General features: G+C 34.9%; 14 protein-coding genes across 19 annotated transcripts; 8 read left to right on the top strand and 6 right to left on the bottom strand.

Moving 5' to 3' along the window:
• Positions 1-12,351: 12,351 nt before the first annotated feature.
• On the top strand, positions 12,352-76,197 carry LOC144435086 (ras-related protein Rab-37-like). The gene is made up of 7 exons (XM_078123639.1): positions 12,352-12,570; positions 12,780-12,890; positions 51,515-51,556; positions 52,902-53,021; positions 71,595-71,717; positions 72,988-73,064; positions 74,569-76,197. The coding sequence occupies exons 1-7, from the start codon at positions 12,499-12,501 to the stop codon at positions 74,666-74,668; spliced, it is 645 nt and encodes a 214-aa protein (XP_077979765.1). The 5' UTR covers positions 12,352-12,498; the 3' UTR covers positions 74,669-76,197.
• An 8,862-nt stretch (positions 76,198-85,059) lies between these two features.
• On the bottom strand, positions 85,060-92,772 carry LOC144435950 (MIF4G domain-containing protein-like). Its single transcript, XM_078124591.1, has 6 exons — positions 92,642-92,772; positions 88,754-88,939; positions 87,788-87,906; positions 86,777-86,935; positions 86,132-86,212; positions 85,060-85,695 (listed from the first exon to the last, which is right to left on the bottom strand). Exons 2-6 carry the CDS (start codon positions 88,872-88,874, stop codon positions 85,474-85,476), a joined length of 702 nt encoding a protein of 233 aa, XP_077980717.1. The 5' UTR covers positions 88,875-88,939; positions 92,642-92,772; the 3' UTR covers positions 85,060-85,473.
• A 1,346-nt stretch (positions 92,773-94,118) lies between these two features.
• Positions 94,119-104,543, top strand: LOC144435717 (vacuolar fusion protein CCZ1 homolog). The gene is made up of 15 exons (XM_078124325.1): positions 94,119-94,276; positions 95,315-95,412; positions 96,022-96,112; positions 97,177-97,299; positions 97,535-97,618; positions 98,325-98,455; positions 98,878-98,922; positions 99,900-99,981; positions 100,608-100,675; positions 101,000-101,111; positions 101,616-101,649; positions 102,272-102,383; positions 103,165-103,311; positions 104,046-104,173; positions 104,422-104,543. The coding sequence occupies exons 1-15, from the start codon at positions 94,202-94,204 to the stop codon at positions 104,475-104,477; spliced, it is 1,386 nt and encodes a 461-aa protein (XP_077980451.1). The 5' UTR covers positions 94,119-94,201; the 3' UTR covers positions 104,478-104,543.
• Positions 104,544-106,886: 2,343 nt separating this feature from the next.
• LOC144435958 (arf-GAP with dual PH domain-containing protein 1-like) lies at positions 106,887-127,974 on the top strand. 5 transcript variants are annotated; one of them, XM_078124598.1, is made up of 10 exons: positions 106,887-107,023; positions 111,354-111,487; positions 113,967-114,058; positions 115,470-115,490; positions 118,138-118,158; positions 119,130-119,322; positions 119,465-119,611; positions 119,961-120,044; positions 121,502-121,636; positions 122,103-122,437. In XM_078124598.1, exons 1-10 carry the CDS (start codon positions 106,942-106,944, stop codon positions 122,352-122,354), a joined length of 1,161 nt encoding a protein of 386 aa, XP_077980724.1. In that variant the 5' UTR covers positions 106,887-106,941; the 3' UTR covers positions 122,355-122,437. The 5 variants fall into 5 exon arrangements, with proteins under 5 accessions (XP_077980724.1, XP_077980728.1, XP_077980729.1 ...); XM_078124599.1 differs by lacking the exon at positions 111,354-111,487 and adding an exon at positions 111,146-111,279 and having other exon boundaries at positions 106,901-107,023; XM_078124602.1 differs by lacking the exon at positions 118,138-118,158.
• Positions 127,975-130,344: 2,370 nt separating this feature from the next.
• Positions 130,345-133,353, bottom strand: LOC144435787 (N-acetyltransferase 9-like protein). The gene is made up of 6 exons (XM_078124406.1): positions 133,178-133,353; positions 132,482-132,651; positions 131,977-132,057; positions 131,627-131,686; positions 131,025-131,119; positions 130,345-130,595 (listed from the first exon to the last, which is right to left on the bottom strand). The coding sequence occupies exons 1-6, from the start codon at positions 133,252-133,254 to the stop codon at positions 130,458-130,460; spliced, it is 621 nt and encodes a 206-aa protein (XP_077980532.1). The 5' UTR covers positions 133,255-133,353; the 3' UTR covers positions 130,345-130,457.
• Positions 133,354-133,639: 286 nt separating this feature from the next.
• Positions 133,640-149,824, top strand: LOC144434833 (transmembrane protein 104-like). Of its 2 annotated transcripts, XM_078123343.1 has the most exons (10): positions 133,640-133,809; positions 134,660-134,781; positions 136,269-136,353; positions 137,917-138,016; positions 140,092-140,133; positions 141,786-141,872; positions 142,456-142,555; positions 143,055-143,139; positions 143,823-143,916; positions 144,357-149,824. In XM_078123343.1, exons 1-10 carry the CDS (start codon positions 133,765-133,767, stop codon positions 145,097-145,099), a joined length of 1,503 nt encoding a protein of 500 aa, XP_077979469.1. In that variant the 5' UTR covers positions 133,640-133,764; the 3' UTR covers positions 145,100-149,824. The 2 variants fall into 2 exon arrangements, with proteins under 2 accessions (XP_077979469.1, XP_077979470.1); XM_078123344.1 differs by lacking the exon at positions 140,092-140,133.
• LOC144434834 (IQ domain-containing protein K-like) lies at positions 149,800-154,044 on the bottom strand. The gene is made up of 6 exons (XM_078123345.1): positions 153,962-154,044; positions 153,155-153,412; positions 152,179-152,276; positions 151,727-151,779; positions 151,164-151,326; positions 149,800-150,578 (listed from the first exon to the last, which is right to left on the bottom strand). The coding sequence occupies exons 1-6, from the start codon at positions 154,026-154,028 to the stop codon at positions 150,309-150,311; spliced, it is 909 nt and encodes a 302-aa protein (XP_077979471.1). The 5' UTR covers positions 154,029-154,044; the 3' UTR covers positions 149,800-150,308.
• Positions 154,045-159,439: 5,395 nt separating this feature from the next.
• On the bottom strand, positions 159,440-164,803 carry LOC144435248 (coiled-coil domain-containing protein 137-like). The gene is made up of 6 exons (XM_078123836.1): positions 164,601-164,803; positions 163,522-163,679; positions 162,582-162,813; positions 161,965-162,047; positions 161,522-161,601; positions 159,440-160,729 (listed from the first exon to the last, which is right to left on the bottom strand). Exons 1-6 carry the CDS (start codon positions 164,687-164,689, stop codon positions 160,487-160,489), a joined length of 885 nt encoding a protein of 294 aa, XP_077979962.1. The 5' UTR covers positions 164,690-164,803; the 3' UTR covers positions 159,440-160,486.
• A 37-nt stretch (positions 164,804-164,840) lies between these two features.
• On the top strand, positions 164,841-168,213 carry LOC144435249 (uncharacterized). Its single transcript, XM_078123837.1, has 2 exons — positions 164,841-165,054; positions 165,742-168,213. Exons 1-2 carry the CDS (start codon positions 165,001-165,003, stop codon positions 166,195-166,197), a joined length of 510 nt encoding a protein of 169 aa, XP_077979963.1. The 5' UTR covers positions 164,841-165,000; the 3' UTR covers positions 166,198-168,213.
• A 1,216-nt stretch (positions 168,214-169,429) lies between these two features.
• On the top strand, positions 169,430-172,061 carry LOC144434934 (RING finger protein 151-like). Its single transcript, XM_078123462.1, has 5 exons — positions 169,430-169,485; positions 169,843-169,951; positions 170,328-170,374; positions 171,326-171,546; positions 171,901-172,061. Exons 1-5 carry the CDS (start codon positions 169,430-169,432, stop codon positions 172,059-172,061), a joined length of 594 nt encoding a protein of 197 aa, XP_077979588.1.
• Positions 172,062-174,093: 2,032 nt separating this feature from the next.
• On the top strand, positions 174,094-180,897 carry LOC144434935 (chitobiosyldiphosphodolichol beta-mannosyltransferase-like). Its single transcript, XM_078123463.1, has 10 exons — positions 174,094-174,385; positions 175,102-175,182; positions 175,637-175,743; positions 176,342-176,490; positions 177,085-177,241; positions 177,399-177,579; positions 178,193-178,366; positions 178,693-178,807; positions 179,638-179,713; positions 180,760-180,897. The coding sequence occupies exons 1-10, from the start codon at positions 174,094-174,096 to the stop codon at positions 180,895-180,897; spliced, it is 1,470 nt and encodes a 489-aa protein (XP_077979589.1).
• A 2,745-nt stretch (positions 180,898-183,642) lies between these two features.
• On the top strand, positions 183,643-216,806 carry LOC144435066 (aconitate hydratase, mitochondrial-like). The gene is made up of 22 exons (XM_078123612.1): positions 183,643-183,701; positions 184,269-184,337; positions 188,929-189,075; positions 196,355-196,465; positions 197,948-198,028; positions 198,741-198,833; positions 201,641-201,799; positions 203,410-203,461; positions 205,841-205,939; positions 206,715-206,819; positions 208,044-208,135; positions 208,572-208,677; positions 209,254-209,347; positions 209,828-209,965; positions 210,525-210,636; positions 211,722-211,844; positions 212,574-212,729; positions 213,074-213,171; positions 213,696-213,789; positions 214,268-214,400; positions 214,900-215,021; positions 215,750-216,806. Exons 1-22 carry the CDS (start codon positions 183,669-183,671, stop codon positions 215,888-215,890), a joined length of 2,358 nt encoding a protein of 785 aa, XP_077979738.1. The 5' UTR covers positions 183,643-183,668; the 3' UTR covers positions 215,891-216,806.
• A 48-nt stretch (positions 216,807-216,854) lies between these two features.
• On the bottom strand, positions 216,855-233,128 carry LOC144435775 (integrator complex assembly factor BRAT1-like). Its single transcript, XM_078124394.1, has 10 exons — positions 232,851-233,128; positions 230,544-230,870; positions 228,558-229,080; positions 226,849-226,980; positions 224,376-224,541; positions 223,243-223,417; positions 222,277-222,347; positions 219,133-219,370; positions 218,696-218,868; positions 216,855-217,798 (listed from the first exon to the last, which is right to left on the bottom strand). Exons 1-10 carry the CDS (start codon positions 232,990-232,992, stop codon positions 216,902-216,904), a joined length of 2,844 nt encoding a protein of 947 aa, XP_077980520.1. The 5' UTR covers positions 232,993-233,128; the 3' UTR covers positions 216,855-216,901.
• A 36,009-nt stretch (positions 233,129-269,137) lies between these two features.
• LOC144436005 (GTP-binding protein Di-Ras2-like) lies at positions 269,138-269,974 on the bottom strand. Its single transcript, XM_078124674.1, has one exon. The coding sequence runs from the start codon at positions 269,855-269,857 to the stop codon at positions 269,138-269,140; it is 720 nt and encodes a 239-aa protein (XP_077980800.1). The 5' UTR covers positions 269,858-269,974.
• Positions 269,975-288,358: the final 18,384 nt, after the last annotated feature.

The raw sequence follows: 288,358 nt of genomic DNA on the forward strand, positions 1-288,358 counted from the left end.
AAAATATTTTTCCCAGAGGCATAGTTGACATCGTTTGGTAACGTTAGAGTATGAGGAAGCCTGCTTGAGAACTGACCAGTGTACGTCGTAATTAATGTTGCTGTCTTTTAGGTGCCAAATGTATTTACTGAGTGCAGTGTCTTTCTTCTTGTGATCAAGTTTAAATGAAGACTTGTGGTTGTTAAACCTGCTTTTGAATTCTGTGTCACTAACGCCTATGTATGATTTGTGATCTTGATTAGTGGTGACTGTTGCTTTGTAAACAACGCTTTTTATGAGGCATTTTCCTGCGAGAGGGCACTCCTTTGGTTTTCTGCAGTTACAGGTATTTTGTTGTGTTTGCTTAGCTTTTGAAAGTATGGCTTTATTATGACCGCTGATTAATTTACCCATGTTGTCCATGCAACTATAGCTCACTTTGGTATTATTACGGTTGAAGATTTTATGCAGTACACTGGATATAGGGAAATGCTTGTCGATGAGGTTGAGAAACTTTCTACCGATGTTTGTTGAAACGTGTTTACTGTAAGGTGGGTTGAACCAAGTTATATTACGGCTGCGATTCCGCTTGCGTTGAGTGTGTCTTGTTTGGTCAAATTTGAGGGTGTGATTATATCCTGCTTCATTGAGTGCATCTTGGTAGGATGATGTAGTGGCGTCGAATAGTTGTTCATCACTGGAAATGTTGGATAGTCGTTGGTTTACCGAGCTGGGTATGGTCTTAATTATGGCTTTAGGATGGTTTGATTTCTTGTTGACGTAGTGGGTGGTGTTATTTGGTTTTGTGTACGGTCGGTATGACTCGTCACGCAATACTATACTATACTATACTATGCAATACTATGTCATACGAATACTATTAAACCACACTATTACACCTGACGATCCTTCGGGTGAAACGGTCCGTAGTGTAATTCCACTATGTAATATCAGACTCGTCTTCTTTCATTTTTATGTATGATAGCTCTCCAAGGTGATCGAGCACTCTACTTGGCGAAAGAAGAATGAAATTATATGTATATATATATATATATATATATATATATATATATATATATATATATATATATATATATATATATATATATATATATATATAACTCGGTGAGTATCAATCTGCTAAGACAGTGCTCTATACCGCAGTGGCAGAGCGTAATATATATATATATATATATATATATATATATATATATATATATATATATATATATATATATATATGTATAAATGTGCCTATGTATGTCTAATGTCTAATGTAATATAAATAAGCATTGTTTAGCTCCTATCTTAAAAACTAAGAAAAAGATGAAGAAAAGTAATATATACCGAAAGAAATATATATTGTAATGAAAGTCTTCCCTCAAGATATTTGCCGACTGTCTTGGTATTATCTCAACTGTCTTCAGTATGTTAACTTTGAGTATACCATAGCTGAGATATCACACAGGATTTCTTAAAGTAGTTTTATACATAAATAATGGTATGTGTCAAGACTGTATGCTTTGAATTGATATATACAGACCATTGTAGTGATGTGAGATGTATCGTATGATATGGTGAATCTGCTGTAATACCCGTATCAATGGACAAATGACAGCAAAACCGATCACTTTAGACAGAATCAACCAAGCAAGACAATGTAAAAGCCCTGTTACTTAATGCAACAGTTACGCCAAGAAAACGGAAACCAACTTGCTAGCTTTGATTTGCTGTCTTGAATGAACAGATTGCCATAAATAAAGTATTTCTTAAAAATTCAGGGGAATAGAAGGTATTTATCGTCTTCGGAAATCCATCATATAGGGAAAAATTTGTTTATACCTTTCTTTACTCGAGCTTAAATGGAAGAGATAAAATTGACAATCTGTGACATTTTAACATTACTCCAGTGTACTTGTTTCTTTTAGAAAACTCAGTCATTGGAGACCATTTCTATATACCATACGTTGGTTAATAGTATCTAGAGGTCACTGTTTGACCTCTTTTCATTGTAATTTCATGTCAGCATACTTCTATTAATTGCATGATTTCAAATAGTACTATCTATAATAAATTCTAGTCTCTTCAAAGAGAATTACATTTTTTTAATCTAATAAATTCGTTCCACTGACCTCATTCTGACCCCTCAGATGATATGTGATGTGTACTTCTCTTCCTAGATTCAACGTCGGCCAAACATATGTTCGAGGAGTTTTTGTATAAATTATGGATCTCTGAAATGATTTCGTGGTTAAATAAACATCTTTTGGGATATTTTTTCTGTCACCTTTTAATTTCATAGTTATTGAATGGATTGTAAGGCTTTTGATTTTATATTAATCATGGCGGCGATGTTCGCTGTGGGCAAACCAAGAATTTTTAGAAAGTGAGATATTGAACAAATGCGTACATGTCTGTCTGTCTGTCTGTCTGTCTGTCTGTCTGTCTGTCTGTCTGTCTGTCTGTCTGTCTGTCTGTCTGTCTGTCTACCAGCCTTCCCTGCTGTTTCTGTCTGTCTGTCTGTCTGTCTGTCTGTCTGTCTGTCTGTCTGTCTGCCTGTCTGTCTGTCTGTTTTGCACAATTGCTGGTATTTGCCTTATATATTATGTATCTTCTAGGGGATGCATCACCCAATTTGTTGCTAAGAACTCAATCTGACAAATCCATTGCACGTATTTTTCATCCATTAAATTGAATACATGGATGCATTTACTTTCCAAACTTTCTTTTAATAATAAGAGAGAGAGATGTTATGTCGAGAGAGGGCGATGTCTGCTTTCCTTCACGCTTGTCCCAACGCTTGATAGCACAACTTCAAAAGTCGAGCTTTTTGTCCTCTGAGCATACGTTTGTATGCCTTTGATTTCTCAAAGAATAAACCAACTGTACCAAATAGTTATATTCTATCTCCATACTTTTATAGATGCACCTCGCACAAATAATTGTCGTTTAAGGAACTTATGTAATGCTACAAAGAATGACTAATCAGCCAAAAAAAAAGGTACTATATAGTCATTCCATTACTGTCATGCTGATACTTCACATAGTAGTCTCCATACATGCCTAGGGTAGAAATGGTGACGTCATGGTCCATAGACGCTCCTTTTTATCTGCCTAAATGTGAATATCCAATCTCATCACATCATATACTCTCATACCATATGATATCAAACAAATTTGGCACATTTTTTTTTTATAGTTGATATACAGTAATTTATCGAACGCCGTAGAGACACGTTAGCCATATTTGATGTAATTCAATAATAGTGAATTGACGCCGTTGTATTCATGCATGATGCATACTTTGGTCTGACATTCGACCCTGTAACCTTTGAGAAGTGTCATTTTATTTCCAGTACCCCGTTTGGTAATTAATCGTTGACACGAAGAAAAATACTTAATAATGTAAAAACGATTTCTAAAGCGGTATGAAACTCAAGAATGTTAATGACATGTGTTCGCTCAAATAAATGCCTATGGCTGTGAAGGTACACATAACCAATGGCTACGTGTACTAAGTAATAGCTGTCGATTTGATATTTGCATTTTAATTTTTTTCTGATCAACATTCCATATTTAAAAACATGACATCTAAAATTCTTTAAAAGATTAAATTCTACAATGATGAAATAGGCAACCCTTGATGTAATTCCCACCACGTGACCTGCATGATAAGTCTTGGACTCTCCGAAACTAATGATGATGAAGAAAAATGAACCGAGCGATATTATTGTGTCACATACATGCAGTTTTCAGCACTAAACTGAATTTTAATTTAAAGACCGATTGAGTTTTTAATTACCACCCGAATATCATTTTAATTGGCAACAAATAGGAAAAAAGTTGGAAATTTGCCAACCACGCGGTGAAGAAAATACACAAGGTTAGAATCTTCATCAGTGCATGATCTGCATCGTTTATCAAAGTATCGACTCCCGGTATTGATTTCGAAATCAAATATCCAATGTTTCGAGAAAGTGCGATGCAAATATTGTAAATTCAAGCTGGAGGCGATAAAGTGTGTCTTTTTCAATGAATTATGAAGGTTGTCGTGTCTGGTGATAGTCGAGTATGGATGGTGTCACGTGGAGGGACCTTATGGCAATTCATCATTTCACGCATTGCCCGATCGTATATTGAGAAGTAGCCGGCTTAACCTCCCGACTAGTTGATAATATTGCCGATAACATTCAATTCAATTTAGTAAAAGCATTCTATATTTTTGCTTCACCATTGACGCTATCATGGAATACTCCAGGCTTGTGAAGTTACATATCTTACTACATTTTGTTATCAGTAAATGCCCCGAGTTTCTGTTGCGACTTAGATAACGATTTTCACCGACAATATCGAACTTTGTTAATGATATATAAAAGTGTGTCATGTTATACAACATAAGAGTTCCCAAGGGATTCCATGTGTCCTTTCAGCCACCCTGCTCTATGAATGTAATGACTGAACAAATGTAACTTCGCTTGCTAATGAAAGGTTTTGAACGGAATAAGCCCATTTTTTTCACTTCAGTCTAGACTAAGTGTGCATGGTGGCGCGATTCTGATACATCAAGTGTATTGAAGTTCTCCTTATTCATCTTTAGTATTCTTGTTGAACCGTCCCAGGGTAACACTTTTTTTAAAAACTCTTTTTCTACACGCACGATTTATAAAGTACATGATTAACTCATAATGGTACTCTATCGAAAAAGGGGCCCCCATGTTAGAAACGCATACTTATCACTTGCTTATTTTTTATCATAAATATTTTTTTCAACATTTATTTGCTCGTTTCACACAAATTATTTAATTTGATTTATGATTTTGTAGAGGCTTCCTAATCAAGTCACATCAAACCATCTTAGGTTCACAATTCTGTTATATTTATATGCATGGCTTTAGATAATTTCCATGGGTTCTAGGCAAATATCGATATTCTGTGCAGATGCTGACATTTCCCTGGTAAATGATGAATTATGATGATACAGGCTGATATATGGGTAGTGAAACATGGTGATATGTATTGGGTCGTTAGTTTTTAGATTGTGAGATTTGAATGTATACAAGGCTTCTAGTAGTGAACAATTCCCATGTGTATAGAGTAGATTAGTCAATAATATTCTAAACACATAGATATATTACCTTGAACATCAATGTGATTCTACCAGTTAGCACAACATGGGCATTTGTGATCAAGAACACGTGATGTACATGTAAACTGATGACATGTACACCGCGTACACTAACTCCTCTCAACTCATATAGGTTATGCACGATCACTGTATAACCTAAAGCTGTTTGGTAAGCCATCCTTAATTTACTTTAAACACACAAAACTTTTACTAACACTTGAGGGTAAATAGTGCGCTCTTTCTAGAGTGTAAATGAAACACAAACCATTGGGGAGCGTCCTCTGAACGAACTCATGTTGTACAAGTTTCTTAATGTTGTTCAATTATAGAACAGTGTATAGTCTAAAGAACCGTCCGTAGGCTATAGTATTGATAACATTCTTACAGCAGTGTGGTTTAAAATTCATTTCCACACAGCCTAGTACGACTACACACAGAGACACAACCACACACACACACACACACACACACACACACACACACACACACACACACACACACATACATACATACATACATACATACATACATACATACATACATACATACATACATACATACATACATACATACATAATGTCTGTCTGTCTGTCTGTCTGTCTGTCTATGTATGTATGTGTCTATGTATGTATGTATGTATGTATGTATGTATGTATGTATGTATGTATGTATGTATGTATGTATGTATGTATGTATGTATGTATGTATGTATGTATGTATGCTGTATATGTTAACTTTTCATTGCATGATTGTAATACTATACTCTTTGCCGTGTTGATTAACACATGTAGTATCTACTATGCTCAGTAGTACAGCATAATACAGCAGTGTTGTAATGCTATAACACGAATTTCTTTACACGCAGTGAAATGCTATGGAGTGAACTTTACATGTACAGGTTTCTTGTTTACTGTTTTAGAAATACAAACATGTAAACATTCGTGACAAATGCCCACAGTTGTGTAGTAAAAACTGTTTTGGTTGTTCTTTTCGACTGATTTGCGGAATATTGAAATATGTGAAAGGGCAACTTCTATATGGAAACGTGACAGATCAGCACAATAATTCTTCGCTATCGGTGCTCTGGTTGTCACGAAGTCACGAAACACGATAGATCCTGCAGATTTGTGTGTGTGTGTGTGTGTGTGTGTGTGTGTGTGTGTGTGTGTGTGTGTGTGTGTGTGTGTGTGTGTGTGTGTGTGCTGTCTTCTTTTACTTTCAATTTATTCTATTCTTTGTTGTACCCAAAGTATATAGTGAGGACATTCTTAAAATCAGTTCAAGCCATGTTTCCATTTTCAGGTAAATCACATTTTAGTCTTGTATAGACTGAATACGTTTTTTTTAGAAACGGTAAAAAGAAGATCATGTTCCAACGGGAATACAAGGCAATTTGTATGAGTGTTATCATTTACCAGGGTCTCTAGACAGATACAAATAAATGTGAAGCGTTTCATTCCATTGAACTTCTAACTATTTTATTTTAAACACATCTAACACCACATTCACAATTCTATCTGACAATGGGGGTCCAAGGTTTCCATGGAAACATAGTGGTTGCTTTGGGCAACCATACTTTGATGTTCATTGAGAAAGCTCACCTCAATTCAAGGGTAGTGAACGTGAAAATAAGGTAGATGGCCCCTGTGACTAGCTGTATGGTAACTAATTGATTCACGTCACGAAAGGGTTTCTTGTAAATTGAGATATTTATTAGAGAAAGGTGGCAAATATGTCAGTTGTGTAAAGAGAATTTAAGCGAGTTTAAGAAATTGTGTTTACTGCTACACAGATTACCGTGCTAATTTCCTTCACAAACAGTGTCGGAGAGATGTTGATTGAATACTTTGTTGTTATGGTATTCCAATCTGTATTTATTAACCCGAAGCTTTTCAGAATGCGAACTATGATAATCGAGTCAATAGATGGAAGGAGGGAGCAACAAATCGTTCAAGAGTAGGCAATTGCAAGGAGGAATAGAATGTTCAAACTATAGCATTTGGAATCGCCATACAATGTTGGCTGGCTGGCTGGTTGGTTAGGTAGGTAGGTAGTTAGTTAGTTAGTTAGTTAGTTAGTTAGTTAGTTAGTTAGTTAGTTAGTTAGTTAGTTAGTTAGTTAGTTAGTAAGTAAGTAAGTTGATTAGTTAGTTATTTAGTTAGTTAGTTACTTAGTTACTTAGTTACTTACTTAGTTAGTTAGTTAGTTAGTTAGTAAGTAAGTAAGTAAGTAAGTAAGTTGATTAGTTAGTTAGTTAGTTAGTTAGTTATTTAGTTAGTTAGTTAGTTAGTTAGTTATTTAGTTACTTAGTTACTTAGTTACTTACTTAGTTAGTTACTTAGTTAGTTAGTTAGTTAGTTAGTTAATAGTCAGTTAGCTAGCTAGTTAGTTAGTTAGTTAGTTAGTTAGTCAGTCAGTCAGTCAGTCAGTCAGTCAGTCAGTCAGTTAGTTAGTTAGTTAGTTAGTTAGTTAGTTAGTTAGTTAGTTAGTTAGTTAGTTAGTTAGTTAGTTAGTTAGTTAGTTAAAAGGTTAGTAAACTTAGTTACTTACTTATTAGTTAGTTAGCTAACTATTGACTAATCCTTGTCAATATATAGCATGTGATATGCTGATGGTAACGTTATAACATAGACAAGGTATGATGACATAATTTCAACAGATCAATCTATTTGACTTTGACTGAAGGCTGTCATTTTAATGTAACATCTATAGCAATAAATCGTTATCATTGACTCACATCACTTTTAGTGGTCTGAGTCAATGAGTGTCGATACTGACATGACGCACGATTCAACGTCCCGTAGAGAGGGTACTAAAGGTAACGACTGGTCTTTGCCAGCCATTGTGAAGTTATCGATGGAGAGAGTAGTGATGGAAATTACTTACGACACATGTTGAAATCGACACAAGCCATTAGCATATAAAAGTAAGGTCAATATCTTCATGTAAACTCTTCTAACATTGTCATGGTTACACTGTGTTTAATTTCAGACGATACTCGTGGGTGATAGTGGAGTTGGAAAGACGTCATTATTGGTGCAATTTGAACAGCAACGATTTCCTGGCTCGTTTTCAGCCACAGTGGGAATAGGATTCTCAGTAAGAGGAACATTTTACACTTGATCGATTCACTTTACACTCGACTTTCAACCGGAAATGGGCTTTCATGTGCCACGAAACTTGTATGTTGTGAAAGTGTGTTCGTTGGCAGGTTATCAGTCTATCTGTCTGTTTGCCTACATCTGTCTGTCCGTTTGAATGTTTTGTTGTAAAATAAGATATTAATTATTATGCTAGTTGCTATATCTTTTGGTTGTAAGTTACATGGAAATAGTACGTCACACAACAGTGAATTGGTTATATGGAAATAGTACGTCACACAACAGTGAATCGGAAAGTGTTTTTTCGGGGATTTAATAATAGATGTGGTGAGCTGCAATTCACTCACGTTATAATACTTGAGTATGGTCACTGTTAACAATGAGAATGGCGCCACCACTTGATGAGAGAGAGAGAGAGAGAGAGAGAGAGAGAGAGAGAGAGAGAGAGAGAGAGAGAGAGAGAGAGAGAGAGAGAGAGAGAGAGAGAGAGAGAGAGAGAGAGAGAGAGAGACTTAGTATTGTTATAAATTTATTTATGTAATATTTATTTATTCACTATCCGACATGCATTGCCCAAATACAGGATGATTAAAACATCTATCAGTAAAACAATCGAATTGTTAGTCTGCATTATCTTTAGAAATTATAACAAAAGGCATTTCCCATTTGACATAGCTACTGTATTTACAAATCCTGGGGAATGGCAGGTACTCTGTAAATATATATTTCCTGCATTCTTTAAATAAATAAATGACGCAGATGACAGGGAAACTGTACGGTGAAGTTCAGTTTATTTCCAAATGGTGATGCGACGCCAAATATATTAATATCATCTTAATCGGATATGAGGTTTTCTTCCGATAAAATGCAGTTGTTCTGATCATGTTCAGTACAGAACACTGCCCATGAGAAGAACAGCGCCCTCAATAAAATAAGGACAATTATTATTCAACTTTTGTTTTTCGTTCAGTCCGCCAGGAGTGGCGCTCATCTACATGTCTATACTTTGACTGATGATCACTGTACAAGTTAAATTACTTTACAACTTATAATACAATGATTATTTGCTTTGTTAAACATAATTTAAGCAAAAGTAAGATTACTTTGACAAGTTGAGGTTAATCTTTCCTGTTACCAGGCATTTATGTGATGTGAGTTTAAAGCAATCAATCATGACACTGTGAATCAGATAAACACCGTTATTAAATCCTACATACAGCATTCCAGGGGTTCGGAGACATTTGTGAAAAGCACTCCTTATCGATATCGGTATTAAAGATGTCCCTGATATCAAGTTTAAGTTATCCAAAGACCGTATATTTTTAGCACCTGGATTAGCCATTAATTACATTTTTTTTAAAAACATTAACATTCCATAGCAATTCATGTTCATCTACACAATTTAAAACCATATATCAACTAACTGTACGTACGTACATGACAACATTAATCACGTCACAATCTCAACGTCGTAAACCCTCAGGCCTCTTTACGGCACCCGCCAAGAGTTGCAATGCTTCAGCAGAAACATGCCCTATGGCTTGTGAGAATGCATACTATATGTTAAATTCTTTGCATTCCGTATTTAAGTAAATTTTAGACGGTTAATTTTCGATATGCACTTATTTTAGAGGAAAACAGAATAGATGTTATCAGGGTAAACATACGAGTGTCCAACTCCATAGCAACGTTGTTAAAGGCATAATATTGAGACTTATATCGCGATTCTGCTCTTTCTGTCGTTGGTAAGGTTATACCATAGACCCTCCGTTGGTGGATGGAGGGCTATGGTTTAATACACAAATTAAGTGTTAAGTGTTCTTTAAAACTCAATTATTATTTATCTTTTGTCGATCTAAAAAAAAATAATCCCACATCTAACCACTTACAGTATTTAAACGATTTAGGAATGCCATATTATACGACGTATCTATGCAACGACAATTTATGAAACGATTAAATATCTAGGCAAGTGATCTAGAGCACAAGAGAGTGGGAAAGAAATACATACAGTACTAGTATTCTTGTTCCACTTAGCAGCATTTGCATTAATTGTATGTACATGTATATCACCTGAAACTGAAAAAAAAAACACACTCCTGCCCCTACACCAAATGGGAAAACATATTCTGAATGTTTTTTAAAATTATTTTCCCAATGTTGTTGCATGGGTTTGTGTTGATTCACAGATATTCCATGTAATTTAAACCGGGGTGTTGTTTTTTTTTTTTTTTGTCTAAGGTTTTGCTTATAATACATTATTACGTTATTAATACATTATTGTAAGACATCATAAAGCCAATCTCATTAAAATCCGTTGTAGATGTCGGCTAATCAATGGTATAGGCCATCAAGACAAAAACGTAAACATGTGTCACGAAGGTCAATTCGAGCAAAAATACCAAGGTAAAATAACAATGAACGATTAGCCGACATCTACAACGGATTTTAATTAGATTGTCATAAAGCAAACTCTCAGTAAGTCTGACTATCGTGTGCTTGATACGAGGTGGCAAATATGGAACGATGATAATAACACTGTTATCCATCGGAAATATTGTCATGGACAGTCGGAAAAACGATTACTCTTACCAGTTTTGTTGGTCCGAAAGTTTCTGACGGTTGAAAAGATAATTACATAAAGAAGCATCTGTTTTCAAAGCTTTCGGCGAAGTGGCATCACATCTCAAACATGCTTTTTCACCGGAGGACGTACGTTGTCGCCTTTATTTATGGCTTCTTGATATTGTCGTCGGACAAGTCTTGAAGACACACAGATGAGTTTGAGTAACTACACTGGTCACAGTATATCTGATTATTAATTGATGAGAAAGTCGGCAACTAAAAACTTTCTCGACTAAAACATAAAACTGACACGGGTTGTAAAAGGCATATGCACATTCAATGTACTAGTACCAATCTTTCTCAAGATCCGCTCGAGTGCTTTGAACATTTCAATTTTGGATTGTGATATGAACTTGAAGGAAACTGTAATTTACAAACCAACTAACCATGATTACTGTTTGTAACCAACGCGACTATTAAACTGACTTTATAAGATTAACTTACCACCTCAAATCCGTTAATTGTCATATGACGAACATTACTGACTGAGTGACTAAGTGACTGGTTGGCTCAGGTTGGCTGATTGATTGATTGATTGATTGATTGATTGATTGATTGATTGATTGATTGATTGATTGATTGATTGATTGATTGATTGATTGATTGATTGATTGATTGATTGATTGATTGATTGATTGATTGGTTGGTTGATCGATCGATCGATCGATTGATCGATTGATTGATCATGAGTGAGTGAGTGAGTGAGTGAGTGAGTGAGTGAGTGAGTGAGTGAGTGAGTGAGTGAGTGAGTGAGTGAGTGAGTGAGTGAGTGAGTGAGTGAGTGAGTGAGTGAGTGAGTGAGTGAGTGAGTGAGTGAGTGAGTGAGTGAGTGAGTGAGTGAGTGAGTGAGTGAGTGAGTGAGTGATGAATGGACGTATACATAACCTAATCATAAAACTGACTTGCTAAATACTAACTAGTTACTTTATGTAAGTACGAAATCAAAACTAAACAAAGTAAAATACTTGCAAAGCAAAAATACACGGGGTGTACAGACTAGGTGCCTAAATGTTGTAGCTTATCGACTCGTTGCTACTGTAACACTAAATATCATTTCAGGTGATATTGCGCCCCCACGAAGCATCATTAGTCCGATAAAATATTGCCTTTCATTGTACTATTACAATGCGCAAATCTCATTTCAGCCAATTTCAAGATCCAAGGATGTTAAATTATGATCTATGTAACAAATTATATTAATTGCTTTGTGTCTTATTTATACTTAGCAAGCTTACTGCTACTAGTTTGTCACAAAATTGTGTGCCGATCGTGTTGTTAAATTGCACCCAGCTCACCGATGGTCAGGTAACAGAATGCAACTAAACGTAAACAAAACAAATTAGAATAACAAAAACCTAATTAGCCCCGGTGCAACAGTATTGATTGATTGGGTTGAAATATTAATTCATACATAAACTTTATTACTTTGCGTGCACAATAGTTGTCTTCCCTGGAGAAATAATGAATTGTCCCAGGTTTCCCTATGACGTCATGGCAAGCGCCATATTGGCTTCCCAGAGTGTATTCGCTGCTACTGCTAGGTCGGAGCGATGAAGTGGGGAAATGTTTTACTGGTTTTCTGCTCAAACTGAGAAGGATTTAACCCGGCATTAAAAAGATTTCAAGGGACTTTGTACTCGGTTGTCGTGCCGAGTTATTGCAATCGTCATGTCGACAGCAAACGGAGTTATTCGCACAGGCGGCAGCTTGAACAGCGAATTTTATGATTTCGCTTGCAAGGTAGGCCAGGCATGCAATATCAATAATGTTAATTCAAAAACCAGCTGAATGAGAGTCGTTTTACTATTTACAAATACTTAACAAGTTGACGTTTCTTATTCTCATTGCGAATGCGTTTCCAAATTTTGTTGTTGTTGCCCTTTCAAAATATATTTAAAAAAGCACACAATTTCTATTTGGCTTAGGCTAATGTAGTTATTTTCTTTTAGGTTATGTTAATCGGCGATTCCGGAGTCGGAAAAACGTGTCTTCTGGTACGATTTAAAGACGGGGCATTTCTGTCTGGGAGCTTCATCTCAACCGTGGGAATCGATTTTAGGGTGAGACATCAATTTTTCCCTCAGCCAGTCCCAAAATAATGACAATACCAATTCACATAATTCATACAAGCCCGGATATTGTTGTGATCCTGTTGAGAATTCACACGCGTCGAACATGGTGATTTACTAGTAGTGAAAGTTATGTCATTTTTTTTATTGAACTAGCTTTTCTCGTAAATTTAAGATAAATTTAGTTCGCCATATCTCATATATCAACACCGTGAAAGTGTTTCAGTGCACCTTTTATTCTTCCAGTCGAGGCTCCATACAGTACTAGAAAAAAAATCCAAAGACAACAATATGAGCGTGAGATCAGGTCTTAATAATTATGTAACTAGTATTAGATGTGCCGGACACTTTTATAAAAAGCCCACTGTAGTAACAGAACAATGTAGACACACTGGGTATATATAGTAAGCACATACATCCAACAGACATACACACACAACAGAACAACAAACCAATATTCATTATAGTATTATGTACCTGTCAGTAATTTAATAAAGATATTAAATACATATGCATACTGAAGCATAATTATGTTTTTCAAACGTAACTATGTTTATGTCTCCAATATATATATGTACATCAAACCCCAGGGGAATAGTATCATCTGTAGTATACTGTATATATTTGTAAATACTACAGAATTATCATTTGCTGGTACTAAGGATAGGATTATATATGTGTATGCAGGTAGTGTCATCCATTGTGATCAGCAAACTCGGAATAGCTCACATAGTTTCCCTGACAATTACAAGCAAGCAGTACATCGATTGTGATCTTATGAGAGATAAAATTATGAAATGTCAAATTTTCCCTGGATGAAACATCTAGGGAATTCAAGATATGTATATGAAATATGAAAATTACTTTGGTATAAGATGCTTATCTCATCTAAATAATCATAATTTATGCATGTAGTGAAATATTATTTAATGTTCAGAAAGGTAAGCAACATACCTCAGAGAAAAATATATACGGTAATTTGCAACCACAACTTTACATACATACAGACATACACACATGCTTGCATGCACACACACACACACACACACACACACACACACACACACACACACACACATACATACATACATACATACATACATACATACATACATACATACATACATACATACATACATACACACATGCTTGCACACACACACACACATACATACATACATACATACATACATACATACATACATACATACATACATACATACATACATACATACATACAGACATACATACATACAGACATACACACATGCTTGCACACACACACACACACACACACACACACACACACACACACACATATATAAAAAAGGACAACCCCAGCCAAATTAATTTCAACTTGTTAAATATAACTCAGAATGACAACTGACAAGAGAAAAGGCCTCTGGTAAAATATATCTAGTGAAATAATCTCGTTAGAGGAGAGGATATGAAAAAAAAAACTTGTTTGTGGACATGTTCAGCAAGTTATTTGTAAGATTGAAATTTTTTGTTCTTCAAAATTTAATAAAGTACATAAATACTTAGAGGTTTGTCAGCCACATGATGGTTTATTGACAGGCAAGTGATTAATGTGGGTATTAAAAATCTAAACGGTTTTGTTGTATTTATGATGAAACCTACATTGATGTATCCTATGTATTAACAGGCATGTAGAGGCAATAAAACGTACATTTTGTTATTTCCTGTGACAATACCAATACTATCCAGGTTTTCTATGCTGCAATTTTTTTCTCGTATTTTTAAGAATGTTTTTAGCACTTTTAAAAGGATTAATAGCAAATCGTTTTGTGACATTATTCCAATAGAAGTGTTGATATGATATGTAAATGAAGTATTCAGAGTCTATCATTATTCCATTTCACACATCATTCAAACTAGGATATAGACTTTTGTACAGAGCAATGTAATTTTCTGTTGAATCATGAACATTGACAAAATTACATAATTTACATAATTATAGTGTTGACTGCTTTGGGAAATTTGACAGCCATTGACAAAGTGGCACATTCACAAAATGTCTTTAATTGAAATTCTATCAACTACGTTTGCACAAATGGCTTGCTGGCTAGTAGATAGGTAGGTAGGTAGGTAGGTGGGTGGGTGGGTGGGTGGGTGGGTAGGTGGGTAGGTAGGTAGGTAGGTAGATTAGATAGGTAGATAGATAGATAGATAGATAGATAGATAGATAGATAGATAGATAGATAGATAGATAGATAGATAGATAGATAGATAGATAGATAGATAGATAGATAGATAGATAGACAGACATCAACAGACTGATCACTGACTGACTGACATGCATAGATAGATTGACTTGCTGACTGGCTGGATAGATTAACTGACTGACTGACTGACTGGCTGGCTGGATAGATTGATTGACTGACTGACTGACTTACAGATACATAGCTTGACTGACTGACTAAACAGATATATTGACAGACATAACTTAACATAATGAATTGACTGACTGTCTATCAGACACATTGGCAGACATACATGTACAGACAGGCATAACATGACAAAAGTGTTGACTGATTGACAAGATGAAAGTAAACTGACATATGGATTGATTAATGAACTTATTGATTGAAATAGTTGATAGAAGTCTGAATAAATTCTACGCCAGCATAAAATATTGACACTACTTTCTAATCATACCTCATACAAATGATTTGCTACATTGTTTTATCATAGATAAAAAATATAAGCAAAAGAGTTGAATGAGCAATTACATAATTTTGTACAGCCATATTGTTGATTCCAAGGGTACACACATTATGTCAAGCTATGTAAACTTTGTAGCATCATCTCATTGCCAAAAATACTAACATTCCACACTGGTCAAAGAATTGACAGTTACAGAATGGCAAATAATTGCATTGTTGTTAAAGGCATGTACACTGCATGCCACTCTAACTAAGTCAATTGTATAAATTTGGGTATTACCCCAGGTTAAACCTGGAGATTTGGCTCTCAGGGTTGACATATGGGCGAATGGTACTGATACTGATAGCCTGGGCTAAATAATAGCTAAGTCTCTAGGCTAAATTATATGGTATATTATTAGGGTAACTAACCCCACACATCATTTTTGAAGTTTTGTAATATTAATAAATGAATTATCAATTGCATAGACTTACCATAGTCACAAGGTGATGGTTGTTTTGTTCTAACTGTAACTGTTGGAAAATCAGCCTCAAAGGTCAATTTCCTAGTCAAGGCCCCCCCCCCCCCCCCCATTATATATACAAACAAAATACAAGGTTAGCCTGGACGACACCAAATTTTAGCTGCAGAAACCCTGTTATTAGATTTCATAAGGTAGTTAGGACATTGGATACCAAGTTTATAAATGTATTTGTTAGATGTAGCTAAGTTTTGTTGACTTTGTTGTTACAACAGTCAATGAATACACACTGTGATGATGACAAGACTAATCATGCATGGAAACCAAATATCTCATTTGTTTTGTTTTAAATTCTTTTGACTTAGTGGTTTCATTGTTTTTGGTGGTAGAGATCTTTACTCAATGAATCAGCTGTAGAGTGTTGAAAGAGGGAGGTATTATAATGGAGGTAATAATAAGACAAAGGCAATGTTGGTGATTTCCTCAAGTGTCATTATACTGTTTGGTTATATGTTTGTAAATGATGGGAAGACATCAGACTTGCTTGCTGTGTGATACTGATAATGACCTCAACATGTCTCTAGGCTATGTATAGTCTGGAGTGGAACTCATGGTTTATGATATGGTCTGCCAGTTTACAATTGTAAAACAGGCTGGGAATTGGTAAAAATTCATACCTTGACTCTGGTATTTAAATGTAGAGGAGGTTGTCAGAACCTGGAATCCTGGCCATAAAATTGATCCCAGTTTTGTCTAAAATGTAAAATATTACAGACTGCACGGAATCTGGCCATAAAATTGATCCCAGTTTTGTAAAATAGGACAGACTGCACGGAATTGGGGGAATCTGGCCATAAAATTGATCCCAGTTTTGTGAAATGTAAAATAGAACAGACTGCACGGAATCTGGCCAAAAAATTCATCCAAGTTTTGTCTAAAATGTAAAATAGGACAGACTGCATGGAATCTGGCCATAAAATTCATCCAAGTTTTGTAAAATGTAAAATAGGACAGACTGCATGGAATCTGGCCATAAAATTGATCCCAGTTTTGTGAAATGTAAAATAGAACAGACTGCATGGAATCTGGCCAAAAAATTCATCCAAGTTTTGTCTAAAATGTAAAATAGGACAGACTGCATGGATGGAATCTGGCCATAAAATTCATCCAAGTTTTGTAAAATGTAAAATAGGACAGACTGCATGGAATCTGGCCATAAAATTGATCCCAGTTTTGTGAAATGTAAAATAGAACAGACTGCATGGAATCTGGCCAAAAAATTCATCCAAGTTTTGTCTAAAATGTAAAATAGGACAGACTGCATGGAATCTGGCCATAAAATTCATCCCAGTTTTGTGAAATGTAAAATAGGACAGACTGCACGGAATCTGGCCAAAAAATTCATCCAAGTTTTGTCTAAAATGTAAAATAGGACAGACTGCATGGAATCTGGCCATAAAATTGATCCCAGTTTTGTTAAATGTAAAATAGAACGGACTGCATGGAATCTGGCCAAAAAATTCATCCAAGTTTTGTCTAAAATGTAAAATAGGACAGACTGCACGGAATCTGGCTAAAATTGATCCCAGTTTTGTAAAATGTAAAATAGGACAGACTGCACGGAATCTGGCTAAAATTGATGTTGTAACCTTGTGTAGGAATAATTACATATGTATGGGTTCCAGACAAGAAGAAAAAGAATAAAAATAATCAGACAGTCAGCTCAATGGCTAAAGCTAGTACCGGTATATGTAATGCAATGGCTTCACTAAAATCTTCACTACATTTTAATTGATCTAAATCAAGAATCCGATCCCCACCACTGTATAATCAATTGATCTGTGTCTCCTTGGTAATTCTCTCCACAAAGATTTATCTATATTCAGAGAGACAGGTGAAAACATAATCTCTGACAAACTACATTGATGGAGGTAAATATGTTAGCCTACTTCAGTAAAGATTGTAGCCTTTATACCTCAGTAGTCTTGTAGGACTAACACTACTACACTATTTCAGCTATCCTAAACTACTATTTGAAGTTTTTGATTTTTTTTTTAATTTTCACTTGTGCGGGACAAACACTTTATACGGCAGTTGGAATAGCTAAAATAGTTTTAGTAGCATTATGATAATAGACTGAGTGCTCCAAATCTAAAGGTAGGCGCTAGGAATAAGTAGTCTTTCACGACAAAACATTGTTGGTATGAAATATTTATTTCACCACATCACCACGCATCACATTGGATTTGGTAAATTCACATATATTTGTTATTTGTCTTCAAATACATAAACAAACATGGTATCTGTCATGACTTGCCATAGTAGATATTCATTTTGGGTGTTATGTCTCTTGTTTGATATGTAAAATGTACAGACATCATAATTGTTTACTCTTCTTTGATCTAACAATTTGATATATTTAGGACCTAATGTTAAACAGTGATAGCACCCACGCAGACTATTAAAATAGCCATCTTGTTTTTTTGTCATTGAAGTGAAAGCCTTTCTGTGCATATGTTTAAAAAAACATGATTAAACGGATAATTTCATACTACCGGTAACTATACATTAATGTGATTATAATGTAGAAACATATTCATGTTTATCAATTTATAAAAAGTATGAACATGGTAGAAATCAAATATTTTTTGATGTTGAGCTTAACTACAAGTCCCATTCCAAATAGATGTGTCAATGCTTGGTGTTATACCTGTCTTTCTTGTAGATGTAACTGCATCAGAAAATGTGGCTGCGGTTTTGAAATAAGTGTAGTCACTTTCACAAAAAAGCAACACAACCTGCATCAGAAGTATGGATCCGAAGTAGTTTTTTGCAAAGGTTTTAAGAATAAAATTCTTTTGATATTCAGAATAAAGTCACTCCAAGTGCTTATTGACTGTCCACAACTAACATTTCACAGTTTTGTGTTTATTAAATTGTTGATCTTGGCCAAATAGTGAAATGTCACATGCTGGGCAAACTGTTGTTATATGGGAGTATCATCTTGTTACAATCACCAGTTCATGACAGTACTTAGGGACATCGGTAGTCAAGTTTAATCATAGCCTTTAGTAGTGTAGAAGCTATCCATGGTTTCGATTCTCTTTGATCTCTCTCCAAATCTAGTCAAATGGATGAAAATCTAGCTAGACACATGCTGAGAAAAGTGGGAACAGGTATGTCAGCAGTAATCTATCATACATTGACAGTCGCTGGTACTTGAGTAATTCACTCAAGATCCTGATATGCAAATTATGTTTACATTGTAATGACACCTTCAATTTTGGATGCAAGTCATGTGTAGATGTGATAATGTCATTGGGTTCCAATTTCATTTAAATACAGCCTTTCTTGGTGGTTATTAAAAGTTTAGCACAGAATGTTGTTCTACATATATCCATTTGACTAGACAAAGAGAGAGATTGACGAAGATATTTATTGAAACCATGGATAGCTTCTCAGAGAGTGAGACTAGCCTGTAGAGACTTGATGTACTGACTTGACTATATTCTGGCAAAGACATTTTCAAGCCACATAGCCAAGTCTTTAGGCTGTAATATACTGGACAAATCAAGGATGGTGATACAAAATTGGTGGATTTTATGAGGTCAAACTTTATAAATTTCTAATTGTTAACCCATGGTGGCTAGACATAACATCAACTCCACTCTTCCTAGGTAGGTACATAGCTACAGAGACTAATTGTTATGGTGTTAACTGTGGGTGGAGAGTCTATGCTGCAAACTATCCAAACCATAGCTGGAAATAGTGAGACCAAAATAAGTCTCAGAGCTAGTAATAGCTATACATGTATGGTGCACATATACATGTATCTATATCACGTGATTGTGGAACTGTCGAGGCTTTCCCAGTCATTCCTATCCTGGAGTCACCCAGGCCCAGCAAACATAGCACTTGTGGGCTCTGTGTGAGTAATCGTCCCTGACTTTTTTAAGTTATTACTCCAGGAGTCCCCCAAATTTGCACTCGTCTTGTGAGTGAGACAGCCTACCCATCAAGTCTGTAGAACACACACCCTGGGTTTGGGTCGGTCACAGAAAAATCTCGTTGCCGGTGGGATTCGAATCTATGACCTCCCGCCGACTGCTAATCCTAAACTCTAACCACGATGCTACAGGAAGCTGGTTCAATCATATACTTGATTCACCTGTAAAAACAACAATATAATATTACACACGTATTTGTAACGTTTTGAACCTATATACATCTTGCCTTATCCTTTGTAAACGATTATTAATTTGAAACATCAGGATTATACTTATTGATCAGGACTGTTTTACTCGTTACTTTTGCACTCCAATAATATAAATTATTCACCTGTATAAAACAGAATGATACAAAATAAGGGTGATTGCAACCACATCTTTTAAAAGGCTATAAATTATAATGACTTTCTTTAGTTGAGATGCAGCAGTAAACCACCTGTTAGTCATCCATGGGTAAACCTGAGTAATATATGACAAGGAAAACAGTACAGGAAGTCAGAAAACCATACATCATTGATTATAGATGAATTTATATCAAGCATAATGCTCCCATACTTAATTCTGTGTTTCTCATCCTAACAACTTAAAAATGATAATGAAAAAAAAAGAATAAGTGTATGAGTACATGTTGGTGATACTTTCAATTCAAGGCCATACTTTATTAAATTTCCCGAATTTCAGCAATAAATGATAAAACTTCACTCAGATACTCACTCATTGGGTTGTCATCTGACAATCACATCGTGATATTTACTAAACCTGCAGTAGACAATTTTGGATTTTTTTTGCCAGAATAAAGAAATATTGGGTCAGTCAAGTCGTGAGAAACATCAAAATAGCAAAGCGGCCCTTAGCTATATAATAGAACATAAGAAATACAGAGGAAATGGTTATTTTGACATTGTGTAGATCGGATACCGGATATGATGCTCCTATGTCATCATTACTTGCAGATGTTTCTTTTGTGAATTAACAGATGTCCCTACGAATTCCGATAATAAGTTAAAGTAATAAAACTCATTCTTCATTCTATATTTAGAATGATGAATGCTCAATTTCAAATGTTATTTCACTTGATGTGTAATAATATGAATATTTTGTAAAGTGTTTTTTTTTGTATAAACAATGAACTAAAATGGTCATTATCAATGGTTCATACAAAAGGACCAATATAGTCTTAGTTGTGCTTTTGTACAGTACTCATTATGTACATTGTGAGAAATGACATTAGATTCTAGATATTGTATCAAAAGTCATAAAGTGAACACATATTTTGTATCATAAAATACAAAATTAATTAAAGGCCCACTTTAGATTAAGTCTAATAATCACACTCAATTTTAGAATAGGTGGGGTAAATGGTCTCTGTGTTGTTTATTTCTTCCTATCAGGTGTACAGCCAGTACAGATTGGAAGAACAGTTTTAGAGTGTCTTTTTAAGTTGATGTCAGTTTCCACATCCACTAATTGTCATGAGACTTCACATTTTTTGCGATTTTATTATTTTTTTCAAGAATACATAAGAAAAAGTTTAGGGTCGGCAGTGAAAAGCTAGGGTAATCGGAACCAAACAATTATTATTTTAGGCCTAAGGATTAAAAAAGAATGGTAATTTAGCAGAATCATAGAAAAAGTTGGTTGATAAGAAAACAATGATCCCATGTAATCCTTATTAAGATAATACTAATGTGATGACCCAGGATTTAAACATAGCCCTTTAAAGCAAATTTTGTGACAGGATTATTAAATGCAAAGTATTTGCAATCATGAAAGGAACAGGTATACCCTGGTATTATTAGTCTTCTTTTTACTAGGGGTATTTGTTTGTACACAACTACTAAGTACAGGATGAAGAATTATTCATGTAAAAGATAGCACCCCCAGAAGCCTTCAATTTGCTGGGTTTATAAACTTCTTTTGTGTTGTCAAAAGTAATCACATACAGCTATAGATAGCAATGAACCATTTTACTACCTGAGTGATGTCCTTGAAGCTTTGTGATTATCAATAATTGATGGAATTTTGAGTAGGAATAATTGGTATAGACAACAAGACAAGGATCACAAATAAAACTAGACAAACATTGCCACAGATGTATACTGTGAAAGGAAACTAGTGTAAATAGCATTTTCAGCTATTTATATTTATTTTTCTGTAAGATTTAATTTCTCACAGGCCATGATATGTAGGTAAGGAGCAGCTGATTTTATTAATTCTGAAAAAGAAACCGTCAATATATTAAAGAATAATTCAAAGTAACATTGATTTGTTTTTAAGGGTGAAAATATTAAATCCAAGATTTACATTGAAATATATGCAAAGTCACCCACATGGGGTTCAACATTGTGAAGTTATTTGCTATTTGACTGAATGACATAGAATGAAGTGAATTATGTTACTGCCTCAATGTGAGCATTTATACTTGGAGGATCAGCTGCAATCTGCATAATGTGAGGAGGGCAGATAGAATCCTGATCTCAAGGCAAAAAAAACACCATATCAGGGCTGTGATATATTTATAATATGCCGAGTGATCATGTTGGTGGGGAAAGGTATGCTGAGTTTCATAATTAGGATCTTCATCCGGTTATTAAAATTTCCAAAATGTGATCGCAATTTGTAAAATTACAATATAGGAAAGATACTACACATTCTTGTATATTGCTGTGGGCATTTTTATGTCCATATCTGAAATTGCATTATGTATATATATATAATTATATATTGAAGCATGTAATTGTAATGAAGGATAATGCTGTCACTGTCATCTTTGGCATTCTTAGGAGCTAAGAATTTAATGTATCCATGTTGAGAATTACAGATAGGATGAAGCATAAATCTTTCATTCCTCAGATTCTGATGCCTGCATTTTGTATGTAAATGAAGATAACATTAATATGATTATGTCCTTCTTTGGCATTCTCAGGGGTGAAGAATTTTGTTTAAATCTATGCACTATATGTTGAGAACCTTGATTTAGGGATAAATCTGTCATTTCTCAATTTCTGATGCCTAAGTTCAAATTATTACAGCTGAATTAATTATGCATAAAATTGAGAAAATTAATATGATTATTCAAATTATTCTCCTTGTGGTGCCAACTTGTGTTCTATACTCATTTTGAACTATGTTTTTCTGTATTCATGGAATAAATTAATGGGCAAAGCTTCTTGCATACAGGAAATTGCACATGTATGAACACAGAGGCATACAAGGCATGCACTTTACACATACAGATGGATGTGTCTGACTTTAATGCATTGACCTATCTTGGTATATATATGCTTTCTTGTAAAGTACACTTGGCTAGGGAAAGTGTAGATATATTTAATCCTTACATTTTACATGTAAGAACACCTTCCTACTACATGTACACAGTAATAAATACAGAGATGACATACTTTTATGACTTTGAAGCTGATCAGCTATTTATGTTTAGTGTTGTCCGGCCATTAACCATATGGCATGTATAATTATGTTTTATATAGCCATGAACAAGCTTTCATTTTACAGCCAATTAAACCCTGTACCTGCTATTAAGACTACTGCTACAGTGTGTAATAACTTGCAATCAGTATCAAGACTTAAACTGTATTGCAATGGATGTATGGACCACGGCTTATATGGAACTTGGTAGTCTAGTGCTAACTGTGGCATTGAATCTCAAGATCTCTCTTTTGATTCGATACCGCAGGTAGCATCAAGACTAAGAACTTGGAGACATACATGATATAAGTATATTTATCTAGGACTATAGTCTGTATGTGATTTGACTTGAAGGCATGTACACACATATAGAACTAGATCATAGATGACTTGAAGTCATACTCAGACTCAGGGAGACTTGAAGGCATTCACTTAGACTTGGCTGACTTGAAGGCATACTCAGACTCAGGGAGACTTGAAGGCATTCACATAGACTTGGCTGACTTGAAGTCATACTCAGACTCAGGGAGACTTGAAGGCATTCACATAGACTTGGCTGACTTGAAGGCATACTCAGACTCAGGGAGACTTGAAGGCATTCACATAGACTTGGCTGACTTGAAGGCATACTCAGACTCAGGGAGACTTGAAGGCATTCACTTAGACTTGGCTGACTTGAAGGCATACTCAGACTCAGGGAGACTTGAAGGCATTCACATAGACTTGGCTGACTTGAAGGCATACTCAGACTCAGGGAGACTTGAAGGCATTCAGTTAGACTTGGCTGACTTGAAGGCATACTCAGACTCAGGGAGACTTGAAGGCATTCAGTTAGACTTGGCTGACTTGAAGGCATACTCAGACTCAGGGAGACTTGAAGGCATTCACTTAGACTTGGCTGACTTGAAGTCATACTCAGACTCAGGGAGACTTGAAGGCATTCACATAGACTTGGCTGACTTGAAGGCATACTCAGACTCAGGGAGACTTGAAGGCATTCACATAGACTTGGTAGAATTTAAGTCATACCATAGACCTGGATGACTTGAAGGCATTCACATAGACCAGGGTGACATGGGGCATGTACATAGATCAGGTTGGCTTGAAGGCATACTCACAGACCTGGTGACTTGAAGATACATCATCTAAGACTTGGGTAACATGATAGACCAAGACAACTTAGGCATTCACATACATGTAGGATATGTAACTTAAAGCAATTCACAAAGACCTGGTTCAGTAGAAGGCATTCACAATGATGTGACTGATTTGAAGGCATTCACAGGCATTCACAGACCAGGAAGATTTGAAGGCATTATTCACAAAGGCCTGGCTGAGTGGAAGGCATTATTCACAAAGGCCTGGCTTAGTGGAAGGCATTATTCACAAAGGCCTGGTTGAGTGGAAGGCATTATTCACAAAGGCCAGTAAGATTTGAAGGCAGTCATATAGTCTTTTAAGTGTGGGGTATGAAAGGGTGAAATGCGTCTTTATTAACTATTGTTATTTTATGTATGCCGTTTTTGTTCTTTGTATTTGTCAGGATATCCCTTCTCGTAAAAGAGAGACAAAAGACTAGAAACTTAAAAATTGAGCAAATTAGGTCCACTTAGCCATTGGATTTCAATCAATTCATATACCTTAGTGACACAGGCATTTATGACTTGAAGGCATTCACATTAAAAACATGTCTCTCTTCATTTTCTTCTCATTCTGTTCCATTGAATTGCCAATGAATGATTCGAATATTAAAGTCAAAAAGTCATTCCGTATCTACATTCCTTTAGGAATTACGGCTGGCAGTAATATATCCGGCTTTTGTGTGGCAGCTCATATAAAATAATTTTTATGTTCTCTAGACATCTATAAAATTATGTCATAAAATAAAATGGTAGCATTGGCAGGATCATACTGTCAGCTGTACATTTACTATTCCAGTACAATGTATTAAAATTCCATTCTCTGAATTTGAAATTAGTATATGTGTTTTTCCAAACTTATATTTTTCGTGTATAAACAAACAAACACCCCCACCCCCACCCATCACACCACACAGAAAGAGAATTAAGGATTGAATTAAATGTTTCTCATCCCATATTTATTATATCAAAAGAAAATTATATTCTTGACAGACTGATGAAGCAAATGCCTACTGGTAGTTTACATATGACCTTGCACAATATGAAAATTTGATGGAAAGTCAACTTTAAAATTATTTTTGTTAATAAACAATGAATAAATTTTCTTGGAAATGAAGTTTATTTTGTTGAGAAAAACAATGAACAATTAGCCTTATATGAATATTAAATAGTATCTTTAATTGATAAATTGTGAGGATACTTTTGTCGAGACATTATTCAAACATTTTATAGTGGAAACAATCTTGAACATTTCCAGACCTTACCTTAAAGTTGGTAAAATCTATCCAGACACCCAAGACAATTCACTTTCTTCTAGAAATCAATGTATTATGAAAACATGTTCATTGTTACCAGACATATATACCTTAAAGTTGGTAAAATCTATCCAGACACCCAAGACAATTCACTTTCTTCTAGAAATCAATGTATTATGAAAACATGTTCATTGTTACCAGACCTATATACCTTAAAGTTGGTAAAATCTATCCAGACACCCAAGACAATTCACTTTCTTCTAGAAATCAATGTATTATGAAAACATGTTCATTGTTACCAGACATATATACCTTAAAGTTGATAAAATCTACCCAGATACCCAAGACAATTCACTTTCTTCTAGAAATCAATGTATTATGAAAACATGTTCATTGTTACCAGACATATATACCTTAAAGTTGATAAAATCTACCCAGATACCCAAGACAATTCACTTTCTTCTAGAAACTAATGTATTATTCAAACATGTCATTTTATAGTGGAAACAATCTTGAACATTTCCAGACCTTACCTTAGCTTAAGTTGGTAAAATATACCCAGACACCCAAGACAATTCACTTTCTTCTAGAAATTAATGTATTATAGAAACATGTTCATTGTTACCAGACCTATATACCTTAAAGTTGGTAAAATCCACCTAGGCTATTCAGATATTTTAATTGTGTTTTAATGTGTAAGAAACCTTGCTGGGTATTACTAGGCCTTATATTCAGTGTTGCCTAGGATCTTGAACCAAGCTATGAAGCTGTACTGTATTTAACACGTAATACAATAATGAGCTTAAGACACTTGGATTATGATAATTATTACCGGTAAACTTTATCATTCCTTAGTGATGATAATAATAGCTTTGACAAAAATGTCAAATGGTACTGAGTTGTGTATAGAAAATACAGCTGTTAGATCTAGAAAATTTGATGTTTTTCTGTAATGTTGTGAAAAAGGAACTAGTCCTGTCTGGACTGTTTGATCAGATCAAAGCAAATATATTAAAATGCAATTACCTCAGATTAAAGAAGGTGGACAAGGGGGCTGGCAATACAGTACAGTTTATGAGGAAAATAAAATTGTAAATTTTGAATTGCATAGAGAAACTTTACCAGTAACTGAATAGAATCTACCCAAATACATCAGTCTTGTGTGTGGGTTTTCCTGTGACAAATTGCTTGACTGTACAGGAAGTAATTTTGAATTTTCCCCAGAACTACTTCATCATTTAGAGGCCCGAATGACATTACACAATGTATACTTATCAGATGTTGTTGTTTTTTGAGTGATAGATATATTTCCTGTGGTTTGTAGAGATGTTTTCTGCAATAACACCCCTCCCCCATACCTAATTGAATATTTTCTATCAAAATAACCCTATATAACTCTCTATGATAATCTTCTAAATGACACCCCTTTCTCCTTCCCTCCCTCCCTCCCTCCCTCCTTCCCTCCTTCCCTCCTTCCAAGCTGCTTAAAAGTGAACGTCACATGTAGGGTTTCTGTTCTGAAGCTAAAAGCACCATTGTGGTTAACTGGGAGGATAACATTCCAGGTAGTAACAAGCATGACATTTGTACTGAAATAAGTATACAAAGTAGTGTCAGTTTTCCTTAATTCTGTTACCATGGATACGTTACTAGTCGCTTTGAAATCTAAAGAATGAAAGAGGAAATGGTATATCCGGTGTTGCGTTTACTATTAGGACTTTCTTCTAATGAGTCGATGAGATATGCTACATAACAACAATGATATGCCTGTTGTCCTTTCAATGAGGCTCCATGTACAGAAAGCCTGCAAACCCTTAATTTGGGTTATTAACAAAATGAGAAACAAATATCTACAGAATTGGTGCTTTGAAGAATGATGAGGCTTTATTGGTAGTAAGTGGAATTTTATAAATGTCAAAATGTCGTTTTAAAATTTGGTTTCCAGACATAACTAAATACATATACTTGGTATAGGTAATATGTCTATGTAGTATGTCTACTGGCATGATAGAAGTTACTGAAATGTGAAATTTGGTAAATGTAAAATATCATTTCAGAAATTTGATTTCCAGACATACTTAAAACATATACACTCTACCTTGTATAGGTAATATGACTACATTAGTCTGTAGATCTACCAGTCCATTGGTTGTTAAGTTAATGAAAGTGAAATTTGGTAAATGTCAAATATCATATAAATATTTAGACAGACTTGTATACAGGTATAACATGAGTGCAATTATGTGCATTTCTACCATGAGTACCACTACCAGTCGAAGGTCATGTCAGTACATGTACCTTCCCAGCCTGGTTTTGTGTGATTTTATAATGCACAGCATTCTCATAAATAGGTTTTGGTGCCATACCCATTAGTCAGGTAAACAGAGGTAACAACATCTCCCATGTGTTCTGGTTCACCTAGTACAACTGGAAATGTTGATATACCATTGTAAAAAATATTGTAAAGTTAGATATTTTTTCACCACTACTAGAAAAGTTTGTGATTTTACAGCAGTCTTCAGCTAGTTCTCAAACAGTGTAAACACTTTTGGAAAATAATAAGTGACAATTTCCTTGAAAACAAGATGGTGACCAACCAAATTTCTTTGATGATATGAAAAGCACTAGGAAAAGGTTTTCATTTGGCAAAAAGTTTGGATGATTCATGCAACATGAACTTTGATTTTCAAACAAATCGGTCCCTAGGACATTTCTTCTTTAAATAGATGGATGTTGATATTTTTTTTGGACATCCCACTCATATAACCTAGAGGCTTGAATTTTGTGCTTAATGATTCACAAGTAATCTTCATGCAGATGTGTACTTACATGTACCTTTACATCCTGTAGTAGCCTAAAATCTTTTGTGTGGGAGTTGAAAGTGGTTGATATTTAAAATCATCCCAAGGCAAATACCTGTTTTTGTAAATTTAACATGTATAATATTTTCACATCACATGATATATTCTAAGTGTTTGATGATCACATGACTAAATGTTTAGCTTGCAATTTCAAAAATAAAGTGTCTTTTTTAGTACTTTTTGATCACATAGTTATGATAGCTGTATAGCTTTTAATGTTGTTTTGGCTAAAAAAGTGATATTTTATGTATTTGTTGATCACATTGTTAACTGTATAGCTTTTAATTTTGTACGCTCTCCTTACAAAATTGATATATTTTATGTATTTTTTGATCATATGAATTCATTATAACTGAATAATTTTAAATTTTGAGTGTTTTTCTCAAAAGAAAAAATATAGAATTATATGGTTATGAAAAGGAAACATATTTTGAAGTATAAACATTCAAATACAGGACAAACTAGAATGCTTTTGACATGTGTGAACAATTTATTGAAAATTGAAAAATCTGGCTATATTTCTATTTTTGAATATTTTTGTGTGTGTGTAAAGACATGGTTTATTCAGTATAGTAGAACACATGACCATACAAAGAGCTTCAGTCTCCATTTCTGCCAACAAGCAAGCACTATTTGTTTATTGTAAAAAGGGTGGGTCAATACTGTCAGCTGGTTGAATTATTACGAATACAAAGAGCATGAAATTAGTAAATAAGAGATTGAATGACTGTAAAATGCCAAAGGGTCATACTTGTTGGATTAAAGGGAGGTAGTGGTTGAAGTGTTAATGATCAGAGACAGTTCAAAACTTCACTTATGACCACTTCAAAATAACTTATTTTTGAACATCGAGTTGCATCCCTTGTTTTCAAATAACAAAATCCCAAAGCCAATTTGAACCCAGTTTATAAGTAGTGACTGTCATTCAGTTTGTACATGCATAATCAGTAACTTTGATGATTCATTAGTTGTTAGTACATGACTGATTATTCATACATTTAATAAACTACAGATCTTATCTTGATTTCTTTACTCATTTGAACATTTTGATTCATATTTCGAACACAGCAGAACCAGTCACATAGACCACATTGTCATGGCCTAGAATGATCAGAGTATATATTCCATATTTTTTGTTCAACTCGGCTCATGCATGGTATAATAGTATGTATATTTGTTTGACATAGCGGTAGGTTATAGAACTTTACATGTAAGACTTCATGTAAATCCAGTTTCATGAAAATATACATTGTCATCAACTTTACTTTCCTGATTTATGGAGTACTCTAGTTCTGACAAATGGCTGCTTAAGTGTGCCTTGCATACTGTCATCCACATCAGCAGTTGCTAGGATACATAAATATAATGTTAACCACAGACTAGGAACAAACTCTTGAACAGTTTTAGCTAGAAGACTTGAGTTATGATAATAATCATGAATGGGAAATCATGAATGGGAAATCAAGGAAATAGCAAAATCGTGTGAATGACAGGAAAAGAGCAATTTCATTATGAATGGCTTAAATTTGTATTTGATTGATCAAAACATACTCAGAATCAGATCAGTGACGTGGACAGACATTTTGAAATCTCAATAAATAGTGGAAAGAATGTGTATTAAGTACTAGTTAATTGTCTCAGCAAAAGGTCTTGTTGGTTACATTGACAAATAACAAATATAGGAATCCAATAACTGTATACCAAAGTAATTACCATCATGGGTGGGATAAATATCGTACTTCATTTGTGATGTAATAAACTATACGAAGACATACAGTAAATTTTAAGAAGGTTAAAGGCTCTCGTAATCTGTTTTGACCAAATTTATCATAATATATATACAAACTGGATTGTAGGTGTACTTGTTTGATACACTTGATAAATAAGAGATTCTAGTATTAAGAGAATTGGAGTATGAATACAAATATGATTTGTCTTTTATATAGGCTTGAAATTACTGTAGATGAACCTAAGTAATTGAATTGTGAGAAAAAAATTATTATTTGTAGCTTTGGGTGAATGAAGTTCAAAGCAGTTGTAGACATTGAATAATATGATTTCCTGTTTGGAAACTAGGTTTGTCACTATATGCAATTTGTATAACTGTAGTCTAAATATCATGTGTATACATTTATTTGTTTTGTCCCATCTGGTACTACCCACATACAATGTACATGTATGACCCATAGTTGATAGTTTACTCAAGGACATTTATCTAGTAATTTCACCCACCCACCTACCCACCAAATTTTGACACTTATTGCCACACCTATTAAACCAGAATCAGTAGGTTGATTCCCCTATTAAAGTAATAGGTACAGTAGAATGCAGTGTGGAGACCAGTTTCCTGGAAATGAAAGTGCCCGGAATCTCTTCAAACTTTGTAAGGAGGCTTGTTCCATGTCCGTTGGCAATAATAAAAAGAAATTTGGGTGCTAACCATCTTGTTTTCAAGGAAATCTATAAATCTTTTATTTTCCCATAAACTGACCAAATACAGTATTTAGTGGCCATATTGGATGTAGTGGCCATATTGGATCTCAAAATGACTTAATTTTGATATCAGTATGACCTGGATTTCAAAAATTTGTATGGTGACACCTGAATTTTTTCTGAAATTTCTGGAGCTTGAAACTTGCAAATTTTTGAAGCTCATGATTTTATTTCTGAGGCACATAATGGTTCTTTGTATCCAAAATTTATCATTGATATATGTCTTGGAAAACTATATCATGTGATTTAAATTACATAGAATGTGTAACATCATTTCAGCTTAATAAATGAAATTTTCATTAATGTTTAATCCTATTTTGTATGTTTCTTGATTATTAACACTGAACAATTACGTAGTGGAAAGGAAAAGAAGAGAGTAGGAGAAAGAAAATGAGAGAAAAGGTTAATTCCTTGAGGACATTACTTATAGCATATACATGTAGAATAAACATTGGCACCATAATCAGATTTAGGAGAGATTGACATTAACTTACTGCAGTCTTTCATTGATGGTATTACATGTATTAAAGTCTGATGATTATCATGCAGTGGAAGGAAAAAGCAGCTTATTTGTGATGTCATACACATGAGTTTAGATCTGTGGCATGTATTAAATGAGCTAAGTCTAGCTAGGCATGGCTCTACAGTAAATGTATATTGACATTCAGTGTAGGATGGATAAAGATTTAAGAGGATTTTTCCATGGAGTGCTTAACAGATGAATTGATCAAGATAAGGATTTCTTTCCATCTTGGCAAAGTTGATGGAATGGTTTGATAGGTAAATAAATATATTGTACCTGTACTAATGTAGTATGTGCCTCAGAAATAAACAAAACTTTTACTGTTTATACTTTGTTAAAGAAACTCAAACCTATCTTAGTTCAAATCAAGGATTAAAATGAGGGGTCACCAGGTAAATTCAAATTTTTATAATAGAAGTCAAAATGATATAAAAATTAAGCAATCTCAGAATCCAATATGGCTGCCAACTAATGTGTATGGGAAAATAAACTAAAGGATTGTCAGTTTACTTGTAAATGAGAGATGGTGAACTCCCAAATTTCTTGCATTATTTCAAATAGGCTTGAAGCAAGCTTCCCCATAGCAAAGTTTGAAGATATTTGATTTCAGTATTTAAAGTAGAGTCAACTGTACTTTTTTACTTTGTAAACATGTCATGTCTCTTTAGTGTTCTCAGTGTTCAGGATGAAAATGAAATCTCTAGATGGTTATGTTCTGATAACATCTTTGAAATTTCATATTAATTCTATATTTTAAGTCAAAACAACTCAAACTCAGAGACAGGGGCTTAGAAGGTTATCCAGACTTGACATTTCAAGTATTATGTATGTGCAAAAGATAGTAACAGTTTTTCACTATGATTGAGGGGAAATGACAATCTTAAGTGTAATAATAAATGAAACGTTAGGAATATGTTTTGTAATTTTACTATGTACTATCCATCACTAAATATTGATGTAAGCTGTCAACCACTTAAAGTTAGATATGTCATATATATACTGCTTTTAGCAACAACTGTTAGTAACAAATAAACATTAAATAGCGAAGTATAAATTTATTATTTGCATCATATGTGAATGACACATGATGATCTCTCATTCCTCTCTTTTACAAACACATGGATCCAGCACCCTGTGTAACCCCCTAGTATTTATTATATGAATATATTTTATGCACATGCACTGTCTGACCTTTTAATATTAGGATTGAAATAGTTTCAGGCAATATCAAAAGTCTAAAGGACAATAACGTGAGAAAACCTACAGACCTACAAATTAAAAATCTGATGTCTGACTTTTTCAAAAAATGTTTTTTACATGTACTGTTATCAACTTTTGGGTCTTCCTGTTTCTGAGAAAGGTTATATTTGAAGAAATTACCAAACATCAGTGACACAAACAGAAGACTTATAAGACCATGACATCCTCCTTCAGGTTGACTTTAATATACATAATGTATATTGTTGCAGTCAAATAGAGCCCCCCACGTAGCAACAGACTAACTCTGGGATTAGTTCGAATACAGAGATTTATCAGAAATATCACCCAGCTTGTGTCAGATCTGGTTCAACGCCTGGTCAATACTCTGCAACAAACTGCTGGGCTCTCGATCAAATATAAGTATATACCTCTGGATTTCTTGCGTCCTATCAGAGACATGCAATCACTGTCTCTATAACTCTAGGATGTCTCCTCTGAAAAAGATAATCACATGCAATGCAAATTCATCTGACCCTTCGTATATATCACCAATAACAATGATATGGAGGGGAAGGGGTATCTTTAATTCTTGTTATCTGAAATAGAATTTTACCATCCTATGTGTTTCATGAAAATAACAATCATTAGATTTCTTGGTTTACACCATGACTTCCACTCCATACACTACATATGTATAACTATTGGCACACTTGAGAGAGTGAAGTACTTTTGGGTTGTATTTTTATCATTTAGCATACGATAAATGCTATTGCAGGTACCGAGAATTATGTATGGCTTCCTTGAAAACAGAACCATTCACATACCTATAACACAAAAATTGCATGATTGTTACAGTGGACATTGTAGAAGCACAAATTTGGGGAGGTAAAAAGTACATTGCATGTTGCATGACAAAAGAAATATCGATAACTGCAAGTACAGATGTACAGGTGCAAATTTGGTATCAAAGAAACGACTCATAGAATCCAATATCATGCACATGTACTTTGTATAAGTATATTTACAATATATCATGCATGTACCCTGGTTGAAGTATCTTTACTGATTACACATGTTACTTTCAAATGGATGATTCAAAATCCAATTTCTTTCCTTAAGAAATCTCTAAGGTTCAGAAGCCTTGCATGAATATGTTAGTAGAATTAACCAAAAAAGACCCAAATGGCAAAGAAAGTGAAATTATCTCCTGACTGTAGTTATCAGCTGTCTGTTCATAATAGAAAGGAAAGTATGATAAGATTTAAAGGCGAACTGTTGGGTGTCAAAAAAAGGCTGTTTGTCGTCAAACCAATTCTTGTTTGGTGTAAGAAGCAACTTCATTTATATCGTACATTTAAACATTAATGCACATGCTATTAAAGTTGAAGTGATCTGTTTGAAACCCTCAACATTTCACTGGAAAGATAAAATTTGCTTTTAGTCTGGATAGTACATCATTCTGAAAATGGTGCTCAGAATGATGTTTAGGTGTCAAGCAATTTTAGCATACTAATTTCATAGTTTTGTATCAAATTTTATGGAAAACTTCAAAAGTATGGTCAAAGTGCATAATTTTGTTTAATCTGAAAGTAATTTCTTGATTGTAAAATTACGAGTAAACATGTATTCTATATGACAGCAGGTTCTTTCTAAGATGACAGTTGAAAGGTAATTAGAAACATGAATATACATATTTTGAGAACTACCCTTTGAATTTGAAAATAGGCCTTCAAAGTAACAAATCTTGAATCAACTATAGATCTTTCAGGTGAAATATAGAGCACTACAACAGCTTAACTATGAACTCAAAGTAGCACTTAACACCCTTCAAAATAATGAATGCTCCAGGTTTTTCGGGAATGTTGCCGCATACTGAATTCTCCTTACCTGACGTACTGTGTTACCACCTAAGTGTGTCATAAAAATGATAATCATTTGATTTCTTGGCCTCCACCCACATGCTATACATATATTACTGTTTGTACATGTAAGGATAAGTTGACCTCCCTGTTCTATTTTGACCCTCTAGCATGAAGCAAAATGGTATTACAGGTATTGAGAATTGACAGCGTTTGCGACTTGTAAATGTCTCTATTATACATAATAAAGAAATTGAAAGTATAATTGTGAATTTACTGAACTGCATATTATAATATTGCAATGTAATTCTAACATCAATTTGTTAATATCACAGTCAAAAATAGTTTTAGCCAATTACTAATTCCTTACATGACTGAATAAAGAGTGATTTGTACATTAATTGTCAGTCTATATTCTTATTTTATATCGGAATTTTTTTTTTTTAAAAGAAGAATTTTGTTAATATCACAGTTGAAAATTGTGTTTCCAATGACTTATTTCTTAATCATGTGACTGAATAAAAATGGACTTGTGCATGAATCAGTAATTCTAGACTTCTCCTAATGTTAAATTATGAAGAGATCTGACTGAATTTCTGAAGAGATACATAAATGAAAGATGATGAGAGAATTAATTAGAAAAAATATATTCACTTAATTTTGTATTGCGTATTTATTGTTCTTGTTGGAATTTTTGCTCTGAATACATTATTAAGGTGTTCATGTTTAATTATTGAGAATATATCAGTATCAGTTACCAGATAATGTTTCATGGAACAAACGCAACTGAATTTTTTGTTCAGTATCATGCATACATTTGTATTTCCTAAAGTCATATCTAACCTGAAGAGGAAGAAAATGATATAATCTATAGAAAAACCTGAAATAGAAAAGTGAAGAAAATGTCGACAAAAATTGGATATTAGTTAAGATTTGACTGGAAACCAATTTTGCCATTGACTTAACATGGGCAATTATGGTTCTGAACAGGGATTAATTTTGCTGTACAAAACCCACGTAATATGGATCAAGTAATGTAAGGATCATTGATATGTTTGTAACGACTGCAAAATGGTGTGTATTCAACAGATACAACAGTATCTGTTAACTCGGCAGTCTGGAAGATTAAAGGAGATGGGTATAGATCTACTACTGATGATGTAGATAATTGGAAGTGGGTAGATGGATGGTTTCAATGATTGTCTGTGGGTGTAGATGAGGCTTGCGAACCCATTGTGACTGCAAGACTCGCATGCATCATACATGCAAAAAGCCCAGTCTCTAGGATTAGTTTTAATACACATATAGTTCATCTAAGAATTTGTCTGTTTTTCTTCCTGTTGCATTTTCGTAACACTGCAGTAGGTCCGGATGTTTGTTCCTAATAACAACTTTGACTTCACCCCTGGCCTTTAAGTAAGGCTTTTATTCCAGATTGTATAATTATTATGAATTCTATTTTAAGGTCGATATTAAAGAAACCCCTATGGGGTAGTGATAATTGAAGAAATAGGTATGAATTGAAAATAGTCAAGCAGGTTATTGATGAAGCAGCCACATTTTTCCTCTGGTAGTCTAAGACTTTGTGCTGTTATCGTATCATTTGATCTTGAATTTTTTAATAATTCATGTTTTTAACATTTCATTGTTGATAATCAATTCTTGCTTTGCACAGTGTACTAATGTTAATATTGCAAATGTATACCAAGTGTTTGTAATGATGCTTTGGTGTACCCTAAATGAATGTGCATACAAGAAACTTTATTTGCATAAATTATGTACAACTTTGTTGTTCTGTGGAAAAGGCTCTCACAGACATTTAGTACACACTTTCCAGTTGCCTGTAGCTGAAATGAATTTCCAGACGAGTAATTGAAAAGGTTGTTTAAATATTCATGTTGCAGTAAGTTTTACTTTGGTCATATGCTTTGACAATGCTGGTTAACCAAGCTTGGTAGCCAATTTAGTTGATGGGCTAGATGAAGCTGCATTTAGCAAGTAAAAATCAAAGATTACAGCTATATATACTCTCGTATGAAGCAAGTCAGGACTTTTATTCAATATCAACTGTTTTATCTGTCCGCAAGATTACAGCAATTTCACCATGGTAAAAGACATACGAAACAATATACTATTATATGCCGCCACTCGCAACACTTAATATTGTTTTGAGCATCTTGTACATCATGAACGGATAATGCTACACTCAGTTTCTTAACAAAAAAGTAAGTAATGCTACCAAAGTACCATTCCTTGATACTCAGACAACTTGTAATCTCCTCTAGAGTGAGAACCCAACATATGTTAGGTGTCTAGTTGTTTCAGATTGACTGGAAATTCAGAAAGTTACAGACGTTATCTCTTGAAAGTAGTGTTTGGTATTGATCCACAGATCAACATTTAACCTACTTCTGAAGTAGAGAAATTGAAGGGACTTGTAAATTTGTGTACACACTAGGCTGATATTCTGTCTGTATTTTGTGAAATTACATTTAAATGAAAAGAGGAAACAATGATTGGACAGTGACAGTATAAAACCACACACTTCACTTTGTTGATTAAGGTAACCTTTTAGACTTCCAAAGCTTGTCATTAGGGAACCAATTACTTTATGTTCTGTGTCACTTAATCTATTACTTTTCTCCTCGTTTGAGTTTACATTCAGGTCAGTGTGTAATCATAGTTAATTCTTATATAGTGTTTGTTGGTATTTGCTCCCAACAGTCAAGACAACCTGATCAAGTTCCATACATGTACATGTTTGTACCTATGTTTGTGTATTCTAGACAGCTTCCTCTCCCTAGTCCATTGCGCATTTCATTCAAACTATGCACAAAGATGATATGGTAGTATACATGTATGTTGGGCATTTAGTATAGAGTCATGATAGTCGAGTGGTTAGATTTGCTGGCTTGGCATCTGTAGCTTGCTACATGTAGGTCTGTGCCAGCTGTAATAAATGTAGGCGTCATAGTGTAGGAAAGCACTATTGAAAACTTTACATTATTATTGTTCACCCATTTTTATAACTGTTAAAACGTATGCATGACTCCTGTAAATGTCTGAGCAGATATAGCCAAGTGGCAATTATGTCTGTCATGAAATCCATCCTTTGTGCAATGTTTCATGACCCATATCGCACATACAATTGTCTGTGTTTGTCATAATTAGGTTGACTGTGCATGCAAAATATTGATTTTGCCCTTCAGCTCATTTTCAAGGCTAATTACAAAGTCAAGCCTTTAATTGCATATAGTATTGTTACAGTTACAGTACCATCGAATCTTTACTACGTTACACCTAATCGACCTAACCTTCTCTGTAAATGGTAGCTGATGTCACACAGTACATCAAGCTATTATGCTTGCACATTGAAAAACTTGCTTGCCTTCAGAACAATTTAAGTATAACCACAGCTACTCAAACCCGTATATCTTTGCATCAGAGATACTGCCCTAATCTATCAAAATTACTGTTACATTTAGACATTGTGACATGTATCTCTGTCAGGAAATACAACCAAGACCTATAAGAAAAAATGAATCTTACAAGATATTGGTACTTGTATCCATACCAGGAGATACAGACCTGACCTATCAAAATGACTGTTACATATTGGTACCTGTATCCATACCAGGAGATACAGCCCTGCCCTGTCAAAATGATTGTTGCACATTGGTACTTGTATTCCTGTTGGGATACTCAACAGTCCTTGAACCTTAGTCTTAATGATAGGCAGTTGCTATTAATGGTGCTTCTGATGCTAGAATACATTTTTTTGAGGTGAATAACAGCAATTGTAATTCCAGTGGGAGCAAGCAGGTGTAGTGAAGTAGAGAATTCTACTACTAAATTTATATAACTATGGCAAAGCAAAATAATAATTTAAGTGTTCATTATATAACTGTAAGTGTCTGATGTATCAACGATGGCAAGAAGCTAGTTTCAAATATTTATGGTGAATGACTTTTTCATCAGTCAATTCTACGAACATTAACATTATTAAACATATGTATATACATAATCTAGTATGTAATCTACAAATCATTGAAAACATAATACCTGCATTTAATTTGCTTTTGGAGTATTCCGCTATTTTACAGTGACAGTGTGTTTTATAGAACACTGCATAATTTGTATTCTTTTCTGATGTTTCTGTTGGACCCTTTCTAGTTTGAAAAGTGAAGATAAACTGTTTTCTCCCATTTGTTGTTTATAATCCATCTTTTTGGAATGAAATTCTGTATAGAAATCCCCAAATCACAATTTATGCAATCTAAACTGACCAAAAGGGATTATTAATGTATTTTATCTTTATACTCATCAGACCGTATTCCTTCCCTTTCGATCAAATGAAAGTAGAAAGGGTAATATTTATACAATGATCTTACACAAACATATCACATGTATCAATATGTGCTTGTTTCTTTTGCAGGACTCAACATTTACCATAGATACCATAGATATATACTTGAAAGAATACTCCAATTTCTCTTTTGATTTTACTGATGACAGCAACATCATGTCTGTTTATTGACACTATGTTCAGCTCTTATCATCAAGGATGACATATAAATGTAGTCCATGATATAGACTCTGAACAAGTATTGCTTATTGCAAATTCATCATTTGAAATAGCAGAAGTACAGATGTCTAGTTCCACAAATGGTCTTAATTTGTGTATATACAGATACAAAATTAATACAAAATGACTCAATATCTAGCATCATGTCACTCATCTCAGTACACGACCCATGTCCTATGGTTGCTGTTTTTGGAACCAATACCTTTTATTGCCTCATATTGTAAACTAGATGTTCTGCATATAAAAATTACAAGATGTACATGTATATATAGTGAATTTTATTTTTAGAATGTAAGGTTCTAATTAAGGTTCAGTAGGGCTTTTTTCATGATGGTAGTGTGTCTGCAATGTGCACATGTGTTTGTCTGTGTCTGTCTCTGTCAGTGTCAGTAACTTGTAAAAAAACCAATGGGCTTATTATAGTAAAACTTTTTGAGGATATATATTAATATTGGCGTCAAATTAATGGAATGTTCAAATCAAGATGATCATTAATATGCAAATTAGGTGCACAATAATTTATGCTGTTTTGGGTAAGAGACATTTAACTGAAATACCATGTGAATAGGTTTGAATAATAGTTGGTACTGATTTTCCCAAGGGTTTCCATGTGATACATTATTCAAGGTAAACTGATCTGATCAGTGTTATCATGAGCACTTCAACAAGTCTGCAAACTGAGATAATCATTTTAGGTATTAAAGTGAATATAAATATATTCAGGTGTGCTACAATAGAAGTGGCACAATAAGACTCTGTTTATGTTTTCTGCAAGTGTCCACCTTACATTTGCATGCTCATATTTGCATGCACATTAACCATTTAATGATACAAATAAAGTTGTGATGTTTGAATGTTTTGTGCATTTTAAGACCACTATAAAAAGGCTGTTTTGAAATGTACAATGTATATAGTTTTTCAATTAACCTCTTGTGTGATGTAGCAAATTTTAGTTTTATGTTCATGTTGTATTCCTAAGCATGAATTACAGAAAATGGTGAAAATTTGTGAAAGCCAAAGAAAGGAACTGTGACTCATGAGATTCGGGAGCTCTAACCATATGGTCTCGACTGAAACAAATTCACATTGCTGTAGGCAAATGAAAGATGATATGCACAGGCTTTCAAATAGCAGACATGTGGTCTGCATAAATTCTAATATCAGAATATTAAAAACGAAGTCAAAGAAGGAAGCATTAGGTTACACACACACCTTTATACAGCTGAATTTTAATAGTGAGTACACATTTCAACAGATAAAACAAATTATGGAGATACGTGTGATCTTTCTTTCTTGTTTGTGCTGTACATTTTAATGAGGTTGTGTCCAGATGAATAGCTCTACGAAGTACTTTCTAGTAGTTGATGAATGATCCACATGTACAAAGGTTATATCATGTTCAAATTGAAGATATATCATGGACGAATTGAAGCTTCTGTCAAGGTTGAAATACGTGTAGGGTAAAGATACAGCAATTTATGCAGGTGTGTTAGTGCATATATCCCTAATGTAGTTCAGTGCATTTGTTACATGCTGTAGACAATGAAGACCTGTACACTTTAATAAAAGCTCTACAAATCAGGTGGTGAATGAGAGGGTGTTTTAGAGTTATCATGTTCAAATTCAAGATGCTGTCAATTCTGAAATGCATGTAGGACAGAGCAAATTATGGAGCTGTGTCTGATGTCACCTAGTGTATTTTTGCAAAGTGTTGCAGTTGATTATACTGAGTCCCTGTTCTCATGCTGATATTTAGCCATGGTGAATGATTCATATGTGAACAGGTTATATGTAAGTACATTTATTGAAGATACATAGTGTTATAAGGTTGAAATGTGGGGATATACTTTAAAATTATCACAGTGTCTCATTGAACTAGTGCTTGTACACCAAACACAAGACAGATGCATATAAATGTTAATGTACATACTGAAACACAAGATGGCCAAATATCTAGCAAATGATGGAGATGTGACTGATCTTACTCAGTGCATGAACATCAGATTCAAAACATTGTAAAGTAATACTTTCTGTACTACCAACAATGCAAGCTCATTCAGGTGCTATGAAGAATGAAATGCTTGATGGCCAAATATTCATCAAATTATGGACATATATCTAAGCTTACCTAGTGCATGAACACCAGGTACAATGTACAAGACATTCTGATGAAATCCTGTCCAGATGGGTCTTTAGTACAATGTAGTTGCACATGTATAGTACTGACATCTCAAAGTCATTTAGTTGCTGTCAACAATGAAATAAATGGTGGCAAATATTGAACAAGTTGTGGAGATGTGCCTGCTCTTCTACTTTATGTATACAACAAAGTTGCTATCAAATAAATCAAATCAAACAAAGTGCAGTGTTGATATGTTTTTCTTCAAATTTCTGAAACATTTGAAGTTACATGTACCAGGTATTTGAGCAGCAGATTTGACATATTTGGTAATTTCTTATAATTTAAGTTAATATTAGGCAAATTAAATAACATCCAGTCAAGGCTGATGCATATTTCTTTCTTTTAACCTTTTTTTGCATTTTGTGACCAATTCATTATAATGCTATATAACCCCCTCAAATATTTGAGATCACGAAACAAAAGGAATGATATGATCAAGGTTTTGTTGAAAGAAAAACACCTGCCCATTCATTTGACCTAAATGTCTGACCTGGCAATAAATTTGTCCATGGACAAGTTGATTTTCATCATCAATTACTAAGTCAAAGACAGAACTGTTTACAAATTTGGATGAGGAAATTTACAATCAAATATCAAGACTCTTAAGAATCATGTAGCCTTGCAAAATTCCACACAAGTGAAATGAAAATGCATTCAATATAGCATAGATATGAGCCTAAATGACATGTAGGGCAATCAATCATGTGGAAATGTTACATGACATGGAGATACAATCTTGTCGGTATTACAAAAGAATCATTTGTGATGTTTGAAATATGACGTCAACTTACAACTGAGTACTAGCAATGTTTTCCATCTAATGTGTTTTATTCACTGATAACCATCATTCTCTGTTTTCAAAAAGAAAGATTTTCATATGGACCTTGAGTCTGAGTAGGAGAAAACACAATGTTCTCCTTATGCCCTAAGAAAGTAATGATTTTATTTCACTCAACTTTTATGGTTAGACAACACAGCTTCCAGCCAACTGTCCAACTTGATTAAAGTTTCAATGAAATCATTCTGTATTATTGAAGTCAGATACAACTTGGGAGTTAACTTTGTCAAGAGCTATTTCCATCTATCAAGCAGTGCTGTTAAGAATGTTACCAGAAAGAATCACTATGGGTTCTCTTTTATCAAAAGCATAGTTTATTGAATTGTTCTCACCTATGGATATGTTCCATAAAGCAGAATATAGGAGTAGATGTGAGAGCGTTTCATCAATACGCTGTATATGTTTCAAGTTCCAGTGTGATTTTCTACAAACTTTTCATTCAGCACAATGAATAAATAAAATCTTTGAATACTTTTGCACCTTCACAGCTTTAATATTCATTATAATTATAAATAGTAATTCATTACTTTGTATAATACCATGAATAAACTTTCAAATTTCTGAGTTTTTTGCATTTGAAAGAGTAGAATATTTTATACTTGACTAGCAGACAATAAAAGTAGCTTGATCCTAAGCAAATGCCATGACTGCTATTGGAAATAAATAAATCAGTACCATGATACATCAGCTTAGAAGGATGGATTAGGACAGGAACCCCTTGGCAGTGTACTATTTGTATCTTGTAATTTCAGGCTTTTATTGACATTTAGGTGGTGGGGGAAATCTGTGTTTGTATATATGGGGAATGCTTTCCCTCCAGTGGTAGCATAAGATTATAGTAAAAAGATTATGTACTCAAGATTTTGATGAATTTAATCCGTGTAATGTGCATGAGGGAGAAGCTGGATTTCAACTTTTTAGAATATAAGATCAACTAAGGAAGATTATGCTTCATGGTTTTGGAGGAAAATGGCAGTCTTATGATTTCTGTCCTCAGTTGGGCCCAAACTTGATTAGCGGATAGCTAGTTTTTGGATTCCAAATTGCCATTTTCCTTCTCCTTTTTGTCTCATGTGGTCATTATTGACATGTACATATTGACTTTCAAATTACAATAAAAAAAAATGAAAAGTTGTAGTAATTTGGCAAGGGTTGGGTGTTGGGTGGTTGGGTTGTGTGTTTATGTTCATGTTTGTTTGTTTCTGTGACTATTGCCATGTTCATTAAATATGATAAAGATGTCTAATATACATTGACCAATTCATTCCCAATGTTGTTCATCCTGTCTGTCAAGGGGTTATTAGTGTTATCAATTACAGCAATAATCAGCTAATTCCCAAGAGTACCCTACATGTATACATTAGGTGTTAATTGCCCTGTCAACCTACCTATTGCTTCTGTAAACAGTACTCTAATCACATGTAATTGTCTAGCTTATGGTGAGGAAGTGGTTTGTATTTCCTAGAATACTACATAGCCCATATTCATGAGCCTGTCTCTGTTCTTCCTACAAATGTATATAATACTATTTGCCACATTGAAATATTGTTCAAAATGATAACATACCCATGGGTCCTGTCTCAGAAAGATATTTATGGATGATGTGTCAGTGCTTTGTAGAGTCTGAATATAATGTCAAAGCTGTAACCATAGAGATAGTTCAGTGTGAATTTCATTTGAATGCTGCCTCATTTATCATAGAATATCTGAATATGAGAGATGAATTATGTTTGTGTTGTTGATAGCACTATGTCTTAAAAGTCAGTGTTTGTTTCCCATGAGAAATCATTACAATGAAGAGGTTATTTCTAAGTTATATAATGTACTTGGTTAAACTATGCCATGATGTCTGAATTAAAGGTTTCCTGTTTTAAAAAATATTTTTTTCTCTATCAAGCTCCCTGGCAATGAGATTATAGGAAGTCTCGTTTGTCATACAATCTTCTCTGTGTTTTTCAGTGATCAGATCTCATTCACTGTACATCTATCATTAAATCGATTATTTTATGGTAAAGACAAAAGTTGTAGCCTTTTAAATACAATTACCACAGTTATCAGATAGATATAACATAGATACAGTCATTGCCTTGGATGGAAGTGGTCTTTCATAGCTCACATCCCTAGACAGGACTTCTGCCATAGATCTTATGGCTGACAGTTCACTCCAGGGTCCACATGCATGTGTTTGCATAGCATGTTCCAGTTTTATATAAAAATGTACATGTACAGTGTGTATTGTATGTACATGTATATAGTTGTAGTACTTGAGAACATGTTTTCACTTTTAATTTTCCAGAGCAATTAGTATACTTAGTTAGTGCAATGTACATCAATATATACATGTATACCAATTACATTGCATAGCATAGATATAATTCTTAACGATAATCCATTTCAGAAATTGTTAAATATTCTATAAATATTATATGTAGTACACCCCTGACAATGCTGACGAGACGTCGGCGAAAAATTGGCTTTTGCTTCCAAGAAATATTTTGACTCTGTGGTGGGTACAGATATCATTAAGTATGAACCCAGAGTCGATGAACATTCATTCTCACTCTATAAATATTGTTGTATGATTTTCATCAATATTTTGTTAGCCTTTGCACATCCTCACATTTGCAGGTCTTCAGCTGATGTACATGTGTAGGTGGTTGCAGAGCATCGCCTGTAACTACTGTTTATACAAACATGTACAGGCTAGACTTGCTGGTACATACTGTTGATCATTTAAAATATATGCTAACCATTCAATGCATGCAAACAAATATTTCAACCATGATGTGTCTATAATGTTTTTTTTGTCATTAGTTATGATACCTTACTAATGAAGAGTCAATCTTTATTTAGTGTAATTTATTTCAGTAAATAATCGTAGATATACAAATTAAAACTGATGCAAATTGATGAATTTATCTTTAAACTTTTGTATGTGAAAGATTGCTTTAAAAGTTCTCACAAAACAAGTGTAAATGAATGAAAACCATCTTGATAGGCCAGTCATCATAAAGTTGCCTATAGGCTATATTGCTTTATTACAGTACTAGTTCTGAAAAAGTGGCTGGGCAATTAATTGATTAAACACAAGAGAACAGATCAAATTGATTGGAAATAATTACAAGGTGATGTTAGGAAATGAGGTGCAATATATCACACCACAAATAAAACTATTCCTAATACCTAAATGTTGATTGCAGATTGTATCACAGATTGTACATGTTTATAGGTTTACAGACCTTTAGAAGGTTAGATTGGAGTGAAAATAACATCAAAGAACAAATCTAATTGTCTAATAGATGTAAGAGATCAATCTTCATGCCGAAGATCAAGGATATGTTTCTACACAGCTTAGACAGGGTAAGAGTCACACGTCTATCCTACAGCATTACCTGGTTAGAAGCACATGGAGCCAATTTAGTCAAGATGGTAGCCACAAAATTAGCTAGATTGACCGCAGTATGCTCTGGAAGGAATCAATAACTTCATACAACAAGAGGAGCTATTATAAAATATTACCCACAACTACAAGACGAGGAGAAGATGAAGGTTATGTTTCTATACAGCTTACAGTGAAGACAAGGAAGTAGCCACACAACTATGCACAAGGAAAGCTGCCACACTATCTTGACTGGAGCACATGGAACCAATCATCAAGAGGGTAGCCACTAACACTAGCTAGATTCACTCCAATACACTCAGAAGGGAATAACTTCATAAAACAAGAGGGAGCTATATTATCTACTAGACAGAATAGGAAGGCAAAGGTTATGTTTCTTCACAACTTAGATAGGAAAGCAACCACACAACTATGCAGCACTATCTGGACAGGAGCACATCTAGAAAAGTGGCCACAAGACTAGATAGTTTGACCCCAATATACTCAGAAGGAAACAGCTTCATAAAAACAATAGGATTACCTACAGGGCAAGAAGTGAAGGTAAATAATATGTAATTAGGAGGGAAGGAGCTAGTACCTCTCTAGGTAGGAGAAAGAACTGTTGAGATGGAAGCCACCACCACAGTACAGCCAACAATAGGTCATAGATAATCAATACTTCATTTAAATCTTCCATAATAACTTTCTCCTGACTGTACATGTAGCTAATGTAATACTAGGTACCAGAGTCTTAGATACAACTTGGAAATGATTAGTTACAGTCAAATTGAAAATCTCTGTTATTGTGATGCTAATTGTTGTGTGAAGAAGGATGAAATGGAAGCTCCCAGGAGACATGTATGATTTGCTTTTGAAAGTCTTGTAGCAACCAGCGTTATATCCACCCACGTAGATACGATTCTGGCTTGACGTATCTTTTTTTGTGAATGCATCATTGTTTATTCCATAGCATGATTAAAATGAACTTTTCATTCAAAGTAATATCTTTAGTCAGAGAGTATTGTATTATTTCTCTAAGATCCAGGAAAGTATGAAATTTATACTTTTATGATTATTCTTTATCTTTTCAATTTCCATAAAATATGTAATATATGTAGTTAGGGTTGATTGATTTTGATATTGTATGATTTCTTGAGAGCTACAAGGAATTACTTTTCTTCTCTTGCAATCACATATATCTACCCACGATGATCCTATGGGGTATTGCATGACTTTGTGATAATTTGAAGCTCTTGCTCAGATATACACAAGACATATCTACTGACAGCAGGAGTCGGGTTTTATCTATACGACATTAATAGTATAACTTCATAACATACTTTACCAACTGAAACTTTTAGAGCGTCTGTAACAGAGGGTGGAAATCTGGTACAATTCTGAAGAAATGATGCATAATTTTGAAGAATCCTTAACAGTATACAATGAGGTACTACTACTTTTAGTGAAACACTTGTGAGTAGATTTTACCAATTTACAATCCTTGACAAAAACATTACTGCAGTGATGAAAATAGTAATCAGTTCAGCAAATAAGTTTGATCCATGTTTTAATGTATCAAGTGAATAATACACACATACATTTGTGCTCGTATCCATTCAACTTATTAATTAAAGTCATGTTTTCAAACTACAAAATGAAAAACTGACATTGTTCATGCAACAGAAGTCAAGGAAACATGCCTGTACACAATAGAAAACATGATAAGGTCCACATAAAACTATTCATGATCAAGAATCCCAACCTTAGAATATTTTGAACAGAATGATCAGCATTAGAGTGAGCTACACATATAATCTTTATTTGAGACATTTTATACAATAGAATCCATCTTTGTTTGTTCTATACTCATTATCAGTATGTGGTATGTTAGAAAAGAAGTACAACATTCAAAATGTGAATGTAAACAAAAGAGAATAACAAAATAATGAGGGAATATTGTGTCTTCGTTTACTGTTTGTATTGCCAAACCAAGATGCATATGTAAAACTTAGGGTTAGAGGATTCAAAATTACATGAACTAAGCATGGATAGACAGATGTACTAGTTACCATGGAAACAGATATTGGCCTAATTGAAAGCTAGATATTTGACATTTACAGGTGCACTGATTGTCAGAACTTATCAATAAGAGTAATATACTGCTGAATGTTGCCACTAATCCATGTGTACAGGTTTTATTGTTAGCCTATCCAGAAATTCTGTACTTTAAGTAATTGCCTTTACTTTGTAACTTAGTGCACGGCTGCATCTGAGCAAGACAGATTATCTTAATTCAAGGTGCCCTATTATGAAGATGCAGTTGCTGGAGAATATCCCCATTTTGAATTTGTGTGAAATCAATCAAAATTAAATATATCTAGACATGCATTTCCAAAATTAGATAACTTTGTACATTAGTTGCTGATATGAGGAAAGATAATGGACTAGAATCTATGAATATATTTATTGTATTATTAAGAAGTAGCACACTTTTTTGCTTTAACAAATGGATGTTTTTAAAGGATCAATAGAATAGCATATTAAAGCTGTACTCCATGCAAAGTAACCAGTTACATGACAAATATTAAACCCTCTCAAACAGGATTGAATTGCAGAGTAAAAATGAACAGTTTGTCATGGCCTCAATAGCAATTTATGGACTGTTGAATTTTTGGAATCATCTATAGTGTCATACTGTGTGCGTGTAATAATATCAGGACTACTTGACATTTCCTTCCTAATCACCCGTACTACATTCTTGACATTTAACTTCTAATCATATCCTCCACTTTATCCCCTGACTTCTACACAGTGACTGTTACTGATCATTTAATGCCAGTAAATTGTCTTTGAAAGAATAGATGAAAGGTATAACAGTGCATCAATAGGTACTATTTTATTTATTCTGTGTTATGTATTGAAAACAAAGGCATCGTACATGATATACGTGTATGTACTCAACAGAATTTAAAATTCCATGATTTTAATGTCCCTTTATGTAAATGTAATAATCATTGAATACAGGATGAAACTCTCCTGCCCAACAATGAGGTACCACAGGATGAGACTATCCTGTCCAATAGTGAGGTACCACAGGATGAAACTAGCCTGTCCAGCAGTGAGGTTCCACATGATGAAATTATCTGGTCCAGTAGTGAGGTACTAAAGGTTGAAACTATCCTAGCTGTCCAACAGTGGAGGTACTAAAGGATGAAACTATCCTGTACTAAAGGATGAAATCTATCCTGTCCAACAGTTGGGTATTAAAGGATAAAACTATCCTATCCAACAGTGAGGTACCACAGGATGAAAATATCCCATCTAACAATGAGGTACCACAGGATGAAACTATCGTAACAGTGTGGTACTCATACAAACAGATTTTCTCAATAGAGCTCTAGGTATATGTATTCATATTTGTAGAAGTCCATTAGTGTTTATAAAACTTGAAATGTAGGTAAAGAAGTTTTTGACTATCTAATATACAAATTCTAGGTCATATGATTTGGATCCAGTATTCTTCAGATGCATCGTCATTCTGAATATAGCATATCTGAAAGGATATGTTTGCATAAAATGACAGATATGGTTTAAAGACTGTACAACATACAATGTACATGTATGTGTACAACTATTTCACTATGGTGTCAGTTTAATGCCATTTATCAACTAAATAAAAACATCATCTGATTTAGACTGTTCTAAAAATGTGCATTGTCATCAATGACAAGTATAGGATGCATTCCAGCATTTGTACCTGTACAAAAGCTGTGACAATGTTATTCATAGTGGATGGATTAGATGAGTATGGGAATTAAGTGCAAGTGTTGCATATGTATCATTGCCTTAATACAGATTGCCTTGAACTCCCCAGTTATGTGAAATGCACACCAAGGGGGATTTCTACTAAATGTATTTGGGAACAGATGATGTTTGATATACCATTATGTACATGTTATGTGTTCTTTCTCTCTCTGATTTTTTGACAAAAGAACATTAAATGTATGTGTGATGATGTCTTGTGTGTTAGAGTTTTAACTTTTTAAGCACAAATGGTCCTACTCAGGTTCATCTAGGAAATTCCTGTCAGGAAATATACAGACAGGTGGAAAATTGGAGCTTTGGGATTAAGAGGGATTGAGTGAATAAGATGAATTTTTTTTTGTATAGAAATGTAGTACGTGAATATAGAGTCATTCTTAAAGAAGTAAGAACATGCAAATTTGTATTCTATGAGTGAGACATTCATGAAAAATAGGAAAACAGAAAGTAGAAAAAGTATAGTGTAGTATTATCAATATAAAATGAGTAGTATACATGCATATACTTTGTATAATTATATGTAATTGGTTGACATGTATTCTATAGCAAAGATAGAGGAAAAACTTGAGTACTTACTACTTAGAGATATAATAATCACAATTCACTAGATACATTACATAGAGTTCTTTCAAGGCAGTGTCACATTTATGTTGAATGTTTTAGCATTCTACCAATAATTCTAGGATTTTGATGTGATAATATTAGAGAAAGAATAGAGAAACAGGTGGTGTAGAATAACTATGTTAACCACAAAAAGAAACTGCATGATCATGATGTATCATTTTTTAGTTTTCACCCACAGCTCAAAACTGTCTATACGAAAGGTTGTTCTGGAAGTCCCATGTTAAGTACCCAATTGATAATGGCACAATTAGCTCCAATGTTTGTGTCTCATTTGCGGGGTCAGCGTTTACACTGCAAATTTGAAAGTAGCACTGCAGGTATAAGATGAATGGATTAAGTATTATTTGAATGGATAAAGCATTTTGTCATTTGTGTTGATCACTGCAATGTTGAACACTATCAAGATGAAATTCTCACACCCGCTGTACTGTTGTCCAGGCATAATTTACCAGCAAGACAGTGCTTGTCAGATATAGCTCACACCATTCAGCAATTTTTCAATGATAATGACATTGACATCCTTTCGTGGCCAGCAAATTCCTCTGATTTGTCACCGATAGAGCATGTATGGAATGAAATGCAATTCTGTATCCAATGTTTGCCATACCCACACCAGACATTCAAGAATTGGCCTGTGTTCTCATGACATAAGGGTATGGAATGACATTCCACAATTTTTGCATGCCCGTGTGATTTCATCAATAAGGTGCTGATGCACTGCAGTGGTCAATGCAAATGGTTGACAAACCTGCTATTAATCTTGTGTCTTTCAAATTTGCAGTGTAAACTTTGATGCTACAGATGAGACACAATCATTGGAGCTAATCTTTTTAGTAGTCTGAGAGCTAATGCATTATTGTCAATTGGGTACTAGGCAGTAACATGGGACATTCCAGAAAAAAACTTACATACAGACAGTTTTGAGTTCGTGGGTGAAAAAAATAATTACATATCATGCACAGTTTCCTGTATACTTATGGGAAGATGAAGGGATACATGTCATGGAGGAGCAAATGATAGGGAAAATGGATGAGATTCAAGATTATGTAAGAGGATAAGAATTTATGAGAGACAAAGATATATGAAGGAGAGAAAACCAGAGATGATGAAATGATGTGTACACCAGGGAAATCTTTTATCTTTCCGCTATCATGTATGTTTCTTTAATGCCTGTTTGAGTCTCGAAATGATCCCTGAACTGAAGGTGGATTTCATGTTTAAATATTACAATATATATAGTATATTTAATTAGTTTATTTCTTTCTCTTTACAGAATAAAGTTGTGAATGTGGATGGCTCAAAAGTAAAACTTCAGGTAGGAAGTCATGATTTTGTTAATAAGTACTAAGCATCACAACTTAAACATCACCATGATCTCTTCTTTATGTTCTTAAGATGTTTAAAAGATGAATGTATGCGTCGTTGACTTCCTGTTTTGCAATAGCGGCAATTATTCCCAATTTCCCCAGAGTATAATGTTTATTTTATTAATGCTAATACCTGATTAAGAAAGTCAGGATTTATACAAATGGAAGTCAAGCAGGACTACTATCAGAACATGTTAATTTAAGGTTTGTGTGTGGGGGTTTATCTCATCCTGCGATAGAGCTGTCCTGTGAGGGCAACCAATCACATGACTTGTTCTCTCGTGATAAATCAAATGCAGCATTTCAAAAGTGGAGGTCAATATGTTAGTAGTAAAGATGCATTGCACAATAGACGTGAAGTCCGCCAAAGGCTATTAGTTAAGAGTTAGTTCCATGGTGGGATTTCTTGTAAACAACAAGGAAACATTAATTCGTTTAAAAATGAAACCGTTTTATATGTAAATTTTCAGCAACTCTGCCATTAATTTTGAACAAAACTGCGAGCTGAAAATCATTGTCTGCTTTACTCTTTGAGGGATGTTGTTGGTTATGCCCTTGAATGTATAATATACATGTACGATGAAGCTTTTTTTGTCATTGTCATCATTTAGTGATAAAGACAACCAAACGTATGTATTCATTGATGCCTTTTTTAAAGAAACAGAACATACATATAATGCAAGAACAACATGTGTTGTTTACTTCTTCATCATAAGAATTAAATGGCTTCTCACTTTACCTAGGAGGCATTCTATTTAAAAATAGTACACAGGAAGATGTATCTTTAAATTTTCTGAAGATGCCTATTAATGATGTCAAGCAGATCATGGAGTTCAAACAGAAGTCGCATGTAAACTCATTGCAAACTTGATATGCATAAAATTATACTATAGTCATTCAATTCTTGCACAATTCTCATTGTCAATATCTGTTGATCCTGCCTCAAATATGTGTGTATAATCTCTGTTTGAAATTACCTTTCAGCAGCAGATTTTCCTTTGAAATGGAGTATACATTGTAAAAATAAAATCATGTTGAATGCAGTTCTCATATTCATCAGTATTTCTGCTTTTCATGGTGCCGTGATCATAGACCGATCACTTGTCACAGCATCAGATGATACATCATGTACCGATAATAACAAGATCATCTCATTTAATAATACATGACATGGAGCTTTTATTATCCAAATTTTGGAATGACTGGAGAGGAATTTGATAACACTAAAATGTAGACATCCTTTACAAACAAAGTAATTAACATAGTTAAACCTTGTATGATTCATTATCACAGATCTGGGACACAGCTGGACAGGAAAGATTCCGCAGCGTAACACATGCTTATTACAGAGATGCCCACGCTCTTTTACTACTATATGATGTTACCAACAGACAGTCCTTTGACAATATTAGGGTAAGTATCAAACCTTTAGGTTCATGTGACCATGCACAGATCATAAAGATATGTGCCCCCAGATTCTAAAGAGGTCTCTTCTCATGCATGCTGTTAGCAGACAATAAATATTTACCTGTAGCTAATGGCAACACACTTTTACCTATGTTTATGACAGCATTAAGTAGGTAAAATTATAGAGTGTTCCCCAGGTATTTTACCAGAGTTCCCCACCAGAATGAATATGCACATGGTATGGAAATCTATGCATACCGTACTTTACCAGATTTTCTCTCTTTTACTGAGGCTCCCTTTGCAAAAGTACTGTGTACTAGAGACAAACTATGACAATCACTTTTCGCCTCCAGCTACATCATTTACCAACATTAGTCAGTAAACTGTTCATAAGATATGAAAGTGAATGTTTGATATTTTTCAGTAACCTGTTGTTCACTCCTCCATATGTACCTTTTTCGCCATTGTTTATTTCATGAAGTCCACACTGTATACGTATTATGGTAATGGTGCCATATTAGAAGGAATTTGGCGATTTTTGTAAATGGGAAAAATTATTTCAAATGAAGTGTCTGTCAATATTTCGTGGTGTTTTTAAAAAAATGAGTTTTAGATGTTACTTGGTACATGTACACGTAGTGTGTGTGTCTGCAGTGTCTCTGTCATAGTTGTGTATATATATATATACATATATAATATTACAGTATATATAATATATATATGGTACATCTCTACATGTAATATATATACATGTAGGGTACATCGGTTGTAGAAAACATGATACTTTACTTCTGTACAGGTACGTGACAAAGTGTATCTGACATTTCATAGGCCAGGTAACATGACGTACATGCTGTATGCAATATGTACATAATGTACCACTGCTAGTAAATATAATTTCTCTGTACTTTCATGAGCTCACAAATCATACAAAAAAATCATAAATTAGGATCCAGTTTGACACATAACAAGGTACATTTATGAAAGAAAGATGATTGATTCTAGCTGTGTATTCCCCATCCCTATTGTGATGGCATACTATGAATGGCTTATAGCAGAATAATCCTGAAGTTCTAATACAAGTACTAGTACATTCACTCACTAATCCCTGGTGCACACATACAACAGTGACTATACAGGTTCAAGTGAGCTGTTCCATGTTACTGAGCTCAATTTAAAAGCCAATCAAATTAATGTATTATATTAAGGTCACCAATGATACATGCAGCTATGCATAAATACACTTAACAAATGACATTTCTTGAACTCTTTCTATGCTATGTGTTTGATCCCGGATTGACCTATGTGAGCATATGGACATTTAATATGATTTACAGTTAAACGATGACTGCTACCATGGTAACATCAGCATTAAGACCATCTGTTGCTTTGTATGTTAGCTGGTGAAAAGCAGTAACATGAGATGATTGCATTGAAATGAGAAAAATGGAATGCCAAAACTATGAAAATTATCAATTGATTGTCGTCAACATTGCTATTATCTGTCATTGCCATGTATGATTATATTTGCTAAATGGTCATGTCAATCATAACATATATCTAGATAAAATTATAATTCTTTGCTGCCTCAAATTACTATGCAACACAAGTCAGTATGTAATTAATTTTTCATGTTATTCTGCAGATATCTGTTCTACAGCAAAGATAAATTTCAGTGGAAATACCTTTTATACTATTTTCTGTAAATCTTTAATCTGACATCAATATAAATTCAAGTGAAATCCTTACATTTTTTCACTGGCTGCATCAATGTGAAACTTGTCCTCTTTGCACAGTATACTGTCAAGAAAACATGATATATATATATAATATATTTAACTATATTTAATATATATTTAACCACAATTTGAATTATGGAGATGCCTGAAATATGATACTACCGGCCGTGACCTGAACAATACTTAGTACATGTATTTGCCTCAGAGTCGGAAATGAAAATACAAATTACATGTACTGATATAATTTAGCTTGAGGTGTATATTATGAACATATTCATTCAACATATACAAAAGCATGGAATGAAAAAAAATTAATTATGGAATGAGAAGCTATTTTAGGCTGCTTTCATGGCTTTTATCCTCTGCATGATGTATGTATATCATAGTTACGTTCTTTGAAGATAATCACCTGTCGTGTATCCTCCTTTGATGAGATGCAATCAGTTGTACTGATGACCCAACCTAACGTAATCACCACTTGCATATAGTAAAGATGACAATCATATCAGAGGTAACCAGAACAGGACTTTAAAAAATAACATATGAAAACACTTGGAAGATCCAATCAGTTGATTTACTAATGACCCAGACAAACACAATAACCACTCGGTTTTACATGTAGAGATTATAATCATAGCTAGGGTTACCTGAACAGGACTTCAAATATAACATATGAAAACACTTGGAAGATCCAATCAGTTGATTTACTAATGACCCAGACAAACACAAATTCAATAACCACTCAAACAGTACAGATGACAATCATATCAAGGAAATAGGGAAACCTGAACAAGACCTCAAAAAATGCTAAATGAAAATAGCAGAATACATTTTAGTTAAATTCTTCTCTGGCTGTGATGTCAGTATAAATTACCCAATTTAATAACATTAATTTGAACCAAAGCAGTAATTTTGAAAATTTGATTATGTGGAACTTTTATAGTAAATAAGAATGTTATAACTAACATTTTTTGTACTGTTCCATGTAGAACAGATACAAATTCAAGCCACAAAATCTAATTTCAGTGAAATATGTAAGCCTTAAGTTTGTCTTTTGAAATAATCACTGCTGGGTAGGAAATAAATGCACTTCTCATAAAACGCCAATAACATGGTATTTTCATATATAAGAGAATTGCTCAGTTGAAAAATTGATGACTTCTTTTCATGTCGTATTTTGATGATATAAACAGGAGGCAAAAAATGGGAGTTTTGTAAGTATCATAGGATATGCATTAAACATTAATATGTAATTTGAGTGGTTCTCTTTGTCGTGTTACTATAACTGACATTTACATATCTCAGTCAAATTTAACCATAGACCTTCCGAGGGTCTATGATTTAACTAAACTATTTTATTTCCTCTTGACAAAGTCAAAGGCAGAATTTAAAGTATAGGGAGAAGAATAACTTGATATTACACAAATTTTAGGGATAATTACAGTGAATTCTGGCCAGTAATTCACCAATCCAAGTGCATCCTTATCTTTGATATGCACTGGTTGATTTCTATCAAACCTGACACAAAGGTGAAACATGTATTTAAGGGGCTATACTTGTCTATGACCATTACCTTCTGTGTTAAATATCTCGCACAATTACAATTACTTGTAGCCAAAGACGTGGTAGTTTAAATCCATTGATAACAATTGAAGTAAAAATTATTGTTTCAAAATGAACTGAATATCCAGTGATTGTTAACTTCCTATTTATTCATCAAAATAAACAAGACAATATGGGTCATGTGGCAGTCATATGACAGTATTCTGATGGAAGCTCCCTTTACATCTCTAGCACCTGTAACTTTGTTCAACAGCTGATTGCTGCAATGGTTGATTGTTTTACCATGCTTTTAAATCTATTGTATGTACAGTGCTTTTAAATATTAATGAATAGAAAAGGCGCTTTAGAAAATAAATAAATAAATAATGGTATATTTCAATCCTGGTGAGGAAACAACAGTAAATTTCATAAAGTCTGGAAGTAGCAAGGAGACTCAGAGTCGAAGTACATCAAATATTGATTCTCAGTTCAGATCACGTTTTCAATTCACCCAGAGCAATTCCAGGTATTGAGACTGTTGGAGTCATGAAATGACACAACCAATAATCAGTGTGTCCTGTCCAGGTGCCTTGTACTGGATCCTAGATAAGATTAGTTAGATATATGCATTCAAAACTACATACATAGAGATTGCACTAATCACATACACATATACAAATGTAGTGTCATGGTTGACAAGTTACTGGTAATTAAAAGGGAAAAAGTTCTCCCTGGATTTTTAAAGCTTACAGGTAAAAATCATGTCTTGCAATTGCAATATCGGTATGATCTTATACCTTAGAGGAAACCAACATACATGTTCTTTTACCCATGCAGGTGTAAAATGAATGAGATTCTATGATATTGAAATGTTTTCTGGAAGACTATACCCATAATTATGTAAGAATATATAAAAATTTGAATGAATATCGACAATTAAACCCCAAATATAAATAATGCAATCTGAACTTGAAGTGGTGGTCAAAATTCTTCAATTTCAATAGAAAAGTACAAAGTTGATAATAAAAATCCAACCAAGGTAAACTTTGTATTTAATAGTTGTGTTTCATTTTTGTCTCTATGATGTTCATCAGTCATGCTATAACTGCAGCTAGTTGCTTCAGTAGTTGTTTCCCCTGATAGTAAATGTCATGCATGCCCTTGATAGGAAAGGCTGTCAATATCCTTGTTGGGGTGGCAGTCAAGCAAATGTTGTGATAACTTGCCTTCCCACCACTGCCAGCAGAAAAATTGTGTATCAAGGGAGCTGACTACAAGCAAGTACAAGGTACATGTATGTTACATGTACATGAAAGCTTTCCACAAGTCTTTCATTTTCAGCCCTTGTATGATTTGAAGTATGTCCTAATTGGACAAATTCATACATCATTCACCCTGAAGTCTTTGTTAGAAAAAATGTACCTGCAGGGGATTCTCTAGCCTGTCTACCCGATACAATATGTAATCCCACTTTAATATATAATTATGTCAATTTTATGAGATTTTCCACCTCTCCTTCACCAAGATTTTAACACCATATCAAAGACTTGGTTAAAGCTGACTGAGGTACATGCACGTATACATGTATTGTGCACCATGAGAGGCAGAAACAGATTCAGAGTAGTGTAACCAGAAACTATAGGCAGTGTACATCTTTCATCACTATGGACTGATTGGAATATTACCCAACCCAAAAAGAGAATTAGGAAGAACAGCAATTTCACTGATATTTAGAAGCATATAACCATATACACATAGATAGATAGATATATAGATAGATAGATAGATAGATAGATAGATAGATAGATAGATAGATAGATAGATAGATAGATAGATAACGTCCAATAGCAGCTAATCTTACTATTCTATAATCATAGTGTATGATTGGTTTATGAGCTGGTAATGTCCAATATAGCAGATAATCTTTCATTCTATAATCATAGTGTATGATTGGTTGGTAAGGCTGATGATGTCCAATGAGGAGCTAATCTTTCATTCCATAGTCTTCATGTCTGATTGGCTGATGAGGCTGGTAGCAGCTAATCTTTCATTCTGTAAACAACACACTGGGAAATATTACTTCTGTTGACAAGAAGTAATAAAAAATACCAACTAAACATAAATCAATATGTCATTCCAATTAATAGTGTCTTATGATAAAAGATGACATTTTTAGTGGAACTCTAATCAATAACAAAGACAATAAGTAATCAATAATAAAGACAATATTATGGATACAAAAAGTAGGTATTAGTGGGTGAGAATATTGATGGACTAGACAATATAAGGAATCTATCTGTTTGCTATCGAGAAAATGTTTCAAATACGATTATATAAGTACAGCTTATTGTGACATTTAGTTCATATTTTCTAGCCTGTATATTAATTAATTGTGAATGCAAGATGTTGAATTGCATATCAGTCATTGAAAGGCATAATTATAGCTGGTGCAAGAAACAAGACCTGTGAATATTTTGCCTTGATAGCAAATCATATTTAATAAAAATTATTGCCAGATGTATAATACACAATATTATAGCTGTCTGAAGTTATCAGTGTTAGTATATTGTGCATTAGGTGTGTGTTTGTATATTTTTTATTATGTATGTATATGTTACGTATGTATATATGTATGTATGCATGCATATGTGTGTGTGTGTGTGTGTGTGTGTGTGTGTGTATGTGTGTGTGTCTGTCTGTCTGTCTGTCTGTCTGTCTGGCAGTATTATCTGTTAGCCTAGAAAATACCACAGTAGGCATGTCTGGAAAAAGACATTAAATATTAACAAAGGATCCTGAAATAATGTGAGCATAAAAAATGAAAATAAATGCATTATTGAAGGTAGCCATTGTGTATTTAAATAAAAGTCTATAATGCTTGTATGGTTTTGCTGAAAATTGGTCTGTTTTATTTCATTTATGATACTTGCATGTGTTAGAGAGCACCATTCCAACAATTACCAATTCAAGTGAGTACACACAGTTGTAAATTATGTATGTAAGATACACATGTATGACTGCTTGCTCTCTATATTTGGAAATTGACTTCAAGGTATTACACCATTATGGCTTGTTGAGTAGTGCAACCAGAATACCTAATTTGCCCATTTTTACACAACCCTGGATAGATAGTGTGCAAAAATAGCATGGTATAATGAACAGGTCATTTGCATATGTAAATGTATGGTAATTAGCACAGAGCATGTACCGGCAAACACAACTTTCCTCTAGTTATATCCACAAGTTATTCTGTTGATAGTAAGAGCATGTACTTGAATAGTGAAACTCTGATGAATAATATCACAAAACAACTGATAAGCTGTATGACTTACATTCAAACACAGATAATGTCTTGTCAGTTTACTCTCGACTCAGTTATTTCACAACTCACAATTTCTTTATCAGGCTTGCAGAGTGTAGATTTTCCTTTTGTATTATTTTATGAACATACTGTGAAATACCTCCTGTCAATCCAATACCTGATCACTTGAATTGGCTTACAACAACATGACAAGTATAACACACGCACGCATGCACGCACGCACATGCACACGCACAAGCACACACGCACACGCACACACACACACACACACACACACACACACACACACACACACACACACACACACACACACACACACAATTGAATTCTTGCAATGTATCTCAAATGTCTATAGTCATAGTATTCAAAGTGGTTTTCAAGGTAAAAATTGTAGATGACAATTGGGTGACTTCATTTTGTAAATATTGCCCATAATATGGTGATATTGAAGTACATGTTTTTACACCTGGTCCAGTACATAAAAAATGTTGAAACGTTCAAAAAATTGCAAAATATTATTCTTATAATTTTATTCGGAAAGTGATAGGCTTTGAAAAGACTTCTTCATGTAATACTAGTAAATACAATTTATAAAATAGACACGTATTTCAAAATACACAATAAATCCACATAAGCAGGAAAGTTTATGATAATTGAAACAAACCTAGAATTTAGAGGCACTTAATTGAAGTAACTTCTGCTAGATACTGTCACGTATGTTGTGCAAATTCAATTCAATTCAATCTTTATTACGCTACACACACTACCAGAGAGTGTAGTATTTTACAAATTTTGAAAAAAACAAAATGAAATATAAAATGCTCCCAATTGATAAAAGATATATAGTCAACTTGCTGTTTGGAGCTACTGAAGGGTCAGCATATATCAGTGTTCTTTAAAAAAATAAAGCAAGATTATGTCTGTGTTGTGTTTGTTTTATACTGGAGGTCATTTTAGGTAGTGTCCATAATGCATACCTAGCATAGATACCTGACTTATGACACCATTAAATAGCTGTATGTTACTGTCAACAACAACTAGGCCTCATCAGGTACCAAACGCTGATCTCAGCAAATACATTGTGACTTGTAGATAAGGCTTGTTTATGAATCTGTTCTTTTCCAAAGCCACGCTAATGTACAAGATCAGGAATAATCTCATTGATATCATAGCAAGAACGAGAGTCATCCAGAAAAACAAACATGACTGACTAAAGCATTCTGATAAAGTACTTCTGCCATGTGCAAGACTAGATCTATATCTATAACTCATTCTTTCCATCAACAATACGTATCTGGAACACTGAAATAATTCATTCTACATCAATAAACACACTTAAATCAGCTGTTGAGGACTAGGCTCAGTCTTCATAATTTGTTTAACCTTTAGTACATGTATGGACATCATTGTGGGATAATACTGAGACTCGCGGTACGCAAAGTAGTTGAAAGTCATTTATATGTACCTCTAATCCCCTTTGCCTAGTACATTTTATATCCTGTATTTATTTATCATTTATTGCACTGTATCTTTCTTTATAAAGAATATAATTTCTGGGAATAAATGAATGTAATTATAAGATAATGTACCCATACCACTTGTCAATGAGCCTCTGATTTGACACCCTCTCCCTACCCCCACAACAACACAAATATATTATTGTCATAACCTTTTATAACCCTTAACCTTTAACCTTAGAGTGGATGCAGCCTAGCTAGCTGTTGAATACACACATTGTATGTTTTTCTTATTACATCTCAAGAGTATAATCTAGTTATCTAAAGACAACTCCTTTGAGATCTCAGTACAATATGATGAGTGTGCTTAAGTTTTCAATATCCAAATATATTTATACATCGGTAGGTTTAATCATAGACCCTCTGTTTGTGGAGGGTCTATGGTTTAATGCAGAAAGCTATCTGAGATGATTGCATGTTGTGTACCCGGTATGTATAGTCACCCAATTCTATGAAGTAATAAGTTAAAGGAACATGTTATACCTTGGAGAAATACTGTGGAATAGATTCATCTTTTTTATTCATTGACTGAGATGGCAGAATCTTGAGTTTTGTGCATATTTATGAAGCAGTAAAGTCGTTGGATTGACGGAAAACCATAAAATAACTTAAGAGTGTAAATTGACTATTCTGTTTATGACTGCATGGCTTGTCAAACACTTTCATACTTGTAAGCTCTCAGTCTGTTAAAGTTGAACATTTCATTTATAAGAAATGAAAATCAAGTGAAATCATTAAATTTTGAAAATCTTGTAATAATGTTTTTCTTATTACATCTTGTAGTAGGAGAGTTTTGTACACTTACACTAACTATTCTTTTACTTCTTTAGAACCTTCAACTTTTAGAGAACTGTTATATTGTCAGTTGGGATAAGCTGAATGTCACATTTGTGTAATGTGTGGTGAAATGAGATTAATATACAATCACTGTTATAAAGGGTAACAACAATTACCAGTAATATTAAAACAGATGGAATACTTCTCAGCAGCTGCTACTCTTGTCTCTGTATGAAGTCAGTGAAATCCAGGTTATAACAACTACGGTACCAGCCTGGGATTATATACTACACTTTTATGACTGAATATCCCAGGGAAAGACCTACATCAAAGTGCCAGCCTGGGTTATACTTAAAACACGGTACACTTTTCTGACTGAATATCCCAGGTTACAGACCTACATCAAAGTGCCAGCCTGGGTTATACATAAAACACGGTACACTTTTCTGACTGAATATCCCAGGTTACAGACCTACATCAAAGTGCCAGCCTGGGTTATACTTAAAACACAGTACACTTTTACACAATATCCCAGGTTACAGACCTACATCAAAGTGCCAGCCTGGGTTATACTTAAAACACAGTACACTTTTCTGACTGAATTTCCCAGGTTACAGATCTACATCAAAGTGCCAGCCCGGGTTATACTTAAAACACGGTACACTTTTCTGAATGAATATCCCAGGTTACAGACCTACATCAAAGTGCCAGCCTGGGTTATACTTTAAACACGGTACACTTTTCTGACTGAATATCCCAGGTTACAGACCTACATCAAAGTGCCAGCCTGGGTTATACTTAAAACACAGTACACTTTTCTGACTGAATACCCCAGGTTATAGAACTACATCAAAGTGCCAGCCTGGGTTATACTTAAAACACAGTACACTTTTCTGACTGAATTTCCCAGGTTAAAGACCTACATCAAAGTGCCAGCCTGGGTTATACTTAAAACACAATACACTTTTCTGACTGAATTTTCCAGGTTAAAGACCTACATCAAAGTGCCAGCCTGGGTTATACTTAAAACACAGTACACTTTTCTGACTGAATTTCCCAGGTTAAAGACCTACATCAAAGTGCCAGCCTGGGTTATACTTAAAACACAGTACACTGTTCTGACTGAATATCCCAGGTTACAGACCTGCATCAAAGTGCCAGCCTGGGTTATACTTAAAGCACAGTACACTTTTCTGACTGAATTTCCCAGGTTAAAGACCTACATCAAAGTGCCAGCCTGGGTTATACTTAAAACACAGTACACTGTTCTGACTGAATATCCCAGGTTACAGACCTGCATCAAAGTGCCAGCCTGGGTTATACTTAAAGCACAGTACACTTTTCTGACTGAATTTCCCAGGTTACAGACCTACATCAAAGTGCCAGCCTGGGTTATACTTAAAACACAGTACACTTTTCTGACTGAATATCCCAGGTTACAGACCTACATCAAAGTGCCAGCCTGGGTTATACTTAAAATACAGTACACTTTTCTGACTGAATTTCCCAAGTTACAGACCTACATCAAAGTGCCAGCCTGGGTTATACTTAAAACACAGTACACTTTTCTGACTGAACACCTCTGGTTATAGACCTACATCCACCAGCAACTAAGCCAGGCAAATGTCCTTATAATAGTTGTACCCTGGATCTAGAAACCATTTTTCTGATGTGATGCAAATTCTGTAAAGTACAGGGGTTATTTATATACACCATTTAGTTTGCTTTAGAAGCAGAGTTTATATGTTTTTTTGCTGCATATTAAAAAGATACTTACAGAATTCTAGTTACTGGTCCAGGAGCATACTAAACATCACATGTAATTTACAATTCCAAAAGACCATTGTTTGGTCCTAGAAGGCATGCATTGAAGTTAATATTATACTAGAACAGTTTAATGAAAGTTTTATGCGAGCATTTTCACTTGAGTAAAAAGTTTATAAACTCAGTTTATGCCACTTTGAAGTGACACAGTCTTTAACTAAGACCCCATTTTTGCCTGAAGTCAGTGTATACAGTTGTCATGGGCAATACATATGATAATACTATTATAGTATATTGTGGTTTAGTGATACACAAAATATTTCATGTTGACATTGCTTTTAAATGCATACTATTATGTCTAGAAATTACACTTCTAAAACTTGAAGAATTGGTGTAGAATTTGCAATGTAGCTGACCTCAAAATACAGAGGGTTATGATGTGCTGGAACCCTCAAATGTGACATCTGCTTTTGTTAGGTGTGATGATGTGACAGCTATTGTGTCATATATAACAACCTCTAACAAAAGGGCAAGGACAGTTTGTGTTCACCAGCTGGTTACGTGTTTAATCATCACCAGTCTCTCTGGTTGACAGGATTCACATTTTAATTATCACAGTTGTCATCTAGTAATTATCTGGTAAAAGTGTAGTGTTAATCTTGTGGGACAGGATATCCAGGGTGATCTGTTCTTCTTTAAACGTACTATCTGGTGTTAATATTGTATTAGGGGATATCCAGGAGAATCCATTCCTTTACAAACATAGATATGTGATGTGATATCAAATTTCATAGGAGGGACATCAAGGGTGATCAATTTGTACATTATTATAAATATATCTATCTATCTATCTATCTGCTCAAGCCATTTCTTGCATCTCTCATGTGTTAGTCACATTTCATAAAGGTTACACATGACATAAAAGAATATTATGTACCTGTCTTTCTGCCTGTATTTTGTTTTGAAACTCTTTGCTTAAAAATATATCTAGATTTCAAGGATATCTACATGTAAACCCATGTTATTGAAACATTCAGTTCTAAAGGCCAGGGTGATAATCCCATGTTCTTACATTATTTTATCTTATCAGTGGCACCATAAGGACTATACCAGATTATTATTTTGTTCTGGGCCAACTTTTTCCTTTTTTACACCTGATGTTGAATCATAAACTGAACCGGGCCTAAGTATAATGCAAATTCACCTTGACCTTAAATTTCAAGGTCAAACGTCAAAAGCATGTCTTTTCTTGCATATTGCACATAAACAACTACAAATATCTTTTTATAGATTCTACTGAATGTTCATAGAATAGTGGTGAGAAAATCGACAAAAACAAGAATATACTGGAAGGTAATTGAACCAGTTCAATTGAGTTTGTTGGCCAGCTCCGTTTTTTTGAACTGTTTCCTAAACTGGGTGTATTTATTCTGTTAATGGAGAGCATTGAATGTATATAGTACAGGTGTACATACACAGCAATCGTGTACCCAAACTAATACAGGATATGAAGAACTAAAAGGTAAACATAGTGTAAGAAATACATGTCTCAGTTGACAATGGATAACTACATATCCTGATGTCTAATGGTTCTAATGTTGTAGGTCGATATGGTAAGGTTAGCTAGATAAATAACCATGAAATAGATGTATATGTAAACAGTATAATCTGATATGTCAGTTTGTTGATTATATCCACAGAACAGTGTTGAGTATGGGTTAAAGCATATGTTGTCTTGTCCACTCTACATAACTGTACTCATTTATATGTACATTTGGGACCTGACTCTACGTGTTTATCACACAAAAGTCCTGGGCATTCAAATTCAAAATGAGTATAAAGGCCCATTATTCACTCCAAGGTTCTTGCAATATTGATTGTATATGATTATCACAAAAGAATTTAAAGCCAAGATTCCTATGAAACTTGTTACAAGCATTTGAATCAAGAAAGTATTATTTTTGCTTAAAATCTATTTTAATATTCGATTTAAACAATCATCAGCATTTTCCTCTTTTTGTGATTTTTTTTTCGTATGAAATAACTGCATGGCTTCCATTTCAATAGCAGCACATAAACAATGATTATGTCATGTAGTTATTGAGTATTGCTAGACATGGGCATTTGATGCAGTTGCATGTGAATGAGGCCATTAGGCAGAACAAATGAGCCACAAGTTCGTTCTTCATAGCTCCCATGTTTAGCCTAACGGCCTCATTTGCATAGTTCTCTATGATGATATAGCAACTTTATGAGCACCTGCACCTGTGATATAAACTACCACAAAGTCATCACATTGCAGTAATGATAGGGAGTTCAACGGGTCAGTATAGTCTACCAGTAGTCTAGTTCCTAAATGGTAGTTTGATGATTTACACTTCCACTCACAGTTAGAGACCATGTTGGCATCCAGTATATTCATATACAGTGACTGTATTCCAAGCATTTGTTGTGTTTACAACCTACAGAATACATTCAAATAAAACTGAAATTTACTGGACAATGTACTAGACAAATACATATTGGGGTGAACAGTTCAGACATGTTTTCATCAAGTAGTTGTGTACTGTGTGACAGTTAAGGTTACTGGCTGCACCTTAATAGGAAACTCAATTATCTAGAGACAAAAGTAGTTGATTGAATCTCAAAGTACCAAATTTCTATTATCAGCAGTTTTATATATATCATTCTACGGAAATTAAAACGTTGATGGTTAATATCAGAAAGTTGATGAGACTGTAGAAAAATTACAATTCCTGATATATTCACAGATAAAATACAATTATCCACATGTAGGGGTTAGTGAGATCCTTGATATGTTCACAGATTAGATATATTTGCCTATGTGTAAAGGTCATTCTAAAGGCAAAGGTCATGTAAGGTCACATGTAGTGTGTGTAGTGTATGTGTGTGTGTTGTACAGGTAATAATTACTCCACTGCACAATAACAAGTCACATTATTGAGTGAATATTTAAATGTTATATTCAGTAGGTAAACAATAAGATTGAGTGATAACCTCTTCTTAAATAGTCACCTCCAGAATCAATGGTGGAAATTATATTTCAGTGAAAAATATTGATATAATATATGTTCAATGCACTAAATTTTTACTCTAATTCAGAAAATCACAATAACTTGTATGGTTCTAATCTAATAAATGGAAATATACCAAGAATTGCAGTGAAATTAAATTTGTGATCGTTTTATTTTTGGCAGAAAATATTGACAAACTATAAAAGGAATTGATGTTGATCTCAGCGTGTCGTATCAGTTATGGGAAATAATTCTAAAAATGCCTTTCCTTTGTTAGTAAGTTTATCTTAGAATGCAGACATAGATGAGGTAGACTGTAAGATACATCTAGTTGCTCCACCCTCATCGGCCTTCTCTATCCATGAAAGGGGTTGACTGATGTGTGAGGGTGTCCTGTCAACGGTACCTTACAGATGAGAGAAAATGGTGTGCAAAATTGCCATCAACGTTACCATCCTTTGAGAAGATTGATTTAACATAATGATGCAAAAGCACTGAAGTGAATTATATCACCCAGTCGGGAAAGATACTAGTACAGGTTTTACTGGCTTATGCACGTGTCCAACTTATTGGAATTCATAAATTGATCAAGCTGAAAGCAATAAGATTACATGTGAAAACAATAAATCATGGGTTTTTTGCTTTCAATTCTAAGGTGTTTTACTCGTAATACTGCTGGGAAGTTGCAAAGGAAAATGTGATTTTTAAGATTATATGTATTACCTTGAATTATTTAATGTACAAGATATCGTCAGTAAAATACATGATTTATACTGGTGAAATCATTACAATGCCCAGAAGCATTTTCTGGCTCAGGGCAAAATCATATTTCATAGGAAAGTACAATATGTAATAATAATGGCTGTATAGGGGGTTATAGAAATTGACTGTCAATATGTATGTGTTTGTGTGTGTGTGTGTGTGTGTGTGTGTGTGTGTGTGTGTGTGTGTGTGTGTGTGTGTGTGTGTGTATGTGTGTGTGTGTGTGTGTGTGTGTGTTTGTGTGTGTGGGTGGGTGTGGGTGTGGGTGGGTGGGTGTGGGTGTGTGTATGTGGGTGTGCATGTGTGTAAGTTTGTGGGTGTGTGTGTGTGTAAGTGTTAGTCTTTGTGTCTTATTTGTATTGTCTGCCTGAGTTGCTTATGTGTGCAGTTCAATCTCCAAGGTTTGAGTGCTAATTGGAGATCTCATTAGTTCAGCTACAGGATAAATAGGTTATTACAGGGATTCATAGGTTCAGTCACCAGGATTTGATACTACAGGGGATTCTGATGGTTTAATCTCATGAAGACAGTACAAGTGGAGAATACAAGGGCTAGGAGGTACAACCAGCTAATGATGTATCTTGACAGTGCAGTAAACAGACTCAAGATGTCACCTCCAGGATTAGGCTACTAGTAGTACTAAGGTGATCTTATAAGTTCAGCTAAAGGATTGGGATACTGCAAGGGATCTCATTGGTTCAATCTCCAGGATTTGGATATTACAGGGATCTCATTGGTCCAATCTTCTAGATTGGGATACTACAGGTGATCTCATTGGTTCAGTCCTGTTGTTAGTCAAGCTACAGGATAGGACAAGGATTCCCATTACTCTATTCTAGTAGGGTGACCTTTAGTTTTGACCAATATGATGCAGACTTTAGAGTGTATATTGAAAATTTTGTATTCTCCTAGTGACTTATCTGATCGACATATTGAATTGTGAATACTGGATATCAGGAATGGATGGATAACAGTGTTTTTGCTAAGGTTTGGGAACCCTGGTAACAGAAAGGGGGAAAGAGGTAAAACTGGTAGTGCTTCCCATGCAATGTATCATAGTTTAGGTGGGGAACCCCGGTAAAATGATGTGGGAACCCCGGTAGATTTTACCTACTTACCGCCCTTAAATAAAACACTGGATAAATTTACAAATCTTTCCTGTAATCTGTTTACCATTAGGATCCACATGGTAAATACAGTCAATGTACAATGTAAGTGGTGTTGAATTGGCAATATGATATACATTTGTAATATGGCCTAGAAAGACCTGGTCAGGGATAGACAATGTGCTAATCTCATGTGCTTGTAGAATTTTATAATATTACCTGAGGAAGAGCTGGTATGGGATAGAGAAATGATGTGTTATAATGTTGTACCCAGTTGTTATGTGTTACTGGCTTTCACCATAGTAGTTGACTGACCACATGGTGTGTGTACGTGTGGGAGGGGAGGGGTTGAATGGTGTATGTACATATATTATGTAGTAGTACATTATTGCAATACATTCAGTATAAGAGTTGTAAGGAAGTGCTTGCTACTAGTTTGTAAGGTACACTGTGACAGGGCGCCCTCACACATCGGCCAGCCCCTAGTGTGAGAGGAGGCTGGTGAGGGCGAAACGTCACGGCGTATCTTACAGTCTAGCTTGCTTGAGGCAAATATATGTACTGATATGTACTTGAGGCAGATATATGTACCGATATGTACTTGAGGCAAATATATGTACTGGTATGTACTTGAGGCAAATATATGTGATATGTACTTGAGGCAAATATATGTACTGGTATGTACTTGAGGCACATATATGTACCGATATGTACTTGAGGCAAATATATGTACCGATATGTACTTGAGGCAAATATATGTACCGATATGTACTTGAGGCAAATATATGTACCGATATGTACTTGAGGCAAATATATGTACCGATATGTACTTGAGGCAAATATATGTACTGATATGTACTTGAGGCAAATATATGTGATATGTACTTGAGGCAAATATATGAACCGATATGTACTTGAGGCAAATATATGTACCGATATGTACTTGAGGGAAAGTCATATGATTGCAAAGCAATGTTTAAAATAAAGTTATATGATTATCTTCTAACGTCTCAAACTTGTTTGAGATTTCTATACCTGTATTTCCTTGTCATCTAGTTGTTCATGAGTTTTTAGTTCTGTAGATTAATAAAGAAGCAGTCAGTCAAAGTACAAGTACAATATAAATGACAGAATGTGAAAGACATGATTTTGATGTATAGGATAATGTTTTCTGAGTAAAGAAAATCAGATCCTGAGGCAGATTTGACTCATATAATAGACATATAAAACTTGCAATGAGCAATATAAGAGATATTTATTGTTCATAGCCACCATTGAATCAGAATTGATGATTTTGAATATCATAAATTATATTGTAGCCAATATTGACTGTTTGAATCTAGGACAGTTTGGATATTATGTAGATTCTAAGTCCAATCCATATAATAGTCATTATTTTAATTCTGTTTGAAATTTGCATTGATATTGATGTTGATACAAGTAATATTGATCAGTATACTCGGAGAAAATACTTCGGATAGTTGTTCTTAAAAATGAAAGAATGTGTACTGTCACTGTAACATTATCAATATGCACTGGTTTGCTATATCAGATTCAGAGGCAGCATTACACTGTATTGTATGGTTACTCTACTAGTAAAACTAAGTAAGGCAGAGCTGCCTACTGCAAGCATGTGGTTGATTGAGGTATAGCTACATCAGTTATTGATGACAGACATGTTATGTTGTCTTTACATAATAGACTTAATAGAAAATATAGAGTTTTTTTTCACAACTCTGGAACAACATGGTACATCATTGCAATGAATTAAAACTGATATGAGGACTGATAGCTCAATTTTAAATTTTGAAAAAATATGAAATGTATAGAACTGTTCTAGAAACGTACAAGGAACTCAGTTGTGTGTCAATGTATGATAATGATGTTGACTATAATATAAGAAGCATAGCTAAGTCTGGAATCCATGTTTATATTCTACATAGTAGGAATCGATGTGTGTGAAGTAGGTATGGCTTCCAGGCTTAAAAAATGATTTGAATTTCATGCATATACAGGGAATTGAACACACATTATAGTCATTTCCTCTTTGTGATTTGCAAAGTAATTTCTGTTATAAATAGATATGATTGTATTACTAGGAGGTAGCTGAATGACAGGTACAAGTCACTGTTGGGTCAGGTCACTCAACTCAAGTCATTTAATGACCAAGGTCAGGGTGACATTGTCAATTTTATCATTGGCATACAGAATTTCAGATATGAACAATTTCTTGCAATTTTAAACAAACTGTGAATTTATGGTTGTCATGTATAATTGTGTACACATGATGTATATTTATAAGATGTGTGTGTGTGTGTGTGTGTGTGTGTGTGTGTGTGTGTGTGTGTGTGTGTTTGTACATGTATATGTGTTTGTGTGTGTATGTATGGGTACATATATGTGTGTGTGTGTGTGTGTGTGTGTGTGTGTGTGTGTGTGTGTGTGTGTGTGTGCGTGCGTGCATACATGCATGCATGTGTGAGACCAGTCATGTATATATAATTATGTGCGTTGGTGAAAATAAAACCTTATTTGTTGTTTTGCAATTTTTATAAGTATATATGAATATAAAATTATATGAATGAGTACATCTCAAAATATACCAGATGTTCAAATCATGTGTGACGCTTGGCTTGGGGAATATGTCATATAATTGCCATAATTGAAAATAAAAATGGAAAAATTACACCATTTTCCTCCAGACCCTCTGTATATTGTAAAACAAAAAATTCAATTTACTTGAAATAAGTCAGTCGATGATTTAATAACTCTGAAAGTTGTGAGAAGCATGAAAGAACTTCTCACGACATGAGTTTAAAAAAATGCTCTCTACCACATTGATGCTGATTACTTACCTTGAAAAAATTGTCTGAAAGGAAAATTGACGCAGCTGGCTTCCATTCTAATCAAATTTGCACCTTGACACCACTCAGTGATGTAAGCATACATCTCTTGTGATCTACATGTCACTATATGTAATGGGAATTGTCTTACGTGTATCTCTATCTCTTGCAGGCTTGGTTGTCAGAAATCAATGAATATGCCAATCAAGACGTGGTCATTATGTTGCTAGGCAACAAGTCTGATATGTCATCAGAAAGAGTTGTGAAAAGAGAAGAAGGGGAGAAACTTGCCAAGGTAACTGTGTGATGTCCCATGATCCGATCCGATCATGTCATTGAATTGTATTTGCTGCATTCCTGTAAATGTGGAACTACTTTATAATATAATTCTTGCCATGACAATCCCCTTCATAAAGTGTGAAATTGTAATACTCTGCACGAGTAGTTTTCTGGGCAGCCTTGTAACTGTAACTGTGAAAGTGTTATGTCCTATAAAGATACCTTTGTGGGCAGCTCTGTAACTGTATATGTAAATGTGTAATGTCCTGTAATCATAGTGTAACTGTATTTAAAGTTAATGTGAAAGGGGATGAAAGTGTAATGTTCTCTATTAAAGGGTAGTTTCTTGGCAACTCTGTAAATGTAAGGGTAGTTTTCTGAGCACTCTTTTGTAAATGTAAAAGTGTAATGTCCTGTAAGGATGGTTTTCTGAGCAGTCCTGTAAATGTAAAAGTGTAATGTCCTGTAAGGGTAGTTTTCTGAGCAGTCCTGTAAATGTAAAAGTGTAATGTCCTGTAAGGGTAGTTTTTTGAGCGGTCCTGTAAATGTAAAAGTGTAATGTCCTGTAATAGTGTAACTGTAAGTTAATGTCAAAGGGGCCAGATGAAAGTGTAATGTCCTCTCAGGGTAGTTTTTGGGCAGTCCTGTAAGTGTAAAAGGATACTGTCCTACAATGGTAGATTTCTGAACAGCCCCCCCCCCCCCCCCCCCCCCCCATAAATGTGTCCAACCATAATATCCGACAAGTCACTGGTAGATTTTTGAACAGCCTGTAACTGTAAGAGGGAAGGGGAATGAAAGTGTAACGTCATGGAAGGATAGTTTTCTGGGAAGCCCTCTAACAGTAAGTGGGAAGGGGAATGAAAGTGTAATGTCATGCAAGGATAGTTTTCTTGGAAGTCCTCTAACTGTAAGTGTGAAAGTGTTTTGAAATCGGAAAGTACAAAGTAACAAGAGTAATCATAGTAATTGTATCAGCATCCCCTGTAACTGTAAATGATAAGTGTGGTTTGTGATGTAGAAGTACCACTCCCTTGACACATACATCAGTATCAGACAGAGTGATTAATGTTGATAGCTATTAACACCTGACAACTCATCAGCCAAGTTGTTTCCTTCTGTCAGCAATTAATCACTTATATACACAACTAAATGTCACACTTTCCTTAACAAATACATGATATGTAGCTGTAAATGTATTCCAATCCTAACTTGAACTTTCATTGATATTGACATAAATCATGCCAAACTTGTTAGCAGACTCATCACTACTTTATCTTGTGTAGGATCATGGCGTAGCATTCATGGAAACCAGTGCAAAGACAGGAATGAATGTTGAATTAGCATTCATGGCTGTAGCCAAGTAAGTATCAACATACTGTTAAGATTGGCCTGTGAGGGCGCTAACACATAGCACCCTACAGCTCATATTGACCTGTGAGGGTGCTAACACTCAGACACCTTTTATTGTATTTAAATTACATATTCATTGTATTTGCATAACTACATGGATATCTTATCTGCATCAAATACCCCACTCTATCATAACTTTACAACATTCTTATCTTCAAGCCTCATTAACTTGTAAACAAGACTAAATTTTTGCTTGTTATAATAGTTTAGAACAGCATGTTGCATCCTTAGTGTAATTGTCTGTGTGGTTGTCTGTTAATTGCATCAAATTAAAGGTAGATGCTTCTAATGATATACTTGTATGCAAAGTGTTGTCAAATCTAAGTCTGGAGGGTGTATTTTCGCATCTTTATTTCTGTCAACTCTCCTTTCCTATCTATCCATTTTCTGTCTTTTTGTGTGAGGTAGCTGTATAATCTGATCTTCCCTTCACTTCACCTCCCATTGCTGCCTAAACTCGGTTAGATACCAAGTCATAATAGAAAGGTAGAAACCTTCTACAACCTGTTTTGCTATTTCTTACTTCACATACAAATCATTTTCATTAGCATGTTTCTGTTTTTATTTTTTTTATTTTTTTGGTTTTTATTTGCATAAAAATACAACATCCCACTTAATTTATGTTGAGCTTGTCAGACTGACTGTTCCAATTCCCTTCATATTTTTTTTTTTTTGGAAAGACACCAATTTTCAATAATAAGCAGCAAACATAGCATGATTCAAACATTTAATTTTGAAAAGAAAGTTATGTTATTCACCAATAAATGCCTGTAGAAGTTAAAATACCATCATCAAATGCAGCAGTTGGAATGTATTGCATGGTTGTCTTCAACTGTGCACTTTTTTTTTTCATTTTATCACACTCACTCCAGATATAGTAATGAAGTGGTTCTTGTTGCATAATTATTGACCGAAATTGTTAAGATCATCTTGCACTTCTCAAGAGTATGATAAGAATTTAAATTTATTTTTTGAGACGTTGTCGTAAATGTCAAGCTTTGTGTGTTTGTCTATATGTATAAATCATATCACCACAATGATTGTGTTTCAACATCACACCTTGCCATTTTCAATTTCAAATATTCCTATCCCAATAGAGTTGACTAGTTAGGAAAACAGTATAAAGTAAATGGTTTGAATTTGTAAATGGAATCTATTCCTAAAAAAGAAAAATGAACAATCTTGTCATACTTCAGTTCATGTTTTGTAAAAGACTGCCAGAAAAAGCTTTCAATGGTGTCAGAGAAATAAGAACACAAAAAAGTACATAACTGTAAGAAATTTGTGTTTATAGTTCTCTTTTTTTGTAGAACTCAATGAATTCACTTTTGAAATAATTACAGGACAATTTAAAAAAGAAATTAAATTTGTTAACTTCTGTACAAATTTCATTTTCCTTGTCTGACTTTTGTTGTTCTTTTCTGACAATGTTGTACTTTTGATGCATTTTGCAGGGACCTAAGGATGAGGAAGACAAGGAGACAAGGTGATCCTAAGTTCAATGTATCAGACTATGTGGACAGTCAAAAACAGAAATCCAGCTGTTGTTCGTAGTTGTCTGGTCTTGACCAGATTTCACTGGTTTAAACTGGTTTCAACTTGTCCAAAGTACATCGGTAGCACTGTTCTTTGAGCTGATATTTATATTAGACTTTGACTGGACTAAACTGGTTTCAACTGGTTTCAATTTGTCTATTAAAAGTTCATCAGTAGCACTTTTCAGCTGTTGTTAATAGTAGACTAGATTGAACTTGGTTTCAAGTGGTTTCAACTTGTCCAAAGTACATTTATTATACTGTTCCCAGCTGTACTGTAGCTGATAGTAGACTTGACTCTGGAACTGGTTTAAAATACTTTGAACTTGTCCAAAAGAACATAAACAAACAAAAAACACAGACAAACAACTAGTTCTTAGTTTTCACTCGTAGTATACAGGAAAATCTAACTTGTTTCAACTTGTCCAAAATGTACTTTGAACAAGTTTGAACTGGCTTGAAATAATCTAAAGTACATCACTCAGTATTAAACACTGATCTTGTCTGTTGTTTAGAGTAGACAGGACTGCATTGAACTTGTTCAAACTGGTTTTAACTGATTCAAAGTACATAAATCGGTAACACTTATAAGCTGTTTTTCTGAGCAGAGTGGACTGGAAGTGGATTGAACTGGTTTAAGCTGATTTCATGTTCATCAAAGTATACCAGATACTCTTTTACCTGAGAGATGGAAGATGACAAGTACAGTGGTATAAATATTCTCTGTTACTCATATATTATTATGGAGTATGTAGTCTAAACACTTTCTGCTGTGTATACTGCCATAATTAATCACTAGATGTATTCAACAACTCAAACATATATTTATTTTATTAATATTATTGATAACAGAAATAGCATTGTTAGCTTTTCAAAGAAGTCCAGAATCCTAAAAAAATGAACAGATGCACTCTAAGGTTGTCTCTCACAACCTTCAAGGGTCAAAGTTGAAAGGTCAAGAATGATTCTAAGTATAGGCATTTACAGTTTTTGAAGGGGGTCAAGTTTACAGTTTGAATGGCAAGAGTTGAGTAGAAAAGGAGAAGTGTTACCTGGTAGCTAGATCACATCAATTTATGGAAAACAGTTATGATAAATGGGAAGGCTGTATTCGGAATAAACTGAAAGTTGTTTGCTGAAGAGGTACAATACAAGACATCAGTTGTAAAAACTCTTCATATATGGGGAAATTTGTCATGTTTTATGAATCACCAGGATCCTGACAAGATTTGATAATGGCAGACGTGACAAAGAAAAAAAATAGCTTCATCCAAATCCTTGTTTTGTTAGTGGTACACTTCAGACATAAATATATATTTATCAACTATATTTCATCGTTTGACAGCAATAAAACTAGTTTTATCACACTAAGCTGAAATATAGATAAGGAATCTAAGTATATTGAGAACACCTTCAGGAACAGAAATTGGACCCAAGTGTGATTTCAGTACAATTACACTGTCAGGAGAATAGCGCCATCTAGTGGTGTATCCAAACATGAGGTATCTAAGGGACGATCGCACAATATCACACAAGCTCAACAAATGAACATCATTCATTTAGGTCAACACCCCCCCCCCCCCCCCCCACCCCTTAAATGAACATTCACATTTGCGACATCAAACGTATATATATGATGTAAAGTATAATGAAAACTGTAGCAGTCACACCACTATGATCGATGTAAAATTGTAATGTAAAAACATGATTGTAAAGACATTCAAATACTACTAGAAATGCAGCACCACATCTCACATTAGAAGTAATTTTTTTATCACCTTATCAACCTCTTGGTAGTAAATACAAAAGCTTATCATTGAAGGGGGAAAGTTTTTCATCAAAATTTCGGTTAGAAGTGCTCCAGTGAAATTTCAGTTAGAAGTGTGAAAATGAAGTTCAGCAATCGCATTGATGCCATACCCCTCCCCTCCTAAATGAACGAAGTTCGCTTATTGAGCTTGTGTGACATTGTGCAATTGTCCCTAACCTAGTGGGGTAAATGTGATATCTAAGATCAGTTCTCTTTTATCAAAAAATGTACATTTTCTCTTGGTTAATTCTGAAAATTTTGAAGACACAATTTCACTGTTTTCTGCAGATCTCACATAGCTAATTTCCTAAAGTGCTTTCAGTCAGAAAGACCTTGGTGCAATGTTAGGTGAAAAGGGGTAAAATCTTGTCCAGAATATAGGACATTTGAAATGGCGTCTATGTATATCTGGGTAGTAAACCTGTATGCATGTCTATAGTACCCCGTGTAACACTTATAGAACACTAGCAAGGTATATCAACAAGCTGCAGAATGAAGCTGAACTTATGTGTTGAGGTCAAATGTCAAAGTTCACTTCAACAATAAGATGACGCTTTCTTTCATTCACTAACTGCCAGCTGTACTATTTTAGAGCAAAATTAATTAAGCCTACTGAACAATATTTATTCTGCTTTATGTGAAGACATCAGAAAATAAAAAAAGTAACTAAAGACTTTGGAAAAAATTGGCCTATAAGAATTCAAGTTTAGGAATGAGCATACAGTAATGACTGGGTTTTAATATACTATTAGCTTGGCAGTGAGGAAGGGTGTCACTTTTGGCTATAACTAATTCTTACAACATACATAGACAATTGTTCAAAATCACTTTGTCAGTTTGTATTCTAAAATAAATATGGGGTCTATAAATGTGATATATGATACAATATATATATATATATGATTATGATCCTGTACAATCTGCTATACATGATTCAGAGAGTTTAACCACTATCAGACAGTAATTGATTCACAGGTTATTTCCGTCAATACATTAGTAGAAACAATTTCCATATAAGTCAGCTGTTTGGGGTAACAATGTGAACTCTTACAACAAAATAATTGAAAAAAAAAAAAAAAAAAACCACACCAGCAGAAACCGTAAGAGAAATTTTATGTGATATTTACCAATTGTACATAGTCTTAAAAAAAAAGAAGCAAAAATTGGAACTATTCTTATAAAATGTGACAACAAAATTATAGGCAAGTTCTTGGAAATTTTTTAAATACTGTTCTAAACTTAGATAATTTTGATGGAGATATACATAGAGTATTTAAACACTGTTGTGTACTGTGCATGTATTTATATAGTGTTGCATTTTGGTCTGTCAAAGAAAGTGTACCTAAATATAGCAGTACCATTACAATGACTCGTAGTCATCGCTATGTTTACCTATACCAGTGCAAACTTTGTTTATATTTAATCAGCCATGTAACTATACTAGTATAAATGTACTTCAGATTGTCCCACCCAATAGCATTATTAAAATTGCAGTTGCTAAAATGACGAAATATAATATTTGAAATGAGATTTATTTATTGTTGCCATTAAACAATCAAAAATCACAACTTCTTTACAAAGTTAAGTTATTTATGGTTGCTTTAAGTTTCATCGTAAGAAGAAAAGTGGATTTTTTTTCTTTTTTGATAAGTTTTGGAAAGTTTGGGGATTTTTAATAATTTCTTGATATTTTTGTTCTGGTTTTATAAAATTTTAAATACTGATGGCGCTTTGTATATCATAAGATATGTTTGTGTGCCCTCTGTGATGTTACCACTGCACAGAAGTAATATTACAATGTATTGATATCCCTGCAACACTTGGCGTACATATTTTTACATTTTTAGTGGAAATTTGAAGTTTTAGTCCCTGTATTTATTCTAAAATTTTAGGATGTTCACTTATAAAGTTTGCAGTTGTAGTATTTATTTAGAAAAAAAGGGCATTTTCTCACCACTTTCTGTCACAAACTGGCATGGCATACTTGTCTGTGTATTACAGTGCATCTAATATAGCCAGCAGTGATACACAAGTGTAAACAGAGATAGCCCCCTCTTGTAGTATAATGTCACTATAGACTTTTGTTCAAGTAGTATTTCATATATATATATATAAGCAAGTTGAGATTTTAATTACTTGTTTTATTCATTCACAAAGACTTGTTCATGTTGTACAGTTTGGGGTTTTAGTACTAAGGTGGAATTTCACAGATTTAAAGAAAAAAAAAATACACAATATATTTAGTTGTAGATCTTTGATTATAGTTTTGTAATTTTTATTAGCAATATGTTAGTTTTAAACGACCTATTTACAAGAATATAAATTGTGTACTTACTTACCTACCTACCAGTTAATGCCTTTATAACTTGATGAGTCAGCAATATTTGGTTCTCCTCAACTGCCAGTGTTTTTATATTAACCATGACAGGATGTCTCGCATATTCAGTATACAATTAATATTTTAGTCCTATGAGTGTGATGGTAATATTTTTAGCACTTTTTTGTGAATATTTCTGGTCTGTATATTTTAGGGGTAAATCTTACATTTGAATTGTGGTCTGTACATATGACAACCATTAATTCAAACCAAATATTGAGGTCAGTAAGGTGAGAACTAACTTTTTATGAATGTCTTTCTCTGTCTGTCTGTCTGTCTGTCTGTCTGTCTGTCTGTCTGTCTGTCTGTCTGTCTGTCTGTCTGTTTGTTTGTCTGTCTCTCTGTCTGTGTTAATGTTTTGATTCTATATGGCCTTGGACTATTGTGTTTCAGTGCATGTGATACTTCATATGTAGCTTATTTATCACTCTGTGACACTTACTATCCAAATAATGCAAGTTACATATGCCTAGAAGAAACATTGTTGCAAGATGATTGTATAAAGATACATTTGTCTTCATGGCAAGGTATGGCTAATTTCATACCACCACCTTACCCCACCCCCACCCCCATATTTACACTGTAGGTGTATTTTTGTGTAGCCCTCAGTGGGCACAGCCTAGTGAGGGCTATAGGAATGACCCATGTTGTCCATTTATACATGGTTAGCCATATCTCTGACACTTGTGACTTGATTTCAATCAAACCTGGCACAAATATAAAACATTAGGTGCATATGCGCATCACTTATTTCGCAACTACCTAAACGGCAGCCATATTTGTCCTAAAAATACATTTTGCCTTTATGTGACAAAACAGACCAGAGTAATTACCTCAAAAAGTTTAATTCATATACACAATATTCAAGTGCCTACCCCACATAATCAATAATAAGCTTTCTGATCAGACATTTGACCTTGACCAACATTTTCAAGGTCATTTTGCCAAAATTTCTTTCTTCCCTAACTCAAGATGGTGAATACACAGAGGCTCCATCCAAGTGTCTACCCTGATGTTATCAAAGGTCAGCTTTCTTTTTATACCTTGATCTTTGACATTGACCTCTGTCTTCAAGACCAAATAGCATATTGCTAAGTTTTGTATCAAGAGACACCATTCACATGTCAGCACCTATGTTTATTAACATAAGCTGTCAAGCTGGACACTAAGCTTTGGCCTTGACCTTCAAGGTCAAATTGTCTACACTAATTTATAATGGCATTGGGCAACCTTTCTGATAACATTGAAGGACCATATTTCACACATCAATTCACAGTACAATACATGTTGTGTTAGGCTATGTCAAATGCAGAAGACTTGCTGTTTTTATAATTGACTACAAAGAGGTATTCCAATCTGTGTACCATACATTTTATGGTCATTTTAATGGTGTTACAGTGAGCCCTTTAAATTAATTGTAGAAAAGGGTTGCTTTGGTTGTCGTCTAATGATGTGGTGTAAGAGTTATCAGTGGTTCCTTTGATGGTAGTCCAATGGGTTATCTTAATGGTCGTCGAATGGCTAATCTTAATGGTAATCCAATGGGTTATCTTAAGGGTAGCCAAGTTGTTCCATTTCATATTCTATCAGAGTCCATTCTTAGCTATTCCAGTTGACCCCTTTGACTACTCCATACGTTCCATTTAGGGTAATCCAGTGATTGTTTTGAATGGTAGTCCTGAGGGCCCTTCTATTAGTAGTCCAGTTGGTACCTCTGTTTGTAGTCTAGGATGTCCTTTGATAGTAGTCAATGAGTCTCTCCATTAATGGTAGTCCAGTTCTTTTAATGGTAGTCCGAGTTCCAAAAGTGTTCCAGGAGTCTTAGTGGTAGTCCCAATGAATCAATTTAATGGGTGTCCGGCTCCTTTAATGAAAGTGTAGAACTTCCTTTAATGATAGTCCAAGAGTTTCTTGAATGGTAGTCCAAGAGTTTCTTGAATGGCAGTGCAGGAATTTCTTGGGTGGTAGTCCAAGAGTTTCTTGAATGGTAGTCCAGAAGTTTTTTGAATGGTAGTCCAGGAGTTTCTTGAGTGGTAGTCCAGGAGTTTCTTGAATGGTAGTCCAGGAGTGTTTTGAATGGTGCTCCAGGAGTTCCTGTAATAGTGGTCCAGGAGTGACTTTAATGGTGGTCCAGGAGTTCCTGTAATATTGGTCCAGGAGTGACTTTAATGGTGGTCCAGGAGTTCCATTAGGGGTAGTCTAGGAGTTCATTTAATGGTAGTGCAATGAATCACCTTAATGTAGCCCTGGACTTCCTGTAATCATAGTCCAGGAATCCCTTTAGTGGTAGTCCAGGAGTCCCTTTAGTGGTAGTCCAGGAGATCATTTAAAGGTATTAGTATTCAAGGAGATCATTTAATGGTAGTGCAATTGATTTGTTAATGGTGGTTGATTGGGTAGTCCTCTGGTTTTGATGGTAGTCCAATGGGTTCCTTTAATGACAGTCTCATATCTTTAAGCAATGTGTTCATATTCACAGCATTTGCTTAACTTTAGCTCTAAACTTCAACTTCATCCCCACATGTACAATGTACAGGATGAATGTAAAAAAAACTTATTTTGTTTACTTTGGAAAGGAGTACAGGTGTGCTGCAATAAAATAATTTTTTTTTGTCCAAGACAAGGGTTAATAATACACTATGGTTGGAAAACCTCATGATGCTAGTGTCACCATGGTAACAAACTATTTACTTTTAACTGGAGGTTGTTTCGAGTTTATTTCTTGTTTTGTCACTTTTTGTATAATTTAATAATTATGCTAATGTGCTATATATAAAGTCTTTCATACATTTGTGTTATTAAAATCAACTTAGATGGTACATGCACACAAATTATTGCAAAATTGCAGTCCAGTATCCTGTTATGACCCACTCGCCCAAGTGTGTACAAAATCCTGGTCTCGTGACACAAGACTGGGGGAAAGGCATCATTATCTGCAAGAGCCGGACTACCAGAATGTAATTTATCTTGGATAACTGGGTGTAAAGGGATGAAAGCTAAATCATAGATCTTGGAATGTCTGCTCCAAGATCTATTGCTAAGTATTAGACTGTATGTTTCAGCTAACTGTATGTAAATTATTATGTAATAGTGGTGTAGGGAAATCTCTTGTTGCTGTACATTTCAGTGTCATGTCAAGTTGTTACATATTTACCTTATCTATAAGACATTTTAATTGAAATGGAATAAAGAATTTCAGTGGAAATAAAAATAAATGCCTTGTGTGTGTATATATGTGTGTGTGTACATCTAAATAAAAGCTGTTAAAAATCTAAAAATGTTAATACAGAAAATTTTGGAAAGCGACAGAAAAGTGTCTCAAAGTACAAACAAGCGAGTCAAAAAAATAGTTTACGAATGGCAACACATGTAAAATGCAAAATTAGTATAGTATCGAGAAATAGACTTTTATTGTTGGATAATTCATAAAATATAGTATGTAAGCTTTAAAATATGACTTTTGAATGACTTAAATATTGTTTTAAAACCCATGTGAACCAATAACAATTGTTGGCATTTCGGTTTTCTCTCAATATAACAATGCCCAAGGATGCGTGAGTGGAATGGAATCTGCAAAAATTATGCATCTTGCATTGCAAAGTTCACCCCCTAAAAGCCCCTTTGGCAACTGCACGCATGCATACATACATACATACATACATACATACATACATACATACATACATACATACATACATACATACATACATACATACATACATACATACATAGGCAGGAAGGTAGACATACAGACAGACTGACTGACTGACAGACACAAGCACACACACACACACACACAGACATGGCCCACTGCTACAAAACTTGTAGCATACAAGCCAGCTGGATTTACAAATAAAAACTACACTATGAAAGATTCAAGAAGACATGTTTATTACAGACAGGTATATCAATGTGATAGAACTGAAATGACAGTGTAAGAGTCAATATGTAACAAACAGTTGTAAGTGCAAAAAGTGACCAAAAATATGTCATAAAAATTGAACATGTGTATAAATACAAGTAAGAAATGTCTGAATGCTTTTAATAAGTTTCAGTTTTATATAATGGCAAGAAAGAGTACAATAGAAAAGAAATCATACAAGTCATCTATGTTCAAAGAAATTATAGTTCCCAACACGAATGTGCCATTAATTGATGTCTGAATATTAAGACATAAATTAATATAGTGTAATACAGTCTGACACAAATTATTATAATTACAATTTCACAATTAAATCAACAAAAGTAAGAAACAGCTGGTACAACATAGTTTATTGCGTAATTCAAATTACTTAACATCATCACCAGAGACGTTTTATATACTGCTTGTAAACATTGTAAATTATTACCCAACTACACCAAATTTGAAATTGAATATGCTATTATTAAATGTTCAGAAATTATAAACTGGACATCTTTTAACAAAAGTATCCAATACACTGGCACTGATCTATGACTGATGGCTCTTGTAACTCTCAGCTTGTTATAGTATCCTATATTGAAATATGCCCATAATGTGATTGGTCACAGTGGGGAGTGACTATACATACATCAGAATGTTTGATTATTTAAATGAATTCATTATGTACATGTACACAACTAGTCAATCATTATTTAAATGAAGTCATTATGTAAATGTACACAACTAGTCTATCATTATTTAAATGAAGGCATGTAAATGTACACAACTAGTCTATCATTATTTAAATGAAGTCATTATGTAAATGTACACAACCAGTCAATCATTATTTAAATGAAGTCATTGTGTAAATGTACACAACCAGTCAATCATTATTTAAATGAAGTCATTATGTACATGTGTAACTTTGATGAACACTGGGGTTAACATTAACAAACTCATAATGAAGGTCACAATCAAGATAGAAGTCATTGGTGTCTACATCTGCCATATAGTGAGTGGCCTTTGAGTCTTAATCACCAACAAGTATGCAACGTATGCAAGTATATTTTACATACACTTACATATGTAAGTTTTAACATTTAGGTATTCTGCTAACAGCTTTTTTGGGGTGTGGCTAACTTAATCAGTTTGAATGCCTGGACTATAACAAACAAGTTGAGAGTACGAGAGTCATCATAGTCACAGATCTGTGCTACAGGCTGACAGGCTACCAATGTACAAAAAAATTGAAAATTATTAACTAATTATAAATTTACATAAAAAAAAACATTACTTGTGAAATTATTGTCAAATACATTGAAATGTGAATTATGGTCCTGTTAAACAGTACAAGTACAATTTCATAAACATATTACATGTACAAAGTTAATAATCGGTGTAGTAAATTGATGTTAAAAAACAGATCATGGAAAATTAAACAATTCACTATTTTATAATTGCTCATAAAAAGCACAATTAAATTGAAAAATATTCACTCATGTTTAAATAGGTGACAACTGACATAAATTAATATCACATTACAACATTGTATCTGAGAATACAGGCAAGCATTTAGAAACATCCATACAATACAAACTGAGTTTTATGTAAGTCTTTAACATTTACATAACTATGGTGTCTCAAAGTTGGCCCATATCCCTTCGGGACGATCGCACAATGTTGCACAAGCTCTATAAGCAAGCTTCGTTTGTTTAGGACAAAACCCCCTCCCCCTCCCCCTAAACAAATGTTCACAATTGCGACATCGACATGTTCATATATGATGTAAACCACGATGAAAAGAGTAGCGATCACACCACTACGATAAATGCAATGTAAAAAAATCATGGTCCTGTACTGTATATCACATTAGAAGTAAATTTTAATAAACTTATCAACACCTCAGTAGTAAGTACAGAACTTGTTATCATTGAAGGTGTGAAAGTTTTCAAAATTTGGCTTGAAGTGCGAAAATGAAGTTCAGCAATCGCAATGATGCCAGACCCCGCCCCAACGAACGAACTTCATTTACTGCGCTTATGTGACATTGTGCGATCAATATTTTACACTTGCCCATAGACTCACACAAGCTAGATCTGAATGGGATCAATTTCTCACTCACACTTTCCATATTTCAATAACTCATTTATAATAATTGCATTGTCTCTAACTCAATACCAGTTATCATATCAGTTTACATGAAATCAGTACGTAAAATCTAGATTAGTTACCCAAGTGTTTAAACTGACATACAAAATATTAATTATAATACAAAATATGGATATCTACACAACTTTTAATAATTACCTTCTGTAGTCTCTTACAGCGGTTCCAAAACAATACCACACACACTAGTTTAATAAATTCACTAACAAGTATACTTTCAAATTTTTCTGAAAGTTCGTCCGTAACATTAGAACCAACATAAATCCTGGTTTCAAAACAGGTTTTGTTGAATTACAACTTTTGCCAAACACACTGTACAAAGTTCATAGTAACTTGGCTAGTGTACCTCAAAAGATAATCTTCAACATGTTGAGATATAACAGCTCACTTGCATGGTTCATGACTGTTGTTATCAAATTGAATCACCAAAAATCTTTAGTCTTGTTCCCATGTTTAGAAATAAATCCTTGGATTAAAAAAGCAAATTTCTGTAACTTCCCGATTACTGTATCAGATCATCCCACCATAGTAGAAATCACGAGCAGATTCCTGTAACTTTTCGTTACTGTATCAGATCATCCCACCATAGTAGAAATCACGAGCAGATTCCTGTAACTTCCATCCACCTGCTCGTAGTTCTATAGCTTGAAGTAGCAATGGTCTAGCTAATGCTGGTGTACTCCATGCTAGAATTGCACCACGTATGTCTACAAATAACTCTTCCATTTTGTCTTCATTCACAGCCTCTAATGATTTACCAATAGTGTGGAGTTGTGTCACCAGACAATCTACCTGTATGGAACAAGAATAGAGGAACAAATATCAGTTCTAGGTGTCACTGATCAGTCTATCTACTGACAGGTACAGCTACAAGGTATTCATGATGAGAAATTGACATAATGACATAATTTTTTGGGTGCCAAAGAATTCAAACAATGTCAGTCTGAGATCACAAGCATCTAATAGTGGCAATTTTAGTCTGAAATGGTAGTCTGTAACTGGACATTGAACTTTTATGTGTATACTCAACTACCTCTAAGCATGGAAATATAACATACTTCCATGCTCTAAGATACATCATGGAGTGTCAACACAGATTTGCTCTTTTACAAAGTCTTAGATGCAATGTGTTTATGTCTTGAGTACACTGACTTCAGTCAAAGGTTTGGCCTCTGTCACACGGTCAATGTCACTTTTAGTATAAAACAGAGAGAGGAACCAACTTTACCTCATCATCATTCTGTAGACATTCTGGTCCAACTAATGTGAACAAACAATCAAAAACAATACATTCCACTTTAGTATGGTCCTACAAGAATAACATAAATACATTAGTTTAAGTTAGTCACATGTATGGTAGAGTTTTAAAACTATAATACATACACAGGAGCTTATCCACAAGTATGGTACAATTTTGTTATTGATAATGTTTAGGTTTTGATCTTTTTATAATGTTTTTTCCAAGCCAGTTACAATCAAATTTGACCAAGTGTCCAAGTTCGCCAGTCTCCACTAACACTTGCTATACTAGTGTATCTTTTCCCTAACTTACATTATTTGAAGTTCAGTGGTTATTTGAGCCTAAGAGCCCCCTTACATGTCTGAATGAAGTGCTTTCTGTTTGTTGACAGACATGATACATTGCGTCACAGTCACTACGTAAGTAGTTACTCATCAAAAGATCTGACCACTGCATTTAATTCTGCATGATGCCAGAGTTCATGGGGTGACAGTGAAAGTTTTTTCTGCTCAGAAAGAAACTTTTACTTGAATATTCCTAGGTGGGAGCTACCTCTTGTAGAGTGAGACCCCAAACTATGTGTGTAAATGAGGTGACTGCTACACTTTAAAGTAACACATAAAATTCTCTTACCTGTAAAGTCTGAAATAAATGACAAACAAAGTTGACAAATCCTATCCATCTAGAAACAGATTCTGATCTCAAGTCACATTTATTTTCATAATTTTTCTGACAAAGTTTCATCAAGTGTTTGTACACGAAGTTAGCTGAGTTGCTTGTTTCTTGTTCTTTCTGTAAAAAAAAATACAGAAAACATCACAGAATTTTTACTTAGTAAATTGAGTATCAAGAACCAGCATTTCATTTCTTGGAGACTGTGTCATAGCAAGAACATACCCACTTACTACCACGCTAAGCAGCCATGCAGTTTTGCAGTTAGTCTTTTAAATAAGACCTGGGATCTGCACTCTGGAGGTTGCTGAACAAAAGCTGAGGGTGACAGTATACCTCTGGTGCACAGCTGTAAGCACTCGACAGCACCTTTAGGCAGCAGCAGCGACCTGTGATAACTTTTCAACTCAGCAGAATTGCCCGAGGGTTTAGCAGCTAGACTATTTTGGAGTAGGACTTTTGACCTAACTGTAACTTCACTTCAGATCTGCACTCGACAGGTTGCTGAACAAAAGCCGAGGGCGACAATATACCTCTGGTGCACAGCTGCTAACACAAGCCCTTGACAGCACATTTAATGCTATGAGATCTATGATAACTTTTCATCTCAGCAGAATTGCCCGAGGGTTTAGCAGCTAGACTATTTTGGAATAGGACTTTTGACCTAACTGTATCTTCCAAATTTAACATCCAAAGTAACAAGTTTTTAAGACATGTGGCATGCTGTAATCAGTCTTAGCCTATATATACCCAACCAAAAGTATATTCAATCTATCATCCATATAAATTTGTGGAAAATTTTGCCTTTTGACAACATGGGCTAAGGCTTTAATTCACAAGATATCTCAAGAGAGGGAGTGATCAATGTTTGACTTCCATATATGCCCTACTAATTTCCCTGTCACAATAAAATACACCAGGTCCTGCTACTTGTTTTGAGCAAAATCATTAGTCACAGTGATGAGTGCTTACCTGTATGATAACATTACACAGTTCTGCTCCAATGGAAGAATACTGACAATCTTCAAGACAAAGTTGTACAATTTCTTCTAACACCAACGACAAACCTGACTCACTCAATATGCTAGGATCTGTTAGGGTTTCAAAAGACAACAAAGATCTTGTTAAACAAATAGATCTTATGTGGAGAAGTGATATAATTATACAACATGACATACTACATTGAGGGCATGTACAACGACAAATGATCATAGCTTGTAAGATATGCTGTGTAAGGGAGGGCGCCCTCACACAGCTACCATAACCAAGGGGACATGCAGATGCGATGTATCTAGATCTACACAGCAGTGCAAATACCCCTGCACACTACTTGGATAACAGAATATATAAATCAATGTACCTATACCAACAAGACATTAAGTTTACTCGCTACTAGAGCATCGGAGTCAGCAATATTTGCAGAATGAATTTCTTCATATTACACTACACTTACATTATGTAAGCTATATAATAAAGGCCTGAAGGTAAATTTGGATTTTGTGCAGGACCTTGACCAATAGCTTACGTACCATTCCAAGTTTAAGCATGGCTGTATTCTTCATTTCTATTAACTTATTTAAGTATTATTCAGCTAAAACCTTTTCAACAGATGATCATACTAGTATTAGCAAATTTCATAATACTTTTTGGGTAATGTAGGGATTCAAAGTTGATTACAAGTGTGTGCTCAAAGCAGGCAAGACTCAACAAATGCCATGTGCCAGTTTAAATACTGTAGAACAAGCTAGCACACTGGTACCCAAGATTTACCTACTTTTACATAGCTATGCTATCCAACACAGCTCTGTAGGCATCCAGTCCCACAACTTTTTGGACTAACTAACCAATAAATATCTGTGATAAAACCATCAAAATTGCATAAAATAAAATGACCCAGAATTAGTAGAATGGTAATTGTGAGTCTTCATGTGTACTCACCTAATACAGCTTGTAGTACATACTGCTGTACATGAGTAGAAAACTTTTCCACTTTATATTTCCGAGATTCTTCCTTCAAAAGCATAGAGTTGACACAGGAACCATATTGCATCCACTCCATTGATGAACTGGACAACTTATCTTCATCAGGTAAATTTCCTTTCTTAGGAGATGAATTTATTCTTGCTGGTTTGGATGGAAACAGAGAAATGAGTTTAAAATAACATGTCAAAACACAGTGACATGACATGTTGATTGCTGCACATTCCTTCTTTTTATACATACTATTGGTAAAACAAGTGATAGTATATACTTGTGTGACATGGGATGAGTACCAACCACAGATCAACTGTACTAGTAACAATTACAGTTACAAGTAACAATTGTATTTAACTTAAATTGTTAGTAGAACACAGAAAAACTTTACAATATCTTTACAAATGTACTTACTTCAAAACTTTAAATTACATAAAGTAAATAACATAAAACTATCACAGGATGGTACTACTTTACTTAACTTTTAACCATACACAATCAGATATTAGTTGTCGATGCTAGTAGTACACGACCCAGGTTTTGCTAAACATGAAGTACAATAAAATATTCAGCTACATTCATTTGTTTACTTTGGAATAACATTGACAAAAGGAATCTCAATGTTCGCAAACATCACTAATCCCATGTTATCTTGAAATAGGTAGAATCAGCTTATGATATGTCATCTGAATGGTGCCAGGTGGTTGGAGTTGGAGGTGTGGTCAAATTTGATATGATTTCTTGAAGTAAACACTATTTACAGCAATTTCACAGGATTACATGTGTGTAAAAAAGTAAAAAATTGTTGCATTGTAAAATACATTTCACAAGTTGATATTATGTAATCTAATAATCTTGTGCACCAATATACAAACATTGCCTGTCTCTGACGTCTGAGTGATTCGGAGGAAAGATCGAAAGCTTCGTACTCACTTCCAAATAGGTATCTTTATTTCATTATAGAAACATTTGGTTTATATAAAAAGTACATTATCATATGATATTTCATTTGACCTTGTTTACATTTAATCTACAGTAAAATACAACCATTCCTAGCTACATTTACATACAAAAGAGATAAAATTAATAAAAACATAATTTATGTAAATTAGTTTCCAGCAATGAATGCCAGAGGACATACAATATGCATGACAAACAAGTTTGGCCTCTTTGTTATGTTATGTAATATTTTGTTGTATGAGAAAACCCAAGGTAATACAAATTGTGCAGGTAGTGCATATTTTTACAATGGTTTATATATTGTGAACAATTCGTTCAAGGTGTATGTCAGTGTTTATAGCACTTCACTTTTTAAAAAATATGGCACACTTTTGTAATACACTAAAGTAATTTCTGTAATTCAACGTAACTCCTTAATATACGCATAGACAGTAACTGTTCAATTTTTCATGTTATTAAAATCATCCTTGTTAAATTTAAAACATCAAACATGCTAGATTTTTTTAGACATAACCTGCCCCCTCCCCTCCCCTCCCCCAAAACATGCTAGGTTGAGTTAGTTTTAAAATATCAATAAAATGAATGAACAATTAAAACAAACACCATACACTGAAATGTTAATCTAAACTTTCCACAACAACAGTAAACTAAACATGCAATTATAACAGCTAAAAAATAAGTTTTTTTATTTTTTTTTAATTTTTACTACATTAATACCTGGTGGAGGAACATAATGTTGGATAGATGGTTTGTGTTTATTGGGTGTTAGTTTGGGTTGCTTGTTGGAGATCTTTTTAAATTCTAAATCCTCCAATTCTCGGCGAGTTTGTTCTTGGTGCCTGGTGATTTGGCTCACAAATCCATGCTGCATGTTCAGACCAGGAGATGGCTTGTACCTAGACATTTTGGTTTTTCCAAGTTTCTTATGCTATATCTCTCTAGCTCTTCAACCTGGTGGAAAAAAAGCTAAATATACAATGCACGGTGGTTTGCATGTACCGATACGACTTGGATTCTGTTTTTACCATTTTTTTTTGTGGTTCATACTACCTCATAATGACACCCCTTGGAAATCACCCAAACCTCTCCTCCTACAATGTTGGAGAATCAGTCTTTTGACCAAACCATGTTTATTTGACACACTTTGTATACATGACATAGACCAGACAATCTTGCCTTGGACAATTTGTCATAGCTTCAACCCTACAAATATACTATACCATTTACATCAAATCATCCAATACATTTTGGTATTCAGTCTATTTGCCAAAAATCACATATCTTTTATCTGATCTGTATACCTAGGAGCTTTATTTTCATTTGAGTAGAAATTACCTGTAGAAATATAATGTATGGTCCTAACCAATACCAGGGAATGTCACTATGGCAGTTATTGACTCACTAATGTTCACATGCAAATTCCTATTCATGGTAATATTTTACCCATGCCCATTGGCTGTGCTCTCATTCAGCTCAGATTCTGCCACAGTCCCCATAGACAGACTGTAGAGGTTGTACAAATCAAAGTAAAAAGACTATGTCCCTGTCTATTAATAGCATGACGCCTCAATATCATTCAAACACTATTAAAGTATGTTCTGACAGTTCAAATATGTTGTTACTGGTACACTGTCTTCAAATGCCAATGCAATCTGTTGAGTCTTAGCATATGTTACTAACAATATGATGATACAGGAGTGGAATGCATGGTTATTGGTGCATATCCTGTGACCAACATTTCTTGTTAATTTTACTTCCTCTGTTCTTTGGTGTTAGATTCACATATTTAACTTTATTTGAATCACAATACATCATACACTGCATTTAAGGTGAACATTCAACATTCCCATAAATTGCACAAATCACAACATTTCATACACTATGTGTATGTTCATTTATGAAAAGAGCCATGCTATTTACATTTAAAGGGTCACTCAATCATACCAGTAGACAGGTTTATATAGTACATAGTTTGAATTCCTTCATTGTCAATGTAAATTCTAATTCCAAACTACTAGTAAGTACTATTATACCAAGTTACTGATGACTCTTACACATCTTGGCAGCACATAAAAGAGAATGATCATGTGCTTTGTATTTTGTCTTTTGTGAAGCCCGTCGGACAAAAGTTTTGACATACTAAGATTATATGCTCCTAATAGTGTACCTGAATTGTTTCAAAATTTATCTTTCTTTCTTTTTTTAAATTCACAGAAAAATGATGATAATGAAATACAACTTAGTACAGCTATGACATGTTACAGTGTATACAAGTTTATAAACATAATGTCCAAATGACTGGAATCCATAGTCCATGTAGGCAATGTCCTGAAAGTATTAATACACAGTTTTGAGTTGGGACCTCAGTATACTTTTAGTATCACTATTTACATGTAAATGTATGGCGTTCCAAAACTTGGCTACATCATGGATCTCACTAATACTTCCATGGCTACATGGACTCCGAAACCTTCAACTTGAGTATGTACCATATGTGTGTATTACGCCCGAAAATTACGTAATACTATTTCTTCCTTTTCTGACGTGGGAAAGAAACACACTAGACGAAATGGGCTGGGTAGCTATGGTTTCCCAAACGATTCCTTTCACCCTTGGCCCACATAATAACATGGACACAGCATGGATGATGGATTCCACACTACTGCTGCTGCAGTCATGCTTGCAGACGGTGCACGGGTCTATTACTGACAATCGACACAACCTTAACAATTATCAGAATCGAGTCCCGGATTACTCCGTATGCAAGCAGGACTACTGCTGCTGTGTGACTGTGACGTACGTACAGTCCGTGTGATCGCGAGATAGACCATGAGGGAATATATCCCAAATCAAACCATGGAGGTATACCTCCATGATCAAACTAATACTTACCAGCAACGGAATGGTCGAAGGGCAAGGTCTTTGTCTGCAGGGAACCTGTTCAGTCTTGGTAGCCCCTGAATGTAACAAACACCTGTCCAGAACTGGTTGTCGGCTGCTGTTTACTTTCCCGCCCACTAATATGTTTCAAATTTTCTTGCTCTCAACTTCTTTGTGCTTGTGATATGCAAAATAGATGAACGCACCAACAGCTAAAAGGAGGAGAATAATAAGTGGACCTGCTTGCCACAAATGATGAAAGTGATAATGTATTGGCATGTTGGTGAAATTCAAAATGTCAAAAAGTTGAAAAAAACACGACGAACGCGAACGATTACCATGTACGTGCGTGTAACTTAATATCCGAACCACTTTCTTGGTCCTTGACAAAACACATGCAACTTCTTCTCGTCTACAATCCCTCGCTTCTCGTATCTTGCATTATTCTTAGAAGAAATAATCCAATAACGCTGTGTACACACCTACAAAACAAATCCACGTACCTAGCCTGTTTACATGTTCAAACCAGGAAGAGTGTATAGCGCCCTCATACAATTCAATTTATTTCTGTGTCTTTCGAATTCGTTTCTATTCGTTGCATGGCCCTACCAATATATCACTAATGACTTTAAAAGGAGAAAAGATACATTCAAAAATATTTCTTAATTTCTAGAAATCGTCTCGTTTATGCCTCCTTTATGTTCTACTATTTTTATGTACTTTGCATGTTTGTGAAACATGAAACAATTGCAAACAAGAGTTGATCAGCCCTCCTTTTGAAGATTAATCTGGGTGAAAGTGAGAAGTAGCCATCTCGTATATTTTAACTTTCTCTAGCTCTAGGCCCCTGATTTCTCTCAAACACTATTCTCAATATTGCATAAACACATTTCTGGCGCCTTCAACTAACAATGAGAACAAGACAATGATTGTAAACAATTGTAAACAAAATAAAGTTGTACAGACGGGATAAATCTACAGTGCATATGCCTATGGGGCTTTCACCACCAGTGGCCAGCTCTGGTAGGAGTGTGTGGCCAGTGCTGGAAGCCCCATGCCCCATTTTAGACCCACTTTGACCAAAAATGAATACCCCATTTTAGACCATTACAGGTTTTTAAACGATAAAAGTTAGACCTAAATACATTTTCCTATTAGAGGGCAACATTTTTGGACAATTGATAAGTTATTATTTGTTAAGGACAATGGCCCACATTTTAGACCAAGCAAAATCGAAAATGATGCAAAGTGGACCCTGTTTTAGACTCTTCAGCTCGAAAAAATAGACCCCCATTTTAGACCAATCGGCTAGAAAATGCACCCCAAAGGGCGGCACATATACGTACACTCCAATAAGGGGAGTAGCCCCACCCCACCCCCTTCCCGGCTCTCACCGTACCTCACCGTCGCAGCTCTGTCGAGAATATAGTAACTTTGAAGGGGCGCCACCAACGTTCAATCGTCAATATTCCAATATGGCTGCCTCCGCGAAATAATATTACATTTCACCTGTTTAAATGCTTGTCTACGTTGGTTCCAGCAACCACACAGACATCGAATTCCGTTGCAAATATGACGAACAGAAGCTGCATCACCTTGTACAACTTCTTTGTGTATAATGCAACATTAGGACCTAGAGAGGGTGAGGTGGGTATCTTGTCATATTTATGTACTTGCACATTAGTATTCCTTATTATAAACTCATCATCATCCATGGATTGTTTGTACTCGTTATGGTTTTGAATATTTACTCTGCTTTTTCCATCGCCCCAAGTTTTCGGTTGGTCATTTTTTCCTACATGCAAATACACCGCAACAGCAATACTATGATGAATTATTCTACACAAATGTACATGTACTTCAAAATTTAGCACGCTCCAGCTCTTCATGCAATGACCAATGTGACATCATAATATTCTCTCGATTTCCATCAAATAACAGACACGTCAATTCAGTATTAATATTTTCACAACATATTGTAATTGACAAGAAAGACATTAGTATGCATAGTACATGTATTTGTCCTGTTTCATCACATCCTTAAGTTATCCTAGTAAAGAAATGTGGGAATACACCATGGATGTATTAGTGAGATTCACGACATCCCTATCCTAGTAAAGAAATATGGGAATACACCATGGATGCATTAGTGAGATTCACGACATCCCTATCCAAGTAAAGAAATATGGGAATACACCATGGATGCATTAGTGAGATTCACGACATCCCTATCCTAGTAAAGAAACGTGGGAATACACCATGGATGTATTAGTGAGATTCACGACATCCCTATCCTAGTAAAGAAACGTGGGAATACACCACGGATGTATTAGTGAGATTAACGACATCCCTATCCTAGTAAAGAAATATGGGAATACACCATGGATGTACTGGTGAGATTCATGACATCCCTATCCTAGTAAAGAAATATGGGAATACACCATGGATGCATTAGTGAGATTCACGACATCCCTATCCTAGTAAAGAAATATGGGAATACACCATGGATGTATTAGTGAGATTCACAACATCCCTATCCTAGTAAAGAAATATGGGAATACACCATGGATGCATTAGTGAGATTCACAACATCGCTATCCTAGTAAAGAAATATGGGAATACACCATGGATGTACTGGTGAGATTCAGAAGTATATTAATGTATATTTTTTGGATTATTGAATAGGAACACAAGAAGATACTATTTTATCATCCAGCAGACACAAATATTGATACTAAAATCAAAGCTGTTGGACTTTCTGAAGCCATTGTCAAGTTTACAGAGTAAGTCTTTTGTCAAACCTATTGTAGTACTAGTAGTATCTCGATCTACAGCACTGTCAGCTGATAACTATGTTGTTGACCACTGAGTGGGAATTATATCTACTGGTAAGTTCTTTTGTAAGCACTGTGAACTGTGAACTTCTATTTACTGTTGCATCTATAGAAAAAGTGAATGACAGGTGAAAATCTGCATCATTTAGAAATAGGACCACCTTTTTCAATAGCTCTACAATGGCGACTTTTTCACACTTATATCATGTATATTTTAATCCTAATCCATAGCCGGATTGGTGTGAACTTTGACCCCTAGCTTACCCACTGGTCATTGCCAAGGATATTGACATGTGACACTGGCCAGCTTTTGACATTGTGTTTTGAAATTCTACCATAGATTTTTTCTTTCATTTTTGAAAAACATTTGATAAGTAGTACTTTCTAGTAAGTTGTAAAAATGTCCTCACTCCAGTAACTATAGGCCTTGTACAGGGAAAATAGTTTGATGCTATGGTAACAGGTCATACAAGAATTACAAGTAAAATCAGACAGCTCTTCATTATATTGCTGTGCATTATACAATGATCTTATTATTGTCTAAATTTGTACATACAGGACATTTTCTGAGAAACCATGTGAAGCATTACACACTCAGAAAACACGACAGGTGTTCCTGCAACCAGAAGAAGATTTTTGGATGGTGATGGTAAGTTAGAATTGAGTCTAGAGTTACGTATATGTTTCCATCTTTACATGTAATGTATATGTATATGTTGAAAGCCATTTATTTTTTGTTTATATGTTGTGAAACCTTTGATAATGTAAATGGTAATACATAGTTTATTGTATGTACAGTGCACAGTGTTTATGTCACAATTTTTAAAAACGTTGATAACAGAAAATTGGTAAAATGTAAGGTAAATTTTGAACCAGTATACCATGTCAGGAAATTAGGTTGACTATAAGGTTGACTTGTATCATAATATCAGTGACTTCAAACCTGCACTGTAACGGAAGTATTACGTTTCCATCAGACAACCATCAGTATAATCACTAGAAATTGTTGAAATACCAATAATTAGACACTGTATATGTTAATTAGAGGTCAGTTGTAGCTAGAAGCAGTACAGTAACATGTTGAAATCATGATTGTGTCAGAATGCTGATTTTAGGGTGTAGCTCCAAAAATCAATTTGATTTGATTTATTTTACCATATTATGTGTACAGCTACACATGTTTATTCACATGTGATTCAATATTGGTCAGGATAGACTATATTATGAGAATTAAAATCAATTATGTCTGACAAAGCAGTCACAAAAAGGTTAAAGTTGTGGCAAGTGCAGCTTTAAAGACATTTTTATTTTGTCTTTACTCTCTCTAGGCTACATCATAGACCCTCTGGAGGGTCTATGGCTACATGTCATATTCTTGAGTATATGTTACACCCCATACCTAGTAAATACATGTAATTTACATGTATAGCAAGCTTCTCTCAGTGAGGCTCACAATAAATAGTTGGTCTCACCATGTGCTTTCTTCTTTGAAACATTTTTTTAGCTGAAACATGAAAAGAGATACACGAAAAGTACTTCAATGGCAAATGTCAAAAAGTCAGAAATGTTTTGATTGTTGAATTTTATCTATTGGAATTAATAATCTTGTATATGATATTAGGATAACTGTTTTTTTGTGAAATGAACATTTACATAGTACTCCTAATGTGACATGTACAACAAACACTACAGTTTATTTGTATTGGTTTTCAGACAGTAACTATCCCTAAAAGTGAGACTGAGAAAGATGGACAAACAATTATTGAATATCATGAAGACGATGTCCAGGACTCTGTGTACGGTGCAGTTCTAGAACAAGCTTATAAAATGTTTAAGGTACTAGTAATGTAACACTCAATTTATTCACTGTTATGCTGTTATATGGAGGGATATATGTGAAGTCAGAATGGGTGAATGGTTAGAGTGGCTGGCTTGGAATTTGCAGGTTGCAAGTTTGATGAGCCTCACCTCTGTAATATGTTTCTGATTTTTACAAAAAATTTATAGTAAAGTCTATGTATAATTGATAACTAATGTCTCAGTTAACTTGTGTATGTCTTTTGTGTTTCAGCTATTTATGGGTACATTTACAAGTATTTTAAAGCAAACCAACGTTCAACATTTAATGACAAGATTGGATCATTTCTTTACAAGAGTAAGTCGTGCAAAACAATATATTTGTTTTGGGATTATTTTGAAACTCATTAAAGGGGCATGTCAGAGACCCTGGGATGAAATTAATTCTAAGGAAACATGGAATATAGAGGATTATCGTGTTGTTATTTGAACAGCTGTACCAGCCAGATGTTTATCAAGCTTCAAAAACTACCCAAATTTCCCTGAAAATAAAATTTCTTAAAATCTATCCAAACTTTGCCACATGAAAGCTTTTTCCTGTTCCTTTTGAAATAATAAAAGAAAGTTTTGGGTTTCATAGTCTTGTTTTCAAGGAAGTTGACAATGTTTAATTTTCCATAGCATTAACATGGCATTTGGTGGCCATATTGGATGGTGACCCTTTTGGATTCTAAACTGCCTTAATTTTGATATCATTTTGACATCTATTTAAAACAATTATATAGTGACCCTGATGGTTTCCCTAGTTTTATCAGAGAATGGGGTTTATATTAGATTTCTTGTACAAAGTAACAGCAAAAAGTTGAAAATATTATTCCGAGCTACATATATTATGCTAATAGTAGTTCCCTGTGTAAGGACTAGTTTAGTCAATCAGTAATTTTTCTTTGTTAATCTTGAAGTATAATAATTTTGTTTACCGGTTACTCTAATTAGTTCTGAAAAATATAAAACAATACAGTTGTTAAATTTAGAGTGTAATTCTCCCTTTTATTTCCATATAGTATCTTGGAACCTTAAGATTGAATCAAGCAGATATCATGGAAGTTCACAATGGAATACAATTTTTACCCTTAGATAAAAACACATACCTACGAATACAATGTTTTATCAATCTTATTGAAGCTACTTTCAGGTGAGTCTGACTTCATTTCTCTGTTATACATCTCTGGATATTGGTGCAATCAGTGTTTTTGCTAAGGGCAGTAAATGGTAGATTGGTATGAGAAACTATGCTTAATATATTTCTCCATCTGTGTAATCAGCGGTCCCAAACATTTACTTTTAACTATGTAGCTGACCTCCACACACTCTGACAGCAAAATTTGATCATTTACAATTGATAACTGATTGCCAAATACAATGATTTGTTGCATGGTATAAATCTGATTGATTTGTGACGTCACTGTACATCTCATGCTATATCTAACAAGTCTCTTCCTTAATATTTCTGTTTTGACACATACCAGTACACTATGACTATGTATGATTGTCATATAACTGTTCAGCATACAGTCTTTCAATTTTGTTGACAGTATTTCTATTTTTGGTTTTCAGTCAAGTTAAATATACAGCATTCCTGTACAATGATCAGCTTGTGTGGTAAGTCTAAAAGTTTAGAAGTTTATTGTGATTCTTGTTATATTTATCTGGTATACAATCATCACCCTGTGCAGATAATCAAATCAAATTAAGTCAGTAAACCTGCTCTAAAATCTACCATGAAGAATTACTTGAAAGCATTCCAAGAGTGACTGGGCTATCTGCTTTCGAAAGGTTGCTAGAGTGATTGGGCTATCTGCTTTTGAAAGGTTGCTAGAGAGACTGAGCTATCTGCATTTGAAAGGTTGCTAGAGTGGCTGAGCTATCTGAGTTTGAAAGGTTGCTAGAGTGACTGGTCTATCTGCTTTTGAAAGGTTGCTAGAGAGACTGAGCTATCTGCATTTGAAAGGTTGCTAGAGTGGCTGAGCTATCTCCATTTGAAAGGTTGCTAGAGTGATTGGGCTATCTGCTTTTGAAAGGTTGCTAGAGTGACTGGTCTATCTGCTTTTGAAAGGTTGCTAGAGTGACTGAGCTATCTGCATTTGAAAGGTTGCTAGAGTGACTGGGCAATCTGCCTTTGAAAGGTTGCTAGAGTGACTGGGCTATCTGCTCCAGAATTCAAATGGATGACCCATGATGGATGCTTGCTTTAGTAGATTTTATTTTGGACTTTTACATGCATTCCCCTTTTCATTAGTTTTCCTTGACATTTTGATATACCCGATACCAAATATTTAGGCCTGATTTTAATATACCCTGTACCAAAACTAAAGATTACCAGGCCTGAATACCAGCATTGAGTTCTGCCATTAGCAAGCACTGGCCAAGTATGTTTCTGAGATACTAAAGGTACCTTTCAAATATGCAGCAAATATTAACCCCAAAAAAGTATTAACTCGGCTTGTTACCCTTTAACTTAATCTCTACAAAAATGTTGTATTTGTTGGAAAATTCCCTTCTACATGTGTACTGTTAGATAGATAGAGTAGATACTAAACTTGTCTGTTTTCTGTTCTTGTATATTTTCATGACTATAGGAGTGGATTAGAACAGGATGACATGAGAATTCTGTATAAATATCTCACAACAAGTTTGTTTCCATCATCACTTGAATCTGAGGTAAGTTTGAAATGTAGTTGATACGTCTGTGCAAGTATATTGAGTTTTATAGTACATACCAGTAGTTACTTGCAGTGTTGTGAGCTCATACTTTTGACATTTTCACTGGCAGTGTAACACTGAAAACATTATTGCATACCAGTAGTTACGTGCAATGTTGTGAGCTCATACTATTGATATTTTCATTGGCAGTGTTAAACACTGAAAACATTATTGCATAGTTACATGCAGTGTTGTGAGCACATACTGTTGACATTTTCACTGGCAGTGTAACACTGAAAACATTATTGCATACCTGTATGGAAATTACAATCAAAACTGTTGTTTCTTTTCTCTGGAGTCATATTTTGTATTAGTTCCAAACTCAGAGCGTAAATATGTTTATCTTTGTTGATTGGTCTTTATTTACTGTGATTTGATTGGTCTGTATTTACTGTGATTTGATTGGTCTTTATTTACTGTGATTTGATTGGTCTTTATTTACTGTGATTTGATTGGTCTTTATTTACTGTGATTTGATTGGACTTTATTTACTGTGATTTGATTGGTCTTTATTTACTGTGATTTGATTGGTCTTTATTTACTGTGATTTGATTGGTCTTTATTTACTGTGATGTCAATTTCAGATGTGTAGGGAGTCTCCAAAGAGTGGTGGCCCTCTACCACCAATCACTGCTTCTTCACACTTTGGAAAGTAAGTTATAATTACACTACCTCAAATTGATATCAAAGTACAGAGTCTTAGCCATACCTCTATCCCATGATGGTTTCTATACAATGTCATTGCTTGCCCTCATATTTAGTGTTAATGAATTCAACTATGTACACTCTAGCTGCACAAAAAATTTGAGGTGCGTGCACAATCAAAATAAATTCTTGCATACCAAAATATACTTTGGCTCTGATAAAAATAGAAAGCGTGCAATAGTATGGTGTCTGTATTTTCTTAACTATGTACTTTCAGTAAAAATGTTTTGATGCCTTATGATTTTGAAATGTTGTTTATTTTTTCCAACAGGTATGTGACTGGTCCACCAAATATAAACGATAGTAGTAATTTTGGTAAAATTCCACATATTTATGTAAATACAGATACGAAATATGAAGAATTAAATCTTATTGTGTACAGAGTGAGTAAAATATTTTTTTCAAAATTTATAGTTTTTGTTCCCAAGACTTGACAACAAATGAAAGAGTTGTATCCATAGTGACTTTTAACCTTGAACCTACCTGTGTATTGTACCTTATCTATTACATAAGTATATTTCTCAATACATATATTTCAAAATTTGCTGCAAAATCATGAGAGTCTTGAAAATCTCAAAATAAAACTTCATTTAAGTTCAATGTAACTTCTTAAAACTGGTTGATTCAACATTCAAGTAATTTCTTGATTCTTGAATCAACTAGTTTCATATCTCATTGAGTTTTTCAACTGTTACAGTTTAACAGACAAGAACATGACTGTATATTGTGGAAGAAAATAGAAATGAGATATTAGTGTATTTTGTAAAAAAAATTATGAAAAGAAGCGAAAAATTTCCATTTGCATAAGATATTTCTATTTTTCCATTACATTTTTTCCTACAATATGGAACATGATAATAGTTGTGGTATTTGTACATTTTTCACAGGCACTAAGTGGAACAGTTTGTTTGATGGTTGAACGTAAGTATTACATTATGTAGATTGACTTATACAATACTGTACAAAAAAAATCTATCAAATTTGTTCATGAGATATGAATCAGTGAATATTTCAAATACTGGTCATTATTATTTTGCCAGGAAAAGTTTCCACTTTTTAAGAATTAGTTAAGATAAATAAAGTTTCTAAGTATGAAAGCCTGTAATTAAAAAAACAAATGAGTTTGTGTATATTTATGAGTGACAACCCTGTTGTTGCTAATGTAGATTTTATTTGTGCTGAGATGGGACTAAGTAGGAGTTTTACAAGCAAATAGACTGTGACATGTTGTGTCACCCTCACTGGCCAGCTAAGTGAAAGGCGATGACTGATGTGTGAGGGTCATCATGGAGTACCGTACAGGCTAAAACTTAAAAGCTAAAACACTTGTTTAGATTTGAAAGTTTTTCATGTACAAAGATTGTCAAATAAGTTTGTTAAAATTTTAGATTTACCACCATGTTGTTACTAGTGCAGATTTGGTTTATGTGAATGGAAAAAATGATAGTTCTACAAATGGTGTAACTGTGTTGTTTTTACTTTTTAATATGTTTGCTCATGGTCAGATGAAAAACTGAAAGATAATATCATTTTATTTGTGCAGCTACTAGTATACCAGGTTTTGAATGGTATAAGAAGATAGATGCCTTCCTAGGTCCACAACTGAGTACACTAGCATCTGATATCAGTGAACAGTACAGCAAGAGAGCTTCATTGTAAGTCAAATATGAACAATACTAAAACTATAGTAGAAAACCTAAGTCAAATTTATTCCTCATCTTGAATGTTAGCTTGCTGACTCCAGTTGACTATTGTCCAATTGTTACAGGGATTTAGGTCAACCTCAGAAGATATTTTGATAAAAAATATTGAATTCTTATCATACTTTCATTTTGTTTTGCCTGAAAGGGAATTTGCAAACCCGCCATCTTGAATATCCTAAATGTTGCATCATGGGAAATGTGATGATAAATACGAATTAATCAGTATTGTAAACCATATTGTTACATTGTTTGTAAACATAAATAATCTAGTCATGGTTACCCTGACTGTTGTAGGAGGTTTATTGTAACGCCACATTATGTATACTGATAACTACAGATAATCCCATAGTCCTTTGCACCTGAGCATGCTCAGTCTGGATTATAAGTTCCCTATTGCAATGTCACAGATCTCACAGTAACTGGTAATGGTTAAACATGTTTCAAGAAGTAGAATAATATAATATCTACTTTTTTGTATGAAAAAAAATAACATTGAAAAATGTAGCATGCGGAATTTAATGAATGTGGATTGCCACATAGAATGCATATAATATATATATGTAAGTTAATATCCAAAGTTGGAACAGCTGTGATTTTGATTGACAAGAAAAAGGTTCTGAAAGATTTGATTGTTTTAGCAAATAGGAATCATGTGGATGGCGTTCTTGCAGAATAAACAATACATGATAAAGATGTAACCAAAAATGATGTATATAAATATTTTGTTTTACAGACCCAGTGATCAGCAATTTAAATATATATATTTTAATCATATGAACTTAGCTCAGAAGACAACCATACATAATAGAAAGACACTAAGTGCAATAATTAGTCCTGAAATTGTCCGACTTCTCGCTGATATAAATGCCAGCTTTGCCAAGTAAGTGTCTCTCTCTATTTTCACCCTCTTGAACTTCTGTGAAATGTCATGGATTTAGAAAACTTGTGATACACTTGTCAAAGTCAAGTTATTTTTAGCACACTAGAACTAAGTTGTTATTTTTAGCACACTGAAACTAAGTTGTTATTTTTAGCACACGTGAACTAAGTTGTTACGTTTTGGTACACGTGAACGAAGTTGTTATTTTTAGCACATGTGAACTAAGTTGTTATTTTTAGCACACTAGAACTAAGTTGTTATTTTTAGCACATTTGAACGAAGTTGTTATTTTTAGCACACTGGAACTAAGTTGTTATTTTTAGCACACGTGAACTAAGTTGTTATTTTTAGCACACTGGAACTAAGTTGTTATTTTTAGCACATGTGAACTAAGTTGTTATTTTTAGCACATTTGAACGAAGTTGTTCTTTTTAGAACACGAGCTAAGTTGTTATTTTTAGCACACATGAACTAAGTTGTTATTTTTAGCACACAGTGAACTAAGTGTTCTTTTTAGAACACATGAACTAAGTTGTTATTTTTAGAACACTGAAACTAAGTTACAGACGTCCCACTGACATCCTGGACATGGACTCTGAGGTAGAAAAGCACACTTGAACTAAGTTGTTATTTTTGGCACACTTGAAGTAAGTTACAGTAGTCCCACTGACATCCTGTAGAACAGACGGTAACTTCACACACCAGTAACCACTGAAATTACTTTAATCTTGTAGGACTGAAGATGATGCAGAGACAGTGATGAAAACAGTGACAGACTGTTGGGTTGTTGGCAAGAAATCAGACCAGAGAGAATTCTATGTTGTCATAAATCAGAAGAATGCTAACTTGATTGAAATCAATGGTTAGTAGAATTAAATGATAATCACATGATGATCACATGACAGTCACATCATATTAGTAGTAAGCCATTTAAAAAACACCATGTTTCAAGCAAAAATTTGAATCATACAATTTTGTGTCAAAATTTGTCAAATACTACTAGATATCACTAATTATCAAATACTAAATATTATATTTTCAATCTATACCATTTCAAAGATAAATTTCGACAATAGTTCAGTAAAATTTATTTGTTTCTTTTCATTTCAGAGGAGGTCAAGAGATTGTGTTCAACACACTTCAACAACATTTTCTTCCTGGATTAAATAATGGTCATTGTAAAGGGTTATAAACTCTCACTATCACAATTTGATAGTGTCCTAAATTTCTGCTGTCATGGTGGATTAAAGTCCAAGAGTAGCTGGATTCATGCTCAAAACATATGACCAATTACTCATTTCTGGTACTACCCAGTAGAATTAATTTTACTACTTTTGAAATCAAGCTATATCTAGCAAACTAAGAAAGACACAAAGCTAAACTATTGTTGCAACATGTTGACATAAGCTATCAATGGATGCTGATGTAATGTGCCATTTTCCGATTATCAAAGTTCCGACCGTTACCCATGTAAGGATCATGAGAGGGCCGGTGCCCCAAATTTGGCAAAGTTAGGGATTACATATGGTAATGACTGCTTATCTCATGGCCGTGCATGAAGCCATCAACAAGATGTGTACAAGAATTTTGTGTGTTCTCTAATACAGTAGTGGTTAGACATGTTTTGATTCCTGGTAGTCACTAATAAAACAGTACAGTGGGAAAAACATGTGTATGGAAAATGAGTGCCTGGTGGTAACTTGTGTCTTGTGCTACAATACATGACTAGTCTGACCTCATTTCTTCCCTGAAATGGCTCATTAACAGCATCCCTAGTGGCCTAACCATGAAATCTCTCAGATAATCAAAATATGGTGTATTACACTCACAGTAGGGTGGTGTCTCTGATAGGGAGCTTCCTCAAGCGGCCACGAAATATTACAACCTAGCACATCTAACTATTTGATCATCATGATAATATCACACAAATGGAATCACAGTGAATGGTGACAGGAGAAATATCAGTACAGTAATTCAAAATTTATTTCAATAAAAAAATTGAATATTCTATTCAATGTGAGCATGAATTTCAGTGATATTGGATATATCCACAACTTTGTGAATAGTATTCTGAAATGGACAAATCCACAAAAATATGAGATGGAACTGAATTTTTTCGAATCTTGTGAAAATAAGTATTACAAAGGAAAGGAAAACTGGATCACAACCAAACCTTCAATTTGAAGTGGTTATCATATTTAATCATTTATAAATTCTTCTACTCTGACAAATAATAATATCTTCCTAATTTCAGGGGAATATAGATTATGAAATGTATAGCAACTGAATTCAGTTGTATTAAATTTGATGTTTAATGAATAAACTTTTATGAATCATACTTGTGTTAATGCATATGCTTATCATTAAAGGCCAAAGATTCAATCCTAGGTTCTTGCATTACTGTTATCTTATCAGTGGAATGATTGGAGATTACACAGGATCATCCTTTTGTTGTAGACCAACTTGGTGTATATCTCTTCCAGTCAACTGTTTTTCTCACCCAACTGTAATCCCAAGTTGACATAGAGTAAATTATGAATCCTAACAAAAACGAGAGAAGTTTGTCTTTGACATTCACACTAGTGGTGGAAGTTTTGCATATCGAATAGCATCAGCACCAAAAACTAACCAGTTTGTCCTTGTTTTATTAGGTAATGAACAGGATTTACAGGGGGTTGAGGAGAAAATGGAGGGTGGGGGTGGTAGAACAATTTCAGGATGAAAGTGGGGCCACAGGGCTTGGAAAGTCGGATGGTTTGAAATAGGGGTGGAGCTTGAAATATTTTGCGTCTTTGATTTTGTTCTTGATTTGTTGACTCTGATCCAAATTAAACCTTGGAGCCAATTTATGTGAACATTTTTTGAGGTAATTTTACAATGTAAAAAATGTACTACTATCATTTAAAGAATGAATAGTTGATATATTTATTTAATTATAAGGATGAAGAAGAAAAAACAAACCATTAGGCCAAAAAAAAATTGTCACAAATGGTCAGTGGGGAAACACAATAATAACCCTCCCAACTTCAGTGAAGAAAACTGCAGAGCCAATCATGAACAAGCAAATGACATCTGCCCCACATACACACATCCATACACATAAAAAGAACAGTAACTGCCATAAGTAGACTGAGTGACAGATGAGAATTGCAAAAATCAAAATCAAACAATTTTTTGGGCCTTATTGTAGTGATATCAAAGACTTGAATATCATATGATGGAATTTATCTTCCTCCAAATATCAGATCAGTCAACCATGGATAAAACCATAGACACTACACGTGTAAGGTCTACGATTGATAAAACAAACAGCTTGGCGCTAGAGAGACATAACATTGTTTATGGCGTATCCTTTACCGCAATTGACAAATGTAAAAGTGAGAACGTGCACTTCATGTACTTTCTCTGGCGTTGTTCCGGCTTTCTATTGAATAAACAGACTAAAAATAGTATAGTTTTATTTGAAGTGAAAGTTTTGTTCTTGGAACTTTGGCGCAGCCACGAGAACCATATTTGGACAGATGACATCATCATAACTACCTAAAATGGGCATAGCATATTTGCATATATGACGAACTTTACCCAGACCTCGACACACGAAGCTTGGATTGATTGAGTTGGGTTGGAAACATGGCGGAGTTAAACAAGAAAGCACTCTTGGACCTGATGAAACGTCCTGGAAATCATGTGTGTGCAGACTGTGGGGCTCCAGGTTAGTCAAATATTCAATCTTATTTGTTTAAACTTACTGATGGAGTGATCATTTGAAGCCATACAAATGCAGCTAGAAAACCGCACCCTGGCGTGAGACAACTGTCGCGTTCCCATAAATTCGAACTTAGAAAGTTTTGATCACAGATTTTAAAAGTATGATGACCACTCGTATTAAAGACGTGTGTACGTTGGGTTGATGTTGTTAAATTTATGTATGATCGTGGCAATTTAGTATATGCCCAATGTATGAAAGGGCCACGGGGGAACCCCTTGACCGCGCCAACGGAAGTCAGGAAGAAGCAATCGATTCAAGTTTGTAACACGTCTTTCAAAACTGTACTTCCGGGTTTCGCATTGATTACAATTTGCATTGGTGCAACATTGAATAGTTTGTCGTTTGGTGAGGCAACTAGAAGACCATGACTTATGATCACATTTGGTCGTTATTAATATTATTCCAGATAAATCCAATGGGGAACAACACGAATGTTAAGCATGCATCCGGTTTACATGTAAGGAGTCAGTCAGATGTCACAAGTGGGTGGGTTTGGTTAGAAAGAAAAAGAAGTCGTGCTAGTAATTGTGTCAAAAATTGTATTAGCTAGACAGAAATACAAATTTAGCAAAGGGAAAAAACTGAGTGGTCTTGTCAAAAATATTCTTACAAGTATTCACTGCTAACAGTAACAGCATCACACCAGGTCAGCAAGAAAATGTATATATTATGTATGTACATGTATGTGTGTGTGTGTGTATATATATATATATATATATATATATATATATATATATATATATATATATATATATATATATATATATATACACACACACACACACACACACACACACACACACACACACACACACACACACACACACACACAGACAAATGTGTATGTGTGTGTAACACTTATACATACAGAAATGCAATACATGCTTGAATTGGTTGAAATATTAAATATTGTATCTATATGTCAACATGGAATTGTTTGTGCATTTCATATTCACATAATGTACTTATGACTTACTTTCCAGATATGAACATTGATAATCAATGTATCAACATGTCAAAACATTTGTTATTTGTAACATAGGTCAGAACTCTCTGAGTAAACCCCCAATATGTGTGAGTGAGTAATTAGAAGGTTATTATGTTAGGTCTTTTGTGTGGAATGTCAACATGTTGAGACAACATCATGGCATTATAGTTTAGTTGACCCCTCATACTATGCAAGAGGTTAGAGTGACACTAAACACATGATGATGTGTGGCCGAGGCCTGTTCGATAATTCTTAAGATTTTGTCAGTAATTTTCAGTCATTAAATGTAATTATGGCTGGTACTATAAGTATGTGTTATCACATGGCCTTGGCTAGTGGCCAGTGTGAGTGTCCTGAATTAATAGGAAGCCTTGAAATGTAGAGGAGTGAACAAGTCAATACATTGTTCTAATATTGAAGTACTGTAAACAAACGAGAATGTATTTAGTACACAGAAGAGTGTGGACAAGGGAATGAGATATTTACATGTTTTACGGTTTACTAAGAAAAAAAGTAACAATTATGAAAAAAAAATATAATCCTTTCATATTTATGTCCAAAAGTACAATTTGTGAATTATGGAGAAAATGGCATTTTACCTCCAAAATGGTTGTTTGCATGTTGTTTAATATTTTGATACATAGAAAATAGATCCCTTCCACATCTTCTATGATTTGGTGGTAAAACATTTAAATTATGTTGGAAACTTTGGTAGAGTTTACCCAGAGTGTCACTATTATACAAAAGCATTGATTGACATTAACATGAATTACATAATATAGTCTATGGCTGCCCAAACTCTGGAAAGTGTACCTTGAATTGTGTTTATAATGTTGTGAACATCAATGCCGCTTGTCAGGTGGTCTGGATATTTTTCTATATTTAGATGTATATAACAGTGGAAATCAGTTGAGTAGATAAAAATCATCTTCTGGCTGACGAAATCTTAACATTGCTTCATCGTATCATCTGGCTTAACAAAACTTTGAAGTACTAGTTATATTTTAATTGACTAACATGCCTGCTTATTGCAATGTATATGTTTTCATGGTGATCTGCTAAGACAATGGTAGTCAATGCAAAAGAAACTGTTAAAGTAGCAATGTTGGTAAGATTTTTGTTACCCTAGATCATAGATGAAAAGGAGCTGTAGAGCCAGACAACAAATACTAGAAGTATACATGCTACGATCATCACGAAATTCCTTCCCTACCACCAACATCGTTAGTTTATGCTATTGGAGCTTTGATATAAATGTGATGACGTTATTGGGTCCTTGCGTTACTTACTTTCAGAGTGGATCCCAGGTTTGGTGTGTAGTTAACTTAACAAAGTACTGTAAACGCACTAATTAAGGGCGGGTATTTAATTTAGCGGAGAGTGAAACCGCGAAAAATAATACGCGCCCTAATAAATGCGTTTACAGTAACCCATTTCAACTGCCTGTGCATGTTTGATGGATTACTACTGGCATGCACTGTTCATAATTTCCCCAGCAGGAGATTTAGCTAGAATTTCGGTAGAATTTGTTCATTTGACTATACATGGAGAGAGAGAGAGAGAGAGAAAGAACGTAGAAAACGAAAACAACTACACAAATAATAACTAGACTAGACAACACAATATTACTATGAATAGTAAGATATGTGTAGAGCTGAATGGTTACTTGTTTGTACTCCACTGATTTCATTTATATTGCATCTAAGTTGTCTTAATACTGCATTAATTGTGTTAATTAAATATTGAACTACTTGAGATACTTAGTGTTGACTCAAGGGGAATTCCTTGATTAATTGATAGATAATCTAGCTTGAAGTATGTAATACCAATATATGTTACCTGATATAAATTACCCATTAGATGTATAGTCTTTATACAGTGTAGTAAAGCCATATCGTTATTTCGCTGTGTTGTGGACGAAATAACAGCTCTGGTTTGTGAAAAAGTGTCTTTACTACATACTCTCAAAATGCATTTTAAATTTCAAGACATAATAATTCATGTTTACAAGGAGAGGTTGGCCACTAAGCTTGCTCTCAATTTAATTTATGGCATTATTTTGACTACAATGGAAGTTGTTATTTGACTGTTTCCTTATATTAAAGTCAAATATTTACTGTGACAAGATTACTCCCCCCCCCCCCCCCCCCCGATAACCTCAGAAAAAATTAACCTATTATTGTGACATTATGCTTTCCATGTATGCTGATATGATTACACTCACAGTAGAATGGTTCAATCCATGGTCTACAATCCAGTGTTTTACTTGTGTAAACTTTTAGTGTATAATTAGTCGGGACTCATTTTAAGCCATGTCAACTTAGTTTTGTAAGAAATATATCAAGTTAATTTCTGCATGTCCTCAACTCTGTGTCGATGGAATTTTAGGTTATCGTATGACGTTGTTATGGAAGGTGTTTACGTTATGTACTTTCGATTAGTGTAATTAGTGTCTGCAGGTAAAAACTTGCTGAAAAAAATGCACTGTGTGTGTGTGTGTGTGTGTGTGTGTGTGTGTGTGTATGTGTGCATGCATGCATGCATGCATGCATGTATGTATGTATGTATGTAAATGTGTGTGTGTAGAGAGAGCTACAGGGAATTTCAAACTTGGCAGTGGTGTTTGATCTTACTTGATGTCTGTTTTCACAGATGGAAACAAAGCTACAGTAAGTTAGTTATGTGAACAACCTTGAATGATTTCTGACACATCTCTCAAACTTTATTTCCAAACAGATAACAAGTCTTTAGAGTTGCAAAATGTTGTCTTTATGTTCCAAATTCATTGATTTTGTTATGTGAATCTATCCTTCATTTCATAATCATGTACTAATCCAAGAATGTACCACATTTTCATCCATTACTTCAGACCCCCCTCCCCCTCCCATGCTATCCACTGTGTCATATGTATACGTTTCCCTCCACCTCTCATAGATTGTTATATTTGCCTCCATCATAGCACAACAATTCACATTTCAACCTAACACTTGATACATGGTGTATTATTTTCCAAGCTATCATCAACATTCACTCTGCTATTTATACCATGTGTCCTGAGCTTGTGTATTTCCTTTCAGACCCTGAGTGGGCTTCGTATAATATTGGTGTCTTCCTCTGTGTAGAATGTGTAGGCATTCATAGAAAGTTAGGTACACATATCACTAAAGTCAAATCTATCCTTCTGGATAATTGGAACGATGACCAAGTCGAAGTAAGTTGATCGTTCACTCGTATGAAACTTTTATATGACGTGTGTTTTATTTTGGCATCATGTTTGGTTTGCAGACCCTGACTGGGCATCCTATAATATAGGCATATTTATTTGTCAAGAATGTTCAGACATGCATAAAATGTTGGGCAGGCATATAAGTAAGGTGATGTCTGTCAAATTGGATGAATGGACTACAGATCGGGTTGAGGTTAGTATGTATTATGGGACATCCAGTACTGACGTACTGTCCACTTTAGTTCTGTGTAGTTTGCATAATTTTCCAGTTTAAACAACTTCAGAAATTAAGCTTCCCTCCCTAATAGTTACAGCTATGTCTTCCTTATAGTTAGTCTTTTCTTTTTGGTTGCAAATCTGTTGAGAAAACAGTAAGTTGCACATGTTTTTCTTTAACCCTAATCCTGCCATAGCCGCTGTCTTTTTATTTATATGGACTTGACTTGTGGAGGGTTAATTGTCTCTGTACCCTCAAGTGCTTTGCATCTGCAGATACTTTGAATTGACTTGTAAATTAAAAAAAAAAAAATATTGAAATCATTGCTAACTTGTTTCACAAAGAACTGTTAAAAGGGGTTCATACCTAAAGGTGAATTAAAATATAGCTGACACTGTCATTAAAGGGGAACATCACTTCAGGAAATAGACACATTTTCATAAAGTATTGGTTCTAATCTAACATAGACAGTAGAGGGTACTGTCTATGTTCTGGAGAGTCATTTCATGATTTTACATCACCTACAATTACTTGCGATTTCAGAGAAACATCAAGTTGATCGTGCATCTTTGTAGGGCTTCTTTGCTATGGGCAATTGCATCATGGGAGTCAGGAGAACTAATATAGTCATTGTTCCACAATGAATATACATTATTCCTGAGTGTTTATTCCCTTCAGTGTAAAACATCTCTTATACATACCCAATGAAGGCACAAGATCAAGTAAATGTTTCTCTGAAATTACAAGTAATTGTACGTGATGTAAGATCATGAAAATGACTCTCCCTATCCCACACTTTATGAAAATCTCTATTACCTGGAATGGAATTCCCTTTTAATGCATTAAGGATATTTCAAAACCCTGGAAAATATTGTTACATGATTTGTGCAACTCATTATCTTTTCTTTGATAACAAATAAAAATTAGCTGTTTTGACAGACATTCAGCATATCTGTCAGTTGGTACTTCATTTGCATATCTCAGGTCAGTTGCTGCTTCATTTGCATATCTCAGGTCATTTGGTGCTTCATTTGCATATCTGGTATCATTTTGGTTTGTTCTTTTATAATTTTGAGCATATTAGCATGTTTATTTGCCTATTTCTTATAAGTAATGATATATTTAATGCACCAAGGATATGGTAATGAAATGCAAAAGAAGGTACAAGTGTAAAGTAATGACAAGTAATTTATGCAAATGAAGCAATCAATCAAAAAAATCAATCAAAAACAATCAAGCAACAACTGACAGTGAATGAATTATCACCAAAATATGCTTAATTCACTTCTCTGTTTTTGAAGAGATGTATGTTATGCAAATGCAAAACAATATTGGGGTTTTACAATCCTCAATGCATTTAAGACAGGTCTTGGTACACTTTACTTCCTTTATATAATGATAAAGACATGAAGGCGATGTCATAAAAGTCCTGATTTTAAGACTCCAAGCCAAATGGGTATTGTAGTATAAGTGTGCATTACTGTTGTAACCCTCTCAGCTTTAATATCATATGATTTCTTTATACTTGACCAAATGAGATCAAATACAACTACAAATTCTTGCAAAAGTTTGTATCTTTCAAAATATCGTATTGCACAAAATTCCTTGAAGAGGTACTCATGCTCTGAACTTGCTAAATTCTCCACAAGACCATAGCTGATCAATGTCAGTTTTACCCTGTGGATATCCATTTAACTGAATTGTCTTTGGTGACATTTTCTTACTATTGTTTCACAGTATACTGAGACTATGAAAACACTCTTTGCACTGTTTCTCAGTCCATCTTTAAATTCAAATTTGCATTTGATCAGCTTTCTGTAGGAGAACATTATACCACGGGTGAGGGGGTATTCCCACAATAAAGAACTCAAGAAATATGCTCATGTCTTTGGTTGATAGGTTACAGCAAAAATAGTACACACAACACCTTTACCCCTGTGTCACATCTTGTCAAATGTTGCTTCTCGATGACAAATCCAAGACATACATGTAGAGCATTAAGTCTTGTAGAGTGTCTTTGACTTGCAGACTATGAGTTGTTTAGCCTGGTTGTATTGCGATCTGTGATTTTATTTTGCTGTCCTACTAACTCCATGTATTGCTAGCAATGGCAAATGATTAATATTGTTAGAAAATTATGTACTCAAACTGATTGGTCACAATGGGGGGTGGTAGTGTACATCAGCCTATATGGCAATATGCAAATGAACATATATATGCACAAGAATGACAATTTTTAAAGTGATTCTGATGTAAATATCTACAAACAGGGATACTGACAACTGCCATTGGGGTGTGGCTAAATCAATCATTTGCTGTTACTAGTATTACAAGCTGTGTAAAGAGGCTAAGAGTTGTATGACCTTTGACCTTTACAATGAACTTTTAGTTTCTAAGTGGTAGACTACTACATGTACAATTACACGTTAACATTGGGTATACCATTGTTTCTCAGTTCATGGCAGCAACTGGAAACCTTTCAGCTAAGGAGAAATATGAACAATATGTACCACCATGTTATCGAAGACCACGGTTCAATGATGCTCCGTAAGTATGATGATCATGTGAAGATAACAAAAATCAAACCTCAAAAATATATATACAGTATTTTAATTTCTTTTAAAGGCCAGGGATTCAGTCCCATGTTCTTATATTAGTGTTATCTTGTCAGTGGAGCCATGAGGATTAGATAGGATAATTTTGTTCTGGGTCAAAATTTATGTAAGCTTTCCCAGACAACTGTTTTTCACACCCACATTGGAATCCTAATTCTGACTGGACCTTTAAATATTCACAATGTTTTTATCTCTTTGTCCATTTTACTTGTCAAACTATTGCCGTTCAAAGTATAGAATAACAATACATGGAAATACTTATTTTACAAAAAAAGTATAAATGCAACTAGATTTTGTTCCTTCATTGTGTAAAAGTAGGACCCTATGATTATTGTACTTGTGATTGTGAAAAAACACAAATTTTGTATTTGGCCAGAATATCTATAAATTATGCCATTCATAAGTCTAGTTATTGTCTTTGAACAGCAAATATGGATTATATACCCTGGTTGTCGTACGTCATGGCAACCCGTGTCTATGTCACTGGTTCTGCATTGTTCAAAGTATGAGTCAAAACGTTCCAGATTGCCATTATTTTTCCAGATTTGTCATAGATTATGCTTGAGGAAGTATAATTATGTTACCGTATTCTCAATATTTTTCTTTATTCAGCAATAAAATACTTGTAACCTAAGGGTTTATCACCACTCATCTTGCAACTCATTGTAATAAGGCCCCTTAGGTCACTTGTAATTTCCTTGGCTGAATAAAGAAAACATCTAATTATCTTGTATATTGATGCTTTATGTGCTAGCAATTCAGAAAGGCTTCAATGGAGTAAATGAAGGGAAAGAGCGTATTGATGATATTATTGTATGGTGTGAAATGAAATGAGATTATAATATTAAAAGTCGTAACAGCGTCTCTGTTTTCTGCCATTTGTATAAAATAGTTATCACAGCTAGACTTCAGCTTTTCAAACCAGCAACTCTGTTTTATGATGATGTGATGCAAATATAAATAGTGCCAAAAATAGGGTTTGCTTTATACTGTCTCATAGCTTTAAAATATAGAAAATTGCCAATTACAGTCATTCAAATGTTCATACAATTCATTTTCAACCCCCACCCCCCTTTAGAAAAGAGAAGCAAAATTAAAAACAAAATACTTCTCAGCAAATTTTCATCATTCATATCAACTGCATAATATGGGTTAATGGTGCAATTTTGTTTATTTTTATTATTGTTTTGTTTATTCCATAGCACGATTGAGGGGCAATATTTTGGTGTTGTTGTTTTTGTTTATTTTATATCACCATGGTTGCAATATAAACATTGACCTGTCTACTTAGAGGCTGTCTTTTTATATAAATATATCTATTTTTGTTTCTTTTGCTGTCACAGTGGTGTTAAGAAAAAAATTGAGTAAGTAACGAGAGCAGGCTTCAATGGCTGTAACATCATTTTAATTTTGTGTGTTGTTGTCAGTTGATTGTGTTACTAACCATTTACTAATAATGTAGAAGAGTGCAATGTACTGCATACTAATATTATAGTTAGTTTAAACAGACATTGTCAAAACTGTGTGTGTGTCATATGCATGTTTTATCTGTGGTACTACAGTGTGGGTAGATTATGACGACACTTCAGACATGCCCACTTTATAAGAACACTCCAGACATTCCCACTTTATAAGGACAACACTCCAGACATTCCCACAGTATTAGGACAACACTCCAGACATTCCCACTTTATAAGGACAACACTCCAGACATTCCCACTTCATAAGGACAACACTCCAGACATTCCCACTTTATCAGGACAACACTCCAGACATTCCCACAGTATTAGGACAACACTCCAGACATTCCCACTTTATCAGGACAACACTTCAGACATTCCCACTTTCTCAGGACAACACTTCAGACATTCCCACTTTATCAGGACAACACTCCAGACATTCCCACTTTATAAGGACAACACTCCAGACATTCCCACTTTATAAGGACAACACTCCAGACATGCCCACTTTATAAGGACAACACTCCAGACATTCCCACTTTATCAGGACAACACTCCAGACATTCCCACTTTATAAGGACAACACTCCAGACATTCCCACTTTATCAGGACAACACTCCAGACATTCCCACTTTATAAGGACAACACTCCAGACATTTCCACTTTATAAGGACAACACTCCAGACATTCCCACTTTATAAGGACAACACTCCAGACATTCCCACTTTATAAGGACAACACTCCAGACATTCCCACTTTATAAGGACAACACTCCAGACATTCCCACTTTATAAGGACAACACTCCAGACATTCCCACTTTATAAGGACACCACTCCAGACATTCCCACTTTATAAGGACAACACTCCAGACATTCCCACTTTATAAGGACAACACTCCAGACATTCCCACTTTATAAGGACAACACTCCAGACATTCCCACTTTATTAAGGACAACACTCCAGACATTCCCACTTTATCAGGACAACACTCCAGACATTCCCACTTTATAAGGACAACACTCCAGACATTCCCACTTTATCAGGACAACACTCCAGACATTCCCACTTTCTCAGGACAACACTCCAGACATTCCCACTTTATAAGGACAACACTCCAGACATTCCCACTTTATAAGGACAACACTCCAGACATGCCCACTTTATAAGGACAACACTCCAGACATGCCCACTATTTTACAAATTGATGAAAACAGAATATGAATAACTCTAACATTGTAACCACTGAAGTCATTGATGTCTGCTATATATAAATACATAAATACATTTATACCTGACTTCATGATTCCAATGTTAACAGTGTTTTACAATTACTTTGTTTTCATTTGGAATGATTGGCCATGTCTGAAGTGTTGTCATTATGTCTACCCCCATGTCATAGTATCAAGGATAAAATTATCTATGTTAAAGGGGGAATTAAAGTGTGGCTAGGAGAACTATCATAAATTGATTGAGAATGTTGTACAGCCCAGGTAAAAAAAAAATTCACATCTTTACACCATTCACCATTCCCAAAAAGAGAGATGAAATCCAGTTTTTAAGCAATCAACATTGCCTTAATATCCTGGGACTCTCCATGGATATGAATTGAACCCTGGGAAATAGATAACTGATGCTACACCACCAACATAGCTTTAAGTGACAAATTGCTCAAAGTTGTGACCAGTTTGTCATTCATGTCAAGCAACCAAATTGTTTCTTGGGTCGTGAATGACTCAATTTTGTCTCTCTTTTTAGGAAAGGCGTACAGCGTAAAGGTGCAAAAAAGTATTTTGCATCGGCTTTAAAATATCCTTGATGAATTTATGATAGTTGCAACCACACATTAATTTTCCTTTATAAGTGTGAAGCACATGCAGTTTCAGCAAAGTCTCGTGAAATTGACTGTAACAGATTTACCACACTAACTCTAGTTAAACATTCTAGGTTATCAGAAAATGTCATCACATCATAAGAGTGCTGTGCTATTTTCGTTGTTAGAGGGTTTTAAAATACAAAGTTTTTTGTCTTATTTTTTGTCGTAATTTGTAATTACACATCTCCTATGTCTCACCACCTTTCTATTTTCTTTACCTGCTACACTTGTTGTGTAGGTTTTGAGTTTTGTTTGAAAGTAAAAAAAGAGTGTGCTGTCTTGTGCACAACTAGAAAGTTTGACCTTTGACCTTTACACAGAGAAGTTTTTCAGACTTTTAGCAAATCTTGTACCACAATCATGGCTTGTAGCCTGCAGTGAAAATTAAATAAGAACATGATAACTTTGTTTAGTTTTCTTTGACAATCTTGTCAGTATTCAATGATACCTTCCTCTGCCTCCTAGGGTGTTGTGAGAAAATTCCTTTTGCCTGCTTTAACCTAACACTTTGATAGAAAACTAAACATTTGTTGTTGTTGCTGTGTTGTGTTTGTTTAGCCATTAGAACATTTTAACTATCTGTGTATTCAAAATATATGTGTTCTCCAAATGAACACGACAGTTTATCACATATTCTTAAAATCAGAACAACTTACTTGAGATGACTTATTTTACAGGAATATCCTTGTAGGACACAGGTAATCTTCGTCTGCTTTACTGTGTATGCGTATCTCTAGTTGGATGAATATTAATAGAAGATTTCAAAGTTAATCACCAGTAGACACCCCCTTCCCCTCCCCCTCCCCTCCACTTCACCCAACCACCCTATGGCTTGTAGAAAAACCGTCACAGTAAAGTTACAGTCGTAGCTCTTGGCTCTTAGTTTTTGGCGAGTGAATGAAAACCCATTTTGTATTTTGGACTTACTTCAAACCTAGAGTGACTATAGAGTTTCAATTAGGCAATATAGTGTTTTTTGTTACAAATTACTAAATACAGACAGGCATTGATAACACACAAGCATATAAAATGATACATTTTATCTGACTTCAAACACAAATCAACATCACTGTCAGATGAGAGACAATGAAGATTTAAACACAAAATTGTATTTGTGTTCACAATGAGATAAAATGTAACAGTTTATGTGTGTGCTTGCTATCAATATGTCAGTATTTTGTGTGTGTAATTCCAAAAAAAGTGTGTGAGACAATAAAAACATTGTGCGACCTCATTGAAACTCTATAGTTACTCAGGTTTTGTGGTAGTTGTTATTGTTTTGTTTTTTGAACGCATGATGTACATTGACACAGTTATTTTGTTGTGTACACACTTCACAATCTTACTACGTAGAGTACTTAGATTTTGTTGTTATTAATAACTATATGTTTGTGTGGGTTTTTTTTAAAAATTGTATAAAATACTAAATACATGTATAGCTGGTGTGCAAACTTTTGTGAATTCTCATTTCTAGATGTTGGATATCATGGAAGCGTGGACAACTTATCAAAATGGATAAGGTCACATCAATTTCAGGTTGACTTCAGTTCACTGCCAGAAAACCCATATAGTAATAGCTACTGTGGCTGTGAACTTGTATGTGTACCAAACTCACCTTATGATGTATATCATAACAAAACATTTTGATGTCGTTTTCTCCTGTCTGTAGTGTTCTGAGGGAACAGTGGATAAGAGCCAAATATGAGAGACAAGAGTTTATGGATATAGATAAACAGACGTACCTACATGGCAGGAAGGAAGGGTTTCTATGGAAACGGGGAAAAGAAGATAGTAAATTCCAAAGTAGAATGTTTATACTTGATGAGGAAGAGAATACTTTGAAATATTTTATCAAACCAGAGGTAAAGTATAGATTATTTGTATCTAATCACTTGTGTAATTTGTTACCTGTTATTTTCCTCACTAGGTTAGAGAGCCCAAAGCATATATTAACCCTTAGGTTACCAGAAATTAATACTTTGCCTTTTATCATTTCCCTACTAGCATAAAGAGCCCAAGGCAAGCCTTAGATTATCAGAAATTAATGCCACATTTTGTCCTGAGAAGATTGGTAATCCCAACGGATTACAAATATCATACGTCAAAGATGGTACAACTAGAAATCTCTACGTCTACAGTGATGACGGACAGGTTAGTAAGATGATTTTTCTTTTAAATAAGCACTACTGCACTTGACATGTGTTCAGCCATTTGTGGATTTCTGCAAAGATTATGGGAAAACCTCTAACGATGACATCATTTTTACAACAATCTCTTTGTCTTGACAAATATAATCCAGACATTTAAGTGTATGGTCATGAAATTTAAGTAGCGCAAACATAGTTTTTGGGAAATTTATCTTTGTTTTAATATGCATGCGGGTTCTGAAATATTTAGTTCTTAAATTCTTTTATGTTGTAAGTATGTGACACTGTATTATACATAGTTAATGATCTCGTCTGTCAAAATATGTGTGTGACATTTTTTTTGCCTTTCACAGGACATAGTAGACTGGTACAATGCTATCAGATCAGCAAGTTACAACAGACTCAAGATTGCTTATCCAGGTGCCAATGATGCTGATGTAAGTTGTAATTCTTATGTTGTTCAGGTCACTGACTGTACGTATATCAGCATGTTTGGGGAGGGGAGGGGAGGCATGAAACCTACGACCAAGATCAGGATTATATGGAAAGTGTAGTCTATGCAACATCGTTATAAATGAACCAATTATAATTTTTTCCCTTTTGAGTATACTGCTTAGTGGAACCATCATTAAAAATAGTTTTCACCTGTATCATTGATTGTGAGGCAAGTAAGTTACAGTGTATCACTCTCATTGTGGTCACCCAACATCCACAATGTTGTTGTGTTTGGTAAACAGGTCATGAGTGAAGATTTGTACCAACATTTGTTTGACTAAAAGTATAAAATGTTATCACCTATAGTAATACAATGTTGCAATGACAGTCTCAAAAAAATAGTACAGCATCCTGGCACTAACTGAGTGATGTTTTGAAAAGGAAAAACTGAAAGTTGTTTCAATTGTATTGATGTTGCATAGTCTACACTTTCCATACAACCCCGATCTTGGTTGTAACATTGTTCAGATGTATCAGTGGGGGTAATGATACAGATTTTGGAAGGAGGTCCAGATATCAAATGTGAAACTTTTTAACAAAAAAGGGAGAATTAACATTTAAGGATAATTTTTGTATAAACATATAGACTGCGGGATGAAAATATTGGGATGTAAATTGAATGGATTAGAGAATGGGTATGTAATAAATGGTTGGGGAAGTGATAATAGAGAATTGTATGTATGGATCATTTATCAATGAAAGCTGTCTTCCGGTGTAGACATGCATCACTATTCTACTATAGTACTATGTATATTGTATTATCTTCTTGTCACACACCTTGTAGTTTGTTTGTTTATTCATTTAATGAATATTATCAAAATAGACACATTGCCATGGTAATCTAACAGGATACATGATATTATTCAATTGGCATCTGTTGTGGAAAAATCATAACTATTATGGAATTCAATATTTATTATTAGAATAATGTATCAGTGATTACTTGCACTGGTACATACGTATACACATGGTATTTACACTAGTGCAGTAACGAAAATATGACTGATTGCAAGTGAGTGTGTGATCCACAAAATCATGTCATTGCAAGATTTTTTATTTTTTTTTACAGAATTTTACTGTCAGATATGAAATGTGATGATAACAGAACTTATAAGTATAAGTGTATAAGTGCTTGTATGTATACTCAGTGGTATTTGTATTCATGCTTGCAGTGTTTCCTGTTGCAGTCTCACTTGCTATGTTTGTCAAAGTACCGTTGTAGAGAACATAGCTAGCACTTGCACAAATACCCTGAGTACACCACACTTGTACTTCGCATCATGGAGTTCTGCCTTAATATTTGACCATGTGGATAAATCAACTTATTGCTGACAGTTCTTGTTCAGTAACTACAGACTTCAGATCACTAATCTGTCATGTCACTATTCTAACTTTACAGTTAGTTGAGCTGTTAACCAGAGAATATGTTAAGGAAGGCTATTTATTCAAATCCGGACCTAAGGGCAAGGAGTCATACAGGAAAAGATGGTTTACATTGGATGATAGAAGACTGATGTATTATACAGACCCATTGGTAAGTGTGGAACGGAAGTCACAGCATAAAAAAAACTTTAAAACTAGCCTCATGTAATATCAGGATTGCAAAAAGAATAGACAATATGTTTTGAAGTAAAGGACTACATAATGTTGGATTTTTCTACTGTTTTTAGTAAATGTAATTTCCAGTATCCGTCATGTGACTTTATCAGTTAAATTGCACAGTAAAGGTGATGAGGATGTCAAATCTAAGGCGACTTTGATAAACTTTGTATTCACTTAGAAAGGATTTCCACTGTATTTTGAAATCAAGTATTTAGTGAGCATGAAAACTTATTACAATTGATATCAGAATCACAAAATGAAGTTCCATGTTTACAAAATATTTTCTTTCAAAATAGACTAATTTCCAAGTAAACCTACCAATGACTGCTGTTTTCAGGGAAAGGTAGTCTTTTTTATCAGACATATTTTATAAACATCATGTCTATTTCTTGTGATAGGATGCCCATCCGAAAGGAGAAGTATTCCTTGGTTACAAAGCTGACGGTTACACTGTGAGAGAAGGGCTACCTGCAGGAATTACTAGTATGAACGGTGGCTACTCCTTCACTTTGGTAACACCAAACAGAGAATATTACTTGTCAGCAGAAACTGCAGATGAGCAGAAATCCTGGATGGATGTATTAAAGAAAACAACAGACAGAGTCTTGTATCCACAAGAACAGAGTGGTAGGTTCAAACATGGCCGCTAGTCCAATTTCTGTGTTAAAAAAGAAGAAGCAACAAGTAGCCATTTTTAACCAAGACATTGAACCTTCTTTAGGTTTCAGGGTTGGGAGGGGGTGTGACTGGGGCTGGGAGGGGGGTGGGGGTGGGAGGGGGAGGGTGGGGGAGGGTGATGAGGGTTTAGGTAGTTTTGAGTATATGCAGTGAAAATTAAGAGACTTTAGTATTCTTAAATTAATGAAATGTGACACGCATTATATTTTTTGTAAAAGATTGAAATAATCACTAGACAGGACAGTCTTCTCCAGTCTTCTTCAAAGTACAAAGATATTCAAATATTCCAGTTTGTTGTGTGTATCATGAAATAACTTGTCAAAGTTTTCACATATGTTTTCACTCATCATCATAGAGGACTACTATTTATGTTTTCAAATCTGTCCGAAGTTTTATTGAACACATAGTAAGGTTGCAATTTTGGTAAAGATTTTTGACTCTTAGATCTGTGAATGTGAGGAAATTTGAAAAAATATTTGAAAAGGCTTGAAGTGGTTTATTTTTACCTGTGCTGGTGTAGGTAAACTTTTCTACTGTAATCAGCGTTTGAGATATGCAAGTTCAAGTTTAAATTTCATAGTAACCAAGATGAGACGACAGTACGTTACACTATTTTACAATGATTTGTTAATCATAATCATAATTTTTAATTCTTATAAAGCGCATTACATTAAAAATAATCTCAATGCTATACAACTGATTGGAGGAAAGAAAAACAGACATAAAAGACAACAAAAATACACTATTTGAAAGTAAAACTGTTCAAACTGTTAAAAACGTCTCGATATTAGAAACATACTAGTAAAAAGGTTCACATGCAAAAAAGCTTGTTGGGTTTTATTATTGGATTGGGAGGGGGAAGAGGTTAAGAGATGACTGCTGTTTTATTTTTGGACTATCAACATTTAAAACTACTATGTTCAGTGTCTTAATTGTTTTTAAGCAGAAGATTTTGGTAAGCATAAATACACACTTGTAAATAACATACTTTATATGTTGATTGTGACAAGACATTCATGTGTGACATTCAGGTCTGAAGTAGTACTTTAGTGGAAATTAGCTTTGTGAAAAATACTGGTATATGGATATCAGCAGATGTGATATTCATTTCATTTTGTAAACTAACGGTTGTTCATTTTTATAGTCAGTGTATATTTCATATGGATTTCGTATCGTTTTACCAAACTTGATTAACTTGTCAGACCGCTTCAAAACATTCTAGCAATTACAAGCTTCCTATGTCCTTGAAGTCAAAGATGCTTGTTTTAGCCCTATCATCAGTATCTGTGATATCTGATACATTCTATCTGTTTTCGGTACCATCAACAATACCCCCTCAATTTAATTATGTTGTCATAGTAACCTGGAATCTATGTTCATTCCAAGAAGGTTACATATCTGTCTGTGACAGAATGGTGTAGTCCTAGTATAATATTATCTTTATCTCAAGAAAGATGTAATGTTTGTGTGATGATAAACATTGTAATTGGTTTCTATCTTTCAATCTTTCCAGTTTTTATGAGCTATTTCACTCCCATTTAGTGTTTTGATTACGAAGTGATATAATGAAGATTATACACTGTGTTCAAATCCTCTGTGACACTCTATGTACATTTCTTTGACTTTTAATACCAAGCTAACCTGTCTGAATTCCTTTCTACTCTGACCAAATGCTGTGTTTTTAAAAACTTTTATACTATGTAAAAAAAAACGTCAATAAACGTGTAAAAACAATCAGATCTGTTTATTCTCTCTCAATAAACAAAGAATTCTATGAGCTATGATGATTTTCCAATAGCTTCAACAAGTGTGGTTCTGCATGCAAGTGTTGTCATCTTTCATGAAAATTCATACTAATGTATTTATTTGAAGTAATTGGTAATACGGAAACCAGAGTCATAATCATGTTTCTGTAATTCCCACAAAAGTTAAGAGTCATGAGGTCCTGATCACTGTAACTATTTCCTGATGTGAAATGATACACGTATGACCTTGTATGGTGGTTATGGTACAGATATGCCTATGTGTTTGTATATAACCAGGAAGTTGTCAGGTCATGACCTTTGGGACACAACATCAAAGTTTATCACAATGCAGTGTACTTGCGCTATATGCATATTCATGATATCCTGGTTTATGACAACAAAGCCTTTCTATTTCCTGTTCATACACACAACAAGCTGGCTGATTTCACTTTTGCAATGGCATACTTTTTTCTTTTAAATCTCTCATCCATCCATTTTTAGCTGAGAGTCAAGTCTTGTATGGGATTGTGGATATTACTCCTCACGTAGTAGTGAGTGGGCAAAGCTAACACACAACTAGACTAGGCTATATTCAATGTCATACCAAATGACAAATTACTAATACTTCAGTGCTTCAGAGTGAATAGAAAAATACATCCAAATATAAAAAGGTGTCTGCTGATATTCCTACATTTGTATCACTTCCTTGAACATATTTTATATAAACAAGATGTCTTGTAGAAATTTACCGTATTGAAAAAAAAAATTCTTTTTTCGCTTAAAATAAAACGATTGCATTTTCAACAGAACTGGAACTGTACACTGTCGTAAGAGCAATGTTTTTATTCTTTAATGAAATGAATACATATATCATTTGCATGCTTCCTAACTATTATCATGGGTGTATTAACTGCATATATTATGTTTTCTTTTCAATCAGCTGCTGTTGCATTAGTTCATAAACGACCTTCCAAGTCCCTATCAAGCATTAAAGACAAAATTGCAAGCTAGAAGACAAGTACAAGATAACATTACATACTGCATCCTACTGCTGCTTGACTGATGGTCTAACTTATGCTTGGTGCCGCTGGCCAACGACTACGCTATAAAAATAATGCTATGTAATAATAAAACTAAAGCAATGGCTTTTCAAAAAAGTAAAAAATTTACTTGCTTAGTAATTGTTATGATAAATGTGTATGTAATATCATTGCCCAGAGACTTGTTTTGTGACTATCTCAAGAAGCCCACCACAAGAATTTGGTGTGAGAGCTTCTTGAGATAGTATCACCAAGACAAATCTTCATGGCTAGTAATGTAACCAGCCTTGTATCATATATTGCTGACTATTGCTTGTATTGTACTTTTAGAGTATTATATATTATGTTATGGGTTAACTTTTGTAGGAATATGTTTACAGTGCATCAAATAATCAACTTGGGCAACATATTGATATGTTACCAATGTGAAAGTAGTTTTGTGTTTTTTTTTGTACAAAATTTAATACAGAGACAGTAGTAAAGATAGTATGAGTGACATAATTATGACAGGTGTCAATCATTACTGATAATTAATAATCATAACTGTCATTGTTAGTTATTGGAGATATTCAGTGATTTGTAAATACAGCCATCAGTGAAAGAAAGCATGAAGAATGGCAGAACTGTCCTGTGTTATATGTTGAATTTATGAATAAATTAAATAACCCCAGAAATAAATTGATATGCATGTATTTAAAGTTACTAGGAGAGGTGTTCAAAACTTCTTGAGATGGTAAACACTAAAACAAGTTTGTGGGGTGCTTTGAGACATGAAACTTGACTGAAGTACCATTTACACTAATAGTATGTATATAAGATACGACATGCTGTGCCAACCAATCAGTTAGAACTTCGTCAGAAAGAGAAGCCAGATTAGGGCTGAATGACATGACATACCTCTTCCAGCCTACATTTACATTAGTCAGTCAACCCCTCTCTTGTGAGGGCAGAGTGACAACGTAATTTCCATTTTCTATCATTAAAACAACAGTTAGCACCCCAGCTAATGCTATGCCTCACAGCCATTCTGTATGATAAGCTGACTTTAACATAATTTTTCACCAAATCAAATGAAAATCATGACATATACTTAAGCTGTGTAGATGCACAAAAGATTTATATAATCAGCATTTTCAACTTTTTGCCAATTAAATCACTGATATTAATCTTTGTCAAATGGAATGAATTATTGCATGCTGTCCTTCTAGAGTTACTTTTTTTTCTTGCCAGCTGTCTGTAACAGTTTCAAAGTCAAAAGGAAGGAACTGGTCAAAAATGGAATATCTAGAAGCATTTTTTTATATTTTTCATCCTATTTTTGATTATACATTCTACAAGATGGATGTTTATCACTTGTAATTTATGCTTGCCATAATATATCTACAAAGTACAATTCATGAAGTTTAGATGTAAATGTAATGATATTTAATTTATTACAATGTCACAGGGTAATCAATCTGCCATAGTCAGGTGATTATGTCATGATAAAGTAACCAATCAGAAATGACCAGCTGATGATGTCATCACTGAGTGACCAATCAGCAGTAGTCTGGTGATTATATCATCACTGAGTAGCAGTCAGGGGAGTGTCATTACAGAATAACCACTCAGCAATTTAGATGTACATTCTTGACAGTGTATTTGGGGAATTAGAAAACAAATATTCAAGTCTAACATCAGCAAAATGGACAACTCAAACTATCTACAGTGTGTTTGTGTTACATGTATAAGTCTTGGATTCCAAAGCAAATATTTTCACAGAGATATATATTATGCAAAAATAAGAGTTATCTGAACATTTGAGATATACCAATACTAGACAGGCAAGTGCACCTTCCATGGGAGGAGAGTCTTTATTTTTGAAATTAAAAATGTAAGAGACCACCTCACACTCATAGAGTATAGTCTGTCTATTAGAAGATAATTTGTAAATAGTATTTGATAAAAAAAATGAAAATTTTTCAAGAATCTACTGTTATGAATTTGAAGTCAAAAACGAAATTTTGTATGGATTTTTTCCACATTTCAAGTCTTGCATTGTATAATTTAGTCTGAGATCTATGTCTTTAATAACTGTGGTAATATAGCCTTGATGGTAGTCTATGCATGTTACTGTGAATGGATTTATTTTGGTGCAAAATTTAGCAGAGAAACAATTTTTCGTATATCAGCTCCAGTTTATTTTAGCAGATTAACAATTTTTGACTAGTGTATTTATAGCCACATAACTTTGATAAGTTAGCGTACTGATTGAGAGGAAATAAATTTGTCTTTATTACATGTAGTTACACAGAATTTAGCAGTGAAAGTGACGCCATTTTCACTCAGCTTAATTTTGGCGCAAACATTTTTTCAGCTAAAATAAGTAAGAGCCAGACTAGAGACTATTTCTTTCTGTCTTTCCGTTGATATTGTACTCTAGAGAGTACCTTTTTGGGTGAAAATAATAATAGTTAAAACCAAGCGAAGTTGCTGTAAAGCAATGCATCCATTTCACCCACAAGCGATGTTATTCTGAGTGTGTTGTATTGTCTTTTGTGTGGCTTATATTAACAGGGCACTTGTATTCAGATGAGCATCGTAAAGATAACAGATATGTTTGAATATACATAAAGAAATTTATGAGACACAAGTGTTCACTGAAATGTTTGTCATATTTTGTGTGAAGTGTACATTTATTCTGGGGGAAAGTACAAACATACGCAACGACAACCATATTTTTCATCATATATAACCATCCCTTTTTTCATGAGCTGACTGAATTTATTCGGATGTACAACTAAAAATTGAACTTTTTAATAAAACTCAAGTAATACTCAACTGTATTGTGTGTGTGTGTGTTCTAGAAATCACTATTTCATTCCATATTATAGAAAAGGGAATAGCAGTCACCTTATATAAGTCATCTTTTATTTAAAAATTTAGCTTTCCTGTATTGTTGAAAAGTACATTAAATAGTACCATAATATACTGTGTAAGTCAAAATCATACTCAAATGATGACCTTCCCCTTGGCATTTCCTATACGAAATCAATTTCAAGAATGCCTCCCCATCTACTCTAGTTTAGTTCCTATATGATAAAGATTATGATTACTACGATCATCTCCACTCACTATGTCTAGTCAAAGTCAAACATTTTACCATTAATCTGAATAAACCCCATGCTGGGTGAAGGGTAAATGGTGCATGTCAGTAGTAATCCATCACACATTGAAAGGCAGTTGTAATTAGTTTACTTGCTTCAGACAATTGCTCATTAATATTCAATTAGTACAACTGTCAACTAAATCATGTTTGGACGCAATAAAGTCGTCAGATTTGTATGCTAGAGTAACGACTTTGACTAGACGTAGTGAGTGAAGATGAACATAGCAAATGTAACTCGTATCATATAGGAACTAGGCTCCATCAACTTCAACCAAATTGACTTGTAGCAGTCGATATGGCCAGGTCTTAGTGGCTGCTGTTGTTGGGACAAAGAAACTCATTCAAACTCTGTTTCTAAAATTACCGCCAGGTTATCATGTTACATGGAGTGTCCTGTCAATGACTGTCTTTAGTAGGTGGTCATGTGATATCACAGTTGTCATACAGAGGACAGACCCTTAAAGGCCAATGATTCAATCATTGTTCTCACATCAGTGTTATCTTACCACTTGAGCTGTAAGGATTAGATAGCATTATACTAAATTGTTCTATAGTTCTGACAAAGTTTTCACAACCACATTGTATACATGTAACCATGTCATAGAAAGGGAAAACCTTGAACAATTAATAAGAGATACATAGACAATGTGACAGCAATACTGTTTTGAATTTGATGGCATATAATCTTACATCCTGGTAACAAAAGAGTACTACTATCAGTGAATCAATACTTTCTGTACATAATATGACAGGAAAGCACAGACTCAGAATCAATGCTGTCATTTACTTTCATACCAAATCAGGCAATACAATTCAAACTGATAAGTTTGTAGCAGTCATAAACTGCTTCAGATTTCAAACTTGATGTTTGCACCATACATGTCTTATATAGATAGATTATTTACAATGAAGACCACAGGCCCAAAGAGCTTATACAACACAAAATATACAGTTCTGAAAAGATAATGGAAGCACTATATGAAACTTAATGAAGTTCTCATTTTGAAAGCATAATAAATGAAACATGCCAGCTCATTTACCTTTGTGACATTTTGTGAGCTTACCAGTGATATAAATTTATCCTATGAAGGATTTTCGTGAAAACCATCATCTCAGTTCATCATAACAATGACAGAATGCTAAGAAATGATACTCGTTTTCTATAACGGTAACATTGTCTAAGCCTCAGAAGTTACAATGATGTAAGTTTTCTGGAATGTTTTGAATTACATGTCTTGTACTTTTTCAAAAACAATTCTAAAGTTTTGACTGTAAATTGTGATAATTCCATCGACATGAACAAAGGATGAAAAAAATGAAAACAACGTTTGCTGAGAATGTCATCATTTTATTGTTATTGAGATGGTGAAATCATTGCAAATTTGTCCATAATTTTATATTTCAGAAGTTGCTCACATTGAGTTTAATTTTTTTTTGTACGGATAAATACCAATAACCCCATTTGTATGTTGTGTATTATAATTGTATGTATGGAGACATTGATGATTCCTCATATAATAGTTCTACCTGCCAATTACATGCCAGCTATCCATGTTATAATTCTTCAACTAGCAAATGTTGAAAGTTCATGCCCTCCAAATTCCTGGATAGATTTTAGTACAGTCCCATGTCTTTCAAGATAATAAGTCTCGTACCAACACACATAAACAGTGTATCGACTTCAGCTTTCACCCTACTCCTACCATAGACCCTACGTGTAGGGTCTATACTCCTACCAACAAGATATACTGTATATTATGAAGCCTGCCACCTTGTGGTCACTAGATGATAATTGATGTGATGGGCGTAGAATCAATTAGTGTGGGTCTTCTAGCTATTCATTGCTGATGTGTAGTAACAAGGTCATTTCTTGTCTAGGGGGATCATGAACCCTGCCAATGACTGTACTGTGTGGTTAGCAGAACAGCTGGAGAGCTGCCAATGACTGTCAGATGGGATTAACAAAACATGTAAAGTGCTGTCAATGATATTATATTACAGTCTAATCAGGTTTTTTATTTCTTCAACAGAGGAATTAGTATTGAAGTGGCAAGATGGTATTGTACTTAGTTTTTTTGGATTAGGTGTAACCTCTGTCTATCAGTTTTGTTTGTATAGGTTTCTCATCATCAGTATATCCTTTCAGTTTGGTTTTAGTTTGCATTCATCGGAATATGTTTTCATAGTAGTATCTGATGTAGCATCCATTAACCACTGCAACGTACTTGGTGTTATAGGAAGCTCTAATGTGACTTCCTGGAATACCTCACTCACGGATTCCTAGGAGGGAAGAACAAACGGAGAAGACAGAATAATGTAAAATATTGACATGCATATAATGAGGAAATACCAATTAAGGAATGCACATTGTCTGTTTTGTTCAAGAACTATTAATCTTGTTTGTAATTTAAAGTATTATTAATGTACACATATGGTAGTAGATCCCTATCAGAAATAGTTGAATGATTTTGAAATGTTTTACTCATAATTCTCGTAAAACTTAAAATTCATCAGTTCCCCCAGTGATAGTTTTGTAGTTTCATGTTTGACTGACAGGGGTAAGAGTGAGAGAGAGAGGCTACTTGTTGTTGATTGTACAAATGTTAGGGGGTCCAGCTCTATATAACTCCTTAGCTTGAATACAAATCTGTACTTTATTATACAGCCAGTCATTGCTCTATGTTAGTACCTGAATAAAACTGTACTTGCCTCCACAAAACCAATCTTTTTGAACATTCCAAGACTTCTGGTATTTTGACATCCAATTTTAGCTGTGAATTTGGTCACCTTCAATTCCTGTACTCCTGTGAATAACAAGCACATGACCAGAGATTATGAAATATTTCCTAAATTTCCAACTTAAGTTAGTTTAATTAAGAACAGAGATGAAATATTAAAATAAAGACAATATCCATGGATCTTTAATTCTAAATTATTAGATATGAAATTCTACATCTTCTCTTCACTTCCACTTCATTTCAATTCTTCTACTCTTTCTTTTCTTTTACGTTAGAATCTGAGAGAAAATGTCTTTATTTCTCTGAAAATTTCTGTACGTTGTACATTCATATTGATATGAAAAATCAAACCACACAAAATAACACTGCAAAAAAAAATAAATTGAAAATATCAAAGTTTCTGATAAAGGTAAATTTGACAACTTCATGCACAAAAAGTAAAACATGAGTTTTTTCTGATCATACACAATGTCTGATTACGACAACTATGTTATGATAATTGTGAATGAATTATATCCATCGGTAATATTTGTTTGTTAATAAATTTACACATTGGAAATGTTCGATACTTACCATATTTCATCATCAACAATAAAGCTTCCTTTCCTAAACCTTTACCTCTACAGTTGGGTTCTAAAGAGAAAACAACAGCAACGCAATTTTACTTCCTAAGTTGTTTATAAAGTAAAAATTATTTCTATCTACCAAATACAAGTTGATTTTCATATACATTTTGTACAACTTTCAGTTTACTGAACAGCGCCACCACACGGTATTATAAAAAAATCTTACTTTCGTTTTTATTAACTTGCACATCTACAAGGGTTTTTTTATGAAGAGAAGTATTGACAATTATTATTGCTGTATGGTATAAGACAGTTTGTGTTATTACATAACTATCATAAATACTTGTACCTACTCACCTGCAATCATAATTTCAATTTCTGCAACTGATTTATCATCTTGATCATTAAAGAAAAGGTTTACATCTCCACACATACTATCTAAAAAGCATTTTTGAAAAAAAGGTCAAAGGTCAAAAGTAAGTATAACAAGAACCTCACAACTAGTAAATTAAGACTTCCTAACAGTAATTTATTCAAATCAACAACATATTGGAGCATCCTTTCTGACAGAAGACAGTCATTTTTGTTGTGGGTCAAAATGATACAAAATTGGTTTTCTATATTGTACATATCACATAGCAATATATAGGAATCAGTGGTACATCAAATTGCCTTAGAGGGTGTACTGATGTGAAGATACTTTTGGAATTTCCTGGTATATCAGTGACGACATGCCATGCCATGTCAGTAGGTGTTTTGAAATTTGCATTGTCATTTATTGAGTACCTCATAAAATACATTAATAAATATTATGAAAGAAGTACCACAGTGATGGATCAAATACCCCTGGTGAGTATCATACCGATTTCATTGATTGGTGGATTCTGCCACTGACTTTTATCCAGCACTATAAAGGTACACTTGTCTTCATCTAGCCACCAACTCTGTTGCATCTCATATTCTTCCTTCAATGTTAAAGGTTCTGATGCAGTCAATGTCTGTAACTCTGGTGACTGCATCCAAGAATGGTATCTATGGAAACAACATACACACATGATTATACAGTTACTCCTCATCCAATGTTCTGATGCGGTCAATGTCTGTAACTCTGGTGACTGCATCCAAGAATGGTAACTATGGAAACAACATCAAAACAACACACACTGATATGCAGTCAGTGTCTGTAATGTGGTGACTGAAACCAAGGATGGCACAACAAAACAATTACACATTATACTCCTCAACAAATGTTAACGGTTCTGATTCAGTTAATGTTCATAACTCCAATGACTGCATACATTCTGCATCCCAGAATGGTAACTATGGAAACATAAATAAACACAATAATCATTTCTCACATCAATCTCATTAATAATTATATAGATGCAAAGTACTACACATTGGTTATTTACACTCACTTTTTGTCACTTATTTGAGAAGGTTCATGCTTTAATACACATTTACTCTTTTTCACCTTTAATAATTTTGTTGATTTTATTAATTTTTGTTGAATTAAAAAAATGTCACTTTTTTGTCAGCAAGGTTTATTTCAACTTACTTTTCAACATGGTCTGATTTATAGGGTACCAAGACGACTGTCTTGCCTTCGATCAATATATTCTCATTCAGTTTCATTTCACCAGCATTTCACAGTCCACTAGTCCTTCACAAAAACACGTAAACATCCAATGATCTCAATTAATATTGCATTCGTCCATAATGTGCATGCATGTAGTAGTAGTAGTAGTAGTAGTAGTAGTAGTAGTAGTAGTACTAGTTGTAAAGTTCAGATCGATAGTGTGTACACTTCCGGGTTCGGCAGGTGTTGATGACAGCATATGACAATGCAATCAGTTGCTTGCCGTTGAAAAAGTTCACGTGATTGATGTGCAAAGCTTCAATAGCCCTGCCAACAACATCTGACGCATCTCACCATGTGATCTTTGAACTCTGTTGATACATGTGATACGTGGCGCATACCCGTTGCACTGTGGGTAATTTTAATAATGGCGACCAACACACGAAAGTTTGTCCAGTGAAGTACCTGCGTTCGTGTAGCCTTGTTTTTCAGCCCCTCTCTTATTTTTTCTTGAGGATAGGGATACACAGCTCTTTCTGACACTGTGGTAGGGGAATTAAATCACCATGGCAGGGAGTTTGACCGAAAGTGGCGACTTGTATTCGTCGGAGGTAAGTAAACAGCTGTTGAACTTGATCTGAGCGTACGTCATGTACGTGACATTGAAACACGTTTATTTCATCCACAGGTCAGTCGTAGTACCAAATCTTGATCTTTTAAATGAAAAGAAATCCAAAGGCAAACTTATGAAAAGAAATCTGAGATAAATGTGATCGCCGTTTAGAAATAGGATCATCACATGTCAAATTGGAAGCAAGTTTGTTCCCCGGAAGTGTATCCAAGCCGAACTTAAGTTGTAGGCGTGAACTGAGAGTGAGATCCTTCGCAACATGATAGGGTGTTTGTCCAGTGCCTTGACAAGCTCTTGATAATCTAGTTTACGATTTACAATGTACTGACACTTGAATGAAGCCGGTATGCAAGTTATTCTCAATAAAAAATCATTGGAAATGTTTTCCTTAGGTCCTTCACCTGTTGCTTCCCATAATGATTTTTAAAACAACAACAACAACAACAACAACAACAACAAGCAGTCATTAAATCCTCTCCCTACCAGGGGGGTATTTGTTTGTCCACAAAAAAAACCTACAACTTACAAGTTGGGGAACACAGAAATCTAAACTCTGAAAGTGTTTGTATTGTTTGTTTTCTCTCTCTAAGGAGAACCAAGTTTGTCCAAAGGTCCTCAAGGAGATTAATTTCAATTGTTCTACAGTTTCAAAAGAGACTTCCTTATATGTGTAAAACAAACAAATATGACTTTGCTTATTTGTGAGGTGATATTTTACTTAGGTTTAATTTATTGTCACCGTTTCACTTCCTACTTTTTGCAATAATGTATTTTATAATTGTTTTTATTTTCCCGTACCTAAATCATTATTGGTTCTGGATTTATTACAGATTGGGTTCATATATATATTCAATCTGATAGTTGGTAGTGGAGCATTAACTATGCCAAAAGCCTTTGCTGAAGCAGGATGGTTAACTAGTGTAGTTACACTCGTCCTTCTGGCTTTTATGAGGTAAGTAGAAAAAGATCTTACAGGTTTCAAAGTTGAAAGCACTCTGCAATGTAGAAAGATGTGACTATATAATCATTTGACAGCAATGGAAGTAATTTTTTTTGTTTTCTGTTTTACCCTTGGCAGTACTTTTATTTATATGTATGTTTTTTACAATATTTTATTACCAAATAAATATATCTAAATCTGATTTTTAAAAAAAAAATTTAAGTCCTCAGATACAATATAGGCCACCAATTGTCATATTTATGGAGTTATAGGTTAAAAATGATTTATTTTAAATATGTAACACAATGGTGAGTTTTACTTGCATGGAAACATGCAAATCATCATCATCATCATCATATACATATTAGGCCATAGCCACGATGCATAGCCATTGGCGTTGACTAGTTGTACATTCTCTTGTGGCAATGTTTGTAATCCATATTATGCCAGGATTACCATGGCAGTTTTTACCAGGGATCTCCCCTTAGCTGTAAGCATTAAACTAGGCTGGCTCTGGCTGCCTTCCAATGTCCATATTTGCTCAATTTCCGTGTCTTTATCACATTCAACAGTCCATATTGCACTCTTTCACATATGCAAATCAGCACTGAATAAACACAAATGTATTCAGAACTTCAGATTTATTGAAATTTGATACCAATATCCTCACATACTGTGACACTGACATAGTAATCTTTATTTTATGAATATGAGTATAAATTTCCAGTTTTCTATTTTGACATACATGTACTTTTTTTTCTGAATATTTCATCATTATTGTACTATTGTTAGTTGTATCAAGCTGACACCATGCAGCTGGTGTCTATGTCTCCTAAACAATAATACAGTGATAGAATCCTGATTTATGAAATAGTTTACTTACAATCTAAATGCACTGCAACGTGTGTGTGTGTGTGTGTGTGTGTGTGTGTGTGTGTGTGTGTTTTGTTCTTAAGTAAACATGAGGTGTAAGAAGCTACGTTGTATGAATATATTCAAAACATGAAATTTCTGCCTATTTGGATACTGACAGGTCTTTTTGTGCTAATATGGTAATATGCATGTACATACTTACTAGACTGTAATTTACTGACAATTATGTTAACATTGTTAACTTTCAAAGACTGCTTCCATGAAATTTAATTGGATATTTTGTATTATAAATTAGTGACTTTTAATTGTTAATTGATTTTAATCGTTAATTATTGAAGTAGCCGGAATTCCTCTTTATATTTTAATGGAAACCCAATTTAGTATATAATTTATCTTTTGTGAAATAGTGACATTTTGGGTGAATGTGGTGGGCACAGGTTGAATGTTAAAAATCCCAATTAAAGGTATGCAGAAATTGAAAGAAATGAATGGAAATGGTACCAGCTGTGAAATGCAAAATTGTATTCATCAGAATAATAGAATGGTAAAGGGAAACTTCTTACTACAACCAAATTGGTAAAGTGTAAATACTTCATAATAACATCCTTTTGTTTTTCTTTTGATAGTTTTCTAACATCCACATTCATCAATGAAGTTATGGCTGCTGCTAATGCTGCTATCAGATGGAAGAGAAATGAAAAAAGACAAGAGGTAAAAAAACAAACGCTTGTTAAACAAGGTTCAAAAATCAGAGTTCATGAAGTCTGATGGAGAAATGATGCTTATCTTGATCATTGAAAACAAAATGATAACAGAGTTCATTGTGTTGATAAAGCTTTCAAATAAATGTTGTACTAATCATCATTGGTATCTATGGTAATTTGGTAATGAATAATTCACTTTTTAGACATATCAAAGTTACAAACTTAAACATATGTCCCATATGAGAGTTATTTTATTGACAAATATTGTTGCTATACATATATATTATGATATATATTATGACAACTTGTCAGAGTTGTTGTTGAGTAACGTCTTAAGAATAAGGCAATAATTTCAGAATATTATGACAGAATGGAGCTAGTCTAGAACAATACGTCTACAATATCTTGGAGATTTAATAGACAAGATTAACTTCTTTTAGGATTTCCTAATCATGTAATCATTGTTGATAGTTTGCAGTGACCCAGTTCTTGTGACTTCTATGTAGAGAAGTAGAGAAAATAAGGATGTGTGGAATCTTGTTGCATTATATAACAACCAATCTCATTGTCTCAAATTGTTCATTGTTATTCAAGAATCTCTCTGAGGTTCTACAGGAGAAATGAAGTTGTCTTGGTGTTTCACCCATTTGGCCATGAAGTTTTTAACACAGATACACACCCTTCAACTCTAGACTAACACGTAACAGTAACAGAGACACAGCACACACAGCAGGATCCTTCAACCAATCACATTGAAAAGTGACAAGCAAGGCTATTCTTTTACATTGCAGTAGAAAGAGGCTTCTAACGAAAACATTACACATGGACTTGATGATTTTAATGGTTTCAAATGTTTACTTTCCTACTGATAATCAACATGATAACTTGTGTGCTTCTACATCCCCCACTTTGCACTGCACATCTAAATTGTTTCTTTTGCATTTGAAGGCGTGTCTGTCTGTCTGTCTGTCTGTCTGTCTGTAAAAAACTGTCTCTCATAAGTAAAACATCAGTACATTCTCCATTTCTCCTGTAGATCCTTTCACTTCACTTGACAATTATACCATGTTTACATTTAAACCAATGGAATGTAAATTTGTATTTTGCTCTCAGTTTAATTACACCCACCCACCCTTTCCCCAAATGTTTTACTGTGATGTGGCAGTCATTTGAAAACCAATCCTATAAAGTTATTACAGCCTCAGGAAAAAAGGAGAACGTAGTGTTTGAAACTTAGCTGTAGTTGAATGTGAATAAAAACTGAGTGTCATGTTCAGTTGTTGGTGGTGGAATAACTGAGTGGTTCATTCATTCATTCAAAATTATGATGCTGTAATTTACATAAGTGTCCCAAATATAAATGATGCCTCATAGAAATAAAACAGTATTGAAGATACAAACAAAAACATTAATTTCTATAGAAGTTCTGACTCAAAACGTTGATTGTTCATGTTGTATTATTTGGGTACATAACCAGACTTAGTTGTTATTGTACTTAGATTGTGTAGACATGTTCAATGACAGCTAGATATGTAGTGCTTTGATATTTTGTTCTTACTTGTTTGTACAGGGTGATGAGTCTGATAGCAGTAGTAATAGCAGTTTAGAACCAGAGGGTGAAGAAACAAAAGCCTTACTAACAGCTGGTGCCTTGTCAACTAGCATCAACCGTGAGTATGAATTGTCATAGAGCGACAAGTTTTAGTATTTTTACCCGTCTTCTATTCTATGACGCCATTTTATATGCTAGGCTAAAATCTGAAACTTAGTATTGTTCATTGCGCTGGTAATCCAGTTCATTAGTTTTATGTTGCCTAGCAACCACTGGATCATTTTACTGATAATCCATCACTATGTTTACTTTTCATTACCTGAATTCAATGCTTTTAATAGTAAGGGGAATATTTCCTTCCTTACAGTACTAACTTCATCTAACTCAAAATGATTCAATAATGTGTAAGCTACTTGACATTTTTAGAACATGGATGTGCAAAAATTGATATCTGACTTTGACAGTGACTCTACTGCTCTGTTTGAAATTCACTGTTGTGTCATATATCAAGGTTGCAAAGTATAGATGTGGTATATCAAATGAAAGCTATATTCAACCCATCATTTGTTGTCGGTGTTATATTTATGTTGAAAGAAAAACAAATTAGTTTAGTATGCATGAATTATCACAATTGTATTAGGTGCATTTTGAATGGTGGTCATAGTCATGTCTGCCGTAGAATCAGTGATTTTGAGGTACGGCCATGATTACCACCACACAATCGATAGTGCATGTTCCATACTTTACACATAAAACATTCATATTACTGTACATGTACTAACGCAATCACATTATGTATCAACTGTAGAAGTTAGTTTTTTGAAAATGACTGCATGTGGATCTTGTGGCATGAGCAAAGTATTTTGTAGTGAATTGCTGCAGGATTAGTTTCACTTTCATTGATGCACATGTAGGATTTGGAAATTAGAATTGACAAAGAATTGGAAATACCTAGTCTGGGATCATATCTATTTGAAGGCATTGAAGCCTTTCAAGACAGGAGAGGATGGCCACCAAGCTAGAGAATACAGGAGTTGTCTGCCACGCCCCCTTAAAATAGAAAACGTTGCATGTAGCATCTATGCACTTAAAATACTATTTTCACATGCTCTTGCCTCTTATTCTAATGTTGATGGCATTGTCCTCAACGTTTTGGAGGATCTGACCTGATAGAAATAAAATCTAAGTGGCCACGATGTAAATAAATGAAGGAATCCCACTACCAGTCCCCCAATAGGCTGAAATGGAATTTCTCGCATGAGTTGGGGAATGTTTGTCTCATACTGTACTTGTCTGTGGCTTGCCAGAGATAAATATTCCCCAATGAGTGTGAGATATACTCCATCTTAGAGCACTGGTGAAGGAGGGGTTATATTTCTTGTGTCCTCTCTATACTGCCAAAAATAAAGTTTAACTCCTGCATTGGTACAGAATGTGTGATCGAATCAATTGCACACTTGCCCCACACTCTCAGACTGCCAGGGTGTGAGAAAGTGGGGTCTGTGTGTGACTGATATCAAACCATACTGATCTAGAAATCTAAAAGTCAAACAGTAACAAATCTTTGTGTGGTTTCCTTTAAAAAATTACTGTCTCATTCATTAAGTACCTCCCTAGTAGGCACAGGATCAAAAGTATCAAACACTTCACATAAAGTTACATTTTCCCATTTCCACCTCCACCTATAAATGAAATAAAACACTACAGTTTAGCTCTCTGACATTTCATACACTAACTTGGAACATTGGTACTACAATATTTTGTCATTGTGAAATCAAACCAGGTTGAGAGTTCTTTCTGCAATGTTCATCAACATTTATGTAAAATAAATTATGCCCTCTTGTGGTATAAAATGGAAAGTTAGACTTTTGTAATTCTATACTGAAAGATGAGGTGTGAGAAGAAAAAAGTAACATCCTTATTTTTCAGTATATTGTACATGAACAATTATATCACCAGAGGGTGCTATTTACTATCGTCATCAGAACAGTGAAGTGATGGGACGAAAAATAGAACCCTACACTAGTTTGTGATTTCTATGCATGTTTCTATTATTTGCATTCTATATAGAACCTATTTTATGACTTCGTTTATATCATATTTTGTAATTGTTTGCTTTATTGTTTAACTGCTTATATTTTATCATATTTTCCATTGTCTGTTTGTCTGTTTGTTTGTCTGTTTGTCTGTCAGGGTCCTACTCCTCACCTTCTATCCAGTGTAGACTCCATGGAGGTAATCATACACTTCATTTTCCATCTTGACACACATACCTTTTATGACTATTCTCAACTGAATATTGTGATTGGAGGCTTGTATATAATGTCAGACCATGCAAAGCATTGATTGTCAAATGCAGTTGAACTTGAAGTACACAGTGTTTTTTATCTGCCTCTAAAATTATGGTATCAGGAAATCTGTGTACATGTACATTGAAATTTTACCAGTAGAGAAATAAAAGAGTTGAAAGCCAAGCTTGTGCACACATCAAATACAATGTAATGCATTAGGGGTACTGTAGATTGTGGGTGCACTTGTGTCATGTCCCATTTGGTGATCCCTGTATGAAGCATGCACTGTTTACCATCATTTCATTACTGCTTTGCATGCTTTGCATGCGTTGGCAACATAATGCTGGAACATGCCAGCATGTAGTCAGTCCCTGTCATCAGAAGTTGGTGGTTGATCCTAGAGTAAGCGTCCATGGTCCAATATACTAGGCTTACAAACAGGCTCAAGTCTCCAAATCTATAATTCAAGTTTTAACACATTTGGCTGCAGATTTGATATGTAATATTTTTGTATCATTCAATGATGTTATTATAATCCAGAGATCATAAAGGTGTATTGGTACTCTGTCATTACTATGTATCACTGTGCTTCAAGTTTTTAGAATTGACAGTGCTGTAAATGCAACTTTGAACAATGACATAGTATAATGTATAGATATGTTAACTTGTTCTGATGTATTGACAGAAATTTTCTACACTACTGACCACAACATTACTGAGACAATAACAAATTGAAGTAATAGTTTACTTTGATAACACTACCACACAGGTGTGCACATTGAGTGTTGACAAATAAAACCAAGTGTCTGCAGGCTTACAAGTCAAATTCAGATGCCATGCTCAATTATACCATTTAAGTTGAGTTATCAAAACAGTGAAACATGAGGAAATGTTCTTGAGAAGATACTCATGTTACATGTTGAAAATACACGAGTATTGAATCTTATTCAGTATGTCTTAGCAATTCTGCTGATACATGTACGACTCAGACAGTACTTATGATTACACAGGTCCTCAATCGTCTCAAAATACAAAAAAAAAATTATATTTGTAAAAATTGCATGCAATCACAAACGTTAATGATATGATCATTGGAACAAGGGCAACAAAGGTAGACTGGCTCTTTTATGAGGTTTTGTGTGAATAATGTACTTGCCAGCAGTACCAGTAACTGTGGGTTTGTTCTACTTGTATGAATACATTGCAATGCATGGGTGAGAGGGAGGCTTTTGTAGTGCATTGTGTTTACCATACAGTGAAACAGTATTATAGGTTTCTGAATAGGAGTAAACTCAAAATCAGTTCTGTTATATTTAAATTATTTTCATTTTATGTTTAACTACCATGTTTTCAAAAGGGGAGTATTTATATGTGACGTAAGACTTCTATACCTGCCTCTCAAATCTATTGCAGTGTCATTTTATAGGACTCATCTGTATAAATCATGAGTAGTTTTATTGATGAAATGTCATGAAATGTCATTTTTGCTGAGACCGATAACACCAAGTAGACATTGGTGGCAACAGTGAAATCATATGCTATATACAAAAGTTGTTTACTTATTTGATATTTAAGGTGTGTCTTTTTTTTGAACAGAACCCATCCCTAAGAGGAGAAGAGATTACTTTGACATGACACAGAGAGTTGAGATGGGTCAAATGGCTTCCATGTTTTTCAATAAAAGTAAGTTAGTACAGTTATTTCTGCTTTTATGTCAACATGTACATGTATACTCAATATGCATAGTCAAGTACTGTAGAGTAAAACCTCACAAATATCAGGAAGAACTCAGTGTTGTAAAACCACTAGTCTAGATGCCAATGTGGTCTCTAACTAAATCTTGAGTGGACGTGTAAATTGTAACAATACTGTATAGGTACTACACTGTAAAACCACTAGTCTAGATGCCAATGTGGTGTCTAACTAAATCATGAGTGGACGTGTAAATTGTAACAATACTGTATAGGTACTACACTGTAAAACCACTAGTCTAGATGACAACGTGGTCTCTAACAAAATCGTGAGTGGAGGTGTAAGTCGTAACGATACCATATAGGGATTACACTATAAAACCACTGGCCTCTTTACAGCACTGACTGAGATACAGTGTCACGAGGTGTGATGAGAAGAATACGCCCAGGCTTTGAGAGAATGGAGCAAACTATGTCCTGCATATAGTTGTTGATAACTCTGTAGTTATAGAGGTTCATAGTATTATCAGAATCAAAACAAAATCTCTCTAACATTTTTATCTATTCTCTTTCAGTTGGTGTCAATCTTTTCTACCTCTGCATTATAATCTATTTATATGGTGATTTGGCTATTTATTGTGCAGCCGTACCCAAATCACTTAGAAATGTTGCATGGTAAGTCTATGTGTAACAAAGTATGTGTGTATAGATATTGGCTTTATGTTGTGAAATTGTACCCAAGTCACTCAGAAGCAGTATTGTTCAAGTTTATAATAGGGAACTTGCAATCCAGACTGAGCATGCTCAGATGCAAAGGACTATGGGATTATCTGAGGTTATCGTAATACCTAATCTAGAGCTACCGATAAAATAAACCTCCCACAATGGTCAGGGTAACTATGAATTGATTATTTGTGGTTAAAAACAATGTATCAACATTGTTTATAATGCTAATTGATGAGTATTTATTATCATGTTTCCCATGATGCAACATTCAACATGGCTGGTTTGCAAGTTCCCTATTGAATTAGATTGATAGTATATAAAATTGACAGTTTACCTCAAGAGAGTCTAAATTTGATGATAGAGTAATTTTATTGATAATCACTTATTTTCAAAGTCTTATCTGTTGAGAAATTATCTGATTGTGTACTTTTTACTTGGATGATTTCAGCATTGATAAACCAAATGCAAGTGAAAGTGATCCATGTTGGTCTTCAAAGCAGCTAACTAGAATAGATGCTTACAGACTATTTTTGGTAGGTAGCTTTGAATCCATGTTTACAATTTCTATATATATATTTGTATGTGTAAACTTGACTCTTTAGCCGTCTCTTTGGTATGGTGTCAGCTGTACACACATGTTGTGTCATTCTTAAGTTTTGCATGAATCTTCCATCCATTGATACTTGGTTTGAAAGTCTGTGAAGCTACATGATAGCAGTGCATTTTATCTTTTAAATACAAGTAATTTATTGTTGACTAAACAGCGTTTGCCACTGTAACTGTGTCAGCGATACATAATATTCTGGTTACCAACTTTTTGGCCATAGGGATCACAAGAAGGTGTCCCAGATTTGGCAAAGTTTGTGCTAAAATTTGGTTCTGGACACTGATTGTATGGCAATGCCATGAATAAAGTGTGTGTAAAAGAACGCTGTGAGTTCTTCAAAGAAGATTACAGTAATGGTTAGACAGGTTTTGATTACTGGTAGTCGTTAATGAAAAAGTACAGTGAGAGCAACACAGAAATGAGTGGTAACTTCATGTCTGCTGTCTGTAATACGATACAATACCCAACTATATTGTGGCCCTCACCGCAGGCTTGTGAACAGCGCCTCTAGTGGCCAAATCATGAAATCTTTTATCTTTATGCTAACCAGATTATGCCATACTGAACAGGCAGGTAAACTCCATTGTTTTGTCTGTTTTGTTTGACTAGGGATGCTTCACAGTGTTGGTTGGACCATTTGTATTTTTCAATGTTCAAAAGACAAAGTATTTACAAATTGGGACAAGTGTATTGAGATGGCTTGGTAAGTTTACATTGAATTCTGTGTAATTTTGTTGAATATTAATTAAAGTTACATTCAAATACATAAAGTTACTACATTTATTTGTTTATCATGTGTAAAGTGAACCTGTAGTGCTTTACGATTATACTGTTAGTTGGACTAAACTGTTATAAATAGTAACATTTAGTACACAATGGATATGTACATAGAACATCTTGTAGAGATGTATGTTTACTTAAGGAAGAATGCACCATGTGAGGCCATGTTACCTGAAAATCAGAAGTTTTAATATTTTTCCAAACTTTGCCAAAGGAAAGGTTCTTCCTTGTCTTTTTTGAAATAATCAAAGAATTTTCTCAGTTCCTTCATCCTATTTCCATTGATATTGACAATCTTTTGTATCCAATGTTTTTAATTTTAATATATTGTAACACAGAGTCTGTATTTTGTCTATTTTTCAGCATTTGGTACGATGATTGTAATTGCCGTAAAAAAATTAATAGATGGCAAAGGACAAGGGGATACACCAGCTTTCAAATTTTCTGGAATGCCCAACTTGTTTGGAGTGTGTATCTATTCCTTCATGTGTCAACACTCCTTGCCGTCACTGGTTACACCAATCAAAAACAAATCCAAACTCACAAGCTTGTTCTTAACGGACTTCTCTGTTATTATGGTATTCTATTTGGTTTTGTGTTTCACTGCAGTATTTTGTTTCAAAGGTAACGATATACAAGATTTGTACACACTGACTTTTAAAGATGCTAACGTAGTGATTTATTACTTCTTGGCTCTTTTCCCAGTTTTTACTCTCAGCACCAACTTTCCAATCATTGCCATAACTCTAAGGAATAACCTAAAAACACTTTTCCATAGAGAGGGGAGAAAATTTTCATGGTTAGTTGACAGGATTGTTTTTCCAATGATTACTATATTACCCCCTATAGGAGTAGCATTCTACACTCATGACTTAGAACTTTTGGTAGGTGTCACAGGTTCATACGCAGGGGTAGGAATTCAGTACCTGACACCAGCATTTTTAGTGTACTGCTCAAGAAAAGAACTGTCTAAGTATTATGGTCACAGACTAGAAAACAAACATACTTCTCCATTTAAGCACAAAATTTGGGTTATATTTGTGATTATATGGGCTATAGCCAGTGTTATATTTGTTACTGTCAATCACATTCTGACCCACACATAAGTCCTGCTAGCTACAGTAATCATGTGAACTTATCCACCTCTTGTTTGTCACTAAGTGTAGCCAATAGAAAAATACGTCTGTACAAATGCCATCCTTTCACTGATTGGTTGAGAATAATCATGTAACCTTGTCAACCTCTGATTGGCCACTAAGTGTCATATGACTTCACTGATTGTCATGTGACCAGATAGCTTACTTGAGTCAAGTCAAAGTCAACTTTTTGATGTCTTTTGTAAAATGATATTGGAGAGAAACATCAGGGTGAAAAACAACAGCATTTGAAACTTGGTTTGATTACCGAGTTTTGTTTTTTTGTAATGTAACATATGTTACCAGTATCATTGAAAGTAACAAATACACTTCAGTTGAAGGAAAGCTATTTGAAACCAAATAATGTTATTTGTAGCCAGCAAAAATGAAAGACTCGTTTTAACAAAAGAAAGACAGTCTGAAACGTCTACAAATGCCAAATACACTTTGAAATCAGTTTGATACTGTATATTTTAGTATGCTATGACAAAAAGAAATGCCAATTGTGTTTCTTTACACTGGAAGTAAAACAATTTTGCATAAAGTTGAAGTCAACAAGTCTTACTTACAAACATTTGTTATCAAAAAAGAATATAAACCTCAATTTAATATTCTTGGATAATTGAATTTTTTACATAAAATGTCATGGTTAAATTCATAATGTCTGCCATCCATGTGTGCAATGGTTCATTTGATAATGCACTGTGACCTTTATCTGGAGTTAAAAGGTCAGGTTAAGCCAGTGTTCCATTATTGCTTTCATTTCTAGTACATGGTTAAGATTACAAGAACATTTAGTCTATAATTGTGCAGCATTAGAACATACAATAAAACACTTGAATATTTCAAACATCTCTTGCTCTAAAGGTGCTAGTTTCTGTAGTTGGAATTTATAATAATGCCAGCTGTAGCTAGCCAGTCCCCAATGTTGCCTGTGTAAGTTTTACAGTCACCATGTTCTGTTTTTGACAAAATATTTTACCTCATACTATTTTTGATAAAATGGGAACTAACAGTATGTCTTTGATGTTGGGGCAAAATTTCAATTTGTATAAAGACAATACACAAATCCTCAGAGCTTGACAATTAAAATTAGTAACATATACATGAATTTTGAGTCAGGAAAACTCATGGACTTTTTAATAGAGATGTATTATCCTCCTGATAATTGTGTTCCTTTTTCCCCATGAATTCTGTAGCATTTCATTTCTGTGCCAAGCATTGTCAATTTTTTGAACTTTTTATTTTTTTTTTCACTGGCATCTCAGGGTAAATATTACATTTTGTTGTATGTTGGGAAAACAATGGTTTGTTCAGCATTTAATGGCATGGAATCACAACTTAACACAGGGTATTTCATTTCCCTAAATTAGATGTCTCTATGATGCAGAACAACACCAATACAGGCTATAACACACAAAGATTATAGAAAGGCTAATATGACATGCTTGTCTATATAGGTGTTGTAAATACAGTCAATATATTAGGTGTAAATTTGTGCAACAGCGCTATGTCTAGAATTAAAGGCCAGAGTTCCAATCCCAGGTTCTTGTATTAGTGTATTGTATCAGTCAAGCCAGATTACATGGGATTATTCTTTTGTTTATTGTTTAGGACCGACTTTTTCTATAGTTCTGACAACTGTTTTTCAACCTAAATTTTTTTCCTAATCCAAATGGCTGGACCTCTAAAGTGTATGTAGTTTATATGTATTTGTATAGACTTATAGTCAACTGATAGTGTGTAGTACATATATTTGTCAATCCAGTAACGTCATTCAATGGTGGCATGCCTCACAGACAGCAAGGAGTGATATAAATACCTTGCGATATAAACCGGAGTGGTGTTTTTAGTGGTGATGGTTTGGGTTTAGTCCCTCATAACTGTCTAATTTAGAAATGTCACCTGATCTAGTTAAAATTGCAATAATAGGGACATCCAGTGTAGAAAACATAGCCAGTATATCTTGCATCACATACTACCAATAGAAAAATACATATTAGCTGAAAGGTTTACATAGAATCGTGCCAAGGCCTTGCCATTGCAGAAATTTACTTTAGAGGTAGATAATAGATATAATACTAGTAATATCAGTTTACATGACATTAGATGACCATAAATGGTTTCGGTAGTAAGGGTTCTCCCGCAACTCAACAATGTACTGTGGCAATCTTGATTTTCTTGGAATTTACATTTCATCGGACAAAACACTTGCATATGCCAAGTAAAGATGAAATAGCTCACTAAGTTTTAACTTCAGTGGAAAAGATGCAGCCAAAATGGAAGAAAATGTATCAATTGTACAAGAAATTAAAGTGTTCCCCAGTGAACAGTACAGTGGTGCAGTGAACAACTCTACAGGCAGACTCACATTCATGCTGTCTGTATAATATCTATAGTTTGCTAACAATTAGAAATATGTCAACAGAGATAGATGAGTTGTTTGATACATAACAGGGTTGCAATGTACTGTATTGTGGACAATTCAGGTAGTAAACTACTGTCCAGAGGCAATCTTACATGACATGTTAATTTTCTGTATTTTACAAGATTTTACAGGAAGTACATTTTCTATGAAACATGTCCATTTGTTTTGAATGGAGGGCTGTATAAAAGTAAATTTTCTATTCTGTATGTATTTGATTCGGTGTATTTGTAAGCAGCATGGATTTTCGCATGCCTTGAGATGTATTTTGATTACATGGTAGATAGCCTTGGACCATAGATTAAGACTCTTGTTGACAGGAGAGGCTGGCCATGAACTAGAATACAGATAACAACACAGAGTCACAGTCTTTGTGATTAATTAATATAGGAATGTGGAAAGTAACTAAGACTATAAGACAGAATATAAGAAACATTTTTTGGAGAAAAATATGTTATTACTGTAATTGACTTTGTCGGAGCTTGGAAGAAGTTACAGTACAATGTATGTACATCATCTTTCTTATTGAAAGCCCTGTATTGGGCTGGCCTTCATTTTCTTTCTTCTTTTTTACTCACTCTAACCAATTTACAAATCTGTTTTATTGCTTTTTTCATCATAGCCCTGTATACAAATAGTAACGAGGGTTGGGGGTGGGGGTTAGGCTTGTGTTTTTGTACTTTACTAACTTAGCCAGAGAACTAATTACACTTTATACCAACTTCACAGTGTAGTATAATGGGAATCACTTATATCATTTTTTTGGTGTCAAGTACATTTTCTAATATTTCTGTAAAGTACTTCTGGCATTTTATCGTTTATTTATGATGCTTCCATGGACAGTATGACCAAATGTAAAATGCACAACTGAAATCAAGAGGATACCTCATCAATATAAGAAAGAAAAGATATGGAAAACAACTCCATTCCGTTGCTAGATTTCCTTGTGTTAATTCTAGGAATGAATAAGTTTGTCAATCCATAATAGTAAACAGTGGCAATCAACATTTGCCTTTTCATGGGAAAAAAAAAACAGGTCACACTTCAGATATAGACTAAGAAATAAAATGTCATGCAAATATCTCTACTCGACATAGGTAGATTAGCTGTAAAATCAAGTGTCAGGGGGTTACTATACTAGACTGTAAGATACGTTGTGTTGTGCCACCCTCGCTGGCCTGCTCAAAGCATGGGCATCATGGAACAATAAAGCTAAGATTATGGATATTTATAATCTAATAACAATAGTATGTAATACAAATACGCGTAAACATGTGCGTGAAACTGACAGGTATGAAGCTTGAAGTGAGCGGACGATTGTGACTATTATTGCAATAAAGCTTACTGATGTGTATTTTCAGTGTTAACCTCCTTCCTTTGATGTAATAATCTTCAGATTCAACGAGAATATCAATACAAACACTTGAAACCCCAGAAAACCTAGTCTTTCTCACGTCACTGTAGAATTAGAACAACACCATGTCCCCGTACCACCGCCGTAACGTTACACGGTAGCTTCCTGGTTTACCTTACATCGACGTTGGTGGCGCACTTTAAAAATGAAGCGCGAGCGCGAGCAGACGATCGATCGATATTTTGTTGCGTTGCTAGGAAGGCCGAGGAAGCGCTCTCATATTCATATGAAGACATGTCTATGTTATAGTGTGCAGAGAAGGTTACATGAGTGAGCGCGTCCGCGCCCTTAGCAACCAATTGCAACAATGTATCATTCGACACTCTCGCTACAGAAGTGAGCCACCAACGTTCATTTTGACACAATATATTTCTCGAACAGACACATCACATGCATTACACATAAATCTACATCTACAATAGGAAAAGACTGGAATTTTTTTGTTTCGTTTTCAAATTCTATTTTCATTTTGTTATTTTATATATTCACAATCTTAGCTTTATTGTGCCATGATGCCCATGCTCAAAGTAGTTGGCCAATGTGTGAGGGCATCCCATCACGGCGTACCTTACAGACTATTACTATGCATGCTATGGGAGTCTGTAGGGAGATGTGTGAAGCATCACAGGGGTTTCTATACTTGATGTAGGAAGAAAGGGTGTCGTCAACTTTAAGTCGATCAGACTGTTGGTTGGCATTCATTAGGTTATTGGAACCAATATTAAAGTACATAAATATAGACTTCAATGTTGTATAAACCACTCCATGGTTTAAATGGAGCTGGATGTTATGAAAGGATGGAGAATAAACATTGTATGCTTTATAATATGTAACTTTATTACAAATAAAAATTATCACAAGAAATATATACAGTTTGTGTTCTATGTTTTTTTTTAAGACTTGACTGAAAAATATAGAGATTCACCCCTCCCCTCCATTACACAAACAATCAAATTGGTGTTTCATCTTTCAGGAAACAATTACATATTCATAATTTTACTGTGGATAAAGACAAGCTACAATAGTGTCTGCATGATGAAATGTACAACAGTACCAAATAAATCAATTTGTACAGATAAATTGTGCATATCTAATATAAAGCTTGACTCATATGTTCATGGAATGAAACTGTACTGTATACTGAAGCCATGTCAGTACAATTTAGTCTCTAGCTGGAACAGAATCATGACTGGATTGTTCCTTAAATTACCAATATTTGTCTGACGGGCTTCACTATTCACTTTAGTCCTGTCACGATTCAATGATGTATTCACTTCATCTGAAGACTGATGAAGTATTTTCTCTAAAATGTGTGTTTATAAATAATGTGTACATATTGGCTATGGTACAGGACTTGGTACAGTCTTAGTCTGTGATGATGATCTTGACAGTGGTGTTTTAGCACCAACTGATCTAGTAGGACTTGGTGATTTACGTTTAAAGTCCACACTACGTCTGCCACCTTGAAATCCACAAGCACCTTCCTCATCACTATTTGGTGGTTCGTGCTTCTTCCAAAAGTTCTCTACTTTGACTGAAATATCTTCATTTTCTTCTCGTAATTCTCTCTGCCATTCCCTTAGTTCTTGGATTTCTGGATCCCTCCTCACCTGAACATACAGTGACAGTAATATTAGATTAGTTTTATCTAGTGTACAGATAGTGTTATGTGAAAGAACTCTTCAAAGAAAGTGACAGCTTACTTACCCACTACTTTATCTGTAAAATAAAACCAGTTAAGTTTGCAGCTGACAGGAACTTGCAGAAGTGTCATTTATCCCCCTTGGTCCAATGGTTTCAGCACCCCTCTCCTCCCCTCCCCCACCCAATCTTATTACTCCTAGTGTACACTTCTGCTCATTTGTTGAAATCAAAGAAACTTTAAATGTAGTCAATTTATTCCTTATAGAACTGAATTTTGGCATGAAATATAATCATTCTCAACCATCTATCTAAAGTATATGTCGAGTGTATACAAATTGTTCTTTATAAAGTAAAGTAAGTCAAATCTAACTCAATTTCTCATACCCCTGTTTTCCATTGGAATATCGAGGAAACTAAATAAATTTCGCAACTTATCCTCCTTGTTTGTGGGTTCCTCAGAACTTGTCACCAGTGTCAGTGTAACATTTGTACACGGTACTATACTAATGACCTCACTGTTAGGAATGATTTATAGTAAATTTCAAACTTACCATATAGCCTCTATAGAATGCTTGTATAATAATGGCTGCTTCCTCCTCAGTCCAAATCAGAGATAAAGGTAATGGTGGCCTAGGATTTTCTGCCAATATTTTCTGTACAAATGGAATCTCATCTAATGTGTCATTTTCTCTACCAAAGTAATCTGCATTATGCCTGAAATAGTACAAAATGGTTCACTTTTATTTGACAATGATCGTTAACTTGGCATTATTTCACCATCATGCCTGTACATGTATTACCTATACACTAGTGATAATAAAAGATGACAAAACTACTGTAGAGTTTATTAATCATTTGTGTACTAGTAGACTATAAATTGTTCACTTTTATTGTAGCTGACGCTGATGGCCCTTGTGCAGCAGGGAATATGTTGCGATAGCTCTCTCACACAAACACTCCACACATGTTACAAACTCTCCACACAAGGAATGCACACATTCACAACTATATTATCTTAAGTGTTTTATATAAGGCAAAGAATTATTACAACTATTGCAGTTACTAACTCTGTCTAAAACTTCTTATGATATAGTTGTGTAAAGAATCTGCTTACCTCCATAGGTATTCTGTCAGGAAATCTAATCCATTAAACCGAAATCTCTTCCTCTGTTAAATAGAAGTATGAATATGTGTTAATAATGTCTGAGGAGGATGATAATGATAAAATCAAAACTTTTTTCCATGCATCAAATATGTACTGTGTATGTGTTGTATTAGTGTGGTGATTTAAACTTATGTGTTCACACTATGTGATCTTCAAACTTACAGTATACATTAATGCCAACTGGAAATTACTCAAAAGAAAACTGATCATGATTATTAAATAAATTTGTGAGAAAGCCTATGTATAATATTTACATGCATGCATTGCTAGAAGAAAATGGTGCATTCCATGTCACCCTGATTTCAGTTAATGTACATGTAACTTCACATTTTGTAGTAGGAAGTCAGCTCTGTATTAACAGAAACTATTATATATTATAATTTCAGCTTGCCATGACCTACCTCAAAACATTTCTCTTCCTTGGCTGTTTTTAACATTTCTAGCATTCCAGGTAAAAGTGTAGGAAATACATAGTGTTCTAGATACTCTCTTGGTGTACCTAGCAGTAAAATAGCACATTCAATTTTATGTATACATTCAGAATTCATACAGAAGATAAAGGTATTAAATGGGTGATGATTAGAAAGAAGATCAATGTGTTACTCAATATTTTCCAAACCCCCCCCCCCAACCCCCCCATAACAAAGCAAAACTTAAAGAGATCTCATTACTGTTATTTGGGTTCTATCATCTATAGTAAGTAAAAAGAATGATGTACATGTATGGTGGAACGAGTTTGTAAGTTATTTGATGAGGGTGACCGTCTGTATGAAGTTTATAATAGCTACAATAGTTAATAGTAGTCTGGAATCCAGTCAATTGGGTATTTCACTCTCACTGTTCCCGTATCACATATGTGTCACTTGGCTATTATGACCTACATGTATTACTTCAATGAAGCTATGGCCAGAAAACAAATTCTTATAATTCTTCCTGTTGTAAGATGACATCGATAGTATCCCCACATGATTAGAACCACATTGGAAGGTTGAGCTGTGTAATGTAAACATGATTTACCATATTCAATGTTGCTGCAAGAAATCATAATCTAATTTAGGTTTGAATACACAACCATTATATAGCAAAATGCCAGGCGTGGTACATGTAGGGGAAAAGTGAGAGCTTGACTGGATTCGAGACTATGGATGAGGAAGCCACAATAGAATTCTTCAAAAAGATTTTTTAAATCATGCTCAAGAATTTTGCAAGTCAGAAAAAATAGCATCTGCGAAGTTACAACAAAAAATATTTGTCCACATTTTCAGCCAGCCAGCTACTTTGAAAATTTGCCAATCATGAATGTTACAGTATCTGGTAAACGCAATATATGATATTTATCTTTTTGATATTTTATGGTAAATATTGCTAGAAACTCACATGTATCTTTGGGAGGAGGTGCTGGAGGTGTTGGTGGGGGTGACTTAGGTGGTTTTTCCAACATTGTGTGACCCACTAACGCTGGATGAGATATCGCTGGATCAAAGTTTTCTGTGGCATCACAGTCAACGTCAACCTGTTGGATCATTTTACCATAGATGACAGGAGTGTGTGCTGCTGGATCATACTGGATAATATCTGTTACAACTGATGCTGTGTCGTCTTCTAGTTTGAATGGTGGCCTTTTCAAGGCAAACTCTGTCATTTTGATAAGAAAAGTTGTGAAATACAAATAAAGGTATTATATATTAGTGCGTTTGTAATATAGTGATTGTTTAGGTGGATTCTGTCCCTTTTTTAAGTTATTTTATTTTTATATAATTCATAAAGCAATATATGATATTTATCTTTCACAGTTTGTAGTTTGTTATTGTAATTGTGGTTCAAGATATAATAAATTAACTGTTATTTAATAGTGTTAATAAATTATGGACGTCTAGGGCTTTCAGGTTTCTACGGCCATGTAATTCTACCATGGATATATTAGTGCTAATACGTCCATTAATCTACTAGTACCAAAAGCTCGTCCTTCACACATTATCGACCATTTCTGTCTACATCATTTATAATTCAGTACAGTATGAAATGTACCACGGGTCATAGGTGTCAGTGATTCGATTCGTGTAGCATAGCAATGTGCTGTGTACGACGATTACCCATCACATTGCCTGTTTGCAGGCCCATCAAATTGCCATATAAATTATAACCAACAGTTCATCTTTAACTGAAATGTTTGGTTTCACTAACCTTTGCATATTTCGTCCCATAATATGGGCTCTTTCTTGTCCGAAACGACAGACATTTTGGACAACATCTTGTTGTTGCCTAGTGCCTAACAACACCAATTATAATCAGATAAACATTCCCACTCCAAAGAAGTAGGTCCACAGTTTTTTATGTGTTGACAAAGAATATGGGATAAATTTACGTCGTATATTTGAATTTTGTTAATATATTATTACAAAAAGTGTACACATTTCATAGCAATGGTTTTAGTACATCAAAATAATAAGTGAATTGATATCAAGTGACTGTGATTCGGTTTGGTTGTCAAGCAGCTGGATTCCGACGTTGGGGGAGCCCTTTATTTGGGAGATGATTTCCTTTCGGGGTCAAAGTTCATAGGGCAACTAAGCTTGGGTCACACACGTGGATCATGGAGAATGCGTGTCCAGCGTCGAAAAAACGAAAAAAGAAGTCAGTAAAGTCTGAAATTGACAGAGAAGAGTCTCCAAACCTGAAAACTAAAGACAGGGGTCATTTGAACAGTCAAGAGGTATGCAATCAAGGCACAGATAAGTTGAAAATAGACAAATCCAAAGGTGATGCCAAAAGCAAATGTGATGGTGCCATTGATGGTGCAGGTAGTTCACATAGAATGACTCAGAAGAAAAAGAAACACAAAGATAAGAAAAGAAAGTCACATGACAGAGAAACTCCTGAGATACACACAGTGCAAAATGATACCATGGTAGATGTTGACCACAAATTAGATAAACATTGTGAAGATGGCAGGGAACATTGCAACCGTGGTGAAGATACAGTTGTGATGGCAACAGAAGAACTTAAATGTGAAAAAAAGAGCCACAATAAGAAAAAAAAGAATTGCAATGGTACTGGCCACTTGGCAGATGATAAAGTATCAGAGTTAGGAATTCAAGAAGAAAATTGTGTCAACAGTCAAGAAATGTCTGAAAAACACAAGAAAAAGAAGAAGAAACATAAACAGAAGGATCCTAAGAATGGATCGATAAATGAAGAGTATGGAAAAAGTGAAACAGAGAATGAAGAGTTGAAAAGTTCTGATGACAGTAGGAAAATAGAAAACAGAAAGAGGAAAAATGAAAGTGATAAATCAGCTGTAAGTCACACAAATGGGTCACATATGAAAAGTGAAGAACTACAAACAGTTGATGAAAAAGTAGGAACGAAACAGAAAAAGAAAAAGAAAAAGAGAAAACGTGATAGAAGTAAGAACACTGATGTGGGACCAGAAAGTCAGCAACCATCAGATATGGAAAGGGTAAAGAATAGTGATGTCAACAAAGAGAAAGAGGGAAAACCACGGAAGAGGAAACACACTAACTCTGATGAGGCAGAAGTCATCGCTGAAATTGACAACATTGCTGAGAGTGACTTGGTTATTGATGAAAAGACCTTGAAGAAACAGAAAAAGAAGAAAAAACGGAATCATAGTGATGAAGTTGGCGACCATGAAGAAATCAAAGTTTCTAAACAAGATGAAGCAGATTCAACAACTGATGGAGGTAAGAAGAAAAAGAAGAAACATAAAACGGAGAAAAACAAGATGAAAGAAAATTGCTCATCAGTGGAAGAGACGAAAAATCAAAAGTCAAAGAAAAGAAAACGTGACAGCCCTGATGTGATACAAGTTGACTGTGACAAGCATAACAAGAGGAAAACAACAGAGGAAATATTTGATGAGAGTGAAATGGCAGTGAAGAAAAGGAAACGAGCAAATATAAATCAAGATGATTTAGGAAATGTTAGTGGTTCTGAGAGTCAAGTCAACACAGAAGGTACGGATTGTAAAAGAAAAAAGAAAAAACACAAAAAGGATAAATCCAATGAAGTAACAGAAATACAAGAAAATGTTGACAATGTGTCAAAGAAAAAAACAAAGAAAGATGAATGCACTGAGGAATTTGTTGAACAAAAATGTGAAAAAGTTACAAAGGAAAAACATAAAAAGAAGAAAGCTGATAACACCAAAGAATGTATTGATGTTGAAAATGAAAATGTGAACAAAAAACATAAAAAGAAGGAAAAGGTTAAACATCAACAATCTAGTGCAGAAAATGGCAAAGAAAGGGAACAAGGCTCACTAGAAAGTAGTATATCAAATAAAAGTGAAGAGATGACACCAAGTAAAAAGAATAAGAAGTCAAAAAAGAATAGAAAATATAAAGACAGTGACGTCAACCCTAGAGAGGTTAATGACAAGAACACAGAAAACACAAGAGATAGTGAACAAACTAAAGAACATGATAAGACACCAGAGAAACAAGCAACTGAGGTGACTAAGGTAAGACTGGTATCACTGTTATTTGTGACATTATTGCTGTTAATGGCTGCCATTTATTTGGTTAGTGAAGATGAGAGATTTTGAATATTGGATATACATGTCTTTTCAATTTATGAAAGGCTGTACTGTTGTTTGGAATACACCTTGCCAGACATTATGATGCTAATATTCAAATACAGTATTTTTGCCTCAGTTTGGTAACCCTGGTAACATGAACAGAATGGGAAGTATGCCAAAGTTGCACAGATCTCCATACCGTGTACCTTAACTTTTGTGAGAAGCCCTAGTAAATTGACTAGGGAACTAAGATATATTTTACCTACTAGTAATACGTACTGAAACCCTGAAATAGTCTCACAGCATATATAATTTATACCCCACTGATACGATATAAAATATATCTCTTACTTTATCTGTGAACTGTAAATATAAATTCTATCATATTCACATTGTACTAAACAGGTAATCATACTGTTACATGAAGCAATTGTTTGAAGAAGTAACTGCATTTTTACTTTACATTTTGTCTAGACCATTTTAAGTTCAATACCTTTTGCCTTATGATTGATAATTATAGAGTTACAGTGAGAAGTAATATTATATTGTAGTCATAGCAACATTTCAATTATGGTTTATGTTTGTACTTCTCATTTGGGCTACTCGGGTACTGGGATAGACTGATCAATTTGGTACTGGTGGACGCTCTTTTAATTCACTTGTCACAATAACAAGCATTTCCACTTACCAGTAATTCATTCACCTCATGATGTCGCAATTACATGGGACCAAAAATAGTGCCATTTGTAAAACATATTATACACAGACTTATGAGGTGTCTTTGTATACTTTCAGGTTAACATGGGACAGTGGAGTACAGCTGATTTCCAGTCTTCTACAGACAAGATGAAGTTCTTCCGATTAATGGGAGGTTTTAAGAAAGCAACTGCCAGTTCTGTACCGAGTGGTGGAACTTCATCAAACACGGCACTTGGTCAAAATGATGCCAGAGATCTAAACCAAGGGTTAGAAAACCAGTTTGAAAGAGCCTTGATGATGAAACAAAGTATCAGAAAAGGATTTGGTCTTGGATACAGTGAACCTGAGAAACCCAAGAAATTTACTATTGATCCAAATGTTATACGATCTCATAAATTTGAGGATTAAGATTTTGAATTTATGTAGTCGTCATTTCTGGTATGACTTGTATTTAGAATGTAGCTGTATTTAGATGAGATGGTACACAATAGACAAAGAGAATGCTTCTATGGTGAATTTGATTATTTGATGATATTGTGCTATGTTTAAAGGTCCACCAGCTGCAACTGTAATGTTTTTTTGAAATCCTTTTGGTGATAAAATATACACCCTGAAAAGTATTGAATGACCTGTTGGTAAACATACATGTATTTATGTAGAAGTACACATAGTATGGTGCAATATATCCAATCAAAATGATTTTTGGGTCCACACCCAAAAATCAATTAATCATGATTTCAACTTATTACTATACTATTTATGGATAAAATTGACCTCTAATTGACATACAATGTCAAAACACAATACCCAGTAATAGCTAGTACAGGTGTAATACCCTGGTATGTTGTAGAAAATATGTTGATATCTGTAGTGACACATTTGAACTTTTACATATTCATTTTATTCAAGTTATTTTCATTTTGCTCCCAATATGTAATTTAGAATTTTCTGTACTACTACATGTGAGGATTTTGTGAGTCTTCTCTTTATAAAGTTTACTGGTTTCAATAGTTAAAGTGTAACCTTCAACAAGTAGTGAACCTATGTGATGTATAGCACTCCTAATAAGAGAAATAAATATAAGCATTTATTGAAGATTATGTTTTGAATGTTTATTGATAGATATTGTAATAAACAGCGTATGTGCAAGTCTGAACTACACCATGTGAAATGTTTCATATGTGCAAGTCTGTGAACTATACCATGTGAAATGTTTCATATGGGTAAGTCTGAACTATACCATGTGAAATATTTCATATGTGCAAGTCTGTGAACTATACCATGTGAAATGTTTCATATGGGTAAGTCTGAACTATACCATGTGAAATATTTCATATGGGCAAGTCTGTGAACTATACCATGTGAAATGTTTCATATGGGTAAGTCTGTGAACTATACCACGTGAAATGTTTCATATGTGCAAGTCTGAACTATACCATGTGAAATGTTTCATATGGGTAAGTCTGTGAACTATACCATGTGAAATGTTTCATATGGGCAAGTCTGTGAACTATACCATGTGAAATGTTTCATATGTGCAAGTCTGTGAACTATACCATGTGAAATGTTTCATATGGGTAAGTCTGAACTACACCATGTGAAATATTTCATATGTGCAAGTCTGTGAACTATACCATGTGAAATGTTTCATATGGGTAAGTCTGAACTATACCATGTGAAATATTTCATATGGGCAAGTCTGTGAACTATACCATGTGAAATGTTTCATATGGGTAAGTCTGTGAACTATACCATGTGAAATATTTCATATGTGCAAGTCTGTGAACTATTCCATGTGAAATGTTTCATATGGGTAAGTCTGTGAACTATACCATGTGAAATATTGCATACAATCCATGATTTTCTCAAATGTAGATTATGATATCTTCATCCTACATACCTGGAAGACATTCAGACAAGTCAGTGTATTAAAATAATGTGTACTGGTGATTATAAATGTAATAGAGAGGTTAATTAATTCAAATACTGTGTACCGACCAGTCAGGATGCAGGACATGCTAAACATGTTTGTAATTTGTCTTTATGATAGCTCATGATAGAATATCATATAAAGAATGCACATTATGAAATGAGGACTGAAATTAGTAAACCAACCTGTTTGCAGCACAGCAGAAATCCTTATTAGCGCACTTTTGAAATTTACACGTTTCTATGGCAACATCTCCATCATTGAATTTATCGAATTATTTTGCCAATCTGAATTATAGCAGCAAGTGAAATAAATTGATCTTTTTGTATGTTATACTGGCACAAGAAAGGGAGTTGCTGAATTACTAATATAGAGCAGTTTTATAATTCACAGTGCTTTAAATTGCCAAGTTTAGAATTATTAGGAGAAAAATAAAGTATACGCACATAAATCATTGTCCATTTCATTTAATCATTTATTCATTCAAAATTGAAACAGGATGTACATATAAAGTACTGGTATCAGATGTCATCTATAGAATTTATAGAGTACAATGAAAGTCATAATAAATTGAGAGTTTTTGAGTCATTATCCAGTAGATTTGAAGGCCATCAACATATGTTACAATCCAGGAGTATTTTGTAGGATCTAACCAATAGACTTGTAGCAATAGAAGGTGTATGCATCAAGCAATACGGAAGAGTCAAACTTTACTTGATCTTTAAATGACATTCATGACATTTTCCAGGACTGTTTAATTGAAAAGCCCTACATTTAGGCACAACATTAATCCAACTTTGATGATCCATTGAATAAAATCTGAATGTAATCTTCCAGTATGGTGGTCTCTCTTGCTTTCATTATCATTTTAACATTGCTTGAAGGAGATACCACTTTATGTAGATTAATACGTTTGGTGCTTGTCAGGATAATCACTCCTCTTGCACCCAAAGAACTTAGCACTGACAAGTCTTACAAAGAATATTGGCAATAAGTCCAAGGCATCAGGAACTTAAAGGGGACGCCACTCCAGGAATAAATGTATTTTCATAAACTCTGGGTTCTGGAAAGTCATTTCATGATTTCACATCTCAAAAGTTTTGCATGATTGCCAAAAAATACCAAATTCATGACTATTTATCTAAAAGGTAATAAGCACTTAGGATGAGAACAATAGTGGTAGGACAGTTTTTCAATTTGGTGTTTCTTGGCAAGCACACAAAATTTACGTGATGTGGATAATGAAATGACTCTTACAACCCAAAGTTTATGAAAATACCTTTATTTCCTGGAGTGGTGTTCCTGTATGGCAGTAACAAACCTTATTTAGATATTATATGTTCAAAATAGATAATTTTGGAATGTTGGGAGGTAGCTTTAAGTACGTTAAGCTGTGGGATGATCTGTGTCATTTCACCCTCAGAAACCACTCTGTCAAGATCACCCAACATCTGAAGATACTGAGCTAGCTTAGAGGAAGTCCCTCCACAACTTGAGTTCTGTCCAAGTGACAAGCTACATAAGTGCACTTGTAACTGAACTATTTATTTTTCGTAACTGCTTTCCTCTTGGCCTTTTTGGCTTCTCTGTATGCTACAATTGCTAGTGCCTGCGCTTTGTCAAATTTCCTCTGTTCAGCTGCTGACATGTGTTTCCGTTTCTTTGTCTTTGTTACTGCAGAAAGTCCATGTGAAGATTTTTTCTTTACAACATCACTACCCTGTTGTGATTTTTTCATAGATTTATCTAGCATACTTTTCAATAGTAAAGATTTTTTTCCAGGCTGTAAAGACAAAGAAGGAAATTGTTGTTAGAAGCACTTTCAACAAATAAACACATAGATGCTGACAGACAAAACTACATATTAAAGTTGACTTCGATTTTCTCAATCATACAGGAAATATTCACTATGGATAGTGGTTAAACACATGCATGACAGATGGAGCAATTTGCACCATGTCTTGTTGCTTCATGCACTGCCAGTGTAACATAGGATAGACACAATAGTTGGGTTGATTTTATGCGAGAATCTTATGAAATAACAATATTGTATCATACTACATATTATTACATATGTACCATAGATTATTTGTACTGGTGTGTGTGCACATACTGGTGTTATTGGCACTGCAGTGCAATACCGAAAACATTATTGCATATCTGCATGCAAATGATATGCAAATGGAGACACAATCATTCACTACACATGAAATCATGTATGATTTTTATGGAAATTTTCCATTTCTAATAAACATATGTGCTAATAACAGAGCCCCATGCCACATGAGTGTCAGTGTAGCCCCGCAGAGGTATTTGCATTAGTGCTTGCAGTGTTTTCTGATGTACGCTCATGAAAGTACTTCTGCAGAGAACACCACAAGCACTTCCGCAAATACGCCAAGTATGCCACACTTGTACTCACGTATCGTGTCATATCATTACCACCTTATATGTTTTATACATGTAAATGACAGCTCTGAAAGTGTAACACTGTATGATGTAAAAAAAAGTACTTGGCTATGTAGAATGTTTAGGAATGACTCAGCATATTCTTAGTCTCGTTGTAATACCATACCTTCATTGTTTGTGAACTTTTCCTTGGTTTTGCTGTAAGATCTGGAGGCTGCATTACTACTTCACCAAATTTGACTTCATCTAAAGACAACACAACAACATTGTCTATGAATTCACTAAAACCATTTAGTCATACGAAGGGAAGGAACCTTAATGTTAATGTATGAATGGGGAACTGCTACAGTTAACTCAGCTGTATAATTGGGGACCTGGTAGGATAGAGGTTGCCCTGCGAATAAATTAACTGATAAATCTTAACCTAAAATAGTTGATGAATATTTTCTTTTCTAGAGGTGTTGGGTAGTATGACAAGTCAAAACCAGTTGCCTATGACAAAACATTCCTTGAATTCCCTTGATCTAACTTGAACAATTATAAACACAAACAAGTTCATTAACTTATTATATATGACACATATATAAGAATCTTCACAAAGCATGTTACCTTTAAATTGGTCTTTTTCTAACTTTTCTTCAACCTTCTTCTGTTTTCTTGCTTTCAGTTTCTCTCTTTTCTTTTGAAGTCTCCTGTTTTCAAAATAAAATGACAGGTATATTAACAATACATGTTATTGTTAGGTAAACACTTATCAACTGTTAGTAACTCTTTCTACTTATAAATTCTGATATCCTTTAGTAAATAATGGGGATGGGATATGACTTGTGGGGTATAATTTTTGACTTGTTATTATATATACTACATGCAAAGTTTAAAAAAATATATAAGAATACATACTGTTCTTTCTAATACTGGAAATTCAAGCTTTCCATGTAATTGTTTTTCAGAGCAAATTAGTGGTTTCATCTCAACTTCACATAAACAGGCTGTTTTCAAAATATTTAAATTACACAAATGTTTTAAAGTATTCTATATGACTCTAGAATAGACAGAGTTGAACAAAAATGTTAAATAATTTGAAAATGTAAAACAAACAGCAACATACCATGCTTATGATTAGAAGGTAATTTGGTGGATCGACTACTATTGTAATCAAGCTAGGGAGTTGGGGTCAAAGATATATCACTGACTTTCAATGCATCACAATACAGATGAAAACTTACTCTTTCTTTCTCTCACTCATTCCTGTGTTATTTTCTTTCACTTCATCTACAGGATCTGCCCCATCTTCAAGTTTGATTTTCATTTTTGTGTCCTCAATAACTTTTCTTGTTTTCTTTTCCATCCTCAAATTAAAGTTCTTTTCACTTTCTCTGGGTTTCTTCTGAAATTTCATTGGCTTGAAACCAGGTTTTCCTCTGTCTTCTGGTTTTAGATGGCTATTTAATTTCACACCTTTGAAAGAAATTTAAAAAATCACAATATTAAATTACTCAGTCTTTAACCTTGCTTTCAAAGTGTCATGTTCTACAGTCAAAAATGCAAGGCCTAGGTTTGGGTTTACCTTTTAAAGATTTTGTGGTTATGGCCATGATTTCCATGTCTGGTAAATGATGTTTAGAAGATACACATTCAATGACTATTGTATCAGATACCTTATGTCTCTATCATAAATAATGTCAATGTATGCACCTTTCATGACTAGTAATTCCATTCTAAGCCATCATATATTCTATTAGGTTGATAGTCCAGTGAGTCCTCTAAGCCAATTTGATGTACCACTGATTCACAGCAATGTCTTGTGATGCACCAAAATTTGTGTGGTGACTCACAAGCAGTGTGCTCTCTCTAAGCCAATTTGATGGATGAACCACTGACTCCAAGCAATTTCTTAGAGCACATGAACGTTTGGATTTCTCTTACTGTGGTGACCAGTGTGCCCTCTAAGCCAATTTGATGTGCCACAGACACCCAACAATTTCTTGTGATGTACCAAAATTTGGTTTTCCATCTATCTCCTATGTGTTGACTCCCAAGAAATCCTAGCTTTCATCATTTTAATCCACATCAAAAAATGTGTCTTTCGTTAGAGGGCACACTACATGACACCAGAGAGGTTTATCTCATCTATGTGTGCACAAGTGTGTGTTATGTAGTTCTTACGTTGTAATTTTCCATTCTTTTTCTTCTTCTTTCGCTTCATTTCTAGTTCTTTACCAGCCTTCATTCTGTCCATAAATAATTTAAACTTCTGGGATACCTTATCTTGGTCATCAAGATTATCTGGTCGTAAGTTGTTCACATTTTTCTTCTTTTCCAGTCTGGAAAAAAAAGGAGAAAAAAGTAATGCAAAGTAAAAACACAATTCACATCTCAGAATCTTAATATCTATGATCTAATAAATTGGTAGACATTTTATTTCATAGCACAATGACTTCAGAGGCATCTAAGTTTTGTCACAGAGGAATACCACCACAGAGTAAAGATAAGTATGTAGAATATACCAGCCAGCACTCATTTTGAGAAGCCCAAAACCAAAACCTGGTGTACATGACATATTACAGTCTAGGTGAATATTAGTTTTCGGACAGTAAATTCATACTATTACTAGTGTGTCTTCATCTCACGACATGACTTCAGAGATTCATCTCTATATATATGTAGTTACCTTGGTGAGAGAGGATCTCTCTACAATTATCAAAAACAACAACAACAACAACAGCCTGGCAGCACAGGTGATACTTCTGTTGCAGACACTCTTGGGTTAAGTTATTATTGTGATCTCTTTAAAATTGTGTTACAGAGTAAAATAAATTTATACAAGTATATCTCCATATTATGCTTTCAGAGATTCATCCTACCAGTTACTATGGGTGTATAATCAGGCCGTATAATCATCCAAAACAACATCAATGGCGTGACATCACAACTCATGTGCTCATAACTCAGTGAATAGTGAATTTGATCTCATTCGAGGATTTTAACAATTACACAGCTGGGTTGATGTCATTCAAAATATATCCATGTTAATGTATATGAAGGAGTTCTCTACCTATCCAAATGAAACAATAGTGGTGTATGGCGGTTCAATATAACTATGGACGAATCTGTGTTGTATACTAGTACCTTTCCAGTCTTGCACAGCATACATGCACCATGTACCACTACAAACACATGTGATGTTTGTGTGTATCACTATCATGTGCTTTTCACTAAGCTTACATTAATTACTAGACACTTACTTCTTGAGTCTGTGATTTTTCTCTTTGGGCTTCTTTCCTTTCTCTGAGTAAAATGGGTCTACCTTCTTCACTTTTTTGTGTCTTCCCATCGTAGCAGATCTTAAGACAGTAAACTAGTACAATTTCGTCTGAATATAGTAAAAGTTGAACACGTTGTGAAATGTAGGGAAGACCCAACATCCGGGTATTGGTGCGCAGTATCTTGCGCAGTGTGTAGATGACGTCAGAGAGAGGAATTCCCTCCAATGACGTCGACGTTCGAATTATTACAAAACACCCGGCCGGCGTCTGTGACATATGTGATAATTTACACATGATTTCCGGTGAAATTTAGAGAATAGCACATCAGGATCAGAGCATGGCATCATTCCGGACTTGATGAAGGACTAGATTTGCGAATATGTCTCAGGGGCGTTTATTTTGTCATATTTTTAGAAACCGACGTTTGTTTCAGGTGAGTACATTATTGCCCACCTATGGCCTACCTATTTTCCCAACCTAAGATATTTACAATTTATATTTGTTACCAATTTATTACCTTCCACCTTCCACTAATCATAATCTTGTAATCAGTTATATGGTGACGAGATTTGTGAGAGCCTGAACGAGGTTTGAGTGTGAACCCGTGATCGTTGATGTCATCACGTACGCCATAGGACTAGGAGATATTCATCTGATAATCTGATGATGTCTAACCATGATGGGTGTACTATTAGTACATTTAATACATCCATGGTGTAACCATGGAAGCACCACCCACCGTACTCCCATAGTTTATAATCGCTGAAGGGAGAACTGTAATGTTGAATATCCTACAATATCCAGGACAAGCATACATCCCATATGCTTATCCAGCATTTATGAATCCATAGACGGTGGTATTATAAACTTTCTCTACCACACTCTATAATGAAACTGGTGTCAAATATGTCAATTCCCCAGAGTAACTTAAAATTTCAAGAAACCTTGAAATCCTGTACTAGCTTTCGCTCACAGTGTGATGCCTATGGAATAATGATGATGTTGATGATGCTTTTTACTGTGTTGAATTTCTGACACAAGTTAATTTTCAAAAGGTATGATATTAAAAAGATTCAGACAAGATCAAATAACTTTTAAATGTATTTTGATATCTCTGTAGACATGTTTTGAATCAAGGAGAATTTGCCAGGGTGCTTTAAACTATGGAACAGCACAAGCACAAGACCATGAAAAGAATACCCTGAGTGTGCCAGCGAGGGATCAGAATTCCTTTGGAACGCAATTTGACAATGGGATAAAGGATTCTGGTGGAACTCAACTTAATGAAAATGGAATGATTAGTGATACAGAACAGGTCATTGACAGTGAACTTAATACATTACAGTCTCAACCTCCTAGGCAGATTCAACCCAAAAAAGGTGAAATTGCTGGAAAAGGTCCACCTCCTGAACCACCATCATTCTGTTGTCAAAGTGGTTGCCATAACTGTGTATGGTTGGACTATGTGGAAGAATTAAAGGCTTATTATGAAGATGGGGGTCAAAGGGCATTAGAGGCTATTGACCAGATAGAAGATGTGACACTCAAGGCAATTCTTAAGATGGAACTTTCATAGTAATATATTATCTAGATGTTATGAGTAATTAAGGCTGTAGTTGTCTGATAGTAGATAGGCTCCCCTTTATTGTGTAGAATTTCACACAGTCTCAAAGTTATTTCTACAATTTTAGTATCATTATCTTATTACTAGGTACTAGTAAGTAACTCACTTCAATCACTTCTTAGTCTAGATATGTATTGTCCACCAGCAGTAGAGCCCATTACTAAGCCACCAATAATACCATAGATACTATCTTTCAGATACATATTTGTTTGAGATATAATGCTAGTGAAATAAATTGTGGATTAAAATACTGTGTTTCCATGCCAACAATAGAGAACAATAGCAAAGTATTTATACATGACACAAAATTTACATACATTACAGTTGCAGTTATTTAATATATCAGGGATGTATGTAAATTAATAGATTATGATGCCATCCCTGGAAATTGTTGTATGTAGAGTTTTGTAAAATTTGCACACAACAAACGATTACATATGTAGATAAGAGAGTCTTTATTTGCTTGAATTGTGTACAATTGCATTATTTAACAAGAGTATATTTTCTTTCATTTCTACAGCAAGGAGAACACATATAATTTTTGAAATGGATTTTGTAACTTTTTATGTGTGTACAGACATTTCAGTATGTTTTTTGCCTTGGATTGAAAATTTACAGTTATATGCACATAAAGACCACATAAATGAGTGTATATCCTTTGTGAAATTTATCATGTTTATATAATTTAATTTTTTTTAATTTATATTTTCTAACTATTATCAGAGAAATTAGAGTATTTTCTTCTGTATTTATTTACATTTTTTGTATCCATTTTTTATTTTAGCTCAGGTAAATATCTTGTGATTAAATATTAAAAATTGAAATTTTCATTGCAAAAGCAGAGGATGAGAACTTTCAAATTGTTTGGATCAGAGTGTAGAGATTTTCATTTATAACAGTGGAAGATATTTACAGCAAACCAAACATTACAAGCAACACAATGCAACTGAGTGATTTCATTAACTTTGGTATTTAGTGCAACTTTCATTAGAGCATTACTAAAAAGATAACTAACACCACTTATTTTATAATTTTTGAATCATGCAGAGTGACGTTATCATTTTATTTTACTTTAATGTTGTGAACAATTACACAATATTTTTGTAACTTTCTCTAACTAAACACAACTAAAAAGATTACCAGAAATTCTGACTAGCTTTCACTTGTTAACAGAATATCATCAGGTCAACCTTTCTCAGATATACTTTCACAAAAAGTTTATGCTAAGCAGATGCTTATTGTCACTTGGAAGTCACCTTTGACATGACACGAGTTCTACTTTGATATTCATAGCATTCTGTTGTACTGTGTAGTTATACAAGGAATTGACATAACAATAGCTGATTTATCTCCAGACTATACCGATATTACCGGTACTATCTGTTGTAGGTATACATGCCTTCAAACCTATGCAAGTCAGATTGGCTGCGGTGTGCCAGAAATGTCATGCTGGGAATAGCATACAAATGTAATAGAATCAATCCTGGGTCAAAAGTAAGACCTACTTTCTATTGACAATGACTGCTTCTTTGGAAATAATGACATTTCCAAAACAATCAAGTCTATATCTACATCATATTTTTAATCAGACTGTGCCCTTCTAGAACTGTCTTTCAACTACTGATGTAATATGAAGCCCTTTATAAGGTTCATTGTGATTGGTTAGAAAATAAGATTATGCCCTTCTAGAACTGTCCTCCAAATACTGATATAATATGAAGCATTTCATAAGGTTCATTGTGATTGGTTAGAAAATAATGGAATCAATACATCTATTGCTAGTATTGTTAATGATTATAATTGTGAATTAAAAGTTACGACAAGCTTTCAAATCAGTTGAACTTTTTGATGGCATCATGATGCACTATTAAATATCAATTGGCAGTGATCTATAAAGTAATACAATTATATACAGAAAAAGATTGTACATATATCCTTTAAATACAACAATTTTCAATTTGTGTACCATTTCATCACATTTATTACCACCTTTTGAGAACAATAAACACTAAATATTCTAAAAGCAATAATTTTTTGTTAGTTCTTGCTGCCAAGATGCTAATGTGTGAGTTCTGTTTGTCTGTGCATGTGTGTGTCTCTTTTTAAAATTTTGTCACCCATACAAACTACAAAAAATACCAATGTGTTTGCATGCTCATGGTAAGTAGGAGTGAGACATGTTTCATGCAAAGACATATAGTGCAATTTGCGTCGATAACTTATCAAAGCATAAACACCATAACTCTTTATTGATAGAATGCTACATAAATGCAAGTGTAACTGACTGTTAGTGTTACTTTATAACTTCTACTGATATAAACAAACTAATAAAAGTGTTGCCTGAACCTCTATTACAATACCTCTTCATTGTCCCCAAATGGGTATTTTTCATGCAACAGTAGAGAATAAAAGCAGACTTGAAAATAATATTCAAAACAGGGACACGTTGTACATTAAAGTACATACAATAAATACTGTTCCAAAAAAGAGGCAATCACAAATTAAAAACAAGGCACATACATTAAAACAATAAGTTACTAATCATTCCTGACATGGTACAGTAAAGAAATTGTTTTCGGAATGAATGAATATTTAGCTCTGTTGGTTTTTGTCTTTGGAACTCTATAGCACCCGGCGGGATGGCAAAACTTCAAATTCTTGGTGAAGGGGTGCTGGTTATTGCTTAGTATGATCTTAGCTTTGCTGAAAACTTTTTTTTGTACAACTTTGCAAGACTGGTCTGTTGTACACCAATGATTTTGCTACACTGAGATGTTAATAATTTTACAAAGGCTATTTCTGTTTTGTACCTTCATATTACCAAACCAACATATTATGGAAAAACTTTAAAGTGAAATGGATATTTGTTCCCTTTCTAGATAAAATAAGAGATGTAATGGTTAATTGGTGATTACACATAGGTGTTATACTTTTAATGTAGCTGTATTTTAACTTTGCCAACTTGATCTGCTCTCGTTCAGATCCGGAAAATATGTAAAAAGAAAAACAAAGGCAAAAGCAAAAACGTCGTTGTTGGCGTAAATTTGAAATTGCGCATGCGCTATTTAATGGCAGAAAATTTAAATCGTCCTGGTGCTAAACAATAAGTACAACGCCGAAAAGCCACGGTTTACGCGTTGTTGAGGAAGAAAACCCATACATTCACCACAATAACACAATAATAATGCCAAGGAAACGTTCAAGGGAGGAGACGAGTGTAGAAGAATCCGACGAGGAAAGGTGAGAAAATACGTTTGTAGGAGACGAGTCGAACTTTCGCCGTCTGAGGTCCGAAGATGAAAAAAAGAAGCTTGTCCTTCCTACTTCCATGCTTGACCAAAATGAAACTCGTCCCAAACTAGTCCCAATAACCACATGGCGTACTCCTACTTACCAATGATATTCATGACAAGGATGGCTCGCAATGAAAGTCAAGATACATGTAGTCACTTGGTTCACTTCTATTAACCAACGACAGTCAAGATAACCACATTTCGGAATGGATTTTTCAACTCTGTGACATTCACTGACCAGTTACAGACAACTAATTAAAACATCATGTAACACTAACAGGGGTATTTTTTTCTGTATTTACAGGTACTTCCTGAACCCAGATGCTGTTAGCAGACACCTGTACTGTTCTGTGTGCCAAGAAGTATTCATTGAACCACAAAGAGCTCCTTGTGGGCATAGTTTTTGTAAAAAGGTAAACTATTCTCAAAGAAAGCTAACTTGTAAACAAGTTACAGGTTACATTTGTAAATATAACATGCATATTCTGAACAGAAAGTTCAACCCAGCAAATATTGGTTTCGCTATGTAAAACTCTGTGGATCATAGTATATAGGTAAGGAATTTTACAAAATGTGAATTTTATGACAACAAAAAAGTAACATGCCAAATTTTAAGTAATTCAAAAATTAGAAAAGTCAATACGAAATAAACTCTTGTGTGCTAATTGGATATTTAAACAACTGTAATGTGTTCTGTTTTGTTCTACACTTGAAAATCATGTGAACCACCCAAAAAAATACATCTAAATGAGTAACTTTACTGACAACATTTCACTGATTGCATTCCAGTGTATTTTGGCATGGCTACAGAGAAGTAAAACATGCCCAGAAGACAGGTAAGTTTACTTTGGTTGTATGTCAGTGTATGTAGTAGGTAAAAAGTGAGTTTATTTACTGGTTCCAATGACTTTTTTCAATCAGACATCCATTGAACAATAACATTGAAAATTGCTAAAATACAACAGCTTGGCATTGCACACTTTCATTAGGGTTCACTTGGCATAAGAATAAGTACAGTAACAGGTTGAAATCTTGTTAGCATTGGGCATGGATTTTTGGGTGCAGACTCCAAATTAATGTATTGTACCATATTACTTGTACAAATGTATGTGTACAGCTGCAGAAATACATTTATCCAGATGTCATTCAATACTAATATTCAGGGCAAACCAAACAGTTACAAATTTTGTTCCAGTTGCAGCTAGTGCAGCTTTAACAGTAATCTAAGTTCTATGCGGTTAATATTTATGATACTATTCATTAACCCTTAAGACTGATTCAGCTCCTGAACTTCAAGCACCCATATCATAAATACCATGTTGTAGATATAAATGTTAAAAGCACTTTACAGTTTGGGTTAGGCATAGTGGGTTTACAGATGTTTTGTAAATTCTCCTGTTTTTATCACATACTCCTGGTATGTCCACAAAGTAGATTCTAGAACCCTTTTTTATAAGACCATCCATAAAATAGGTATTAAAATTTTAACCAATACACATTCACACAATATAATTTGATAAGCTAAGAGCTTTGACTGTAAATTGTCAGTTTTGTTCATTCTGTGATAGATGTAATCTGTAAGGTATGCCATGACAGGGCGCCCTCACACATCGGCCAACCCCTCAGTCTATGATAGATGGCGCTGTTTATTATCATGTCACAAAATGATCATGGAGAATGTTCCCATAGATCTTAGGGAGAAAGTACTGTCCATTATCTCTTCTCAGGTTATATGGGCGGCTCTTAGCACATCAATAAAATATGTGATCTGTTTTATTTATTTCCAGAAAGCCTGTACAGAAACACCAGCTACATTTTGACTTCATCCTTGCCAACATCATTGGAGATCAAATGGTAGCGTGCCCTTATCGCAAATCAGGCTGTCATTTCGTTGGACAGTTAGAAAGACTAGCGTCACATAAGAAGTCATGTGACTTTAATCCTCAAAATTTACCCTCATTTCTACATACCAACAAAGAAAATGAACTTGAAGCTGTTCATACCAAAGGTAAGAAGTGATATTTTGCTGACTTTGATAAGACACATGATCTAGAAGAAGTGCAGATATCTTCTCATTTCTGTACAATGTATGGCATATATGGTCCATATTATACTTTACAAGTCTACGTACTAGAAGTTGTAACAAAATGATGTACTTGTCAGTGAATGATAATGTAAATTTTTATATTGTGCTTTCTTACAAAGTGCTCAAAGTGCTTATATCTTTGCATTCTCACCCTGGCACAGATTTACAGTGTCACAACAGCTCTTTATACTGTAACTCCCTGTAATGTATGAATGCACAAAATAAACAAAAAGGTGGTATGTTCACTTATTATTTTCTTCCTTGTCACTTTCCCAGTAATCTGCATCGATGATTCAACCACAGAGGTGTCTTCAGATGAAGATGAGGATGAGTCATCATCTCTACCAACACCAGCTAAACCTTCACTAAAGATGAGACTGTTTCGCAATGGTGGAAATCAGAGAGACTTGTTATGTTCTATGTTTTCAGATTCATGATATCATAGCTAACATATAATGATATTTAGATTAAGAATGCTATTGCGATGATGAAGACCAGAACACTGTCATGTATGCTATTGCTTTTTCTAAGTTATCACATTCCGGATTGCAATGTGAACAAATGATAATAAATTTAATAGAAGTAGAATCTATGTACAAAGTAATGCCATTGTTTTACCCATGTGTTTTTATATTTCTAGTAGATATTTGTATTGTATTGTATTGTGTTGTGTTGTGTTGTGTTGTGTTGTGTTGTGTTGTGTTGTGTTGTGTTGTGTTGTGTTGTGTTGTGTTGTGTTGTGTTGTGTTGTGTTGTGTTGTGTTGTGTTGTGTTGTGTTGTGTTGTGTTGTGTTGTGTTGTGTTGTGCCTGTAAAAGTTTATCACTGCCATGTAAATGTTGAATATATTTTAGATGTGTAGATAACTCATGAACTATCCATGTATAAGATGAGAGAATTAATGTTTATGGACTCTGGGTTCATACTTAGTCGGCAAAAATTTGCGATTCGCTTCCAAGAAATATTGTGACTCTCTGAGTAGAAATTTCATTACTATCCATGTATAGTTTTTAACAATACTGTCAACAATTCTAAATATGGAAAAGATATGAAATGAATTTATGAAAATATACTCATTTGGGCAGTATCTTATATTTTATAACCAGTGTATGAACAAAAAATATTTGTGTGGAATTGAAATGTAAAGGTGCATGCACATATTTATTACAATGAGTATAGTTTTACAAGTCCCAGTATTTCTATGTTTTTTACTATATTTCAGTCAATTTACTTTGCTAAAAATAAAACACTATGAAACTATGTGATCATTCAGGGAAAATGAATTACCATTTTATACTATTAGTAATCTTTGTGGGTATAAATGTGTGCAGTGACTTGATGTCCACATGTAAATAATTTTGGATCAGGTACAATCTCAATCCAACCATTTTGATAGCCGAATCACTTCTTTATGTTTTCAAATCTTTGCTGGTAATGTGTTCTATGACTTGATGTCCATATGAATCAGGTACAAACTCATTTCAGCCACTTTGATAGCTGAATTCATGACTCTTTACTTTTTGTTGATGTTGTTTGTATATAAACTATTTGTGAGTAAGATTGAAAGAGGTACAGACCTTTTCCCTGTTGTCAACAAATAGTACTATGAATGCTGATAATGTTTGAATGCTAGGCAACCATACATGCTTCAGTAATCACAACATATTAGTACACAAGTCAAAAGCAGAGGTAAAGTTGCTTACCTACTTAGGCTTTCATCTTATAGTACTGTAAAGTTAATCTGCATACATGTTTCAGTGAAATCATTTCATTGCATAATTTTATTGAATTAAAAAATTATATTTACACATTTTTGTTGAATCTTGTCAAATGATTACCTCGTGAAATGTGTGCAGAAAGGTTGGCTTAAATACAAGGAATGAGACCAATACATATATATGAAAGAGGATTTAAAATCTAGTTCTTTGTTGTGTGCACAAAATATTAAATGAATAAGCTGTAAAATGTCATGTTATAAGTCTGTGTCTAAATCTCCCCCACCACCACCACCACCACCACCTACTCAAATATACATGTTACAGACATGCCAAGGTTATGAGAATATTCACTTGTATGGTAGAACTTAGATAAGCTGTATTGTAAGGAAAATATTCATGTTTTCAGCAACATGTAGGTGCCATCCTCATATTCTGGGAATGGTGTGCATGCATGGGAGAGCATCAATACAGGTGTGGAAGGATAAAGACAAGAATGGCAAAAAAATGTGTGAAAGGTAATTATAGATGTGAAAGTAGAACAAAAGAATTTGCATATTTTTCGCCCTAACCATTGATGGTGGGGAAACATCCATACCCTAACCGCGTAGAGCATGCAGAGAAAGACCTGCATATACTAGTAGTTCTCCACGTCTATAGATGGGCTACATCCAAACAACCGCTGATAAAAACAAAGTAAAAGAAATACTCGACGTGAGGGCAGTATCTTAAAGGAGCGAGGTCACAGAAGCTACATGGCTCAGAAGGACACTGCCTCGAAAATGAGCGTTGCAGAAGTTGTAGGACTGGTGTGTGTCAGCTTGTTTGCTGTCATTACTGTATTTGCCTTCGATGAAGGTGGAATTTATATGTTAGCAGCGGTGATCCCTTTATTTCTGGTAGTCTGCTTAGCGATACGCTGGCCAGATGTAGAAAAACGCGTGTGCCTACTCGTGCTCGGAGATATCGGCCGAAGCCCACGTATGCAGTACCATGCTCTGTCCTTGGCTAAACATGGTTATCATGTTGATCTGATGGGATATGGAGGTAACGATGTTGTTGTTTTCATATTTTGTTCAACGACCGAGTCAGAATTTTTCCTCGTAGCGATGAACCGTCTATAGTCTCAAATCTTGTCCAGATAACCCCATTGCTTTAACTTCCGGGTTTCCACATTTTATATGAAATCAGATACAAAAATAGAAAATATTATCTCTGATGAAATATAAGGGAGTGAAATATTTTATGCGTATAAAAAATGTCAAGAAATAGTTTGGCGTAATTATAACATTGTTTTAAAAGTTTAATAACACCCATCCTCGAATTCAAATTCATCATTTTATCATCATCATCATCATCACCCTCCTTCTCATCGTCATCATCATCATCAGCAGCAGCAGCAGCAACAGCATGATGTTGTTAAAACATGTAGCAGTTTTATTTACTGTTGACTTACTTTCATTTACTGTGCATATGAAAGATAATTAAATCACTTCATTGATGAGTTTGGCATGGATTATTTTCAAGGTGTTCAGTCATGCAGACATATCGATATATATATATATAATAATTAGCAAAAGTTAAAATTGCCTTCGCACCACAAGTTGATTACATCAAAGTAATGTATTGTCATTGATAATCATATGCAAATGACGGCAAGGCTTTTGATTGAGAAAAAGTGACTCATACATTTTTTGGGGCAAGTGATTGAGTGAAAAGATAGGTAGAAGAATTATCATTCTCCCCTCTGTTTCTGTGTCTAGGTTCCAAGCCACACGATGATATACTGCAGAATAAGAACATTATAATTCACAATATGCCTGAATCACCTGGACTTCCTAAGTGTAAGTATGGTAATATCAAAGAACACGGCAAAGATGTAGTTTTTCATTTGTTTTATGACATGAATCTTGTTCCAGAAATCACAAAATCTAAGCAGGCCTACCATTCATAGGATTGTGTACATGATGTATATTGTAACTACAGGTGTAATGACAAGAGACATCACCAAATTATGACGAGTTATGACTTCGACTATGGACTAGTTTCCCAAATTCCAGCTTAAGCTATTGAATGCCAAATTATATGGTTTTTGTTGACCTTGGTATACAGCTCACTGGCCTTTCCAATGTCAAGCCTCTCCATCATTACAACCCCTGTCCACAAAACCCATATCTAGGCCACAAAGCAGGTGATTACACAAACATGCCTATGTTACAAATAACAGCTATTTTTTTTAAGTTGTACAGTGGTTCTTGGAGATTTACTTTTCACTTGTTTTGAATTCCTTTTGTACAGTTGTACCAAGGTTGTTCCATTACGCAGCAAAAGTGATAATCCAGGGTGCAATTTTAAAAGTCTATCTATTACTTGGTATAGCCAGACCCAAAGTTATTCTATTACAGGTATGTATAAGATGTAGGTTGAAAATTTGGGTCACTGTGAGAAACACAGTTGTCGGACAGAACTATAGAAGCATTAATCCTATGTAATCCTTATGGCAAACTAATATGATAACACTAATGTTAAAACCTGGAATTGAATCATTGGCCTTTTAAAGATTTCTGTCAATGTCACTGCATTGATGTATAAATATAGGAAGAAAAGATACCTGTTATCTAACATCCTATAGTAAACAGATAAGTGTTTATCAACAGACCACGACTTCATTTGATGTGGGGGATTCATATTTGATTATGTTTGATGGCTTTAACATGTTTAAGACACTATGAACTTTCCAGTGCAATGAGACACAACTAATTACTGCAAGGCCATGGCTAGTGCATGAGACTATGTCATCCTCACGGTCAAAATTCAGAAGTTTGTGTTCATTACAAATGGTGTACTACAAAGTATTCATTTACCTTCAACAAGAAAATTAGACAACCCACAGACAAGTAAGGAAATCTACACACCTTCAATGTTTACAAACTCTGCAGTGTTGGACTTTAAAGATGATAATTTCTAACAATATTCAGAACTTTTGTCCGTTGTTAATTTCAGAATCCACCAGCCATACCAAGTATAGGTATTGTATGGTTCATTGGTCTATTGAGAGGAAGTCGTGTCTTTATAGATTGGCATAACTATGGCTATACAATATTAACTTTATCATTAGGTGCTAAACATATACTTGTCAAATTTTCTAAATGGTAAGTCATATTTCAACTTATTTTATCCTATCAAACAATTTTCACATTTGACATTTTGTCCTTGTATCGATACTTGTGAAGTTTTAACTGAACAAATTTGTTAATGTAGTTACAAACCATCAATGCAAGATGATGTAGCAACAGCCCCATTCCCATGGTCATAAAAAATATGGTCTGCTCTCTTGAATAATGGTAAGCTATCATAAAAGTGACTTATTTAGTAGCTGATGAACTCACATTTTCAAACCTTTTATATGAAGCAACAAAAATGAGCATCAGTTGTACCAGTAGGTCTCCACATAGTCTTGTAGTAAAACTCAAATCTGTGCTTACAAGGTTGCCAAACTAAAGCCAAGGATGACATTGCCGCTGGTGCACAAACCCTCGACAGTGTCTTCAATGCATTGCAACCTTCGTTTCTTGTAAAGTTGGCAGAATAACCCTAGGGTCTAGCAGCTACATTAAGGTCTCCATTGCTAGTGATAAAACCCTAGCCAGTAGAAAGACTCTATTTTCTGTTATTAAACATACGTTATGTTGTTTGAAAATAATAGGACATTTTTTTTAAAAGATTTTTTGTTCTGATCACGGCAGGTATGAGAAGTATTTTGGTAGATTGTCGTCAGCCAATATATGTGTTACCAATGCAATGAGAGAAGATTTGTTAAAGAACTGGGGAATCAAAGCTGTAACCATGTATGACAGACCTCCTCTTATATTCCAAGAAACAGATCTAGATAACCAACATGATGTAAGTTGCTTTGTATGTGGTATAATTTCTAGCAATAATCTACCTGAAACAAAACGTAATAGGGGATAGTTTTTTTTTACCCAGATTCATGAAATGTACAAAATATAGTCACAGTATGATGTTAATAATTATGAAATTATACTTTTTTTTATTGCAGCTGTTCATAAGATTATCTCCAGATTATCCAATATTTGGATCAACTCAAAGAAACCAAACGGCATTTACTGAAATCACTCCAGCTGGGGTCAAAGTTCGTCCAGACAGACCCGCTTTACTTATCAGCAGTACAAGTTGGACAGAGGATGAAGATTTCTCAATTTTGCTGTCAGCTCTTGAAAGTAAGATTTGTCAGTTTTACTGTCAGCTCTTGATTCTCAATTTTACTGTCGGCTCTTGAAGTAAGTCACAAAATTACTTAGGTTTGTGGTCAGTAATTGAGAATATCGTAGACTACTAAATTCTTTGTGTGTTAGCAAATGTAGAGAATATGGGCTCAGTTTATCCCACATCATAGTATAGTTGTTATCAAGATAACTATGTTTACTGAGGCAGTCTCAGTCTTACAAATTTTCAATTTAACTGTAGTATAAGAACGCCAGTGACAAAATCTCATAATGTGATGAGGGAACTCATAGTAGGTCTTTTCATAGACTAGTTGATGTTCAAAACATTGTTTTACTTCATTTCTGATTTACTAACACTTTGGTTTATCTTGCTAAATACATGGATAGTAAAATCAAGTACCTGTGAAAAAAAGTGCAATTTTATGGTTGTCACTACAGACATTTTTACACACACTGAGTAAAAAAGAACAAAAATAGAATTGCAATTGCACTATAGATAATGGAAGTATCAGATACCATAATTGATAAATCTTTACAGAGACATTAAAGTATAAAGTTTGCCACTCACCTTACTATGAATCTTACATTGATTTTCTTCTTTGTGCAGAATATGAAGCAGCCTGTAGAGAGAAACAACTAAATCTACCTAAAGTAGTATGTGCTATCACTGGTAAAGGACCAATGAAGGAATACTACAAGAAAATCATCGCAACCAAAACATTCCAGCATGTCCATATATGTACTCCATGGTTGGAAGCTGAGGACTATCCCTTGTTGCTAGGTAAGAGGAGACAGTTGCTAGGGTAACAAAGGATGAGGATGGAGAAATCTCTCCAGTGTGTAACCAAGTGATCAGTCAATATCGTAGCAAGGCTCTTTTAGTTGATATTTCACCCAGTTATGTTGCTGGTTGTATCAGTAGAGGGTGCTATACTTGTGAAATGTGTGGACCCATAATAGAATGTTGTATATTAGAGAACAACATTACATAGTTTAGATGAAAACAAACACACCATAATAAAAACACAACAAATTGAAGAATGTGTTGAACAATAAAATCTTTATTTTCAATGCAAACATGTTTACATATGATTGGTATGTTTGTAGGGTCAGCAGATGTAGGCATTTGCCTTCACACCTCATCCAGTGGATTAGATCTACCAATGAAAGTGGTCGACATGTTTGGATGTAGACTGCCTGTATGTGCCATACATTTCAATTGGTAAGTCAGTCTATGTACTTCACCCAGTGGGTTAGATCTACCAATGAAAGTATGTACCATTCTGTGTCACGAATATCACAAGAGGGCACCACTGCAGTCTGGAGAAATGAGGGCCCTATCACATGGCAGTACATGCAGTCAACAAATGTGACTAAATCAACTCAGCAACTTCCTGAACATTACTTGATTTTAAACAAAGCTAGCAGACCTTTTTTGTTGTTGAGAATGCCACCAACTTTCTCCACGTATCATTGGAAAATAATGATTTTTTTCGAAGGAGGCTATAGTACAAAGGCTGTGCCTGAACTAGCACTCCCAGTGGCCAAAGTATACAATCGTTTGTTTTTCTGATAACTGGCATATATGATGTATTCATCATCTTCACCTGCAAAGAATGGTACAATTTTGGTCTATAAACAGGTCAATAATGATACAGGTAAATGTTCACTAAACTGATATAAGAATGGACAGTCTGACATTAACAATGACCAAATGTAAGTCATCTTCATTAGATGTTTGGAATGTATGTCATTTTCCTGAAACAGCAGTTAATCAAGTCAGTGTACCCACAGTCTAGAAGGGACTCTTACATGTTCATGTGCATATTCTCGACATCAGAAATTGTTATCACTCAGATTGTCCACTGTTACTTAGTCTATAAGATGTAATGTGTGCCATGCCTCGCTATCAGCTAACACAGACAATTGAGAAGCGTGATAGATCTCAACAACACTATTAATATTAGTCTAGTCCACTATGATAGTTAGATATCCACTCTAAAGAATGGATAATAAATTCTGGGTATCTTGTTTTTTACCTTTCATTTACAGTCTGGATGAACTGGTCAAACATGGAGAAAATGGTTTGATATTCCATAACGAGATTGAACTCGCTCAGCAACTCCAGGTAATGGTTTATTTTTAATCACAAGATTTGACATTTCCATTCTGAATGTTTCGATAAACAGAATTTATACAGTAACTTTTTAACATGAAACATGAAAATAAAACACATATAAATATGCTGTGAATGTATTTATTTTGACGCACAAACATTTTAACTCTGAAATAATCTGTCACATTTTTGCCCTACTTTATGTGGGTGGATTAACAATTTTTTATGAAAGCGTACTTATGTTATAGCCACATCACTTTGGTGAGTAAATGTATTGATCTGAGTTTAGCAGTGAAAGAGATTCTATTTTCATTTTGATTTATTTTGGCTCAACTATTGTTTCAGATAAATATCATAAAGCTAAACTAAGTTTAGAGCCAAGATTTTTAACTTCGCAATAAAGAAGACAAATTTCAAAGTATCAGACCATATCTTTTCATCAGCCACCACTCTGCTACCCATTGTAGTCCATAAATTGGTTGATATCTGCTTGGTTAACCAAGCAAGTCTCATTTGAAAGCTAATAGAACAGAGTGTTTGCAAAGTAAATCATCCAAGGCGACCTTTGACCTAGTTGTGACGATAGCATTTATGTCAGATGGTATGGAATCTAGTGTACAAAGCTTAAGGTGATGCAGTGTTTCTAGGGTAATGTGCATAACAACTTAGTTCACTTGTAGAAACATTTTATTCAAGTGTGATATATATAAAGGTACTTGTATGGTACTTAGCTACACAGTGGGGTGGTGACCCATTCTCCATACAGTATGTTGTTCATATTTTCTACAAATATACATTGTAATTACAGAAAGAAAATATTGCTATCGGTACTTATTTCCAACTTTTGTTAATAAGGCCCTTTATGTTATTAATTGGAGTGACAAGGCCTCTTATGTCAGTTGATTTTCACTGTCTAACACTTCACATTGTTTGCATGAGCTGAATGACAAAAAGTGTGCATTGCATTTGGTGATAACATTTGATACTAACCCCAAGTTATAGCTTTGCCTTACCAGTATTTGTCATACAAATGTAGCTTTTTCTTATCATCTCTCCAGGATCTCCTAGTTGGTTTCCCTGGAAACCAAAAGCAGCTCCAATCATTCAGAGAGAATCTGAAGCAGTTCCAAAGCATGAGATGGGATGAGTGTTGGGACAAGTCAGTTTTGCCAATCATTGAAACTCTTTCTAAATAATACTGATATACAGACAACCTGATTTTTTCAAAACCCAGAGTGCTAGTCTTGAACAGCCAATGAGCTGTTTGTTTGTAAATGATGGGAATAACTGTAATTAGAATGAGATGTCTGCATTCATTGGTTGAAGCAGTCAGTGCATTCTTGTTTAAGGTATTAGACTCTTGTGATGTGAAAGTCTTTGTTTGTGTTGTTTTTGTTATTGGTAAGTACCATAGACTTTTAGATGTAGATTTTTGAGTCAAGACATACTATATTAAAAAACCCTTCTCAGCATTGCCATAACTAATAGAACGATCTGTCCAGTTTATTCATTTAAGTTCACTTGTACTACAAAGTTAAAAGTTCTGCTGTTGTATACATTGTAAAGAAATTGAATGAATACAAGGTAAGAATCTTTGAACAGAATTGTAATACATGTACAGTTAACCACTTTGCATTGAACTCATCATGGAAGGCATGAAAATGGTTCAATATAGTGAACTGTTCATTGCAGTGAATCATGTACTCTACAGCCTCAGGTGATATGGATTTGGAGGACATGAAATTGTATTTAGTATAACAGAATGTTTCACTAAACAGGGTTCGTTGTTGTTATTATTAGCAGTATTAAACTTTATTTTGGGAAAGAAAAAGAAGGCAACAACACTCAAAACTTCCCATAGTTAAAACAGACAGAATTAAAAAAAAAATATAATACAAAAACAGCATTATAAACAAGTAGAACTTTAAAAAGATATAAAATTATAAAGAAGTGATAGTGTTTATAGGATAAATATAAAAAACCTAATATACCTGATGAAGTTTGATATTGAAATAAAATCAATGTGATTCAAAAAACGTGTAGTAGAATGAAACTATATATATCATAATCTTTTATTTACTACCAGAACCAGGAACTCTGTAAGTGATTGATATATTGATTTGTGATTGATTAACATCTTAAACCAAAACACCACAATTTGAAAGCGGAAAGTTTTTATTCTGATACAGTGATTGATCAAATAATCAATTGAAAGTGATAGTTCTTTGTTCAGAAATTTTAAGATGAAAGCAAAAGTTAAAAAGTATGTATGTAAAATAGATTTTTCAATGAAGGCCAACAGTGTGTTATGTTTTACTGCCATGTTATTCATTTCAAGATTTTGAAATCGCTAAAATTCCACCGTTTAAAAACTCAGTAACTTTTTTATTTCTGAATAAATCAAAATTATATTTCTTAATTATTGAATATATTACTTGTAAGATGTAACTATAAAGAAGATATATTTTAGAAATTGCCAATTTCTGTTTATTTGTTGTAGTTTTAAATAAAAAGCAAATTGCCACCATACATGTACCTCTTCTAATTGACCAAATTATTAAAATTAATATTTTATATATATATGATGATTGTCAACCAATGAAAATTGTTATTTTACTTGGTTTTTGAAATAGTTGTTTAATTTACATGTATCACTGGTATGTTCAAAAAAGAGGATGTTTTACAGAATTTTCCCTAATTGGGAATGTTGGTGTTTCATTGTTAATTTCTCCTTGACTAGAGTCCAGGGTGTCGTAGACAGTACACATTGGATTAACAACTACATTGCACAAAGTGGTATGGTTATCAGAAGCATACAACAACCTATTACAGGAGCAGAAGTATATCGTTGTATAACTATTTAATGATACATTTGACTCTCTAAGTTATAGTGTTGGGTATATGGTTATCAGATCATTATTCTTGATACCTCAGTGAAATTGAGATTTTATGACTTGGGCTTGTCCAAAAAAATAATAAAATATTCAGTTTTTTGGTCAACCCATGACTTGTACTCCATGTGCAACCCATACAAGTCTTGATTCTGTCCCATATTTCTTATCAACATCTAACCGTTCTTTCGTTGACAGGTGTCTGACAACCTGGCACACCATTGTTGTGCCTAAATGGGTCCAATTAGCCTGTCTATAGCCAAATTAACTTTGAGTTTACATTCGCTTTCCTTTCATGCAAGGTGAAGGGAAGATGGTTGCTAACTCTGATCCAGTGCTTGTAGAAAGGCCAACCAAGTCTAAGACTTTGCATAGTTGGTTTTCTGACAACCAAGTCCAGTACAATTTTCACCCAAATGAAAGTTTTGAATATTTTGCTAGCTGTAGAGCATATGTTATTTTCTGCTATTTGTAGAATTTGTAATAAAATCAAAGTGTTGCAGAAGCATAATTTGTTTATAACTGTATGTATTTGATTTTAGTATTTATCTATACGTTTCTTGACTTGATTGTGTTATACTCATATTTTTTTAAGAAGTTAGAGGAAACAGTTCAGAGACCCATATGTGAAAAGAAATCATTAGATATAACTTTGCAACGGCACTAAAATACAAATGTAGTACAATTGTGCTAATGTAAAGTGTATACAATAATGTAAATTAACCTTTTGGAAGGGCCTGCAGTGCATACATTTTTATAAAGTTAGCTTGGGCCCCCTCGAATAGAGTGAAAACATTTACTAGCTCTCAGGAAATTTCAACAACAAAACAACACCCATGACGCTGTTATCGAATCAGTGTATATTAACATTGATTTTTTTTCGAAATGGAGAGAAAAAAAATATGGAGAAAAACAGAAAAAAAAGTATTTGATTTGATGCAAGTACAGTGACGAGTGAAACGCACAAGTGAAACGTGATAATTTTGAGCGCCCTCACCGATGGTTTTAGAAGTTGATCGAAAGCTTCGTCGTCGTCAGCGTGCACAACCGCCATATTGCAAGTTTCCGGCGAGAAAATGGCTTATGTTATGAGGCTGTCGGCAAAACAGGTAAGAATTCTCCACGAAGTACTTCAAATTTGTTGTATTATGTACATGAGTTGTTAATTTTCTGATATCCAGTGAGTACGTTTTGTTATTATGAACACTAACACTCATTTATGCACTCAAAGTACCGACCTTCTCAAGTCTTGTCCTCTGCTCGATTTGTGACATCGACAATCCTGACTTGACAAAGTACCATGTACATTCCGTCATGCAAGTATTAGAAATATCAAACTACTCTCCCTGATTTCGTTCATTCTGTTTCACTCAACTTCTCAAGCAAATCCACGAACAGATTAATTGCACAAACAATTCTTAACATATTACATATTGCAACAACTGCCGGTCGCCTGACTACAATATTTAAAGTCAACTTTTACCGACATCCACAGCCGCTGTTTTATTACTGAATAGTGACACTAGACGACGTTCCCTGGCTGCCACGTCGTGTTCGAAATGCCTACGTGCATACGTGCCCGTGTATTTATGTCATGCAGTTTGTTCCGGTTGTCCTATATTCGAGCATGAGTAGAATATGGGCACTAACTCTTGCATGTTTGTTTTTTATTTCAGACACAGCGTGTGCTGTGTTTGAGTTTGCCGGTTCGTCTGTTTCAAACTTCAGTAGCAGCTTCACAGAAGGTTAGTGAGTGTTAATATTTCTAATTCGAACAAATTAAATCAACAAAATTGAGTATTGAAGAGTATAATTTCCTATTCACAGGTAATATAACTGTCTCGTTACCATAAAATATGCATCCTTTCACACCATTATTATTGGCTTTGTATATCATTTGTATATGTGAAGCTTTAGTAATCATGGAGGTGATAATTACAAAGCTGTTCAATTCATATTTAACCAATAGGCTATAGCCTTGGATCATATTTATCAGATACACAATCAAAAGTGATTTTTAGGTCATAATTATGTAATTGAAAGCAAACATTTTAAAATTTTAACACAAAAAGTAGAATTTGAACAAGAGGGGGGAGGATTAACATTGCGCAACTCTGGTGCTTGATATTATAACTGGGACTTTCCCTGGTAGCAGTCATGGCCATGGAGGCAGCTATCACTGACAGAGATCATACGTGTTACACATACTTTGTTGATATAGGCAGATGTGGACACCTTTAATGGAGTAGACAGGGCCAACCTTCCTGATAAAGATTAGAGTGGGGGGAAAAGGTCACAGCAGTAATGTGTGTGTGTGATGCTGATTTCACAAACATCATCTGAGATGAGATATCAATGGACTTTGAGACAAATTTAATGTGAAAGTTAACCCCCAAAAATAGTTTTGCATGCGTAAATTTTAGTTATGAGAAATATTACTACATCTATTGTTTGTTAGATTTTCTTTGTGGAACTGGAATTGCAGGGTCACCTGTATAAAGGTAGTAAAATCAACGCATTCCCAAGGAAAGAAGCATGTACAAGGACAAGTAGATTGTATAGTCTGAATTTCAGTACAGTCACTAGACTTGCTTGGTATAATAAAACTGTAGACTTTTCACAAGATAGCAAAGAATATTATAATTTAGCCATTTTAAGTATATTTTGCATTTTTTGAAAATATTTTTAAAAAAAACATGTACAGAGTCAAGGCAATAGTGGGGTGAGGTGAACCCAACAGTATTACATTCGATCAGTTTCCTGTTAAGAAGTCACACCATACACTTGATATTGCCTACCTTTGTACAAGTCTACGTACCTGGCTGTCTAAGTTACACGTACCTCACAAGTCAATTGAATCAAAGCAAAGATTTGACCTCAGTTCTATTACTGGGCAATCAATTGGAAGATTTACATTGGAAATTGATGGACATGGAAATAAAAGTTTCCTGTCACAGTGTGTATGGACAATTTATGTCATCAATAAATTATGTTATACTGATTTGATACCTTATAGCTGTTACAGACTCTGTTGCCAAGGAAAAGATATTTACAAAGTTAATGAACATGTAAGAAAAAACAGTAACAGTTGAAAAAAGTCCAGGTACATTCTGCTTAGAACAAATATTAGTATATTATACAAACTAGGATGAACATAAGAAGAGTTGAGCAGGAAGTCCGAAAAAATCTGATCTCTGAAATGTGACAATTAATATTCAGCGATATTTATTGTTTTATACTAGACTTAAAATTCAAATGTCTCTATTACTTATTGCTACTGTGAGTAGTAGTGAGTGGAAGTATTAACAACCACTTAGACTTCAAGTTTCAATAGCACTCAGTGACTCTATGTCAACAACAAACATGTAGTTGTTGCATCAATTGTTTCCAGTCACAAAGTTACTTGTTCTTCCTAACTTGTATTTTTTGTATATAAACAAGTACCCTCCGTGTAGAAAGAGGATAACTATGATTATTACGATGTCTAAAACTGTAAAAGTCTTGCGTGTAAAATTAAATGGAACCTAACTATATTAAATGTTATAATGCTAGCCTACCATGTTAGTCAGTTATGTATGTACCATCCTCAACAAAGGTGTTGCCTGATATAATGACCTATTATTCATTTGACAATGATATTATTACATTGAAATGAATACAAAGTAGGTGTTCATGTATGGTGATGAATAAATAGTATAGAACTTAATTATTAAAGATCACATTAGGGATAAACATTGAAGTTACACAGTGTTGTTACAAGTTTAGCACTGAATAAAGCAATAGGACATGTAGCGAACCAATTATATTTATAGTCCAGAAACTTGTCTTGATGTTACCTATCCAAGAAGCTGTCTACTTTCTGTGGTGAAGACAAAGACAAGTCTTTAGGCTAGTAGGCTACTTCACTAACTCAGAGACTTGTCTTTGTGTTACTATCTCAAGAAGCTCACTAGCCGAGAAACAGTGTGCCCTCTAAGTCAATTTCATGCCCCACTGACGCACAATTTCTAGTAGCACTTCAAAATATGGTATGCCCGTATATCTCTTACTATGTGGTGAATCACAAGAAATGCCAGTTTTTATCATTTTGACTCACAGCAACAAAATTTGGCTATCATTAGAGGACACACTGCCGAGAGTCTTGTTTTGGTCTTACCATCTCAAGTAGCTCACTAGCCAAGAGCCCAGCCCAGACATCACTTGTCTTGATGTCATTGCCACAAGTGAGCTTCTTCAGATATTAACACTAAAACAAGTGTCTTGGCTAGCAAACCAAATATAGATAAATATATTTGATTACTTGATATCACATCATATCTTTCATAGTTTCATGTATTACAAAATCCTCATTCCTGCAGTGGTGGAATCTCAACACAAGTCACCATTATGTCATAGCCTTGTCACATTCAGCATATTTTTGTCAGAAGACAGGTTCAACAAAAATGTCTCCTACATCCATCTGTTATCAGTTCAATCTAGCATAAAAAAACCCATGACAGAATTCAGTTATATTTAGAAGACTAGTTGCTAATGTGTAACTATTTAGTCACTGTTTAACCATTAGTGCCACTTGAAATGCACAGATATCATGTAGGGTCTCAATTCTTGTATTTAAAAAAAATTATTTATAAATATAGTAAATTTAATAAGTCATAAAATAATCAAGATACGCAGATATCATTATTATTCAAAATAGAAAGTCATAAAAAAATATGTAAAAGATGGAATTGTTATTTCAACAAGCTCTGTTTCTAACATTTTGGGTCATGTTTTCATGTAGACTTCAGTGACATTTTTATACCTATGTTTCATCATAGACTGGTTCACTGACTATGGTTTCATTGATTACAATTTCATGAAATACTTCTTTGCAAACAACTGTAGAACTTCAACATACTGCGTTTATTATTTGTTAGTCATATTAAATATTAAAAGTGAATTTGAATATCAAGCAGGCTTTAGATGCTTTAATATAAAGATCTTCCCATTAAAACGCCTCACAGTAGTGTACCATCACATACATTTGTAGGTACATGCATGGTCATGAAAAAAATTAGTCTACTGGATAGTTTGTTGCTTTAGCCCACCCCACCCCACCCCTATTTCACTCCACCCCACCAAACTTTACCTTGATCTTCGTGACCACACTAGAAAGAGGTGACTATCATCTGTCAACTTTGAAGTCGGTCAACATTGACAACTATGGTACTTTCATTAAATTTTGATATGCTGAGCTTTACTTTTGAGACATATACAATGATATAGTGTCTAAAACAGCTAATGTATGATATCTTGGATTGCAGATACAGTAACAAAGTGGTATTTTCATGAAATATTGATAATTTTATCTTGCCTTGTAAAACGTAGTATTTCGAAATCAGCTAATGTATAGATGTACTTGTATGGATGTGATATCTACCAGTAACAAAGTGGTATTTTTATAAAATGTTGATTATTATGTCTTGCCTTGTAAGAAGGAGTGAGTCTAAATCACCTAATGTATATATATGATACCTGTCATTGCAGATACAGTATGGCATTGTGACAAGTATGGTGTACAAATCATACAGCCATACTTCATTCTCACTATGCAACATAAACATTCTAATCTCAAGTTTTCATGGCTTAGATAGACAATCACATATATACAGTTATGGTGGCCTTGAAAGGAATTTAGTATTGTTATCAGTTGCAATAAGTAATCAATGCAATGGAGACAGCTATTGCCATAAATTTATATATATATCTGAAGCCAGGTTCACTTTTCAGACCTGTCAAAATATAATCACATTCCTCTCAAATCTGTAGACAAATATACATGCCAAGATTACATTTCTCCTCCCCTCCCCTCCCCTCCACACACACACACACACATACACACACACATATGCACGCACACACACACACACACACACACACACACACACACACACACACACACACACACACACACACTGATAAAGTGACTCCAAACTGAGTACTACTTTAATTGAAATTTAGACATAACAGTAGGAATATTGTTATTTTGAAGTATACTAAAGGTGCACTAGTTGCACCTGAACATTAGTTTTGTTAGAATGACTTGCTCATTATAGCGTACACCCTGAACAGTATTGCATCACCTGTGGGTAAATGTACTTGTGTAGCTGTAGACATAATATGGTACAATTAATATAATCAAATTGATTTTTGAATCTGCACCCAGAGAAGTGAAAGAACTAGAAATGCTTTTAGATGTGAATTTTCAGATTTAGTATTCGTTCACACTACTTGTTCTTGAGACTACAATTTTTCAAATTCATACTCTAAATTGGTTTATTGTGCTTCTCTTTTCAGGTTTCTATGAGTAGGTTTGAACCTAAGAAATATGTTGACTACGAAACCATGCAGAGTCGACTGGCCATTGTCTCAGACAGACTCGGAAGACCACTGACATTATCAGAAAAAGTATTATATTCCCATATAGATGACCCCATAAATCAGGTAAGAACATACAAAATGATTATGAAGCCAGAAATATGTACAATCAGCATATGAAGAATGGATTATAAATCACTGATCAGTAGATTTTACAATATCTTTTTATGCTGCCGGGCATTTTATATTGAATGGCAAATGCAGAAGTCTTCCAATGGTAATGCAATAACTGACTTATTATCTTATCAGTCTACCTTCCGTGGCTTGTGTTACAGTTTTCTTTGAATTTAATCAATTGTCACATCTTTAAATTATCATAAAGTTTATATGTATGTATACTACTCTGTCAGTCAACCTGTTTGTGCATATGTTTGTCTGTCTGAGTCAATCAATGTGTGAAAAAATTTCAAATTACTACGTTAAAAATCAATTAGTTTTTCTGCTGTGGAAGTCCGGAAGGATACAGAAAGTTAGAATTTGATCTGATAACATTTGGAGTATGTCAGTAAGTTACAATTACTCATAGCAGGCGTGGAGATATATGTTGCCCTAAGATGCCACTAGACTGATTACTGTCTTTCTATAGCCCTAATACTATGACAGAACCCTATGACGTGTGAGTGCAAGTGTGGCATATTTGGGGTATTTGCATGAGTGCTTGCAGTGTTCTCTGCAGTGCAGCAGTACTTACATGAGCATAGCAATCTCTGGTACACATGTAATAATATACCTAATTGTTTCTAAAAAATGGTGGTAATGAAATTTGTGTTGAAATTACTCGGAAACAATGTTATCATGATTATAGTACAACTGGCAATTTACACTGTATGTGTGTAAAGTATAGTACATTTATTTGTTAGTAATTCCATTTCAATGATTACATATATTGTATATTGAGTTACAAATTTTGACACCTGGAACTGCTTATCACAATTGCAATATATATAGTGTAAATAAGTTTGTATATCATTGTCAATAGATCTGTGCTATTAGTACTTTATAAGTACCTAGCCATTTATTGCCCAAATTATCAGACAGCCAAGACTGCAAATTTTGATTTTTCCATCAACATTATTAATTCAAGTTTATAATATTAAGGGGGAATGCCACTCTAAGAAATTGTTTCCGTAAACATTTGGTTCTAGAGAGTCATTTATGATTTCACATCAGATAGATTTTGTGCAATTACCCAGAAGCACTTGATACAACTGCTTATTACAGTCAGAGAAATAGTCAGCAGTATTCACTGAATATTCAGTGTTCATTTCATAATACATCTCTGCTAAGTCCCATGATGCAACAGTGGACCAGTGTCAGGACAATGGAGGTGAAACAGAGTTTCAATTTGGTGTTTCTTGGCAATCATATAAAATTTATGTGATTTGAAATGATAAAATTACTCTCCAGAACGCAAGTTTATGAAAATACATCATCCATGTACCTTAATCATTTTTCCAGTATTGAAGAATATCATAAATATGTTGTATTTTAGGAGTGAATATGGTACATATTAGGAACTATGAACCTATCGTGTTAATGTGCGTATATAGCAATACTGGGATTATTTGATTTAAACAATTTACTTTCCAGCCAGTAAAGCTGTCTATTTTCATCTGACTGAACATCTTAAGTACTATTGATTGTGTCAAAGTTTATACAGTGTCAAATAAAATGTCAAATAAATGCATTTGTGATTTGTACTGTCACCATTAATACCTTCCTTCAAAGAAAATATTCAAGGTCTATTTTGAACTTATGTTGCAGTATCTGTATATCTTTCAGTGCAGTATGGCTATGAATATTAAATCAGTTTTTCCTCGGGTCACATGCATTTTATTTTGTTGTCCACCAACTACGGTATATATGTGAAATTTACTAACTTTGGGGAAATTTGTTCATGGGGTCCAGCAGCATTATTCATTGCAAAATCTGTAAATTGTAGTTTCAACTTAAAAGTCATAACAAGTTACAATCAGTTGTTAGATCACATGAAAACACTCAATGTGATTAAAAATCTGATGTTGGGAATACAGCTCACTTCGTTTTTTCCTTGGTATAGTACTGTGTGTTTCGATCACGTTCTTGAAAGAGAATGATCTTTCTCGGAAATATTCCTACATGATACCATGAATATTCAATACACTGTACCTACTAAAACCTGATCAGAACAAGTTATAATCAGTTTGTAGATTACTGATTCCAGTTTCTACCTAGTACAACCTATGCAGGGCAAGTTATAGTCGGTTTGTAAATCAGTGATACACACTGAATATTCAAATGCTAATGCAAACCCCTACATTTTGATTATTTCCCTACGGATTTACTTCCCATTGTTGGCTAATGGATTCCCCAGTGAAATTCCATTTTACATTTCCTTTCATTATCCCTATTCCCTATGGATGCACATCATGGAATATCAGCTGCCACTATTGTTGAAATATCTTGATGGGATAATCAGATTGGATTATAGCCTACTCCTTAGTAGAAATGTAGAAAATAGTGAAATCAGATTTTGTCTTTAATTCCGGAACATATTCAACTGGAATCCTGACCAATTTGCCCATTTCAAATCTGGTTGTAAAGTTGATGTGCTATCAGAGTTTGTGCTCAGCTGACTACTTTCATGATGTAATTGACTGTACATCGATCGTATAATTTTTATGTTTATCAAATCAATTTCTTATGGTTCCATTAGGGAAATACTTTTCTAATCTTAAGCCTGAGCTTTCAAACATGCATTTATAGGTTCAGCAAAGTACAGGTACACTTATTTTCATATGTGGGATTTTTGTTTGAGGAAGACTGATATATTTGTTATAAATATTACGATGCAACATCACGTAGTAAAATCTTTGACAAATAAAATGCAGAAGTCATCAAGCCTGGCAAATTGACTTGTTCTTTGATGTGGTGTAAATTAGCATGTAATGAAGTAGGCGCTCTCAAACACTGAAATTTCATGGTACATGTATTACTGTAAAACAGAACCCCATGACGGATTAGTAGCAGTGTGGCATACATGGGTGTTTGCATGAGTGTTTGCAGTGTTCTATATATGGCTGTACTTTCATGAGTGAGTGAAAGTGCAGCGGAAAACACTGCAAGCACGTGTGCAAAATACACTTGAGTATTCACTCTGATACTTGTACTTTATGTAGAGCTCTGTTATTATATATGCTTATCTGAAATTTGCAAGTTACGTTTATGTGAATTTGATGGATACGGAATGTCTAGCCTACTTGCCCATTTTGCAGTTTTATAATGTTTTCAGTATTGCACTGCTGTGCATATGCCCTTGCACTGATGCAAGCAACCACTGGCATTGGTACATATGTAATAAGAAATACTGTAATTTCAAACTTAACTTGGCAGTACATACCATACAATTGTGATAAAATTCTAAGAGTTTCAAACCAATATTAGTGAATGAATTAGTGAATCCAGTATTTTGTTGTACTGTCACTCATTGCAGTCATAAAACTAAACAATTACATGTACAGATTATAAATTATTGGATTTATGGTTTCCATAAAACACAAATTTTATTTCAATCTTGTACATTTTACATGACCTATCTCAGCAGTAAGTGTTAATACACTAAATGTTCTACCGTAAAATGCATTGAAATATTAAAAGATTGAGAGTAGAAACACCCAGAAATATCCTTATTAAACCATAGACACTTTGTATGATTAAACACAGTTCTCTATCTTGCAATCTAAGAATCATAAAAATGTCAGTTAACTAAGATAAGAATTGTTGTCTTTTTTTCAACACTGCACACAAGTACTAGTAGTAAAAAATATTTCATCACAAGGAATGTATTATTTATGTAGCCAATTCATGAAGAAGGAAGGGAGAGAAGAGACTGGTGAGGGCAAAATGACATGACGAATCTCAGCAATCTAAAAACATACGTATCGACATTAAATATTAAATAAAGCAGTGTTCTGCCGAGGCCGCGGCCTTGCGACATTGGCCCCTAAAATTACAAATGGCGCAACAATTTTCCCACCTTGCGTCAGTTTGGCGCATTCATTTTACGGCAGACACCTAAGTCCAGGGCAAGCCCCTGCCCTGGCCGGCGTCAATCCCACAAAAAGTATACTGACTCCGTAAGCGACAGTTTTGTTGACATCATATAAGATGCAGTGACAACGGGCAGTTCTATTGTTAACATGCAAACAAATTGATTAAAATGAAACAAAAAGATACAACTTTGATAAAACATAATCTTCAATTGAAACATTAGAGGGAGTAGATGAGACGCCGAAATGGACGTCTCTCTTCACATGTTTTGTCTACCGACGCATCACTGTCTCGACCTCTGACCTACTCACTGACGTGTGTGAAACACTGAACTTGCTACGGGAAATCGGAACATCTCTCTGCCACATAAGCCTTAGGAAACCAAATTTTATGGGACAGGTTGTGATTTTCATTTGTTGATGGGTTAAATTAATGGAAACAAAAATGAGTACATGTGTATTTTGATCCCGACAAAGCTGTGTTAGGGGATCGTGTTGCATGATGTTGACAGTGACACATGTGAATGTTGGGCACTGAATCAATGAGTGATCACTGGCATAACCACTCGAGACGGCCGATGCATGTGCGCCCGGTCAGACATGAAGAATGAACTCAGAGATGAAATCAGAAAATAATTACAGTTGTATTTACAAAGCATCCTAACTTTGACGTTGTTGATAGTTTTAGTTCAAGATCTCTGAGTTTCAAGGACACCTAATGTCAGCTTTCCGTATCAAGTTTACAATACATGTATGTACCTAATGCTGTCATTTGATATAGCAGGACCAAATCATGTTACACAGCCAGTGATGGTAATTAATAAAAATAAATTATTTGAAAGTTTGTTTGACTATTATTTGTAAGTTTTTCGTTCACATTTGGTACTTTTTAAAGTCAGAGAGTTTATTTTCTTCAAAATGTTTTTTTTTTAAACTCTTGTCATGAATTTGAAGAGGGAATGATAAACACAGCAGTGTAACAGTTGTAAAAATGAAACAAGTGGTTACAAGATTAGGATTTCTCAAATTTTTTATTCAATCATATGTTCACTAATTTTGAAGTTGTTCTTTGTCCTTGTCTGAGAAAAGGAATCATAAATTTGAGCACTGCTATTCATGATATTCAGATTAAAAATTGTGACTACCTGGCTGTCCAATCTTTCTAAACAATATATAATATACTCTGTTGAAATGACTTTAAATTACATAATTGTAATTGTCTTCTTTTTGTAAGGTGTAATGTGTAGTACACAATTTTCAAAAAATAGCTTACTGGGAACTGTTATTATGAATGGAATTTTTTTATGTAGTTGGGTAATAGTCTATGTGTAATGGAATATCTCAGACCACGGTATCTCTATAGTGGTCTGAGGTAATATATATAATTTCATAGACAATAAATAATTGACCCCACTCCCTGTCAAATGACCCCACTTTTTGCAACCAGGGGGCCTTTGTCCCCACTAGTTGGAAACCTTGGCAGAACACTGATAAAGGAAATCTTCAGTATATTAAAATGCACTGAAATGGGAACTAATCGCTGAATCTTACAAGGAAGAATGATAATTTTGACTGCATAATTAATACAGTAAAATGTATGTCACTATGAATATTCTGAAACAGAACTTGACTGTTGATGCAACAAGGACAAAAAATGATTACTTTGGTTTTATATTGAAACTGAGATCTACTCGTAGGAAATGCTGGTCAGCCAAATTACCTAACAATGAGAATAGAACCATATTGCACCTACATGTACTTACATGTCTGTAAACAACTGGTTTGGTTCACTTTTTATCCCACTATATGTAATAATACCAGCTCTTTCACGCTCATATGAATTTTGGGGGGTTTTCCTCTATATATGTTTTTTTTATTAGAACAGCAGCTGTTAATGTTTATTATATAATAGTTATCTGTGTGTCATTGAGTGGCTAGACATGATTAGTTTATATATGACTATTTCCTAGATTCTCTTCTAATATTTTATGAAATGTACATACTTGTCCGAAATGAACTGGACACTGGACATATGATTATTTGTTCTGTTATTTGTAGGTAAATAAAGATTCTTGTAGTTCATATTGTAATGTCACAATTTATCAAATGGGGGCTTGTTGTAAATTTTGCACAGAAATTTTGACTCTTCGTTTTCTACACAATTGTATGTCACAACACATCTGGCCTATTTCTATATCTGTTCTCGTCATTTGACATTCAAATCTACTATCAATTTAAATAATGCAATGTCTTTTATATTTCCTACACAACCACATGTTACAACATACTAGTATTTCATATATCTTTTCTCATCATAGAGTATATAGCATGATAGCATTATTCTAAACTACCATGCATAGCATTGTTTCACAAGCACATGTTACAATATACTTTACCTATTTCTATATCTTTTCTTGTCATAGAATATGATGGAATTATTCAAAACTACATGTGCAATGCATTGCGTTGTTTCTCAACAACATGTTACAACATATTTCACGTATTTCTATATCTTTTCTTGTCATAGAATATATAGTATGATGGAGTTACTCAAAACTACATGTACCGTCAGTTACAAATGTCTTGTCTTTTGTGTTGTTTCACAACAACATGTAATACGTCTAGAGTATTTTACCTACTGTATTTATATTCCCCTTTGAATGTGACATCGACACAGGGAGATATTAGTTATTAAAAACTGGGATCTGTTTTGCACAGAATCTTTAAAATGGCCATAGGGATAACAAATGGGTATTCGTTTTGGCATTTTTTTTTTTTTAAACAACTCTACTATGTTTTATACTTGAAAAAACAATGTGAAATGACATTAAATCCTTGTTTTACAAAACATGAAAAAAATGTTTAAGTAGTTGTAAAGTTGCTATTGTACGTACAGTAACAAACTTTTACACACTTTTTAGCTTTTTGTAATTTATTGAGTTACAAACATGGATTTGGTCGATGCTGTTTCACATTGTTTTTTCAAGTAGGAAAAAGTAGTAGATATATAAATACTGATTTGTCATCCATATGGCATCCATATTAAATATAGCATCTTTTTCCGCAGCTTTTTCATTCTAGGACATCAAGCATGGTGGAGTTTTTCAAAACTACAATCGATGAAACAGAACTTTTTGTCATTTTTTACATTTTCTACACAACAGCATATTATAACATATTTCACCTCCTCATAGGACATGGAGCATGATAGACATTTTCAAAATTATGATAAATAAAACAGAACTTTTTGTTTTCTCTTACAGTTTCTACACAAAAGCATGTTATAACATATTTCACCTTCTATTTTCCTCCTGTAGGACATAGAACGTGGTGTGAGTTATCTAAAACTTCGACCTGATAGAGTAGCAATGCAAGATGCCACAGCACAGATGGCTATGTTACAGTTTATATCCAGTGGCCTTCCAAAGGTAAATGTAAAACATGTCATCCTGAAAATAAAGAGAAAGACGGAGGATATGAAACATAGGGGATGTAGACCCATACTTGGGAGGGGGTGGGGGTGGGGGGGGGGGTCAAGATTTCCTTCAGAAAGAAATTTTTCTTTGTGTACCTCAAGGGAATGTTGTTAGGTTGTGAATTCAATTTGAGTAGTTTGAATCTTTCAAGAGAACCTATGGGTAGACAAGTAGTTGAGTCATGGAGTACCAGTATGATGTACATGTTTTGTATAAATATTATATTGTTATGCAAGGATTGACATACATGTTTCCGATATTCCCATGAGTATTTTCACAGTAGCGAGTAAATGGCAAGGTTTGCCACATAACCCCATGTGTATTGTCATACATATTAAAGTAAATGCCACCTTATTTTCCAATCTTGTATTAGAAGGAATGGGTTGCTGTGTAATAAATCAATGACTCCATTGAATTTGTTGTATCGCACAACTTTCAAACAGTTATTTCTTGTTAGTACTTTCAGTATTGCCCTTTACAAAAATCTGTACAGTTGTGTATTGTCACATTAGCAATTATGTACAATGAAATTGCTTGCCCTTTTTCTAGACTTTTTATAATCAATTTATTCATATCTTGAAGCCTTTGATGCAATATTCATGTTAAATTAGCTACCCCTTGTTTAAATGTAGTGATTGACTTTGACAAAATATCAAAAATAACTATAATATTGACAAATGGGTATTCATTTTGGATTTTTTAATTCATATAAACAACAATTTATGTACTGGCATCCTGCTTAAATTTATGTTGTTGCTCTTAAACTACAAACTTAGAGAATAATTTCATTGAGTACACACTTCATTTATTTGTTATTTGATATTACATGTGTTTATGGAAAGTACAATGAAATGTGAGCAAATATCTTGTGGTGTTAAATATTTGAAATAAACATGATTTATTGACATTAGTAATGCTATTAGGAGCTGTATATAGCACCATACAAAGTACATAATGTTGTCTGTATATATTGCTTGTCCAATTCGACTTACCACCGTGACATATTGATAGTGAAATCACTGCACTGCTTTTCATTGTATACTCCATCTCTTTCTTTCTTCTTACACTTTGAACCAATATTGATAATAAATCAAAATGTGAAATCTTGATTAGCAATACTGAAATGTGTACTTGATAGCTTTTGAAGTGGATATATGAAAATATTTGTTCTGATCATTTGTGATTTCATGCCTGGATTAATAATATGTGTGCCTACAAGAGGTGCGGTGCACACAGTGTGTGCTTAGAATTGATAATGGATATCAAGGACATTTCCTTCCTTTTCAATCTCAATTTTCTGCAAGTACTGGCATCCTGCTTAAAAAGGTCTGATACCATATTCTCACCTTGTTTTGGAGATGAGTCATTCTTTATTTAGTTTGAAACATGGTTTATGTGTGATTTTAGTACAAATGTTGGTGTGTTGAATTGTAGGTTGCTGTACCATCTACCATACATTGTGATCATCTCATAGAAGCACAGCAGGGTGGTGTTGAAGATTTGAAAAGAGCAAAGGTGAGTTTGAGAAAGCCATTCTTATAGCTTGAGAACTGAAATTGAATGTTAACTTTGATACCATACAAGTTACAGGAAGGACAATCCTTCCATAACTACATTAAAATGAAACTGTCATTGTTTGCATTCCTGTGAGATTTTGACTGAACAAGCAGATCACTACACAAGTAGCTAAATGAATCTCCTTCACAGTCCCTTGAATTGAACTGCATGAAAATATTCAGTGATGTTTAAATGTCATCAAAGATGCAGAATTGATTAGCTTTCAAGAGAACGCTATCATAAAAGGAAGATGAAAAATGTAAACTATGCAATATTCCAAAACTACATTTCAAACCGGAGCCCTGAATGTTATGCTGCTCACCTGGTTCTTGTTAGATGTGATTGTTTGTCTTTGAAAGTTTTTAGCAATGTGCAAATCACATATATTTATTCAATTACTTGACGCCAAGCAGGACAGGGGTTGTATGGACAAGGATTGAGCATTTATGTTGTACATACAATAACAAACTTTTTACATTTTGTAGCTTTTTGCAATGCATTGAGTTACAAATACAGACTTGTTTCACTAGAATTACTGAACACCAGTTACATGAAATTTCCTTTGGCACACTGCTTTGTCAAATGAAGTACCATTTATTCAATAACTGACAGATTCTAATTATGAAAGTACTCGCTCACAATTCAATTTGTTATGAATTCTTTCCTGTAGGATGTCAACAGTGAAGTGTACAATTTCCTAGCAACAGCAGGTGCAAAGTATGGGGTTGGATTCTGGAAGCCAGGTTCAGGAATTATTCATCAGGTAAGTAGGTGGTAGTGAAAGACTCCATCTGAAAATACACACATACTGAAAATGTTAGTGACAGACTGTATACACATACTGAACATGTGAGAGAAAAACCAGCTGAAGTAGAGCCTGGTGTAGGGTATATATCACTATGTATTATTCCCTAGTAGGTTTGTATTTGTATTGAATAGGTAAATGTACTGAAGATGTTGAAATCTACTGTAGCAGAGAATGCATAATCACTAGAACTCCTCTAGCATAGTGATTATACCATTGAGCAGACTGAAACTGTTAGAAAAACTCTACTATACCAGAGATTGTGTAATCCCCTCTAGCAGTGTAACTATAAACATTATCTTGGTGAATATACTGAACATGTTTGTGAAATCCTACTTTTAGCAAATATTGTATAATTGCTACTACAAATCTGTCATTGTCACGATAACATTGACTAGGTAAATATACTGAAAATATTAGAGAAAACCTACTTTGGCAGAGATTAAATGTCCGTAACTTCATCACCACTTCAAACATAGACTTTCTAATTCGCGATAATGGATATATGCATAAAGTACATACTTAATGTAGGTGAGTAATAACAATTCATGTACCAGGTGTTTATAATGTGTGTAATAGTTACCACTCTGGTTACAATATTGAATGATTTAATAATCTCTTTATAACCATGTTTACTGAATGTGGATCAAGGGATACTATGGTACTTTCAGTCATCAAATACTTCATGTTCAGTAAGTTCGCTGTGCACCCAAAACACAAGCCTTCAAAACTGCACTGAATGCTATCGATACTAGGGCCCCTTAGTACTTTGATGGTATTGCCCCACATGTGACCCTTGACTAACGCACGCGACAACCAGTATTGGTGCTTGTATGTCTACGATACAGATACAGATACAGATACAGATACAGATACAGATACAGATACAGATACAGTGGTAGAGTATTTGTCTTCTGAATAGACACAAAAAACAACAAGAACTGCTAATTAGTTAACACTGAGGCTGAAAATAGGTTTGGATAGTATAAAATATGATGATGTAAAATATGATGATGTAATATAAATTTGAAATATGAAGTAAGAAGGTAACATGGTCTCTAGTTCATCCACACTATTGATGGGGTTTTTTAAACTCCGTGAGTATAGTGTTGGGAGATCTAGTACAGACCTAGAATAATGCAGTACTAACTATAACCTAATAAGAAGACTAGAGAAGATAACAGGTGTTAGTACACTGCAGTTAACAGGTGTGGGTAACTCACAAGACTATTGATCACCCATGTATTATACTGCCAACAATTTACCTTCTAATGTAAATATATACCACATAAAGCCAAGTGGTTGATTTACTCTTTCCATATCTCATTTTGTTTCTTCCTGTAATGAAAATGTATTTTAGAGAAAACCTAGTTGAAATTTATAGTGAATGGCAAACTACGTAATGATGGTTTATACCCATGAAGTGTTTGCCAATGTAGCATGTATAAATGTAGGTTACTACAACATTTGAGATTGTGTGAATTATCATTTGCATCAAATACAAGTTTGCTATTTTCCTCTTCTTGCCATACATCCAAATTTTCTCCTTCTTGCCATTATGAGATGGATACTTTGTCAAGTAGACATCAGTATTATTATAAATGGGTCCCCTCACTTACTTAAATTGAAAATAAAAAACTTATCTGGGTTTAATTTAGAGAGTGCTTACAGTGTATGAACATAAAGAAATGAACTGAAATTTGAAAATACATACCATCTCTTTTAAACTATTTTCATATTTACCACTTAATGTACAGAATGTCCAAATTTCAGTGAAATAGACAGTCATGAAGATATTTTCCGATAACATTTACAAGTATTTGATTGTCATGAATACATTTTGTTGAAACATTGAATTCTCAGTGCCTGAAACAGAATATAACTGCCAAGGTGCATCATAAAAATAACGAACATTCAATTTCTTATAAGTGCATCTGAGAATAAGTTGACCTTGTTCTGTTTGATAATTGACCCCACTAGCATGAAATAAAATGCTATTGCAGGTACCGAGAATTATTGACTGCGCTTCCTTCAAATGAATAATCCTGAAGGTTACATATTAGACTATGGATGTGAAGCATGAAACAAATTGTTTACTCAGTGGAATGGATCATTCTCCTATCCATGTATAACTATACTACAACCACATCCGTCATGTGTGCCTGCAAATCTGTTTGAGTACTTGATTATAATGTTATTGCGTTTCCTGACAGATAGACTTGGAGTTTGCAAAGTGCATTTCTGAGTTTGTTAACAGCTAAGATAAAGTATTATAGTCATGCTACAACTGTTTTATGTTAAAGATTGCACTTCCAGGCCAGGGAAGTAGACATGAGTCATGGTATCATAGTAGTGTGATAACAAAAAAAAGTGTTATGAAGCGTAATATGTCACCTTGATTTCAGTAAGAATTTAGTATTACTCAGTATCACTAGATACTAGGTGGTTATCAAAAACTGTAACACGGGGAAATATGGAAATCTCGTGGAAATGTACTTTTAGTTACAATATCTAGCCAAGAACTACAGACAATTATATGAGAATTAAAATGTTAAACTTCAGGAATTGTCTTTACCATCAGATGGAAATATCTAGTACCAGCTTCACCCTACAGCTAGTGAGAGATGACACGTTTGCCAAACCATGACATAGTTACAGTTCTGATATGATGCTGATAGTTTCATGATGATATGCTCTTGTGTTTTCAGATTTTAAATCAGGTAAATTGGTATGTATTGATTCCAACCTTACATTTCCCTTTTCAGATTATTTTAGAGAATTATGCATTTCCCGGTGTAGTGTTAATTGGTACAGATAGTCACACCCCTAATGGTGGTGGTCTGGGAGGTTTGTGTATTGGTGTTGGTGGAGCTGATGCTGTAGATGTAATGGCAGATATCCCATGGGAATTGAAATGTCCAAGAGTAAGTAAAGAAATACCCTCCTTCTTGGCTGTATTAGTACTAGAAATAATGTTAATAGTAACTTGATAGATATGACTACCGTGATACACCTATCATGTAAAGTCTTGTGGGTTATCATTAACAGACAGTCGTGATACTTATAGGATAGGTTTAGTCTAAATCTTTTAATGGATTTTGGTTGTTTGCGTCTTCAGCATGGTTAGTTTTCTGTGTTGAAATCCGTAACCAGTCGTGCAATAAGGATTGCATCCAAACACTGTGTGCTTCAAAGATCACAAATTTCTTTGAATCATTCAGTGTACCCTTAAGACCACAACTGTAATTCTGTCAATCCATATATCCTTCTTACTCTGAATAACAATGCTTACACAGTGTGTATATTTCTTTCCTGACGGTATTGAAATATGTAAAATGCACTCAGACAAAGTCGTCACAAAGTGTAATTTCTGAGTTCTGTGCATAAATGTCAAGTTTGAAGGTAGGATTAACATTTTGGTGAGAAAAACAGTCGTCTGGCTGAGCTACAGAAAATGTTGGTCTTGCACAAAAGAATAAGTTATCCCATCTAATCCTTATGGCTTGACTGACAAGATAGCACTAATGCCAGAACCTGGGATTGATGCATGGGCCTTTAAGATAGTGCGGAAATGGGTATGATTATATTTATACAAAATCTGTAATCTGCTTTTGCAGGGAAAATGAAATTGAAGTAGAGTAGAAATTGGTTCTGGTAATAAGTGATGACGTAGCGCTTGTCTCAGACATATTCAGCGTAGTGATGCTAAGAACATGAAAGAACAGATTAGATTGCCGGTAGATATTGACTGCACTCTAATATTAACCAGTGAAGTACATACACTTACTGTGAATTAGTTTATACTCAGTGATAAAAGCTTTCAGAATCCACCTGTGTAATTCCAATGTATGGGAATATAAACATTTCTCTTTGAAATATTTCCCTTTTAAAGTAGTACAAAAACTTCAAAGAACAAACACGTACCATTTTCATCATGTTTTAAAAAAACATGGCTTATGCGATATATACTTAACGTTATACCCCAATGAATGCATGTATGTCAGATGGGATAATAATACTTGTGATGTAAGGGGACATGTCGCTGCTTCTCATCTTTGACTCAAAGTAACACTGGAGCCTTTGAGTTACTCTTTTTTTTCCCTAGCTGAATGAAGAAATTTATTGGGAAATATCACAATCAGACCATGTGTGATACCAGGATTTGTACAATACTTTAGTGATTACAATGTGACATTTTGAGGTGACAAATAACAAGCCGCGGGGAGGATCCTGTTTGTAACCTTTAAACATCTGGTGAAATCCATTATTTGTTACTATACTTTGTGAAATCTCACACCAAAACAATGTGTCATGATGTAAACCAGTCTAGGGGCGACTTTTCTTCTATCATTGTAGGTGATACAGCTGGCATTATTGTTAAAAATTGATGATAGTCATTATTTTGTAAGTGGCTTATCCTTTCAAAGTACATGATAGATTAGTTTTAGGTGACGGACTACATGATCAAGAGTTAATCTTATCAGATTTGTGTATTGAATCTTTACATTGTGTATTCCATGGCTTGTTTTTTTAGGTGATAGGAGTCAGACTGGAAGGTGCCTTGAAAGGATGGGCATCACCCAAAGGTAACCATGCTTATTTAGTACTTGCACAAACTTTAACCACATAGCAGGATTGTTAAAATCCTCTCTCTACCAGAGGTGTATTTCTTTGTACACAAAAAATAACAAGTTGGGAAAAACAGGATTACCCCAATGATGAAATTATAGCACTGTAGATCATTCAATTATTTTACACAAAGATTGTGTACATATTTTTCTTCTCAGATGGAATAAATTTCACTTCACTTCAATTCAATTCAATTCACCAAGAGGATATGCAAGTTATAAATCTTGTAGTAGTTGGGTATTGTGACAGCTGTTGAATCAATGAATGGATTTACACAGTAATAGGAAAAGTGTAATATTTGTAAACATAACCGTTATTTATCTGTGAACCCAACTGTTACATTTGTTTGTCAAACAAGTGATACTTTGTGTATGGATTATTGTGGAAACATAATTAGATAACCCAAACTTTTGGCCAAATTGATAGAAAATGTAGTGTTTTAAATCATTGTATCAGCTTTAATATATGATGACTTTTAGGTGAACAAGTGAAATGCTTAGTCAGCAATTTTTACTAGACATTCTCAATGTCTAAATGTGCATACTAAAAGCATTTGATAACATTGAAATATCTTGAATCATTCTTGAGGTAAGATGTAAGCAGAAAACAATCAAAGTTGTATTTTCTCCAGTTTTCACTTGTTTTGCCAATGTCATGTGACACTTTACATGAGTCCTCCTGTTTTCTTTAACTTTCTACAAATAGTCAAAGATGTGACTTCATTTCATTCAGTTATTTTGATTTATTTGTAAGGGGAACTTTGTGATGATCGATCAATTTTACAAATTCAGGGTTTTGAGATTTGTTGAGATTTAGCGTTTGATTAAAAACTCCTTATCTGGTTGTTTTCGTACCACCAATTTTCATATTTTCAAGATTTAAGTGAATGTAATGTAACCAGTATCATCGCAGGAGAAGAGCTAACTATAGGAATAGCCATGATACAGGACAGCGTTATTATGAACAATTGTAGTTTTCAGCAAACAACCCATATAAAGACTCAGTTGATGCTGGCTTTATACAGATCAATACTTGAAAATGTTAAAGCGCTAAAAATGCTCATCTAAATTGTTCAGTCAACTTGTTTTCTCTTTTAACTGGATTCTTCCATTGACTATAGCAACCATGCATTAAGTAGTTGCTATATATAGACATAACCCATATTCAGTGTTACCTTGAAAATTGTTAATTGAGAATGTCATATCTTTTAAACACAAAATGCCTCCAGGTACTGCATATTGAATAGCATTATAGCAATCAAAATGTAGGTGTCATTATGTTGCTAGGATTCAGTACTTTAGAGGCATATGATGGATGAAACTACAGCAATTATAATTTTAATACTAATGCTTAAATTTTTGAGATTTAGAAAATCTCTATTATGTCACAATCTTGTCATGTTAATGGTGTGTCTGTTAAAATAAAGAGATGTAGGTAGAAGAACACCACAACTGTAATTAGACTGGCATAGTTGAGGTATTTGTTTATTTAATATTTATGTATTTGTGATATATTTTATCTAGGAAATAAAAAAAGTGAAATCTCGCAAGACTGCAAAATCTTGCATGATTATGTAACACAGTTTTAACCAAAATGACGAGTTGTAGAGTCTGTAGGGATGTTCACAAAATAAATCATTCATGAGAAGTGGTTTGTTGTCAGCATAAAGAAGCATGTCTTATTACCTGTCACTTGATTAAAAAGGTGACCTCAATCAGGTCAACATATTGGAGGCGGCGTATACCAGTTCTTACATATCGATAAACTTTGTCACCCAGTCGTGTCGCAATGTCAAACTAAAATGTACTAAGGTGACAAAAATATCTTTACCAGAGAACTAACCTTTGATAGTTGTCTTCTGCACTGGCCAAATTTTACTAATTAAATTAAACTTATGGATGGCAAAATCAATGCTGTGTTTGTAATCTTTATTTAAATGCCAGATGTTAATGCTAAAATGTAAATTGCCACTGTAACTTGAGAGATGAAAGTTCACAATATCTTAAACTTGACCATCACCCTGATTAGTCTTTGTACCTACCTACCTGCCAAGCATTCACACAATTAGCATTATTATTGTGCCAATTCACCACATCAATTCATCCGTCCAGTTGTGATACTGGTTAAAACAATGTTACAAGAGTTTGCAGTATCATGAGATTTCAGTGTTTTATTTACAAATTGATAACATCACAAATAAATAAATAAACCCAATTACAACTTATACTATCATAATGTGGGTAGGAATTCATTTCAAATCAGTGTTTGCTTGTGTTTCTATTCTGATATTCTGTTCTCAGCTCTTTATAGACTTCAATGTTTGCTTGTGATTACAGATATCATTTTAAAATTAGCTGGTATCCTGACTGTCAAAGGTGGTACAGGTCATATTGTTGAATACTTTGGACCTGGTGTCGAGTCCATTTCATGTACAGGTAGGTCAAATGTCAAATGAATCACCTCTGAACTCTTTCACGTGTATAAATACTGATTTGTATTGGTCAATATAGCTATGCTTGATAACAACAATCACCAGAACACAAAAAACCTGTATGGTGTGTCTGATAGCCAAGCTCCTTAAAGCTAAAGTCAACGTGACATTTTGTCCTCTAATATCAAGCAGGATGCTTATTGAATAATTTAATAAATCACAAAATATTACAAATGATACATTGTGAATTTCAATAGAACTTACTGTTTAAATTCCTAGCTTCATAGATAAATTTACAGAAATGATAGAGTAATGTCTGTCATTGAATATATCTTCATAACATGTTTACGATTGTCGAGATGTAAGAAACTAAGAGATGTCTGTAGGTTGTGATATCCTAGGCAAACAAGTACAAACTGAAATCATATTTAGTATATACATCATAGATGTTATATGTTCCAGTGTCATTTTGTCTCATTAACTCATGAACAGCAAATTGTTGCCAAGGGTAACTGCTTACTTTATATACTAAAGATTTGTGATGACAGTGGGCAGTAATGGGGATAGTAATGATCCTGATAATGACATCAGAGCTATTAGTATTATAGACATGCTTTCCTGTCTGAAATGTCTGAAAATAGACATGTTTCCCAGCTAATTACAAATACGGTAATACTGAGCTACAATGACTAGAATATTGATTTAGAAGAGTGAAGTCGTCTACAACAACTAGTTGAAAAAGATTAAAACATGATTATATACTGTATGGTGTTATTCAGGAATGGCTACTATCTGTAACATGGGTGCTGAAGTAGGTGCTACAACATCTGTGTTTCCATACAACAGGCGTATGAGGGATTACCTCAAGGCAACAGATAGAGGAGGTGAGTGCTTTTTGCTGTCTCTGTCAAATTCGTAGAATCTCGCTAATGTTAGTCTAGTTCCTATACAATACCAGTTATGATTACTATGATCATCTCCACTCACTCTGTCTACTCAAAGTAGGACATTTTACCGTTTATCTGGTTATCTCCATGCTGGGCGAAGGGTAAATGATGAATGTCAGTAGTAATCCACCACAAATTGACAGACAGTTGTAACTGGTTTTAATACTTCTTTCAGACAATTACTCATTAATATTCAATCAGTACACAAATCACATGTGGACTCTATAACATCATCACTTTGTACGAAAACTTGGGGGGGGGTTAGCCTTTACATCACTTCCACCCAAGTTCTGATCGATATATGTTCTGTATTGATAAGTGAAAGTGAATGAAAAAAAATGCATTTTATGGTGTTTACTTTAACATCCAAGTTTTGATTAAGTGTAGTGAATTCACACAGTATACTTTCCTTTTAATAACCAGCAGTTGTAGAAATTGCACTGACAATGTACACACAGGATTTCACTTTGAATAGGTACACATTATTGACAACTCAGTTAAGATTCACACACTTCTGAAAGTCAATATGAACAGTCAGCTGACTGTCACTTTAAATGCTAGCAATGTTTGAATAAGGACAGCTGAACACAGTTTCACCAGGGTCTGTCTTGACTAGTGCATGTAGATTTATGAGATGAAAATAAAAGGCAATGATGGGTAGATGTAGTGTTTCCTGGTATCAAGTGTGGTAATTCTTGGTAAGAAGTGAACAGACCTTGTTATTTTGATAATCCTACAAATATTTTAATGTCAGACTGAAACAAACACAGATTGCTGATGGTGTGTTTTATGGCATATTGTTTCTTTTTATGTGTCCAAATATTAATGTCAACATTAATGAGCAGTAAAATGTGGCCAATTTAGATTAGATATCGGTGTGTGTGTGTGTGTGTGTGTGTGTGTGTGTGTGTGTGTGTGTGTGTGTGTGTGTGTGTGTGTGTGTATGTGTGTGTGTGTGTGTGTGTGTGTGTAATTCACACTTGAAATGCATTTGTATGATTGCCATCTCCTAAGTATAGTATAACAGTATGTCATTATCATCCCCCCCCCCCACCACCACCACCACCACCACCAAAAAAAAAATTAATATACCATATAGAATATGATAAATTGATTGTGTCTGACAGTGTTTAAGTTAATGTTTTGTACAATGTTTTGTAGGTATTGCTGAGTTGGCTGATAAACACCAAGCCATGTTTGGTGCTGATCCAGAATGTGAATATGATGAAATGGTAGAGATTGATTTGAATGAGGTAAGTTTATACTATACAGCAAACAGATGATGTTAGAAGTTTTGTTACTGAGATAGAACAATACAATGGAAAGCATCCTTGACAAAAAAGTTGAAATGTTAGATTCTTGTCAAAATGTTATCTTTTGTCGTAATGATTATTTAGGGTTACAAAAAACAAGAATTATTTTATCAGACAATCTAGGTTTAGTCACAATAGAAATTGATTTGTTATAAATCACTTACTACTGTCATTACAGTATCTCATTTACAGTCAGGGGAAGGTATTTAAGATTCAGTTCGTGGTCTTGTTTGGGTTATCAGTTGTCATGCAAAAATAAATCTCAATTTAGTTACAAGGCACAAATGATGATAAGTAGTTATCCAATGATTCATGGGTTTCCTTTGATTGACTGACTGACTGACTGACTAACTTGTATTGGTAATCTTACCTACAGCTTGAACCCCATGTCAATGGACCATTTACTCCAGATCTTGCCAGTCCAATCTCCAAACTCGGAGATAATGCCAAGAAGAATGGATGGCCACTGGATATCAAAGTTGGTGAGTTATTACCTTCATATAACTTTCCCAGTGTAGTCGTATTCGATTACTTTTAAATTGTAATCATTCAACTCTTCATCAACAGACATTTTTTCAGATTTGTTAATACTATTACAGACAAAAATAACTGATAGTAAAACGTAAAAGTAGCGTAGATGCTATCTGCAATTTCGAATCTCTTCTCATATCTAGCTGAACATGGTTACGAGAAATTCAAGTAAAGCCACCCACACAATGTCATCATGTCTTTGTTAATCAATCACAGAATTCTGCCCATCCTGAATTCATTGTTTGTTGGGGCAGTTAGATAATGTCCAAATATATGGTAACGGTACATTTGTCAGATCAGGATACTAATTATGCATTGTTTACGTCATTTTAACAGTTGAAGTTTACTGATTTGCATGAGCAACTTTTTGTTCCTGATTTCTGATTCAGCTCAGCAGGATGAAGAGAATTCTTGAGATTCAAAGCCATGGATAGCTTCTAGACTATATTTTGAGTATTTTGCAATCTGCTCCTATTATGTATCTCTGTGATTCATTCATGACGTATCTGTGTTTCATAAATTTGTAGGTTTGATTGGAAGTTGTACAAACAGTAGTTATGAAGATATGAGTAGATCAGCTAGTGTAGCCCAGCAAGCCTTAGATCATGGCATCAAAGCACGGTAAGTTACACACACAAAAACAGGCGTGTGTGTGTGCGTGTGTGTGTGTGTCTGGGTGGGTGTCTGGGTGGGTGTGGGTGGGTGTGCACATGCACACACACAAACCCCTCACACACACACACACACACACACACACACACACACACACACACACACACACACACACACACACACACACACAATCATTGCAAATTTGGCAGATATGTCATGAGCTGATCAGCCAATGCAGCTGTAAACCCACAGGGTGGTATCATGACATTATGTAATGTAAATTTACCTTTAATTTTAACCGCAGCAATCTAGTACAAAGTACCTTCCAAGGTGACATTCATCCAGGAATACCTGTGTACATCAATATACATGTATTTATCACTATTGGTAGCTGTGATATGTAAAGTTGGCAGTTAATGGAAGAAGTGGTATATCTACTGTAATGGAACTGATGAAAGGTGTTAACTCTTTGTCTTCTCGTACCCACAGGTCATTATTTACAGTCACACCAGGCTCTGAACAGATTCGTGCTACCATTGAGAGAGATGGTCAAGCAGAAGCTCTTCGTAACTTTGGTGCTACAGTACTTGCTAATGCATGTGGTCCATGCATTGGTCAATGGAATAGGTATGCTTGATTTTCAGTTTTCAAGTGAAAAACAGACCTCAGTTTCTACAATACAAATGCCATAGAATTTGAATATCACTAAACCATGGGAAAGATATCATGAATGAAGAAAAAAAAATGTCATTGACCTTTGATTGTTATTTCTTTTTTAGATTTTCATCATAATGATGTTCATTTTCAACTTGCTGTACAACTATAGAAATATCACAAAGAGAGAAAAGAATAGTGTGATAATATAAACATTATGAAGTGTGGCCTTCCGCAAAAATTGACTTTTATTACAGTTTTTAACATAATATAACATATTTATTTTGAAATTTGTACCATAGGAAATACCAAAGTGAGAAAAGAATGCTGTAGTATCGTTGTCAATCATATACTTACACTTTTACCTTTAACATGACATTGCTACTGATTCATTGTTAACATACCATGAACATATTATAACATAAGAAAAGAATGCTATAATACCATTATAAACCATGAACTTGCATTTTCTTTATTTATGATAATATAACTTCATTTTGTTCACTTTTAACTTGTGGGTACAATTTAACAGAAAAGACATGAAGAAGGGTGAGAAGAATACTATCGTTACATCATATAATAGAAACTTTACTGGTCGTAATGATGCCAACCCAGCTACACATGCCTTTGTTGCTTCACCAGAGGTAGGCCATCATCACCGAACAGGTGGTAATATCATGCGTGTCTGTGTCTGTGTCTGTGTCTGTGTCTGTGTCTGTGTCTGTGCCTGTGTCTGTGTGCCGGTGTCTGTGTGCCTGTGCCTGTGTGCCTGTGTCTGCCTGTGTCTGTGCCTGTGTCTGTCTGTCTGTGCCTGTGTCTGTGTCTCTGCCTGTGTCTGTCTGTGTCTGTGCCTGTGTCTGTCTGTGTCTCTGCCTGTGCCTGTGCCTGTGTCTGTGTCTGTGTCTGTGTCTGTTTTAAGTGTTTTTGAACCTAGGCAGGCATGCATTGAGATAAGGTAATACTCAGAATTGTACCACTTTAACACCATTATAAGCTGGATTGATTTCTAGATGAAACAGCCAGAGTCGTGTGGTAGTTAGTACACATATACATTTTTGGTAAATCTTGCATGTAAAGAGATATAAACCTTTATGTAATAACGCCCTCTAGTGTTGTTGCTTGTACAAGTCTTTTATAGACACACATAACCAAAGGATAATGCTTAATAGACCTCCATGTAAATAGCTCCCTCTAGTGATGATGTTGTTAGAAGGTCTTTCTTGTACACAAGACCATAGGATAATATTTAATAGACCATGTAAATAGCTTCATCAACTATCTTTATAAACCTGTTTCTGTTGACTTGGCAACACAATAATTATTTCACCAGCTTCAGTGTATCCATGGTTATACATCATTCTCAGTGTTGTTTTTAGTGAAGTATGGTTAATATTGGGGATGACGTGAAATCTACCTAAATCTCCAACTTCCATGACTAGTCTTTCCCCACCGTAAATAGTGGAATATAGTGCAAGTTTCACAAGATTTCTCTCTATCATAAGGTCTCTAAAACCCCAGCAAAATAATAATGTAAATTATCCTATAGTGACTTAGTTGAGAAAATCCTGTACACATACAACATCACAACACACTTCTGCTTGCAATATACTGGAATACATTATATATATGATAAACAATACAAGACACAACATTTCTGATCATTTGAAAGTAGAACATGTGAGTAACGTAGTTGAAAGGGTTGAAGTTATATACTGTGTTTACATTTCAGATTGTAACAGCTCTAGCCATTGCTGGTGATTTAGCATTCAATCCTGAAACAGATGAACTGAGGGGAGCTAATGGTGAAACATTTAAACTCAAAAGTCCATGGGGTGATGAACTTCCATCTAAAGTAAGTTATACAAACACTTAAAAAATAATGACATGATTCAGAACAAAGTCAATTAAAGGTGATAACCTTTTTAATTTGATGTCTTTGCCAGTCAAAGGTGAAGTCTTTAGCAGTTTGAGACATTTTATCCTGTCAAACTGTCACTTTTTTCAGGATTTCAAGTAAAGTTAGAGGCCAGAGTCTTAACCTGTGTTTATTCTTATCCCTATTCTGGTATCAAAACCCTAACTAGTATGATTTGTACTATCCGCCGACCCAATTTGAATCTGACACTTAGCAATTTTTTACCAAAATTTGGTGTTCCCCTATCCTTTTATTTAAAGACTTACAAGAATGCTCTTTTTTTTTATCGTTTTGATAAACAGTAGAAATGTTGTGTTGTATTAGATGGCGTACTGCCACCTATTAACACCAAATTTGTGTGCTTCAAATATCTACATGTAAGATGGAAAATTGTATCTTCAGAGAGATTGAAGTTGAATGTTAGCAATTGTACATTTGTAATCTGACAGGGTTCTGATGATTTCAATGTAGTGGGTTATGATTTCAATGTTGTGGGTTCTGACAGGGTTCTGATGGTTTCAATGTTGTGGGTTCTGACAGGGTTTTGATGATTTCAATGTTGTGGGTTCTAACAGGGTTTTGATGATTCAATGTTGTGGGTTCTGACAGGGTTCTGATGATTCAATGTTGTGGGTTCTGATGATTCAATGTTGTTGGTTCTAACAGGGTTTTGATGCTGGTGAAGAAACATACCAATATCCACCTGAGGATGGAAGTGGTGTAGCAGTAGATGTTGATCCTAGCAGTAACCGTTTACAACTACTGGAACCATTTGATGCATGGAATGGACAGGATCTATTAGACATGACTGTACTCATGAAGGTGAGTAGGTGAAGTCGAAACAAATGTCATTTCTATTGTTTAAAAAAATCTGGATGGCTTCAACAGCATTGAACTAAACAGATTTCTACACATCTTTATCAGTGTGTGTAAAAGGACATTATTTCAACTACATATGTCTGGTGTCTAAATGCAACCAATCTGTAAAGAATGTTAACAATGCAAAGCGAGTATGACAGAAGATGGTTACAAAACAACGCAGGTTTTCCCGGGTACTCCGGTTTCCTCCTGCACTAACACTGAACCTTCCTTCTGTTATTGGACAGTGCCTGTTGGATGGCATATAAATCAATCAATAAACAAACTCATTTTTTATTGTCTATCAGGTGAAAGGTAAATGTACAACTGATCATATCAGTGCTGCAGGTCCATGGCTCAAGTACAGAGGACATCTCGATAACATCTCAAATAATCTTTTCATTGGGTAAGTCTATCGGTAGTTAGTGTAAATTTGACCCTAGCTAGTAATTGCCTCTAGGCACTCGATTTGTGTAGATCCCCTGGTAAAATATACCCCATAGAATGTGAGAATGAATATGTTACAGTGTAAAATGACAAAGAAAGCTATGTCTGGTTAAAACAGTGGATGGATCATTGGGAACCTGAGATCAAAAGATTGCAAATTCACTGTTATTGTATGTAATAAATTGAATTGCCTGCACATTATAACCTTTGTAATTTAGTGAGATTCTTGTAATGGCTTCATCATCATGCCCCTTCCCATCCCCCAAAAGGAAGTGATATAACTGTAGGTGTGATTTATGATAACACTGAAAGTTGTGTTACCTGCTTATACCCATTAGCCTGTTCTGACTATAGAATGCCTGATATCAATTAATACATTGTTTAGCATATGTAGGTAGTAGTGTGTCATGAAATATTACATTGTACACAAGTCAGACTATTTCAAGTGATACAAGAATGTTTTTGACATCTTTTGATTTCCAGTGCTATCAATTCAGAGAATGGTGAAGCCAACAACATCCGTAATCAAGTGACCAACGAATTTGGTTCAGTACCAGACACAGCCAGATATTATAAGGTAACAGTCTACAGAGAGGTTCTCAAAGCAATCAGTGTGTGTGCTCATAAATCAAGTACTATTGACAATATTGATTCTGATACTCTTGTCAATTTATGAATGGATTGATTGATTGATTGCAAGGATGCCTTGAATAGAGTGTTTTAGAAATCATTGGAAAGTTGAAAAGAAAAACATGACATGAATTAGTATTGTGACGGTGTAACGTACTTGACATACATAGCTTGTTTATCCTGATAATGTGTTAAGAAAATAAAGTTATCTTTGCAAACATAACCGAAAATTGTACCATATTGTTGATCACAATGAAATGACATCATAAATGTTATACTCTGTATTAAGTCTTTAGAGTATACCCAAAGTTATCGAGATTTGTAGGCGTCACCGTAAAATTATACAGGCACAAAAAATGACACATATCTCTCTAGCATAGGTGAACTTACACTTATCAATGTCTTGTACCATTTGAACGACACAGGCAAACAAGATCCCATGGGTTGTTGTCGGTGATGAGAACTATGGTGAGGGCAGTAGTCGTGAACATGCTGCATTAGAACCCAGGCATCTTGGTGGTAGAGCTATCATTGTTAAGAGTTTTGCACGTATTCATGGTGAGTGACCGTTATCAATATCATTTCAGAACACATTTTTTTGGCATTGTCGTCAAAGTCATCTTGCTATAAGGATGGTAATTGACAATTTGTAACTTTTACCGAGGGTTCCACGTGTTCAGAATGTTACAGCTATACACTTTTTGAGTATTAAACTGTTGTGAAGAATATGTATGTATGGTTGAAAGAACCACACAAGGGTTCCAGTGTCCAGTGAGACTTGTTTTCCTATGAAAGAGTATTACAGCAGCATTTGTGTTGAGTCATTTTCTGTCAGATCAGGAAATGCACTATGACACTTTGAGCCAAACAAATTAAACTTCACTTGCAACTGTCTACATCATTTCAGTAATACCACAGAGCTTGTTTCGCTATCAGATCTTTGACAACTTTTACAACTTTTACAACTACACAAGACACGAAGTGTATGCCTTCAACTTTGCCATATCACAAATGGAACGGTACTTCTGATACTAACTTACCCATTTTTCAATGACAGAAACCAACTTGAAGAAGCAAGGCATGTTGCCATTGACATTTGATGAGCCACATGACTATGAACATGTCCAACCAGACAGTAAAATATCCATTCTGAATCTGACAAATCTAGCACCAGGACAGGTTAGTTCTAGTTATCAAATTCAAAGATTATTTGCATGACTAAAACCCCAATGTTTGAATCCTGTGGTTTTGGATTAGCCACATGACAATGAAATATCAAGCACCCTTGACAGGTTAGTTATCAAACACAGCAAATCAAATTTCAGAATTCTTTGCATGATTATTATAAAAACCCTGTATTGGATTAGTACTATATTAATAAGTGGAGTGAAAGATTGTAAATAGGAGTGTTAGTACATATGTACCAGAGATTACTTGTGCTGCAGTGGAATACCGAAAACATTATTGCGTACCTGTATGCAAATGAGCACGCAATTGCACTGTATCAATTTTACGGAAATTTGCTGTTTCCAATAAACATATGTAATAATAACAGAATTCCATTCTGAATGAGTTCCAGTATTGGTACTCAGGGGTATTTGCACTTGTGCACTTTCACGACAGTCATGAAAGTACTGCTGCAGAGAACACTGCAAGCACTTGTGCAAATATCCCGAGTACACCACACTTGTACTCTTGCATCATGGGATTCTGTCATTACTTTGTTAAGGACCTTTTTCTATAGCTCTGCCAGACACCCATGTTTCATATCCAAATTTGAATCTAATCTAACATTGACCATAAACACGTATCAAAGCATTGATGTTGTGCGTGCTCTTTACTGAATCAGTAAATGTTGCATAATTCTGTTAGATTAATATGTATTTCTAACTTTTTTTTCATTTCAGCAATTGGTGTGTGTCATCAAACAGAAGAATGGCAAGGAACATCGCGTCAAGCTAAACCACTCAATGAATGAGACTCAGATTGCATGGTTCAAAGCAGGCAGTGCTCTCAACAAAATGGCCAAAGATATCAAAGGCAATTAGTGAACTGTAAATTGTAAACATAATGTGAATTTAGTTTATTTTGCACCAAAATATATAAAGCGTTGTTGTCCCAGGGTCTCATTCTGTGCCAAACCCAGACCAAAAATGTGTTGTTTTTGACTAATGTTGTGATACAGATAGAATTTGAATGCTGACAAGTCTTCTTTTTATCAATCAGCATAGATAAGAGAAAACACTTGGCCAACACTTTTAGAAACAAACAAGGCACACAAAGTTGTTTTTATTTATTGATATAGACTGTGTGTAGTGATATTTGGAATGGTTTTGAGTCTAATTAACTAATTGCAGGGTGAAATGACCAATGTAAAACCAGCAATGCCTTTCAAATTATTAACTGAGTTCATTCATATTTTGAAATACTTGTAAATCTGTGTACATCATAATGGTGAGGTTTTTAAGAGACAAGTTTCACTGCTAACTGACTCCGCACTTACTTTGTAATAGTACTGTTCTCAAATTTATTGTCCTAGGTCGTTTTTATAAATTTCATTCATTAAAATTAATTAAATATACATACGTACGTTCACAGTTCGGAGATCGTACGGGTAAGGACCTACTGCTCCAAAAGGAACATCACTTGCTTAAGAGCGGAGAAAAAGAGGTTTATGATAAAAATTCAACTAACTTGCTTGTGTCTGTTGAACCCCTTGTATGGATTTGAGTGTCTTGAAATCGACCATTTAGCTGTGCTATCCAACATGTGAAAGCAGTACATAGCTACCTCCACACCTCCCTTTTCTAGAATGACTTTCTGTTTGATTGAATGAATGGACTGTTAAAAAATACTGTAAAAAATTTGAAAATGTTGTAATTTCTCCAAATATACCAATATTGCACCATGTTTTTGTGCATTGCTCAATAATTTGTTCTGCGGATATTTACTAAATAAAAATAAAGTATACATATTTAATACCATTATATAATCTTTATTTCTTCAGTTACAACAAACAAACAAAAGATTTTGTACATCTCAACACAAGAGGGCATACATCAGTAACAATCTAACAGGTTGTCTTCATTGTCATCAACACATGATAAAATGTCCTCCAAGAGTGACAATGGATTTTGTTCATACATATCAGTGCTTCTTTCTTTTTCTTTCAACATTGCATTGAAGTCATTTGAAAGTATGAAATCTCTGAAATTTTTCAAATCTTTGTGAGTAGTATCGTCAATTTGATGCTGTAACAATGCATTAATGTCTGGTATATTTGTTGTGATATAGTGCTTTATGTTGATAAGAATCTTGCACGTCTTTTCTGACACAATTCTGTCGTAGTCATCTAGCATAGCCTGGAGTGTTTTCAGACACTGTGTCTTGCATACTTCCTGAACACCACACACCGCCACATCCTGACTACATATCTTGGGTTGTATATTTGACACTGCCTTCATGTAATCCGGCATACAGGGCTCTGTACTACTTTGATACCCAGGATTAAAATGCTTGAAGACATTCTCCCAGAAATCTATGACTGACAACTTGACTTCAAAATCAAAATCCCTGCTTGCTTGAATCATAGCATCAAATACTGCTGTTTTGTCGTCTTGAATGTTTTCACATACCCCTTTGATTGCACTGTCTGTAATATTTTCACCTACAGTTTGTTCTTTGTTATCAATATCTGCATCTACTTCAACTTGGTCATGTGCACGGCTGTAGTCAGTTTTTGTGCTACTGCCCTCATCACCTGCAATACTAGAATCCAAGTTTTGTTCATCTCCACACCCTTCATGGCTTTCCTGTTGTGGTTGCTTAGCAAGTGTTAGTGTTCTGATACCCTGATGTTGAGAAAACCAAAGTACAACAGCACTGACAGCAGCTCTCCTTGCAAATCCTTCATCATCATGTAAAAGAATGTCAATCACTGCTTGGACAACATATTCCTGAAATATAGTCAGAAAATAAAATCCCAAAATAAGAGGATATAATTCACCTTAGTCTCTAAAAATCACTCTTACTCTAGCCAGATGTCTGTTGTGCACATATAATGACAGGTGCAATTAATTTGCATGACAGTATAGAATATTTAACAAGGGGCACAAGCTCTGAGTTTCTACATATTTTGGCATAGTTTTGCTGCATAATTAAAAGGTACTCACTGAAGCAAAACTTGTTGCATACTGACCCTTACTCCCCTGGTAGAGAGAAGATTAAAATACACCATTTGATTTGCAATAATGATGACCTTCAAAATCTTAAATGGATTTGCAAACAATAAACAAAATCTTTAGCTAGGGATGTTTGGGTCAGCAAATCTGTCCCTTGCTCTGTGTATAAATGTATGCATAATGGTATGCAAAGAGCATCAAACACATACACAAAAGATGTACAACTGCCATCATCAGACCATGGACAACAGAACCTTGTTACAAACAGGGAAAGTAGGCCACTAAATTGGATTAATAACACTTGGCTCAGTATTTTGGAAGTGCAGAGACTTGTGTTACATTCCGTCATTTGATAAGAACAGATTTATGGCCACTTTACATACTAATTCACATTCACAAGCAAATTTCCAGTTCCCCTGCTGGCATTACATGTACACATAAAGAGGCCATTAAACTGTTCTCATCAAACCATGTTGTTCCAACATGCTGAGCCGAGTGTTAAATTAATCCAGTTTGTGTGTTTACTTTTCCTGTTTATAACAGGTTCCATTCGTCAACAGTCTGATGTCAGCAGTTGTATCAAAGTGAAATAATGTATCTCACTAATCTCTTAAATCATTTTATTTGTTGTTTGGTGTTGAATGGTGAATAGAAATCTAGCTGACACAATACCTGTGTTATTCCAGTTGTAGTGAGGAACGCCTGCCACAATCCATCATAGAGAGATAGCCCAGATAAGGCTTGCAATGCTGATGCTCTTACATAACTCTCGCTATCTCTCACTTTCTCCCAAGGCAGCATATACAATTTATGTTCAATCAGCCAAACCATAATGAAGGCATTCCCTAAGGAAGAAATTGGTAGCAACATTGTAAGGATTTTATTTAACATCTGGCCTTTTGTGAAATCGACATGATGGTGCTGAAATTTGAGATGCGTTAATGGCTGTGCACTTTTAACACTGTACATACAATGTTACAAGTTATATTATCAGTAATAGAAATTGATACACCGTTGCTTGGCAACATGCCCAAGTACCACCATGAGTCTAGTTATTAGTGCTTCAGATTTTTTTAGTAGAAGATACAAAAGCTTGAATTAGAATTTACCTGGAAATCTCCTAATGATTTCCTCCATAAAATTAAGAATGGAATCCCGGATTTCCCATCTGCTGTCGTAGGATCGTTTTTGTAAAACGTTGGCAAAGCTAGCTGATAGAATTTGATCACTTGAGTCAAGTCTTGGCTTCTTGGCTTGACACGGAGTATCATCGTGTTCTGTATCTAGTTGAGACTTGTAGCAGATTTGAAGGATTGAAACTATAGCTGTGAGGGCTTTGTTCACTACCTGTCAATAAGGACAAACAAAAATGACTGATACATACATAATGTCTACAAATTATGAAATTGTGGTAGAAATTTAAATGCAAAACTTTTGCGATGTGTAAACATGAAGTGATTCACACAGACTTGCAGTACTATCAATTTTTCTACAATTTAGTGTTTCTATCAAGGTGCTCTTGAAGGTATGTTTGAGTGCATGGAAACCTTCAAGTAGTAAAAAAACCAGTATAAACGCAGCTTTGATTAGTTTCGCACCTCAGTGGGATGTGCAAAGTCTGTCACTGAGGTCCCACATTCAACCATAGACCCTGGGTCTATGATTCAACTAAAGTCAAACAACATACATAATCATGCAGTCACCCTAAAATTTATTTATAGGCAAAACTAAGTCAACACAATGTACAATACACAATGGTAAAAATATGTGCAAAGAAGCATGGAAACCGAGGAAATTGTTGTCTGGATTTATTGGTACCCAAAACATTACACAATATTAATGTTATATGATTTAGCAAATGGAATATCGTAAATAGATGTTAGTATGGAACAAAAATGATAAAATTTTATGGTTACAGACTGTATCCCTTTAATTTAGTGTTATTATATGAATGCATCCTCGTAATTCGTTTATGTTAATTCATCCATTGTTTTTTCTCTTCTTTATTTTTAATTTTTTTTTTTTTTTTTTTTTTGGGGGGGGGGGGGTTGTCTGTTGTCTGCCACTTATTTCATTCCAATTTCCATTGAAACTTATTAAATCATTTAAAACAAGCACACTGTGCCATCTGGAATTCCGACGAGAATTGACGATGCAATTTATTGATTGTACATTGAATAATACTATTACTGTAGTAAATGAGCACCCAACATCCTTGCCAAAACTCAACTATAACTTAAATGGTAGTTAAGTGCACAGGAAGACACAGACAGCATGGGAAACCAAGGTCCATTACTGGCAAGACACTCCTAAAGAGAAGTATATATACGTACTGCCTTTCAGCACTGTAAGATGATACTAGTCCATCAATAGATCCATTTTCTACTTGATTTAAAGTTTGATGTACATATTACGCAAGTATATATTTTTTTTAACATTGACTTATCCGCAAGAGCTTTGGTTACAAACTGTACCACTTCAAATTTCAGGCATGGGAATCAGACACATGACTGTGTAATAAATATGTACAGATGTGTAATTTAAGAAATGATAAAATGAAAGGTCACACCGCATATTGCATACAAAATATATAGCAACACGTTGCCAGAGTGTATCTGATGTTTTACTTGGTTCACATCCTTTTACCAAGCTTACAGGTAGAGGATTGGGAATCCAGAAACAATATGCAATATTATGGCAGCAGGAGTTATGATTCAGGATTATTTTCATAGCGGAGGTTTGTTGCTCTCTGACATCAAATTGTTTTCCTTACCCTGTAGGGAATGCCAACAATACATACAAATTGTCAGCAGATGTTTTTTTTGTTCCATACAATGTTTTTCTAATTTCATTCTAATATACCACAGTAGTTACAATGATTGTTAATTTGACATACAATATGTCATTGTTTTGTTCTATGTGGTACTGTTTCTCATTTAATATACCACAACAGTGACAATAATTGGTTATTTAACATAGTTGTTTTGTTTTGTTCTCCATCATTTAGCCATTGCCATGGGCGTGGTCCTGTTGCCAGGCATATTTGCATCCATCTTTATCTAAGAATGTTCCCACCAAATTTCAGACCGATCTGCCGAGTAGTTTATTAAAGTTTTTTGACGAAAAATCACATTTTTTAAATCAAATCACACATCCATTGTAAGATCATTTTGATTTGAACAATTTCACAACTAGACACCCAAGGTAATACACCCACCAAATTTCATGACAATTGGTCCATCAGTTTTGTACTTTAAGTTGTTTACACACACACACACACACACACACACACACACACACACACACACACACACACACAGGTAGACAGACAGACACTTTGCCATGCCTATAGCACTACTGAACCTTGTCAGTTCAGTTGTGCTAATAAACCATTTAAATGTATTGCAACTCCATGCAGACATTCATGATTCAGGCACCAATGTTTTTCTTAGTATCAAACACCCGATAGAGGACATGTAAAATGTCCTTTGTGGTGTTCATTTGATGTCTGTATGTTGGCATGTGTAATCATTTCACTTAACACAAAATGTAGCAAGAAACTGTACTCATTCAATCTTGATATCTTAAAGTGTAGCATGTCCGGTTTCTGCATGGTTGTATCAAACAGAAAAGCTGCACCGTATTTTTAAAATTGACCGACACACAATTACTGGTATTTATTTATTGCCATGAAGTATAAACACAGAATTATTAATACGTATCAAGAAATATTTTAGGAAAACAGTTTTTGATGAAACTTACAAATATAGGTTGATTTATTTCACGGGCTCTAAGTGCACATTTCAAATGACTATTTCTGGCTTATCTTCAAACTAACTGTTAAAGACATCTTAAGTTTGACCTCCATTCATCTCAATAAGATTAAGGTCAGTGAAGTCTTTCAAGAATAATAGCAAAGTTATCAAATCACATAGGGATTCCACCAATAATAGTCAAGATATCAAAAGCCATTAGGGATTTGACCAATAACAACTATGGTATCAAATATTGAGGATTTGACCAATAACAGCCAAGGTACCAAAGAACATTAAGAACTTTAACCGATAACAGTCAGGGTATCAAAACACATTTGGGAGCCGTCATTACAAAGACGACAATACTGGCAGACACTAAAAACTGCTATCACTCAATCAGCATTAATAAAGACATGACTTGTGTGCCACATATTGACTCAGAAGCTGAATGAGATTCTATATTTACGACATCATTATTGACCATCCCTATCAACTTACCGTACATTCAGACTGCGGATTATCTAGCAGCTTGATTGAAACTTCACAAATCATCCTGGCACTGCTACCCCCTGTGAAATGAAACGACATAAATCAAACATACAGTTGAAGTAGTTGATTTCTCTACTGGGAGAACACCAAAGCTCCTAAGAAATGAAACATTCAAGAAGAATTACTCTGAATTGCATGAAAACATCATCAATTTTCAATGGGTAAAGTTTAGATAAAACCCGAGACAAGATCTATGGTGATATTGAAGAGCTGTTTGACTCTGTTTGTGAGTAGGTGGGTATTCAGTTCGTGAGTAGGTGGGTATTTTATTTCTAACAGTTTGACAAGATTTACCTAAAGGCAATCCCTTTATTCATTTATTTAATTGAATCAATTTATGAACACCAGTCACCCAACATACTCACACACACCAACTACAATGGAGCTATAGGAATGAGTTCTTTGATCTGTCGGCCCATCCGTCCGTCCGTCTGTCTGTCTGTCTGTCTGTCTGTCTGTCTGTCTGTGCAAACTTTCAAACATCAATGTCTTCTATTCACTGGCTGATCTTGTGCAAACTTTGCACAAAGGTTACATGAGTCTAGGTGGTGTGCATGCCTGTATGTCACTTTATTTCATAACCAAATTCAATTTGACTAGCATTGAGATATCATGTAAAAACTCACTATTTCTACTTTCTAGCCACTAAAACAACTTCTGTACCACAAACACATGAAAGAAGCTTCTAGTCCTCTGCAGGCACAGTAAAGAGAGTAGTATGTGTTTTGTGGTATACTCACTGTGACTTTTACAATTACAAATTCAACACTTCAGGTGTATTTCTTTGTTTAATGCTAATACATAGTTTCAACATGATGTAAGGTATTGAATGATTTTGACAAGTGAGGTTAGTAAAAAGACAAATCTAATAGAACACAGTGAAGGCTTCACAGATGAAGACATTGTGTTACTCACCTAGAATGATCTCATTACAGACAACAAGATCTAGAATAGCTTTAGTCAGTTTACTGCTGTTGACAATATTTATAGCAAATCTTGTTGGAATGTTATTTGGGTTGTCAGTGCTGCTGATTTCAAGAAGTTTACATACTGAATCAGATATTTGAGACTTTGCAATGCTTTCAAGATTCTGGAGATGGGAAAAGTAATAAGAAATGATAAAGTTGTCACCTGTAATACGATGTTGAATTGAAAATTACAATGTTCTTCTCTAAATCTGTTCTCAACAGTATGTGGGTGTGGCAATCAGACTCAGAGACTATCTCTATGACAACTGTGATGAATATTTTTATTACTAAACAGTATTTCAGAAAGGCTAAGTGGCTAGTGTATAATATACTGCTTGCAAATGTATGTAAATATATGCAAATTAGATGCTAATATTTTTTGTAAGTTAGCCATCCCCTTAATTTTTTCATCTGTGGAGAACACTTGGCTACAACTCTCCACCAAAACCAAAACGGTGGCCAACACTTCACCAAAAACAAGATGGCGGCCAAATATGTGTTGTTGACAATTTTGTGTAAAAATGTGGAAAATAAGTACTAATCAAAAATTGTCATGCATGGTTTTTGTGAACAAATACTATATGGACATTTTCAAAATGTACTAAGAGTAATGGGTAATGTTGTACCCTGGCAGATTCAAATTACAAACATACATGCTACAAAATCTTTCAAACACCAGGGGTCAACAGTCTACATTTCCACCAGAATGTAAGGGTCCTATGACTACATTCTGCCACAAAAAAGAAGACAAAAATCTCAAAAAAATTTGGAAATTGGCAACCTGGAAATGTTTTCAAAACATTTGATAAAAAATTGACAATCAGCAACTTTTAAACTTCAGAGAGGGTAATATAAAACCTCTACAGAATGCTTAAAAAAATCAAGGATCAAAAGTCTACATTAGTCAAAAAAGGGGGTCAAAATCATGATATATATGTAAATACCCTTACTATGTGAGTACCCCCACCGGATTGTCAATCCTCCGACAACTACCACATACCAGAAACATCAGTTGAAATCCTTCTATCTCTACATAGTCAACTTGTAAGTTGTTCACATTCCCCTATACATACTACATACCTTTAATAAGACATCTCTGACAGCATTCAAGGACTGGTAGATTAAACTAATGCAACCACTTCTTGATGATAATGTCTCCAGCAACATATTATAACTTGAAGGCAAACTGTCTGGTGTTCTCTCCCCAAGAATGATTTGGATTGGTGATGTCACTACTTCAAATAATCTATAAGACAGTTAACATACTACAACATTGGAATTTGTGTGGTGGGTTTAGTGTTCGACATGTCCATGTTGACAGAATTTGTTCAAATACACTAGCCCGTTTACATCACACTCTGTGTTTTTGCTTCACATCTCACTAACTGTTTGTAATGCTAACAACAGCAAATGATTAATGTGGTTTGAAAATCTTTAGTCAAACTGAATGGTTGGAAAACCACATTCAAACTGATTGGTCACAATGGGGAGTGATAATGTACATCAGCGAAATTGGACTATTCAAATGAAGGCAATAATGTAAATGTGCCCTCATTGAGTTGAACACACCAGTGACATAATTTTTATATATTATATAAATATTTACAACAAGCAGGCATGCTGGTAACTGCAACTGGGGCATGGCTTAACTAATTCTCAGACCACTAAAAATACAGTTCATTACTGGTCCCAGATTAATTGTTTGGCTTACTAGCATTACAAGCGGTTAGTGAGACAATGAAGCAAAATCACACATCGCGATGTAAACAGACTAGATTGAAATGGACATACTTCTTACCAATTTCTTACATTCTCCCAAACTGATTGGTCACGATGGTGAGTGATAATGTACATTAACCTAATTGACTATATTCAAATGAAGTCATTATGTAAATGAACACTCAAACTGATTGGTCAAAATGGGGAGTGATAACGTATGTCAGCCTAATTGACTATATTTAAATGAAGTCAATATGTAAATTTGCCCTTGTTGAGATGAGCTCAAGAGTAACAAAATTTACATACTGTGAATATTATGTAAATATCTACAAACAGGCATGCTGATAACTATCATTGGTGGTGTGGCTAAATTAATATGTTGCCATCGTTAGCATTACGCTGATAACTGTCATTGGGGGTGTGGCTAAATTAATTGGTTGCCATTACTAGCATTACAAGTGGTTAGAAAGACAGCAAAGCTGTCAAAATTACAGATCACAATGTAAACGTAAACAGGCTACAAAAATACTCAAATTGCAGTGTTTGACATGGGCCTAATTATGGATGTACGAATACATTAATAGTCAAACTCAATCAGAGAATGCAATTGGTCTATGTCTGTGGCTCTGCTACACTTGGCTACAATTCCTGAGTTTAGCTGATTCACAAATTTAGCCAGTAGTCAAGTACATACACCGGTTGGCAGAATTAAATGATGGCACTGCCATGGCAGTCAAAATTTTCCTGAATTTTGTGCCAGATTTGGTTGAAATTGTCTCATGGGTGTCAGAGATATGGCTGTCCACAGACGTATGTACGTATGTGGGTTATTCCTATAGCCCCATCTGGGTGGTGCCCATTGGCAGCTAAAAAGTGTGAATATGTGTCTTAGTTAGTCACTGGTTACTATGGAAACATAATCACCAAAAACATGAATAGCTGGAACCACTGGGCAGAGTCAACTGAGTTTAACATTTTTGTACCCTTTGTACCCTTAAAGTTAACACCATTATCAATAGACAGAGTGTATCTGTTTTCTGTAGTGGGGTTTGGTAAAATCTACCTGAGTTCCTGGTAAGTATTTATTGGAGTTCCCACAGAAATGATGGTAAAATGTATGGGAATCTATGCAAGTATTATCAGATCTCACTTTGGTTATCAGAGTTCCCACTGTCACTGTCAGACTGCTTACTGTCCCATACCCTCATCCATTTCTGAACTTATCAAATACATCAATGAAACTTGTCATTCAAATGTAACCTTAAATTCTAACCCTACATTACAGCTGACACACAAATAACATGCTGTACAAAGTGTTTCACAACTGACTATCACTTCGAGTGGTTGTATAGTTGTAAATTTACACCAAAATGCCAAATGTGTACTCAAATGATGACACAGCTGTCTCAAATATATGCTGATTTAGTCTATTAAGCAAACATATATACCTCTCTAATGTGATTATTGTCATCCCCATATGCTCACCTCTTACAGTCCTCCCAGGCATATTGCTGAAATAACCATAAAAATAAAATAATGACCTTCATTTAGTTGTAAAATGAACTTTTGTACATCACCTTTGAAGTGGCCATGACTTTGAAGTGGCCATGACTTTGAAGTGGCCATGGCATGACTTTGAAGTGGTCATAACATGATTTTGAAGTAGCAATGGCTTTGAAATGGCCACAGCATGAATTTGCCCTTGACACCAAAAGTACATCAAGGTCTGTTTTTATTTACTGTTTATTACAGACATACTATATTACTTTTGTAAGAACGTTGATGACTGGTTAGGCAAAGGTTATGTTTGATACATATATTATATATAACTTACTCTTTGATTGGTTGTTTGCATGACAGAGCTGTTGCTAATCTCAAAGCTACATTGATTGACCCCTTTTCAAGCAGTGACGTTACCATTTTGATCAACACGTCGATCTTCAACCACTTCTCCATGGAATCCAGGCTGATTCAGAAAAAATAAAAGACAATTATCACATGAAAGAAAACAAGGAAAGGTTGGGGGGGGGGGGGGTATTTCTAGTCATCATTTAATTAAAAATTGCATTTATTTTTAATTCTTTCTAGTATCAAATATCTTTCGGAAAAAATTGTGTCTCTCTTTATACAAAGTATGTGTGTGTATATATATATATATATTATATATATCAGAAAACCCCAAAGAAGTAGAATCATCCACCTATCAATGTCTTTCTTGAAGAACCCCATCACTAATACTTTATATGAAGTAAGACCTTGAGTTGCATCATTATTTGATGATCACCAGATCAAGAAGCAACAAATGACCCTTATTATATATATATATATATATATATATATATATATATATATATATATATACATATACATACATGTACATATATATGTATGTATATATATATATATATATATATATATATATATATATATATATATATATATATATATATATATATATATATATATATATATATATATATATGTATATATATATGTTTATATATATATGAAAACATTACATATATATATACACATACGTATCATGTATGTATACGTATATATACATGTATGAAAACATTATATATATACACACACATACACACACACACATGTATCATGTATGTATATCATATATATTTATTTATTCATTTATTCAACTTTGACAAAAGTCAGGCAGTCCACACAGACTATAAATGTGGACCCCAAATACATATGCATATCATGTATTTTTATTATCAGAATATTATATTTATTACTACCGGGTATTATTTGCTGTAAAAATTGTAAAAATCTATGTTATGTAGTAACCATAATTTGTAATGTTTTCATTTTTAATTCATCAATGTTATTCGCCAGTCATGCATTTTAATTTTTGTATATTATTTTATATAATATTATGTTTTGTGTTCCATTTTTTATTACCTTGTATTCATTTTCATGTGTTGCCTGATGCCAAACCTAAACCTCGATGTTTTTGTGGATATTAAATGTACATCTTATCTTATCATTTGTTACTATTTTCATACCTACACAATACTCAGCACTGTTTTTTTTCCCAGTGAGGACATCTCTGGCTATATAATTGTAATCATGTACATGACATCATGGAGATGGTGAAAGTACAATTTCTAGACATTTCAACACAATGACATCATGGAGATGATGAAAGTACAGTTTCTAGACATTTCAAGACACTGGCATAAGGAAAACTTGGACTGGACACAAAGAAAATACCTTTACTTTCAGTCAGTAAGGTTTATATACTAGTATATGGTATATATACCATAACAGCTCCCAGCTTATATTAGAGTACTGGTGTTTAATTGTGTTATGTTGTGTGTATTGGTTAATCTTTTAGTACCCAGTCTCACGATACAGTAGTTTGTGAGACATATCAAACTTTCTTTGACTTCAAGTTCATTACCTGCATTTTTTAAAAATAAATCACTTTCCTTTAGAAAACACATCCTGTGTTTTTTTTATTATCTCCCTCTAACATAAAATCTAAGAAAATTTTTTTTTTGAACAATTTGAATAACTTGCCTTGTTTTTTGGAGCATGACCATGAATAATTCTATGATGTACGAGATTTCATCACTGCAGTCATTTTCAATCATTTCACTACAGTGAGATACTACATCAGTCGCCATAGAAACCAAACTTCCAACCGATGCATCCACTTCAAACAATTTCTTGAATAGCTGCATCACTGATATTACCAAGTCATGTTTCTGTTTTAGTGAGGTTGTCTGTCTAACTACTAAAATTTCTTCTAGAGATTTCTTTACTTGTTTGTAAGCTGATGATAAATATTCACATTTTATAGTCATTTTATCATCATGTACAGCTTGCATACTATTTTTACTGTATGCATTTTCACAGGCATCATTTGTGTGTCCATTTCCCTCGGAATGGTCATCAATTTCTTTCCCTCCTGGTCCATTATCCCTGGCCGCATCATCCGTTTTGTATGTTTCAATGATGACACTAACCAGGACACCTTGGGCGGCAGCTGTTACAAACATACTCTTATCCGTCAGACAAGCAATGGCAGCATCAACAATCTCTGTTGAATAAAACAGTAATTCTCATATCGTCAGTAAAAACATAACACAAAAGTAAGCCTTACAGTGCTACACAGCTATTTCAATGTTGTAATCTCTTTATCATGATCCTCTTATATACAGGGATCATCACAATATGGCCTTTATTGATTGTAACAATACATTCTATCATAGACAGTGGAGGCCCCTCCACTGCCTATGATTCTATCTATTGGACAAAAAGCAGGACAGCAAAACACCAACGGGTATTTACATTCACAGAATTTACCCAACAATAGACAAAAGACATCATTTTGTGTATATTGTATTACAGAATGAAAATTTTCACACACTAGTACAATAGCTGAAGTCAATTTGATAATATATGTTAGGTATGGTATACACGACTTAATCTGAAGTATTATTGAACCATCACATGAAAATACACAGGATATGTCAGTTATGATTTTCTGATGTTATTGCCTCAGTGTTGCAGCCAGCCTTTTGAAAGAGTGGGACATAGTGTCCCGAGACTTTCATTTTTCTGGGTCATTATAAATTTTTTGGGGACATTATAAAAGAAAGCGCCAATGGCGTTGTAGCACAACTGTACAGTTTTTTAAAAATATTTTACCCACATGCTGATCCATGCTAGATATTTGCTGAATGATTATGCAGTTGCCTATCCAACCCTGTTGTTATCTATGCAATATATGCGACCATTTGGCTGTTGCTATAGGCGTGGTCATGTTGCTAAACATATTTGCATACAATTTTAGTGTGGGTCATGACTATGACTTGTCACTTCAAAAATTGTGGGTCAGGTCCAAAAAATGTGTGTCAAATTACTCAAAACCCCCTCTGGCTGGCCTGGGTTTAATAATGTTCTCCGGTTTTGCAGTTAACACTGTCTTTATTTCTCAAGTTTCACACTGTAACATTTATACACAGAGTAATTAACGAAATGGATAGAGCATTCAGATACAGAATATGAGTAATATCTAAGTAATATTTCTACTCTTATATAGAGTCAAAAAAATATTTGGAAGGGAATGTCAATTTTTTTGCTGTCTCAAATGTTTACTTTGTACTATATTCATCATCAAATACTGTGAGGGGCAATTAGATGTTAGTCCCTACTATTTGTCTTCATTCAGCCAAGGAAAATTATGAGTGACCTAAGGGGACTTTGTCACTATGAGTCACTAGATGAGTAGTGACAAAACACTCAGGTCACAAGTATTTTCCGGCTGTATATTCAGAAAGAAAATTGAAAAAGAAGTTCGTATTGGCGGAATAGAACCTAGTACTCATATATCTGGGAAGAATTCTGATGCCTCTTCCCCAATATGATATTAATTGTTGGAAACGGTAGGGATAAATTAACCTTGCTTTGAATATGCAAATATTTCAGGCTGTACCATTATTTTCATGGGGTGAACACCAACCTGTTAAAATGCGCAATACAAAGTGTGAGAATATTTACCTATTTGATAGATGATACTGTGGGAGCTGGTTACCATGGCATCAACAGTATCAAACCATGCAAATCTCACTGAGGCATCATCCCAATACTCCAAATCATCTTTAGCTCTCCTCAGGACAGTAAGTATGATGTCATCCCAAGTCACTGATATCTGATTGGTTGAAGATGCCTGGTTTTCTGAATCCTCCTCTGTGATTGGATGATTACATAACAACTTGATGACTTTTAAACCAAAAGCCAATGTGTGTGGTTCACAAACAGATGTTGCAATTCTGTGAAGGAATAATTTCAGTCCACTCTTCTCATTGGTCAACAGAGGTCTAGTTCCTGTAGGTGTTATAAAAGCAATAGAGAAATACTGTAACAGTTTGAATAAAAACTGTTTCCTTTCATACGTTTTTATACCAGATATTCCTCTAATTTGGTTCAATGAACTTTTTTAGTTCAATGTGCCTCTTTTGTGAGACAGAGATGTGTGGAGTTATAGTGAAATCCTTTGAGGTGTACAGAAATGGTGGGGAAGGGGCAACCAAAACAAAGACATCAGTCCAATGTATTAGAAAAATATGTGTAATATATGTTAACATTATGTATCACCGAAAAAAATGTGTTAAATTAAAATTATTCATCACCCTCAAAAATGTGGTGAGGTGATAGTCCTGCTTTCAGACAGAGTATGTTCTAGACAGAAAGTGACAGAATTGAATTCCAACTTGCTCCATATGATTTATAAGCAAGACTAGGTGAGATACACATCATGTTTGATGGCAAAGAATAAATCTGTCAGCAAGCACTAAGCTCTCTACTGTAGGCAATATATTTCAAAAGTATGATGTTTTTGTGTAAGATAATATAGGTGCCTACTTCAGCTTCTGGTTTACAGACGTTTTTTGTCCTGAGATGGGTTTCAGAATATGATAAAATATCGATAATATAGACATATTTGGCCAATAATATGTGAATATTATATACTCTTTGTCATAAAAGCTTAGCATTTGGGTGTTTGAGACACACACAATCCTTGTTTGAGACACACACAATCCTGGTCGGTCATAAGAGATTAGCATTTGCCGTTTAGTGCAACAATTTACTCTACAACAGGACACATCAAAAGATGCGTCAGTTAGAGGCGACAAAACAAACAGTCGGCTGTGGTTGACGTAACCCTCGATGTCTTCTATTTTAGCATAAATTTTTGCAGAAAACACCCAAATGCTAAGCTCTTATGACCAGAATTCAGATGTTCGAAACACACTGAATCCTGGTCATAAGAGCTCAAAGCATTTGGGGATTTTCTGCTACAATTTACGTTTCACTCAAGGAAGGGACGACTTACTCTGTATGCAAGCAGGACTACTATCACGGCAGAGTACCACTTAATTTGGATGAAGAATCATTGAAGTTTGAGCGTATCATACACCACTTTTTAAAATTTTATGTAGACACTGGACGTACGTACTATAGGAAAAGACACAGCAAGAGAGGGGTTAAAAAGGAGATATGAAAAATATCAGTGGAAAGCGGGATTGTCACCAAAAACTGTTGATTTGGGTAGACGTCTAATGACTGCTCAAGCACTCTCTTCCCCGTTGAAAGCGACATCTTCTGATGTTCATAAATGCTTAGCATTTGACAGTTAATGTCAACAATTTACTCTGTTCACCAGACCAGAAGTTTGTGACACCACATCAAATTGTAACAGTGTGTAACGCAGGATGCTTTGAAGAAGTCGCCTCCGACTATTAACGCATCTATTGATGTGTTCTGTTTTAGAGTAAATTGTAGCATAAAACGTCAAATGCTAAGCTCTTATGACCAGGATTCAGTGTGTCTCAAACAAGGATTGTGTGTGTCTCAAACACCCAAAATGCTAAGCTTTTAAGAGAAAGAGTGTATGTCAATATTATCGATATTTCATCATATTCTGATGCATATCTCGGGATACAAGTGTCTGTGTTCGGGTAGTGTCTAGGAATACTATATGAATAGACAGTTAGACTCCCTGGCAGTACCAGATTTGTAACATCTGCTATGAGTGGAGAGTGTTCTAAATGCGTCCACGTACACTTCCCGTGTGCCAGCAGTACCATGGATCTATAACTCAGATATAGATCCATAGCAGTATCAATCGATGCTGCTCAGATGCGTCGCGTCTCAATAGACACTCTGAAAAAGAAGTGGGAAAATGACTACTTCCGGGTGATCCGAAGATATCAACAAAAAATATTTCACGTGTTGCTTGCATGTACTTTAACCCCAGGTAATAAATCTCAAAACATGAACATTTTTGAAGTGTCGTTTATTTACCTGCATTATTGACAACCTTCTTTAGCCATCCCAGGAGTTTTTCTATACACGTATCATCCACGATGGTTTTGTTTGGATCGAGCAGGACCCCAAACACGTCGGGTAGCCGTTCCATACACTTTTCAATAATCTCAGACTCCATCGCTCCACCGTAACAAACTTGTCGCTTAAGCGATCTTAGTATTTTACAAAGTTATATGTTAGCCTTCAGTTTAATCAGCAGTTCCTCTCTACCACCTTGCTTTCACTCAGATTCAACGAAAACGTGCGTGAGCATTGGGCGCCGCCATCTTTATTCTATCCCAGCATGCATACAGAATGACCCCTTGACACGGGGCAAACTCCTTTACAAGAGCCTACAGCTAGCTGCAGTGTTGTACTAGCCTAGTCTATACGGTATCGTTACGATTTACACCTCCACTCACGTTAGAGACCACGTTAACATCCAGAGTGTTGGCATCAAGACTAGTGTTTACACAAATACAAAAAAAAAATATTGAAAAAAATGACTTCCAGAAAAAAAAAAATTTTTTACATGTAACTTTACAAATTTACACATTTATATGATGTATTGTATAAAAGAATTACTGAACATAACTTCATAATGTCCAATTCGTACAGACATAACAGTAAGGGGTGGACCATTTGATATCCTGGGGATATCGGGGGGAAAAAGATGCCAAATGGATTTGCCCCAATCGGTAGCGATGTCATACCCCCCTACATACATATGAATATCGCCAATCCCTATAATAACGTCATTGTTCTGTATTAGGACCGTCATAGACAAGAATAAAACCATTTAGGAAAGGAATGACGTTTACAAGCGACTATGGGTTAAACATCGGAACGAAAAACGGCACAAAAACAGACGAAAAAGCAGTCAAAATCACAGAAAACGCGACAATAATTGCAGCTAATAAGTGGTGATAGTGATAACCCCGTGGTCAGTGAAATCACGTAGGGTTTGGGGGCACACAGCCGATTTCAACTCTTGTGGACGAAAACAAAATTTTTAGGAGGCGACGTAAACATTTAGAGGTCACATGGGTTCAATATTACTCACCAGTCTACTCCTGAAATCGTGGAAAGGCCAAACTAAATCAAACGCCCCTCAACGTACCTTGTGCTCTTGTTCAAACAAAAGCTCATAATGACAGAATTGATGGAAACATGTCTTCCTGAAGTGCCACATGGTTACATGGACTGGCCAATCACTGGTCTGTTGCTCACAATGGCTTGCTCATTTGTGTACACATCCTCAAACCCGATTGGCCAATTTGTGACCACACACAGGTGCGTTGATGTCCTGAATTCAAAACCTTGATCTTACCAACATTTTCAGTGAAGTGAGGATTCATCTTTTTGATGGTGTCATTCAGCTGCATTTAACTATATTTGACCGAGAAATGTTATCTTTAATAATATGTTTTTAAACATTTGATATTGGTGTGAACGTTGTGTAAGACGAACCATTACAGAATGTGCGACAAGAGAACGGAAGAAAAAAAACGGATGGAAACTACCCGAATGACGTTAAATTACATAAACATGATAAGGCATTTTATTAAGTAAATTATTGATTTATATGTCGTGTATATGCATATTTAAAAGGACGGGACCTTTACATGCAACCACACAAGTCGTAGACCGAGATTCTTTAATATTCACAAAGACATGTACATGGTACATTATTAGAGCAACAGCCGTTCTCGCCTAAATTTTCACCATGTATGGTAAATCTGCAGAGCACCGTGGGCCATGCAAACTTTTAGAAATTTTATAAATATTTCATTGTGATTTTTTGGTAATTTAGAGTTTTTATACTTGTTATCTCAAAGGACACGATAGACCCAGTGACTGCAGCACCGCAGGGAATCTAGCAATTCCATGAAAAAATAAACTAGCGACAGCTCGGCTTCGTTTGATTGATTCCAACGTTGTCAGACAGTGAGTTAATCCACCGAGTCCCCTCCAAAATCAGGTCAACAAATTCTGATTTCTTTCTTCTTTTTTAGACACGCCAAATTAATTTTAGACTAACTTGCCTCAGACAAATCACGACTCTCAATTCATTAATACAAGAATCTGAGTATGAAAAACACGATTTAATTACAAATTAGATTTGCCCACACTCGCCGATGAAAACACTATGCTATGGGTTTCATAATTTTGATAAGGAGCAAGATCAATAATTCAATGTAGGATAGAAAAAAATAAATTCTTGTACTTTAGCCTCAGACCCCCCCCCCCCACACACACACACACACCTCCATTGTACTTTCTGGTCCAAAACAGACTCATTTGATAAAAGTAAAATTGATTTTTGTAGGATGAGAACTAAAATGGCTCCAACCACCCCACCCCCTACCCCCATCGCAAAGTAAAAGAATTTAGTTTTTTATCCTACATTGAACTATTGATCTTGCCCCTAAGACACACAGAACTCCGAAATACTGATGAGACAATATTGATTGTTCGTTATCTTATGTAATGCTATGGTGCACACGACAATGTGACATGCATCTGGTTTGATAATCTTGCTAAACATTGCAATATTTTATCGTCTAGCAACATAAATATAAGTCCTGTCATGCTATTGTTACTTTTTAATCCTTTTAAACATCACCTACAGCCAAGTAGCCCATGCAAAGTCAATGCAGCAGTGTAAGGTTTTGTCGCATCAGACAATGAAATATAACAGCTTGTAAGTAATAATTTCTTCTTGCCAGACGATAAAATGTAGCAATGTCCAGTGAGACAACGTTCTGTTTCAAGTTATCTGGCTTCTATAATTTTATTTGCGAAATGTTAGATTGAAATGCGCTCCGTGTCTGAAATGTACTTTTTGAGATTACTTAGTATGAATGTTAAAACAAATGTCTTTTTACAGTAACTGTTATAGTTGTTAGATACGCAATGAAGTAAAGACTGAAGATTGCGAGTGTTTTGAATGGATGGTGACACCTTGTTTAAATAATGTACGATTGGATAAGCCCATACATTCTTGAGTTTCTCTCGAGTTGCACAAGGTTATAAAATCATCGTGTAGAGGGATAGATAACTAGCGTGCCTAGAATAAATGTTTTAGTGACAATTTATATTTAAGAACTGACATACTACAGCTGCATGTAACTACCTATAAATGACATCATTTTTTTCAGGATCAAATGTGTAAAGAATCGATTTGATGGCGTCTAATGGCCGCTCTGAATACAAGTCAGTGATGTGCGGTGTCTCTACGATGCCCACACAGCACGGCAGATGATGATGAAAAACATGCATCAACCGATAACCTCTGACTCGCCCGATTATTCCTTAGCTATAGTCTAAGTTGATGAAATCCAAATATAGTCATTATGTATAGAGGTTGATAGTTTAGCGGCGACCTAAATCTGTCTATAGACTGTGAATGTGATAGTAAAACAAAACCTGTCTGGGTTACAGTCTCTCGTGAATACAGAGCAAAGACTATGGACAAGAAGTGTCACCCTAGAAACCATACAACGTACGACACATTTCAGAATTGTATGAAAGTCATCGATCCTTTCAGTGAAATTAGATTCCTGACAGTCTTCCAACGACTCTAGATCTGTTCTCCATTTAATCTGTTTTCTTACTGACATTTGTGATTGGTATTCGACATCGTGGCATTACTTCCAACCCTGTATTGAAATCGAAAGGCCAAAAATATAGCCGGACACGTTCTATGTTTTGTTAGAAGTCAGACCAATATTGAGAACTGGGGTAGGAATTACTTCGCAAGCAAATGCAAACCCAGACAGCTTTCAAAATTGAGCTACCTTTGAATATCAATAGATATGAATAAGTCTATCTATAATTTTGATAACGCTACCGCTTAGCCTCGGTTTACAAAGCAAATACAAATCAACAACAACAACAACAACAACAACAACAACAACAACAACAACGACGACGACGACGACGACGACGACGACGACGACAACATCAACAACAACAACAACCAAAAAAACATTTCTGGAGTAGGAGCCTTGCACTTGCAAAGCACCCTTAAAATAAAATCCATAACATTGTTACATTTCATTGTCTAAATTGAAAAAATTAGTGCAAGCATACAGGTACACTAATTCGACCTACTTTGGGTTCAAAACTTATATAATGGCCATAGTTGACTTGATAACATCGACAGTATTGTTATTTGATGATATCGCTACGGGCAACTTCGTCTATATTTTACATACAGCGTTTGTTTTATAGAAGGGGCGAACACTATACCTTCTACAGGGACGACCCCACTCTTAATCTTACAAACACGCACATATAAGCTATGGCTATCCTTAACGATTGCATAAGCAACACAAAATGATGACTATCGCCTTTAATAAGTCTACTCAAAGTAGGAAGCATCGTTGTCAAAATCACAAAGAAAACGTGGCGAGATCGTTCATGAAATCTGTTTATAAGCTTTTGTTTGTTTTAAATGGTTATTACAGTTTTGGACACCATAAGTTAAGTTTCCATCAATTTTCATTTTCTCCCATCTAAAATGATCATTTTCACCCACTAAAACGTTATGTAATGAGATACCTGGGCTGAGCAATTACAGTTGAAAATCTTCAAACCACTTCAATATCCTGAAATGTTACTCTATTTGACCTATTTATTAATTTGACCCAGTTTCACGGGCGTTGATGATGTATTCTCTCTGAGTTCTTCAAGGGATATTATTATGTGACATTATAAATGGGAAAAAAATCGTTGGATAAGTAAACAGACAGATGAATGGATGAATTAATGAATAAATATATAATATAAGGTAAAAAAAGATTTTAACCAGTGACCGTGTTCCAACCTTTATAAAAAGTATAACATATCGACTTTAACAAATTGATTACTAATAGTAAATGCATTAATTTCTAATAAATGTAGAAACCTCCTAAGTGCTCCGAAATTGACAAAATGATGCATAGAGAACAATCATCAATACATAAATGACAATTAATGGGTTTAAAAACACGTCAGGGATCTAAGATCTTTCTGGTAAATTAAGACAAGTAACGTTGTCATGGTTACTTATCATCCGAGTCTCATAGATCAACATTGTTGTTCAAGTGTTGAAGGTTTAAACCACGTTGATGAGTTGTATGACAGGTATGTGTCAGCTTTCAAAAGTACAACATTAACAAATGTCCACTGGTTCATCGTTTCCATCCTTGTTATCGCCTACATCATAGAATAATGGGGATTTATAATAACTTGGGTTTGTACTCACATACACTTTCCTTTCTCATATCTCTTTTACAGTTGATAGAGACAGAGACAGACAAACAAACAAACAAACACACACACACACACACACACACACACATAGAGACAGCGAAAAAAGAGAAAAGATTCTGTTGTTTGTTTGTTTGTTTGTTTGTTTGTTTGTTTGTGTATGTGTGCATGTGTGAGCTTGAGTGTGGGGATGGGGGGGGGGGGGTCATGTGTGGTGGGTTCCCGTTTATGCGAATGTCTAGTTCACGTGCATTTAATGCACACGTGCATTGCATACAAATATTGATATTACATTAGTACCTCTTTCAACCAAAAAAATGTCTACCGCCTTCCTAGATAGCACGAAATGTTATATTGGGCTTGGTGCACCTTCTGTGGGCGGAAACATATAAGATTAAAATGTCACCTGGAGTATTTTTTAACCAATTTGACAGAAGGTACTATCTGTGAAATTGGTATCTAAACGGTGGTAACAACCACGCAGATCTAATGACCGTTTCATTTTACTCACATGTAGTTCGTTGTTTTGTAAAATACTCGTTCACACACATATCCCCCTAGGTTAATATATCCAAAAGGTCTAGATTCAATTGAACTCGAAAACATGTCAAGACCAAAATACAACACATCCCCTCGTGGTTGTTAACGTATCGCAATTGACTTCGCGAATTCACATTTCAACAACTTTACTGAGGTATAAGTTCAGGGTGTTTGAGGCTACAATCTATGACGTCACTGGTTGCCGACAACGTGTACTCGTCTTCCGGTTTAAAAGATAACATATTAGACATACATGTACACCAAAAGTGAGAATGGTGTAACTGTAGAACATATTACCAGCCCAGTTTAATACAGGCTAAAAACTATTATGTAATGCGCTATCACTCTTACATGTACAGCTGTCTGAAATTACTAATCTTTTTTGTAGTTTGACGTCAAAATGTCAACTTAAAAGTGTAATATTACAAGATGCCTTGGAGAACGTGGTCATAACCTACGCTGATTAGGTTGGCATTCTCTCTCCAGTACACCCACTCGGTCCGGCAGCCTGTCGTCAAAAACAGAACAGGAGTGTAAAGCTCTGTAAGTCACCTAAATAGCTGTTCACATTTCATCAAGTCCATCACAAATGAAACATTGCTAAAATGTCGCGGCCATGGACTGTAGCCGCCAACAGGGGAAGTAAGCTTAGATTTAAATACCGTAGAAATGCGAATAATAGTCAAATTATGAAAAGTGGAAATATGTTGTTCTTCCTGCATTGCCGTGCTTGTTTGAGTGAGTGGTAACTACCCCACACAACATATATATCATTATGATGGTTGTACGGTTATCTCTCATACAGTTTATTGACCCGAATAAAAATCAACCAACAAGGATTGAAAGTTCTCGGTGTATTTCACCGATCCAGGTACACTGTCTCCTTGGCGGCGTTTGGTCTTCCTTTAATACATAGAACATTTCCCGAGGCATGGCCTAATCTAATAACGGCTGCACTGATTGAGCGGAAAGCAGTGCAGGAGTATCAGGCTCTTCAAGTCACCAACAGACACCTTATTAGCACTAAAAGATAACCACATAGGAATTAGCAAATGACGCGATGCAACCACCTATCCATACTACTACCGAACCTGAAAGAGCTCTCCAGCATGTTTCATATGTTTAGCACTTCTCTGATCAACAGTTCTTCAGCGATAACTAGATGACCTTTAACAAGAAGGCTAGTTGCATTCCAGAAAAACACAGTTCTTCAAAAGCTCTCTGTAATTGCTTTGCTCGAATTGGCAATTTTACCCTTATGTGTAGTTCTGTACAAAATATATTGCCGCTATCACTAGTTAACGATGACGGTCCCCATATTGCACACATCGACTTACTAGTATGTGTTTCAACAAATTCAATCCAAAAGGTGTCAAGGGAATCACGCCAGTAACCCTTGAAGAAAGTAATATTTGAAAGAAAATAGCAATGCCTACTACCAGGCATTCGTGGAAAAATCTACAGGTGAAGGAATGATGGAAGAGGGAAGGATTTTGTACAATGTGTTCAACACAAGCCAAAAATACTGTGGTATTAAACGCATAAAACCATCGCAATAGGTCAAAAATATCAACCTTACCTTAATAGATAGTCTTAGCTAATACTCCAAATCAAGATTGTGATTTAATTGAATCCCGATAGTATATTATAAAATCTTCTCCAGTTATATAGATTACAAAATCGATGGTTTCCCTGCTTCTTCTATTACACTGCTCCTTTTGAATTTCTATTATATTTATTTCTGTGGGCTACCAAAAGCTTCCTGTTAAATTTGAGGGCTTATCCCTGATATAGATGTGATCATTTTCTTGCCCTTAATCGCAAAGCTTCCTCTTTGCTCATACATAATCTTATCAACTGGCTTTCAACCTTTGCAATGTTTGCCCCGAGTAAAACCCGGCATTAGATTCTGATGAAACAAAACAGGTGTTCCTGACATGAACTTTTTAAAATAAAAGGTCATCTTTAAAGAGCAGTTAGGGTGAGATGTCGTCATCGAAACTGAAAGCTTACATTAAAATTACCAAACATTTGCAATTTTACCATGCATTGCAGGCACGGGATGTATACATTAATCCCCAGTTCTATGCACTAGACGGTGTTCAGAAGAAGGTCGCAATTAATTCTACGTCGAAAATTCACTATGCATGTTTTGGTTTACATCACCCCACAAATGAATAATATATGGCCCTATCTCATGTGGAATGTGTATAACACCATTTATATGTGGAAAGTATAGCACCCAAAATTTGACATTTTGGTCTGAAATATGGTAGAGTAGGTGTATGTAAATGAAGATATTTTGTGACATAATGATTCTATAAGTGATATGCAAATTAAGTCTACCAAAATGTATTTTGTGGTCAAAATCTAAATTTCCAAAAATACTGGGTAGATTAGACTGAAATTTGGTTGGGGTGTTTCTCGGGGTATGGAGATCAAGAAGTATTGATGACATGGTGATCCCATGAGTATTGTACAAATTAGGTCTAAAAATCTGAATTTTGTTATTATAAGAACTTATATTTTCAATACTACTCAGTGAATTTGTCTTTAAAAAATGGTGGGGAGGTGCCCTTCTGCGGATTTTGTTGACGACAAACTGACACAACTGGCCCCAGCAAACATGACGACGCCCTTAGCAATAGCCACATGCCAGTACATTTTGCAAAGATAACAACATCATGAGTAGACAAGTAAATAGACATTCAAATTGTACGCAAATATGCCTAGCAACAAGACCACGCCCATACCAACAGTCTAATACAGGTGTATATTGCAAATGTAACAAAAGGGAAAAGTTGGCATGTGGCTAGATCTAGGCAACTAATAGATGATCACATATATTCCTACCAAAATGGTGTATATTGCAAAGATAACAGCATGGATGAATAGGCAAATGAATAAACATCCACATAGTGAGTACATATATGCCTAGCAACAAGACCACGCCCATAGCAACATTGAAATGGTGATGTACATTGTGTAATGAAGTGGAGTCTGAAGTTCATTTTTTGATCAATTACTCTAGGTACAGTCAACAAAGATAGAGTTTCTTTCAAACGGTATCCACTGTTTACTCTGATTTTATGGATAAGGATGACGAGACTAAGTAAATCGTAATTATGTCAAGTATAGATAAAACTATTATGATGACTGCAAAATTCATAATAGATTGTTTCCTGGATCAGGGGCAGTATTTTGATTTCCTTTTTGTTTTGCATTGTAGTCTTTATATATATTTATTTCTCAGCTGTTTTGTGCTTTTGGCTCACGTGACCTCCTTTATTCGTTCTTATGTATTTATGTAACCCTCCTCCGGGGATAAACGGAGGTATGTTAAAATACTATACTATTGTAAAGATAGCAACAGGAATAGTTAAGCAAGTTGAAAAATATTTGTTTTAAAATGACATAGGGTCACGCAGACTGTCGACAGTCGCTCGCGCCTTTTCCCCCCTACGTTTTATCTAAACTGAAGTCGTTGCGGCGCTCCGATCCGGCGCAATACTACTATAATCGCATACTGATATCGAGGGTCGATGGCCCGGAAGAACACAGGCTTCGTTCTAAAAGAAGAGTTATTGAAAACAAACTCTTTGATTCTGGGTGTGTATATTTAACTGTATGTGTCTGTGTATGTGTCTCTTTGGTCTTTTTTCCGGAATCGTTTGTTTGTTGGTTTTCCCAAATGAAATAAATTACTTATTTATTGAACACAATAACTAAGGCGCATAAAACTTGAGTATTTCCTTATATACTACTATAGTAGTATATATTACATCTTAAAATCCGGCTTCCCTTATAAAAGTTTGTACTTAAAGATTTCGTAGACTGAGAAACGCTGTTACCATTTATCGGGATAACACACGTCGTCAAATTTAGTGCTGTTATTCCCGCCTTTTCTTTGTGGGCACCTTACATTAAGCATTGATACACCGTCGATGCGGCAGGTTGGTACAACGAAATGATAACGTACTAAGTAAACGTTTATGAGTTCATATTTCGAAATGAACAAAACGGGGATGGGGGGGGGGGGCACTTGGACTTTCGAAAAGACGTAAATTGTTATAGCGTTGTGAAGGTCAGAGCGGAAAAATAAAACCAGTTTACAATGAACGGTGAATTAACTAGTTTATGGGCTCTCAGATATAACATTCTAGTATAGTGACATCAAGACGTACTGTCGGAGATGTACATCCACAAGTGATAAAATCACGACTTTGTTTTGATTTATTAGCACAGGTTTTAGCACATATATCATAGCAGTGATATTCCTACAAGAATCTCTCTCCGAGATCATAAAAATCTTTCACTAGAAGATCATCATAAAAACATTAATACTTCAGGAAGAATACGTACATCTAGGAATCAGAAGAGAAAAATTGCAATGCAGATATAAAGGTGAATGCTTACTCACTGTACTGTACTGTATAGAGTATTTTCACGACACTATGAAATATCATAAATCAAACCATGATAACTGTGAATGACGTCAGGAAGTAGTTCACGTCGCATGAAGGATGTCTCAGGTACGAAACTATTGGCTTTTGTCATATATTACAATATAAACCAGTTAACATGAAATATAATGTCTGACGCACCGAACAGTTACTAGCATAGCTACGTTTTTATTTGCGTGAGCTACCGTTAGCTATAGTAATCCATACCCGTAAAAGGATTGAGATGTAACAATCGTGCTTACATTTTTGTCGAATCAGATGATAAAATGTAACAATTTAATAATGTTACTAAAAATTTTGCCGAGCCAGACAACGTTTTGTTTCAGGCTATCAGGCTTCCATTGTATATGTCTTTGCGCTTTAGATTGCTCTACGACGGTTTTTTTGTATTTTCCTACAATATTAATATTGCATAAGAAATCAGTCTCAAACTCTGGACGTTTATTTTATACTATTGCCTTGGTCGCATCTGGCCCAGAAAGCCTCAATCGTCTCAGGTTGAAAGTGTTAAATTCAATACTTCTGCCGTAGCTGTAGTTGTAGACAAGTAGATTCCAATATAGCGTTTCACAGCCTTGATTTGATTAAAAACACCAGATTTTGTTCAAATAAATACCATCTCAGCATATAAACTAAGTAAGTAACGATTTTGCCTGTAGCATACCCTATAGTCCGGATCTATTTGCTCGCAACAGGAGGTGCATTTGTAAGATATACAACAAGACTTACAACCCTACAGCCCATGGCTATTTGATTTCATTTCACTCAAAGGTATTTTATATTTTTTTGCACGACAACTGTAATTTAAAGTTAGATTTACAAATCAAAACGGGTCGTACTGGCTACCCACGCATCTCCAAATAAATTAAGGTGGCCGGTTAGTAATCTTCAGATTTCTAGAAATTGCTGTCATCACCTTAATTCTAGAGTACTTATACACAGTCACCGGAAATGTCTGCAGGAGAACTGTCTACCTACCGCGACATGAAAAGGTTACAGTCCACCTATATTGACGAACAAGTTACTGCTATATTGGAAATCAACCTGACAACAAGGAGTGGTTGTTTTCTGAAAAAAATACACGAAACAAATAAATATGCAGATTAACATTGATTTTCTTAAATCGTGATCTTAAAAAATTCATATTCTTCTTGTTGTAAACTTCAAATATCAAAAATCCCTCTGACATAATAGACGGGTCCAAATACAAATGCACACGTATAGGTATGTGTCAATATGGTTAAAATCTGATGTAGTGAACTTGGCGCCATTTAATTTCTTTATTGACTTCCTACTACTACTGTTGTTGTTGTTTGTTTGTTTGTTTGTTTGTTTGGTTGTTTATTTATTTTTGTTCTGTGTACATGTGAGCACTCTGTACCTACTATAGGAACAAGGCTCCCACTCACACAACAAAAAAGAACGTAGGAAACAGAGGTAGATAAATAAATCGCGCCAACTGCACTTTTACATGTTCCTCCCAACACAGGAGACAAATCATGTGAACGCTTTATTAGCTTCGTAATCGACTCTTTATATAAGTGACCAGACTATCGTCTCGGTCGTATGGATCATTGAACACATCTTTACAGTCGTTTACTACCGAAGCAGAAGGAAGTGAGTGCTTATTTCGTACATGACACTCTTCTGAACTTATATATTGCCATCGATTATTACTACTATATAGAATGCAAACTAGCTGATTAGGTATGCAAATTAGCTGATTAGGTATGCAAGGCAAGTCGATGTTCTGCAGAACAGCATAAGATAATACTCATGCACTTCGTTTTAGTTGAGGTGTCTTTATGTTCCACTGCACGAGGAATGTATAAATAGTTGTCTAAAACAGTGAACGTTTTTGAATCAATACTACCGGGTTTATACATGGCCTAAATATCGGTGAATACGGATAATATATACACATAATCTATTATTAGGTCCACACTATCAATTTCCCATCCAATTGCTAATCCAAAGATAGAAAAAGACATCTCCAAATAACAAAACCTACCCTCCCCCCCCCCATCCCATCCCCCCCCCCCCACACACACACACGAAAAACGTTACATTCAATATTGGTGTCTGGAACTAAAACAATTCAAGTTAATTCACATATCAAGAAGTGTGGGAAATACAAACAGTAAACTTAGCAATGCAACTGAGATCCTTGTTTGTAATTTTAAAGCAGTCAATTGAATGTAATATTTTTGGAAAGGATTGTATCCACGAATGTACGAAATATTAAGTAATAAGCCACATAAAAAGTATTAAACACAAATTCTTACACGTCATAAATACAGGCAACTATCGAAAGACATAGATATACACATGTCGAGTGAGGGTGAAGAGAGCGAAACGGTGAATTTGCAGAAGAGAGAGCAGTAACGATAGGAAAATATGGACATAAAATGAAACCGTGCATGAGACATGCATGATCCTCGAGATATATACAATTTATATCAACCGGATAAGGTCATTTGGCGAATAATGAGCTTAGCTTTGAAAAACATATAATATTGATTTTGTTGGATTCAAACAATCCCTAAGGATGCAATAATTGGTGTCAGTGCATACATGATCTGCATGAAACCCATTTCTTGTAGAATTGTGTTGTGGCTGAGGATAAAATTCGCCCTCAAGGAACAATTTCAACGAAAGTTTGGGTTCACCTTCTTGTTTTCAAGGATGTCGTCAATCTTGTATTTTCTCGTAAAGTTAACACAATATTCAGCGGCCATATTGGATTCTAAAATGGCTTAAGTTACGAAAATTGTGCGGTGAGCCCAATTTCTTTTCTTGATTTTAACCACGAAATGGTTTTGATTTTCTTGAACACAGCAAACCTTTAAGTTTTTCTTTCTAAATCGCATACTACGTTTTTCAAAAGATGGTTAGAAGCTCAAACCACAAAAAGATTTTTTTTTTGTGATCTGAGTTTTAAGTAAGCCTCATAGTTTAGACTGGGTTTGTTTGTTGAAAGCCAGTGAATAGAGGTTGAAGTTAGACTCAGTAAATGTATCACTACTATCAAGAACGTCATTTTTGACAACTTCCTTGTTACTGCGCATGTCAAGTACTGCTTAGTTTAGAAAGTTTAGATAAAAAAGCGTGGGATTCGTTCATCATGTTCCTCTCATTTAAATAAAGGTTATTGAGTTATTGGTGTGCTTACATTTTTTGAATTAGGAATCATTTCAACATTCTGTCCTGTTTGTAATTTTACGCGCGTTCCTGACAAGACAAAATTAAGTTTTCATACACGTCACGCAATTTTCTTTACACTTAGGAGCGAGATCAATAGTTCGATGTAGGATTGAAAAAACCCAAATTCTTTTACGGGGGCGGGGGTTGAGCCATTTTATTTCTCATCCTACACAATCGATTTTACTTTTAATGGATCTGTTTATACTCCTAAATGCAAATATCTCTAAAGTAAAAAATGTCGTCAAATTGAGAATAAAAGAATTTTCGCTATAGTAAATGCATGGCACTAAAATAAAGTGAAGTGTCAACAAAAGAGTGTGTTTTTTCTTAACATACCGGCTTTGTATTCATAGCACTACATACTGCTACATACTGATTTGAAACTGATTGTGCAGTCCGAAACATTTTAAATTTTGCCTAATATACTAGTAGTTAGAATGGGGAGGGGGTGGGGGTCTGAAGCCTAACTAAAAGAATTTAGTTTTTTATCCTACATTGAACTATTGATCTCGCCCCTTTGCTTTTATCATTTCCAACACTCTCATTTCGTGTATCAATTGTATATATCTATGGTCGTTGATCTCAATGTATGCAGTAGGATATATCTGTCAGCTTTGTATAAGAGATCTTCAGCACGTGATTCTCATTCTACCATACATAAAACAACATTTGAAATCAAACGCATTTATGTATGTATTATATATAAAATCGTCGCTTCAACTTATAATTCATACATAAACCACTCTGACGCCAACTTCCCTATATATATTTAATGCAGTCAACGTAGGAACAGGGGATTTTGTGTCATTTTCACTAAGTGAAAATCAAAAGCCCTCAAAAAATAGTATTATATTAACGCCCAGGGGTGTCTTGAAGTAAGTATAGTTCCTTTGATAGCCATATACTTGCTAATCGGGGCCATGGCGCTGAAAAATAACCCCCCTTAACTCATATGCCATATATGACATGGGGGAGAAACAAGAGTACATAGTCCTCACCGAGGTAAACTGAGTAGGTTTTTATATATTTTGACATTAATTCTATGCAATGAGCTAGCCCATCGGATCTGACATGTTCAAATAATGCTCCGACATGTTCAGGTAATAAATTATAGCTGACAAACTTGTCGATCGAATCTGTTTTAACACGTACGCGATTACGCAGTGTTAGGGATCTATTCTGGTGGAGGTTTTTCACAATTTATAAATCCAATCCGCATACTGATTTGATAACTACCTAAGTTCACCTTGTAACACAGAATGATTAACTCTGTCGTAGGAAAAACAAAAGAGTGTGGGCAAATTCGCAGTCATGACTAAGGCCTCTTGCTTATTCTCGAGTTGTCAATCCGTTTGTAAAATATTATATATATATATATATATATATATATATATATATATATATATATATATATATATATATATATATATATTTATAATTACGTACAATAACAAACTTTGTACACATTTATAAATAATTTGCTATTTATTGAATTACAAACAAGGACTTGACATGTATTGTTCACATTGATTTTTTAAGTAGGACGCCATGATAAAATTGTTTTATAAATTAAAAATCTAATATAGATACTCAATTCTTATTCACATGGCCACTTCAGAGAATACTTTCAAAGCTCGTGGACAGGAAGATAATAATGTATCAAAAGCTGAAATCAGCAACGAAATAAACGACATGTAGCCATGCTCAACTCTCATCAGAGATGCATCAATAGTGTATTTACTACATATATATATATATATATATATATATATATATATATATATATATATATATATATATATATATATATATATATATATATATATATATATATATATATATATATATATATATATATATATATATATATATATACGACCATAGCCATCTTATTAACTCTAGAATAGGACTTGAGGGGCAGCTGAAAAAAGTAAATTGAAGTTGAAAGCTTCAAAAACGAAAATTGTTGTGTTCAGAAAATGGGGGCATACTATAGACATTATAAAACGTGGTGTTTTCGGGCGTTAGAATACAAATACATGTAATTGGTTTTGATATGAGAGTGTTCTTTCGACAACAAGCAAGGATTATTTGATATAGAATACTGACACGGACACGCCGTTCCTGAAAAATAGATTCCTACAATCTTAACTTTATTGATACAGAAATATTATTTATTACAGATATATTTTTCTGTTGTTGACATCGATTGCTTTAGGAGAGCGCTCTGCAAATGTCACGTTTCTTGCCACAACTTCCATGTCGAGAGTGGGCGTAATTCCAGGTTACCTAGAAGAGAACATTTATCCCTGGCCAACCCTACAAGGAAGGATAATCTTGTCGGAATAAACTCAACCTCAATCTTGATTAGCACAACATGAAAAAATAATTTAGGTATATTGCAGGAGTATTTCGACAAGTCCTTAGCATTTACCTTCCCACTTTCCTGACTACCCTTATCTTGTTGATGAAATTTCGTTTCTGTTTCATTTGCAAAATGGGCTATATGTGCTTTGATACTTTCAAATTTATACTAACATAATTTCGTACATTTATAATTTGTAACAACCTCTGCAATTGTGCGATGCTTGCATGTACCAGTAAAGCAATTCGGCTAATGTCAATCTCTTGATACTAATATATTGTCCAAGGTCGAAAAAGTGTCGGCAAGGTATATATATTACATATTTCTTTCAACTTTCTCCCTGAAAGAGTTGATTTGGCAGACAAAAAAAACGTGTAGAATTATAGCTACACATGAGCACGAATCACTACACACATATAGCATGGTTGGGTGGACAATGAACGAAAGGTGGAGAATGCATAAAAATCAGAGAGCTATTGAGCAGGGTGAATTACTTGTTTAGAGTGAACACGAACAAACAACAAATGACCGAAAAGATACGAAAGCGATTTCGGAAGACATAGACTCCAAGCTGTAACGAGAGTTTGACATATACGAGAAGAAAGATGAATAGATGGACACAAAAAATGGCAGTAGTGGGAAATTGAAAATTAAAATAAGGATATCAGAGAGAAAACATGCATTGTACAAAATCTGGTGCAATAAAGGTCTCGAAACGTCGATAAAGGCATCTCGTCAACCATCTGTTAATATTAATGAAAATACATAGATAAAGTTAAGCTAATCCCTTAATAATTTACAAGCCAAAGCATTTATTGGTTGCGTCATGTCGATCTTACCTACAGACTACTCAGTCTTAATTACCCTTACATAGGCATACTAGTATACTTTATCCTAAAGCTATGTTATTTTTAAAAAAACATAAGCAATTTCAGATTAGCTTGGTAATCCTTAACACTTACTACATGTGGTTTGATTAACATAGTCCCAGATGTATGCTACATGCATAATGTGTTTCACCTGTAATATATATTGGGTACTCTTATATATCGAATTCTAAATTCCATTACTTTTAAATTCTCTCATTTGTGTGTAATATGTCGCCTAGACTATGGAGAGTAAGACAATTGGTTTAAAAGGTTGGAAAACAGCGGTGTGCGTGCCTAAATGAATATAAATTACGGCCAAGATTATGGAGGACGTGTGATTTATAAAACCCCAATCAGTATTTACGTTCTTTGTACAAATACAAATGTATTAAGAAAATAAGACTGACTCTATGATCAACACGCAGTGTCCCCGTAATATCCCTGGTGTGGAGATTGTGATTATATGATAACATCCAACAAGAACATACAGCTATAATGACCAATGATTCCCATCAGAAAAACATTCAGGCAAGAAGGCACAATCATATTATTTTCAAAATCTATATGAGAAACGACGGGAGTTCAACCATAAACAGCCTGAATTAGAAGATCAAATATATAGTATTTACATTCAAAATGCCACACTCGTATATATGTTGTAACGATATGAAAAATGAGTGTTTCCATGGAAACTATTGACATCGCGCGTTTAGAATCCCCGTGTCTGTATTGCAAACCGTTAACATGATGTTGAGTAATTGTGAACTGAGTTGGCGTTTAAGTCAATGCCAGATGTGGGCCCGCCATCATTAAAACCTTGATGAGATTACTTGAATTGGCATATGCTACCAGCTTCAGTTGTATTGACGTATAACCATAAATATTTTCGATATCTCCTGTCTACTGAAAGTCTCTGACCTAACAACTGACAGAGTTGTTTGAAAGACCTGGCTTTTATTAGATGTTTAGGTGATTAACACAGCTGGGGTGGGGTGACGGCAGATTTACACATACATGCACTTAATTGTATACATGACAATTACAACGATGTGCTAACTAAACTCTCAAAAGTGTGTATGGTCCACTCACGGTGACATAATGTAGAAGAAAATAATGAAATGGCAACAAATAAACTAAAAATATTAATGTCTGTTATATGCAGAAAATAGCTTGATATCGATAATTGGTCAAAAGTTCTAATGGGGATAGACACTTGGATGGAGTCTCTATTATATTAAAGTCTTATGAGTTATGCAGTAAATCATACCTGTTCACTTCAAATATGGCCATCATTAGTACAAAAGTTAAGTGAGCAACAAAAATAATGCATGCGTATATTTCTCTTGTTCTGTATTACCTTTAGATATCATTTAGAAAGAAATTGGCCAGACGTAAATGTTACGGACCATCTGCGATGTGCAAGAAATAGCTTGAATTGATAATTGTCCCTAAAGGTCAAGGTCAATATAAAAGGTCACTTTATTACAAGAAGTTTTTCATGTGATTATATGGGTTAGACACTTCAATGGTATCTCTTTGAGTGAAGTTTTTCAATTATGCGAAAATATTGGTTTTAACTACAAATATGGCCACCATTCGGTCAAATTTGCATATGTCGTGAAACAAAGTGACGTGCTTGAAATAAATCGGATAGTACGGTATGTTTGAGAAAAGACGTATTACAGACGGACGTACGCATAGACAGACGGACAGACAGACGGACGGAGCCTATTGTAAAAGTGCACCTCCAGAGGACTAAAAACTGTTAGCCATCTTTATAGTTAAGGTTTTAGTTTCTGTCACGGTTACAGTTGAGTTAGTTTTGCAGTTACAGTTCCTGTTACCTCTGCAGATATAGTCTCAGTTACAATTAAAGTTACATATGTGGATATGGCTGCAGTTAAAGTGACTGTTTCGTGATTGTTGTCTTTAGTTCATTTTCCTTTCAAGGCGTTTTTAACAGAACTGTACCTCAGTGAACTGAAGTTCAGTTGTGTGCTAGGTATGGTGAAATGTCTGTGTGTACGGAGGTGTGTGTTGGGGCAGGTTGGTGGGTTGGCGGGTGGGTGGATGGATGGGTGGGTGGGTGGATGGTTGGTTGGTTGGTTGGTTGGTTGGTTGGTTGGTTGGTTGGTTGAAAGGGGCGGGCGGGCGGGCGGGCGGATAGATAGATAGATAGATAGATAGATAGATAGATAGATAGATAGAAGACAGACAGACAGACAGACAGACAGACAGACAGACAGACAGACAGACAGACAGACAGACAGACAGACAGACAGACAGACAGACAGACAGACAGACAGACAGACAGACAGACAGATAGATAGATAGATAGATAGATAGATAGATAGATAGATAGATAGATAGATAGATAGATAGATAGATAGATAGATAGATAGATAGATAGATAGATAGATAGATAGATAGATAGAATGACAGGCACGTTTACCATTACTTTCACAGTTGTCCTTACCATTACGCTTACTTCCTAGTTCCAGTTACAATTACAGTAACAAAGTTGTCATCTATACAGGAACAGCTGTATCTATAGTGATATATACAGTACAGATACCTATTTTTCTGTGTGTGTAACAATTAGCACAACTAACATCTATAAATACAACTGACATGCTATAGGATTTTGTCATTTAACGTTTATATTTACACTTATCAATATTTTACTGCACTGAGTGTTCTTCATCTCCCGCCAGAAAATCTCCAAGCAATTAAATTTATAGATCACGTGTCTCTTACATCCCATGAGAATATATTAATCATATATGATGTAGATCTTAAGAGATAAATATTAAGATTATCGGATGGATACTATAGCATTGTATCGGATTAATGTAAGGGGTCGCTTTAATCATGTGTTGATGACTGTGTAGGACTCGGTAGCTGAAGATTTCATATCACATCTAATACACTGCATACATTGTAGATACGGAAGTATTCCTCGTGAAGAGTTTGTGAAGACACTAAAATGACGAAATTACTCGTGTGTGTGTAAAATGGTGCATATATATGTGTCTTTTTCTGTCTGTCTGTCTGTCTGTCTGTCTGTCTGTCTGTCTGTCTGTCTGTCTGTCTGTCTGTCTGTCTGTGTCTGTCTGTGTCTGTCTGTCTGTCTGTCTGTCTGTCTGTTTGTCTGCCTGTATGTGTTTGTATATTGGTATATGTGTGTTAAATAATTTTTTAAATAATTAGTATTATTTGTATACATATTTGTTGATTGACCAATGAAAAACCCGTGTGTTCTAGATTAAGTGTGAATCACTTAAATGTTAACAGCATGCAATGAAATTTGACAAGAGTTCAGATTTTCTCATTCGTAAGTGTTGGAATCTTTTGCTTCTGACAGGCGTCTTTGATTCAAGGATGTACTACTAACCCTAACCAAGTACGTGTGTGTGTTACCTTTCAGTGGCATGTTTATAAGTAAAATGTGTGCATGTGCCAGAAGTCTGGTTGTTTGTCATCTTGGTAACACTGAGTGCCAATTCAGTCACCATTAACTTTGAATTGATGGTGTATGGTGATGAAGTGACGCACTCAGCTCATTTTGCAACGCTTGATAGTCCTAATTTGTCGTGCTAAAAATCACAGTTAGTGGAAAGTGTAAGTCTAATAAAAAAATCTACTAGGAGTGCCATTAGCCGTATCCAGTCAGTTTTGCAGTAGATATATACAGTCGACCAGGTATTGATAACATCACAAGTACTTGTCTGTCCTCCATTTTATGTTATTACTACCAATACAGCATGTCTCCAGTAAGTCTCATGTTTGTCAAAATCACACCTTAAGTGTTCTCATTTCATTTGCAACAATAAATCTAGCACATCCCGCGTGGGGACACATTTTTACCGAGGTCAATAAAAGATGCTGATTAAACCAACATCGCGGCGACCATGACACAGTTTCACCGCAAAAAAATGTTTATTTCTCATGTCAAAAGATTTAGAGACAATATTGTAGATGACTACGCTTTGTGAAATAAAAAAAGAAGATATTCAACACAAAATTGCGATGTGTGAATTGAATGCACTCAAAGTATTCAAAGTAAACGTAAACCTTAGATTTGCGTGATAATCTCACTTCGATACATATACAGAAAATACGTTTAATAAGGATCTGTCGTTGAATCTTTCGCAAATCTGACAACAAATCTGATATTACTGTGGAAAGCCAGCTTTCCGCTAACAAAGACCAGAGTTGTTATAAGTGGTAGATTATACAAGTGGGTGATAGCTGTCTTGGTTATGTAGATACAATCTCCCTGATATCAAGGGAATTTCAACATCGGACGTCACTGATATAAAATGTAAACTTGAAGATCATGGAAGTCCATAAAAATCAACGCTGGAGAAATTCTCTATCAGAAACGCCACCATACTGTGAGTGTAATTACACCAACATCCTGTAAAAGTGTGTGTATCAATATATTGCAACAATAGTTTTAATTCGCTGTTAGACATCATTAGCTGGTCGTACTTTCTAGCCCGCTTATCAACAGTTTGTCTTCAGAATAGTTTAAAAGTTGGTAATTACGATTTGAAACTGTTTGCCCAATAGTCCGACTAAGTGCAGTCACATCAACCATGACTAGTCAGACTATAATTATTGAAATGAGCCATTATGTGAATTTACACCCGTTATTGCAATGATCATAGCTATTAACATTAAAATGATCAGCCATCTGCAAATTTAACATACGGGTGTTTCATAACAAAATGCCCATACATTCGGCGTTAACAAAATTGTATGGTTCTGATTACTTTCAATTTTAAAATAGATGGGGTAGGTAGACTTTATTTTATTTTATTTTTTTCATGTGTGAGTGTCTAGTTCAGGTTTTCCATTGTTTTCAAAATGGTCTCTGTGTTGTTTATTTCTTCATATCACTGAGATATACAGCCATTACAGATTGGAAGAATAATTTTATATTGTCTTTTTAAGTTGATGTCAGTATTCACACCCACTATTTCTTGCGAGACAGCACGATTTTCGCGATTTTATTATTATTTTTCTCGAATGCGTAAAAATGTTTAGGGTTGGCGTGAAAAACAAGGTGGGGTCAGGTAACCGGAAGCAAACAACTTTTTTTATTTGGCCTTATCATAGACCTGTCAATGTTGTATTGAGAGTTATTTAAAGGCATAAATGCGACACCAGATGTGGTTTGTTCTAGTACAGGTTACCTCTGTTTGATACATTCACACAGAACCTAGTAAGTAACTGCACATTTTACACTTCAAGATAGCAAGATAACAATTTCTTGCTACATTTGAATGAAGTAAACCATTTCAAGTTATTGCAACTGGACACATAGCACGCGAACGACAATGTTTTGATGAGTGCATTTGATGTTTGTGCATGACTGGTATATTAGTATGTTCATGTAGACAAAATGTAGCAAGAAACTGTATTCATTCAATCTTGCTATCTAAAATGTAACATGTGCAATTTCTTATTGGTTTCTTCATTGTTAGACAGAGCCATTGAACAGTAACCTGTAATGGGCTGTATGTGTTTACGATGAAATAGTTTGAAGTTGATCCCTATCCCTTTAAAATGACGACAAGACCAAGATAAATGACAGAGCGTCATTAACCTATAGGATAACTCTACTGTACGTTTTCCTGAACTTATCCAAAAGTTTAATCAAAACCATATCCTGCAGACAAACTATATGAACTCAGGATGCACTCACAGTGTGTGTATGTGAAAGACTTGCCACTGCGTCTCGGGATTCACCACTATGAAACATGAAATATTGTTAAATGACACTGCCGTTGAGGAATGATAATCAAGATTAAGAAAGATCAGGAACATCTGCACATCCGTAGCATACAGGATTACTGAAAGACAGTTAAAAATAAGGAGCGGAAGATAGTGTGGCATGGCCTGCCTAGTCGTCTAGGGGAATTACAAAGAATGATGTGTTAGACGCCTAAGACGGTGACAAGACCCAAGGGGAAGGACGCAGCTTGGACATCGTTAGACAATGGCATGGCCCGTGGGGAAGGAGGCAGAAGATACTGTTAGACAATGGCATGGCCCAAGGGGAAGGAGGCAGGCTGGACGGAAGATAATGTTAGAACGGTGACAACACCCATCATGGGAAGGATGCAGCCTGGACGAAAGATAGTGTTAGACACCGTGACAACACACAGGGGAACGACGCACCCTAGGCCATGGACGAAACATATGATATAGACGGTGACTAGACCCAGGGCAAGGATGCAGCTAGGACTGAAGATAATGTTAGACGGTGACACGGCCGGGGGTCGAGAGGACGCAACCTTCTCAACTGGGGAATAATACTTAAACGTCAAATCAGAGGCAAAACGCAACTGAGAATTGTGCCGTGTCTTTTAATAGGTATAACAAAGTCATGTTGTAGAGTATGTATTGTCTCGAAATCTAATGACATTAAGCCATCAGTATGATTCTAGCTTATGAAAATATGTCAGGGATAGAGATGGAGTGACCCGAAACCATAAGACAGCTTTACTGCAAGTTACTACAAGTAAAATGAACATTTCATACTAGATTACACTTCTGAATCCCCACTCCCTCAATCCGATGAAGGAATGAAATCATGAATGTATTTTTGGATTCTTAAAAGTTTGCTTTATTTTGTTCATTATACGTCCATTATTTGTAATTGGTAATAAATTTGCTGGAAATAAGTTTCATCTGCAGCCCCATCTCTGTCTGTTTGTCTGTCTGTCTGTCTGTCTCTGTCTCCCCCTCCCCCCCTCTCTCTCTGTCTCTCTGTCTCTCTGTCTCTCTCTGTCTCTCTCTCTCTCTCTCTCTCTCTCTCTCTCTCTCTCTCTCTCTCTCTCTCTCTCTCTCTCTCTCTCTCTCTCTCTCTCTCTCTCTCTCTCTCTCTCTCTCTCGGCAAGCCAATGTTTAAACTTGAATATCTGTTACATCTTACTTGCTTGCCAACGTGTATTACAGGTTGTTTTCGTGGTCAGGTGTGAGTGTTCACAGAAACAGACCACTTTGAATCTTTATCAACCATGTTGAAGAGCTTATATAAGTTGTGAAAGCTGCGAATCTTAATGGGTTTTATCACTTGTGTTAAAACTACGGCGAGTGCTGTTTTGCCACTAGATGGGTTATCTATGTCAGTCACCATGGCTGAGTGAAGGGACGTTCGAAAATTGTAGCGGATAGGTATAGAAACTCTTTTGCTACTAATATCTATCAGTTTAACCAATACTATATAACGATAAGTGTTCATTTTACAGCAGTTTTTTTTCTCCTACCAAACTCATTTGTTTGCATGTTGTTTGTTTGTTTGTTTGTTTGTTTGTTTGTTTGTTTGTTTTGTGTCTTCGCTTGTATCACAATACATACATGGATGTACATGCGAAATAGAACCTTCTTTTCCTTAGATTACAAAGGAAGTGAATCGAGCTGCAATAAAGAGAATGTGCTGAATAGTACATGTAGTAGTTTAGGAGATAATCAAAGTTGATACGAACCTTGTGCCTAGCTAAACATTCCCACAACTACAAATTTACTCTGAAAGATCCAGTCATTTACCTACACTGTGCCTACCTATGTAAGAGCTCCCGAACACCTGAATGATGTCTGTCATTATAAGCAGATACATCGAGGGGACAAAATGTATGCCCACTGATGTCAAACATATGTAAAACAGCCTGTGATCTAATCTAAATCTGTATGATGGTTATTAATGGCTACTGTTGCCATGACAACGTTGTCACATCATAGCATGTGGTTGCATAACTACAATTGGCCTTTCCAGAAAGAAAACCGGAAGTGGTGATAGTATCCTCTCCCGTTGTGGGGGATAACATACACAATTGCAAATTCTACAATACGAAATGCTGTATATCCCTTGCAAGTCGATGTTCTAGTAAATGTTTGGAAATGCAGGTCCACCCATTAATAGTACTCTACATTGAATAGCCGTGGTTTGGATTATAATATAAACCATCTATGGTCTCCCTGTGGAAATCGTCGCAACATATAACAATAAGATAATACCTGTGACACCGGTTTCGATTGTTGATTTTTACTCACCACTCTGTATGAATATTTGATAGGAGGCTCATATCAACCATGTCTATTTCTAAAACCATTTCCTACAACAAGGTTGTGTTCATTCACTTTTTGTAGCTCGGTCAATTTTCACTGTAGAAGTTTATTCACGTTAACATATATGTCATAATAATCGGGCATATCTCTTGAGATTATCTACTTCATTAACTCTAGATGACTTTTTATTATCATGGTTGGTCAAGGTAAAGTTCCTGTCAATTGTCGATGTCGAGTTCGAAGAATAATTATTTAAATCCATGCAGTTCTGGATGACATCTACATCGTCAATGGTAAGAAAAGTTTTTTTGATAGCAATGACAAAATAATAAGCGTGGTAAAGGTCAAGAGTAAGGATCGCTTTATGGAAAAAATCGCAGGCTTGTGATAACTCCAATGCAATCTATATTCTGCTTAAATTGCTAATGCGTTACAACATCTTGCAAGTGGTTATAGTAGGCGTACACCCGGGGACAATGAATTATTTAATGAATATGGTCTAGATGTCCACAGGTGGTGAGATGGACTCAGAATAACATTTTGTGTTTAAACTTGTCCGTACCGTGTATAGTCCTGCTTGCATACGGAGTAATCGAGTAATCGGGACTTCATTCTGACAATTGTCCTTCCACTCTCGGTGTTTAGGGTTGTGTCAGTATAGACTTGTGCACCGTCTGCAAGCAGTACTAGTCCTTGTACAAATCGCTTGTGTTGACTTTGTATTTTTTTTTTGCAAACTAGCCTGAACGTAAGCTTATATATGTACACTATGATGTGTATGTTAGCAAGGGTAAATGGCCTTCTGTTTGCATGAGGTGTAGCGGTGGTAATTATATTAACAGAAACCAGTGAATCCGAATCGGAACCATCTTAATGGCTCGATCGGCAAAGAGCACATTTAATTGAACCCTGCATTTTATTGTCTGCATCGACAAAAATTAAGCATAAATTGTTACATTTTAACCGTTTTACGGGGTATGGATAATACATAATGGTAACTTAGCGAAGAAAATGTAGCAATGTTGGTTAAGTTGTTGTCACGCAAGACGATACAATGTAGCAGTGTTAGTAAGACTTTTATCTAGCCAGACAATGATATGTTTCTTGATCAGGTTAGCTGGCCTTTATTGTAAATGATAAATGACATCATATTTGTGAGTGCATTTATTCTTTTTGTTCGACTAACAACGCAACACTGAGCAAATTTCCTGTGGATACCTCCAAATGTCTGAGTGAATAAAACCTTCAGTACATCAGCGAGTACGATGGATAAATGATAATTTACTGCACGCAAGTAGTATGGCTGCAAGATCAAAAAGTGAGGAGTGCCGCGTCGATCAAGAAATAATCAGCTGATATACACATCAATGTGTGCTAAATCTTTGAAAAAGGGAAAGAGGTTTTGCCGCGGGATGAATTTTAACAAAAAAATTGAAAAGAAAATAGACATGGATTTTATCAAAATGATTGCATTGGCATTTTCCATCTGTTCCGGAGTTGTATACTAAATTAGTAGGTTCACCGCATCCTCCATAGTTACACTAAACCATTTAAAGAGGGTCAACTAAGGGTCACTCCTCATGGGTTCATTGTATAAGTGCAGGAAGAAAACACACGCGACAAAAAGAGCTACGTTTCACAGAATCCAAACTATGTTTGAATTACTTGTCTCGTATTAACGGCGAAGGTCTCCGTGGCATATCGTACAGCTGGTGAGGGTTAATGTTTACAGTTATCACGAGTTCAAATCGAATTGTTACCTACGGCGGTCAATTAAATTCGCACGACTAACTTAACCACTATTCAGTAGCATACGATTACCTTTTAGTACCTGCTTCTGAACTCCTCCCTAGCAAAATTCATGGTTGTGAATCAAGTCAATAATTTTTCCCGGATTGATTTTGTATTAGTCATGAATCTGAGCTAGATGCTCTGGAAAGTATCAGCTATAGGGGTACACGTCTGTAACTTTATGGGTTTTTTATGGTTGCTAATAAACCAGGTCGTGCACATAATATTTGGACACGATTTTAAATAACAAGTCAATTTTGGTACCAAAAATAATCGAATACGTTATAGGCTCCGTTACCAATAAAACCCCTCTCAGATTTAATTAGCCATATCTCAATGTCTTCACTCGGATTTGCTTTAATTTTGTGTGTACAAATATTATATCCATTTTCTACTTTCAAATTGGCTTATAAGCCAGACAGGGGACATCGCTTTAACACAGGTTATATCCCTTCGCACACACGAATACTTGTAACATTCGCAACCCAATCAAAAACTATCGAGAGACTTTGAATCGAAGGTTATCACAGACAATTGGGGATATAAACTCGAGATTGCATACAGATCGCAAGTAAAATAAAAGTCAAACGTGAAAAAAAATGTATCAAAATATTTTTGCAAAGACTGAGAATGAAAATTATATTTGAATGTAGTCTGCTACTATAATTTCAAAGTGTCAAGATCTATGAATACTATCTAATACAAAATCAAATATCCCTGTCTCTTCTCATTACATAAACAATGACGTCATTACTGATTTGTCGTCTGGTCAACTGTAATTCTCAAAATTTGACACCAAAGTATACTAATCTTTACCCTATCTTTTTCACATTGAAAACTTGAAATGTCAGATGAACCGTCACTGGCGTCAATGTTGAAGCAGTAAAATGTCGTTCGTATGAAAACCAAATCCCCCGGGCCAAGTCCACAAGGCGAAATCCTAGACTTTACATACACTGTCAGCTCTACAACTGAATATGTATAAATAGAGGCATGGATAACGTACATTGCTGCTATAAATACTGATGAAATCGTACTGCTGAATTAACTATGTGTAGTACACTCACGTTTGAATGTATCAATAGGAACACGAAAATCTGCCAATGGCCCTTCAGGTTAACGCATGGTATTTAATTTCGAGTGTGACAAAGCCCACACGTTGAAAAGCTTTACGCAGCAGTACATGCACTATGTAATTGGTTGATCGTGTGTTAAACGTGTGAGTAGTGCCATCATTGCCTTTATTAGATTCCCATGTGTCAATCTCCGCGAATTCTGATGTTAGTTGTTACCTTACTTCTCTAAGTTCAATGTCAAGAATATATATGTCTCGATGTTTTCCATGAGATGATAGCTTGATGACATTTTCTTTGCAACCGTGAGACTCATTTTTGATGTACGGTTTAAGAAACCAGGTAAAATCGAATGTTTCCCCGGCAGGCATTTTCAGTGGCGCTATGCGAGGAGTTGTTATAATTACGCAGCCCGAACTTTCAAAAGCACTGTAATGGTGAAGCTGTGGGGTTTTGCATCGATCGGTTGGAGTGGCTCGCATTGTACACATTGTTGAATCCTGTAATGTGTACAATATTGCACTGTACTCTTATATATCTAGCAGTTGGATGGCATTCTAATTTGGCCAATGCGGAACAGCTGTGTTTTATAATTAACTATGGCAACATTAAAACACGAAAGTTCAACTGACGCTGAGAAAATAATTTTCGCGTTGAGGTATACAGATAACACCCACATGCATGCATGACTCCCTGTAAACGTCTGATTCTAGGTTAATCGTGACTTGAACGAAGATGAATTCCCTTCTGCTCTTAACAAGCCATCAATTAATTAGTCCAATTTATGCACGTGGTTTGGGATATAACTGCTTCCCCACGGAAACATTGACGTCAAAAGTACCTCGTGGTGGCGACGCTTTGTCCATGCATGTGTTCGCTTTCTCATCTCATTGAAGTTTATTGTTCTTAATATAAGCAAATGATAACGTATCTTATCTTATAGTACCGCTGTATTGACTGGCAGAGTGATTGAGTTTACCTTCTCTCCGATATTAAAATTACGTGAAGCATTTACGGTCTGTAAGAATAACAACCATGACCAGTCTAAGGCAGACTTTTACAATTATCATAGTATTTATTGAAGATTAGAAAGCGTTTCCTTTTCATTCCATTAACCAGTTTTATAAAAAGACGTTGTATTTACGATATATTTTTTTAAAACATTACATTTTGTTCCAAAATTCTGATATCATTTCATGAGAAAGAACATTTTTTTCTAGAATCGATTCATTTCTATTTTAGATCATAAAATGTGATTTAAATGATAACAGAGAAAAAAATAATTGTAATCGAATACGGTTTGGCGGTCAAATGAAAGGTAACGATGGCTATTATGAAGTACATACAATATAAGGCAGTTTACACGACAGGTGACATCGTCTGACTAGACAAAATCTAACAACGCTACATTTCATATCTGGCTCAACAAATAATACTGCTACATTTCGTATTCCGACTTGGCAAAAATCTTATCAACAATCTTACATTTTATCGTCTGGATCAACAAATTTTTATATACAACTGTTACATTTTACTCCTTTTGAGAGTACGAATCACCAAAACGCAGCAATATTGGTACGATTATTGGCACGCCAGACGATAAAATGTAGCAACTGTGTTTAATTGTCGAGCCAGACCGTAAAATATAGCAATTTTGGTAAATTCTTTGTCGGTACTGACAACAAAATGTAGCAATATTACTAGTAAGCTTTTTGTGGTATCAGAGGACGTTCGGATTCAGTCTATTTAGCTTCCATTTTAAATATATCACATATCGGAAGAAACAAACTGTAACACTCATGATTGTACATTAATGTTGTTTAACTGAACAGTAATTTTACAGTGTTTTTTTGGCAACCAATTCTGTCATTTCACCATACGTGCAATTTAAATCCATATTCAGGGATGACAACTTTAAGATATGAGATGAACTAAATTAAACTTTTATTTTAATATTTGATTGTGAAGAATAGTGGTAAGTTTCCAAAGGAGTAGAAAAAAATCTCATAATACTGTCGATGTGTTATAAGTCCCATACAAACACATAAATTAATTTCATTATATTAATGTACCATAGAATATTATCAAATAAATCATTATTTTCAATGTGGATCTACTAAGCCGTGCCAAATGAGAACAATATTTAGATCGGTACACCTGGCCTTTAGCAATTTTGTTTTCATTTCGTAGATTATTCATAGGCACATGCCACAAATGAAATATTTGATGCGAGATTTTGTTTCATGCAATCCTTAATTAGTAGGCGCCTCACACAGTCGGGGACTTAGCAACAAAGACAATGGGAGGACGGTATTGCAAGTTTTTGTTCATGAGGCCCTGACTTTTTGGTGATATACTGACTGACACAAATATTACACTGTCCAGCCAACCGGTATCCATGCACCGAGAAAATTTATTGTGAAATATAAGTGATCGATCGACGATATAAACATGTATATACGACGAACACAATGCGTATGAGATAAATGTATAGATCACTAATGTTTTAAATATCGCGAGAAGCAATCTCTGAAATAAACCTCTATGGCTGGAGGTGAGTGAGATGGTGAGTGAATTACGAGATACTTAACGGTTAAGTTCATTACACACCCCTACCTATATCTCTCCCTCGGGCTTAGAAATGGGCCGCTGGACATTTTGTTTTTAATTAAAGTCGATGGTTGACATATATTTTGCACCACGGATAAATGTGAAAATAATACAATATGACAAAAATGTACGTATCTCAATTGCCCACAGAAAACTGTATCTTCACGTTTCTATCATGAGCCTTATTTACGTTGACCAACTTTTAACTAGTCAGTTTCTAACACATTCCATTCTCAACTGTTGAACTTTTTCTTTGAAATTTATGCGCATCACAGAGTACCCATCATGCCCCATACACATGATCAGTATCTACTGTTATGCTTTGCAGCTGTATAGCTAACAAGTCTTTGGCTGGCAAAGCACGTATGTACATGTACTTCCAAATCAATAAGCTGACCTGTATAAATCGATGCCCACATAAATTGCTGTATTATCGGACACACCTATAGTGTGCAATCAGACCCGCGAACGAACGAATCAGCGTGCATGTCGGGTAATATTTCGTACAGTGACCCAGTGACTTAGTATTATAAGGCAATATGCCATTGGATAAATGGTGTTGTAGGCAAAGTTCGTAGTTCAGCCATGTACTTATTCTCATATTTGTCTTCCCATATCTTAGTTTTTTTCGTATCCTGACGTTACCTTGCCTCGTACTGTTACTCTTTCTTCATTTAAATTTGCTCAAAATTTCTCACCAAAACGCCTCACACCAAATTGCCCCTCCCCTCGTTTTTATCTGCCTCTACCTGCCCCCCCCTCTCTCTCTCTCTCTCTCTCTCTCTCTCTCTCTCTCTCTCTCTCTCTCTCTCTCTCTCTCTCTCTCTCTCTCTCTCTCTCTCTCTCTCTCTCTCTCTCTCTCTCTCTCTCTCTCTCTCTCTCTCTCTCCCTCCCTCCCTTCCTCACGCTCCCCCTCCCTTCCTCACGCTGCCCACCTCATGAAGAAAGTGATGGTGTATGGTGTGATACGAAAATGAGCAAGAAATTATCAGAAAGTTTTAATATTCATGTTGACCAGTAATACTATTGAATGCGAGACAATGACTAACACCACAGTACGTCTTTTTAACCACTGCTCTGAAGTGTGTTTGTCATCCTTCAATGTGTATTTTGATACTCTGTTTTATCAGCTTTAGTTGTTTTCTATAAAATACACCATGCAACAGTATACACTATATTATAAGGTTTATGTAATCTACACATCTGTTAACACGTGACAATTCTATCCTCCATGCTTAAAACCAAACCAAAGGGAAAATGATCTCCTCGCCGTAGTTTTAATGTCTAAACCATGATACCTAGGTTACATTTGTAAAACCTCCAAACCCTCCATTTTGCCCAGAGAGAATTCAAATGTGTTTTGGTCACCCTACTTACAGTGAGAAAGTAAGTAAGTGATATTATCCGTTGTTATACGGTCCTTATCTATAGGTAAATATTACACCAAGCCTTGTGTAACTTCATGATATGGTAAAGGGCAACACACCTTTCTGCCAATCATGAATATAAATGGAAATTCCACACCATAGAATATAATATAAAATGGAAGCCAGTAAGGATGAAATAAGTCGACGTCTGGCTCAGCTCAACAAAAACTTACTAGCCTTGCTAATGTAAACATGTTACCGTCTGGCTCAACAAAAACTTACTAACATTGCTATATTTTATCGTCTGGCTCAACAAAAACTTACTAACATTGCCAAGTTACTAAAATTGCAACGTCTTATCATTTGGCACAACAAGAGTGGTAGTTGACATACAGAAAATGTAGCAATGTTCAGCAAATGTTTTGTCACAATAGACGGAGAAAGGGTTAAGGGTTGGGTAATTAAGATATCTATCGAGGGAGACAGACCATAAAATGTGGCAACGTAAGTGAGATATTTGTTAAGCAAGAAAACATTTTGTTTAATATCTAGGCGAAAACTTACCAATTCATTCAACAAAATTGATCAATAAATTTCTCTATTCATATCATGGCATAGTTGCAGATAACAAGGCACATTCACGTAGACGTCTATCATGTGCTGACTGCAACTTCAGATAATTGAATTGACACGCGTTGTCACGCTTAAACCCGTTTTGGTCATTACGGCATTAGGTAAAATAAATCACCGTTGTATAATAAACCGAATTAGACTCGAATTCAGTGACTCGAATCTACCTGTCGTTAATGCGTATTCTGGACGATGTTTATGCAAACTCAACCATGAAAAGTGATATAAAATGGATCGTAAAATGGACTCTAATTGACAAGTAAGGCTTTTGTGGACTTTAAATTCAAATAAATCTTCATCGATTGACCAATAGGAAATCAGATGCCAGGTGAAGCAGAAAACGGGGTTCATGTAAAGTCTGCAAATACCACACACGGTTTTTATATTATTAAGAATATTTGAGTCATTGGATGGGCTATTTGTGATATTAATGGATTTTCTTAATAGTAGGGTTGGATTGAAATTGTTGACTACCGTACGGCTATATTCTCATTTGACACCTCTTTGATGTTTAAAAACTCCATGTTCATAAGAGTTCCCAATCTTTCTCAGTGGTACAAGTAGAAAATAAAGACTAGAAACCGTACATTTGCAATGACGTTTACTTCCTGCTAATGCAGGAGAGTTCTTAAAGAGGGTGTAAAAAGGTAGAATTGATGAAAGTTGATAATTAATGGTGGAGATCAAGAAACCCTGTCCATTACTGGCACACGTAATGAGACACCGGAGGATCACGAGCTGCTGTGGGCAAATAATGACGGACCTGGGAATACCGATGTTTTGATCTCCCGTGGGGCAAATCTCGTCGTTTATCATATTATTCGAATGTTGGACAACATTTATATCGAAGTAAGTGATGCTTTAGAGGACAATTCCGCAGCATTAGTATAAAATAGGTCGCATTTAATACATTACAATCCAGCAAGACTTTGCTTTCTTTCTGTTATTTCGTTATATCTCGACAATATTCTCACTGATTGAAAAATAAAGCCAACTGACTTGTGAATTTTAATTTTCAGCAAGTTATTCATGGAACCTTGTAAACTCAATTAAAAACGAATCCATTACATTAACTATTAATCCCTCATTAGTGATTTTAAAACGACGGGTGTATTTCAGCAAAAAGCTGAGCAACACTAGTTTAGCGGAACCTACTTATTAGAGTGTATTTGAAGAGTGCAGATGATGTACTACAAGTCAACGGCGTCATCATGTCCGATGTATATAAGACATACGGAGCAATTGATTAGAAATATAGATAGACAAACAAAATTGAAGTGTTGGCAGGTGGCGGACGAAATCAATCGGAACATTGTACATATTTTTCATTTAAAAACGGTCACCGACCAGATACAGAATAGTCAGAGTGCATCGGATCAGTATATTTACATATTTCTGAAGCTCAAAATTTAAAGGTAATTAGTAACACGTTGTCCAAATATAGCAAATCTATTTAAGTGATCTACGAACATCCAGCTTGAATGTTGTTAATTCGTATACTTTGAATTGTGTAATATGGTCATAGCAGACTTAGCAATAAACAACACAGAGTGAGTTAATCTGTTGTGAGTGTTTACCGACTTCCGTATTAATACGCGTGAACTGTTTTCAGAAGTACTGAAATTTTCAATAAAATCAATCACAAAAAATATGTGACACTTTGGTTTTAATTTCCTTCTATTTTGCAAAACTTTGTATCCAATAATCATTCCCTGACAATTTCATGTTTTCGTTAAAATGTCATATTTTGAATGGAAATGGTGAATGAATTCCCTGTCGGCCATATTAATTGACGGTGTATTCCCTCCGAGTTTCTTCGTACCCACGAGCGTTCAACTAAATGCATAAATTATCGGTTTCCCTGACAAGGTGTTAATCCAGTGAGACTTAGGCATTGTAATTTTGAAGCAATAGAATGCGTATTGAACAAAATGTGTATTATATCATGTCTTATATCATGTACATGCACAGTTATATGCACTCGAACAGAAAATACGGAATGCATACCCTGATCGTCCAACATCGTGCGTTTTCCTCATTGGTTGTGCAGTGTTCGTGTTTTCTAAATTAAGCTTGCGCAGGTATAATAACGGAAATAACGGAAAATAGTCTAGCATAAGGGGTTTGTCGCTACTTGTCTTCGATGTCACTCGTGTTTTTCATCCGCTGAACGAAGAGTAATATCATATGCAAATCATCATAAAACCTAAACGTAGAATATATTTTAACACGTTTATTACCTGTATTTTGTGTAAACGACTATACTCTATATGTATAGATTTATAGAGTATATATATATATATATATATATATATATATATATATATATATATATATATATATATATATATATATATATATATATTACAGTGCATATGTATAGATTTAACAATCATTTGTTCTTTTACCATTCAAACCATACCATTCAAACGCGACAAATCGTATCACTATTCACAGGTGACCAATTAGACTGGATGACTAAGTCACGAGTGTGTTCATGCATTAAGTCTATACGAGGACGTCGTGTAGAATGTGTGGCAAATATCCGTATAGGCAGAAGTTCGATTCCACGCCAAGTTTATGATAGTGTTAATAGCATAGTCGTAAAATGGTAACCATTAACGGAATGGATTTTGAGCAGCCTGGTACTACTAGGGAACTAATCATGGTTAAATGTTTTCATTAAAAACTGTTAAGAATTAATCTATATTTCGACTAAGAGGGACACAAAGGGTTATATAGTTACATTAATGCGTTAATTGTACATTCCCACACGTGTTTACTGTTTGGGGAAAAAAAGACGTCCCAGTTTTAGAAAATAATGGTCTCTTAAAATATGGCGCAATATTTCGCGACCTTATTACAATTATATTGTTACTTAAATGCCTCTTAAAATTGCCTCTACAACCATTAAAATACATATACGTTTTTTTGTGTTTTTGTTTAGATGTGACGTCTTTCCCACACTGGAGTAAATAAATAACAACGACTTAGACATATATGATAGTGCAAATGACTTTGATTTACTGGATTAGGAAAGCGATTGTGAATATACAAATAGTTATGACAAACCATCAATATATAACAAAACTGGCAAAGAACATCAATCAATTGATAATATTTCACCCAGAGCTATAAATTATGTCTGATACAATATGTCGTAAACGGTAGGAAACGTTCAAATCGAACGCAAGATGGTTGACAAGTATAACAAGAAAAACACGTATCCAAGGCACCACGTGCATCATAAACAGCAGTTTCACCATCATTATTACAAATGTACTGTCATATTGGATTGTGTGCAATATAATGGATCCCATAAAAAGTAAGTGTTTCGAAAAATGCAAAGGTAATACAAAATGATATTACCCAATGGAATTCGTGTCCGGGATTGTTCTCAGTATTGTACGTATACACGTATTGTATTACTGAACAGCTCATCATAGCCATCGAAATGATTCCCATTCAACTAAAGCATATTTGTAAATGCGACGTGTTAATCGCTGTATCTCTTGTAAAACAAGTCGTGTATATTAATCCGCAGTCAATCAATATATCTAGTAAGTTCATAATATTATTCGCGTATTAAGCCAAAGACTGGCCATATTTTTTTTTTTACAATTATTGTACAAAATTGTCAAAATGCACATACGATTTTTGTTGCAGTATTATGATGAGTAGTAGGTTGCCTTATAACCTACGGGACAAGTATTAATATTAAGTCACCATATGCTGATATGTGATGTGCTAGTGTAAAAAGTGAATAAGTTCCGTCCATTGTACCTATATTTAGCACCAGTCTGCTGCCTTAACTTGCTCACAAAAAATTACAAATATACAAGTTACAAAGTTACTAAGGTATTGGAGGGGTTACAGCACAGTGGAAACGGGTATGGTGATGGTGGTTTTTCATGATGCTGATTTACAACCTATTGCTACCAAGGTGCATTGCTTGTCAAATACAAATATTCCGAGAGAAGGAAATGACATGTACGTTCAATGTACACGACGATTACACTGTGTTAACGTTTCCCTTTTTAAGAAATGACACAGTCATTTCTATTAGGGTCGCCATCGTGTTTCATTTTGGGTTTGCTGGTACGACGTATTAAACTACGGCTGCGTCGCATCATTTTATCCTCGCTGTCTTCATGGCGTACGAAGGTTGTCGGTTTGCTTGTCTTCGAGCGTTCACTCATACGACGTCGAAGTATGGGACTAAGTTGTCTGGCTGCGGGAATGTTGGTTTGGTGCAGTAGCTTTTGGAAAATATCCAATATGTTGGCATTCTTTTTCGCTGATACTTCAATAAAAGCACCGTGCCAATTTTCCCGCGCAATATGGTCTTCTACATCGCACTTTTCTACCTGTCTCTGAAGATCTATATCGACTTTATTTCCCACAACAACAAGTGGAATCTCTTGGTAATTTGATTTTTGTTCTCGGATCTGTTCATATATCTGTTTGACTTCATCAAACGAATCTTTGTCGTCGATGCTGTAGACTAACAAGAACGCATGCGCAGTTGAAATCGACAGTCTTCTCATGGCTGGAAAAGCTTGTGAACCGGCTGTATCCAGGATATCCACCTTAACGAGACTTCCATTAATGTCATACTCACGACAGTGAAGGTCTTCAATGGTCTCCTTATATCTATCAGTAAAAGTTCCCTGTAAAAATCTTCCAATGATTGAACTTTTCCCGACCTTGCCCGCTCCGAGTACCACTAAGCGGTGTCGTAGTTCTGAATCTCCCATTTTGGCGGTCACTAAGCAGATGAAGAGTGTCTCGCTGAATAGCAGATGTGGTTGATATTAACAAATGGAATGATGTTTTTTAAAAGTTCCAGTCAAATTTTCAAAATTGATTTTCGAAAGTTAAAGCGCGGTGAGTTCACTTCTTTTCATACGAGGAACAGTATCACCATTCTGTATTCCGTCCGAAGGATGGTAAAATTGTAATAACAAAACCCAATGACGGAGACAGCCTTCACATGACAGAGTCACTGCACTCTCTGTCTGTCAATCTGTTCGGCTTGATGGTGGCCACGCGGCTGACACTAATTAACATATGAAAGATCACAGTGGGTTCACTTAATACGTGTCAAATGAAGAATACATTAATGAAAGAACTGAGTTGATGAGCTCGTCTAAAACAAAGGTTGAGTCGAAGTAATCCAACCCTGTCGTTTCAACGAACAATTAGTAATTACAGGTTCACAATCCGGTCACACGGTCACCATCTCGTGCATGAATATTATTCAAAACTGCATTTCGAACATTGTATGAAACTTTGTACATCAAGCCTGGTATAGTGGAAAATTTCTACTGCAACGACGTTATTTCACCAAATGGTAATATGTATATATAGATGTGTGTTTTTTGAACATCAGATGTATTTATGATATAATTGCTTACCAATACACTTCAAACATGGTTGCCTGGCTGACAAAAGAACCGTAAAAGCCGGAAACGTAAAATCATATAAACAGCTGTGACGAGACTGGATTCTGATGAATTGGTCTTAAAAGTGTGTCACTCGACGGTTTCAAAGAGCAACAGCAAATCGAAGGGTTGTTTGGGCAGTAAATTGATCTTGCAATTGTGTCACTCGACGGTTTCAAAGAGCAACGGCAAAGCGAAGGGTTGTCTAGATAGTAGGATTGGCCTATCGATCGGCAATACTCGTAATATCCTCTAGGTATAAAATATGGCCACCATATAAATAGCAAAACCGTATCACTGTATTGGCTTCACAGTCCTCCCATAAGCAGCACAGTTACAATAACTGCAAAGAAAAAACGCACAATCAGCATATATTGTAAATAAATGGTCAATAATTAAGCCATGACAAAGACCACTAAATATAATACCATATTTTTCATTATACCATGGAGCCTAGTTACATGTTTTTTCTAAATTAGCGTGGAATTTATTTGAATGAAACCCACAAATATATATATAAATAAAACACCCCAAAGAGTAATGCGAAGGTAACACAGATGGCTAAAAGACGCGTGGATACATAGTACACATACATACATATGATTATTTTTGTTGGGGGAGGGGGTAGTTTGATTGTGTATAAAACGATTCTTTCAAGATCAGCCAACAGTGAAAGATACAAAGCAACATGTTCCTGAACGGTATAATCTAATGGATCATACAAAGGCAAGTGAGTGCATTAATATAATGCATACATCACCAGTTGATGCAGTTTCATAAAATCATATTAAACATATATTTAAACTTCATCTAGCCGCTAAACATAAGATATAACACAAAACCAAATACAATATTCATACATCTCCAAGACTGTTTTGTTGACACACGTCGTAGAAGCCCTTGTGTTATCTCAATACCTTTGTTCACTGCTATAACATTCATTCTAAAAAAGCTTGCCAGTGTACAATTAGGGCATTATGCAAACTACTGTAGTTACTTCATCAATGACGTAAAACCATCTGGATAGGAATATTAAAACACAACATAATGTAGGCCTACTTGCCTGAAAACGACGGAAATATCACAAATTATATATAGAGGAATACAAATGGGTCAAATTCCACTATAAAATTGCCTATATTCTTTGAAATTGCTATGTGAAATATTAACACCTACTATAAATTGTACATTGTACGTAGTACTTTTAGCAACAAATCTTCGATCTGAATCGATTTTGACAAAACGTGACTAGTAATGACTTGGTCAACATACAGACTAAAACGAAATATAGTGTCGGTGTGAAGACAAATCTCTTATGTATAGACTTTATATCTACTCTAGGTGATATCTGTTGTAAGCGAAATGAACATAAAATGTCACCTTGAAAAATGAATTTACCAGAATAGGAGATATATACATATGGTGGCGTAAACTAATAACGGTGTATACATATACCAAAAACTGACACGTGGTTTTTACGGGGAACGCAACTTCAGGAAAAGGTATTTCATAAGGTTTGGGGTATAGAGAGTCATTTCATAATTTCACGATACATAAATTTCACAATACATAAATATGGTTCCAACGGTATATACATTTACGGGAAATGGACATATATTATGCTTCTAACGGTCTATAAATTTACGAGAAATGGACATGTGCTTCTAGCGGTCTATAAATTTACGAGAAATGGACATGTGCTTCTAACGGTCTATACATTTACGAGAAATGGACATGTGCTTCTAACGGTCTATACATTTACGAGAAATGGGCATGTGCTTCTAACGGTCTATACATTTACGAGAAATGGACATGTGCTTCTAAGGGTCTATACATTTACGAGAAATGGGCATGTGCTTCTAATTGTCTATACATTTACGAGAAATGGGCATATCCTTCTAACGGTCTATACATTTACGAGAAATGGACATGTGCTTCTAACGGTCTATACATTTACGAGAAATGGGCATATCCTTCTAACGGTCTATACATTTACGAGAAATGGACATGTGCTTCTAACGGTCTATACATTTACGAGAGATGGACATGTGCTTCTAACGGTCTATACATTTACGAGAAATGGGCATGTGCTTCTAACGGTCTATACATTTACGAGAAATGGGCATATCCTTCTAACGGTCTATACATTTACGAGAAATGGACATGTGCTTCTAACGGTCTATACATTTACGAGAGATGGACATGTGCTTCTAACGGTCTATACATTTACGAGAAATGGGCATGTGCTTCTAACGGTCTATACATTTACGAGAAATGGGCATATCCTTCTAACGGTCTATACATTTACGAGAAATGGACATGTGCTTCTAACCGTCTATACATTTACGAGAAATGGACATGTGCTTCTAACCGTCTATACATTTACGAGAAATAGACATGTGCTTCTAACCGTCTATGCATTTACGAGAAATGGACATGTGCTTCTAACCGTCTATATATTTACGAGAAATGGACATAAACTGATAATGATGTATAAGCTTACACATGGACGTAATTACTACATTTTTATTTACCAGAAATAGACATACATTCATAACCGTGTAATCATAGATAATAGAAGGGGCAGTGTGGACACCAGTGGTATATTAATTGACGTACACATCACGATTCTCTGATATCAAAGTATTCATTTTGTGTAAATATGTATATAAAACTCTGTAGATGAGAACTTCCAAAGTAAATACTATGTTAAATATTTTTCTCTCACTCTTGCAATATATACGACAGGAATGTATTTTTCACTATTGGAAAACTTTGAACATTGGCCTAGAAACGCAATAAACATATATTGTTATTATTATTATTATCATCATTATTACAAGGAAATTTCTTTACTAATTTTTACTTTTTTTCATGTTTTATGTAAAAGTTTGGAAAAATAATCCACATATTATGGTGATTTTGGTTACCATGGCAATGGATGCTCATAAAATGACCCCCTTGATTGAACTCAGCATAAAAAACTCTCCCAGGTAGGGTGGTTAATATTCAAATAAACTATATTATTATTAAAATTATCATTATTATTATTATACATTATTTAACTATTATTATTATTATTATTATTATTATTATTATTATTATTATTATTATTATTATTATTATTATTATTATTATCATCATCATCATCATTATTATTATTGACAAAGTATTCATTTCGATACACTATTAAAACAATTTATTTTACTCCAGTGTAAAAAAAAAAATTTAACGGGAAATGTATCAGGTATATAATATATAGTCAGTAAAGTGGTGAATCGATATAATATAGCAAGAGTGACTATTACTAGAACGATTGCAGGCATAATATACTCGAAGCTTAGTCGGTATGGATAACCATCGTTCTATGTTTACCTCCAAGTCATGTCTTTGTTTTCTCATAGGAGTTCTATACCTATCTCCATTATACAGGTTGTTTTCTTCCCCAGTGAAACATCAGTAGTGCAAAATATACCAAACTTTATACGTCGACATTGTGCAAGATTCTAAAATGTACGGCTCACGGTATTACCTGTCTAGATGTTATTTCCTCGTTAGTTTTCGCAGCTTATATTTTGATTCCAAGCCCTAATTCTATCTTTCGCGCTACTTGGATATGTATAATTCTGTTATTGTGTTAAAAAGTCTCTTGAAAATACGTGGTTTGTTCGTTATTCCATGACACGGCGATACAGCTATAATAGCACTTTTTGTTTGCTAATTTTGTAGACAGGAAAGGCAGCGTAAAATACACCACAACTCTTCGTCATTTCCTTTCTGATATCAATCTATGCATTTGCAGACCAATGTGCGTAATGTCCGTTACTGTGGAACGTTACGTAGTTAGGTGTCGCCTTACGTCAGAGTTAAAGTATTCCCTCGGATCTTTTAACAAATACCTACATTTTACAGATTGAATATTCCATGTCAACACGTTAACGTAAAATCGTGCATCTATTGTTACTAGTTTTGATCTAGTTAAAAGCCGCTGAGAGACGTGATACCAAGTCTCGCTTTTACTATACAAGGCATTTTGTATTTGACCAAAACAGAATTAAATTAGTAGAGCAGACGATGTGGCGTGATGTGGCATGCAAACCATATGCTGTGTTGATAAATGGATAATGGGTAGCCAGACGTCTATTTCAGTATGCACAGTATATAATGTATTCACAAGGACTATATTGTAACGGTCATTTAGACGCGATGGAGTGTGATGAACCATAAAAACAGGTAAACTCACCTGACTAAATGCAATGCTTGCGTATAACGCCTCGTATATGTAATCAATAGGGTCATATAAACCGGTTTGAGTCATGGCCATTAGGATTACCTTAACTTCGTTTATTATCAAAGCTTTTAGCCATTGTTTATATCGTCTAATATCACATTCTAACTACATGTACGATAGTAACCTTTTGGGCAGACATAAAGCCTTTTTTTAAAAGCACTATCAAACTTAAGAGTGAGCATAGACTGGTTTATAGTATGAAACACGGTAGGTAGTCAAATGTGTATTATCAGAGTCACAGACAAGTCTGGTATTATACACTGAGTAAGTTTTGAATTCATTGTATAAGACCAAAAAAAGAATTGCATCACTTAAATACCCTCGCGTCGGTCTTTTTTTCATGTTTTTCCAGCCCATGCAGTCTGCAGATCCAGGGGAAAACACAAAAATAACCCTCCCTACTTCAGTGAAGACACCTGCAGAGCCAATCATGAACAAGCAAATGACATCTGCCCCGCATACACACTTGCTCTAAAGTTAGTAAATAAAAAGAACAGTAACTACCATAAATAGTAGTATGGGTGACAGGTTTGTTGAGAATTAAAAACAAAATTCGCGTCGTCGCACCAGACTGTCCCGACCAGAAACAGTTCTTTTTTTTGCCTAAACTATGTTGAAATCACTGTCGTAAACTATGTTGGAATCATTGTCGTAAACTGTGTTGGAATCATCGTCGTAAACCACGGGCCTCTTTACGGCACTGTCCAACACGCAGAGTATTGTAATACGAACGTAGATAACAACAATATATAACATGCCTGTCAATGAAGTCTGGCAATAAACACTCTCTTATTATGGTGTACAAATAGCTTGCATCATAAATACCATTTTATATTGGACAATGAAATACCGTACTATTTGTTATCACATGATGTCTTCGTCTTTTACTGTCCATCATTGATGTACAACAGTACTTTGTATCACAGACAATAGATACACGTGTCAGAGGTCAAAATTGCAATTATATAGGATTTTGTCAAGCAGTGTCACTGTAAAAGATGGACTGGTATTTATATTTTTATATGTAAACCATCCAATAGGCATTGCCCAATAACAGAAGGAAGGTAGGATGAAACCGGAGTACCCGGGAAAACCTGCGTTGTTCGGTAAAGTCAAACTGAACGACATGTCTTTGTTACAGCGTGGTAAATTTAATCAAACCCAGAATGGATTTGAACCCCCGACCGCAGTGGGAAGAGGCAAGTGGTTTAACTACTCGGCCACCGACAACCTAGTCTGGATGACCAGCGTTAGTGATGAAAAAGAAATTTAACAGAATCTCAAACCAATTTTCAGAAGATACGAAATGCAAATATCGTGTTCCGGTGTTATTGATGTTGCAACATTTGATTGACGAGTAGTTGATATGTGACTGTTCGTATAGGTTGCCATCTACTTGCAGTAAAAAGTAACATCGCATCTACAAATATCCTTCGATTCAATGATAGTAGACTTATAATGGAAAGAGCACGGGTCCCCTTTTATCGAATATTCGTGGTAGTAGAAACGGAAAACTATACATTTATGTTGTCGTCATGGCAACTCAAATATGCATCTGTAGCAAGCGTGACAGTTTACAACATATGGTATAGAGTCGAATTCACTTTTACATGCCAATCATGTGAGAGCTTTTCTGTAAAAATGTGTTTGTTACATTTCAATTGCATGATGCGTGATGTTCAACCGTGAATGACCAAATAGATATAGTACAAATGAATGACAAAAGCTACCGTGAATTCAACATGCTGAAGTGGTTGCTAAGTAACAATGCACGGACTTTTCGTTTTTCGTGTTTCAAGTCGTCCTCTGTGAAGACAGCAAGAAGGGTTTAAAACAATGTTGATAAGCTGATCATACCGTTCAATTCATTTCATGGGGTTTTACAACTACAATCGAAGCGTGGATCAGCACGTTCCCCTAAAAACCACAAAACGCGCGATATCATTTTAATTAAAGCAAAATAACATCACTTCACGCTTACATCCTCGACACCCTTTCACTTTTATAGACTACTTGTCTGGTACATCAGTACGTATAGGATGGGAATATACTAAATTAGGTCTGCGGAATTGACGACAAGTTAATCGGGCACACACTTGCGTGCTAAAGTGATATGTTTGGGAGGACAACATGTTTGGCAGTTAGTTTTAATGTCATAACTGTCTGAATGTAGGAATAAAATGTTGTATCTGTTTAAACGTCTAGGCTGTTTAAAATGCGGTAAATAATCATCACCGTTGATATACGGTATATTCTTAAGTGACCACTTTTCCAACAGATAATACATATGAGCATTATTGTTACATGTAAAAGGAAATTTGACTTGACGCGCGTTCATTTGTTTGAACATACAATGGCGTACTTCAAGAGAAGTTGTTAATATACGACATCCATCATAACATGACCGACTACCATTGCGAGAGATACAACGGTAAATAATAGTAACACGTTCCGAGACACACGGTGTAGTGAAACCTTATTAATTACACTTTATAGACAGAGCCTGAGATGTCCATGATGATGGCGACACAAGAGTGGTTTAGGTTTTAATCAATATATGTATAGTGGTGCAATATCGAGCATACGGGATGATACCCTATCCTCACCTCACCCCACGCCACCCCGCCCTAGCCGTGCGAACTTCTCCAACAGTTGTTGACGTGTAATGATTTCATCTTTGGAGGTCAACAAACCCCGTCCATGGATTATATCTGATAATACGTTCTGTGCACAGTCCAGTATCTATGCCAGCTGTACCTATTCTCTGCAACCAGCTTTATATAAATAAAACAACACAGCTCATAAATATTACAAATGCAGTTGTACATTATTCTTCTGTACATGTATCACGTACTGATTCGAGACAAACAACCCTTCCTTAACTCACTGTTCTCATGAAAACGTAAATTCTAAGGTTTTAAATGCCACTTTGATCTGATGACCTACCTAAACGCTATATTGGATCAATCTCATTACGATGTAACATACACCTTGACATTTTCTCTTCTGAATTTCACTAAGGTGTGCAAATTGAAGTTCAATTGTGGATTAGCTTTCTGATGTTGAAAACCTTCAATTTATGAGCTCTTGTCTTTTCCTATGAATCTATGATAAAGTGGGTAAGCGTTGATCATGTAATATTTACTGTCAGCTGCATGTACAGAGACTTTAATACTTGTATTAATCCTAATGCTCCTTCCTTGCGGATTACGGAAAGAAGATGACGCTTTTGGAACGTGTAAGAATATTAACTTGTTGGCCGCAGATGAATGTTATCATCATCATCATCATCATCATCATCATCATCATCATCATCATCATCATCATCATCATCATCATTATCATTATCATTATCATCATCATCATCATCATCATCATCATCATCATCATCATCATCATTATCATTATCATCATCATCATCATCATCATCATCATCATCATCATCATCATCAACAACAACAACACCATCACCACCACCACCACCACCACCACCACCACCACCATCATCACCATCACCATCACCATCATCATCATCACCATCATCATCATCATCACTGACGTTAACTGTTGTGACGTAGGATGTATCTAAATTCAGCCTAGCCACGCTACTGGTACCGGTGATTGAATGCAGTTGCAATCGCCGACGATGTTTTAGATTCCGTCACGTATACAAAACATATTGTTAGCAGATTTAACAGCTACGACACTGCTTCCGAACAAAACTACAGACAAATGCAATCAATCGTATTACACGTGGATATTTAACAATTTGGTCATAAAAGTGTTAGCTTCAAAAAAAGCCAGAACACTTATGTTTCAGTTTGTAGTTTAGTGTAACTATCTAGTTTCCATATATATTGTTTTCAACAGTTATGGCTTCTCTCTTCTCGTTTTTTTCTCTCTCCCGAATACATACAAAATTATTAAACTCCTGACGTTTCGTAATACTTATTGAACACTGTCACGCTATACCAGATAGTATGCGTGGTTCATATGCAAGTCATTATATTTATGTTTGCTAGCATAAAACTAAAAGAAAAACTGTCTCGTCATGCCATATTTTTGTTAACCGAGGCTTTATAAGCGACGACTGTGTAAGCCCATATATCTGTACGTACCTTTCAGACACAGCGTGGCATTCATCGTCCAATGTACTGTTTTAACTTCCTTTGGCGGACAATACACTGCTATCGGTAGTCTACATAGAAATCTGAGTCATATATTCTAGAGCGCTGATCGGAAGATAGAGCATGTGCGTTAACTGGCGAACTAGCCACAAATTAACATGCTGGCGTTGTACGAACAATCTCTTCAACCAACTGAACGGAACAAACCAACAAATGGGGGATCGGAGACAAAACCAAATTATTTTGCACTGAAAATGTTCATATTCAGAACAGAAGGAAATAGAGGCGTTTTCGATTTCCCCTTGTAGCCTTAATTTTCACTGTTTGAATAAATCTTACTAGATCAGAAGTTGATTTCGACTATGAGATTGACAGATATCCCACCCACCCCTTACTTTGAAATGGAGGCGTCCTGAGAAAGACAAGACTTGTACGCTTTTACACTGCATGCTATTAGAACAGTAAAACATTATTAGTTCAAGTTTTCGCTAAGGTTTCATTAAATCCAGCAACATTGAGCAGACAGATTCAATCTGTTATTTAAATTAGTCTTGAAAACGTGCATAATTTACAACAATTCTTTAACGTTACCGCAATAACGTCCATCTTTAGGGATTTTAAAAACAATTACTTGTATACGCATTTTACACAAGTGGTGGCTCTTCTCATTTTAGCACAGCTTTCGCACGGCTATGGACACGGTAAAGGCTAAAGCGTCTATCTGTCTATGTGTCTGTTTGTATGAATGTGGTCTCTATACATGTATGTACATCACGTGACATCGATTTTTTTTTTTTTTGGGGGGGGGGCGATGTTACTTATGGTGTCTAGTTGGTGAATTGTTCGAATGAAAATTATCGTACTATTTGCACAAAAATAACATTTTGATGGGTTTGCAAGTGAATGCATTCCAGAATGAATGCAGTTGTGCACGGTTATGGCAACCTTGCGCATAGCAAAATCCAAACGCTAGTGTTCTTTACAAGGATAACAAAATTGATGGGTAAACAAGTGTATGAGCACTCGATCCAAAATATTTCTTTTTTAAAATGATTTTAATGTAGTCAGTTATGCTACATTGGCGCACTGATTTCTGAGCCTCCGATTTATTGTAAATGAATGTTATCCGATTCATCTGAGCAGGAAGGATATTGTTTGATGTATGGACAAGGTCTACGTTGCTACTTGTAGAGGGAATGTGACAGATGATAAAACTCTACAACATAGAAATGTAAACAGATAATGCCAAATACAAGAATGGGGTAAATATCTTCAATTAGAAGTTTTGCTTGCAATGCTAGAGGACGCCAAATAAACGGACGTATTACTATTTTTTTGCTCAAAAAATATATTACATTGTATATGTCATCCACGCGTACATTCCAAACAGTTTTCACTGGTCTTAAAGACTCAAAGACCGCAATTCAGAAACTGCTCTTTTCTTATCAGAGGTTAATGTAAACGTGTTTCGTTCAAAATTATATCACCTTTAAGCCAGTTTCAAGTGTCGTCTGCAACTTTAATATTACTCGACGTATCATCATCGCAAACCACGACCAGAGCTATTTCAGGGTAAGGCGGAAGAAATAACAGCTCTGGTTTGCGAGAATGTCGACGTATGCAAGTATGTCACATATAGAACTTTGTGAGAATGATAGGTGAACAATAGCATATCTCGTCCCATTCCACTCGGCGACGAATTACAGACCTGCGTATGCAATGTCTTGCAAAATACCTCGGAATTTCTGAGTTCGACAGAAACAAACATGCTGACTAGATGATAACACATTTTATGAAGATACACAGACCATAGGAAGACGGTGTACGGAGAGTACACCACAGTTTATATAACATGTCTACTGATGAAGTCCAGATGCCTATTTTATGCAACGTTTATTAGTGAATGCATGTATCGTAGTGTATCTCACAATTGATAAGTCTCTGTATGCTTAACAAGTAGTTTCACGACATGTTGATAAACATTGCATCTTCTGTTTCAGCAAAATATAGCTACCAAACCACGTCTTTCAGTAACGAGACAAAAATGCAAATATACTTATTTTTAGAATGTGTGAAATATGTGAAAAGACGAAGGACGAACGCGTTGCTTAGATCGGGAATTTCATAGAGGGAAGTCACAAGTTGAATGTAGCAGGTGTCATGTCATCACGATGAGTCACGTGATCAATAGGACATACCATCCTGACATCCGTTATATATGAAATACGATAAATAGTTGTACCGCAATGCATCACAATTGCCGTGGAAGAAAACTACGGTTATTCACGGAGAGTGAACTAATGCCCGCCATCAACCATATAATGTCCACACGAAATATCAAGCCACAGGAAATTGGGTTTGCAGAATGGCCTACCAAACTAATAACTCACAATCCAGAAACATCGTCCTATTTAAAAGATGACAATGTCTGCATCGATCGAACAAAACCAATGTGAGAGAAGTATGGGTTGTTTTAAATCATTGGTATTAGTGAAATCATTCAAGTGTCTACACCAAGCTTTCTTTTTATACCTTGACCCTTGACCTTGACCGCCATCTTCAAGATCAAATAGTAAATTTCTCAGTTGTTCATGATGTTTGTATATACAATTCAAGTCTCTGTACTTGTATTTATAGACCTAAGCTTTCAAAATGGAAACTAAAGCTTTGATCTTGACCTTCATCTTTAAGGTCAAATAATAAATTGTTCTTTAACTTCGGAAGTTTCACACCAAGAGACACCATTCAAATGTGTAGACCAACATTGTTAGAGGTAAGCTTACGAGACTTTTGACCTTGACCTTCATCTTCAAAGTCAAATTATGTTTAAGTTTAAATTTGCACAATTATGTCATCTATGATGGTTATTTCTGCTTTTCCCACCATTTGCTCAATATTTTTTTCAGTCTGGGAAAAACAGCCCGGGGAAAGATTGCAATATATCGACCGCCATTTTTATTTGGCCCTATGAAGAAAAATGTAACGACATTTAAAAAGCACTTAATATACATAACATAAAACTTTATTATGGGTTTATCTGTAGTTGTCCTGTAATTCATGTTGATTAATGAGTAAACAGACATACAGACAGACAGGCAGGCAGACAGACAGACACACACACACACACACACAGACACACACTCATAGAAGGAGCTAGCGACAGAGATACAGACAGACAGACAACAGACAGACAGACAGACAGACAGACAGACAGACAGACTAACAAATAAATGTATTCATCAGCTAAATTTACCCAATTATGGTACATGCCCCTTTTCAACAACCCAACATCTTCATGTGTATTACGGTGACAACACATTAACAGTTCCGGAAATGAAAATAAACTTACAACGTTACTCAAGTTTTGTTTGCTATGACTGCCCATATATGGGACTCAGTAACAGGATCGTTGTTAAAGTGTGGCCATATGGATGAGGGTGATTTGGTATTTAATTTGTATTTCTAATTCATAAAACAAGTTTATCATGGCTTCCTACTTGAAACAGCATTGACCAAGTATATGTATGTTTGTTTGTTTGTAACTCGTTACACTAAAAAGTCTGTAAAAAGTTTGTTACTGTACGTACAATATAACAAACGTTTTATACATTGATTAATCTTTTGCACTTTATAGAGTTACAAACAAGGACTTGGTATATGTTATTTTACATTGATTTTTCAAGTAGGAAGCCATGATGAAATAGTTTTATGAAGAAAAAAACAGGTGTCTGTCTGTCTGTCTGTCTGTCTGTCTGTCTGTCTGTCTGTCTGTCTGTCTGTCTGTCTGTCTGTCTGTCTGTCTGTCTGTCTGTCTGTCTGTCTGTCTGTCTGTCTGTCTGTCTGTCTGTCCGTCCGTCCGTCCGTCCGTCCGTCCGTCCGTCCGTCCGTCCGTCCGTCCGTCCGTCCGTCCGTCCGTCCGTCCGTCCGTCCGTCCGTCCGTCTGTCTGTCCGACTGTCTGTTTTTGTTTGTTATTGGCCATCTAGTTCGTCTCACATTCTATTGTGAGTGTGTATGGTACATGTGGTAGTAGGTGACACAACACGTCGTGTTGTACACAGACTAGGGAAACATAAAAGATAGATAAAATTGCGGGTATATTCAAATCCTTTCATACTGATAGGAGTACATCTTTCAAACATCGAAACAGTTTGGATACAAATTATCACCACAGACTTTAATTTGTCAAATTTTGTTTTAGAAATACAACATGTAATGAACAAGGCTAATAACAAGATATATATTATATAGATAAATGCCTCGACTGTATGACATATATTAAACAAACGGTGTCGTGACGTGCGGCATTCTTATGAAGTTTCGTTTCTTGTCTCGGGCTTTTGCGATGTTTTACTCAGTTGAAATAAACAAAGGCTTATGTTTAGAACTGACATTTTCAAATAGCTGAAAAAGCACCTGAGCCATTTTCCCATTGAACCACAAACTCAGTAATCAAAGTAATAGATTCCTAGCATTACATTTGGCAATTATATTAGGAAACTCTTCATATTATGTCCTGTAGAGTGCGCTCTATACAGTATTCGTCATGTACGTTGAAATTACAACTTTACACGCGGGGTATGGCCATCACGGATTAGTATTTTCATCCAATATGGTTGCCTTTAATTAAATTCAATTAGTTTTTTGTGTGTGTTTATTTATGTGGCATAGTCTTATAGGAATATATCAACGTTATCATGTTATAAATTGGGGTTTTGTCAAATTACAAAACGTGTGAAAATTTAAACATTTTCTTAACGAACAGTCTGTAGGGTCCAACTCTGTGTACAAAACACACATACATAATCCACTCTATAACTTATTTAGAATCTCACCAGAGTTTACACAGTGACTAAATATGCACAAAGATACTTGCAGACTGAGATTGCTTCTCTTTTCCAAAATGATATCAAAATAATTTCATGTACGAATTCCTGGTGAGAGCTTTAGAATTCATCATATTTCAGTAGTTTGAAATAACATAAAGTGTATTTAGATATGAAACGAAAGTAACCTCTACGGCATCGTTGTAAAACAATAGCCTCTTTTACGGCACCGTCCAAGTCTTGATATTTTCGCAGTGTCGTGGAAGAAATACCAGTTCTGGATTGCGAGAATAAAATACCGTAAAGTTACAGACCGAGTCCGTTTTGTGACTGTCTGTGCTATTTTTTTTGTTGTTCTTGAAAAATGTTAACTGTACCGTCCGATAGCTTCTTTACTCAGCTTATAGGGTAACTGTAAAACTCTTGAATCACTCTTCACGACGATCACAGCACTTATGCTGGCCTCTATGAATACTGAAGATAACTCGTTGTTTGCTCATATATTAGCTCTCTCTCAGTACATTTTGCGGAATTAATCACCTTGATTTAGGCAAGATGAACTATCACGATAATTGAAGTGCATTCTGTCGTGTGCTTCTAGATACACGCAGACAAAGACTCGAGGGTTTAATAGGGAACAGTCTTTGCACCGCGGGATGTTTTGGTAGAGGGTCAGGGCCATTTGCATGACCTTCCAGGGACAGGTCAAAGGAAGGTCTAAAAGACAGAACGAATCCCACAAAGTGTCGGCCATCATTTAAAAATCTGGGCGTTTATAAAAATCACGCATCCCATTCATTTGTTTTAATATCTAGTTTAGATTTAGACGTTATTAAAGCTGTAATCTAACACTTTGGTTTAAGGGAACCTTCAGTATTTACAAGGGGGGTAGGGGAATTATAGGGGCAGACACTGAAGTGTATTATGATATCACCCTATTATCAAATTGCTGATGATAACCAATGTGATGAATTAATTGTCAGTTGTGGTGTGAGGAGAGGAGTGAGTCTCACAGGAGTAAAACGGGAACAGATGGGCAAGATACCACGGATAATGTTGTGGAGATGTTGACCTCGCTCCCGATGATCTCAAGAGTGTGCCAATCTAATCATTAGGAGTTGAGTTGTGGCCTTCAGCTCGGCAAATGAGATCCAAACACATGTATTTATTAAATGCAGTGCCTTCACACACATCCACATGGCGGTAGTAGTGGAAAATTATCCAATGCCTTTAAAACTTTCAACATTGGTGGCAGCGGTGGGATGAAGTCCTTACCATTGCTTCTGAGACCTGTGTCCTTTTACATATTTGACAGCATTTAACTCATGCTTTGGATAGGAGGAGGGTCTTGTCTTAGAGAAAGAAAGTTGAGGGTGGGCTACTTTTTAGCATGACGGAGTTGTGGAGGGTCACATTTTATGCAACAAGCCGAGTCCCGGCCCTCCCCCTGTGATTATATTACTGAAAAGTCCCTAAATGAGTTTAGTTTTTTTTCAAAACTTGATCGTCATTTCTCGTTTGCCTCAGACTAGAATGTTTACTGTCTCAACAAAAAAATATGCATTTCTTAAAAGCTAATCTAGGATGAGAAATCCCTACTGACAATTCAGCTTGAGACAAAGTAGGCTTTTAGTCACACAGCTAAATTATTACAAAAACGTGTACTGCTGGCCTGCCCGTCTGTCTTCAAGACAGAACGGATGTAGTTCCTATGGCAACGTACGAGTTTTTGCCAATTTTGTCAATATGATGAAAACCGTACGCTAGAATTTACGCAACTCGGGAAGGAAATGGTGTGTACGTTTTTAAAACAATCTCTTGGCAATAACCTAGCGTCCATGGTTCAGGGACTCCTAAAGTTAATTTGGATCATACACACTATTCGGAGATGAGCCTACCTTTGTCATGCTGAGTTTCGTTAAATTTCAAATGATTGTCCTTTGTGCTAGGTATCAAAAGGGGTGGTGCCCAGTGCATAAAATAACAACATTGTCGGGGTTAGTTATTTTAGTAGTGAGTGTCACCACGGGTGATACTTCCACAGCATCACATAAAATCTCTAAATTAGACAGAAATGTGAATAAAACCGATCTATTTGTATCACTTACTACCCTAGGATATTCCTATTCTCTCTGTCTGCTGTGAGACATCGTCTTAGCAATCAGATATCATAATAAGCTTACAAAGTCTTTAGTGTACACTATACTGAACACTAACTAAATTGTATTAGTTTCCAAAACAAGTGGAGTATTATAGCCAGAAATCAATTAATTCATTTTAAAAAGACAGACAGACAGACAGACAGACAGACATATAGACAGACAGACAGACAGACAGACAGACAGATAGACAGACAGGCAGAAAAACAAACAAACAAACAGACAGACAGACAGACAGACAGACAGACAGACAGACAGACAGACAGACAGACAGACAGACAGACAGACAGACAGACAGACAGACAGACAGGAAGTTAGGTAGATAGGGTGGGTGGGTGGGTGGGTGGGTGGGTGGGTGGTTGAATGGGTGGATGGGAGGGTGGATGGGTGGGTGGATGGATAGATGGACGTACGTACGTATATATGTATGTATGTATGTATGTATGTATGTATGTATGTATGTATGTATGTATGTATGTATGTATGTATAATCAAATTAACGCATAGATAAATAGAAAATAAATAAATAAGTAAATTTGGATAAATTAATTAATTAATAACACAAATACAAGGGAAGCATGCCCAGTACAGAATTGAATTGTTAACGACGTGACTTCGAAGTGGATTAGTCCTACTGTACTTTAATATTCGTTTGAAGTGACTTCCTTGAAGACTTGCTTATGATAATTTCATTCATACTTTGACACCGAATTAGTTTGCAACAAATCGGTTCAACCGAGAGTAGGCCTACCCACATACGTGGCATGGCACCTAAGTATTAATCCGAGTTTCGTCCCACTTGCGTTTCTTTTCTCTCATCAGACTGCCAAATTGGTCGCTTTGGTGACCAGAGCTTAACGCATGTGTTTGTCGCATAGGTAACTTGGATCTGTAACGTTAGTACATAAATTAAAATAACTGATACATAATAAAATGTAACCCGGATCTGTGACGTTACAGTTTGTGAGCTTACAAATTGAAATAACGTATACAGGATGAAAGTGTGCGTTCAGTTCATTTATAACTACTGGCGTTTGACAGTATGTTAGTTTATGCTTGGCTTATTCGAACAAAACTTGCCCCAAACATATATCTACAGTGTGAATTTCTACCCATCCATGTGTCACGTCTTTCCAGTCAATAGACACGCTATCTTTTTTAAGCTCTAATGTGGTCTTTCTCCTTGCACAAATTTACACTGCATTTTTTTTAACTTCAATCAACTTCGAAATTGCGACTGTGTCATTTTGAAGAAGGACATAAAAAGGTATTTCTAATGTCTGAATTTTCTTACAATGTTGAAATGACGTGATGACAGTTAGATTAAGGAACTGTGCCATACAGAGGTAATCGTAAATTTATTTAAATAACACATCATGAGACATTGTCATTGGTCTTGTCTGGTCGAAATGTCCGTCGGATACTGCAACCACATAAAGGTATCAATAAAAAGAAAATGCTACGAATTTCTCGACGGAATAATATATATTGTTACATTCTTGTTCATATATTAAAGAGGACCCGATTAGATTCCGTGACGATGAAGCTGTATAAAACTGTGTGCAATAAGGCATTCAATCAAGGGGAAGCCTCGCCATGAACGGATACATTGACATCGTTGGATTAAGTTTCCTTCTACCGTGTGTATACGGACAACAGATGATATAAATGTCATCCTCAGTACGTGCAATCGATCATACATCGTTGTATTGTAACTTGACTGACAGGTATATCACGATCAGAAGCCCTGGTTATTCAGACCTGCGATTATCGCTACACGTTTCCCAAGCCTGTGAAGTTTTTGTGAGGCTATCGAGGTACAATTGCTTCAAGAACGTGACATTGAATATCAGCTCTTCTGTGTAATCTGTCATTATGTACATTGTTATTCATAACCAGTTAGACTAATTGTAAGATTGAAGAGCTCTACTTACTTTGACTTGGAGGTCACAAAATTAGTAATAAAAAAATATTGCAAATTTAGCTTTACGAGTCGTGAATCAACATTGATACCACGCACGCGCAGGTGTTACATGCACGTATGCAACACACTTATTAACGATCTCAAATTATCGTCCATATATGAAAAAAAAGTCGGCCACAATCTGTTTATTACCGGGCCAAGTTTCAGTCTACCCGGCACCCAGATATAGACGCCACAATGAGCAGCAACGCAATAAATTCGCGTGTGGGAATCAAGCAAAGTAACCAGGTGTAAGCTGAATGCCTTTAGTGAGGGCACAGCTTTTAGACTTTTGTTGCTACACACATTGTCGGAATGCAAAATTCCGAGAAATAACTAGTATACATGATATACCCCTTAATTTACAACTTACTTATACCAGAATATATAACATTTGAAGCTTGTAAACTTACAATATAATTGCATAGATACCGAATAATCATAAATTAT

Source organism: Glandiceps talaboti, chromosome 5 (assembly GCF_964340395.1).
Source record: "Glandiceps talaboti chromosome 5, keGlaTala1.1, whole genome shotgun sequence".
NCBI lineage: Eukaryota > Metazoa > Hemichordata > Enteropneusta > Spengelidae > Glandiceps > Glandiceps talaboti.

Excerpts from the sequence above, each read along its gene's own strand:
- LOC144435775 (XM_078124394.1), bottom strand. The coding sequence starts at position 232,992 with ATGGAGTCTGAGATTATTGAAAAGTGTATGGAACGGCTACCCGACGTG. Across the intron at positions 229,081-230,543 it reads CAGTATCATCTATCAAATAG|AGATTGTTGATGCTGCCATT; the intron begins GTAAATATTCTC and ends TTTATTCAACAG. Across the intron at positions 226,981-228,557 it reads GTCATGCTCCAAAAAACAAG|CCTGGATTCCATGGAGAAGT; the intron begins GCAAGTTATTCA and ends TTTCTGAATCAG.
- LOC144435717 (XM_078124325.1), top strand. The coding sequence starts at position 94,202 with ATGACGAACAGAAGCTGCATCACCTTGTACAACTTCTTTGTGTATAAT. Across the intron at positions 101,112-101,615 it reads TAAATCTTATTGTGTACAGA|GCACTAAGTGGAACAGTTTG; the intron begins GTGAGTAAAATA and ends CATTTTTCACAG. Across the intron at positions 102,384-103,164 it reads TACAGCAAGAGAGCTTCATT|ACCCAGTGATCAGCAATTTA; the intron begins GTAAGTCAAATA and ends TTTGTTTTACAG.
- LOC144435950 (XM_078124591.1), bottom strand. The coding sequence starts at position 88,874 with ATGGAGTGGATGCAATATGGTTCCTGTGTCAACTCTATGCTTTTGAAG. Across the intron at positions 86,936-87,787 it reads TGTGTAATGTTATCATACAG|AAAGAACAAGAAACAAGCAA; the intron begins GTAAGCACTCAT and ends TTTTTTTTACAG. Across the intron at positions 85,696-86,131 it reads GTCTACAGAATGATGATGAG|GTAGATTGTCTGGTGACACA; the intron begins GTAAAGTTGGTT and ends TGTTCCATACAG.
- LOC144435066 (XM_078123612.1), top strand. The coding sequence starts at position 183,669 with ATGGCTTATGTTATGAGGCTGTCGGCAAAACAG. Across the intron at positions 201,800-203,409 it reads GGGAATTGAAATGTCCAAGA|GTGATAGGAGTCAGACTGGA; the intron begins GTAAGTAAAGAA and ends TTGTTTTTTTAG. Across the intron at positions 212,730-213,073 it reads ACATGACTGTACTCATGAAG|GTGAAAGGTAAATGTACAAC; the intron begins GTGAGTAGGTGA and ends ATTGTCTATCAG.
- LOC144435958 (XM_078124600.1), top strand. The coding sequence starts at position 106,942 with ATGGCGGAGTTAAACAAGAAAGCACTCTTGGACCTGATGAAACGTCCT. Across the intron at positions 111,280-113,966 it reads GGAACGATGACCAAGTCGAA|TTCATGGCAGCAACTGGAAA; the intron begins GTAAGTTGATCG and ends ATTGTTTCTCAG. Across the intron at positions 114,059-119,129 it reads CCACGGTTCAATGATGCTCC|TGTTCTGAGGGAACAGTGGA; the intron begins GTAAGTATGATG and ends TCCTGTCTGTAG.
- LOC144434935 (XM_078123463.1), top strand. The coding sequence starts at position 174,094 with ATGGCTCAGAAGGACACTGCCTCGAAAATGAGCGTTGCAGAAGTTGTA. Across the intron at positions 176,491-177,084 it reads CTTGTCAAATTTTCTAAATG|GTATGAGAAGTATTTTGGTA; the intron begins GTAAGTCATATT and ends TGATCACGGCAG. Across the intron at positions 177,242-177,398 it reads ATCTAGATAACCAACATGAT|CTGTTCATAAGATTATCTCC; the intron begins GTAAGTTGCTTT and ends TTTTTATTGCAG.
- LOC144434934 (XM_078123462.1), top strand. The coding sequence starts at position 169,430 with ATGCCAAGGAAACGTTCAAGGGAGGAGACGAGTGTAGAAGAATCCGAC. Across the intron at positions 170,375-171,325 it reads AAAACATGCCCAGAAGACAG|AAAGCCTGTACAGAAACACC; the intron begins GTAAGTTTACTT and ends ATTTATTTCCAG. Across the intron at positions 171,547-171,900 it reads TGAAGCTGTTCATACCAAAG|TAATCTGCATCGATGATTCA; the intron begins GTAAGAAGTGAT and ends TCACTTTCCCAG.
- LOC144435787 (XM_078124406.1), bottom strand. The coding sequence starts at position 133,254 with ATGAAACTGAATGAGAATATATTGATCGAAGGCAAGACAGTCGTCTTG. Across the intron at positions 131,687-131,976 it reads AATTGAAATTATGATTGCAG|AACCCAACTGTAGAGGTAAA; the intron begins GTGAGTAGGTAC and ends TTTTCTCTTTAG. Across the intron at positions 130,596-131,024 it reads AAAAGATTGGTTTTGTGGAG|GAATCCGTGAGTGAGGTATT; the intron begins GCAAGTACAGTT and ends CTTCCCTCCTAG.
- LOC144435248 (XM_078123836.1), bottom strand. The coding sequence starts at position 164,689 with ATGGGAAGACACAAAAAAGTGAAGAAGGTAGACCCATTTTACTCAGAG. Across the intron at positions 163,680-164,600 it reads AAAAATCACAGACTCAAGAA|ACTGGAAAAGAAGAAAAATG; the intron begins GTAAGTGTCTAG and ends TTTTTTTTCCAG. Across the intron at positions 160,730-161,521 it reads AAAGTTCACAAACAATGAAG|CCTGGAAAAAAATCTTTACT; the intron begins GTATGGTATTAC and ends TTGTCTTTACAG.
- LOC144436005 (XM_078124674.1), bottom strand. The coding sequence starts at position 269,857 with ATGGGAGATTCAGAACTACGACACCGCTTAGTGGTACTCGGAGCGGGC.
- LOC144435086 (XM_078123639.1), top strand. The coding sequence starts at position 12,499 with ATGTCGACAGCAAACGGAGTTATTCGCACAGGCGGCAGCTTGAACAGC. Across the intron at positions 12,571-12,779 it reads TTTATGATTTCGCTTGCAAG|GTTATGTTAATCGGCGATTC; the intron begins GTAGGCCAGGCA and ends ATTTTCTTTTAG. Across the intron at positions 53,022-71,594 it reads AGTCCTTTGACAATATTAGG|GCTTGGTTGTCAGAAATCAA; the intron begins GTAAGTATCAAA and ends TATCTCTTGCAG.
- LOC144435249 (XM_078123837.1), top strand. The coding sequence starts at position 165,001 with ATGTCTCAGGGGCGTTTATTTTGTCATATTTTTAGAAACCGACGTTTG. Across the intron at positions 165,055-165,741 it reads GAAACCGACGTTTGTTTCAG|ACATGTTTTGAATCAAGGAG; the intron begins GTGAGTACATTA and ends ATATCTCTGTAG.
- LOC144434834 (XM_078123345.1), bottom strand. The coding sequence starts at position 154,028 with ATGTTGTCCAAAATGTCTGTCGTTTCGGACAAGAAAGAGCCCATATTA. Across the intron at positions 151,327-151,726 it reads CTGACAGAATACCTATGGAG|GCATAATGCAGATTACTTTG; the intron begins GTAAGCAGATTC and ends GTACTATTTCAG. Across the intron at positions 150,579-151,163 it reads CATTCTATAGAGGCTATATG|GTGAGGAGGGATCCAGAAAT; the intron begins GTAAGTTTGAAA and ends CTGTATGTTCAG.
- LOC144434833 (XM_078123343.1), top strand. The coding sequence starts at position 133,765 with ATGGCAGGGAGTTTGACCGAAAGTGGCGACTTGTATTCGTCGGAG. Across the intron at positions 133,810-134,659 it reads GCGACTTGTATTCGTCGGAG|ATTGGGTTCATATATATATT; the intron begins GTAAGTAAACAG and ends GATTTATTACAG. Across the intron at positions 136,354-137,916 it reads GAAATGAAAAAAGACAAGAG|GGTGATGAGTCTGATAGCAG; the intron begins GTAAAAAAACAA and ends TTGTTTGTACAG.